At 43.8% G+C, this 253435-nt stretch overlaps 7 protein-coding genes and 1 pseudogene across 9 annotated transcripts; 1 reads left to right on the top strand and 7 right to left on the bottom strand.

Annotated features, from left to right (window-relative positions):
- Positions 1-15943: 15943 nt before the first annotated feature.
- On the bottom strand, positions 15944-22461 carry LOC141104834 (uncharacterized). Its single transcript, XM_073594609.1, has 5 exons — positions 22270-22461; positions 18666-18834; positions 18453-18550; positions 18203-18344; positions 15944-17899 (listed from the first exon to the last, which is right to left on the bottom strand). The coding sequence occupies exons 2-5, from the start codon at positions 18697-18699 to the stop codon at positions 16575-16577; spliced, it is 1599 nt and encodes a 532-aa protein (XP_073450710.1). The 5' UTR covers positions 18700-18834; positions 22270-22461; the 3' UTR covers positions 15944-16574.
- Positions 22462-37926: 15465 nt separating this feature from the next.
- On the bottom strand, positions 37927-48338 carry LOC141104866 (uncharacterized). Of its 2 annotated transcripts, none has more exons than XM_073594652.1 (5): positions 47885-48338; positions 47501-47661; positions 47286-47383; positions 44044-44185; positions 37927-40182 (listed from the first exon to the last, which is right to left on the bottom strand). In XM_073594652.1, the coding sequence occupies exons 2-5, from the start codon at positions 47532-47534 to the stop codon at positions 39194-39196; spliced, it is 1263 nt and encodes a 420-aa protein (XP_073450753.1). In that variant the 5' UTR covers positions 47535-47661; positions 47885-48338; the 3' UTR covers positions 37927-39193. The 2 variants fall into 2 exon arrangements, with proteins under 2 accessions (XP_073450753.1, XP_073450752.1); XM_073594651.1 differs by having other exon boundaries at positions 47501-47669; positions 47885-48335.
- A 9898-nt stretch (positions 48339-58236) lies between these two features.
- On the bottom strand, positions 58237-96781 carry LOC141106855 (uncharacterized). The gene is given in 13 exon segments (XM_073597785.1): positions 58237-61126; positions 64144-64279; positions 64395-64492; positions 65604-65745; positions 65862-65959; positions 66076-66166; positions 82777-83762; positions 87141-87276; positions 87385-87482; positions 88637-88778; positions 88895-88992; positions 89109-89282; positions 96688-96781. Coding segments are annotated over 12 exon segments (4323 nt in total). The 5' UTR covers positions 89140-89282; positions 96688-96781; the 3' UTR covers positions 58237-58859.
- Positions 96782-108646: 11865 nt separating this feature from the next.
- On the bottom strand, positions 108647-161988 carry LOC141106854 (uncharacterized). Its single transcript, XM_073597784.1, has 11 exons — positions 161937-161988; positions 155882-156017; positions 144710-144905; positions 142363-142461; positions 142125-142263; positions 135668-136729; positions 134211-134239; positions 122474-122642; positions 122260-122357; positions 122003-122144; positions 108647-110752 (listed from the first exon to the last, which is right to left on the bottom strand). The coding sequence occupies exons 4-11, from the start codon at positions 142459-142461 to the stop codon at positions 108924-108926; spliced, it is 3567 nt and encodes a 1188-aa protein (XP_073453885.1). The 5' UTR covers positions 144710-144905; positions 155882-156017; positions 161937-161988; the 3' UTR covers positions 108647-108923.
- Positions 137672-137816, top strand: LOC141106942 (U2 spliceosomal RNA; annotated as a pseudogene).
- A 4260-nt stretch (positions 161989-166248) lies between the features above and the next one.
- On the bottom strand, positions 166249-179349 carry LOC141104841 (uncharacterized). 2 transcript variants are annotated; one of them, XM_073594621.1, is made up of 4 exons: positions 179231-179349; positions 178548-178645; positions 178295-178436; positions 166249-169377 (listed from the first exon to the last, which is right to left on the bottom strand). In XM_073594621.1, exons 1-4 carry the CDS (start codon positions 179274-179276, stop codon positions 168143-168145), a joined length of 1521 nt encoding a protein of 506 aa, XP_073450722.1. In that variant the 5' UTR covers positions 179277-179349; the 3' UTR covers positions 166249-168142. The 2 variants fall into 2 exon arrangements, with proteins under 2 accessions (XP_073450722.1, XP_073450723.1); XM_073594622.1 differs by having other exon boundaries at positions 166249-169374.
- Positions 179350-191675: 12326 nt separating this feature from the next.
- Positions 191676-213958, bottom strand: LOC141106853 (uncharacterized). Its single transcript, XM_073597783.1, has 3 exons — positions 213949-213958; positions 213613-213840; positions 191676-192478 (listed from the first exon to the last, which is right to left on the bottom strand). Exons 1-3 carry the CDS (start codon positions 213956-213958, stop codon positions 191913-191915), a joined length of 804 nt encoding a protein of 267 aa, XP_073453884.1. The 3' UTR covers positions 191676-191912.
- Positions 211484-238129, bottom strand: LOC141104763 (uncharacterized). The gene is made up of 11 exons (XM_073594478.1): positions 237742-238129; positions 237382-237528; positions 237168-237265; positions 236910-237051; positions 233629-233726; positions 233372-233513; positions 232369-232466; positions 232112-232253; positions 231107-231204; positions 230850-230991; positions 211484-215940 (listed from the first exon to the last, which is right to left on the bottom strand). Exons 2-11 carry the CDS (start codon positions 237413-237415, stop codon positions 214103-214105), a joined length of 2832 nt encoding a protein of 943 aa, XP_073450579.1. The 5' UTR covers positions 237416-237528; positions 237742-238129; the 3' UTR covers positions 211484-214102.
- Between the last annotated feature and the right edge of the window lie 15306 nt (positions 238130-253435).

Raw genomic sequence — 253435 nt, 5'->3', positions numbered from 1 at the left:
AGAAAATGAAATATCTTTTTACACTAACCTGTCAATTAATAAAATACCATTACAGAGTATAGGCATATTTACAATTTTCCTCCAAAATACATTCTACTACTCAGGTAGTACAAAAAGATTGGGATTTTTAAGGGGCTGATTAATACACAAATATTGTTAAAATTAATGATTTCCTGACATTTCTTTAGGCTAGGATAGGAGAAACACCCACAAAATGATTTTTGGTGAGTAAACACCCCAGGGTATTTTCTCTTTAGAGGCCTGCTGAGTCTTTTAAGGACCTCATTTTTCTGCCACACGTTTTTTAAAAATATAGACAGAAAATTAAAGTTTTTTTTTTTTATTTTTACACAAAACTGTCAATAAACCATAAAATCTTAACACACTATTGGCATACTTTCAAGTACACTCCAAAACACATTAGGGGGTCATTTACTAGGAGTTCCAGGAAATACTGGCGCTCTACATGTAATAGCGCGATTTCAGGCAATTAAGAGTTCAACTAGGTGAGCATGTGCCTGAAAAATCACGCTAATAGTGGCAAACATGTCTTAGTAAATTCGGAATCGGCGCTAATCGGTAATTACGTGGATCTGCGAATTGCGGATTGCAAACCCGATCTATGGGAGCCGAACAGGAAAAATCAAAAGTGCCCATTTTAAAGGCTTATATGCAAGTAAGGGGTATAGGGGTCTGGGTACTGCCCTGGGGGACATATATCAATAAAACAAAATAAAATTTAAAAAAAAATTGTTTTTTCAGGAGCAATGATTTTAATGATGCTTAAAGTGCAACAATGAAAATAAAAAATTCCTTTAAATATTGAGCCTGGGGGCCTCGCTTAATGTGCCTGTAAAGTGGCACATTTATAGCATATACAGAACATGCTACAGCAAAACCGACAGAAAAGAATCCCATTTAAAATGACTCACGGTAACAATTGCCAGGACCCGGCTATTAAAAAATAATGAAAAAACGATGTAGGGCTCCCCAGTCCAAAGCAGGCCCTTCGTGCCCCAAAAATTGGCAGCAAAAAATAAATAAAATTTGAAAAAAATGGCCCTTCAAGTCTAGTATGGATTCTGAGGGGACCCCCCACGCCAAAATGTAATAAAAAAATGGCGTGGGGTCCCCCCCAAAATCCATACCAGACCCTTATCTGAGCATGCAGTCTGGGGGTCAGGAAAGGCAGGGGATGAGCGAATGCCCCCACCTTCTGAACCATACCAGGCCGCATGTCCTTAACATGGAGGGGTGATGTCTTGGGGCAAGGGGGGCTCTGCACCCCCCCACCCCAAAGCACCTTGTACCCATGTTGATGGGGACAAGGGCCTTTTCCCGACAACCCTGGGCTGTGGTTGTCGGGGTCTGCGAATGGGCGAATGGGTATCGAGTACATCGTACTCCTACCAATTCACCCCAAAAAGAAATGAAGTGTAAAAAGAAAACAAGAGTCGGTTTTTGACAAGTCCTTAATTGTAGAATAGCTCTGAGCTGTCTTCTCCCCGAGCTGTCTTTTCCTGCTGCCGTCTCTCCCGCCGCCATCTCTCCCACCGCCATCTTCTCCTGCTGCTGTGTTCTTCCTCGCCGCCAGTTACCCGCTAAATACATTTTAAAAAACTGCTCTTCTGTGGCTGTCTTTCTCCGTTGTGTTGTCGCCCGCTGTCTGGTATCTCTTATCTACAATTTTTTTTTTTTTTTTAACAATTTTTCCAACTTTTACTCCAGAGTCTCTGGTTTACAGGTCAGATACATCCTAAATATAGAGCCATTTATACAACTGTCCATCCAGAGCTTCTGGTTTATAGACCAGATACATCCTAAACATAGAAGCATTTATACAACTGTCTACCTATGGTTTATAGGCCAGCTACATCCTGATTATATAACCATTTATCCACCTTTTACTTCAGAACTTCAGAGTCTCTGGTTTATAGACCCGATACATTCAAAATATAGAACCATTTATCCAGCTGCCCATCCAGAGCCTCTGGTTTATAGACCAGCTACATTCTAAATATAGAACTATTTTTCCAACTTTTATTCCTGAGTCTCTGGTTTATAGACCAGATACATCCTAAATATAGAACCATTTATCCAACTGTCCACCCAGATCCTCTGGTTTAGAGACCAGATACATCCTAAATTTAGAACCATTTCTCCAGATTTTACTTCAGAGTCTCTGGTTTAGAGACCAGATACATCCTAAATATAGAGCCATATTGTCCATCCAGTACCTCTGGTTTATAGACCACATACATCCTAAAAATAGAACCATTTTTCCAACTTTTACTCCAGAGTCTCTGGTTTATAGGTCAGATACATCCTAAATATAGAACCATTTATCCAACTGTCCATCCAGATCCTCTGGTTTATAGACCAGATACATCCTAAATATAGAACCATTTCTCCAACTTTTACTCCAGAGTCTCTGGTTTATAGACCAGATACATCCTAAACATAGAAGCATTTATCCAACTGTCCACCCAGAACCTCTGGTTTATAGACCAGATACATCCTAAATATAGAACCATTTCTCCAACTTTTACTCCAGAGTCTCTGGTTTATAGGCCAGCTACATCCTAAATATAGAACCATTTATCCACCTTTTACTTCAGAACTTCAGAGTCTCTGGTTTAAAGACCCGGTACATTCTAAATATAGAACCATTCATCCAACTGCTCATCCAGAGCATCTGGTTTATAGATCAGATACATCCTAAATATAGAACCATTTATCCAACTGTCTATCCAGATCCTCTGGTTTATAGACCACATACATCCTCAATATAGAACAATTTTTCCAACTTTTACTCCAGAGTCTCTGGTTTACAGGTCAGATACATCCTAAATATAGAGCCATTTATACAACTGTCCATCCAGAGCTTCTGGTTTATAGACCAGATACATCCTAAACATAGAAGCATTTATACAACTGTCCACCTATGGTTTATAGGCCAGCTACATCCTGATTATATAACCATTTATCCACCTTTTACTTCAGAACTTCAGAGTCTCTGGTTTATAGACCCGATACATTCAAAATATAGAACCATTTATCCAACTGCCCATCCAGAGCCTCTGGTTTATAGACCAGCTACATTCTGAATATAGAACTATTTTCCCAACTTTTATTCCTGAGTCTCTGGTTTATAGACCAGATACATCCTAAATATAGAACCATTTATCCAACTGTCCACCCAGATCCTCTGGTTTAGAGACCAGATACATCCTAAATATAGAACCATTTCTCCAGATTTTACTTCAGAGTCTCTGGTTTAGAGACCAGATACATCCTAAATATAGAGCCATATTGTCCATCCAGAACCTCTGGTTTATAGACCACATACATCCTAAAAATAGAACCATTTTTCCAACTTTTACTCCAGAGTCTCTGGTTTATAGGTCAGATACATCCTAAATATAGAACCATTTATCCAACTGTCCATCCAGATCCTCTGGTTTATAGACCAGATACATCCTAAATATAGAACCATTTCTCCAACTTTTACTCCAGAGTCTCTGGTTTATAGACCAGATACATCCTAAACATAGAAGCATTTATCCAACTGTCCACCCAGAGTCTCTGGTTTATAGGCCAGCTACATCCTAAATATAGAACCATTTCTCCAACTTTTACACCTGAGTCTCTGGTTTATAGACCACATACATCCCAAACATAGAAGCATTTATCCAACTGTCCACCCAGAGTCTCTGTTTTTTTAGGCCAGCTACATCCTAAATATAGAACCATTTCTCCAACTTTTACTCCTGAGTCTCTGGTTTATAGACCAGATACATCCTAAACATAGAAGCATTTGTCCAACTGTCCACCCAGAGTCTCTGGTTTATAGGCCAGCTACATCCTAAATATAGAACCATTTCTCCAACTTTTACTTCAGAACTTCAGAGTTTCTGGTTTATAAACCAGATACATTGTAAATATAGAACCATTCATCCAACTGTCCATCCAGACCCTCTGCTTTATAGACCCAATATATCCTAAATATAGAACCATTTATCAAACTGTCCATCCAGAACCTCTGGTTTATATAGACCACATACATCCTAAATATAGAACCATTTTTCCAACTTTTACTCCAGAGTCTTTGGTTTATAGACCAGATACATCCTAAATGTAGAACCATTTATCCAACTGTCCATCCAGAGCCTCTGGTTTATAGACCAGATACATCCTAAATGTAGAACTATTTATCCAACTGTCCATCCAGAGCCTCTGGTTTATAGACTAGATACATCCTAAGAGCCCATTCACACAGGGGCAACACGACTTCCAGCGCGACTTTGGGAGGCAACTTGGACACAACTTGAGTATAAATCACAGCACGACTTGGGGCAACTTACAACACAACTTGAAGTCACCTCAAGGACAGGGAACTTTACAAGTGGCCAATCAGGCTTATCAGCTATGTGTGAGAAGGAGGGGGCTGGCTGTTTAGTGGAGTAAATTACTTTCTGTTTCCTTTCTGCTTCCTGTAAAGTTGCCTCAGTATGAACAGTGATCAGACTTGGAGGCAACTTCCATTGAAATCAATGGGTACAAGTCGCCTTCTAGTCAGATTGAAGTAGTACAGGAACCTTTTCTGAATTCGGAGCGACTGCAGTAGTGTGCATTAAGACGGATCCATTCACTTACATTGATTTTTTCATGTAGCGCGACTTGAGGCGACTAGGGGCGACAAGGGGCGACTAGGGGCGACTTGAAGTCGGATCCAAAGTTGCCCCTGTGTAAATGGGCTCTAAATGTCTAAATGTCTAAATGTAAAAAGTCCGATGGGGCATACACACAGTCGGAATATACGATGAAAACCTCCCATCTGACTTTTTCTGATGGACATTCCGCTCGTGTTTACGCAGCATAAGAATCACCAGAAATGGTTCTTTACAAGATAAGCTGCCAATTCCGAAAGTCTTTTTGTGGAAGTAACGCAACCCAAAAATACTAGTTTCCTTGTGATCATGGCCAACGGGGCATCACACATTGGCTCAAAAGGAAGCCCCTGAAGGACTGACAAAGCAGATTCAGACCCCATGGGCACAGAGGTGACTTAATTGGTGGATTCATGCGCGTTACGCCTTACATAAAGGCCTGCACTAGGGAGTAGGGATGAGCCGAACACCCCCCTGTTCGGTTCGCACCAGAACACGCGAACAGGAAAAAAGTTCGTTCGAACACGCGAACACCGTTAAAGTCTATGGGACACAAATATGAATAATCAAAAGTGCTAATTTTAAAGGCTTATATGCAAGTTATTGTCATAAAAAGTGTTTGGGGACCTGGGTCCTGCTCCAGGGGACATGGATCAATGCAAAAAAAAGTTTTAAAAACGGCCACTTTTTCAGGAGCAGTGATTTTAATAATGCTTAAAGTCAAACAATAAAAGTGTAATATCCCTTTAAATTTCGTAGCTGGGGGGTGTCTATAGTATGCCTGTAAAGGGGCGCATGTTTCCCGTGTTTAGAACAGTCTAACAGCAAAATGAAATTTCGAAGGAAAAAACCCATTTAAAACTACTTGCGGCTATTGCATTGCCGACAATACACATAGAAGTTCATTGATAAAAACGGCATGGCAATTCCCCACAGGGGAACCCCGAACCAAAATTTTTTTTAAAAATGACGTGGGAGTCCCCCTAAATTCCATACCAGGCCCTTCAGGTCTGGTGTGGATATTAAGGGGAACCCCGGCCAAAATTAAAAAAAAAAAATGACGTGGGGTTCCCCTTAAATTCCATACCAGACCCTTATCCGAGCACGCAACCTGGCAGGCCACAGGAAAAGAGGGGGGACGAGAGTGCGCCCCCCCCTCCTAAACCATACCAGGCCACATGCCCTCAACATTGGGAGGATGCTTTGGGGTAGCCCCCAAAACACCTTGTCCCCATGTTGATGAGGACAAGGGCCTCATCCCCACAACCCTGGCCGGTGGTTGTGGGGGTCTGCGGGCGCGGGGCTCATTGGAATCTGGAAGCCCCCTTTAACAAGGGGACCCCCAGATCCCGGCCCCCCCATGTGAAATGGTAAGTGGGTACTTACCCCTACCATTTCACTAAAAAACTGTCAAAAATGTTAAAAATGACAAAAGACAGTTTTTGACAATTGCTTTATTTAAATGCTTCTTCTTTCTTTTATCTTCCTTCATCGTCTTCTTCTGGTTCTTCTGGCTCTTCTGGTTCTTCCTCTGGCGTTCTCGTCCAGCATCTCCTCCGCGGCGTCTTCTATCTTCTTCTCCTCGGGCCGCTCCGCACCCATGGCATGGGGGGAGGCTCCCACTCTTCTCTTCATCTTCTTCTCTTCTTCTCTTCTTCATTTTCTTCTCCGGGCCGCTCCGCACCCATGCTGGCATGGAGGGAGGGTCCCATTGTGTGACGGCGTCTCCTCATCTGACGGTTCTTAAATAAAGGTGGTGGGGCCACCCGGTGACCCCGCCCCCCTCTGACGCACGGTGACTTGACAGGACTTCCCTGTGACATCACGGGGAATGCCACAGGGAAGTCCCATCATGTCCCGTGCATCAGAGGGGGACGGGGTCACCGGCTGGCCCCGCCCCCCCTTATTTAAGAACCGTCAGATGAGGAGACACCATCACACAGCGGGAGCCTCGCTCCATGCCAGCATGGATGCGGAGCGGCCCGGAGAAGAAAATGAAGAAGAGAAGAAGGAAGAAGAGAAGAAGATGAAGAAGAAGATGAAGAGAAGAGCGGGAGCCTCCCCCCATGCCATGGGTGCGGAGCGGCCCGAGGAGAAGAAGATAGAAGACGCCGCGGAGGAGATGCTGGACGAGAACGCCGGAGGAAGAACCAGAAGAGCCAGAAGAACCAGAAGAAGAAGATGAAGGAAGATAGAAGAAAGAAGAAGCATTTAAATAAAGGAATTGTCAAAAACTGTCTCTTGTCATTTTTAACATTTTTGACAGTTTTTTAGTGAAATGGTAGGGGTAATTACCCCCTTACCATTTCACACAGGGGGGCGGGATCTGGGGGTCCCCTTGTTAAAGGGGGCTTCCAGATTCCGATAAGCCCCCCGCCTGCAGACCCCCACAACCACCGGCCAGGGTTGTGGGGATGAGGCCCTTGTCCTCATCAACATGGGGACAAGGTGTTTTGGGGGCTACCCCAAAGCACCCTCCCAATGTTGAGGGCATGTGGCCTGGTATGGTTTAGGAGGGGGGGCCGCACCCTCGTCCCCCCATCTTTTCCTGCGGCCTGCCAGGTTGCGTGCTCGGATAAGGGTCTGGTATGGATTTTTGGGGGGACCCCACGCCGTTTTTTTTTTTTTTGGCGCGGGGTTCCCCTTAAAATCCGTACCAGACCTGAAGGGCCTGGTATGGAATTTAGGGGGACTCCCACGTCATTTTTTAAAAAATTTTGGTTCGGGGTTCCCCTGTGGGGAATTCCCATGCCGTTTTTATTAATGAACTTTTATGTGTATTGTCGGCAATGCAATAGCCGCGAGTTGTTTTAAATGGGTTTTTTCCTTTGAAATGTCATTTTGCTGTCAGACTGTTCTAAACACGGGAAACATGCACCCCTTTACAGGCATACTATAGACACCCCCCAGCTACGAAATTTAAAGGGATATTACACTTTTATTGTTTAACTTTAAGCATTATTAAAAACACTGCTCCTGAAAAAACGGCCATTTTTAAAACTTTTTTTGCATTGATCCATGTCCCCTGACACTTTTTATGACAATAACTTGCATATAAGCCTTTAAAATTAGCACTTTTGATTTCTCCCATAGACTTTTAAAGGGTGTTCTGCGGCATACGAATTTGCCGCGAATACCCCAAATTGTTCGCTGTTCGGCGAACTTGCGAACAGCCAATGTTCGAGTCGAACATGAGTTCGACTCAAACTCGAAGCTCATCCCTACTAGGGAGTGAGAAGCATGAGGTTTTGGAAAAAACTGACAAACCTGAGACTTGACCCTTAATAGTACTTACGGCTAGCTTTATCTCTACTCCCGACTGTAGGAAGTCTAAAACCTGCTTATGCTATATTTGCGAGGATGCCAACCCTTGTTTCCACAGCAGGAAACATAGGCCTTCCAAACCCTATAGAAGATAGCTCTAGAGGCCGGCTTCCTTGCATTAACCAGGGTGGTTACCACTGAGCCCGAAAGTCCCTGATCCTTTAGAGCGAGGGCCTCAACAGCCAAACCATCAAATTCATTGTTTGTAAGGCAAGATGGTATACTGGCCTTTGTGACAGCAGCAAGGATCTGTCACATCTTTATGATTTCTGCATACCAGGACCTCCTGGGCCATGCCAGGGCAACCAGGATCATCCATTTTTGCTTGCTTCTGGCCCTGCGCAGCAGGCATGGAAGCAACTGAACTGGAGGAAATGCATAAATCAGAAAAAACTGATTCCAAGGAGCTACCAAGGTAACTGTCCTGCAAGAGAGCGGGTCCCTTGTTCTGGACAAAAAACTTGTCTAGTTTCATGTTGAACCTGGACGCAGAAGACCTACATCCGGGGTACCCCACCTCCAGCAAATGGCCAGAAAGCCATCTGGATGTAGGGAGCACTCCCCTGGGAGCAACGGCTGGCAGCTTAAGAAGTCTGCCTGTCAATTTCCTACCCCTGGGATGAACACCGCAGATAGGCAAGTAACATGCTTTTCTGCCAAAACCAGAATATGGTTTACCTCTTTCTGGGCTGCCCGACTCTTGGCGACTGATATAGGCCATCGTCGTGGTATTGTCGGACTAGATCCTGACAGGGTATCTCCGCAGTCTGCCTGCCCAGGCCAAAAGGGCCAGGGGTGCTGCCCAAAATTCTAAAACGTTGATGGGCAAGGTCTTCTCGGACTCTGACCATTCCCCCATAACAGCATTGTCTTCTAGTAATGCTCCCCAGCCTAAAAGGCTGGCATTGGTCGTCACTAGGGATGAGCCGAACACCCCCCGGTTCGGTTCGCACCAGAACCTACAAAGGGACCGAAAGTTTGCGTGAACTTTAGAACCCCGTTAAAGTCTATGGGACCCCCCACCACTCCATTACCACGCCCTTTGGGTCTTGTATGGATATTAAGAAAATTTTAAAAAGTAAAAGGCGTGGGCCCCAGGCCCTATATACTCTGAACAGCAGTATACAGGCGGTGCAAACAAGACAGGGACTGTAGGTTTGTTAAGTAGAATCTGTTTGTAATTTTGAACTGGTACATTTTTAAAGTGTAGCTCCAGCCAAAAAATCTATTTTTAAGCTTTTTGGAAAACATAGGGAAGTTTTATCAACCCTGTAACATTTGTTTTGCTATCTGTGCACCTCTTCAGAAGATTTCACCTCACTTTCTGTCCCAATGACAAATGTTTTTTGAAAATTAGTGGTTTTTAGTGAAACAAGGATTGGTGATAAAGCATCAGTGGGGAGGAGACACGTTTTTCCCATATTAACTCTTAAAGGAGAGAATTTCCCTTCCTAGGGGTAGATTTCAACTCACTTCCTGTTGTCTCCTTCCGTTTGTAAGTTGGATGTTTGAAAGTAGGGGCCTGCCCTATATACTCTGCAGAAATTGGGGCCTTAGGTGTTGGTGTTGCCACAACACTGTAAGCCCTCAGAGTTACTCTTGGTGGGCGCAGGAACGGGCCCTGCTGTGAAATATTAGATCAAGAATTGTAATTTCATGCCATTGTTGAACAGTGGTAGAAAAATTGGGCCTTTGGTGGTGGTGGTGTTGCCACAACACTGTAAGCCCTCACAGTTACTCTTAATGGGCGCAGGAATGGGCCCTGCTGTGAAAAATTAGATCAAGAATTGCAATTACATGTCCCTGTTAAACAGGGGCTGAAAAATTGGGCCTTAGGCACTGGTGCCATAACACTGCAACCCCTCACAGATGCTATAGTTGGAGCGCAGGAATGAGCCCTGCTGCAAAGTATTGCATCAAAAATTGTAATTACATGCCCCTGTTCAACAGGGTCAGAAAATTGGGCCTTAGCCACTGGTGGCGGTGCCCAGAACCAAAAATGTTTTTACAAGCTATCAGCATGAAAATTGAGGAGGAAGAGGATTGTCACTCAGCATGCCAGGATAGTCACTCAGCATCAGCACAGGCAGTCTTGAAGGGATCTCACATTAAAAAAAAATTAATTGGTTACATCAGCATCAGGTGCTTGGTACCTGGTGATCCAAGACTGATTCATTTTTATGAAGGTCAGCCGATCGACCGATTCTGTGGACAGGCATACCCTGTGATCGGTTACAAAGCATCTAGCAGCACTGAATGTGCATTCCGAAAGAACGCTGGATGCAGGACAGGCCAGTAGCTCAAGCTCTGGCCAGTGATCCATCCTCAAGACCCAGTAACCCAGAGAATTTTTGGTGGGAAAGGTGTCCAAGTCTGATCTTGCCCCTAGGAATTCCTGCACCATGTAAATCAGACGCTGGCAATGGTTGCTGGAACCGATCATACCTTGGGGCTGTGGACTAAAAAATTGTCTGAATGCTTCGGTCAGACGGCCACCTTCTCCACCGCTCCTTCTGTGACTGACCGAAGCCTCAGCAAGATGTTGTCCAGGAGGACCAGGAAATTGTAACCTCCCAGGCTCTGAAATTGCGTTGCACAAACCTTTCTGCAAGGCCTACGAAGATGTTTCATCCTCTGCTCCCTCTGCAACGGCAAGATAAGGTCCGCAACCTTACCCTTGTAACGTGGATCAAGGAGGGTTGCCAGCCAGTAATGATCCCTCCCCTTGAGACCACGAATACGAGGATCCTTCCGCAGGCTTTGCAGGATCAGGGAGGCCATGCAGCGTAGGTTTGCTGAGGAATTCGGTCCAGAGTCCTCTGGGTCACTAAGACGACATGATCCACTGCCACCTCCTCCCAGCCACGTACAAGTCCATGGGTTTCTTCGGACTGTAAATGATCCCTTGAAGACTGCTGCTGATGCTGAGTTCCAGGCTCCACCTCCATGCTGACACAATCCTCCTCCTCCTCTTCCTGTGTGATCGGCGGGCATGCAGGAACACTGTCTGGATAAAGGGGGCCTTGAGAGGTAAGAAAGTCCTCCTCTTCCTCCCTCTGTTCTGCCTCAAGTGCCCTGTCCATTATTCCATGCAGCGTGTGCTCCAACAGGTGGACAAGAGGGACAGTGTCACTGATGCATGCACTGTCACTTCTCACCATCCTCGTGGCCTCCTCAAATGGTGACAGGACAGTGCATGCATCCCTGATCATAGCCCACTGGCATGGGGAAAAAAAACAAGCTCCCCTTACCCTGTCCTGGTGCCATAGTCGCATAGGTACACATTGATGGCCCTCTGCTGCGTGTGCAGCCACTGCAGCATGGCCAACGTTGAGTTCCACATGGTGGGCATGTCACAGATTAGGCGGTTCTTAGGCAGGTTAAATTCCTTTTGGAGGTCAGCCAGCCAAGCACTGGCATCATATGACCTGCAGAAATGCACACAGACTTTCCTGGCTTGCCTCAGGACATCCTGTAAGCCCAGGTACCTGCCCAAGAACCGCTGCACCACCAAGTTAAGAACGTGAGCCAAACAGGGCACATGGGTCAGTTGTCCCTGTCAGAGGGCGGAGAGGAGGTTGGTGCCATTGTCGCAAACCACCATTCCTGGCTTAAGCTGCATCAACCACCTCTGAACCTGCCCCTACAAAACTGACAGAATCTTTGCCCCAGTGTGGCTCCTGTCCCCCCAAGAACATCAGCTTAAGCACCGCATGGCATCTTTTTGCCTGCGTGCTTGCGTAGCCCCTTCATCGCCTACTGGTTCGGAGGACAAATCAGCACAGGAAGAGGCCATGGAGGAAGAAGAGGAGAGGGTGGAAGAGAGAGGTGTGGCAGAATCACCACTAATAGAATTTTGGAGGCGTGGTGGCGGAACAACCTCCAACACTACTGCACCCTGTCCTGCATCCTTCCCAGCTGCCAGAAGAGTCACCCAGTGCACGGTGAAAGATAGGTATTGTCCCTGTCCATGCCTGCTGGACCATAAGTCAGCGGTAATATGCACCTTACCGCTGACCGCCCTGTCCAGCGAGGCCAAGACATTGCCTTCCACATGCCGGTAGAGAGCCGGAATCGCCTTCCGTGAGAAAAAGTGGCGTTTGGGAACCTGCCACTGAGGAACTGCACATTCCACAAACTCACGGAAGGGGGCAGAGTCTACCAACTGAAAAGGCAGCAGTTGAACTGCTAGCAATTTAGCCAAGCCAGCATTCAACCACTGGGCATGTGGATGGCTGGGAGCAAACTTCTTTCGGCGGTGTAGCAGCTGGGGCAGTGAAATTTGTCTGCTACAATCTGACGTCGGTGTACCGATAGCAGATTGCCCGCAAGTACTTGGCTGTGACACACCTAATTCTACACCTTCATTCCTCTCAGTGCAGGTTTCAGAGAGGACTGAAGGTATAGTGGGGTGGGAGATCCCAGCTGATGAGGAGCAAGAAGAGGTCCACTTTGTTCTTTGGTGTGGGTCTTTTAGGTCGCTTGCCAACGAATTGCATGGCAGGTCGACATATGTCTGGTCAAGCATGTAGTGCCCAAGTGGGTGATGTTTTGGCCACGCGAGATACACTTGAAACATATGTTGCAAATAGCAGCGGTGCGATCTGATGCACTCATCTCAAAAAAGCCCACACCAAAGAACTTTTGGAATGTTGCGCAGAGACAGCAGCACCCTGCACATGCGGAGCTCTGTGGTGTGATGCAGTCGGTGTGCTGCCCTTAAGCTGGCCCCTGGAGGGCATCCTGCCTCGTTGGAGATGTGCCTCCTCCTCCTCTCTCCTATCAGGCACCCACGTGGAGTCAGTGACTTCCTCATCATCCCCTCCCTCCTCATCACTGGAACAAAGCTGGCAGTATGCTGCAGCTGGGGGAACGGGAACATGACTGCCAGATTGATGTCCTTCTTGGGCACCCCTCTCTCTGGGCTCATGTTACTGCCTTCCTCTAGCTGGGTACCATCATTGAAGCCTTCAAAACGCTGGGCATCCTCCTGGAGCATGTACCCAACACTGTGGTCAAACAATTCAGGGGACTTCTCAGGAGGACATGGTGGGGCTAGGGAAGGAGTGACTGATGCCATCGAGCCAAGGGAAGAGGCCGCGTTGGCAGCTGCTTTGCCAGACAAAGTACCCTGAGCCTGGGTGAGAGAGGATGGGGAGGATGAGGACGGCTTGGTCATCCACTCTACCAAGTCTTTGGCATGTTGCGGCTCAACACGGACAGCTGCCGAAAAAAGGACAAGCGTGTCCCACGGCCACGTGTTGATGAGGATGCACCGTGTCCACGACCAGCACTGTTGTTTCTAGACACAGAGCCTGCTTGCCCTCTTTTATTGGATTGTGACTGTCTGCCTCTCCTTGTTGGCCTTCCAGACATACTAATGGCCTGCAGTGAGATGTAGCTGCACAAAGCTGGGATGTATATATATACTGATTATACTGCAGCTAGCAGAATCAACTACCTGCCTGTAGTATTATTAGTATGAGAACACCAGCAATTGTCTTCAGGTAGCTTTAGGTGCACACTGTGTAGAGGACACAGTACACTAACTGTAAATACTGCAGCTGCCTGCCTGTGGTATTAATAGGATCAGAACCCCAGCAATTGTCTTCAGGTAGCTTTAGGTGCACACTGTGCAGAGGACACAGTACACTAACTGTAAATACCGCAGCTGCCTGCCTGTGGTATTAATAGGATCAGAAGAACACCAGCAATTTTCTTCAGGTAGCTTTAGGTGCACACTGTGCAAAGGACACAGTACACTAACTGTAAATACTGTAAATACTGTAAAAATACATGCCTGCCTGTCAGTGAATATATATATATATATATATATATATATATATATATATACACACACACAACACCTAGGATGCATATATAAATATACATTATACACTGTAAGTGCAGCTAACTGACTCGCCTGCCTACTCTAACTTAAAACAAATGACACTGTCTCTCTGTCTATCTCTCTCCGCCACCGCAACACACTACACAAGGCCAAGCATGAGGGTCATAGTGCATGCTTGGCCAATCATCAGCCAGCAATGCACTGCGATGCCGCAGTGAATTATGGGCTGTGACGCGCCACTCGAATTTGGCGCGAACGGCCCATAACGTTCGCAATTCAACGAACAATCGAACAGGCAATATTCGAGTCGAACATGGGTTTGACTCAAACTCGAAGCTCATCCCTAGTCATCACTATCTTCCAAGTGATCAGTACGAAGGTTTTTCCCCTTCTGCAAACTTTCGGTTAGCGACCACCAATTGCGACTTTGGCGTAAGCTTGGAGTCAAACGCATTGGACAATCCAAATCCTGGCTTCTCCTGCTCCAAGCAAACAGGATATTGTTTTGCAACAGACTTGAATAGAACTGAGCATAGGAAACTGCTTCTAATGAAGCTACCGTCTTCCCTAACAATCTCATACAGAGACAGATAGGAGACTCTCCCCTTGTCCTGATCGTGTGAACCAGATCTCTTATTGCGCAGGCATTTGCCTGGGGTAAAAAACACCCTCTTGTGGGCTGTGTCTACTACCAGACCCAAATATTCTAGCCTTTGCTGGCCGCAAAGATGACTTTCCTAGGTTGATAATCCAACCCAGAAGCTTCAGATACCTGATACTCTCTCCCCCTCTTTAGGTGGCTGACTAACTGAGAGGAAAGGCAGAAATCCTCCACAAGCGCTGCTGACAGACCTCTAAGGCAGGCATGGGATGCTGACACCAGGTATGCTACTGCACACTCTCTAGTGGTAGGAGAAAAAACACAGGCAAGACATCAACTATTCATAAAAAGAAGTCCACAAGGGATCTTCTTCACTTACTATTCCCGCCGCAGGGTACTACTGGGATTAGCACAGTGATCCAACCTTCACCCATCACGGCGGGCTAGTAGTGCCCCGCCAGAGCAACCTGTGGTATAGCAATGTGACCAAGGCGCTGGATCCCATGGCCCAGCTCTCCAAAGAGAAGCGTTACAGGCAAAACCTCGTTCTTCAGTATCAAGGCTCGGGTACCATGCACTTTTGCCTTTGTTTTTGGCTTTTTGAATAGATCCGATTGTATAGCTCCCTGGCCCTGGCTGAGGAGCATAATGTTAACCGTGACCAAACAACATAGACACTGGCGAAAAAACTGAGGCATTCTCCGTGTGGGAGGGGTTATATAGAGGGGGACTTCCTATCTTGATTATGCCAGTGTCCATCACCTCAAGGTGGCCTTTTAACCCATTTAGTAATTACTGGCTCTGTGTCCCGTGATGTACTGTAAAGAAAGGTAATTTTTAATAACATTCAATTACAATATGATTAGTGTTGCAATTATATGCGCTAGATTATTTTTTCTTTATTTGCTATATTTTTTTCCCCACGGAAGTGGAGTTATCCTTGAAATTTTGAGCCCTGCTGTACACCATATGAAAATCCATCTCCATTCTCACAGTAACAATGTCATCAATGCACAAAGTTGCACAGTGCGATTTGGGGGCTATTTACTAAAGTCAAATCCACTTTGCACTACAAGTGCACTTGAAATTGCACTGAAAGTGCACTTGGAAGTGCAGTCATTGTAGATCCGAGGGGGACATGCAAGGAAAATAAAAAACAACATTTTAGCTTGCACGTGAATTGATAATAAAATCAGCAGAGCTTCCCCACATTTCAGATCTACCCATCAGATTTACAGCGACTGCACTTCCAAGTGCACTTTCAGCGCAATTTCAAGTGCACATTGCATAGTTTGCACTTGTAGTGCAAAGTGGATTTGCTTTTCGTAAATAATCCCCTCAGTCTGAACATCAGGATTGATTCATTTTCAATATATACACTATACATTGTAGACTTTATAACTTTCACACAGAGTAGATAATATACACTGATTTGCTTTGAATTTTAACCAAAGAAATGTAGAAAAATAAATTTTGCCCTAAATTTATGAAGAAAGATTATTTACTTGCAATTTTTTTATTAAAAAAAAATATATATATTTTTATTCTTGTTATATATTAAAAGCAGTGAAAATATACAACTAAAAGAAAGCTTTACATGTCTCAAAAAAAAAAAAATGATATAAAATTCTTTTGGGTACAGTGTTGCATGACTGAGTAATTGTCAGTCAAATTATCACAGTGCTGGAAATGAAAGAATGGCGTATACAGGAAGGGGGAATAACATGGCGGTCTTTAAGTGGTTAACAAACAATAAAAACTAAGATAGAATCTAAATCAAAACCTTTATAATTGAAGATAATAAACCATAAAGTGTATTTATTATTGGTTGGACCAATGAGAAGCCGGCTTCTTCAGTAAAACATAAAAAGAGCAATAATGTACAGAAACTGATATCAACCAATAAGAAGTGTTGTTCATGTATTGTCATATCTGGCCATGTATTAGCACAGTTTAGTTGTATGGTGCGGTCTGTGTGAGTGCGGGACCGAGTCATCTCTGTATGTTTAGAGGATCGTATTACTAGAATTCAATCCCTGCAGGCTCAGATCTATCAAACCGAACCTGAAAAACATTCAATATATTCCGCCCCACCCCCAACACACCACTGTTATCATGAGAAAGATTGTTATCTTATGTGACTTCTCTGGTGATACACAAGGTCTCCTTTCGATTTGTAAGATTTCCCGCACTCTGAACATGAATACGGACGCTCACCTGTGTGAGTTCTCTGGTGATACACAAGGCTTCCTTTCATAGTGAAAGATTTCCCGCACTCTGAACATGAATAAGGACGCTCACCCGTGTGAATTCTCTGGTGTTGCACAAAGTTTCCTTTCTGAGTGAAAGATTTCCCGCACTCTGAACATGAATAGGAACGATCACCTATGTGAATCTTCTTGTGTTCATCAAATGAAAACTTCCATTTGAAACATTTCCCACACTCTGAACAAGAATAAGGATGCTCACCCGTGTGATCTCTCTGGTGTACAATAAGTTTTTCTTTTGTAATGAAACCTTTCCCGCACTCTGAGCATGAATAGGGACGCTCCCCAGTGTGAAGCTTCTGGTGTCTAATAAGATTTCTTTTAGTAGGGAAACATTTCCCGCACTCTGAGCATGAATAAGGAAGGTCACCCATGTGACATCTCTGGTGTCTAATAAGATTTCTATTGTCAGAGAAACATTTCCCACACTCTGAACATGAATAAGGGCACTCTCCTGTGTGACTTCTTTGGTGTATAAGAAGAGTTTCCTTCTTTATGAAACATTTCCCACACTCTGAGCATGGAAAGGGACGTTCACCCGTGTGCATTCTAAGATGTTGAAGTAGATAATTTTTCCGAAAGTAACATTTCCCGCACTCTGAACATGAATGGGGGCGCTCCCCTGTGTGAAGCTTCTGGTGTCTACCAAGATTGTTTTTATGAGTGAAACATTTCCCACACTCTGAACATGAATAGGGACGCTCACCCGTGTGAATCATCTGGTGTCTATCAAGACATCTTTTCTCAGTGAAACCTTTCCCGCACTCTGAACATGAATAAGGATGCTCCCCCGTGTGACTTATTTGATGCATATGAAGGCTTTGTTTGCTAGTGAAACATTTCCCACACTCTGAACATGAAAAGGAACGTTCACCCGTGTGGCTATACTGGTGTTTAAGAAGGTTTTGTTTTCTAGTGAAACATTTCCCGCACTCTGAACATGAATAGGGACGCTCAGCAGTGTGACATTTCTTGTGTCTAAGAAGTTCTCTCTTTTGTGTGAAAAGTTTCCCACACACTGAACATAACAATGAACTCTCTTCTGTTTGATCTCCTTCCTGCCCTGAAGAAGATTCCTCGGGAATAGACGGATCTATTAAAGTATTTCTACTGTGAGATCTTAGAGTCCTGGAATGTGATTTATCAGAAGATTCCTCAGACGTATTCCGCACATTATGGTCATCTGCTGAGAAATAATTTTATAATAAAATGTTAGAAGAATTTTTGGAATCTTGTATTCAATGTCCCTTTACATTACAGTGCCCCCCACAATCACAGACCCCCATCACCTTTTCGGATCAGGAAAGAACATTTTTAAACTAAAGAAAATGAGGCCGAGCTTTATATGGTTATTCTGTCTTCCTCCTGGGTGAATTCAGTAGACATAGACCTTTTCTCCTCTGATGTAACAATGTAAATACAAACTCTATACTCATAGAAGTAAAATAATAATGGGAACTGGTTCTATATTTAGTGTTTTTTTACTTACTTGTGTCCATATGTAGAGAAGATTCCTCCTGTTTACTTTCCATAATCACCTCCCCCTCCTCCATAGACTGCTGATCTCCACTCACCAACCTCTCTTCTTCTTCCTCTTTATCCTCAACTTTGATGTCTTTCAGTTCTTCACCCTAAACCCCAAAGATGGTAGAATACATTGGTAAAAAAAAACAAGGGATTACACAGAATATCCTCTCATAGGTTAGAATACATTTTGAGTTCTAGTTGCTCAGTCCTACCTGATGATGGTGAGGGATGGTGTGATCTTCCTGTATGGAATCCCGGCAATACAGAGGACGGGGACATCTCTCTGGTGGGTTCCCATTACTGGATCCATCTGTAGGAAACACACACACTGACTGAATACATTGTTTCTATGTGTTTATCCGATGATGGGGATCTAGGTGGACCCTCCGTACTGCTCTCTCCTTTACAATAAAGTCTCCTCTTACCCAGTGATGTGAGGGGCGGCTGATTCTCCATCATGACGTCCTTGTAGAGATCCTTGTGTCCTTCACCTCTGTTGTCAGACAGTGAGGTGGAGGCACTGTGATGGGTGATGTCCTGTGAAGACGGCTGCTGGGTGTTAATGGATCTCCAGATAGTTATTGCTCTATAATCCTGTGTGAAGACAGGAAGTCATAATGATCACTTCATACTTTCCAGAATTATCCCTACTTCTAGCCATGTCAAAAAATAACCCCTGATAACAGTATTTTAGGTTTGTATAGTAGTGGATGTTGGAGATAAAGACATCACAGTGACTATGGAGGAAGAGAACGGACATGACGGGGGGGGGGATTTATTGGTGTAAATAGAAAAGGAATCTTATTACCCTCTTTGTGTGTTCCAGTGATGTGTGCTCTCTTTTTCCTCCTCCTTTCACCTTGGATATTGTACGTTATACAACGTTCTATGCTTATCTTTCATCAGTTCCCATCAGAGTGATCCGCGCACAATATGTGATGTTGTTGTCTTGTTAGAAACTGCATCATGTGACGCTTCTCAGGGTATGGAGTGAATGTATCCTATATCTAGCCCATTCTCCGCCCATACTTCCTGTGTTTCCTCGAGAGGGGTTTGGCTGCATAGTGGAGCTCCACTGATGACAGGAAGCATGTGGCCTCCACTCCACTTCTTCTTTTTTATTGAACTTTATTGTGAATCTCTGGGAGAGGGGTCTGGCAGCAGAGATTCACAATAAAGTTCAGGAAAAAAAATGGAGTGGAGGCCACATGCTTCCTGTTATGAGTAGAGTTCCACTCTGCAGCCAGAACCCCTTGGAGAGACACGAAGTGATGTAGGGTACAGACAGGAAGTGATGTTCAGGTGTAAACAGGAAGTTCCAGGTGAAAGGGGAGTTGTGAGGAAGTAGACACAAGACGTTATAGCCGGTGTCTTGCCAAGAAAGTTCCCCGGGAGATAAGGACCCCCCTGCACTGCGCAGGCGCAGCGCTTGCGCAGTACGAACTACTAAGGAGCCGCCAAAGATAGCCGAAGCTGAAAACCTTCAATCAGCTGTACACGGCGCCTGCGCCCTGGGTCCAGGTTGAAGCCCCACCATCCAAGTGGACCTAGAGGGAGAATAAAAAAGTGCCGAGCGAAGCGAGGCGGTGCCCGAAGCGCGGCAAGCGAAGAGAGCCCATGAGGGGCCCTCTTACAGGCGCAGTGTACAGCTGATTTCCAACTATTCGGCTTTGGCTATTTCCGCCGGCTCCTACTGCGCAGGCGCAGCGCCTGTGTAGTAGAGGGGGATCCTTATCCGCCGAGGGGGAACTTTCTCAGCAGAACACCGGTCATACTTTGAATGACAATTGCGCGGTCATGCAACACTGTACCCAAATAACATTTTTATCATTTTCTTCACACAGATAGAGCTTTCTTTTGGTGGTATTTAATCACCACTGGGGTTTTAATTTTTTCCTAAATAAATGAAAAAAGACCAATTACTTTTGGAAAAAAAGTTTTCATCGTTTTTCATTTGTTAGGCAGCACTGATAGGTGACACTGATAAGGAGGCACTGATTGGCAGCACTGATGGGCACTGATTGGCAGCACTGGTGGCCACTGATGGGGCTGCAGTGATAATCAGGACATGGATAATCAGTGATCTAATTATCAGTGTAGATGTCCTTTTCACACAAGCTGGTTAGCGGCTCTCCTCCCCTCATGCTGTCAGCATGAGGAAAGGAATGCCGATAACCAGCTTGTGTTTACATCGTAATTGAAGAAAAAGAAGATTGGTCGCACACCATGGAAGGAAGAACTTATCCTTGTTAAGTCGGTCTACCAATGTTCCTGTAACGTCCTGTCTACGCCATTTGGCACCTTGACAATAAAGTAACTATTCTACAGAAGTTCTTCCTTCCATGATGTGTGACTAATCTTCTTTTTCTTCCATTACTATTGACGGTGGTGAGCCGGGGCCAGCAGCCACGAGGAAAACTTTATCCACAGTCTGACCGGTGTTACACTATTTCTGGACTGTGTTTACATTGTGATCAGCTGTGACTGGACACTGCTGATCACATGGTAAAGGGCTGCTGCGATTGGCTCTTTACTCCGACCTGTGATCAGCTGTGTCCTAAGAATCAGACCGAGCTGAAGCGGGCGTGCGGTGGGAGCCATCATTGGAGGACGTCATATAACACCCTCCCAGAACTGGAGGACCTCGCTGTAGCCGTCATTCAGCTATGGCACGGTCAGGCATTGGAACCAACTTGGTGACACGCTGTGGCTGGGAGAACATGTCTGTCAATTTGTTGTTTATCAGTGTTTTCCCCTATAGGCTCCTCAACCTAGAACTAACATCAGAATCAAGTAATGTCTGTGCATCCTCAAGAAGCAAGTGGCTGACGCTGAGTTCAAATATTTCAGCTGACTCCTCTATGCATAATGCTGGGGCTTTGGCAGGAGTAGCTGTGGACAAGGAGGCAGAATAAGCCGCTCTGGCAGCTGCGGTGGACTGTACACTAGTGCCAGATTGAAGAGTCAGAGGATGAGGATGGTTTAGCCTCCTGTGGCTGGATAACACAGGCAACATCACTAAACAGAGACAAAGTTGTCCTGCCTGAGGACGGACCAAGTCCACATTTGCTTTTTGACATAGACACTGCTGGACCCCTCATAGTAGCATGTGAATATCTTCCTCTCCTTGTTGGCATCCCAGACATTATAGGAGGGGGGTTTATAACGCACATTTTAAAGATACTGGGAAATGTGTAATTGGATGCACTTTATTCAATGAAAAGTGGTGTTTGGTGAGCTTTAAATTGAGGACTGACGCTGACAAAAATGTAAAAACTATTAAAAAATAAATGAATAAGTAAAAAAGGGGGAACACCCGCATCTGTGGCTGACAATTAAAAAAAAAAGGGGGCAGGCAGGGGACATAAAAAAAGACACAATAAAGAAAAAAAAAAAAAACACACAGCAACCAAAAAAAAAAGAAAGAGTATACAGCACTAAATGTTATGTAATGCCGTGTTAAACACTTCACTACACTAACACTCTACACTCAGAATAAGTGAACACATTATATTCGCTGGTAGCAAACTGAGCCCTGCTCTATCTATCTCCACTCCAACAACACTACAAGAGCTGGCTATGGGAAGTTAGCTTTTATAGTGTGGGGTGGGACCATGAGTACTTGATTAGGGAAAGTAACCATCACTTTGTCCAATCAGAGGGCCCTGACAGTGCTAATTGGCGAAGCTAACTGTCCAGCCGACAGTTAGAAAAATGGTTCTATATTTAGCATGTATCTGGTCTATAAATCAGAGGCTCTGAATGGACAGTTGGAAAACTGGTTCTATATTTAGGATGTATCTGGTCTATAAACCAGAGGCTCCGGATGGACAGTTGGATAAATGGTTCTATATTTAGGATGTATCTGGTCTATAAACCAGGGGCTCTGTGTACATATTATAATACTCTATACATTTGTCTGTATAGTAGTATCTGCTGGAGGTAAAAGACATCATAGTGACTATGGAGGAAAAGGATGGACATGATGTGAGGGTTTATTGGGTGTAAATATAAAATAATTTGTATTACCTCCTCTGCTGCCGATTGTAAGGATATCCGTCTCTGCTTCCTGCAAACTGTCTTATCTCTAGGAACCGCCCGTCTATAGTTGAAATCACTTCCTGTCTTCTATGGAATTCTGTCTCTGCATTCCACTGAAAATAAGTGAGATCAGCACCTTGTGGAGAAAAAAACAACTGCAGCCTGTGTTTTTAAATACTTTGAAAGCTGCTTCTTGGATTGTTCTTCAGTTTTGGTGCCCAACCACTTGCCATATTATACAGTAGCCATTGTATAAAAACAACAAGATGGCGGGCTCCTGAAGGTTGGGGGCTGTATAAGAATGGCCTCCCCTTTGCACTGCTCATGTGCGCCCTCTAAAGTGTGCACTAGCGTGCTCCATAATCACTGAGCCCATCAGACACAGCAGATCGAGGAGCAGGGTGCAAGACCAGTTAAATTTGCCCTGTCCCATGTGATCACTGTGACCAATCATAGGCATCACAAATGTGAAAACAAAAGCTACATGTTGGTGCCATTCTCAGCATAGTACAGTGTCACCAGAGGAGCCAACCAATGTCCCTGATCACTACCAACTCCAGTACAGTATCACCATACCATTGCAACCAGCAACAATGTCCCTTATTGCTAGCCATCCCAGTACAAAATCACCAGGCAACAGTGTTCCTGATTGCTGCTGTAACGATATCACGTACGGGACATGAAAAGCTGTAGCTAGCTGCCATCTTGTGTGGAAGTAGCCATGACAGTTTGGCTAACCATGTAACATTACAGAGAAATCTGAACTCCCTCCTCCCTCCTCCCTTGTCTTAGGAATTCAAAGCTTTTTAAGTTCAACAGAAAAGGTTATCTCAACAGAGAAAACAGAACCAGGTTAGGTCAGTAGAAAACATTTGTTGTAAGGGCAGTGTTCAGGCCTGTCATAAAACTGTCACCCTCTCCGTTCAGAGACCTAACAGGCCCCGGTTGTAAATTGTCTGAATACACCTCCTACTTATAAGTATGAAATTTCAGCATGTGTCCTAACTTCTGACTTAGTAATAGCACAGCCCTAATCTGGACATATTTAGTTTCCTCAGATAATATGGAACGTTTCAAGTCCAGACACCCCTATGTCAGGTCATATGGGAAACCCCTGGTACCACTTATTACTCCAAAGCAGGCTATACGTTATAGATATGGCATGTTTAGACTTGTTTTGAAGAAAATCTCAAGTTGAATAATAATATGGATATTTGGAGTCTGTAAACACTATAGATGCAGATATATGAATAGCTATTACAAAATCTACCTGGGACGTGGTCATGAGTGTAGACACCTCCCAGCAACCAACCCCTAAACAAGATGACCAGACGATTGGTCACTGGTCGCTGTCAACACCCCTTTGATTTGACAGAAAAGAGGAGATGCCAAGACAATGGTCAGTTCTCCTTTTACCATTCAAGAAGAAACATCTGCCAAGTCGAGAACCGATTACCTAGCTCATCGATCGAACTCTGATCAACCCTCGGACATTATTCTTTCTTCCCAATTCTACCTTATTGCTTTGTGGCTGTATATTGTCTTTATCTTTTGAAACATCTTTTTTCTGTAAATGTTTTATTTGCATCAATTTTGACCTTTTCATAATAAACCCTTATGTTGAAAAGTGTTAACCTTGTCTCTAAAGCTCTTAATGCAAGCTATAAACGAACCTGCCTCTTGAAGGGCGCTACTGTTGTAGAGTAAGACTCTGAGCAGACCTGTCTGTGGTGGCAGTGTGTGTGGCAGACGCTTATTCTAAAATTATAATTGGTATTGCTAAAATTACGAGTCTCCCCCGGCTCGGTCTTTTAAACGGGGGTGGTGGCAGTTAAAGGGTTAATTGTGTAATTAGCCCAGTGACAATCACTCTCAGGCTGCTCGCACCTAGATTGTGGCCCCGCAAGCTGGAAAATCTTTGTGCTTGGCGCAGCTGAGAGTGGCATTGTTACGTAAGTGACAGCGTAGTGTGAGGTTGGCCGGTCCTTGGTTGCAAGTTAGCGAGGAGGGCAGGGATCTGACACCCGCGTTCGTCACAGCTGCCACCCCATGACACTGTCCCTACACTAGTGTAAGCCAATAACAGTGTTCCCGATCACCGCTACACAAGTCCTACTATCACCAGATGAGTGCAGCCATCGGCAGTGTTCCTGATCACCCCCACAGCAGTCCCTGTGTCACCTGACCAGTGTCAGCCAGCAACAGTGTTCTAGATTACCACCACATGAGTTCCAAAGCCACCAGACCAGTGTAAGCCAATTACACTGTTTCTGATCACTTGCCAAATCAGTCCCAGTGTCACCAGACCAGTGTAAGCCACCAACATCTTTTCTGATCAATGCTTCATGTATCCCAGTGTAAGCCAGTAAGAGTGTTCCCAATCTCCACTACACCAGTCCTACTGTAACCAGACCAGTGCAGCCAGCAACAATGTTCCTGATCACCAACTTGAGTCCCATTGTCCCCAGACCAGTGTAAGTTATAAACAGTGTTCCTGATCACCTCCATACCAGTCCCAGCACCTGATTGCTGACCACTAGGGATGAGCTTCGAGTTCAAGTCGAACTCATGTTCGACTCGAACATTGGCTGTTCGCCAGTTCGCCGAATAGCGAACAATTTGGGGTGTTCGCGGCAAATTCGAAAGCCGCAGAACACCCTTTAAAAATCTATGGGAGAAATCAAAAGTGCTCATTTTAAAGGCTTATATGCACGGTATTGTCATAAAAAGTGTTTGGGGACCTGGGTCCTGCCCTAGGGGACAAGGATCAATGCAAAAAAAAGTTTTAAAAACGGCCGTTTTTCCGGGAGCAGTATTTTTAATAATGCTTAAAGTGAAACAATAAAAGTGTAATATCCCTTTAAATTTTGTACCTGGGGGGTGTCTATAGTATGCCTGTAAAGGGGCGCATGTTTCCCATGTTTAGAACAGTCTAACAGCAAAATGACATTTCAAAGGAAAAAAAGTCATTTAAAACTACTCGCGGCTATTAATGAATTGCCAGTCCGACAATACACATAAAAAATCATTAATAAAAACGCCATGGGAATTCCCCACAGGGGAACCCGAACCAAAATTTAAAAAAAAAATGACGTTGGGGGTCCCCCTAAATTTCATACCAGGCCCTTCAGGTCTGGTATGGATATTAAGGGGAACTCCAACCAAAAAAAAAAATGGCGTGGGGTCCCCCTAAAAATCTATACTAGACCCTTCAGGTCTGGTATGGATTTTAAGGGCAACCCTGCGCCAAAATTTTTTTAAAAATTGGCATGGGGTCCCCCCAAAAATCCATACCAGACCCTTATCCGAGCACGCAACCTGGCAGGCCGCAGGAAAAGAGGGGGGGAAAGAGCGCCCCCCCCCTCCTGAACCGTACCAGGCCACATGCCCTCAACATTTGGAGGGTGCTTTGGGGTAGCCCCCCAAAACACCTTGTCCCCATGTTGATGGGGACAAGGGCCTCATCCCCACAACCCTTGCCCCGTGGTTGTGGGGGTCTGCGGGCGGGGGGCTTATCGGAATATGGAATCCCCCTTTAACAAGGGGACCCCCAGATCCCGGCCCTCCCCCCTGTGTGAAATTGTTTGTACCCCTACCATTTCACAAAAAAACTGTCAAAAATGTTGAAAATGACAAGAGACAGTTTTTGACAATTACTTTATTTAAATGCTTCTTCTTTCTTCTATCTTCTTTCTTCTATCTTCCTTCGGTTTTTTCCTCCATCTTCTTCTTCTTCTAGTTCTTCTGGTTCTTCTGGTTCTTCCTCCTGTGTTCTCGTCCGGTATCTCCTCCGTGGCGTCTTCTTCTCTTCATCTTCTTCTCTGGGCCGCTCCGCATCCATGATGGCACCGGAGGAAGAACCAAAAGAACCAGAAGAAGATAGAAGAAAGAAGAAGCATTTAAATAAAGGAATTGTCAAAAACTGTCTCTTGTCATTTTTGACAGTTTTTTTGTGAAATGGTAGGGGTACTCTTGTACCCCCTTACCATTTCACACAGGGGGAGGGCTAGGATCTGGGGGTCCCCTTGTTAAAGGGGGCTTCCATATTCCGATAAGCCGCCCGCAGACCCCCACAACCACCGGGCAAGGGTTGTGGGGATTAGGCCCTTGTCCCCATCAACATGGGGACAAGGTGTTTTGGGGGGCTACCCCAAAGCACCCTCCCAATGTTGAGGGCATGTAGCCTGTTATGGTTCAGGAGGGGGGGCTGCTCTCTCTCCCCCCCTCTTTTCCTGCGGCCTGCCAGGTTGCGTGCTTGGTCTGGTATGGATTTTTGGGGGGACCCCACACCAATTTTTTTTTTAATTTTAGCACGGGGTTCCCCTTAAAACCCATACCAGACCTGAAGGGCCTGGTATGGAATTTAGGGGGACCCCCAACGTCATTTTTTTTTAAAATTTTGGTTTGGGGTTCCCCTGTGGGGAATTCCCATGCCGTTTTTATCAATGAACTTTTATGTGTATTGTTGGACCGGCAATTCATTAATAGCCGCGAGTAGTTTTAAATGACTTTTTTTCCTTTGAAATTTCATTTTGCTGTCAGACTGTTCTAAACATGGGAAACATGCGCCCCTTTACAGGCATACTATAGACACCCCCCAGGTAAGAAATTTAAAGGAATATTACACTTTTATTGTTTCACTTTAAGCATTATTAAAATCACTGCTCCCAAAAAACGGCCGTTTTTAAAACTTTTTTTTGCATTGATCCATGTCCCCTGGGGCAGGACCCAGGTCCCCAAACACTTTTTATGACAATAACTTGCATATAAGCCTTTAAAATGAGCACTTTTGATTATCCATGTTCGTGTACCATAGACTTTAACGGTGTTCGCGTGTTCGAGCGAATTTTTTGCCTGTTCGCAAGTTCTGGTGCAAACCAAACAGGAGGGTGTTCGGCTCATCCCTACTTACCACATTACTGTTTGCCGTCCTACCTGACCCATCTGTGTATCCCACTGACTAAGTTCCCGAGACACCAGTCTTAGCCATCCCCTGGAGACAACTGCACTCCTGGAACCACAGGAACTCTATTGGTCACCCTTTGTTCATCCTCCTATACTTCCTGGTCAGTGAGCAACCACTACCGTACACTGTTTTTATATGCAATACTGGTTGATTTTTGGGATGCACAAGATACAATGTTTGGTACATAATCAATCCATAAACACAAACGAATACTTTAAGTATGTCAAAATACCTGAACTGGTAATCACTAAATGCTCACTAAATTAAGGGTGCGTAACCCTGCACACCAGAGGCCATTCGTATTAAGACATAACTTTCAATCAAATTATATAAAACATCTCTAAAATGTATTTATAAAGTTATATTTTTATGTTTTTACCTTTCACCCCATGAAATGTCTATCAAGTAATGATTTTTTTGCACATATGTCTATCTAATATATCCTTTACCATTTATTATTATGTATGTATGTGTTACAAGATTTACCAGTGTTTCTTATGTACATACTGTATCTTGCTCAGTTCTCTCCACAAGCTGGCAGGAAACTTCCAGCTGGCTGGTCTGTGTATATATACACCACATCATTAGGTGTTGTTATTTGCTTGAGAAGGGAGCACGCATGCCCCTATGAGGAATAGCGCATGTTCCGAAACGTGTTGCATTCTGGTCCCGAGCCATGCCTGCATCATCCTTCTCCTGGCTGCCCACCTGCTTCTTGAAGGACTTAAGGACTTTGGCCGGCTTCCTCCTCCACACGGGGACTTCTGTCACATTCCATCTGGTGGTACAAGCAGCTCCTGCAGCCTGCTCCAACTGGCATCCTGGACCTACACTTACTGATGTGCCTGTTGTTTACCCATCTATTGTAAGTAGCTCTGTCGTGGGGTCTTTTAAAATACAAAATCTTACTGCACTTAGAGGTGCTTGTCTGCTTTAGTTTTTGTCCTTGTATATTCAGAGTCTGCTAAACTCCACCAAGAAGCCTGCCCTAGTGCCTTGGACATTTTTGGACTTATACCTTATAATTACACTGCTTGCATATTAGGTATTATGACCAAGCCTCTGCGCCTATAACCTCCTGTTCTTATTTAATACCAATGGTCTTTGGTGCGCAGGGTTACGCACCCTTCGTTTAGTGAGCACATAATCAATCCAGACATTAAAAAAAGTCTCACACATGTGGCATTCCCGTACTTGGGAGGGGTAGAAGAATGTGTTTTGGAGTGTAATTGTTAGTATGCCCATACCGTGTATTAACATTTTATAAATTGAGAAATTTGTGTAAAAAAAGTAACAATTCATTTTCTTTCTACATTTTATTAAAACAAGTGTCAAAAAAATGAAATACCTTGGAGTGTTACCTCACCAAATTGTGGTAATTTTGTAAATGTTTCTACTGTCCTCGTGCTTCAGGGCCTCCAAAATGTGATAGGTAGATCAGATAATCAGATGTGTCATTTTTGACTCTAGAAAACCTGAGGGTGCTCCTTGGATTTTGGATCTTTCTATGTGGTTAGGGTCTGTAAAGGTCTCACATGTGTGGCAACCTCATACTGGGGAGGAGTAGAGGAGTCTGTTTTTTGGGTGTGATTGGAAGTATTCCCATGCTGCATGTTAGAAATAACTTGTTACAATGACAAATTTGTTAAATAGGATTATGGCAAACGTACATTTTTTAAAAACTCACCTTGCGTCTTACTATACATCTTAGAAAGTCTACTTTCCAAATTTTGTGGGCGTTCTACTGTCCTGGTACTCCATAGTCTCCAAAATGTCATAGGTAATCTGGAAATTAAATGTGTTATTTATGCCCTGTAGTGCTCACCCCGAAGGAGCCCCTGTTTGCCCAAAGTTCATTTCCCAGTTTAATGCACACACAGCTAGGCATGCAGCAACAGTCACTCTTTCTGGCTCAATAAAACAATCTAGAGGTTTCCTGGTCTGTGGTCTGTACGCACAATGTTTCTGCATAACTGGATGCCCCCTTCCAATATCAGTCCAACATTCACCACTGAGCTCTCCAGACAAGATCCCAAGTGAAATTCCTTGATTAGAAAGAATCCTCAGAAGTAGCCCCCCTTAGCTCTGGAGTAGCTGGGACCACGATGAACACCTGAAGAAGAACATCAGCTGGGCTGCTGATTTGCTTCATCCAGCCCACTACATTCTAGAATCCTTCAGAAGGCAAGGGGAAATAATCAAACCTGCAGCCGGCAAAACCAGAACAGCCCAAAGCAATCACAAATTTCTCCACAGCCAAAAAGACTGCATTTTCCTAATCATTCTAGCAACCTATTTAGGAAGGTGATACACTCCTTAAAAGTCTGAAGTACTTTTGGCGAAACATGTCGAGATTGACACATCTATTGTAACATGGAATATGTAAACTATGTTTATTGATCAAACCACAGTGAGATTCATGGTTTTAATGAATATTTTTAACTGAAATTAAACAAAAAATGGTTAAATTTTAACAATATTTGTGTATTGATCAGCACCTTAAAAACCCCTATTGTTTTGTACTATATACTTACCTGAGTAGTGTAATATATTTTGGGTGAAATTGTAAATATGCCCATACTGTGTTTATGATATTTTATTAATTGACAGGTTTTTGTAAAAAAAAAAAAGAATTTTCATTTTCTTCCTGTATTTTTTAAAAATTTGTGGCAGAAAAATGAAATCCTCAAAAGACTCATCATGCCTCTTAAAAAGATACCTTGGGGTGTTTACTCTCCAAAATGTGGTCATTTTGTGGGTGTTTCTCTTATCCTAGCACTGCAGGGCCTTCAAGGAATTTGATAGGAAGTCAGCTGCAACATTTATGCACTTTAAAAGCTTGAAGGTGCTCCTTGGATTTTGGACCCCTCTATGTATCTAGACATATAAAAAGTCTCACACATGCGGTATCCCCATGCTTGAAAGGAGTAGAAGAAAATGTTTTGAAGTGTAATTGTAAGTATACCCATGTTGTGTGTGAGAAATAACTTGTTAAAATTACAGCTTTGTGAAATAAAAATCGGATTTTAATTAATTTATTTTCCAAAAAGATTGGGGCAAAAACTTACAGCATCAAAAAACTCTGCATGCCTCTTACTAAATACCTGGGACTGTTTACTTAGGTGTAATTTTGGGGGTATTCGTACTGTCCTGGCATTTTAGGGCCTCAAGAATTCAGATAGGCCGCCAGAACATCAGGATTAATTTGTTTTCAAATACAGTATATATACCACAGTTTGAAGACTTTATAACTTTCTCATTCTCTGCAGCTATTACCTTTTGTACCACCACCCCCTCCCTTTAGAATGTAAGCTATACGAGCAGGGCCCTCCTGTACCCTTTGTATTGAACTGTACTGTAATTGTGTTGTCCCCCTATACATTGTAACGCGCTGCATAAACTGTTGGCGCTATATAAATCGTGTATAATAATAATATAAAAATAACTTTCACACAGAGTAGATAATATACGCTTATTTGCTTTGTATTTTACCAAAGAAATGTAGAAAAATACATTTTGCTCTAAATTTATAAAAACATTTTTTTCCATTATACTGTATAGTAAAAGTGGTGAAAAAACACAACTAAAATAAAGCTTTACATGTCTCAAAAAATGATATAAAATTCCTTCGGGCACAGTCTTGTAAGACCGAGATTTGTCAGTCAAATATCACTGTGCTAGAAATGAAAGAATGGCGTATACAGAAAGGGGGGTTAAAATGGCGGGTCTTTAAGTGGTTAATAAACAATAAAAAACTAAGCTAGAATCTAAATCAAAATTTTTATAATTAAAGATAATTAAAAAAAAAATGAATTATTGGTTGGACCAATGAGAAGCCGGCTTCTTCAGTAAAACATAAAAAGAGCAAAAATGTACAGAAACCGATATCAACCAATAAGAAGTGTTGCCCATGTATTGTCATATCTGGCCATGTATTAGCACAGTTTAGTTGTATGGTGCGGTCTGTGTGGGTGCGGGACCAAACCGAACCTGAAAAACATTCAATATATTCCGCCCCACCCCCATCAAGACTCATCATGCCTCTTAAAAAGATACCTTGGGGTGTTTACTCTCCAAAATGTGGTCATTTTGTGGGTGTTTCTCTTATCCTAGCACTGCAGGGCCTTCAAGGAATTTGATAGGAAGTCAGCTGCAACATTTATGCACTTTAAAAGCTTGAAGGTGCTCCTTGGATTTTGGACCCCTCTATGTATCTAGACATATAAAAAGTCTCACACATGCGGTATCCCCATGCTTGAAAGGAGTAGAAGAAAATGTTTTGAAGTGTAATTGTAAGTATACCCATGTTGTGTGTGAGAAATAACTTGTTAAAATTACAGCTTTGTGAAATAAAAATCGGATTTTAATTAATTTATTTTCCAAAAAGATTGGGGCAAAAACTTACAGCATCAAAAAACTCTGCATGCCTCTTACTAAATACCTGGGACTGTTTACTTAGGTGTAATTTTGGGGGTATTCGTACTGTCCTGGCATTTTAGGGCCTCAAGAATTCAGATAGGCCGCCAGAACATCAGGATTAATTTGTTTTCAAATACAGTATATATACCACAGTTTGAAGACTTTATAACTTTCTCATTCTCTGCAGCTATTACCTTTTGTACCACCACCCCCTCCCTTTAGAATGTAAGCTATACGAGCAGGGCCCTCCTGTACCCTTTGTATTGAACTGTACTGTAATTGTGTTGTCCCCCTATACATTGTAACGCGCTGCATAAACTGTTGGCGCTATATAAATCGTGTATAATAATAATATAAAAATAACTTTCACACAGAGTAGATAATATACGCTTATTTGCTTTGTATTTTACCAAAGAAATGTAGAAAAATACATTTTGCTCTAAATTTATAAAAACATTTTTTTCCATTATACTGTATAGTAAAAGTGGTGAAAAAACACAACTAAAATAAAGCTTTACATGTCTCAAAAAATGATATAAAATTCCTTCGGGCACAGTCTTGTAAGACCGAGATTTGTCAGTCAAATATCACTGTGCTAGAAATGAAAGAATGGCGTATACAGAAAGGGGGGTTAAAATGACGGGTCTTTAAGTGGTTAATAAACAATAAAAAACGTGAAATATTCTTTTAAATTTCGTACGTGGGGGGTGGCTATAGATTCCGATAAGCCCCCCGCCCACAGATCCCCACAACCACCAGGCAAGGGTTGTGAGGATGAGGCCCTTGTCTCCATCAACATGGGGACATCCTCCCGTCTGCTTTCCATAAAGGTGTCATTTTGGGGGTATTCGTACGGTCCTGGCATTTTAGAGCCTCAAGAATTGAGATAAACCACCAGAACATCAGGATTGATTAGTTTTCAAATACAGTATATATACCATAGTTTGAAGACTTTATAACGTTCACACAGAGTAAATAATATACGCTTATTTGCATTGAATTTTAGCAAAGAAATTTAGAAAAATACATTTTACCCTAAATTAATGAAGAAAGGTTATTTATTTGCATTTTTTTTAATGAGAGAAACTAAGAAAAATGCTTTTTATTCTAAATTTTTTGTCTCTTTGCCATTATGCTGTATAGTAACAGTGGTGGAGAAACACAACTAAAAGGAAAGCTTTACATGTCTCAAAATAAGATATAAAATTTATTTGGGTACAGTGTTGCATGGCCGAGTAATTGTCAGTCAAATCACTGTGCTAAAAATGAAAGAATGGCGTATACAGAAAGGGGGTTTAAAATGGCGGTCTTCAAGTGGTTAGTAAACAACAAAAAATAATAATAAACAGAAAAAAAAACGAAGCTAGAATCTAAATCAAAACCTTTATAATTGAAGATAATAAACAAAAACAAAAAATTAATTATTGGTTGGACCAATGAGAAGTCGGCTGCTTCAGTAAAACATAACAAGAGCAATAATGTACAGAAACCGATACCAGGCAATAAGAAGCGTTGTCCATGTATTGTCATATCCAGTGTCACCAGACTAGTGTAAGCCAGCCACAGTGTTCCTGATCACTAGTCAAACCAGTTCCAATTTCTCCAGACCAATGTAAGTCAGCAACAGTGTTCCTTACACCAATCCCAGTGTCACTAGACCAGTACAGCCAGCAATAGTGTTCCTTATCACCACGAGTCCCAGTGTCACCAGACCAGAGTAACTCACAACAATATTCTTTCTGATTGTTTTCAGACCAGAGCAGTCCAGAAACATTGTTCCTGATTGCTACTACACCACTGCCAGTGATTCAGAGTAGTGCAGGCAGCAACAGTTGGACTGGTCATCGCTGCATCACCCGTCACCAGTGTCACCAAATCAGTGTAAAAAGCAACAATGTTCCCAATCACCACCACACCAGTCCCAGTGTTACCAGTAGACATGTGCAGAACAAAAAAAATACAATTTGTTTCATTTTAATTCATTAAGTTACTAATTTTGTTTAGTTGCATTCATAACACAATTTGTTTAGTTTAGTTTATTTGTTTTCAGATAGATTAGAACTTTTTCGGAAGCATTTGAATTGAATCAAAAATAGTGAACTGGTCCGAATTCATTGAGAAAAGTAGCTGGTTGTTAAGGACCAGGCGGCTGTCATGTCCTTAACAACCATAACTCATCTGCTGTCAGCGGGATTCCCAGCAGAATGGAAACAAACCAGTGTCCGCTTTAAAAAAAAAAAAAAAAAAAGTGTGGGGTCCCCTCCCAATCCATACCAGGCCTTTTGGGTCTGGTGTAGATTTTAAGGGCAACTCCTTGCCACAATTTTTTTTTAAAGTGTGGGGTCACCCACAAAATCTATACCAGACCCTTATCCAAGCATGTAGCCTGGCAGGCCAGGAAAGGGGGGGGGTGAGCGAGTTCCCTCACCTGAACCATACCAGGCCACATGACCTCAAAATTGGGGAAGGTGCTTTGCTCACCCCCAAAGCACCTTGTCCCCATGTCGATGAGGACAAGGGCCTCTCTTCCCCACAACCTTTCCCCAGTGGTTGTGGGGGTTTGCAGGCAAGGGGCTTATAGGAATCTGTAAGCCCTTTAACAAAGGGGGTCCCCAAATCTCAGCCCCTGATGTGAATGAGTACATAGTACCCCTATTTATTCAACAGAAAAGTGTCAAAAATAAATAAATGCACAAACACAGTTTTTGACAAATCCTTTATAAAAAAAAATGCCCCCTGAAGTAAATCCAGTGTCAATCGTTATGAAAGCCGACCACCGATCCAAAAAAACAAACAAAAAAAAAGAGGTGCGCATGCAATGCTTACTTTCTGGCAACTGACACAGCTTTGGTTCCCACCAACGGTAAATAAACAAAAAGGTAGGGTCACCTGTTATCGGCACTCCAGGGCCTCAAAAATGTGATAGGTAGTCAGGAAATTAAATGTGTAATTTACAGTATGCTCCTTTAAAGCCTAAAGGTGCTCCTTGGATTTTGAGCCTCTCTATGTGATTAGACTCTGAAAAAGTCTCACATATGTTGTATCACCATACTAGGGGAAAGTAATAAAATGCATTTTGGAGTGTAATTCTAATGGGGCGTACACACGGTCGGACTTTTCAGCTACAAAAGTCCGACAACCTGTCCGACAGACTTTCGACGGACTTGCGGCGGACTTTCTAACGAACAGACTTGCCTACACACGATCACACAAAAGTCTGTCGAATTCTTACGTGATGACGTACACCGGACTAAAATAAGGAAGTTGATAGCCAGTAGCCAATAGCTGCCCTAGCGTGGGTTTTTGTCCGTCAGACTAGCATACAGACGAGCGGATTTTTCGACCGGACTCGAGTCCGTCGGAAAGATTTGAAGCATGTTTCAAATCTAAAGTCCGTCGGATTTGAGGCTGAAAAAGTCAGTTGAAAGTCCGGAGAAACCCACACACGATCGGATTACCAGCCAGCTTTAGTCCGTCAGCGTCCGTTGGACTTTTGTAGACGAAAAGTCCGACCGTGTGTACGCGGCATAAGTGTGACCATACTGTGTGTTATGATATTTTATTAATTGACAGCTTTGTGTAAAAAAAAAAAAAAAAGTTTTATTTTTAAATGTTTAAAAACTTGTGGCAGAAAAATGAAATCCTCAAAAGCCTCACCATGCCTTTTTAAAAATACCTTGAGGTGTTTACTCTCCAAAATGTGGTGATTTTGTGTGTGTTTCTCCTATCCTGGCACTTTAGTGCCTCAAAAAAATGTGATAGATAGTCAGGAAATCAGATGCACTATTTGCCTAAAGGTGTTCCTGGGATTTTGGGCCCCTCTGTGCATCCAGACAGAGCAAAAAGTCTCACAGATGTGGTATCCCCATGCCTGGAAAATGTGGAAGAATGTGTTTTGTGGTGTAATTGTAAGTATGCCCATGTTGTGTGTGAGAAATAGCTTGTTGAAATGACAGATTTGTGAAATAAAAATCAGATTTTATTTAATTTCTTTATTTTCCAGAAAAGATTGTGGAAAGAATGTACAACATCAAAAAACTATTTCTGCCTCTTACTAAGTACCTTGGACTGTCTACTTTCCATAAAGGTGTCATTTGGGGGTATTTGTACTGTCCTGGCATTTTAGAGACTCATGAATTTAAATATTCAGTCAGAATATCAGGACTGATTAATTTTCAATATATACACTATACATTGTAGACTTTATTTCTTTCACACAGAGTAGATAATATACACAGATTTCCTTTGTATTTTAACCAAAGAAATGTCGAAAAATAAATTTTGCCCTAAATTTATGAAGAAAGATTATTCATTTGCAATATTTGTAAAAAAAAAAATGTAATAACCACTTGCCGACCGCCTAACACAGATATACTGCGGCATACATGGGCAGGCAAAATCACGTACCTGATACGTGATTTGCCCCCTGCCCGAGGCGGTCGGCATCATTAGGGGAGCGATCTGTGCTGAGGGGGAGGCCACTCATTCGTGGCCTCCCCCTCGCGATCGCTCCCATCAAATGAAAATCTTCCTCTGCTGCTGAAATATAAACAGCGGCAGAGGAAGTGATGTCATCGCTCCTCGTGAAGCCTTTTCGCTCCGGCTTCCAAGGAGAGAAGACATCAAGTAAGTCTGCCCCAACACAACACTTACAGTAGAACACTCTAGGCACACTTCTCACCCCCGATCACTCCCCTGTACCCCCGTCACAGTGACACTAATAGCAGTTTTTTTTTCTGATTATTGCATTAGTGTTATTTTGTGACAGTTATAAGTGGTAGGGCAGTTAGTGTAAGGCCCCTTTAGGTCTAGGGTACCCCCCCAACCCCCCCTAATAAAGTTTTAATCCCTTGATCACCCCCCCTGCTCTTGCGCAAAGGCGAATGCAAGAGTCAGTCTGGCGTCAAATGTAAACAGCAATTGCACCATGCATGTGAGGTGTCACCGCGAAGGTCAGATTGAGGGCAGTAATTTTAGCAGTAGACCTCCTCTGTAAATCTAAAGTTGTAACCTGTAAAGGCTTTTAAAAATGTATATAGTTTATCGCCACTGCACGTTTGTGCGCAATTGTAAAGCATGTCATGTTTGGTATCCATGTACTCGGCCTAAGATCATCTTTTTTATTACATCAAAATTTGGGCACTATAGTGTGTTTTAGTGCATTAAAATTTTTAAAAAGTGTGTTTTTTCCCCAAAAAATACGTTTAACAAATCGCTGCGCAAATACTGTGCGGAAAAAAAAATGAAACACCCACCATTTTAATCTGTAGGGCATTTGCTTTAAAAAAAATATATATAATGTTTGGGGGTTCAAAGTAATTTTCTTGCAAAAAAAAATATTTTTTTCATGTAAACAAAAAGTGTCAGAAAGGGCTTTGTCTTCAAGTAGTTAGAAGAGTGGGTGATGTGTGACATAAGCTTTTAAATGTTGTGCATAAAATGCCAGGACAGTTCAAAACCCCCCCAAATGACCCCATTTTGGAAAGTAGACACCCCAAGCTATTTGCTGAGAGTCATGTCGAGTCCATGGAATATTTTATATTGTGACACAAGTTGCGGGAAAGAGACAATTTTTTTTTTTTTTTTTGCACAAAGTTGTCACTAAATGATATATTGCTCAAACATGTCATGAGGATATGTGAAATTACACCCCAAAATACATTCTGTTTCTTCTCCTGAGTACAGGGATACCACATGTATGAGACTTTTTGGGAGCCTAGCCACGTATGGGACCCCGAAAACCAAGCACCGCCTTCAGGCTTTCTAAGGGCGTAAATTTTTGATTTCACTCTTCACTGCCTATCACAGTTTCGGAGGCCATGGAATGCCCAGTTGGCACAAAACCCCCCCCAAATTACCCCATTTTGGAAAGTAGACACCCCAAGCTATTTGCTGAGAGGTATGGTGAGTATTTTGCAGACCTAACTTTTTGTCACAAAGTTTTGAAAATTGAAAAAAATTTAAAAAAATACATTTTTCTTTTCTTTCTGCATTTTCAAAAACAAATGAGAGCTGCAAAATATTCACTGTGCCTCTCAGCAAATAGCTTGGGGTGTCTACTTTCCAAAATGGGGTCATTTGGGGGGGTCTTGTGCCATCTGGGCATTCCATGGCCTCCGAAACTGTGATAGGCAGTGAAGAGTGAAATCAAAAATTTACACCCTTAGAAATCCTGAAGGCAGTGATTGGTTTTCGGGGCCCCGTACGCGGCTAGGCTCCCAAAAAGTCCCACACATGTGGTATCTCCATACTCAGGAGAAGCAGCTAAATGTATTTTGGGGTGTAATTCCACATATGCCCATGGCCTGTGTGAGCAATATATCATTTAGTGACAACTTTTTGTAAATTTTTTTTTTTGTCATTATTCAATTACTTGGGACAAAAAAACTTAATATTCAATGGGCTCAACATGCCTCTCAGCAATTTACTTGTGGTGTCTACTTTCCAAAATGGGGTCATGGGGGGGGGGGGTTGTACTACCCTGCCATTTTAGCACCTCAAGAAATGAGATAGGCAGTCATAAACTAAAAGCTGTGTAAATTCCAGAAAATGTACCCTAGTTTGTAGACGCTATAAATTTTGCGCAAACCAATAAATATATGCTTATTGACATTTTTTTTACCAAAGACATGTGGCCAAATACATTTTGGCCTAAATGTATGACTAAAATTGAGTTTATTGGAATTTTATTAGAGTAAGTAGAAATATCTTTTTTTTTTTCAAAATTTTCGGTCTTTTTCCGTTGATAGCGCAAAAAAATAAAAACCGCCGAAGTGATCAAATAACATCAAAAGAAAGCTCTATTTGTGGGAAGAAAAGGACGTAAATTTAGTTTGGGTACAGCATTGCATGACCGCGCAATTAGCAGTTAAAGCGACGCAGTGCCAAATTGGTCAGGAAGGGGGTAAATCCTTCCGGGGCTGAAGTGGTTAAAAATGTTCAGGTTTTTTTTCCATTATATATTAAAAGCGGTGAAAAATCACAACTAAAAGGAAAGCTTTACATGTCCCAAAAAAAATGATATAAAATTATTTTGGGTAAAGTGTTGCATGACCGAGTAATTGTCAGTCAAATTATCATTGTGCTGGAAATGAAAGAATGGCGTATACAGGAAGGGGGAATAACATGGCGGTCTTTAAGTGGTTAACAAACAATAAAAACTAAGCTAGAATCTAAATCAAAACCTTTATAATTGAAGATAATAAACCATAAAGTGTATTTATTATTGGTTGGACCAATGAGAAGCCGGCTTCTTCAGTGATACAAAAAGAGCAATAATGTACAGAAACCGATATCAACCAATAAGAAGTGTTGTTCATGTATTGTCATATCTGGCCATGTATTAGCACAGTTTAGTTGTATGGTGCAGTCTGTGTGAGTGCGGGACCGAGTCATCTCTGTATGTTTAGAGGATCGTATTACTAGAATTCAATCCCTGCAGACTCAGATCTATCAAACCGAACCTGAAAAACATTCAATATATTCCGCCCCACCCCCAACACACCACTGTTATCATGAGAAAGGTTGTTATCTTATGTGACTTCTCTGGTGATACACAAGGTCTCCTTTGGATTTGTAAGATTTCCCGCACTCTGAACATGAATAAGTACGCTCACCTGTGTGACTTCTCTGGTGATACACAAGGCTTCCATTCTGAGTGAAAGATTTCCCGCACTCTGAGCATGAATAAGGACGCTCACCCGTGTGAACTCTCTGGTGTACAATTAGTTGTTCTTTTGTAATGAAACCTTTCCCGCACTCTGAGCATGAATAGGGATGCTCCCCCGTGTGAAGCTTCTGGTGTCTAATAAGATTTCTTTTTGTAGGGAAACCTTTCCCGCACTCTGAGCATGAATAGGGAATCTCACCTGTGTGACATGTCTGGTGTGCAATAAGATTTCTTTTGTCGGAGAAACATTTCCCGCACTCTGAACATGAATAAGGACATTCTCCTGTGTGACTTCTTTGGTGTATAAGAAGAATTTTTTTCTCAGCAAAACATTTCCCACACTCTGAGCATGGAAAGGGACGTTCACCCGTGTGCATTCTAAGATGTTGAAGTAGGTAATTTTTCCGAAAGAAACATTTCCCGCACTCTGAACATGAATGGGGGCGCTCCCCTGTGTGGAGCTTCTGGTGTCTATTAAGGTTGTTTTTCAGAGTGAAACATTTCCCGCACTCTGAACATGAATAGGGACGCTCACCAGTATGAATTTTTTGATGTTCAAGAAGTTGTCCTTTTCTAATAAAACATTTCCCGCACTCTGAACATGAATAGGGACGCTCAGCAGTGTGACATTTCTTGTGTCTAAGAAGTTCTCTCTTATTTGTGAAAAGTTTCCCACACACTGAACATGACAATGAACTCTCTTCTGTGTGATCTCCTTCCTGCCCTGAAGAAGATTCCTCGGGAATAGACGGATCTATTAAAGTATTTCTACTGTGAGATCTTAGAGTCCTGGAATGTGATTTATCAGAAGATTCCTCAGACGTATTCCGTACATTATGGTCATCTGCTGAGAAATAATTTTACAATAAATAGAAGAATTTTTGGAATCTTGTATTCAATGTCCCTTTACAGTGCGGTCCCCTTTATATCACTGTGCCCCTTTACATTACAGTGCCCCCCGCAATCACAGCCCCCCATTACAGTGCCCCTTGCAGTCATGGTCCCCCCCATCACTGCCTCTTTAAATCTCTTCCTCCCCTGCACAGTCCTACCTTCAGCAGGGTAGAGGCAGTTATCAGTCCGTATGTCCTCTGCCAGGTCTCCCGCCCCACAGATGATGTCATCCAATCAGCAGGGCAGGGGGTGGGAGGAGCTGCAGATCTGGATGCTTGGTAATATGAAAAGACTCCCACTCTCTCTCCAGATCTCCTGCCCCCTTCCCTGCCGATTAAATGATGAGTGTTGACCGTGCTCTGTGATAGTCCTGTCCGGACTGCAGTCACCACTCACCTCCTGCCACGTGGACCGTGGGGACTCCTAGTCTACAGTGTCTACACCTCATTTGTTGGGAAGATGACATTATATTGAGGAATGGAGATGGACCTTTCATATGGTGTACAGTATCTCCTCCTCGTTTGTTGGGAACATGACGTTATATTGAGGAATGGAGATGGACCTTTCATATGGTGTACAGTATCTCCTCCTCATTTGTTGGGAACATGACATTATATTGAGGAATGGAGATGGACCTTTCATATGGTGTACAGTATCTCCTCCTCGTTTGTTGGGAACATGACATTATATTGAGGAATGGAGATGGACCTTTCATATGGTGTACAGTATCTCCACCTCATTTGTTGGGAACATGACGTTATATTGAGGAATGGAGATGGACCTTTCATATGGTGTACAGTATCTCCTCCTCGTTTGTTGGGAACATGACATTATATTGAGGAATGGAGATGGACCTTTCATATGGTGTACAGTATCTCCACCTCATTTGTTGGGAACATGACGTTATATTGAGGAATGGAGATGGATCTTTCATATGGTGTACAGTATCTTCTCCTCATTTGTTGGGAACATGACGTTATATTGAGGAAGGGAGATGGACCTTTCATATGGTGTACAGTATCTCCTCCTCATTTGTTGGGAACATGACGTTATATTGAGGAATGGAGATGGACCTTTCATATGGTGTACAGTATCTCCTCCTCATTTATTGGGAACATGACATTATATTGAGGAATGGGGTTCCCCGTAAAATCCATACCAGACCGGAGGGACCCTACGCTGTTTTTAAACATTTTTCTATTGCCAGTCAATGCCGGCATTCTTTTCTTTACATTCATCTGTCAGTGGGGAAGCCCGCTGACAGATGATGGCTTATGGTTGTTAAGGAAGTAGGTGGCCAGCTGCGCGGCCCGCGTCTTAACAACCAACTATTTCCTCACACAGGATTCGGATCGGACAATCGTTTTTCGACCATTCCAAATTCTAATTTTTCTGAAAAGTTGGAATTCGTTAGAAAATTAATAAACAAAACAAATTTTAACGGATTTCAACTAAATTGGTTACTATTTACTTCAGAGATTCGGATACATCAGAATCTCTGAAAAACAAAAAATTTGTCTGAATTTGTATTCAGACCGAAACGAATGTCTATATAGTATCCACTTCTCATTTGTTGGGAACATGACGTTATATTGAGGAATGGAGATGGACCTTTCATATGGTGTACAGTATCTCCTCCTCATTTGTTGGGAACATGACATTATATTGAGGAATGGAGATGGACCTTTCATATGATGTACAGTATCTCATCCTCATTTGTTAAGAACCCTGACGTTATATTATATTGAGGAATGAAGATGGACCTTTCATATGGTGTACAGTATCTCCTCCTCATTTGTTGGGAACAGGACATTATATTGAGGAATGGAGATGGGCCTTTCATATGGTGTATACCAGGGGTAGGCAACCTCGGCCCTCCAGGTGTGCTGAAGCTACAAATCCCATCATGCCCCTGACTCTAGGACTCATGCCTGTGATTGTCAGGGTCTTGCAATATCTTATGGGACCTCATTTGTTGGGAATGTGATGTAATATTGAGGAATGGAGATGGACCTTTCATATGGTGTACAGTATCTCATCCTCATTAATTGGGAACATTGGTTAATAGGATAAATATAATTGCCTTCTTCTGGTGAGGACTAGAGTTGATGCTTTCAAATGGTTTTCAATTCCCACAGCACATTGATGTTTTTACTATCAGAAGTTAAGGTTTCTCAGTCTTTCCTGTACAGAATGATGTGACATTCTAACTTTTGTACACGAGGATCATAGATTGTGTGTAATTAAATAGAGAAAACTAACCTCTGTATATGGAAGGGGTGCTTTGTTTTTAGAGCTCTGTGGATGAGGAATAATCTGGTTCCAGATGACTAATAAAAATGATTGGATGTTCTTCTTATTACAAATACTGTATATCAGTGGGGGCGCGGCCCATCCAAAGCGACTCATCAAAAAAAAAAACAAAAAAAAAACGGCCCTTTAAGTGTGTGTGGGATGCCGGACACACAGGTGTATTTGAAGCATGACTTACTGCAATCACCGAAAAAAAATAATAAATAAAATAAAAATAATGGCCCTTTAAGTGTGTGCAGGGCGCCGGACACACAGCTGCTATGGGAAGCATGATGTGTTTGCAATCACGTGATTGCAAACAAGAAGCTCTATTGGTTTCCTTTAGAAAGTCCTCGGGAAGCTGAACTCTGCACCCTGAACACTCCCTCTATAGCATTGTTCCCTGCTGTGATGTGTGATTGGCGGGTCCTGTGCCTTCACTTCCGTTTCTCTGACTCATTCCGGCCGTCCGAAGATGGATGACAGGTGACTTTCTGTGAGTACGAGGGGGGAGAGTGGGGACATCTAATGTAAAGGAGGACTCTGATGGGGACATCTAATGTAAAGGGGACTCTGATGGGGACATCTAATGTAAAGGGGGCTCTGATCTGATGGGGACATCTAATGTAAAGGGGACTCTGATGGGGACATCTAATGTAAAGGGGGGCTCTGATCTGATGGGGACATCTAATGTAAAGGAGGATTCTGATCTGATGGGGACATCTAATGTAAACGAGGACTCTGATGGTGACATCTGATGTAAAGGGGGACTCTGATGGTGACATCTAATATTAAGGGGGAACTCTGATGGTGACATCTAATGGAAAGGGGGGCTCTGATGGGGACACCTGATGTAAAGGGGGACTCTGATTGGGACCCCTGATGTAAAGGGGGGCACCTGCTGTGAAGTGGGACTCTGACTGGGACATCTGATGTAAAAAGGGGGCTCTGAGGAGGACTTCTTATGTTAAGTGGTTTTATTTTCTTTTACTTGAAATGTGGATGTGATTGGCCTACTGTGATGGGCACAGTGAGGCTGTATATGTTGGGCACAGTGAGGCTGCATATGATGAGTACAGTGAGGCTGTATATGATGGGCACAGTGAGGCTGCATATGATGGGCACAGTTGTTTCTAGCAGTAATGATACATAATCACCTGATAAATGGCTATTTACAGTCCTGCATTACTAACAGTTTAATTTTTCATTTTGTTTGCTTCCCCCCAAAAATGTTGAGCACCAGCCGCCACTGCTGTATATGATTACTAGTAATTGTAGGAAAAACATTTTAGAATGTTGATCTGGGAAGTTATCTGATTGCCTTTTCGGCAATTGAAAGAACATTTTTAACTTAAAGAAAATGAGGCCGAGCTTTATATGGTTATTCTGTCTTCCTCCTGCATGAATTCAGTAGACATAGACCTTTTCTCCTCTGATGTAACAATGTAAATACAAACATTATACTGATATAAATAAAATTAAAATAGGAACAGGTTCTATATTTAGTGGTTTTTTTACTTACTTGTGTCCATATGTAGAGAAGATTCTTCCTGTTTACATTCCGTTATCATCTCCCCCTCTTCCATAGACTGCTGATCTCCACTCACCAACCTCTCTTCTTCTTCCTTTTTATACTCAACTTTGATGTCTTTCAGTTCTTCACCCTAAACCCCATAGGTGATAGAATACATTGGTAAAAAGAAACAAGAGATTACACAGAAGAATGTCCTCTCATAGATTAGAATACATTTTGAGTTCTAGTTACTCGGTACTAGGTATGAGCTTCAAGTTCGAGTCGAACTCATGTTCGACTCGAACATTAGCTGTTCGCAAGTTCGCCGAACAGCGAACAATTTGGGGTGTTCGCGGCAAATTCGAATGCCGCAGAACACCCTTTAAAAGTCTATGGGAGAAATCAAAAGTGCTAATTTTAAAGGCTTATATGCAAGTTATTGTCATAAAAAGTGTTTGGGGACCCGGGTCCTGCCCCAGGGGACAAGGATCAATGCAAAAAAAGTTTTAAAAACGGGCGTTTTTTCAGGAGCAGTGATTTTAATAATGCTTAAAGTCAAACAATAAAAGAGTAATATCCCTTTAAATTTCGTACCTGGGGGGTGTCTATAGTATGCCTGTAAAGGGGCGCATGTTTCCCGTGTTTAGAACAGTCTGACAGCAAAATGACATTTGGAAGGAAAAAACCCATTTAAAACTACCCGCGGCTATTGCATTGCCGGTCCGACAATACACATAGAAGTTCATTGATAAAAATGGCATGGGAATTCCCCACAGGGGAACCCCGAACCAAAATTAAAAAAAAAAAAGACATGGGAGTCCCCCTAAATTCCATACCAGGCCCTTCCGGTCTGGTATGGATATTAAGGGGAACCCCGGCCAAAATAAAAAAAAAATGACGTGGGGTTCCCCCTAAATTCCATACCAGACCCTTCAGGTCTGGTATGGATTTTAAGGGGAACCCTGCGCCAAAAAAAAAAAATAAAAAACGGCGTGGGGTCCCCCCAAAAATCCATACCAGACCCTTATCTGAGCACGCAACCTGGCAGGCCGCAGGAAAAGAGGGGGGGACGAGAGTGTGCCCCCCCTCCTGAACCGTACCAGGCCACATGCCCTCAACATTGGGAGGGTGCTTTGGGGTAGCCCCCCAAAACACCTTGTCCCCATGTTGATGAGGACAAGGGCCTCATCCCCACAACCCTGGCCGGTGGTTGTGGGGGTATGCGGGCGGGGGGGCTTATCGGAACCTGGAATCCCCCTTTAACAAGGGGACCCCCAGATCCCGGCCCCCCCCGTGTGAAATGGTAAGGGGGTACTTACCCCTACCATTTCACTAAAAAACTGTCAAAAATGTTAAAAATGACAAGAGACAGTTTTTGACAATTCCTTTAAATGCTTCTTCCTTCTTCTATCTTCCTTCTTCTTCTGGTTCTTCTGGTTCTTCCTCCGGCGTTCTCGTCCAGCATCTCCTCCGCGGTGTCTTCTATCTTCTTCTCCTCGGGCCGCTCCGCACCCATGGCATGGGGGGAGGCTCCCGCTCTTCTCTTCATCTTCTTCTTCATCCTCTTGTCTTCTTCCTTCTTCTCTTCTTCATTTTCTTCTCCGGGCCGCTCCGCATCCATGCTGGCATGGAGGGAAGCTCCCGCTGTGTGACGGCGTCTCCTTGTCTGACGGTTCTTAAATAACTGGGGGGGGCCACCCGGTGACCCCGCCCCCTCTGACGCACGGGACATGACGGGGCTTCCCTGTGGCATTCCCCGTGGCTTCACAGGGAAGTCCCGTCAAGTCACCGTGCGTCAGAGGGGGCGGGGTCACCGGGTGGCCCCGCCCCCCGTTATTTAAGAACCGTCAGACAGTGGGAGCCTCCCTCCATGCCAGCATGGGTGCAGAGCGGCCCGGAGAAGAAAACGAAGAAGAGAAGAAGGAAGAAGAGAAGAGGATGAAGATGAAGAGAAGAGCGGGAGCCTCCCCCCATGCCATGGGTGCTGAGCGGCCCGAGGAGAAGAAGATAGAAGACGCCGCGGAGGAGATGCTGGACGAGAACGCCGGAGGAAGAACCAGAAGAGCCAAAAGAACCAGAAGAAGAAGAAGATGAAGGAAGATAGAAGAAAGAAGAAAGAAGAAAGAAGAAAGAAGAAGCATTTAAATAAAGGAATTGTCAAAAACTGTCTCTTGTCATTTTTAACATTTTTGACAGTTTTTTAGTGAAATGGTAGGGGTAAGTACCCCCTTACCATTTCACACAGGGGGGGGCGGGATCTGGGGGTCCCCTTGTTAAAGGGGGCTTCCAGATTCCGATAAGCCCCCCGCCCGCAGACCCCCACAATCACCGGCCAGGGTTGTGGGGATGAGGCCCTTGTACTCATCAACATGGGGACAAGGTGTTTTGGGGGGGCTACCCCAAAGCACCCTCCCAATGTTGAGGGCATGTGGCCTGGTACGGTTCAGGAGGGGGGGCCGCACTCTCATCCCCCCTCTTTTCCTGCGGCCTGCCAGGTTGCGTGCTCGGATAAGGGGGGTCTGGTATGGATTTTTGGGGGGACCCCATGCCGTTTTTTTTTTTTTTTTGGCGCGGGGTTCCCCTTAAAATCCATACCAGACCTGAAGGGTCTGGTATGGAATTTAGGGGGAACCCTACATCATTTTTTTTTTAAATTTTGGCCGGGGTTCCCCTTAATATCCATACCAGACCTGAAGGGCCTGGTATGGAATTTAGGGGGACTCCCACGTCATTTTTTTTTTAAATTTTGGTTCGGGTTTCACTGTGGGGAATTCCCATGCCGTTTTTATCAATGAACTTCTATGTGTATTGTCGGCAATGCAACAGCCGCGGGTAGTTTTAAATGGGTTTTTTCCTTCCAAATGTCATTTTGCTGTCAGACTGTTCTAAACACGGGAAACATGCGCCCCTTTACAGGCATACTATAGACACCCCCCAGGTACGAAATTTAAAGGGATATTACACTTTTATTGTTTGACTTTAAGCATTATTAAAATCACAGCTCCTGAAAAAACGGCCGTTTTTAAAACTTTTTTTGCATTGATCCATGTCCCCTGGGGCAGGACCCAGGTCCCCAAACACTTTTTATGACAATAACTTGCATATAAGCCTTTAAAATTAGCACTTTTGATTATTCATGTTCGTGTCCCATAGACTTTAACGGTGTTCGAGCGAACTTTTTTCCTGTTCGCATGTTCTGGTGCGAACCGAACAGGGGGGTGTTCGGCTCATCCCTACTCAGTACCACCTACCTGATGATGGTGAGGGATGGTGTGATCTTCCTGTGTGGAATCCCGGGAATACAGAGGATGGGGACATCTCTCTGGTGGGTTCCCATTACTGGATCCATCTGTAGGAAACACACACACTGACTGAATACATTGTTTCTATGTGTATATCAGATGATGGGGGGATCTAGGTGGACCCTCCGTACTGCTCTCTCCTTTACAATAAAGTCTCCTCTTACCCGGTGATGTGAGGGGCGGCTGATTCTCCATCATGACGTCCGTGTAGAGATCCTTGTGTCCTTCACCTCTGTTGTCAGGCAGTGAGGTGGAGGCACTGTGATGAGTGATGTCCTGTGAAGACGGCTGCTGGGTGTTAATGGATCCCCAGATGTTTATTGCTCTATAATCCTGTGTGGAGACAGGAAGTCATAATGATCACTTCATACTTTCCAGAATTATCCCTTCTTCTACCCATGTCAAAAAATAACCCCTAAAAACAGTATTTTAGGTTTGTGTAGTAGTGAATGTTGGAGATAAAGACATCACAGTGACTATGGAGGAAGAGAACGGACATGACAGGGTGGGGGGATATATTGGTGTAAATAGAAAAGGAATCTTATTACCCTCTTTGTGTGTTCCAGCAATGTGTGCTCTCTTTTTCCTCCTCCTTTCACCTTGGATATTGTACATTATACAATGCTCTATGCTTATCTTTCATCAGTTTCCCGTCAGAGTGATCACAATATGTGATGTTGCTGTCTTGTTAGAACTGCATCATGTGAGGCTTCTCAGGTTACGGAATGAATGTATCCTATATCTAGCCCATCCTCCGCCCATACTTCCTGTGTTTCTTCGAGAGGGGTTTGGCTGCAGAGTGGAGCTCCACTGATGACAGGAAGCACGTGGCCTCCACTTCACTTCTTTTTTTTCTTTTTTTTACTGAGCTTTATTGTGAATCTCTGCAACTGGGAGAGGGGTCTGGCTTCAGAGATTTACAATAAAGTTAAAAAAAAGTGGAGTGGAGGACACATGATTCCTGTCATCAGTGGAGCTCCACTCTGCAGCCAGACCACCTTTTAGAGACAGGAAGTGATATAGGGTACAGACAGGAAGTGATGTGGAGGTATAAACAGGAAGTTCGGGGTGAAAGGTGAGTTGTGAGGAAGTAGAGACAAGACATTATAGCTGGTGTTCCGTCAGGCATGGCGACCTGTCAGAATTGGTAACAGAAGTGACATTTCGTCTCCGTCATCTTGCTACACCCCGCACTCCTCCACAATGAAACACAGAGAAGGGGGAAAGCGAACATCTTGTTACACCCACTGGAGTTTTGCATTTCACAGTTTTTTTTTTAACAGGAAATGGAGCTTATAAGGTGAAATATTTAGAAATCCGACGGACTGTTTAGATGTTGAATTTTATAAGCAGCGGCAAACCTGCTGATCTCACAGGTTTGCTAATGTGACAGAACACCTCTGATTTTGTAATTCAACATGTAAAGAGTCCGATGGATTTCCAAATGCTGTATTTCACCATATATGCTCCGTTTCCTGTTAAAAATAACTGAAATGCAAAACTCGGGTGGGTGTAAAAGATGTCCACTTGCCCCCTTCTTGGTGTTTTATTCCTGTGGAGGAGTGCGGAGTGTAGCAAGATGGCAGCGATAGAAAGTCACTTCCGTTAACAATTCTGACAGGTTGCCATATCTGATGGAACACCTGCAAACATGCAGGAAGAGGAATTAAGGTCACCCTGCCCCCATCTCCAATTGTTATAACTACTTGTATTTTGGCCACTGATTCTCTTCCAAGTAAATTTACAGAGCACAGGGAATGACTCTACAAGGGTGATACACCGTGCATCTATCATCTAAACTGCTCACAAGTAGGGATGAGCTTCGAGTTCAAGTTGAACATGAGTTTGACTCGAACATCGGATGTTCGATTGTTCGATGAAGATCGAATGTTATGGGGTGTTCACGCCAAATTCGAGCGGCGCGTCACACCCCATAATGCACTGCGTACGTTTTCAAATACACTTTCAGGCAGGCAGGTGATTCAGTGATCTGCAGTGCATAACATATATATACAGTCTCCAACATCTATATATACACTAGGGATAGGCCGAAAAAAACCCTGTTCGGTTCGCAGCAGAACATGCGAACAGGCAAAAAATTTGTTAGTTAGGTAAATAATAGCTGCACTAAAAAATGATCTAGGATGTAATTGTCACATTGAAAGTAATGATAATAATAATAGTGTTATGTGCACACAAATAAAGTGATAACAAATAGAAATAAAATGATAACAAGTGGAAAAAAAGAGTTGCATTAAAGTCCAAACAATATGCCATGAGCTGGGTTCAGAGTGAAAAAGTGCAATCTTCCATCACCAGTGATAGTAAAACATCAAACCAAATGCATGCTTACCAGAAACAAGCAAGGAAGAGCTTGCGGCTATAAACCCAGCCAGGACCTTTCTATCAAATGTCAGGAAACAAGCTCCCAGGAAACACTGATCCAGGATCGGTATACATTCAATGGGTGGAAGAGGCCCTGCAGTGTCATGACATCAGGGCATGAAAGAAAAGAGGACTTCCCATAGTGTAATACCGTATATGGAATTTATTAGTAAAAAAGAGTAACACTTACTAAATGGAATATGAAATCAAGCAACGAGTAGCCTAACTGCCCGACGTGCGTTTCGTCATACAATGACGTCATCTGGGGCACGTGCCCCAAACAACGTCATTGTTTGTATTCCATATGTTAGCTGCTGCTCCACACAGTTTTTGTATACAATTTTTTGTTTTTTTAGTTTATTGTGAGCGCGGTATATATTTCTTTTTTCTTTATAAAAAATTTGTTAGAACACACAAACACCTTTAAAGTCTATGGGACAACGAACATGAATAATCAAAAGTGCTAATTTTAAAGGCTTATATGCAAGTTATTGTCATAAAAAGCGTTTGGGGACCCGGGACCTGCCCCAGGGGACATGTATCAATGCAAAAAAAGGTTTTCAAAATGGGCGTTTGTTTCCTGTGTTTACAACAGTCCGAGAACAAAATGACATTTCTAAAGAAAAAAAGTCATTTAAAAGTACTAGCGGTAGTGGCTATTAATGAATTGTCGGGTCTCTGCAATACACAAAAAAGTCATTGAAAAAAATGGCATGGGGTTCCCCCACAGTGCATTATCAGGCCCTTTGGGTCTGGTATGAATATTAAGGGGAACCCCGAACCAAAATTTTAAAAAAAAATGTGTGGGGGCCCCCCCAAATTCCATACCAGGCCCTTCAGGTCTGGTATGCATATTGAGGGGAACCCTGCGCCAAAATTGAAAAAAAAAACGGTGTGGGAGTCCCCCTCAAAATCCATACCAGACCCTTCAGGTCTGGTATGGATTTTAAGGGGAAACCCACGCCAAAATTAAAAAAAAAAATGGCGTGGGGGCCCCCATAAAAATCCATACCAGACCCTTATCCGAGCACTCAACCTGGCAGGCCACAGGAAAAGAGGGGGGATGGGAGAGTGCCCCCCTCCTGAACCGTACCAGGCCTCATGCCCTCAACATGGGGAGGATGTTCCCATGTTGATGGGGACAAGGGCCTCATCCCCACAACCCTTGCCCGGTGGTTGTGGGGGTATGCGGGCGGGGGGCTTATCGGAATCTGGAAGCCCCCTTTAACAAGGGGACCCCCCAAATGAAGACCAGAAGAAGATGGAAGAAGAAGCGGCGAAAGAAGAAGACATTAATAAAGAAATTGTCAAAAACCGTCATTTGTCTTGTTTAACATTTTGACACTTTTTTTGTGAAATGGTAGGGGTACATTTGTACCCCATTACCATTTCGCACAGGGGGGTGGGATCTGGGGGTCCCCTTGTTAAAGGGGGCTTCCAGACTCCAATAAGCCCTCCGCCCACAGACCCCCACAACCACCGGGCAAGGGTTGTGGGGATGAGGCCCTTGTCCCCATCAACATGGGGACATACTCCCTATGTTGAGGGCATGTGGCCTGGTACCTTTCTGGAGGGGGGGCGCTCTCTTGTCCCCCCCTCTTTTCCTGTGGCCTGCTGGGTTGCGTGCTTGGATAAGGGTCTGGTATGGATTTTTAGGGGGACCCCACGCCATTTTTTAAAAATTTTTGCACGAGATTCCCCTTAGAATCCTTACCAGACCTGAAGGGTCTGGTATAGATTTTGAGGGGGACCCCGACGCCATTTTGTTTGAAATTTTGCCGCGGGGGTCCCCTTAATATCCATACCAGACCTGAAGGGCCTGGTATGGAATTTGGGGGGACCCCCACACATTTTTTGTTTAAATTTTGGTTCGGGGTTCCCCTTAATATTCGTACCAGACCTGAAGGGCCTGGTATGGAATTTGGGGGGACCCCCACGCATTTTTTTTTTAAATTTTGGTTCGGGGTTCCCCTTAATATTCATACCAGACCCAAAGGACCTGGTAATGCACTGTGGGGGAATCCCAGGCCGTTTTTTTCAATGACTTTTATGAGTTTTGCAGAGACCCGACAATTCATTATAGTTGCCGGCGCTATCGCTAGTACTTTTAAATGACTTTCTTTTCCTTTAGAAATGTCATTTTGCTTTCAGACTGTTGTAATCACGGGAAACATGTGCTACTTTACAGGCATACTATAGACACCCCCAGATACGAAATTTAAAGGAATATTTCACTTTTATTGTTTCACTTTAAGCATTATTAAAATCACTGCTCCCGAAAAAAAACGCCATTTTTAAAACTTTTTTTGCATTGATACATGTCCCCTGGGGCAGGACCCAGGTCCCCAAACACTTTTTATGACAATAGCTTGCATATTAACCTTTAAAATAAGCACTTTTGATTTCTCCCATAGACTTTTAAAGGGTGTTCCGCGGTTTTCGAATTTGCCGCGAACACCCCAAAGTGTGGACGGGCGAATAGCCAATGTTCGAGTCAAACTCATGTTCGACCCGAACAGACAGCCCATCCCTAATTACCAGTATCACACTTTATTGAGGTGAGTCAGCTATTTGAGGGACGTTGTGTTTGCTTTCATACAGAGCCTTCCCAGCCCATACACCCCAGTAAGCTACTGGCTGTCAGGAAATGTTCCATCCGCTGGTAAGACCTGTTATTTGGCATGCAGTACTGAGGTCCACCAGCAGGTGTCTCCTGGCAGTTTGGAACTGTCAGGAGAGCTTTTCCCTGTTAATAATATATCATCTTTGGGCCGCAGTACTGGCATCCACCAGCGGATGGATCCTGGCAGTGTGGAGCAGACAGTACCTCCTACAATCAGGTGTCACTTGAGGCCAATCACAGGCCTATAAATACCCGGCAAACATTCACATGTTTGCCTTGATTTCTTCATTGCCTCCTGACCTGCTTGCAATCCTGATCCTGTGCCCTGAACCTGATCCTGTCTCAGACCCTATCCTGTCCCACCTGTTACCTTGTATCCCTGCCTGCAGTCTGACCCATCCATCCTCTCCCTGTCCTGCGTTCCTTCCCCCATCTGCTGATCTCCCTGTGTATGACCTTGGCCTGGCTTACGTTTACGTCTCTGGAACATCCCTTGTCCATCTGCTGATCTGCTGTGTATGACCCTGGCCTGGCTATTGTTTATGAACCTGGTATTTCCCATTTATTGCACTTATCTATCTGTTGTTATTTGTGGGTCTCTGTCTGTGGTTGGTTATTGCCCTGTGTCATATTGGAATTGGTATTACTCACTTTCTTTAATAAATTATTATATTTTCACTTATATACGTTTGGGTGTCCTCTGTCGCAGATCACACGGTTCTGGTCACACCTGTTCATGACACTGGCTATCCCCCTGGTTTTCTTTCCCTTTTGGATACACCAGCTACATAAGCAGGACCTGAACTTACTTCTGAGTGACACAATATATTAGTGGCCCCTTTCATGGACTTTTTGTCCTCCCTATGGCCATCTATTCAGCTGCCTTGATCATCAGTACATGGGCTCCAGTTGTTGATGTAAATACTGATAATATTTCTTCCATCACTCTCATTTTTATGATTTAAAATTGATGCATAAACTCCTGAAGGAGTCGAAAAAACTTTTGGCGAAACGTTGAGATTGACACATCTATTGTAACATGGAATATGTAAACTATGTTTGTTGATCAAAACGTAGTGAGATTCATGGTTTTAATGAAACAAAATATAGTTCAATTTTAACAATATTTGTGTATTAATCAGCACCTTAAAAACCCCTATTTTTAAGGTAGTAGAATGTATTTTGGGGGAAATTGTAAATATGCCCATACTGTGTGTTACAATATTTTATTAATCGACAGGTTTGTGTAAAAAAATAAAATAGTTTTCATTTGCTTCCTGTATTTTCTAAAAACTTGTGTCAGAAAAATGAAATCCTCAAAAGACTCATCATGCCTCTTACAAAGATACCTTGGGGTGTTTACTCTCCAAAATGTGGTCATTTTGTGGGTGTTTCTCTTTTCCTGGCACTGCAGGGCCTCACGAAATGTGATAGGAAGTCATCTGCAACATTAGTGCACTTTGAAAGCCTGAAGGTGCTTCTTGGATTTTGGACCCCTTTTTGTATCTAGACATATAAAAAGTCTCACATATGTGGTATCCCCATGCTTGAAAGGAGTAGAAGAAAGTGTTTTTAAGTGTAATTGTAAGTATACCCATGTTGTGTATGAGAAATAACTTGTTCAAATGACAACTTTGTGAAATAAAAATCTGATTTTTATTTCATTTGTTTATTTTGCAAAAAGATTGTGGCAAAAACGTACAGCATCAAAAACCTCTGAATGCCTCATACTAAATACCTTGGACAGTCTGCTTTCCATAAAGGTGTCATTTTGGGGGTATTCGTACTGTCCTGGCATTTTAGAGCCTCAAGGGTTGAGATAGACCGCCAGAACATCAGGATTGGTTAGTTTTCAAATACAGTATATATACTTAAAAATAAAAAAAATACTGCGCTATCCCTCAAATCAAATAAACATTCTAAAAGTGCGTCTTATGAAAAACAAAAAAATATAAGTGCTGCTGCAACCATAAATGTGAGACAACCCCCACCTTAATAGCTATATATAGGATAGGCTGCGCTGCTAATACGTGAACGTGATCATGGTTAATTGATATGACCACCCCAAAAATATCCTTGTGTAGGTGAAGCACAATAAAGAAAAAATTAGACAGATCAATATTTGCTGATAAACAATAAAAACTTGGGTCCCACAAACTAAAACATTCCAGTAAAAAAAATATATTGATGGAAAATAGGAATCAAGAACCAAGAGATTATATTGAGTCCATACAGTCAAAAAAAAGTCCTTGTTGATAAAAACTTTTCTGATAGAGGGAGAAAACACCAATCTTCAAACAGTGTGAGGCATGCAAAGACTGTCTCCCTGGGGAGCGTGATGTTATAGGGAGTTCCTCCACCTCAAAACAAATCAGCCCCTTACCAGATAAACAGATCTACTGTCACAGAGATCATGCGAGCAAGTGGCTGTGTCCCCCAGCCACTGGGTCTCTGTTACGATGTGTCTCACAGGTCACCGCTCAGGAGATTCACTGAATTGAGGTGTTACCGCTCAGATCCTTGGAATGGTCCCCAGGGGCTCACTGGTTAATTTAGCAGTTTTTCCTAAAAGGAAAAATGTTTTTCTTTATTGTGCTTCACCTACACAAGGATGTTTTTGGGGTGGTCATATCAATTAACCATGATCACGTTCACGTATTAGCAGCGCAGCCTATCCTATATATATATACAGTATATATACCATAGTTTAAAAAGCAGAACGCCCATGCACAGTTACATGGGGCGTGATGGCGTACACTGCGTAGCCACGCCCTACATGTTTCGTCATACGTAACGTCTTCAAAAGGGGCACTTTTGAAGATGTCACGTATGACGAAACATGTAGGGCGTGGCTACGCAGTGTACACCATCGAGCCCCATGTAACTGTGCACGGGCGTTCTGCTTTTTAGTTTATGCCGGCTTTTTAATGTGTTTTTGATTTTCCTGTTATTGTGCAATATGATGCCTGGTGGATCAAGGCAATACAATTTTAAATCTACTACACTATTGGAGTTTTTTCTCCCCTCTCCCTCCCCTTTCATTTACAGTTCCTGTGACGAGTAAGTGCGTGTTTCAACGCTGAAGTACCGGAATCATCCCCTGCTGTATGCTGGCTGAGTTGTCAGTTATCAGTCCCTGCAGAGGGGAATATCTGCATGCCCATATGACCTTGCTATAAAGGAGGTCCAACTTGTCTGGGAAGGGTACATCTATTATTACCCCTTGGATCCACTGGTGGCTGGAAGTCCCTTCACGTCCTTCTATTTCTTCCTTCATTCATATGGGATGCAATTAATGAACTGTGGATATGCGGTTTTGCTACTTATGCAATTTTGAATTTTTTCATGCAATTCTAAATCTTCAATTTTGCACCTTGGGTGGACTGAACTTGAACACTATTCTTTGCACTTTATTTATTGTTATGTATTGAATGTTTTTTTTGCAATATTATTGTTATCAATATATGAATTTAGTATTTTTCACATTGTCTATACCGTGTAGTATAGCAATATTTTTTACCTGGAGTCATTTTCCTTTTTTGATCCTATGTACGAATATTGAGATAATGACATACATCATTTAATGCAAGCGCACATTTTTTATATTATTTGAGTGCAGCCAGTAACAGTGTTCCTGATCACTTCCACACCAGTTCCAGTGTCACCAGACTAGTGTAAGCCAGCCACAGTGTTCCTGATCACTAGTCAAACCAATTCCAATTTCTCCAGACCAATGTAAGTCAGCAACAGTGTTCCTTACACCAATCCCAGTGTCACTAGACCAGTACAGCCAGCAACAGTGTTCCTTATCACCACGAGTCCCAGTGTCACCAGACCTGAGTAACTCATAACAATATTGTTTCTGATTGTTTTCAGACCAGAGCAGTCCAGAAACATTGTTCCTGATTGTTACGACATCTCTGCCAGTGATTCAGAGTAGTGCAGGCAGCAACAGTTGGACTGGTCATCGCTGCATCACCAGTCACCAGTGTCACCAAATCAGTGTAAAAAGCAACAATGTTCCCAATCACCACCACACCAGTCCCAATGTTACCAGTAGACATGTGCAGAACAAAAAAAATAAAATTTGATTCATTTTAATTCATTAAGTTACTAATTTTGTTTAGTTGCATTCATAACAAAATTTGTTTTATTTAGTTTATTTGTTTTCGGATAGATTAGATCGGAAGTATTTGAATTGAATCAAAATAGTGAACCGGTGGATGGTTGAATGGAAACAAACCAGTGTCTGCTTTAAAAAAAAAAAACAGTGTGGGGGTCCCCTCCCAATCCATACCAGGCCTTTTGGATCTGGTGTAGATTTTAAGGGCAACTCCTTGCCACAATTTTTTTTACAAAAGCGTGGGGTCACCCACAAAATCTATACCAGACCCTTATCCATGCATGTAGCCTGGCAGTCCAGGAAAGGGGTGGTGAGCGAGGTCCCCCCCTGAACCATACCAGGCCACATGCCCTCAAAATTGGGGAAGGTGCTTTGGGGCCGAGGGGGGCTCACCCCCAAAGCACCTTGTCCCCATGTCGATGAGGACTGGGCCTCTCTTCCCCACAACCTTTCCCCAGTGGTTGTGGGGGTTTGCAGGCAAGGGGCTTATAGGAATCTGTAAGCCCCTTTAACAAAGGGGGTCCCCAAATCCCAGCCCCCCCGATGTGCATGAGTACGGAGTACATAGTGCCCCTATTTATTAACCAGAAAAGTGTCAAAAATAAATAAAAACACAAACACAGTTTTTGACAAATTCTTTATAAAAAAAATGCCCCCTGAAGTAAATCCAGTGTCAATCGCTATGAAAGCCGACCACCGATCCAAAAAAACTAACAAAAAAAAGAGGTGCGCACGCAATGCTTACCTTCTGGCAACTGACACAGCTCTGGTTCCCACCAACGGTAAATAAACAAAAAGGTAGGGCCACCTGTTATCGGCACTCCAGGGCCTCCAAAATGTGATAGGTAGTCAGGAAATTAAATGTGTAATTTACAGTATGCTCCTTTAAAGCCTAAAGGTGCTCCTTGGATTTTGGGCCTCTCTATTTGATTAGACCCTGAAAAAGTCTCACATATGTTGTTTCACCATACTAAGGGAAAGTAGTAAAATGCATTTTGGAGTGTAATTCTAAGTGTGACCATACTGTGTGTTATGATATTTTATTAATTGACAGCTTTGTGTAAAAAAAAAAAAGTTTTCTTTTTAAACTTTTTAAAAACTTGTGGCAGAAAAAATAAATCCTCAAAAGACTCACCATGCCTATTTAAAAATACCTTGAGGTGTTTACTCTCCAAAATGTGGTGATTTTGTGGGTGTTTCTCCTATCCTGGCACTTTAGTGCCTCAAAAAATGTGATAGATAGTCAGGAAATCAGATGCACTATTTGCCTGAAGGTGTTCCTGGGATTTTGGGCCCCTCTATGCATCCAGACAAAGCAAAAAGTCTCACACATGTGGTATCCCCATGCCTGGAAAATGTGGAAGAATGTGTTTTGTTGTGTAATTGTAAGTATGCCCATGTTGTATGTGAGAAATAACTTGTAAAAATGACAACTTTTGTGAAATAAAATCTGATTGTATTTAATTTCTTTATTTTCCAGAAAAGATTGTGGAAAGAATGTACAACATCAGAAAAAATCATTCTGCCTCTTACTAAGTACCTTGGACTGTCTACTTTCCATAAAGATGTCATTTGGGGGTATTTGTACTGTCCTGGCATTTTATAGACTCATGAATTTAGATATTCAGTCAGAATATCAGGATTGATAAATTTTCAATATATACACTATACATTGTAGACTTTATAACTTTCACACAGAGTAGATAATATACACAGATTTTCTTTGTATTTTAACCAAAGAAATGTCGAAAAATAAATTTTGCCCTTAATTTTTTGAAGAAAGATTATTTATTTACAATATTTGTATAAAAAAAAATTATTAAAAATGTTCAGTTTGTTTCCATTATAAATTAAAAGCGGTGAAAAAACACAACTAAACAAAAGCTTTACATGTCTCAAAAAAAAATTATTTTGGGTACAGTGTTGCATGACTGAGTAATTGTCAGTCAAATTATCACTGTGCTGGAAATGAAAGAATGGCGTATACAGGAAGGGGGAATAACATGGCGGTCTTTAAGTGGTTAACAAACAATAAAAACTAAGAGAGAATCTAAATCAAAACCTTTATAATTGAAGATAATAAACCATAAAGTGTATTTATTATTGGTTGGACCAATGAGAAGCCGGCTTCTTCAGTAATACATAAAAAGAGCAAAAATGTACAGAAACCGATATCAACCAATAAGAAGTGTTGTCCATGTATTGTCATATCTGGCCATGTATTAGCACAGTTTAGTTGTATGGTGCGGTCTGTGTGAGTGCGGGACCGAGTCATCTCTATATGTTTAGAGGATCGTATTACTAGAATTCAATCCCTGCAGACTCAGATCTATCAAACCGAACCTGAAAAACATTCAATATATTCCGCCCCACCCCCAACACACCACTGTTATCATGAGAAAGATTGTTATCTCGTGTGACTTCTCTGGTGATACACAAGGTTTCCCTTCTGAGTGAAAGATTTCCCGCACTCTGAGCATGAATAAGGACGCTCTCCCGTGTGAATTCTCTGGTGTTTAAGAAGGTCTCCTTTATGAATGAAACATTTCCCGCACTCTGAACAAGAATAAGGACGCTCACCTGTGTGAACTCTCTGGTGTATATTAAGTCTTTCTTTTGTAATGAAACCTTTCCCGCACTCTGGGCATGAATAGGGACGCTCCCCCGTGTGAATCTTCTGGTGTCTAATAAGATTTCTTTTCGTAGGGAAACCTTTCCCGCACTCTGAGCATGAATAGGGAATCTCACCTGTGTGACATGTCTGGTGTGCAATAAGACTTATTTTGTCTGAGAAACATTTCCCGCACTCTGAACATGAATAAGGACATTCACCTGTGTGACTTCTTTGGTGTCTAAGAAGATTTTTTTTCTCAGCGAAACATTTCCCACACTCTGAACATGGAAAGGGACGTTCACCCGTGTGCATTCTAAGATGTTGAAGTAGGTAATTTTTCTGAAAGAAACATTTCCCGCACTCTGAACATGAATGGGGGCGCTCCCCTGTGTGAAGCTTCTGGTGTCTACTAAGATTGTTTTTCAGAGTGAAACGTTTCCCGCACTCTGAACAAGAATAGGGACGCACACCCGTGTGAATCATCTGGTGTCTCTCAAGACCATTTTTCTCAGTGAAACCTTTCCCGCACTCTGAACATGAAAAGGGACACTCACCTGTGTGAATTTTCTGATGTTTAAGAAGGCTTCTTTTTTCAATGAAACATTTCCCGCACTCTGGACATGAATAGGGACGCTCACCCGTGTGAATCATCTGGTGTTTATCAAGATGTTTTTTCTCAGTGAAACCTTTCCCGCACTCTGAACATGAAAAGGGCCACTGACCTGTGTGAATTTTCTGATGTTTAAGAAGGCTTCTTTTTTCAGTGAAACATTTCCCGCACTCTGAACATGAATAGGGACGCTCACCCGTGTGAATCATCTGGTGTCTATCAAGACTTTTTTTCTCAGTGAAACCTTTCCCGCACTCTGAACATGAAAAGGGCCACTGACCTGTGTGAATTGTCTGATGTTTAAGAAGGCTTCTTTTTTCAATGAAACATTTCCCGCACTCTGAACATGAATAGAGACCATGTGAATCCATGTGAATCATCTGGTGTCTATCAAGACTTTTTTTCTCAGTGAAACCTTTTCCGCACTCTGAACATGAAAAGGGCCTTACACCTGTGTGAATTGTCTGATGTGTAAGAAGTCTTTGTTTTCTAGCGAAACATTTCCCGCACTCTGAACAAGAAAAGGGGCGTTCACCAGTGTGAATTTTCTGATGTTCAAGAAGTTGTCCTTTCCTAACAAAACGTTTTCCGCACTCTGAACATGAATAGCGACGCTCACCAGTGTGTATTGTCTGATGTTCAAGAAGTTGTACTTTCCTAATAAAACATTTCCCGCACTCTGAACATGAATAGGGACGCTCAGCAGTGTGACATTTCTTGTGTTTAAGAAGTTCTCTCTTTTTTGTGAAAAGTTTCCCACACTCTAAACATGAATGGGGGCGTTCCCCCGTGTGAAGCTTCTGGTGTCTAATAAGATTGTTTTTCAGAGTGAAACATTTCCCGCACTCTGAACATGAATAGGGACGCTCACCCGTGTGAATCATCTGGTGTCTATCAAGACTTTTTTTCTCAGTGAAACCTTTTCCGCACTCTGAACATGAAAAGGGACTTACACCTGTGTGAATTGTCTGATGTGTAAGAAGTCTTTGTTTTCTAGCGAAACATTTCCCGCACTCTGAACAAGAAAAGGGGCGTTCACCAGTGTGAATTTTCTGATGTTCAAGAAGTTGTCCTTTCCTAACAAAACGTTTTCCGCACTCTGAACATGAATAGCGACGCTCACCAGTGTGTATTGTCTGATGTTCAAGAAGTTGTCCTTTACTAATAAAACACTTCCCGCACTCGGAACATGAATAGGGACGCTCAGCAGTGTGATATTTCTTGTGTTTAAGAAGTTCTCTCTTTTTTGTGAAAAGTTTCCCACACACTGAACATGACAATGAAGTCTCTTCTGTGTGATCTCCTTCCTGCCCTGAAGAAGATTCCTCGGGAATAGACGGATCTATTAAAGTATTTCTACTGTGAGATCTTAGAGTCCTGGAATGTGATTTATCAGAAGATTCCTCAGACGTATTCCGCACATTATGGTCATCTGCTGAGAAATAATTTTACAATAAATGTTAGAAGAATTTTTGGAATCTTGTATTCAATGTCCCTTTACAGTGCGGTCCCCTTTATATCACTGTGGCTCTTTACATTGCAGTGCCCCCCCAAAATCACAGCCCCCCATTACAGTGCCCCTTGCAGTCATGGTCCCCCCATCACTGCCTCTTTAAATCTCTTCCTCCCCTGCACAGTCCTACCTTCAGTAGAGCAGAGGCAGTTATCAGCCCTCTGTGTCCTCTGCCGGGTCTCCCGCCCCACCGACAATGTCATCCAATCAGCAGGGCAGGGGGTGGGAGGAGCTGCAGATCTGGATGCTTGGTAATATGAAAAGACTCCCACTCTCTCTCCAGATCTCCTGCCCCCTTCCCTGCCGATTAAATGATATAGTCAGTGAGGTGAGAGGCCCGGGGGAGGGCACACAGGCTAAGTGTTATAACCGCACAGCATGAGGTGAGTGGTGACCGTGCTCTGTGATAGTCCTGTCCGGACTGCAGTCACCACTCACCTCCTGCTACGTGGACCGGTCATCAACAGGCCACAGACTGGTACTGGTCTGCAGCTTGGGGACCCCTAGTCTACAGTGTCTACACCTCATTTGTTGGGAACATGACATTATATTGAGGAATGGAGATGGACCTTTCATATGGTGTACAGTATCTCCTCCTCATTTGTTGGGAACATGACATTATATTGAGGAATGGAGATGGACCTTTCATATGGTGTACAGTATCTCCTCCTCATTTGTTGGGAACATGACATTATATTGAGGAATGGAGATGGACCTTTCATATGGTGTACAGTATCTCCTCCTCATTTATTGGGAACATTGGTTAATATGATAAATATAATTGCCTTCTTCTGTTGAGGACTAGAGTTGATGCTTTCAAATGGTTTTCAATACACACAGCACATTGATGTTTTTGCTATCAGCAGTTAAGGTTTCTCAGTCTTTTCTGTACAGAATGATGTTACATTCTTCATTTTGTACATGACCATCATAGATTGTGTGTAATTAAATAGAAAAAACTAACTTCTGTATACGGTAGGCGTGCTTTGTTTTTAGAGCTCTGTGGATGAGGAATAATCTGGTTCCAGATGACTAATAAAAATGATTGGATGTTCTTCTTATTACAAATACTGTATATCAGTGGTGGCCCGCCCATAGGGGGTGCAGGGGCACCACCCATCCAAAGCTACTCATCATAAAAAAAAACTGGCCCTTTAAGTGTGTGTGGGATGCCGGACACACAGGTGTATTTGAAGCATGACTTACTGCAATCACCGAAAAAAAAAAAAAAAAAAAAAATAAAAATACTGGTCCTTTAAGTATGTGCAGGGCGCCGGACACACAGCTGCTATGGGAAGCGTGATGTGTTTGCAATCACATGATTGCAAACAAGAAGCTCTATTGGTTTCCTTTAGAAAGTCCTCGGGGAGCTGAACTCTGCGCCCTGAACACTCCCTCTATAGCATTGTTCCCTGCTGTGATGTGTGATTGGCGGGTCCTGTGCCTTCACTTCCATTTCTCTGACTCACCCCGGCTGTCCGAAGGTGGATGACAGGCGACTTTCTGTGAGTATGAGGGGGGGAGAGGGGGGACATCTAATGTAAAGGAGGACTCTGATCTGATGGAGACATCTAATTTAAAGGAGGACTCTGATGGAGACATCTAATGTAAAGGAGGACTCTGATGGGGAATCTGATGTAAAGGAGGATTCTGATGGAGACATCTAATGTAAAGGAGGACTCTGATTGGGATATCTAATGTAAAGGGGGCTCTGATGGTGACATCAAATGTATAGGAGGACTCTGATCTTATGGTGACATCTAACGTAAACAAGGACTCTGGTGGGGACATCTAATGTGAAGAGGGACTCTGAAGGTGACATCTAATGTAAAGGGGGCTCTGATGGTGACATCTAATGTAAAGGGGGCTCTGATGGTGACATCTAACGTAAACAAGGACTCTGGTGGGGACATCTAATGTGAAGAGGGACTCTGATGGTGACATCTAATGTAAAGGGGGCTCTGATGGTGACATCTAATGTAAAGGGGGCTCTGATGGTGACATCTAATGTAAAGGGGGCTCTGATGGGGACATCTAATGTAAAGGGGGACTCTGATGGTGACATCTAATGTAAAGGGGGCTCTGATGGGGACACTTGATGTAAAGGGGAACTCTGATGAAGACACCTGATGTAAAGGGTAACTCCGATTGGGACCCCTGATGTAAAAAGGGGCTCTGAGGAGGACTCATTATGTTAAGTGTTTTTTTTCCTTTACTTTAAATGTGGATGTGATTGGCCTACTGTGATGGGCACAGTGAGGCTGCATATGTTGGGCACAGTGAGGGTGCATATGTTGGGCACAGTGAGGCTGCATACGATGGGCACAGTGAGGCTGCATACGATGGGCACAGTGAGGCTGCATACGATGGGCACAGTGAGGCTGCATATGATGGGCACAGTGAGGTTGCATATGATGGGCACAGTGAGGTTGCATATGATGGGCACAGTGAGGTTGCATATGATGGGCACAGTGAGGCTGCATATGATGGGCACAGTGAGGCTGCATATGATGAGCACAGTAAGGCTGTATATGATGGGCACAGTTGTTTGTAGCAGTAATGATACATAATTACCTGATAAATGGCTATTTACAGTCCTGCATTACTAACAGTTTAATTTTTCAGTTTGTTTGCTTCCCCCCAAAAATGTTGAGCACCAGCCGCTGCTACTGTATATGATTATTAACAAATTGTAGGAAAAACATTTTAGAATGTTCATCTGGGAAGTTATCTGATTGCCTTTTCGGATCAAGAAAGAACATTTTTAACCTAAAGAAAATGAGGCCGAGCTTTATATGGTTATTCTGTCTTCCTCCTGGGTGAATTCAGTAGACATAGACCTTTTCTCCTCTGATGTAACAATGTAAATACAAACTTTATACTCATAGAAGTAAAATAATAATGGAAAATGGTTCTATATTTAGTGTTTTTTTACTTACTTGTGTCCATATGTAGAGAAGATTTCTCCTGTTTACTTTCCATAGTCATCTCCCCCTCCTCCATAGACTGCTGATCTCCACTCACCAACCTCTTTTCTTCTACTTCTTTATCCTCAACTTTGATGTCTTTCAGTTCCTAAATCCCAAAGATGGTAGAATACATTGGTAAAGAGAAACAAGAGATTACACAGAAGAATAACCTCTCATAGATTAGAATACATTTTGAGTTCTAGTTGCTCAGTCCCACCTACCTGATGATGGTGAGGGATGGTGTGATCTTCCTTTGTGGAATCCCGGGAATACAGAGGACGGGGACATCTCTCTGGTGGGTTCCCATTACTGGATCCATCTGTAGGAAACACACACACTGACTGAATACATTGTTTCTATGTGTTTATCAGATGATGGGGGATCTAGGTGGACCCTCCGTACTGCTCTCTCCTTTACAATAAAGTCTCCTCTTACCCAGTGATGTGAGGGGCGGCTGATTCTCCATCATGATGTCCGTGTAGAGATCCTCGTGTCTCTCTAAATACATCTATTGTCAAGCAGTGAGGTGGAGGCACTGTGATGTGTGGGAGACCCGGGAGAGGGCACACAGGCGAAGTAATATGGGAGCACAACAGTAGGTGAGTGGTGACCTTGGTCTGTGATAGTCTGGGCCGGACCACGGTCATCGTTCACCTCCTGCTGTGTGGACCAGCCATCAACAGGCCAAGGACTGGTACTGGTCTGCAGCTTGGTGGTTGGGGACCCCTAGTCTATAGTGTTTACACCTCATTTGTTGGGAACATGACATTATATTGTAGAATGGAGATGGACCTTTCATATGATGTACAGTATCTCCTCCTCATTAATTGTGAACATTGGTTAATGTGATAAATATAATTGCCTTCTTCTGGTGAGGACTAGAGTTGATTCTTTCAAATGGTTTTCAATACACACAGTACATTGGGCGGTGGGGTAGGTACACTGATGATGTTTTTACTATCAGCAGTTAGGGTTTCTCAGTTTTTCCTGTACAGAATGATGTGAAATTCTCCATTTTGTATGTGAGCAGAATAGATTGTGTGTAATTAAATAGAAAAAAATTAACCTTTGTATACGGTAGGCGTGCTTTGTTTTTAGAGCTCTGTGGATGAGGAATAATCTGGTTCCAGATGACTAATAAAAATGACTGGATGTTCTTCTTATTACAAATACTGTATACTAATAATTGTAGGAAAAACATTTTTAGAATGTTGATCTGTGAAGCTGATTGCCTCTTGAGATCAGAAAGAACATTTTAACCTAAAGAAAATGAGGCCGAGCTTTATATGGTTATTCTGTCTTCCTCCTGGGTGAATTCAGTAGACATAGACCTTTCTCCTCTGATGTAACAATGTAAATACAAACTTTATACCCATAGAAGTAAAATAATAATGGAAACTGGTTCTATATTTAGTGTTTTTTTTACTTACTTATGTCCATATGTAGAGAAGATTCCTCCTGTTTATACTTCATAGTCATCTCCCCCTCCTCCATAGACTGCTGATGTCCACTCACCAACCTTTCTTCTTTTTCCTCTTTATTCTCAACTTTGATGTCTTTCAGTTCTTCACCCTAAACCCCAAAGATAGTAGAATACGTTGGTACAAAGGAAACAAGAGATTACACAGAAGAATGTCCTCTCATGAATTAGAATACATTTTGAGTTCAAGTTACTCAGTCCCACCTACCTGATGATGGTGAGGGATGGTGTGATCTTCCTGTGTGGAATCCCGGGAATACAGAGGACGGGGACATCTCTCTGGTGGGTTCTCATTACTGGATCCATCTGTAGGAAACACACACACTGACTGAATACATTGTTTCTATATGTTTATCAGATGATGGGGGATCTAGGTGGACCCTCCGTACTGCTCTCTCCTTTACAATAAAGTCTCCTCTTACCCGGTGATGTGAGGGGGGGCTGATTCTCCATCATGACGTCCTTGTAGAGATCCTTGTGTCCTTCTAAATAGCTCTGTTGTCAGGCAGTGAGGTGGAGGCACTGTGATGGGTGATGTCCTGTGAAGACGGCTGCTGGGTGTTAATGGATCTCCAGATGTTTATTGCTCTATAATCCTGTGTGAAGACAGGAAGTCATAATGATCACTTCATACTTTCTTCAATTATCCCTACTTCTAGCCATGTCAAAAAATAAGCCCTGATAACAGTATTTTAGGTTTGTGTAGTAGTGGATGTTGGAGATAAAGACATCACAGTGACTATGGAGGAAGAGAACGGACATGATGGGGGGGGGGGGGGGGGGATTTATTGGTGTAAATAGAAAAATAATCTTATTACCCTCTTTGTGTGTTCCAGTGATGTGTGCTCTCTTTTTCCTCCTCCTTTCACCTTGGATATTGTACATTATACAACGTTCTATGCTTATCTTTTATCAGTTCCCGTCAGAGTGATCCGCGCACAATATGTGATGTTGTTGTCTTGTTAGAACTGCATCATGTGATGCATCTCAGGGTACGGGGTGAATGTATCCTATATTTAAGCCCATCCTCCGCCCATACTTCCTGTGTTTCTTCGAGAGGGGTCTGGCTGCAAAGTGGAGCTCCACTGATGACAGGAAGCACGTGACCTCCACTCCACTTCCTTTTTTTTTTTTTCTACTGAACTTTATTGTAAATCTCTGCAGCTACAGGAAGCTACAGGAAGTGGAGGTCACATGATTCCTGTGTAGAGTGGAGCTCCAGTGACTGCAGTCTGCAGCACATACTGAGCCAATCTGGTGTTTCTATTAATTAAGCCTGGGATTTGCAGAAATACAAGATATTTTTTGGGAGGTTTTGTACTTTCAGTTAAAGTGCTGTCCTTGTAAAAGCAATTGTTTATTATTTACCAATTTATATTTTTGATGATGATGGAAGTTCATTTTTATGTTGGAAGAATAATACAATCCATGTCCCCCCTCCCCTTCTTGCCAATTAACAGGACCAAGATTGAGACACACATGGATCTCCACACAAAACAAAATTCAAAAGATATGTCGGCATTAAACCTCCATCTTCTTGAAAATCATATATGTTCACCTCTGCAGGGTTTGTCCCCATATCAAAATTTTTGAAAAAATCTCACACAGAAGAGTCAATATTAACAGTTATTTGCTGGGGGGGCTAACCCGTCATCAGCCCCCCTTATCAAAAAATTGACCAACTAGTTAGGTATTTTGGAAGCTATTTGTTAGATCAGGTAAGATCAAATGGTTTTAATGTTAGATCTCACATAAGTTCAGAGATATTCCACATGAAGATAGAAATATCTTGCACCCCCCCCCCCCCATGTAATTTTTAAAATGTTTTTCTTTGTTTCTGTTATAAAATTTTGCAAATAAATAATCTTTCTGCAATGTATTCTGTGACTTACTTTGGTGAAAATAATCCAAATCAGTGTTTATTATTTAGTCTGTAGAAATGTTATAGAGTCCACAAACTATGGGAGAAATCTGAAAATTGATCAATTCTGATGTACTGAAAGACAATCTCATTTCTTAGGGCCCAAAAATGGCAGAACAGTACAGATAATCCCCCCAAATGACCTCTTTTTGGAATTAGACAGTCCAAGGTATTTAGTAAGAGGCATGGCTGTTTTTTGAAGGTGTTTGTCATAATTGTTTTGGAAAATGAGAAGAAAAAAGATTTTTGTTTATTTTTTTTACATTCTGTCACCAGTGCAGTACAGCATCATCATATAACTGGTGTGGCGGTGATCAGAGACACTGACTGGTGACAGTAGGAAATATATATATATATATATATATATATATATATATATATTATTTATTTATACATTTTTTTACCACTTTTTGATCAGAGTATTATAATGTTACCACAGTAACATTGTACTATTTTGGAGAAGTGATCATGATTGTTTTTTTTTTTTTTTTTTTACACATTATGATTGCCTATAGCAGTGAATTTCATTATAAGCAATAATTTTACTGAATGAAATCAATTCATTCAGTTTCATTTGTTGTGGCCACAGCTGATCACATGGCACAGATGGGCTGTGATTGGCCCAGTCTGTACCATGTGATCACTGTGACCAATCACAGCCAGCAACACAATTGTACACAGTGGAAGGCTTGAAAGGAAGCCATCCATTATTTACAATTGTCATGTGATCTGCTGTGATTAGTTACAGCGGTCACATGGTACTGGCAGAAGGTCGGTACAGTGATCAGTCATCAGCTGTGTCATGTGGGCACAGCTGGTGACAGATCATGACACAGCGCGGCCCAAGGGCACGTGCGAGGCATGATCTGGGAGGACGTCACCTGACGTCCACCCGGGCTGTAGCCTGGGCAGGGAGTGGTAAAGAAGGAGGATGCGCTCCCATATCTACGAGAAATTGTACATTTTTACTATCTACCAATAATTTGATTGTAGGGGCTTCATGGTAATTACTGGAAATCAGAGCACACATGGAGGTCACCTCCCTACTGTTTTTTCCTTGTCAGGGCATAGGGTATTTCAAAGAACTCCCATCCGAAGGTGTCAAGCACTGTTACGGCACATTCTGTGTGCAAGACTGGGACCATACTTGGGGACAATTATTCTTCCAATGTCCTGAATCACCACATATAGAACACTTGTCATTGCGAAATCTACCCTGGCCACCTCTCAGGGAACCCCGTCCGTGTCCATAACCTCTTCCTTGGTTCCCATGCCCATAATCATCATTCTCCTGACTCATTCCTCTACGAGCTTCTCCCACTCCAAAACTGCACAGCATGCTGTAGTCCCTGAAAGTGAGCTTTACTACTAGATTTGTGGAGATCAAAGCAACCTGCTGCATCCTTTATCATGATTAGGGATGAGCCGAACACCCCCTGGTTTGGTTCGCATCCAGAACATGCGAACAGGCAAAAAATGTGTTCGAACACGCGAACACCGTTATAGTCTATGGGACACGAACATGAATAATCAAAAGTGCTAATTTTAAAGGCTTATATGCAAGTTATTGTCATAAAAAATGTTTGGGGACCCGGGTCCTGCCCCAGGGGACATGTATCAATGCAAAAAAAAGTTTTAAAAATGGATGTTTTTTCGGGAGCAGTGATTTTAATAAGAAGAAGATGGAGAAGAAGAAGATGGAGGAAGAAGAAGAACACCAACGGAAGACCAGAAGAAAGAAGATGGAAAAAGGAGAAATTAATAAAGAACTTTTCAAAAACCGTCTCTTGTGTTTTTTTAACATTTTTGACACTTTTTTGTGAAATGGTAGGGGTACCCCATTACCAATTCACACGGGGGGGAGCAGGATCTGGGGGTCCCCATGTTAAAGGGGGCTTCCAGATTCCGATAAGCCCCCCTGCCCGCAGACCCCCACAACCACCGGGCAAGGGTTGTGGGGATGAGGCCCTTCTCCCCATCCCCATTTGGCTACCCCAAAGCACCCTCCCAATGTTGAGGGCATGTGGCCTGGTACGGTTCAGGAGGGGGGGCTCTCTCTCATCCCCCCTCTTTTCCTGTGGCCTGCCAGGTTGCGTGCTCGGATAAGGGTCTAGTATGGATTTTTGCGGGGACCCCACGCCATTTTTTAAAAAAATGTTGGCGCAGGGTTCCCCTTAAAATCCATACCAGACCAAAGGGTCTGGTATGGATTTTGAGGGGGACCCCCACGCCATTTTTTTTTAAATTTTGGTTCGGGGTTACCCTGTGGGGGAATCCCATGCCATTTTTATCAATGAACTTTTATGTGTATTGCCGGACTGACAATTCATTATAGCCAGCGCTAGCGATAGTAGTTTTACAGTAGTTAGTAGTGATAGTAGCGATAGTAGTGACCAATCACAGCCAGCAACACAATTGTACACAGTGGAAGGCTTGAAAGGAAGCCATCCATTATTTACAATTGTCATATGACATGACTTTTTTTCCTTTAGAAATGTCATTTTGCTGTCAGACTGTTCTAAACAGGGGAAACATGCGCCCCTTTACAGGCATACTATAGACATCCCCCAGGTACGAAATTTAAAGGAATATTACACTTTTATTGTTTCACTTTAAGCATTATTAAAATCACTGCTCCTGAAAAAGTTTTTAAAACTTTTTTTGCATTGATACATGTCCCCTGGGGCAGGACCCAGGTCCCCAAACACTTTTTTGACAATACCATGCATATAAGCCTTTAAAATGAGCACTTTTGATTTCTCCCATAAACTTTTAAAGGGTGTTCCGCGGCTTTCGAATTTGCCGCGAACACCCCAAATTGTTCGCTGTTCGGTGAACAGGCGAACAGCCAATGTTCGAGTCGAACTCATGTTCGACACGAACATAAAGCCCATCCCTAATCATGATATCTATCTCAAACTCCTTGTCATTCCTTTTAGGCCATTTATCCACCAGTTGTTTAACCACTTGCCTACTGGGCACTTTCACCCCCTTCCTGCCCAGGCCAATTTTCAGCTTTCAGCACTGTCACACTTTGAATGACAATTGCGCGGTCATGCAACACTGTACCCAAATAACATTTTAATAATTTTCTTCACACAGATAGAGCTTTCTTTTGATTGTAATAAATCACCACTGGGGTTTTTTGATTTTTTGCTAAATAAATGAAAAAAGACCAATTACTTTGAAAAAAAAAGTTTTTCATCGTTTCTTATAAAATTTTGTTTACATGTAGTTTATTTCCTTCTCTGATGTGCATTGATGAGGTGGCACCGATGGGCACTGATGAAGCTGCACTGATAGGTGGCAGTGATGGGAACTGATGGACACTGGTAGGCAGCACTGATAAGGAGGCACTGCTTGGCAGCACTGATGGCCACTGCTGGGGCTGCACTGATAATCAGGACATGGATAATCAGTGCCCCAATTATCAGTGTAGATGTCTCTTTCACACAAGCTGGTTAGCGGCTCTCCTCCCCTCATGCTGTCAGTGTGAGGAAAGGAATGCCGATAACCAGCTTGTGTTTACATCGTAATTGAAGAAAAAGAAGATTGGTTGCACACCATGGAAGGAAGAACTTCTGTAGAATAGTTACTTTATTGTCAAGGTGCCAAATGGGAAGAGACAGGACGTTACAGGAACATTGGTAGACTGACTTCACAAGGATAACTCGTGCTTGTTTACAAGTTGTGAACAAACACGAGTTATCCTTGTGAAGCCGGTCTACCAATGTTCCTGTAACGTCCTGTGTACGCCCTTTGGCACCTTGACATTAAAGTAACTATTCTACAGAAGTTCTTCCTTCCATGATGTGTAACTAATCTTCTTTTTCTTCAATTACTATTGATGGTGGTGAGCCGGGGCCAGCAGCCACAAGGAAATTTTTATCCACAGTCTGATCGGTGTTACACTCTTTCTGGACTGTGTTTACATCATGATCAGCTGTGACTGGACACTGCTGATCACGTGGTAAAGGGCCGCTGTGATTGGCTCTTTACTCCGACCTGTGATCAGCTGTGTCCTAAGAATCAGAGCGAGCTGAAGCGCGCGCACAGTGGGAGAGATCATTGGAGGACGTCATATAACACCCTCCCAGAACTGGAAGACCTCGCTGTAACCGCCATTCAGGTATGGCACGGTCAGGAATTGGAGCCAACTTGGCGACACGCTGTGGCAGGGGGAACATGATTGCCAATTTGTTGCTTATCAGTGTTCTCCCCTGTAGGCTTATGTTAGTTCCTTCCTCAACCTCAGAACTAACATCAGAATCAAGTAATGTCTGTGCATCCTCAGAAGCAAGTGGCTGTCGCTGTGTTCAAATATTTCAGCTGACTCCTCCATGCATGATGCTGGGGCTATGACAAAAGTAGCTGTGGACAAGGAGGCAGAATAAGCCGCTCTGGCAGCTGCGGTGGACTGTACACTAGTGCCAGATTGAAGAGTCATAGAGGATGAGGATGGTTTAGTAAACCAGTCCACCAGCTCCTGTGGCTGGATAACACGGGCAACATCACTAAACAGAGACAAAGTTGGCCTGCCTGAGGACGGACCACGTCCACGTTTGCTTGTTGACACAGACGCTGCTGGACCCCTCATAGTAGTATGGGAATGTCTTCCTCTCCGTATTGGCATCCCAAACATTATAGGAGGGGGGCTTGTTACTCATATTTTAAAGATACTGGGAATTCAATAAAAAGTGGTGTTTGGTAAACTTTAAATTGAGGACTGACGCTGACAGAAATGTAAAAACTATTAAAAAATGAATGAATATATAAAAAAGGGGGAACACCCGCATCGCAGTCAGAAAAACTGTGGCTGACAATTAAAAAAAAAAGGGGGGCAGGCAGGGGACACAAAAAAAGACATAAAAAAGGAAAAAAACACACAGCAACCAAAAAAAAAAAAGGAAGAGTATACAGCACTAAATGTTATGTAATGCCGTATTAAACACTGCACTATACTAACACTCTATACTCAGAGACACAACAAGTGAACACATTATACTCGCTAGTAGCAAACTGAGCCCTACTCTATCTTTCTACACTCCAACAACACTACAAGAGCTGGCTATGGGAAGTTAGCTTTTATAGTGTGGGGTGGGACCATGAGTACTTGATTGGAGAAAGTAACCATCACTTTGTCCAATCAGAGGGCCCTGACAGTGCTAATTGGCAAAGCTAACTGTCCAGCCGACAGTTGGAAAAATGGTTCTATATTTAGCATGTATCCGGTCTATAAACCAGAGGCTCTGGACGGGCAGTTGAATACATGGTTCTATATTTAGGATGTATCCAGTCTATAAACTAGAGGCTCTGGATGGACAGTTGGATTAATGGTTCTATATTTAGGATGTGTCTGGTCTATAAACCAGAGGCTCTGGATGGACAGTTGGATAAATGGTTCTATATTTAGGATGTATCTGGTCTATAAACCAGAGGCTCTGGATGGACAGTTGGATAAATGGTTCTATATTTAGGATGTATCTGGTGTATAAACCAGAGGCTCTGGATGGACAGTTGGATAAATGGTTCTATATTTAGGATGTATCTGGTATATAAACCAGAGGCTCTGTGTACATATTATAATACTCTATATATATACGTCTGTATAGTAGTATCTGCTGGAGGTAAAAGACATCACAGTGACTATGGAGGAAGAGGACGGACATGACGGGAGGTGTTACTGGGTGTAAATAGAAAATAATTTGTATTACCTCCTCTGCTGCCGATTGCAAGGATATCCTCCTCTTCTTCCTGCAAACTGTCTTATCTCTAGGAACCGCCCATCTATAGTTGAAATCACTTCCTGTCTTCTAAGGAATTCTGTCTCTGCATTCCACTGAAAGTAAGTGAGATCAGCACCTTGTGGAGAAAAAAACAACTGCAGCCTGTGTTTTTAAATACTTTGAAAGCTGCTTCTTAGATTGTTCTTCAGTTTTGGTGCCTAACCACTTCCCATATACAGTAGCCGTTGTATAAAAACAACAAGACAGCGGTAGGGTTGCCACATCATCCCTTTAATCCAGGACACATATGAATTACACGGGTTCTGAGGCTGATTTAATGCAGATAAGGCACCAAGTGAGTTTAATTACCACCTTAATCAGCCACAGAACCTGTGTAATTAATGTGTGTCCTGGATTAATGGGATGATGTGGCAACCCTAGATGGCGGGCTCCTGAAGGTTGGGGGCTGTATAAGAATGGCCTCCCCTTTGCACTGCTCATGTGCGCCCTCTAGAGTGTGCAGTAGCGTGCTCCATAATCACTAAGCCCATCAGTTACGGCAGATCAAGGAGCAGGGTGCAAGACCAATTAAATTTGCCCTGTCCCATGTGATCACTGTGACCAATCACAGGCATCACAAATATGAACAAATGCTGCATGTTGGTGCCACCATAAGCACAGTACAGTGTCACCAGAGCAGCCAACCAATGTCCCTGATCACTACTAACTCCAGTACAGTATCACCATACCATTGCAACCAGCAACAGTGTCCCTTATTGCTAGCCATCCCAGTACAAAATCACCAGGCAACAGTGTTCCTGATTTCTGCCACCCCATGACACTGTCACTACATTAGTGTAAGCCAATAACAGTGTTCCCGATCACCCCTACACCAGTCCTACTGTCACCAGACGAGTGCAGTCATCGGCAGTGTTCCTGATCACCCCCACAGCAGTCCCTGTGTCATCTGACCAGTGTCAGCCAGCAACAGTGTTCTTGATTATCACCACATGAGTTCCAAAGCCACCAGACCAGTGTAGGTCAATCACACTGTTTCTGATCACTTGCCAAATCAGTCCCAGTGTCACCAGACCAGTGTAAGCCACCAACATCATTTCTGATCAATGCTTCATGTGTCCCGGTGTAAGCCAGTAGCAGTGTTCCCAATCTCCACTACACCAGTCCTACTGTAACTAGACCAGTGCAGCCAGCAACAGTGTTCCTGATCACCAACTTGAGTCCCATTGTCCCCAGACCAGTGTAAGTTAGAAACAGTGTTCCTGATCACCGCCACACCAGTACCTGATTGCTGACCACATTACTGTCTGCCGTCTTACTTGACCCATCTGTGTATCCCACTAAGTTCCCGAGACACCAGTCCCAGCCATCCTCTACAGACAACTGCACTCCTGGAATCACAGGAACTCTATTGTTCACCCTTTGTTCATCCTCCTATACTTCCTGGTCAGTGAGCATGGCATTCCTGAGGACAACCACATATCAATAGGTTAGGCTTGCTTGGCTTGCAGGTACAAGGACTGCTACAGGTGACAACACAGAGCTGTATTCCCTTACCACTTTTAGATAGGCAACCATTACCGTAAACTGTTTTTATATGCAATGCTGGTTGATTTTTGGGACACAAGTATGTCAAAATACCTGAACTGGTAATCACTAAATGCTCGCTAAATGAAGGGCGTGTAACCCTGCACACCAGAGGCCATTCGTATTAGGACATAACGTTCAATCAAACTATATAAAACATCTCTGGACTGTATTTATAAAGTTATAGTTTTATGTTTTTACCTTTTACCCCATGAAATGTCTATCAAGTAATGATTTATTTGCACATATGTCTATATAATATATCCTTTATCATTTATTATTATGTATTTATAAGTTTTACAAGATTTATCAGTGTTTTTAATTCTTATGTGCATACTGTACCTTGCTCAGTTCTCTCCACGAGTTGGCAGGAAACTTCCGGCCGGTTGGTCTGTGTATGCTGTATATATACCACATCATTTGGTGTTGTTATTTGCTTGAGAAGGGAGCACGCATGCCCCTATGAGGTATAGCGCATGTTCCGAAACGCGCTGCATTCTGTTTCCGAGCCCTGCCTGTGTCATCCTTCTCCTGGCTGTCCACCCGCTGCTGGAAGGACTTCGGCCAACTTCCTCCTCCACATGGGGACTTCTATCACATTCCATCTGGTGGTACCAGCAGCTCCTGCAGCCTGCTCCAACTGGCGTCCTGGACTTTCACTTATTGATGTGCCTGTTGTTTACCCATCTATTGTAAGTAGCTCTGTTGGGGGGTCTTTTAAAATACAAAGTCTTACTGCACTCAGAGGCGCTTCTCTGCTTTAGTTTTTGTCCTTGTATATTCAGAGTCTGCTAAACTCCACCAAGAAGCCTGCCCTAGTGCCTTGGACATTTTTGGACTTATACCTTATAATAACACTGCTTGCATATTAGGTATTATGACCAAGCCTCTGCGCCTATAACCTCCTTCCTCTTATTTAATACCAATGACCTTTGGTGCGTAGGGTTACGCACCCTTCGTTTAGTGAGCATATAATCAATCCAGACATTAAAAAAAGTCTCACACATGTGGCATTCCCGTACTTGGGAGGGGTAGAAGAATGTGTTTTGGAGTGTAATTGTTAGTATGCCCATACTATGTATTAACATTTTTTTATTAATTGACAACTTTGTGTAAAATAGTAACATTTAATTTTCTTTCTGCCTTTTTACTAAAACGTGTGCCAAAAAAATAAAATACCTTGGGGTGTTACCTCTCCAAATTGTGGTAATTTTGTGAATGTTTCTACTGTCCTCGTGCTTCAGGCCCTCCAAAATATGATAGTTAGATCAGAAAATTAGATGTGTACTTTTTGCCCCTAGCAAGCCTGAGGGTACTTCTTGGATTTTGGATCTTTCTATGTGGTTAGGCTCTGTTTTTTGGGTGTGATTGGAAGTATTCCCATGCTGCATGTTAGAAAAAACTTGTTACAATGACAAATGTGTTAAATAAGATTATGGCAAACATGTACAACTTCAAAAAAGCTCACCTTGCGTCCTACTATACATCTTAGAAAGTCTACTTTTCCAATTTTTTGGGGCATTTCTACTGTCCTGGTGCTCCTTAGTCTCCAAAATGTGATAGGTAATCTGGAAATTAAATGTGTTATTTATACCCTGTAGTGCCCACCCCGAAGGAGCCCCTGTTTGCCCAAAGTTCATTCCCCAGTTTAATGCACAGACAGCAAGGCACGCAGCAACAGTCACTCTTTCAGGCTCAATAAAACAATCTAGAGGTTTCCTGGTCTGTGGTCTGTACGCACAATGTTTCTGTATAACTTGATGCCCCCTTCCAATATCAGTCCAACATTCACCACTGAGCTATCCAGACAAGATCACAAGTGAAATCCCTTGATTAGAAAGGATCCTCAGAAGTAGCCCCTCTAGCCCTTGACTAGCTGGGACCACGATGAACACATGAAGAAGAACATCAGCTGGGCTGCTGATTTGCTTCATCCAGCCCACTACATTCTAGAATCCTTCAGAAGGCAAGGGGAAATAATGAAACCTGCAGCCGGCGAAACCCATAACAGCCCAAAGCAATCACAAACTGCTCCTCAGCCAAAAAGAACTACATTTTCCTAATCATTATAGCAACCTATTTAGGAGGGTGATGCACTCCTTAAAAGTCTGAAAGTGCTCCTTGGATTTTGGGCTTCTCTATGTGGTTAAGCCCTTAAAAAGTCAATAGATAATCGGTTCAAACATTAAAAATGTCTCACATATGTGTTATTCCCATACTTGGGAGGAGTAGTAGAATGTATTTTTTTGTAGTCGTTTTCTGTTGGAGCCACGAGGGAGCTATAATGCCAAACACATCACAAAACTTTATTTGCATATAAACCTACCCCTTTTGGATATAAAGAAAAAGGTAAAAAGCGAGACTCACCTGCAGTAATTACTAGGAACCATGCAGAAGCAAAAGATTGCCGCTTCAATCTCTCAAATCCGTATCAAGACACCCACCCTAATGGAACTCACAGGTGCTGGCTCCGCACAAGCTTGAGGAAAGAGAAAAATATCCTGGACGGCCGCACACCATAGAAGACATCTTTATTGATATGAAGAAATAAAATCCAAATGCAGTCACCTCATGTACAGGGAGGAACAGGAAAGATAGCTAACATGTTTACGCCCCATCATGGCGCTTATGAATAAGCGCCATGATGGGGCATAAACATGTTAGCTATCTTTTCTGTTCCTCCCTGTACATGAGGCGACTGCATTTGGATTTTATTTCTTCATAGGAACCATGCAGCTTATAGATAAGGGAACTTTATTACACAAAAATATCAAATGGTAATACAAAAAACACCAGATTTAATTTCCATTACCAGCACCTCAGTAAAAAAAATTAAAAGAGACAACGTTGTCTGATCAAGATGCAGCTTGATCAGACGTTGCTTAATTTTTATTGCTTTACTGAGGTGCTGGTGGTGGGATTTTTATCCGGTGTTTTTTGTATTACCATTTGATATTTTTGTGTAATAAAATATCTATAAGCTGCATGGTCCCTAGTAATTACTGCAGGTGAGGCTCTCTTTTCATCTTTTTCTATAGTCAGCTATTTGAGGGATGCTGTGTTTGCTCTCGTACAGAGCCTTCCCAACCCATACACCCCAGTGAGCTACTGGCTATCCCCCTGGTTTTCTTTCCCTTTTGAATACTAGGGATGGGCTTTATGTTCGGGTCAAACATGAGCGGCAAATTCGCGGAACACCCTTTAAAAGTCTATGGGAGAAATCAAAAGTGCAAATGTTAAAGACTTATATGCATGGTATTGTTATAAGAAGTGTTTGGGGACCTGGGTTCTTCCCCAGGGGACATGTATCAATGCAAAAAAAAGTTTTAAAAACGACCGTTTTTTCGGGAGCAGTGATTTTACTAATGCCTAAAGCGAAACAATAAAAGTGTAATATTCCTTTAAATTTCATACCTGGGGGGTGTCTATAGTATGCCTGTAAAGGGGCGCATGTTTCCCGTGTTTAGAACAGTCTGACAGCAAAATGACATTTCTAAAGGAAAAAAAGTCCTGTAAAACTACTATCGCTAGCGCCGGCTATAATGAATTGTCGGTCCGGCAATACACATAACAGTTCATTGATTAAAACGGCATGGATTTTCCCCACAGGGGAACCCTGCGCCAAAATTTTTAAAAAAATGGCATGGGGTCCCCCCAAAAATCCATACCAGACCCTTATCCGAGCACGCAACCTGGGAGGCCGCAGGAAAAGAGGGGGGACGAGAGAGCGCCCCCCCCTCCTGAACTGTACCAGGCCACATGCCCTCAACATTGGGAGGGTGCTTTGGGGTAGCCCCCAAAGCACCTTGTCCCCATGTTGATGGGGAGAAGGGCCTCATCCCCACAACCCTTGCCCAGTGGTTGTGGGGGTCTGCGGGCGGGGGGCTTATCAGAATCTGGATGCCCCCTTTAACAAGGGGACCCCCAGATCCCGCTCCCCCATGTAAATTGGTAATGGGGCACAAATGTACCCCTACCATTTCACAAAAAAGTGTCAAAAAGGTTAAAAAACACAAGAGACGGTTTTGACAAGTCCTTTATTTCTTCTTCTTTCATCTTCTTTCTTCTGGTCTTCCTTCGGTGTTCTTCTTCTTCCTCCATCTTCTTTTTCTCCATCTTCTTCTTCCTCCGCTCTTCTCCTCCTGCATCTTCCTCCGGCTTCTTCTCTTCTCCGTCCACACGATCCGCCTCAGTGGGAGTCTTCCGCCGTGTGACTCTTCGGTTCCTCTGACACTTTCTATATAACGGAGGGCGGGGCCACCCGTTGACCCCGCCCTCCTCTGACGCACAGGGACTTCCCTGTGGCTTTCCCCCGTGTTGTCAGAGGGGGGCGGGGTTTGTTTTTGATCAATAAACTATGTTTGTTGATCAAAACACAGTGAGATTCACCATGGTTTTAATTAATATTTTTAACTGAAATGAAAGGTTTGTGTAAAAAAATTACCGTATTTATCGGCGTATAACACGCACTTTTTTCCCCTTAAAATCAGGGGAAAATCGTGGGTGCATGTTATACGCCGATCCCCACTAATTTTGATCGATTGGGGCGATCGCCGCCGACATACACATAGCGTGTAGATTTAAAAATGGCGCCACGGAGTTCGCAGGGACTCGGCGGAGCGGAACGAGCGCCGCCGAGATCACAGTGACTGGGCGGAGCCGAGATACACATAACCGAGTGTACTCGGGTCTTCTCGGCACCGCTCACAGTCACGCCCAGTCCCGCCATTGGACTTGTGTTATGTCCATCATAGGGCGGGACTGGGCGGGACTGTGAGCGGCGCCGAGAAGAGCCGAGTACACTTGGCTATGTGTATCTCGGCTCCGCCCAGTCACTGTGATCTCGACGGCGCTCGTTCAGCTCCGCCGAGTCCCTGCGAACTCCGCTGCTCCATATTTAAATCTGTAATGGGGCAAGGCTAAAATGACAAGGCTGCACTGACCACTGGGGCAAGGCTGCACTGGGGCAAAGCTGCACTGACAAGGCTGCACTGGGGCAAAGCTGCACTGACAAGGCTGCACTGGGGCAAAGCTGCACTGATAAGGCTGCACTGGGGCAAAGCTGCACTGACAAGGCTGCACTGACAAGGCTGCACTGGGGCAAAGCTGCACTGACAAGGCTGCACTGACAAGGCTACAATGGACACTGGGGCAAGGCTGCACTGACACTGAAAAGGCTGACATGACACTGACAAGGCTGCAGATGGACACTGATAACGCTGCATTGATGGGCATTTTAATGTTTTTTTCCTTAAACTTCCCTCCTAAAAGTTTTTTTCCTTAAAATTCCCTCCTAAACTTGGGGTGCGTGTTATACGCCGGCGCGTGTTATACGCCGATAAATACGGTAAATAATTCTAATTTACTTCCTGTCATTTCTAAAAACTTGTGTCAGAAAAATGACTCATCTTGCCTCTTACAAAGATACCTTGGGGTGTTTACTCTCCAAAATGTGGTCGTTTTGTGGTTGTTTCTCTTATCCTCGCACTGCAGGGCCTCAAGAAATGTGATAGGAAGTCAGCTGCAAGATTTATGCACTTTGAAAGCCTGAAGGTGCTCCTTGGATTTTGGACCCCTTTATGTATCTAGACAAATAAAAACTCTCACACATGTGGTATCCCCATGCTTGAAAGGAGTAGAAGAAAATGTTTTGAAGTGTAATTGCAATGCTGCGTACACACAATCGCAATTTCGTTCGATGTGAGCTTGTTGTCGGAAAGTCCGACTGTGTATGTTCTATCGAACATTTGCTGTGGGAATTTCCACACACAAATGTTTGAGAGAAGGCTCTCAAATTTTCCGACAACAAAACTTGTTGTCAGAAAGTCTGATTGTGTGTACACCAGTCTGTCGCACAAAAGTTCACGCATGCTCTGAATCAAGCAGAAGGAGCCGCACTGGCTATTGAACTTCCTTTTTCTCGGCTCGTCGTACGTGTTGTACGTGACCGTGTTCTTGACATTCGGAATTTCCGACAACATTTGTGTGACCGTGTGTATGCAAGACAAGTTTGAGCAAACATCACTCGGAAATAAATCCACGGTTTTGTTGTCGGAAAATCCGATCGTGTGTACGGGGCATAAGTATACCCATGTTGTGTGTGAGAAATAACTTGTTAAAATGACAACTTTGTGAAATAATAATAAATAATAACAAACAGGGTCCCCAGCTCCCAGCCCCCCCTATGTGAATAAGTACGGAGTACATAGTACGCCTATTTGTTCACCTGAAAAGTGTCAAAAAGAAATAAAAACACAAACACAGTTTTTTTATAAAAAAAAAATGCCCCCTGAAGTAAATCCAGTGTCAAGCGCTATGAAAGCCGACCACCGATCCAAAAAAACAGGTGCTCACGCAATGCTTACCTTCTGGCAACTGACACAGCTCTGGTTCCCACCAACGGTAAATAAACAAAAAGGTAGGGTCATCTGTTATCGGCACTCCTGGGAAGAAAGAAAGAAAGAAAAAGAAAGAAAGAAAGAAAGAAAGAAAGAAAGAAAGAAAGAAAGAAAGAAAGAAAGAAAGAAAGAAAGAAAGAAAGAAAGAAAGAAAGAAAGAAAGAAAGAAAGAAAGAAAGAAAGAAAGAAAGAAAGAAAGAAAGAAGGAACGAAAGAAAGAAAGAGAAAGAAAGATGGAAGGAACGAAAGAAAGAAAGAAAGAATGAAAGAAGGAAAGAAGGAAAGAAAGATGGAAAGAAAGAAAGAGAAAGAAAGATGGAAGGAAAGAAAGAAAGATGGAAGGAAAGAAAGAGAGATGGAAGGAAAGATAGATAGATAGATAGATAGATAGATAGATAGATAGATAGATAGATAGATAGATAGATAGATAGATAGATAGATAGATAGATAGATAGATAGATAGAAGGAAAGAAAGAAAGAGAAGGGGGTGGAGACGAAAGGGAAGGAAGAGCATCCCCTACATCAGTGTACTCACTGGGAGGCAGGAGGGACTGGATGGATGGATGGATGGATGGATCAGACTCCTCTTGTCCTTTTCTCTTTCCTGGGCTCCAGCTTGAATCTTCCCGCCCACGCATCCCCTTCTCTGAGGCAGAGCAGAGAACACTGCTGAGGAGAGTGGGCGGGGCAAACACAGGAGGAGAGGGCGGGAGGAGGAGGAGCAGAAGCTCTCTCTCCTCTTCTGTCTGGCTGTGCGGGCAGCAGGGGGAGGGGGGAGATCTGTCAGAGCTCTACTGAGCGGCTCTCCCTGTCTGTGATCCGGAGCTCCGATCACAGGTCTCACTCGCAGCCCGTATCTCTCCCTGTAGCAAAGTGAGGGGATACAGGACTGTGTGATGGCGGAGATCTCTGCTGCTGGAAGGGGCGGCTCTCTAATTAGGTAAACTAGCCAGCTGTGCGAGGCCCCTATGACTGCGAGGCCTGAGGCCACCGCCTATTTCGCCTAATTAGAGAGCCGCCTCTGGCTGGAAATGAAAGAGTGACGTACACAGGAAGGGGGAATAACATGGCGGTCTTTAAGTGGTAAACAAACAATAAAAACTAAGATAGAGTCTAAATCAAAACCTTTATAATTGAAGATAATAAACCATAAAGTGTATTTATTATTGGTTGGACCAATGAGAAGCCGGCTTCTTCAGTAATACATAAAAAGAGCAATAATGTACAGAAACCGATATCAACCAATAAGAAGTGTTGTCCATGTATTGTCATATCTGGCCATGTATTAGCACAGTTTAGTTGTATGGTGCGGTCTGTGTGAGTGCGGGACCGAGTCATCTCTATATGTTTAGAGGATCGTATTACTAGAATTCAATCCCTGCAGACTCAGATCTATCAAACCGAACCTGAAAAACATTCAATATATTCCGCCCCACCCCCAACACACCACTGTTATCATGAGAAAAGTTGTTATCTCGTGTGACTTCTCTGGTGTTTAACAAGGTCTCCTTTCGATTTGTAAGATTTCCCGCACTCTGAACATGAATACGGACGCTCACCTGTGTGAATTCTCTGGTGTTCATCACGGGTGTTTTTCTGAATGAAAGATTTCCCGCACTCTGAACATGAATAAGGACGCTCACCAGTGTGAATTCTCTGGTGTTCATCACGGCCCTTTTTCTGAATGAAAGATTTCCCGCACTCTGAACATGAATAGGGACGCTCCCCTGTGTGAATCTTCTTGTGTTCATCAAATGAAAATTTCCACCTGAAACATTTCCCACACTCCGAACATGAATAAGGACGCTCACCTGTGTGAGCTCTCTGGTGTACATTAAGTTTTTCTTTTGTAATGAAACCTTTCCCGCACTCTGAGCATGAATAGGGACACTCCCCCGTGTGAATCTTCTGGTGTCTATTAAGATTTCCTTTCGTAGGAAAACCTTTCCCGCACTCTGAGCATGAATAGGGAATCTCACCCGTGTGACATCTCTGGTGTGCAATAAGATTTCTTTTGTCGGAGAAACATTTCCCGCACACTGAACATGAAAAAGGTCTTACACCTGTGTGAATTGTCTGATGTGTAAGAAGTCTTTGTTTTCTAGTGAAACATTTCCCGCACTCTGAACAAGAAAAGGGGCGTTCACCAGTGTGCATTTTCTGATGTTCAAGAAGTTGTCCTTTTCTAATAAAACATTTCCCGCACTCTGAACATGAATAGGGACGCTCAGCAGTGTGACATTTCTTGTGTCTAAGAAGTTTTCTCTTATTTGTGAAAAGTTTCCCACACACTGAACATGACAATGAACTCTCTTCTGTGTGATCTCCTTCCTGCCCTGAAGAAGATTCCTCGGGAATAGACGGATCTATTAAAGTATTTCTACTGTGAGATCTTAGAGTCCTGGAATGTGATTTATCAGAAGATTCCTCAGACGTATTCCGCACATTATGGTCATCTGCTGAGAAATAATTTTACAATAAATGTTAGAAGAATTTTTGAAATCTTGTATTCAATGTCCCTTTACAGTGCGATCCCCTTTATATCACTGTGCCTCTTTACATTACAGTGCCCCCCCAAAATCACAGCACCCCTTTACATCACAGTGCCCCCATAATCACAGCCCCCCATCACTGTGCCCCTTTACATTACAGTGCCCCCCTCCCCCACAATCACAGCCCCCCATTACAGTGCCCCTTGCAGTCATGGTCCCCCCATCACTGCCTCTTTAAATCTCTTCCTCCCCTGCACAGTCCTACCTTCAGCAGGGCAGAGGCTGTTATCAGTCCTCTGTGTCCTCTGCCAGGTCTCCCGCCCCACCGACGATGTCATCCAATCAGCAGGGCAGGGGGTGGGAGGAGCTGCAGATCTGAATGCTTGGTAATATGAAAAGACTCCCACTCTCTCTCCAGATCTCATGTCCCCTTCCCTGACGATTAAATGATGAGTGGTGACCGTGCTCTGTGATAGTCCTGTCCGGACTGCAGTCACCACTCACCTCCTGCTATGTGGACCGATCATCAACAGGCCACAGACTGGTACTGGTCTGCAGCTTGGGGACCCCTAATCTACAGTGTCTACACCTCATTTGTTGGGAACATGACATTATATTGAGGAATGGAGATGGACCTTTCATATGGTGTACAGTATCTCCTCCTCATTTGTTGGGAACATGACGTTATATTGGAGGAATGGAGATGGACCTTTCATATGGTGTACAGTATCTCCTCCTCATTTGTTGGGAACATGACGTTATATTGAGGAATGGAGATGGACCTTTCATATGGTGTACAGTATCTCCTCCTCATTTGTTGGGAACATGACATTATATTGAGGAATGGAGATGGACCTTTCATATGATGTACAGTATCTCCTCCTCCTTAATTGTGAACATTGGTTAATATGATAAATATAATTGCCTTCTTCTGGTGAGGACTAGAGTTGATGCTTTCAAATGGTTTTCAATACCCACAGCACATTGATGTTTTTGCTATCAGCAGTTAAGGTTTCTCAGTCCTTCCTGTACAGAATGATGTTACATTCTTCATTTTGTACATGACCATCATAGATTGTGTGTAATTAAATAGAAAAAACTAACCTCTGTATACGGAAGGGGAGCTTTGTTTTTAGAGCTCTGTGGATGAGGAATAATCTGGTTCCAGATGACTAATAAAAATGATTGGATGTTCTTCTTATTACAAATACTGTATATCAGTGGTGGCCCGCCCATAGGGGGCGCAGGGGCGCCACCCATCCAAAGCTACTCATCATAAAAAAAACTGGCCCTTTAAGTGTGTGTGGGATGCCGGACACACAGGTGTATTTGAAGCATGACTTACTGCAATCACCGAAAAAAATAAATAAATGAAATAAAAACAATGGTCCTTTAAGTGTGTGCAGGGCGCCGGACACACAGCTGCTATGGGAAGCATGATGTATTTGCAATCACGTGATTGCAAACAAGAAGCTCTATTGGCTTCCTTTAGAAAGTCCTCGGGGAGCTGAACTCTGCGCCCTGAACACTCCCTCTATAGCATTGTTCCCTGCTGTGATGTGTGATTGGCGGGTCCTGTTTCTTTCACTTCCGTTTCTCTGACTCATCCCGGCCGTCCAAAGGTGAATGACAGGCGACTTTCTGTGAGTACGAGGGGGGAGGGGGGGGCATGTAATGTAAAGGGGGGCTCTGATGGGGAAATCTGATGTAAAGGAGGACTCTGATGGGGACATCTAATGTAAAGGAGGACTCTGATGGGGACATCTAATGTAAAGGAGGACTCTGATGGGGACATCTATTGTAAAGGAGGACTCTGATGGGGACATCTAATGTAAAGGAGGACTCTGATGGGGACATCTATAAAGTAAAGGAAGACTCTGATTGGGATATCTAATGTAAAGGGGGCTCTGATCTTATGGTGACATCTAACGTAAACAAGGACTCTGGTGGGGACATCTAATGTGAAGGAGGACTCTGATGGTGACATTGAATGTAAAGGGGGGCTCTGATGGGGACATCTGATATAAAGGGGGACTCTGATGGTGACATCTAATGTAAAGGGGGCTCTGATGGTGACATCTAATGTAAAGGGGAACTCTGATGAAGACACCTGATGTAAAGGGGAACTCTGATGGTGACATCTAATGTAAAGGGGGACTCTGATGGTGACATCTAATGTAAAGGGGGCTCTGATGGTGACATCTAATGTAAAGGGGGCTCTGATGGGGACCCCTGATGTAAAAAGGGGGCTCTGAGGAGAACTCATTATGTTAAGTGGTTTTATTTTATTTTACTTTAAATGTGGATGTGATTGGCCTACTGTGATGGGCACAGTGAGGCTGCATATGTTGGGCACAGTGAGGGTGCATATGATGGGCACAGTGAGGCTGCATATGATGGGCACAGTGAGGTTGCATATGATGGGCACAGTGAGGCTGCATATGATGGGCACAGTGAGGTTGCATATGATGGGCACAGTGAGGCTGCATATGATGAGTACAGTGAGGCTGCATATGATGGGCACAGTGAGGCTGCATATGATGAGTACAGTGAGGCTGAATATGATGGGCACAGTGAGGCTGCATATGATGGGCACAGTGAGGTTGCATATGATGGGCACAGTGAGGCTGCATATGATGAGTACAGTGAGGCTGCATATGATGGGCACAGTGAGGCTGCATATGATGAGTACAGTGAGGCTGTATATGATGGGCACAGTGAGGCTACATATGATGGGTACAGTGAGGCTGTATATGATGAGCACAGTGAGGCTGCATATGATGGGCACAGTAAGGTTGCATATGATGGGCACAGTGAGGCTGCATATGATGGGCACAGTGAGGCTGCATATGACGGGCACAGTGAGGCTGCATATGACAGGCACAGTGAGGCTGCATATGATGGGCACAGTGAGGCTACATATGACGGGCACAGTAAGGCTGCATATGATGGGCACAGTTGTTTGTAGCAGTAATGATACATAATTACCTGATAAATGGCTATTTACAGTCCTGCATTACTAACAGTTTAATTTTTCAGTTTGTTTGCTTCCCCCCAAAAATGTTGAGCACCAGCCGCTGCTACTGTATATGATTATTAACAAATTGTAGGAAAAACATTTTAGAATGTTCATCTGGGAAGTTATCTGATTGCCTTTTCGGATCAAGAAAGAACATTTTTAACCTATGAGGCCGAGCTTTATATGGTTATTCTGTCTTCCTCCTGGGTGAATTCAGTAGACATAGACCTTTTCTCCTCTGATGTAACAATGTAAATACAAACTTTATACTCATAGAAGTAAAATAATAATGGAAAATGGTTCTATATTTAGTGTTTTTTACTTACTTGTGTCCATATGTAGAGAAGATTTCTCCCGTTTACTTTCCATAGTCATCTCCCCCTCCTTCATAGACTGCTGATCTCCACTCACCAACCTCTCTTCTTCTACTTCTTTATTTTCAACTTTGATGTCTTTCAGTTCCTAAAGATGGTAGAATACATTGGTAAAGAGAAACAAGAGATTACACAGAAGAATAACCTCTCATAGATTAGAATACATTTTGAGTTCTAGTTGATTAGTCCCACCTACCTGATGGTGTTGAGGGATGGTGTGATCTTCCTGTGTGGAATCCCAGGAATACAGAGAACGAGGACATCTCTCTGGTGGGTTCCCATTACTGGATCCATCTGTAGGAAACACACACACTGACTGAATACATTGTTTCTATGTGTTTATCAGATGATGGGGGATCTAGGTGGATCCTCCGTACTGCTCTCTCCTATACAATAAAGTCTCCTCTTAACCGGTGATGTGAGGGGCGGCTGATTCTCCATCATGATGTCCGTGTAGAGATCCTTGTGTCCTTCTAAATACATCTATTGTCAAGCAATGAGGTGGAGGCACTGTGATTTGTGGGAGACCCGGGAGAGGGCACACAGGCAAAGTGATAGGGGAGCACAACAGTAGGTGAGTGGTGACCATGGTCTGTGATAGTCTGGGCCGGACCACAGTCATCTTTCACCTCCTGCTGTGTGGACCAGCCATCAACAGGCCACAGACTGGTACTGGTCCACAGCTTGGTGGTTGGGGACCCCTAGTCTATAGTGTTTACACCTCATTTGTTGGGAACATGACATTATATTGTGGAATGGAGATGGACCTTTCATATGGTGTACAGTATCTCCTCCTCATTAATTGTGAACATTGGTTAATGTGGTAAATATAATTGCCTTCTTCTGGTGAGGACTAGAGTTGATTCTTTCAAATGGTTTTCAATACACACAGTACATTGGGCGGTGGGGTAGGTACACTGATGATGTTTTTACTATCAGAAGTTAGGGTTTCTCTGATGATGTTTTTACTATCAGAAGTTAGGGTTTCTCAGTTTTTCCTGTACAGAATGATGTGACTTTCTCCATTTTGTATGTGAGCAGAATAGATTGTGTGTAATTAAATTGAAAAAAATGAACCTCTGTATACGGAGGGGGTGCTTTGTTTTTAGAGCTCTGTGGATGAGGAATAATCTGGTTCCAGATGACTAAAACAAAATGACTGGATGTTCTTCTTATTACAAATACTGCATACTAACAATTGTAGGAAAAACATTTTTAGAATGTTGATCTGGGAAGTTATCTGATTGCCTCTTGAGATCAGGAAAGAACAATTTAACCTAAAGAAAATGAGGCCGAGCTTTATATGGTTATTCTGTCTTCCTCCTGGGTGAATTCAGTAGACATAGACCTTTTCTCCTCTGATGTAACAATGTAAATACAAACTTTATACTCATAGAAGTAAAATAATAATGGGAACTGGTTCTATATTTAGTGTTTTTTTTACTTACTTGTGTCCATATGTAGAGAAGATTCCTCCTGTTTATACTTCATAGTCATCTCCCCCTCCTCCATAGACTGCTGATGTCCACTCACCAACCTCTCTTCTTCTTCCTCTTTATCCTCAACTTTGATATCTTTCAGCTCTTCACCCTAAACCCCAAAGATGGTAGAATACGTTGGTACAAAAGAAACAAGCGATTACACAGAAGAATGTCCTCTCATGAATTAGAATACATTTTGAGTTCTAGTTACTCAGTCCCACCTACCTGATGATGGTGAGGGATGGTGTGATCTTCCTGTGTGGAATCCCAGGAATACAGAGGACGGGGACATCTCTCTGGTGGGTTCCCATTACTGGATCCATCTGTAGGAAACACACACACTGACTGAATACATTGTTTCTATGTGTTTATCAGATGATGGGGGATCTAGGTGGACCCTCCGTACGGCTCTCTCCTTTACAATAAACCTTCCTCTTACCCGGTGATGTGAGGGGGGGCTGATTCTCCATTATGATGTCTTTGTAGAGATCCTTGTGTCCTTCTAAATACCTCTGTTGTCAGGCAGTGAGGTGGAGGCACTGTGATGGGTGATGTCCTGTGAAGACGGCTGCTGGGTGTTAATGGATCTCCAGATGTTTATTGCTCTATAATCCTGTGTGGAGACAGGAAGTCATAATGATCACTTCATACTTTCTTCAATTATCCCTACTTCTACCCATGTCAAAAAATAACCCCTGATAACAGTATTTTAGGTTTGTGTAGTAGTGGATGTTGGAGATAAAGACATCACAGTGACTATGGAGGAAGAGAACGGACATGACGGGGGGGATTTTATTGGTGTAAGTAGAAAAAAAATCCTTTTACCCTCTTTGTGTGTTCCAGTGATGTGTGCTCTCTTTTTCCTCCTCCTTTCACCTTGGATATTGTACGTTATACAACGTTCTATGCTTATCTTTCATCAGTTCCCGTCAGAGTGATCCGCGCACAATATGTGATGTTGTTGTCTTGTTAGAACTGCATCATGTGATGCATCTCAGGGTATGGAGTGAATGTATCCTATATTTAAGCCCATCCTCCGCCCGGGTCTGGCTGCAAAGTGGAGCTCCACTGATGACAGGAAGCACGTGGCCTCCACTCCACTTCCTTTTTTTTTTTTTCTACTGAACTTTATTGTAAATCTCTGCAGCTTGGGCTCCACTACAGGAGGTGGAGGTCACATGATTTCTGTGTAGAGTGGAGCTCCACTACTGGAAGTGGAGGTCACATGATTTCTGTGTAGAGTGGAGCTCCATTGACTGCAGTCTGCAGCACATACTGAGCCATTGTGGTGTTACTAATAATTAAAGCGGAGTTCCACACAAAAATGGAACTTCCGCTTTTCGGAACCCCCTCCGGTGTCACATTTGGCACCTTTCAGGGGGGAGGGGGGTTCAGATACCTGTCTAAGACAGGTATTTGCACCCACTTCCGGTCTATGCCTCTTCCCGTCCCGACCGCGCTGTCTGCTGGGAACACACAGCTCCCAGGAGAGAGCGGGGACCACTAGGGATGCGCAGCGCGACTCGCGCATGCACAGTAGGGAACCGGGAAGTGAAGCCGCAATCACTTCCTGATTCCATCACCCAGGATGGCGGCGGCAGCTGCCGAGAACCGAGCGGGTTCTCGGCGTCCCCTGCCGACATCGCTGGACCCTGGGACAGGTGAGTGGGCATGTATTAAAAGTCAGCAGCTGCAGTATTTGTAGCTGCTGGCTTTTAATATTTTTTTTTTTTTTGGCGGTGTGGGTGAACCCCCGCTTTAAGCCTGGGATTTGCAGAAATACAAGATATTTTTTGGTAGGTTTTGTACTTTCAGTTAAAGTGCTATCCTTGTAAAAGCAATTGTTTATTATTTACCAATTTATATTTTTGATGATAATGGAAGTTCATTTTTATGTTGGAAGAATAATACAATCCATGTCCCCCCTCCCCTTCTTGCCAATTAACAGGACCTAGATTGAGACACACATGGATCTCCACACAAAACAAAATTCAAAAAGGTATGTCGGCATTAAACCTCCATCTTCTTGAAAATCATATATGTTCATCTCTGCAGGGTTTGCCCCCCCCCATCTCAAAATTTTTGAGAAAATTTCACACAGAAGAGTCAATATTAACAGTTATTTGCTGGGGGGGGCTAACCCGTCATCAGCCCCCCTTATCAAAAAATTGACCAAATAGTTAGGTATTTTGGAAGCTATTTGTTAGATCAGGTAAGATCAAATGGTTTTAATGTTAGATCTCACATAAGTTCAGAGATATTCCACATGAAGATAGAAATATTTTGCAACCCCCCCCCCCCCAACATGTAATTTTTTTAATGTTTTTCTTTGTTTCTGTTATAAAATTTTGCAAATAAATAATCTTTCTTCAATGTATTCTGTGACATTACTTTGGTGAAAATAATCCAAATCAGTGTTTATTATTTAGTCTGTAGAAAAGTTATAGAGTCCACAAACTATGGGAGAAATCTGAAAATTGATCAATTCTGATGTACTGAAGGACCATCCCAGAAATGCCAGAACAGTACAGATAATCCCCCCAAATGACCCCTTTTTGGAATTAGACAGTCCAAGGTATTTAGTAAGAGGCATGGCTGTTTTTTGAAGTTGTGGAAGTTGTGGTGTTTGTCATAATTGTTTTGGAAAATGAGAAAAAAAAATAAATTTTTGTTTATTTTTTTACATTCTGTCACCAGTGCAGTACAGCATCATCATATAACTGGTGTGGCGGTGATCAGAGACACTGACTGGTGACAGTAGGAAAAAAAAATATATATATATTTTATTTATTTATACTTTTTTTTACCACTTTTTGATCAGAGTATTATAATGTTACCACAGTAACATTGTACTATTTGGGAGAAGCGATCAGGATTGTTTTTTTTTTTTTTTTACACATTATGATTGCCTATAGCAGTGAATTTCATTATAAGCAATAATTTTACTGAATGTAATCAATTCATTCAGTTTGATTTGTTGTGGCCACAGCTGATCACATGGCACAGATGGGCTGTGATTGGCCCAGTCTGTATCATGTGATCACTGTGACCAATCACAGCCAGCAACACAATTGTACACAGTGGAAGGCTTGAAAGGAAGCCATCCATTATTTACAATTGTCATGTGATCTGCTGTGATTAGTTACAGCGGTCACATGGTACTGGCAGCAGGTCCGTGCAGTGATCAGTCATCGGCTGTGTCATGTGGGCACAGCTGGTGACAGATCACTACACAGCGCAGCCCAAGGACACGTGCGAGGCATGATCTGGGAGGACGTCACCTGTCGTCCACCCGGGCTGTAGCCTGGGCAGGGAGTGGTAAAGGAGGAGGATGTGCTCCCATATCTACGAGAAATTATACATTTTTACTATCTACCAATAATTTGATTGTAGGGGCTTCATGGTAATTACTGGAAATCAGAGCACACATGGAGGTCACCTACCTACTGTTTTTTCCTTGTCAGGGCATAGGGTATTTCAAAGAACTCCCATCCGAAGGTGTCAAGCACTGTTGCGGCACATTCTGTGTGCAAGACTGGGACCATACTTGGGGACAATTATTCTTCCAATGTCCACATATAGAACACTTGTCATTGCGAAATCTACCCTGGCCACCTCGCCACCTCTCAGGGAACCCCGTCCGTGTCCATAACCTCTTCCTTGGTTCCCATGCCCATAATCATCATTCTCCAGACTCATTCCTCTACGAGCTTCTCCCACTCCAAAACTGCACAGCATGCTGTAGTCCCTGAAAGTGAGCTTTACTACTAGATTTGTGGAGATCAAAGCAACCTGCTGCATCCTTTATCATGATTAGGGATGAGCCGAACACCCCCTGGTTTGGTTCGCATCCAGAACATGCGAACAGGCAAAAAATGTGTTTGAACACGCGAACACCGTTATAGTCTATAGGACACGAACATGAATAATCAAAAGTGCTCATTTTAAAGGCTTATATGCAAGTTATTGTCATAAAAAGTGTTTGGGGACCTGGGTCCTGCCCCAGGGGACATGTATCAATGCAAAGAAAAGTTTTAAAAATGGATGTTTTTTCGGGAGCAGTGATTTTAATAAGAAGAAGATGGAGAAGAAGAAGAAGGAGGAAGAAGAAGAACACAAAAGGAAGACCAGAAGAAAGAAGACGGAAAAAGGAGAAATTAATAAAGAACTTTTCAAAAACCGTCTCTTGTGTTTTTTTAACATTTTTGACACTTTTTTGTGAAATGGTAGGGGTACCCCATTACCAATTCACACGGGGGGCGGGATCTGGGGGTCCCCATGTTAAAGGGGGCTTCCATATTCCGATAAGCCCCCCTGCCCGCAGACCCCCACAACCACCGGGCAAGGGTTGTGGGGATGAGGCCCTTCTCCCCATCCCCATTTGGCTACCCCAAAGCACCCTCCCAATGTTGAGGGCATGTGGCCTGGTACGGTTCAGGAGGGGGGGCTCTCTCTCATCCCCCCTCTTTTCCTGCGGCCTGCCAGGTTGCGTGCTCGGATAAGGGTCTAGTATGGATTTTTGCGGGGACCCCACGCCATTTTTTTTAAAAATGTTGGCGCAGGGTTCCCCTTAAAATCCATACCAGACCAAAGGGTCTGGTATGGATTTTGAGGGGGACCCCCACGCCATTTTTTTAAAAATTTTGGTTCGGGGTTACCCTGTGGGGGAATCCCATGCCGTTTTTATCAATGAACTTTTATGTGTATTGCCAGACTGACAATTCATTATAGCCAGCGCTAGCGATAGCAGTTTTACAGTAGTTAGTAGTGATAGTAGCGATAGTAGTTTTACATGACTTTTTTCCTTTAGAAATGTCATTTTGCTGTCAGACTGTTCTAAACACGGGAAACATGCGCCCCTTTACAGGCATACTATAGACATCCCCCAGGTACGAAATTTAAAGGAATATTACACTTTTATTGTTTCACTTTAAGCATTATTAAAATCAATGCTCCCGAAAAAATGGCTGTTTTTAAAACTTTTTTTGCATTGATACATATCCCCTGGGGCAGGACCCAGGTCCCCAAACACTTTTTTGACAATACCATGCATATAAGCCTTTAAAATGAGCACTTTTGATTTCTCCCATAAACTTTTAAAGGGTGTTCCGCGGCTTTCGAATTTGCCGCGAACACCCCAAATTGTTCGCTGTTCGGCGAACAGCCAATGTTCGAGTCGAACTCATGTTCGACACAAACATAAAGCCCATCCCTAATCATGGTATCTATCTCAAACTCCTTGTCATTCCTTTTAGGCCATTTATCCACCAGTTGTTTAACCACTTGCCTACTGGGCACTTTCACCCCCTTCCTGCCCAGGCCAATTTTCAGCTTTCAGCACTGTCACACTTTGAATGACAATTGCGCGGTCATGCAACACTGTACCCAAATAACATTTTTATAATTTTCTTCACACAGATAGAGCTTTCTTTTGATTGTAATAAATAACCACTGGGGTTTTTTGATTTTTTGCTAAATAAATGAAAAAAGACCAATTACTTTGAAAAAAAAAGTTTTTCATCGTTTCTTATAAAATTTTGCTTACATGTAGTTTATTTCCTTCTCTGATGTGCATTGATGAGGTGGCACCGATGGGCACTGATGAAGCTGCACTGATAGGTGGCAGTGATGGGAACTGATGGACACTGGTAGGCAGCACTGATAAGGAGGCACTGCTTGGCAGCACTGATGGCCACTGCTGGGGCTGCACTGATAATCAGGACATGGATAATCAGTGCCCTAATTATCAGTGTAGATGTCTCTTTCACACAAGCTGGTTAGCGGCTCTCCTCCCCTCATGCTGTCAGTGTGAGGAAAGGAATGCCGATAACCAGCTTGTGTTTACATCGTAATTGAAGAAAAAGAAGATTGGTTGCACACCATGGAAGGAAGAACTTCTGTAGAATAGTTACTTTATTGTCAAGGTGCCAAATGGGAAGAGACAGGACGTTACAGGAACATTGGTAGACTGACTTCACAAGGATAACTCGTGCTTGTTTACAAGTTGTGAACAAACACGAGTTATCCTTGTGAAGCCGGTCTACCAATGTTCCTGTAACGTCCTGTGTACGCCCTTTGGCACCTTGACATTAAAGTAACTATTCTACAGAAGTTCTTCCTTCCATGATGTGTAACTAATCTTCTTTTTCTTCAATTACTATTGATGGTGGTGAGCCGGGGCCAGCAGCCACAAGGAAATTTTTATCCACAGTCTGATCGGTGTTACACTCTTTCTGGACTGTGTTTACATCATGATCAGCTGTGACTGGACACTGCTGATCATGTGGTAAAGGGCCGCTGTGATTGGCTCTTTACTCCGACCTGTGATCAGCTGTGTCCTAAGAATCAGAGCGAGCTGAAGCGCGCGCGCGGTGGGAGAGATCATTGGAGGACGTCATATAACACCCTCCCAGAACTGGAGGACCTCGCTGTAACCGCCATTCAGGTATGGCACGGTCAGGAATTGGAGCCAACTTGGTGACACGCTGTGGCTGGGGGAACATGATTGCCAATTTGTTGTTTATCAGTGTTCTCCCCTGTAGGCTTATGTTAGTTCCTTCCTCAACCTCAGAACTAACATCAGAATCAAGTAATGTCTGTGCATCCTCAGAAGCAAGTGGCTGTCGCTGTGTTCAAATATTTCAGCTGACTCTTCCATGCATGATGCTGGGGCTAAGGGCAGGAGTAGCTGTGGACAAGGAGGCAGAATAAGCCGCTCTGGCAGCTGCAGTGGACTGCACACTAGTGCCAGATTGAAGAGTCATAGAGGATGAGGATGGTTTAGTAAACCAGTCCACCAGCTCCTGTGGCTGGATAACATGGGCAACATCACTAAACAGAGACAAAGTTGCCTTGCCTGAGGATGGACCACGTCCACGTTTGCTTGTTGACACAGACGCTGCTGGACCCCTCATAGTAGTATGGGAATGTCTTCCTCTCCGTATTGGCATCCCAAACATTATAGGAAGGGGGCTTATTACTCATATTTTAAAGATACTGGGAATTCAATAAAAAGTGGTGTTTGGTAAACTTTAAATTGAGGACTGACGCTGACAGAAATGTAAAAACTATTAAAAAATGAATGAATATATAAAAAAGGGGGAACACCCGCATCGCAGTCAGAAAAACTGTGGCTGACAATTAAAAAAAAAAGGGGGGCAGGCAGGGGACACAAAAAAAGACACAAAAAAGGAAAAAAACAAACACAGCAACCAAAAAAAAAAAAAAAAAAAGGAAGAGTATACAGCACTAAATGTTATGTAATGCCGTATTAAACACTGCACTATACTAACACTCTACACTCAGAGACACAACAAGTGAACACATTATACTAGCTAGTAGCAAACTGAGCCCTACTCTATCTTTCTACACTCCAACAACACTAAAAGAGCTGGCTATGGGAAGTTAGCTTTTATAGTGTGGGGTGGGACCATGAGTACTTGATTGGAGAAAGTAACCATCACTTTGTCCAATCAGAGGGCCCTGACAGTGCTAATTGGCGAAGCTAACTGTCCAGCGGACAGTTGGAAAAATGGTTCTATATTTAGCATGTATCCGGTCTATAAACCAGAGGCTCTGGATGGACAGTTGGATAAATGGTTCTATATTTAGGATGTATCTGGTCTATAAACCAGAGGCTCTGGATGGACAGTTGGATAAATGGTTCTATATTTAGGATGTATCCGGTCTATAAACCAGAGGCTCTGGATGGACAGTTGAATAAATGGTTCTATATTTAGGATGTATCTGGTCTATAAACCAGAGGCTCTGGATGGACAGTTGGATAAATGGTTCTATATTTAGGATGTATCTGGTCTATAAACCAGAGGCTCTGTGTAAATATTATAATACTATATATATATATATATATATATATATATATATATATATATATATATATATATACGTCTGTATAGTAGTATCTGCTGGAGGTAAAAGACATCACAGTGACTATGGAGGAAGAGGACGGACATGACGGGAGGTGTTACTGGGTGTAAATATAAAATAATTTGTATTACCTCCTCTGCTGCCGATTGCAAGGATATCCTTCTCTGCTTCCTGCAAACTGTCTTATCTCTAGGAACCGCCCATCTATAGTTGAAATCACTTCCTGTCTTCTAAGGAATTCTGTCTCTGCATTTCACTGAAAGTAAGTGAGATCAGCACCTTGTGGAGAAAAAAACAACTGCAGCCTGTGTTTTTAAATACTTTGAAAGCTGCTTCTTGGATTGTTCTTCAGTTTTGGTGCCTAACCACTTCCCATATACAGTAGCCAGTGTATAAAAACAACAAGACGGCGGTAGGGTTGCCACATCATCCCTTTAATCCAGGACACATATGAATTACACGGGTTCTGAGGCTGATTTAATGCAGATAAGGCACCAAGTGAGTTTAATTACCACCTTAATCAGCCACAGAACCTGTGTAATTAATGTGTGTCCTGGATTAATGGGATGATGTGGCAACCCTAGACGGCGGGCTCCTGAAGGTTGGGGGCTGTATAAGAATGGCCTCCCCTTTGCACTGCTCATGTGCGCCCTCTAGAGTGTGCAGTAGCGTGCTCCATAATCACTGAGCCCATCAGTTACGGCAGATCAAGGAGCAGGGTGCAAGACCAATTAAATTTGCCCTGTCGCATGTGATCACTGTGACCAATCACAGGCATCACAAATATGAACAAATGCTGCATGTTGGTGCCACCATAAGCACAGTACAGTGTCACTAGAGCAGCCAACCAATGTCCCTGATCACTACTAACTCCAGTACAGTATCACCATACCATTGCAACCAGCAACAGTGTCCCTTATTGCTAGCCACCCCAGTACAAAATCACCAGGCAACAGTGTTCCTGATTTCTGCCACCCCATGACACTGTCACTACATTAGTGTAAGCTAATAACAGTGTTCCCGATCGTCACCAGACGAGTGCAGTCATCGGCAGTGTTCCTGATCACCCCCACAGCAGTCCCTGTGTCATCTGACCAGTGTCAGCCAGCAACACTGTTCTTGATTACCACCACATGAGTTCCAAAGCCACCAGACCAGTGTAGGTCAATCACACTGTTTCTGATCACTTGCCAAATCAGTCCCAGTGTCACCAGACCAGTGTAAGCCACCAACTTCATTTCTGATCAATGCTTCATGTATCCCGGTGTAAGCCAGTAGCAGTGTTCCCAATCTCCACTACACCAGTCCTACTGTAACCAGACCAGTGCAGCCAGCAACAGTGTTCCTGATCACCAACTTGAGTCCCATTGTCCCCAGACCAGTGTAAGCTAGAAACAGTGTTCCTGATCACCGCCACACCAGTACCTGATTGCTGACCACATTACTGTCTGCCGTCCTACCTGACCCATCTGTGTATCCCACTGACTAAGTTCCCGAGACACCAGTCCCAGCCATCCTCTACAGACAACTGCACTCCTGGAATCACAGGAACTCTATTGTTCACCCTTTGTTCATCCTCCTATACTTCCTGGTCAGTGAGCATGGCATTCCTGGGGACAACCACATATCAGTAGGTTAGGCTTGCTTGGCTTGCAGGTACAAGGACTGCTACAGGTGACAACACAGAGCTGTATTCACTTACCACTTTTAGATAGGCAACCATTACCGTACACTGTTTTTATATGCAATGCTGGTTGATTTTTGGGACACAAGTATGTCAAAATACCTGAACTGGTAATCACTAAATGCTCGCTAAATGAAGGGCGTGTAACCCTGCACACCAGAGGCCATTCGTATTAGGACATAACGTTCAATCAAACTATATAAAACATCTCTGGACTGTATTTATAAAGTTATAGTTTTATGTTTTTACCTTTTACCCCATGAAATGTCTATCAAGTAATGATTTATTTGCACATATGTCTATATAATATATCCTTTATCATTTATTATTATGTATTTATATGTTTTACAAGATTTATCAGTGTTTTAATTCTTATGTGCATACTGTACCTTGCTCAGTTCCCTCCACGAGTTGGCAGGAAACTTCCGGCCGGTTGGTCTGTGTATATATATATCACATCATTAGGTGTTATTTGCTTGAGAAGGGAGCACGCATGCCCCTATGAGGTATAGCGCATGTTCCGAAACGCGTTGCATTCTGTTTCCGAGCCCTGCCTGTGTCATCCTTCTCCTGGCTGCCCACCTGCTGCTGGAAGGACTTCGGCCAACTTCCTCCTCCAAACAGGGACTTCTATCACATTCCATCTGGCGGTACCAGCAGCTCCTGCAGCCTGCTCCAACTGGCGTCCTGGACCTACACTTATTGATGTGCCTGTTGTTTACCCATCTATTGTAAGTAGCCCTGTTGGGGGGTCTTTTAAAATACAAAGTCTTACTGCACTTAGAGGCGCTTCTCTGCTTTAGTTTTTGTCCTTGTATATTCAGAGTCTGCTAAACTCCACCAAGAAGCCTGCCCTAGTGCCTTGGACATTTTTGGACTTATACCTTATAATAACACTGCTTGCATATTAGGTATTATGACCAAGCCTTTGCGCCTATAACCTCCTTCCTCTTATTTAATACCAATGACCTTTGGTGCGTAGGGTTACGCACCCTTCGTTTAGTGAGCATATAATCAATCCAGACATTAAAAAAAGTCTCACACATGTGGCATTCCCGTACTTGGGAGGGGTAGAAGAATGTGTTTTGGAGTGTAATTGTTAGTATGCCCATACTATGTATTAACTTTTTTTATTAATTGACAACTTTGTGTAAAATAGAAACATTTAATTTTCTTTCTGCCTTTTTACTAAAACGTGTGCCAAAAAAATAAAATACCTTGGGGTGTTACCTCTCCAAATTGTGGTAATTTTGTGAATGTTTCTACTGTCCTCGTGCTTCTGGCCCTCCAAAATATGATAGTTAGATCAGAAAATTAGATGTGTACTTTTTGCCCCTAGCAAGCCTGAGGGTACTTCTTGGATTTTGGATCTTTCTATGTGGTTAGGCTCTGTTTTTTGGGTGTGATTGGAAGTATTCTCATGCTGCATGTTAGAAAAAACTTGTTACAATGACAAATGTGTTAAATAAGATTATGGCAAACATGTACAAAAAAGCTCACCTTGCGTCCTACTATACATCTTAGAAAGTCTACTTTTCCAATTTTTTTGGGCGTTTCTACTGTCCTGGTGCTCCATAGTCTCCAAAATGTGATAAGTAATCTGGAAATTAAATGTGTTATTTATACCCTGTATTGCCCACCCCGAAGGAGCCCTTGTTTGCCCAAAGTTCATTCCCCAGTTTAATGCACAGACAGCAAGGCACGCAGCAACAGTCACTCTTTCAGGCTCAATAAAACAATCTAGAGGTTTCCTGGTCTGTGGTCTGTACGCACAATGTTTCTGCATAACTTGATGCCCCCTTCCAATATCAGTCCAACATTCACCACTGAGCTATCCAGACAAGATCCCAAGTGAAATCCCTTGATTAGAAAGGATCCTCAGAAGTAGCCCCTCTAGCCCTTGACTAGCTGGGACCACGATGAACACATGAAGAAGAACATCAGCTGGGCTGCTGATTTGCTTCATCCAGCCCACTACATTCTAGAATCCTTCAGAAGGCAAGGGGAAATAATGAAACCTGCAGCCGGCGAAACCCAGAACAGCCCAAAGCAATCACAAACTGCTCCTCAGCCAAAAAGAACTACATTTTCCTAATCATTATAGCAACCTATTTAGGAGGGTGATGCACTCCTTAAAAGTCTGAAGGTACTCCTTGGATTTTGGGCTTCTCTATGTGGTTAAGCCCTTAAAAAGTCAATAGATAATCGGTTCAAACATTAAAAATGTCTCACATATGTGTTATTCCCATACTTGGGAGGAGTAGTAGAATGTATTTTTTTGTAGTCGTTTTCTGTTGGAGCCACGAGGGAGCTATAATGCCAAACACATCACAAAACTTTATCTGCATATAAACCTACCCCTTTTGGATATAAAGAAAAAGGTAAAAAGCGAGACTCACCTGCAGTAATTACTAGGAACCATGCAGAAGCAAAAGATTGCCGCTCCAATCTCTCAAATCCGTATCAAGACACCCACCCTAATGGAACTCACAGGTGCTGGCTCCGCACAAGCTTAAGGAAAGAGAAAAATATCCTGGACGGCAGCACACCATAGAAGACATCTTTATTGATATGAAGAAATAAAATCCAAATGCAGTCACCTCATGTACAGGGAGGAACAGGAAAGATAGCTAACATGTTTACGCCCCATCATGGCACTTAGGAATAAGCGCCATGATGGGGCGTAAACATGTTAGCTATCTTTTCTGTTCCTCCCTGTACATGAGGCGACTGCATTTGGATTTTATTTCTTCATAGGAACCATGCAGCTTATAGATAAGGGAACTTTATTACACAAAAATATCAAATGGTAATACAAAAAACACCAGATTTAAATCCCATTACCAGCGCCTCAGTAAAAAAATTAAAAGAGACAACGTTGTCTGATCAAGATGCAGCTTGATCAGACAACGTTGCCTATTTTTTATTGCTTTACTGAGGTGCTGGTGGTGGGATTTTTATCCGGTGTTTTTTGTATTACCATTTGATATTTTTGTGTAATAAAATATCTATAAGCTGCATGGTCCCTAGTAATTACTGCAGGTGAGGCTCTCTTTTCATCTTTTTCTATAGTCAGCTATTTGAGGGATGCTGTGTTTTCTCTCGTACAGAGCCTTCCCAACCCATACACCCCAGTGAGCTACTGGCTATCCCCCTGGTTTTCTTTCCCTTTTGGATATACCAGCTACTAGGGATGGGCTTTATGTTCGGGTCAAACATGAGTTCAAATCGAACATTGGCTGTTCGCCCGTTCACCGAACAGCGAACAATTTGGGGTGTTCACGGCAAATTCGCAGAACACCCTTTAAAAGTCTATGGGAGAAATCAAAAGTGCAAATGTTAAAGACTTATATGCATGGTATTGTTATAAGAAGTGTTTGGGGACCTGGGTTCTGCCCCAGGGGACATGTATCAATGCAAAAAAAAGTTTTAAAAACGACCGTTTTTTCGGGAGCAGTGATTTTACTAATGCCTAAAGCGAAACAATAAAAGTGTAATATTCTTTTAAATTTCGTACCTGGGGGGTGTCTATAGTATGCCTGTAAAGGGGCGTATGTTTCCCGTGTTTAGAACAGTCTGACAGCAAAATGACATTTCTAAAGGAAAAAAAGTCCTGTAAATCTACTATCGCTAGCGCCGGCTATAATGAATTGTCGGTCCGGCAATACACATAAAAGTTCATTGATTAAAACGGCATGGATTTTGCCCACAGGGGAACCCCGCGCCAAAATTAAAAAAAAAATGGCATGGGGTCCCCCAAAAATTCATACCAGACCCTTATCCGAGCACGCAACCTGGGAGGCCGCAGGAAAAGAGGGGGGACGAGAGAGCCCCCCCTCCTGAACAGTACCAGGCCACATGCCCTCAACATTGGGAGGGTGCTTTGGGGTAGCCCCCAAAGCACCTTGTCCCCATGTTGATGGGGAGAAGGGCCTCATCCCCACAACCCTTGCCCGGTGGTTGTGGGGGTCTGCGGGCGGGGGGCTTATCAGAATCTGGATGCCCCCTTTAACAAGGGGACCCCCAGATCCCGCTCCCCCATGTAAATTGGTAATGGGGCACAAATGTACCCCTACCATTTCACAAAAAAAGTGTCAAAAAGGTTAAAAAACACAAGAGACGGTTTTTGACAAGTCCTTTATTTCTTCTTCTTTCATCTTCTTTCTTCTGGTCTTCCTTCGGTGTTCTTCTTCTTCCTCCATCTTCTTTTTCTCCATCTTCTTCTTCCTCCGCTCTTCTCGTCCTGCATCTTCCTCCGGCTTCTTCCCTTCTCCGTCCGCACGATCCGCCTCAGTGGCAGTCTTCCGCCATGTGACGCTTCGGTTCCTCTGACATTTTCTATATAACAGAGGGCGGGGCCACCCGTTGACCCCGCCCTCCTCTGACGCACAGGGACTTCCCTGTGGCTTTCCCCCGTGTTGTCAGAGGGGGCGGGGTTTGTTTTTGATCAACAAACTATGTTTGTTGATCAAAACACAGTGAGATTCACCATGGTTGTAATTAATATTTTTAACTGAAATGAAAGGTTTGTGTAAAAAAAATGATCGTATTTATCGGCGTATAACACACACTTTTTTCCCCTTAAAATCAGGGGAAAATCGTGGGTGCATGTTATACGCCGATCCCCGCTAATTTTGATCGATTGGGGCGATCGCCGCCGACATACACATAGCGTGTAGATTTAAAAATGGCGCCGCGGAGTTCGCAGGGACTCGGCGGAGCGGAACGAGCGCCGCTGAGATCACAGTGACTGGGCGGAGCCGAGATACACATAACCGAGTGTACTCGGGTCTTCTCGGCGCCGCTCACAGTCATGCCCAGTCCCGCCATTGGACTTGTGTTATGGCCATCATAGGGCGGGACTGAGCGTGACTGTGAGCGGCGCCGAGAAGAGCCGAGTACACTCGGCTATGTGTATCTCAGCTCCGCCCAGTCACTGTGATCTCGACGGCGCTCGTTCAGCTCCGCCGATTCCCTGCGAACTCCGCTGCGCCATATTTAAATCTGTAATGGGGCAAGGCTAAAATGACAAGGCTGCACTGACCACTGGGGCAAGGCTGCACTGGGGCAAAGCTGCACTGACAAGGCTGCACTGGGGCAAAGCTGCACTGACAAGGCTGCACTGGGGCAAAGCTGCACTGATAAGGCTGCACTGGGGCAAAGCTGCACTGACAAGGCTGCACTGGGGCAAAGCTGCACTGACAAGGCTGCACTGACAAGGCTGCAATGGACACTGGGGCAAGGCTGCACTGACACTGAAAAGGCTGACATCACACTGACAAGGCTGCAGATGGACACTGATAACGCTGCATTGATGGGCATTTTAATGTAAGTTTTTTTTCCTTAAACTTCCCTCCTAAAAGTTTTTTTCCTTAAAATTCCCTCTTAAACTTGGGGTGCGTGTTATACGCTGATAAATACGGTAAATAATTCTAATTTACTTCCTGTCATTTCTAAAAACTTGTGTCAGAAAAATTACTCATCTTGCCTCTTACAAAGATACCTTGGGGTGTTTACTCTCTAAAATGTGGTTGTTTTGTGGTTGTTTCTCTTATCCTCGCAGGGCCTCAAGAAATGTGATAGGAAGTCAGCTGCAAGATTTATGCACTTTGAAAGCCTGAAGGTGCTCCTTGGATTTTGGACCCCTTTATGTATCTAGACAAATAAAAACTCTCACACATGTGGTATCCCCATGCTTGAAAGGAGTAGAAGAAAATGTTTTGAAGTGTAATTGCAATGCTGCGAACACACAATCGCAATTTCCGACAGGAAATGTTCGATGTGAGCTTGTTGTCGGAAAGTCCGACTGTGTATGTTCCATCGAACATTTGCTGTGGGAATTTCCGCACACAAATGTTTGAGAGAAGGCTCTCAAATTTTCCGACAACAAAACTTGTTATCAGAAAGTCTGATTGTGTGTACACCAGTCCGTCGCACAAAAGTTCACGCATGCTCTGAATCAAGCAGAAGGAGCCGCACTGGCTATTGAACTTCCTTTTTCTCGGCTCGTCGTACGTGCTGTACGTCACCGCATTCTTGACATTCGGATTTTCCAACAACATTTGTGTGACCGTGTGTATGCAAGACAAGTTTGAGCAAACATCACTCGGAAATAAATCCACGGTTCTGTTGTCCGATCGTGTGTACGGGGCATAAGTATACCCATGCTGTGTGTGAGAAATAACTTGTTAAAATGACAACTTTGTGAAATAATAATAAATAATAACAAACGGGGTCCCCAGCTCCCAGCCCCCCCTATGTGAATGAGTACGGAGTACATAGTACCTCTATTTGTTCACCAGAAAAGTGTCAAAAATAAATAAAAACACAAACACAGTTTTTTATAAAAAAAAATGCGCCCTGAAGTAAATCCAGTGTCAAGCGCTATGAAAGCCGACCACCGATCCAAAAAAACAAACAAAAAAAAAGAGGTGCCCACGCAATGCTTACCTTCTGGCAACTGACACAGCTCTGGTTCCCACCAACGGTAAATAAACAAAAAGGTAGGGTCATCTGTTATCGGCACTCCAGGGCCTCCAAGATGTGATAGGTAGTCAGGAAATTAAATGTGTCATTTACAGTATGATTCTTTAAAGCCTAAAGGCGCACCTTGGACTTTGGGCCTCTCTATGTGATTAGACTCGCATATGTGGTATCACCATACTAGAGGAAAGTAGTAAAATGAATTTTGGAGTGTAATTCTAAGTGTGACCATACTGTGTGTTATGACATTTTATTAATTGACAGCTTTGTGTAAAAAAAAAAAAGCTTTCTTTTTATATTTTTTAAAAACTTGGTGCAGAAAAATTAAATCCTCAAAAGACTCATCATGCCTATTAAAAAATACCCTGAGGTGTTTACTCTCCAAAATGTGGTGATTTTGTGGGTGTTTCTCCTATCCTTGCACTTTAGTGCCTCAAGAAATGTGATAGATAGTCAGGAAATCAGATGCGCTATTTGCCTGAAGGTGTTCCTGGGATTTTGGGCCCCTCTATGCATCCAGACAGAACAAAAAGTCTCACAGATGTGGTATCCCTATGCTTGAAAAGTGTGGAAGAATGTGTTTTGTGGTGTAATTCTAAGTATACCCATGTTGTGTGCGAGAAATAACTTGTTAAAATGACAACTTTGTGAAATAAAATTAGATTTTATTTATTTCTTTATTTTTTCAGAAAAGATTGTGGAAAAAATGTACATAAAAACTCATCCTGCCTCTTACTAAGTACTAGGGATGAGCCGAACACCCCCCTGTTCGGTTCGCACCAGAACATGCGAACAGGAAAAAAGTTCGCTCGAACACGCGAACACCGTTAAAGTCTATGGGACACGAACATGAATAATCAAAAGTGCTAATTTTAAAGGCTTATATGCAAGTTATTGTCATAAAAAGTGTTTGGGGACCTGGGTCCTGCCCCAGGGGACATGGATCAATGCAAAAAAAAGTTTTAAAAACGGACGTTTTTTCAGGAGCAGTGATTTTAATAATGCTTAAAGTCAAACAATAAAAGTGTAATATCCCTTTAAATTTCGTACCTGGGGGGTGTCTATAGTATGCCTGTAAAGGGGCGCATGTTTCCCGTGTTTAGAACAGTCTGACAGCAAAATGACATTTCGAAGGAAAAAACTCATTTAAAACTACCGCGGCTATTAATGAATTGCCGGTCCGACAATACACATAAAAGTTCATTGATAAAAACGGCATGGGAATTCCCCACAGGGAAACCCCGAACCAAAATTAAAAAAAAAAAAAAATGACGTGGGGGGGTCCCCCTAAATTCCATACCAGGCCCTTCAGGTCTGGTATGGATATTAAGGGGAACCCCGGCCAAAATTTAAAAAAAAAAATGACGTGGGGTTCCCCTTAAATTCCATACCAGACCCTTCAGGTCTGGTATGGATTTTAAGGGGAACCCCGCGCCAAAAAAAAAAAAAAAAACGGCGTGGGGTTCCCCCAAAAATCCATACCAGACCCTTATCCGAGCACGCAACCTGGCAGGCCGCAGGAAAAGAGGGGGGGACGAGAGTGCGGCCCCCCCCCTCTTGAACCGTACCAGGCCACATGCCCTCAACATTGGGAGGGTGCTTTGGGGTAGCCCCCCAAAACACCTTGTCCCCATGTTGATGAGGACAAGGGTCTCATCCCCACAACCGTGGCCGGTGGTTGTGGGGGTCTGCGGGCGGGGGGCTTATCGGAATCTGGAAGCCCCCTTTAACAAGGGGACCCCCAGATCCCGGCCCCCCCCCCTGTGTGAAATGGTAAGGGGGTACTTACCCCTACCATTTCACTAAAAAAGTGTCAAAATAGTTAAAAATGACAAGAGACAGTTTTTGACAATTCCTTTATTTAAATGCTTCTTCTATCTTCCTTCATCTTCTTCTTCTTCTGGTTCTTCTGGCTCTTCTGGTTCTTCCTCCGGCGTTCTCGTCCAGCATCTCCTCCGCGGCGTCTTCTATCTTCTTCTCCTCGGGCCACTCCGCACCCATGGCATGAGGGGAGGCTCCCGCTCTTCTCTTCATCTTCTTCTTCATCCTGTGTGACGGCGTCTCCTCGTCTGACGGTTCTTAAATAACCTCTGACGCACGGGACATGACGGGACTTCCCTGTGGCATTCCCCGTGACGTCACAAGGAAGTCCCGTCAAGTCACCGTGCGTCAGAGGGGGGCGGGGTCACCGGGTGGCCCCGCCCCCCGTTATTTAAGAACCGTCAGACGAGGAGACGCCATCACACAGAGGGAGCCTCCCTCCATGCATGGATGCGGAGCGGCCCGCAGAAGAAAATTAGGAAGAGAAGATGAAGATGAAGAAGATGAAGAAGAGAAGAGGATGAAGAAGAAGATGAAGAGAAGAGCGGGAGCCTCCCCTCATGCCATGGGTGCGGAGCGGCCCGAGGAGAAGAAGATAGAAGACGCCGCGGAGGAGATGGTGGACGAGAACGCCGGAGGAAGAACCAGAAGAGCCAGAAGAACCAGAAGAAGAAGAAGAAGATGAAGGAAGATAGAAGAAGCATTTAAATAAAGGAATTGTCAAAAACTGTCTCTTGTCATTTTTAACTATTTTGACACTTTTTTAGTGAAATGGTAGGGGTAAGTACCCCCTTACCATTTCACACAGGGGGGAGGGCCGGGATCTGGGGGTCCCCTTGTTAAAGGGGGCTTCCAGATTCCGATAAGCCCCCCGCCCGCAGACCCCCACAACCACCGGCCACGGTTGTGGGGATGAGGCCCTTGTCCTCATCAACATGGGGACAAGGTGTTTTGGGGGGCTACCCCAAAGCACCCTCCCAATGTTGAGGGCATGTGGCCTGGTATGGTTCAGGAGGGGGGGGGGCGCACTCTCGTCCCCCCCTCTTTTCCTGCGGCCTGCCAGGTTGCGTGCTCGGATAAGGGTCTGGTATGGATTTTTGGGGGAACCCCACGCCGTTTTTTTTTTTTTTTTGGCGCGGGGTTCCCCTTAAAATCCATACCAGACCTGAAGGGTCTGGTATGGAATTTAGGGGAAACCCCACATCATTTTTTTTTTTTAATTTTGGCCGGGGTTCCCCTTAATATCCATACCAGACCTGAAGGGCCTGGTATGGAATTTAGGGGGATCCCCCCACGTCTTTTTTTTTTTTTTAATTTTGGTTCGGGGTTTCCCTGTGGGGAATTCCCATGCCGTTTTTATCAATGAACTTTTATGTGTATTGTCGGACCGGCAATTCATTAATAGCCGCGGTAGTTTTAAATGAGTTTTTTCCTTCGAAATGTCATTTTGCTGTCAGACTGTTCTAAACACAGGAAACATGCGCCCCTTTACAGGCATACTATAGACACCCCCCAGGTACGAAATTTAAAGGGATATTACACTTTTATTGTTTGACTTTAAGCATTATTAAAATCACTGCTCCTGAAAAAACGTCCGTTTTTAAAACTTTTTTTTGCATTGATCCATGTCCCCTGGGGCAGGACCCAGGTCCCCAAACACTTTTTATGACAATACCATGCATATAAGCCTTTAAAATGAGCACTTTTGATTTCTCCCATAGACTTTTAAAGGGTGTTCCGCAGCATTCGAATTTGCCGCGAACACCCCAAATTGTTCGGTGTTCGGCGAACTTGCGAACAGCCAATGTTCGACTCGAACTCGAAGCTCATCCCTACTAAGTACCTTGGACTGTTTACTTTCCATAAAGGCATTATTTGGGGGTATTTGTACTGTCCTGGCATTTTAGAGACTCAAGAATTTAGATATTCAGTCAGAACATCAGGATTGATGAATTTTCAAATATATACACTATACATTGTAGACTTTATAACTTTCACACAGAATAGATAATATACGCTGATTTGCTTTTTATTTTAACCAAAAAAAGTCGAAAAATACATTTTGCCCTAAATTTATGAAGAAAGATTATTTACTTGCAATATTTTTATTAAAAAACATTTTTTTTATTCATAATGTTCAGTTTTTTTTTTCCATTATGTATTAAAAGTGGTGAAAAATCACAACTAAAAGAAAGCTTTACATGTCCCAAAAAATGATATAAAATTATTTCGATTACAGTGTTGCATGACCGAGTAATTGTCAGTCAAATTATCACTGTGCTGGAAATGAAAGAATGGCGTATACAGGAAGGGGGGATAACATGGCGGTCTTTAAGTGGTTAACAAACAATAAAAACTAAGATAGAATATAAATCTCTGTTATCTCGTGTGACTTCTCTGGTGATACACAAGGTCTCCTTTCGATTTGTAAGATTTCCCGCACTCTGAACATGAATACGGACGCTCACCTGTGTGAGTTCTCTGATGATACACAAGGCTTCCTTTCAGAGCGAAAGATTTCCCGCACTCTGAACATGAATAAGGACGCTCACCCGTGTGAGCTCTCTGGTGTACATTAAGTCTTTCTTTTGTAATGAAACCTTTCCCGCACTCTGAGCATGAATAGGGACGCTCCCCCGTGTGAATCTTCTTGTGTTCATCGAATGAAAATTTCCACCTGAAACATTTCCCACACTCCGAACATGAATAAGGACGCTCACCTGTGTGACCTCTCTGGTGTACATTAAGTTTTTCTTTTGTAATGAAACCTTTCCCGCACTCTGAGCATGAATAGGGACGCTCCCCCGTGTGAATCTTCTGGTGTCTATTAAGATTTCCTTTCGTAGGGAAACCTTTCCCGCACTCTGAGCATGAATAGGGAATCTCACCCGTGTGACATCTCTGGTGTGAAATAAGATTTCTTTTGTCGGAGAAACGTTTCCCACACTCTGAACATGAATAAGGACATTCACCTGTGTGACTTCTTTGGTGTATAAGAAGAATTCTTTTCTCAGTGAAACATTTCCCACACTCTGAACATGAATAGGGACACTCACCTGTGTGAATCATCTGGTGTCTATCAAGATTTTTTTTCTCAGTGAAACCTTTCCCACACTCTGAGCATGAATGGGGGCGCTCCCCTGTGTGAAGCTTCTGGTGTCTACTAAGATTGCTTTCATGAGTGAAACATTTCCCGCACTCTGAACATGAATAGGGACGCTCACCTGTGTGAATCATCTGGTGTTTATCAAGACTTTTTTCCTCAGTGAAACTTTTCCCGCACACTGAACATGAATAGGGACACTCACCCGTGTGAATTATCTGGTGTCTATCAAGATGTTTTTTCTCAGTGAAACCTTTCCCGCACTCTGAACATGAAAAGGGACACTCACCTGTGTGAATTGTCTGATGTTTAAGAAGGCTTCTTTTTTCAATGAAACCTTTCCCGCACTCTGAACATGAATATGGACGCTCGCCTGTGTGAATCATCTGGTGTTTATCCAGACTTTTTTTCTCAGTGAAACCTTTCCCGCACTCTGAACATGAAAAGGGACGTTCACCTGTGTGAATTGTCTGATGTGTAAGAAGGCTTTGTTTTCTAGTGAAACATTTCCCGCACTCTGAACAAGAAAAAGGACACTCACCAGTGTGAATTTTCTGATGTTCAAGAAGTTTTCCTTTTATGCTAAAACATTTCCCGCACTCTGAACATAAATAGGGACGCTCACCCGTGTGAATTCTCTGATGTTTAAGAAGGTTAACTTTCTGAACAAAACATTTTCCGCACTCTGAACATGAATAGGGACGCTCACCCGTGTGAATTCTCTGATGTATGACAAGGGTTCTTTTCACAGTGAAACCTTTCCCACACTCTGAACATGAATAAGGACGCTCCCCCGTGTGACTGTACCAGTGTGCAAGAAGGTTTTGTTTGCTAGTGAAACACTTCCCGCACTCTGAACATGAATAGGGACGCTCAGCCTTGTGATATTTCTCGTGTATAAGAAGTTTTCTCTTATTTGTGAAAAGTTTCCCACACACTGAACATGACAATGAAGTCTCTTCTGTGTGATCTCCTTCCTGCCCTGAAGAAGATTCCTCGGGAATAGACGGATCTATTAAAGTATTTCTACTGTGAGATCTTAGAGTCCTGGAATGTGATTTATCAGAAGATTCCTCAGACGTATTCCGCACATTATGGTCATCTGCTGAGAAATAATTTTACAAAAAATGTTAGAAGAATTTTTGAAATCTTGTATTCAATGTCCCTTTACAGTGCAGTCCCCTTTATATCACTGTGCCCCTTTACATTACAGTGCCCCCCACAATCACAGACCCCCATCACAATGCCCCTTACAGTCATGGTCCCCCCATCACTGCCTCTTTAAATCTCTTCCTCCCCTGCACAGTCCTACCTTCAGTAGAGCAGAGGCAGTTATCAGCCCTCTGTGTCCTCTGCCAGGTCTCCCGCCCCACCGACGATGTCATCCAATCAGCAGGACAGGGGGTGGGAGGAGCTGCAGATCTGGATGCTTGGTAATATGAAAAGACTCCCACTCTCTCTCCAGATCTCCTGCCCCCTTCCCTGCCGATTAAATGATATAGTCAGTGAGGTGAGAGGCCCGGGGGAGGGCACACAGGCTAAGTGTTATAACCGCACAGCATGAGGTGAGTGGTGACCGTGCTCTGTGATAGTCCTGTCCGGACTGCAGTCACCACTCACCTCCTGCTACGTGGACCGGTCATCAACAGGCCACGGACTGGTACTGGTCTGCAGATTGGGGACTCCTAGTCTACAATGTCTACACCTCATTTGTTGGGAACATGACGTTATATTGAGGAATGGAGATGGACCTTTCATATGGTGTACAGTATCTCCTCCTCATTTGTTGGGAACATGACATTATATTGAGGAATGGAGATGGACCTTTCATATGGTGTACAGTATCTCCTCCTCATTTGTTGGGAACATGACATTATATTGAGGAATGGAGATGGACCTTTCATATGGTGTACAGTATCTCCTCCTCATTAATTGTGAACATTGGTTAACATGGTAAATATAATTGCCTTCTTCTGGTGAGGACTAGAGTTGACATTTGACATTTGCATGTGCCGATGACGTCGGCACATACAAATACAGGGGATATCTCCTAAACCATGCAGGTTTAGGAGATATCCTGGGTAGCTACAGGTAAGCCTGATTATAGGCTTACCTGTAGCACAAAGTGGTCTGTAAGGGTTTACAACCACTTTAACCGCTTGCCACCCGCCAGCTGTCATATGACGGCCAGGCGGCGCGGCTCTCGTTCTGGGAGGGTGTCATATGACGTCCCTTCATTTAAACAGGGAATGCGCACGATTGTGTGCGCGCATCCCTGTTCCTTTGGTGGCGGCGTGTCACGGAGACACCGCTCACCGCCAAGGGGGGTGAACAGCCATTGGGCATAGCTGTTTACCACGTGATCGGCCGTGATGAAGTCACGGCCGGTCACAGGTGGTACCGCCCCACTTTGCACGGCACATGCACATGATCTCGAGCTCGCTGCGCGTGCACATCGGTGGCGGCGTGTTCCCGGGAACACTGCTCGTCACCGCCGCTGGTAAACAGTCATTGGCTGGCGGCTGTTTACCACGTGATCGGCTGTGATCCTTTCACAGCCGATCACTAAATGTAAATACAGAGTGGTAACGATATGTTACCGGCTGTTCCCTCCTCACACACCGATCGTGTGTGAGAAGGAGACATCTCGTTACCGCTTACAGTGTACACCAATCACACTGATTGCCCCCCCCAATAAAGAGGACCTGTCACCACCCATCAACGTACCTGTCACAGTTCATCTTAGTACCTGTCAGTCCATATGAGTACCTGTCACAGTCCATCTGAGTACCCGAGTACCTGTCACAGTTCATCAGGGGAACTGAGTACCTGAGTACCTGTCACAGTCCATATGAGTACCCGAGCACCTGAGTACCTGTCACAGTCCATCTGAGTACCTGAGTACCTGTCACAGTCCATATGAGTACCCGAGCACCTGAGTACCTGTCACAGTCCATCTGAGTACCCGAGTACCTGTCACAGTTTATCAGGGGAACTGAGTACCTGAGTACCTGTCACAGTCCATATGAGTACCTGAGCACCTGAGTACCTGTCACAGTCCATATGAGTACCCGAGCACTTGAGTAGCTGTCACAGTCCATATGAGTACCCGAGTATCTGAGTACCTGTCACAGTCCATATGAGTACCGAGTACCTGAGTACCTGTCACAGTCCATATGAGTACCGAGTACCTGAGTACCTGTCACCACCCTTTAGAGTACCCGAATACCAGTCACCAGCCCATCAGAGTACCCGAGTACCTTTCTGTAGCCCATCAGAGTGCCCAAGTACCTGTCACCAGGCCATCAGAGTAACCGAGTACCTGTCACCAGCCCATCAGAGTACCCGAGTACCTGTCACCAGCCCATCAGAGTAATCGAGTACTTGTCACCAGGTCATCAGAGTACCCGAGTACCTATCTGCAGCCCATCAGAGTAATTGAGTACCTGTCACCAGGCCATCAGAGTACCCGAGTACCTGTCACCAGGCCATCAGAGTAACCGAGTACCTGTCACCAGCCCATCAGAGTAACCGAGTACCTGTCACCAGCCCATCAGAGTAACCGAGTACCTGTCTGCAGCTCATCAAGTTACCCGAGTACCTGTCTCCAGCCCATCAGAGTAATCAAGTACTTGTCACCAGGTCATCAGAGTACCCGAGTACCTATCTGCAGCCCATCAGAGTAATTGAGTACCTGTCACCAGGCCATCAGAGTACCCGAGTACCTGTCACCAGGCCATCAGAGTAACCGAGTACCTGTCACCAGCCCATCAGAGTAACCGAGTACCTGTCACCAGCCCATCAGAGTAATCGAGTACTTGTCACCAGGCCTCAGAGTACCAGAGTACCTGTCACCAGGCCATCAGAATACCCGAGTACCTGTCACCAGGCCATCAGAGTAACCGAGTACCTGTCACCAGCCCATCAGAGTACCCGAGTACCTGTCACCAGCCCATCAGAGTACCCGAGTACCTGTCTGCAGCTCATCAAGTTATCCAAGTACCTGTCTCCAGCCCATCATTATACCCGAGTACCTATCTGCAGCCCATCAGAGTAATCAAGTACTTGTCACCAGGCCATCAGAGTACCCGAGTACCTATCTGCAGCCCATCAGAGTAATTGAGTACCTGTCACCAGGCCATCAGAGTACCTGAGTACCTGTCACCAGGCCATCAGAGTACCCGAGTACCTGTCGCCAGCCCATCAGAGTACCCGAGTACCTGTCACCAGCCCATCAGAGTACCCGAGTACCTGTCACCAGCCCATCAGAGTACCCGAGTACCTGTCACCAGCCCATCAGAGTAACCGAGTACCTGTCACCAGCCCATAAGAGTACCTGAGTACCTGTCACCAGCCCATCAGAGTACCCGAGTACCTGTCACCAGCCCATCAGAGTAACCGAGTACCTGTCACCAGCCCATCAGAGTAACCGAGTACCTGTCACCAGGCCTTCAGAGTAACCGAGTACCTATCACCAGCCCATCAGAGTAACCGAGTACCTGTCACCAGCCCATCAGAGTAACCGAGTACCTGTCTGCAGCTCATCAAGTTACCCGAGTATCTATCTGCAGCCCATAAGAGTACCCAAGTACCTGTCACCAGGCCATCAGAGTACCCGAGTACCTGTGACCAGGCCATCAGAGTAACCGAGTACCTGTCACCAGCCCATCAGAGTAACCGAGTACCTGTCACCAGCCCATCAGAGTAATCGAGTACTTGTCACCAGGCCTCAGAGTACCAGAGTACCTGTCACCAGGCCATCAGAGTACCCGAGTACCTGTCACCAGGCCATCAGAGTAACCGAGTACCTGTCTGCAGCTCATCAAGTTACCCAAGTACCTGTCTCCAGCCCATCATTATACCGGAGTACCTATCTGCAGCCCATCAGAGTAATCAAGTACTTGTCACCAGGCCATCAGAGTACCCGAGTACCTATCTGCAGCCCATCAGAGAATTTGAGTACCTGTCACCAGGCCATCAGAGTACCCGAGTACCTGTCACCAGGCCATCAGAGTACCCGAGTACCTGTCGCCAGCCCATCAGAGTACCTGAGTACCTGTCACCAGCCCATCAGAGTACCCGAGTACCTGTCACCAGCCCATCAGAGTACCCGAGTACCTGTCACCAGCCCATCAGAGTAACCGAGTACCTGTCACCAGCCCATCAGTGTACCCGAGTACCTGTCACCAGCCCATCAGAGTACCCGAGTACCTGTCACCAGCCCATCAGAGTAACCGAGTACCTGTCACCAGCCCATCAGAGTAATCGAGTACTTGTCACCAGGCCTTCAGAGTAACCGAGTACCTGTCACCAGCCCATCAGAGTAACCGAGTACCTGTCACCAGCCCATCAGAGTAATCGAGTACTTGTCACCAGGCCTCAGAGTACCAGAGTACCTGTCACCAGGCCATCAGAGTACCCGAGTACCTGTCACCAGGCCATCAGAGTAACCGAGTACCTGTCTGCAGCTCATCAAGTTACCCAAGTACCTGTCTCCAGCCCATCATTATACCAGAGTACCTATCTGCAGCCCATCAGAGTAATCAAGTACTTGTCACCAGGCCATCAGAGTACCCGAGTACCTATCTGCAGCCCATCAGAGTAATTGAGTACCTGTCACCAGGCCATCAGAGTACCCGAGTACCTGTCACCAGGCCATCAGAGTACCCGAGTACCTGTCGCCAGCCCATCAGAGTACCTGAGTACCTGTCACCAGCCCATCAGAGTACCCGAGTACCTGTCACCAGCCCATCAGAGTACCCGAGTACCTGTCACCAGCCCATCAGAGTAACCGAGTACCTGTCACCAGCCCATCAGTGTACCCGAGTACCTGTCACCAGCCCATCAGAGTACCCGAGTACCTGTCACCAGCCCATCAGAGTAACCGAGTACCTGTCACCAGCCCATCAGAGTAATCGAGTACTTGTCACCAGGCCTTCAGAGTAACCGAGTACCTGTCACCAGCCCATCAGAGTAACCGAGTACCTGTCACCAGCCCATCAGAGTAACCGAGTACCTGTCTGCAGCTCATCAAGTTACCCGAGTATCTATCTGCAGCCCATAAGAGTACCCAAGTACCTGTCACCAGGCCATCAGAGTACCCGAGTACCTGTCACCAGCCCATCATTAACCGAGTACCTGTCACCAGCCCATCAGAGTAACCGAGTACCTGTCTGCAGCTCATCAAGTTACCCAAGTATCTATCTGCAGCCCATAAGAGTACCCGAGTACCTATTTGCAGCCCATGCCTCATAGTATATACCTTGGGGTGTTTTCTTTCCAAAATGGGGTCATTTTGTGTGGTAATTCCATTGTCCTGGTGCTCCAGGGCCTTCAAAAGTGTGATAGGTAGGAAGGAATGTAATTTATGCTCCTAGAACGCCCTAAGGTACTACTTCAATGTTGGGCCTCTGTATGTGGCCAGGCTGTGTAAAAGTCTCACACATGTGGTATCGCCATACTCGGGAAGAGTAGCAGAATGTATTTTGGGGTGTAATTTTTGCTATATACATGCTATGTGTTAGAAATATCTTATAAATTGACAATTTTGTGTAAAAAAAAAAATGCTTTTTCATTTTTTTTCCACATTTTCCAAAAACTTCTGGAAAAAAATGAACCGTACAAAAGACTCATTATGCCTCATAGATTATACATTGGGGTGTTTGCTTTCCAAAATGGGGTCATTTTGTGGGCAATTCCCTTGTCCTGTTGCTCCAGGGTCTTCAAAAGTGTAATAGGTGGTTGAGAAATGAGATGTGTCATTTATGCTCGTTATGCACGCCTGAAGGTGCTACTTCAATGTCGGTCCTCTATATGTGGCCATGCTGTGTAAAAGTCTCACACCTGTGGTATCACCATACTCGGGAAGAGTAGCAGAATGTATTTTGGGGTGTAATTTGTTGTATGCATATGCTGTGTGTGAGAAATAACCTGATAATATGACAATTTTGTAAAAAAAAATCTTCATTTTGCAAAGAATTGTGGGAAAAAATTACAACTTGAAAAAACTCACCATGCTACTTACTTAATACCTTGGAATGTCTACTTTCTAAAAAGGGGCCATTTGGGTTGTATTTGTACTTTCCTGACTTGTTAGTGTCTCAAGAAATAAGATACACCTGATGTACTGAACGCCTGATCAGATGTGATCAATTTTCAGTGATTGGCACCATAGTTTGTAGACTCTATAACTTTCACAAAGACCAAATAATATACACTAATTTGTGTAATTTTTACCAAAGATATGTAGCAATATAAATTTTAGCCAAAATGTATGAAGAAAAATTACTAATTAGCAAAATTTTATGAGAGAAACAAAGAAAAAGGCTTTTTTTTTCACAAAATTTACTTTTTTTAAATTTATTTTTTTTATTTATAGCAGAAAAAATAAAATCCCACTAGTGATTAAATACCCCCAAAAGAAAGCTCTATTTGTGTGAAAAGAAAGACGCAAGTTTCATATGGGTAAACTGTTGCATGACTGAGTAATTGTCATTCAAACTGTGAGAGCGCTGAAAGCTGAAAATTGGTCTAGGCAGGAAGGGGGTGTAAGTGCCAGTGCTGTGTTTTGGCCTAGGCCAACAAGGCCCAGGCCTAGGGCGGCACTTTGCGGGGGGGGGGGGGGCAGCAAAAAAACCCGCCCCCCCCCAAATGGCACGCGTGCCCTCCTCCCGCACAGCAGGGCACATCAGGAGAGTACAGCTTAGGCGTGCAGTGGCGTTGCAGCTGCAGATGGGGCCAGAAAGCAGTTTACGGGGGCGGCTTGACGGCTCCTGCTTAAAGCCGTGATTCTCCCTCTCTGATTGGCCCTCTGCTGTGGCCAATCATGGGGAGGGAAACAGCTGGCAGGAAGCTGGGCGGCGGCGTGGCAAAATCAATTAGAGCCGCTCTCTCTCTCTTCTCCCTTTGGCTGACAGAAAGGGGAGGGGGGGCGAGCGGGGGAGTCCTCTGGTAAATGGAGCAGCAGCGCTGTGACAGGGAGAGGAGAGCTGTGGGTTGTCTGTGTATCTCCCCGCTCACCTCCCCCACCCCTTTCTGTCAGCCGAACGGAGAAGAGAGAGAGAGTGGCTCTATATGGTTTTGCCGCTCCGCTGCCCAGCTTCCTGCCCGCTGTTTCCTTCCCCTTGATTGGCTACAGCAGAGGGCCAATCAGAAGACTCTGGGGGCATCATGGGAAAAGTAGTCCCTGAAGAGTGGCAGCCCCTGTGTGTCCACAGACATCATGCTACAGCCCCCAGCATGCATGCACTCTGCCGGGGGGGTTACAGGAGGAGAAAAAGAGAGTACTGTGCTGGGGGAAGCCAGATAAAGAGCCACACTGTACCCCTGTACATGCACCACCAGAGCCATGCTGTACCCACACAACCAGAGCCACGCTGTACCCGCACCACCAGAGAGCCACGCTGTACCCGCACCACCAGAGAGCCATGCTGTACCCGCACCACCAGAGCCACGCTGTACCCGCACCACCAGAGCCATGCTGTACCCGCACCACCAGAGAGCCACGCTGTACATGCACCACCAGAGAGCCACGCTGTACACGCACCACCAGAGAGCCACGCTGTACACGCACCACCAGAGAGCCACGCTGTACCCGCACCACCAGAGAGCTACGCTGTACACGCACCACCAGAGAGCCACGCTGTACCCGCACCACCAGAGAGAGAGCCGCGCTGTACCCGCACCACCAGAGAGAGCCACCCTGTACCCGCACCACCAGAGGGGGAGAAATATGAAGCCACTGCCAGGGTAAAGACTTGCTACACTACTGACTAGAGTCAGCCTGGGCAACCCAGAGTGAGTGAATGTCCAGCCGGAGGGATCACTGTTGCAGTTTCACTGGGTCTGGTAAGATAGCCTGTTGGCCATTATCCATTACTGTTCCCAGGGACTGAGCCATTAGGAAGTGCCTAACCTGATATCCTCTAGGCCAACCCTAGTGACGCCACTGTCCCGGAGCCCACAACAAGTTCCGGCACCGAGTTTCGGTAACTGGCCAGACAGGGATGCGCCAGCGTTGGCACCAAGGACATCTGCCGCCCGGAGTCCTACAAGTCGCGATGGGCTTTCCGTAGCAGCCGACACCTCTCTCCCCACTGTCAGCCACACACACTCCTCAGCTCCTCCTCCCTTCTCCTTCTCGGCTCCAATATTCTAGTGTACACAGCCAGGAGGAGGAGGAGCCACAGAGGAGGGACACGACTTCAGTGCAAGAGCCTCCCAAAGCACCCAGAACATATCCCCTTACCCCCACATGAAAAGATGCCGCATCCCTTACTGTCTTCTTCCCGTGGCGTCCCTCTGTCCTCCCATTAAAATGACAGGGCGGACCTTAAAAAGGAAGGGGTGTGGCCTTGACAGGAAGGGGTGGGTTATAGTTAAATTAGGGGGTGCGCGAGCTTAGTCAGGCCTAGGGCAGCACAAAACCTAAATACACCACTGGTAAGTGTACTGTATTGAGGTAGTTAAGATACATTTATCATGAGTTCACAAAAGTCAACAGACCATCTGGTTATGAGTCATAAGTCATACATCCTGTCCCATGGCCTACAGAACAGGGAACAGGAAAGGACAAAGCAAACCACAATGAGATATATAGAGTACAGTGCTTTACAAGCATTTTTCTTGTGCATTCTTTCATAAATGCAGATATAGCATATTTGCCGGCGTATAAGGCGTCTGGGCGTATAAGGCGGCCCCCTCATTTTGCAGCTAAAACGTTGGTTTTGAGATATACTCACCGTATAAGACGACCCCCTTCAGGTGTTTCAGATGGAGGGTCAGATGCCAGATGAAGGGTCAGGTGCCAGATGGAGGGTCAGGTGCCAGATGGAGGGTCAGGTGCCAGAAAAAGGGTCAGGTGCCAGAAGAAGGGTCAGGTGCCAGAAGAAGGGTCAGGTGCCAGATGGAGGGTCAAGTGCCAGATGGAGGGTCAGGTGCCAGATGGAGGGTCAGGTGCCAGAAGAAGGGTCAGGTGCCAGAAGAAGGGTCAGGTGCCAGATGGAGGGTCAGGTGCCAGATGGAGGGTCAGGTGCCAGAAGAAGGGTCAGGTGCCAGAAGAAGGGTCAGGTGCCAGATGAAGGGTCAGGTGCCAGATGGAGGGTCAGGTGCTTCAAACCAAAGCTCCAGTGGTGGATGGCGAGGTGGCCGTGGAAGGAAGAGGAGCCGAGGGGTAGCCGCATTCGGTAACATACTGTATACAGTATGACAGTATACCGCGCTGAGCCAATCACGACAAGCGATGAATTCTATTAATGAATACAAAGCCTGCTCGGATTGGCTTTGAGATTCAGAGAGGCGCAGGCTGATGATATTACAACCTCTGTCAATCCGAGCAGGCTTTGTATTCATTAATAGAATACATCGCTCGCCGTGATTGGCAGAGGTTGGAACATCATCAGCCCGCGCCTCTCTGACTCTTAAAGCCAATCCGAGCAGGCCTTGTATTCATTAATAGAATACATCGCTCGCCGTGATTGGCTCAGCGGACATTAATGCACATCCAGTGGGCTGACATCCATATACCGGCGTATAAGACAACCCCCGATTTTTGGGGGATTTTTTTAAGTATAAAAGGTCGTCTTATACGCCGGAAAATACGGTAAGCTAAAATGACAAAATCTTGTATACTGAAGCTAAAATGACAAAGTATAACAAAATGGAGTCAATGGTTTGGGCATATTAATACAGGGGGGACTCTGATGGGGACATCTAATGTAAAGGAGGACTCTGATGGGGACATCTAATGTAAAGGGGGCTGTGATGGGGGCATCTGATGTAAAGGATGACTCTGATCTGATGGGGACATCTGATGTAAAGTAGGACTCTAATGGGGCTGTGATGGGGGCATATGATGTAAATGGGGACTCTGATGGGGGCATCTGATGTAAAGGGGGACTCTAATGGGGGCATCTGATGTAAAGGGGGACTCTGATGGGGACATCTGATGTAAAGGAGGACTCTGATGGGGACATCTAATGTAAAGGGGGACTCTGATCTGATGGGGACATCTGATGTAAAGGAGGACTCTGATGGAGACATCTAATGTGAAGGGGGCTCTGATGGGGACGTCTAATGTGAAGGAGGACTCTGATGGTGACACCTGATGTAAAGGGGGAATCTGATGAAGACACCTGATGTATAGGGGGACTCTGATTGGGACCCCTGATGTAAAGGGGGGTACCCGATGTAAAGGGGGACGCTGACTGGGACATCTGATGTAAAAAGGGGGCTCTGAGGAGGACTCCTTATGTTAAGTGTTTTTATTTTCTTTTACTTGAAATGTGAATGTCATTTGCCTACTGTGATGGGCACAGTGAGGCTGCAATTGATGGGCACAGTGAGGCTGCATATGATGAACACAGTGAGGCTGCATAGGATGGGCACAGTGAGGCTGCATATGATGGGTACAATGAGGCTGCATATGACGGGCACAGTGAGGCTGTATATGATGGGCACAGTGAGGCTGCATATGATGGGCACAGTGAGGCTGCATATGATGAACACAGTGAGGCTGCATAGGATGGGCACAGTGAGGCTGCATATGATGGGTACAATGAGGCTGCATATGACGGGCACAGTGAGGCTGTATATGATGGGCACAGTGAGGCTGCATATGATGGGCACAGTAAGGCTGCATATGATGGGCACAGAGAGGCTGCATATGATGGGCACAGTAAGGCTGCATATGATGGGCACAGTGAGGCTGCATATGATGGGTACAGTAAGGCTGCATATGATGGGCACAGTGAGGCTGCATATGATGGGCACAGTGAGGCTGCATATGATGGGTACAGTGAGGCTGTTTATGATGAGCACAGTGAGGCTGCATATGATGGGCACAGTGAGGTTGCATATGATGGGCACAGTGAGGCTGCATATGATGGGCACAGTGAGGCTGCATATGATGGGCACAGTAAGGCTGTATATGATGGGCACAGTGAGGCTGCATATGATGGGCACAGTTGTTTCTAGCAGTAATGATAAATAATCACCTGATAAATGGCTATTTACAGTCCTGCATCACTAACAGTTTAATTTTTCAGTTTGTTTGCACCCCCCAAAAATGTTGAGCACCAGTCGCCACTGCTGTATATGATTACTAATAATTGTAGGAAAAACATTTTAGAATGTTGATCTGGGAAGTTATCTGATTGCCTTTTCGGATCAGGAAAGAACATTTTTAAACTAAAGAAAATGAGGCTGAGCTTTATATGGTTATTCTGTCTTCATCCTGGGTGAATTCAGTAGACATAGACCTTTTCTCCTCTGATGTAACAATGTAAATACAAACTTCATACTCATAGAAGTAAAATAATAATGGAAACTGGTTCTATATTTAGTGTTTTTTACTTACTTTTGTCCATATGTAGAAAAGATTCCTCCTGTTTACTTTCCATAGTCATCTCCCCCTCCTCCATAGACTGCTGATCTCCACTCACCAACCTCTCTTCTTCATCCTCTTTATCCTCAACTTTTATGTCTTTCAATTCTTCAAACTAAACCCCAAAGATGGTAGAATACATTGGTAAAAAGAAACAAGAGATTACACAGAAGAATAACCTCTCATAGATTAGAATACATTTTGAGTTCTAGTTGCTCAGTACCACCTACCTGATGATGGTGAGGGATGATGTGATCTTCCTGTGATGAATCCCGGGAATACAGAGGAAGGGAACATCTCTCTGGTGGGTTCCCATTACTGGATCCATCTGTAGGAAACACACACAATGACTGAATACATTGTTTCTATGTGTTTATCAGATGATGGGGGATCTAAGTGGACCCTCCGTACTGCTCTCTCCTTTACAATAAAGTCTCCTCTTACCCGGTGATGTGAGGGGCGGCTGATTCTCCATTATAACGTCCTTGTAGAGATCCTTGTGTCCTTCACCTCTGTTGTCAGGCAGTGAGGTGGAGGCACTGTGATGGGTGATGTCCTGTGAAGACGGCTGCTGGGTGTTAATGGATCTCCAGATAGTTATTGCTCTATAATCCTGTGAGAAGACAGGAAGTCATAATGATCACTTCATACTTTCCAGAATTATCCATACTTCTACCCATGTCAAAAAATATCCCCTAAAAACAGTATTTGAGGTTTGTGTAGTAGTGGATGTTGGAGATAAAGACATCACAGTGACTATGGAGGAAGAGAACGGAAATGACGGGGGATTTATTGGTGTAAAAAGAAAAGAAATCTTATTACCCTCTTTGTGTGTTCCAGCGATGTGTGCTCTCTTTTTTCTTCTCCTTTCACCTTGGATATTGTACGTTATACAACGTTCTATGCTTATCTTTCATCAGCTCCCGTCAGAGTGATCCGCGCACAATATGTGATGTTGCTCTCTTGTTAGAACTGCATCATGTGAGGCTTCTCAGGTTACAGAGTGAATTTATCCTATATCTAACCCATCCTCCGCCCATATTTCCTGTGTTTCTTCGAGAGGTGTCTGGCTACAAAGTGGACCTCCACTCCACTTCTTTTTTTTTTTTACTGAACTTTATTGTGAATCTCTGCCGCTAGAGCTCCACTACAGGAAGTGTAGGTAACATGATTTCTGTGTAGAGTGGAGCTCCACTACAGGAAGTGGAGGTCACATGATTTCTGTGTAGAGTGGAGCTCCACTACAGGAAGTGAAGGTCACATGATGTCTGTGTAGAGTGGAGTTCCACTACAGGAAGTGAAGGTCACATGATTTCTGTGGACCTCCAGTGACTGCAGTCTGCAGCACATACTGAGCCATTCTGGTGTTATTATTAGTTAAGCCTGGGATTTGCAGAAATACAAGATATTTTTGGTAGGTTTTGTACTTTCAGTTAAAGTGTTGTCCTTGTAAAAGCAATTGTTTATTATTTACCAATTTATATTTTTGATGATGATGGAAGTTCATGTTTATGTTGGAAGAAGAATACAATCCATGTTTTTGCCCCCCCCCCCTTCATGCCAATTAACAGGACCAAGATTGAGACACACATGGATCTCCACACAAAAAAAAAAAAAAATTTTAACGGTTCAAAAGGTATGTCGGCATTAACCACTTCAGCATCAGAAGATTTGACTTCTCAATGAACGGGCATTTTTTTTGCGATACGGCACTGCGTCGCTTTAACTGACAATTGTGTGGTTGTGAGATATTGCACCCAAACAAAATTTAGGTCCTTTTTACCCCACAAATAGAGCTTTCTTTTGGTGGTATTTGATCGCCTCTGCGTTTTTTACTTTTTGCGCTATGAACAAAAGAAGAGCGACAATTTTGAAAAAAAACACATCTTTTACTTTTTGCTATAGTAAATATCCCTATAAAAACCAAACAATTTCCTCAGTTGAGGCCGATATGTATTCTTCTACATATTTTTTGGTAAAAAAATTGCAATAAGCGTATATTGATTGGTTTGCGCAAAAGTTACAGTGTCTACAAACTATGAGAAAGATATATGGCATTTATATAGCATTTTTCTTATTTTTTTTACTAGTAATGGCGGTGATCTGTGAATTCTGGAGACCTCAATGACACACACACAGCAGGCAATGTACAGAGCAGGTCTGAAATGTTTATTAAGGGCTACAGCCTGTAAAGTAGAAAAGGAAAGGAGAGGGGTAGATCTATTCCTAGGTTTCTAAGGGTTAAGCAGGTTTCAACAGAGATTCATTATCTCACTAGTTTTGGCAGGTGCTTAGAAACTCAGGAAAAACAACATTATCTTACAAGGACATAAAGATAACATTATCTTACAAGGACATAAAGATAACATTATCTACAAGGACACAGCTGGCCTAAACACAAGGAGTTCTAATTATTAATATATACATTGAGAACTGTATTTTAACAGTTTTAATAAGGCACAAGCAGACCTCTGTTTGACCCTGTCAAACTTAATTAATGTACTGTACATAACTTTCCTGTATTTCACCTAATTATTTTAACCACCTGTATCACTTATCTTTGACTCTCATGATTTATATGCATTTCAACTGTGGTTAAAAATGTTCCTTTTCTAATGGGTGACATTAAAATGAACATTTTCAAGAACACCTTTGTACAAGTACTTGTCATGAAGTGGCGTTCATTTAAAGTTCAACACTTGAACGCATCTTTTAGAAACAAGAACTATCTAATGGAATACAAAAGACAAAATGGAGTTACAGTTGATTATATACTCTATAACAGGGAGGACTAGCTAAAATTAGGTGAACGGTGTAGGAATTACAACAGTTTGTATATGTGCCTCCCACTTTTTAAGGGACCAAAAGTAATGGGACAATTGGCTGCTCAGCTGTTCCATGGCCAAGTGTGTGTTATTCCCTCATTATCCCATTTACAAGGAGCAGATAAAAGGTCCAGAGTTCATTTCAAGTGTGCTATTTGCATTTGGAATCTGTTGCTGTCAACTCAATATATGAGATCCAAAGAGCTGTCACTATCAGTGAAGCAAGCCATCATTAGGCTGAAAAAACAAAACAAACCCATCAGAGAGATAGAAAAAACAGTAGGTGTGGCCAAATCAACTGTTTGGAACATCCTTAAAAAGAAAGAACGCACCTCCAATTTGCTTACCTTTGCAGAACAGGCTAATGTTAGGCTTAATGACCACAGTTGTAGGCAGGAATTTCAAGCATTCCGCTTTACCTCCCCGGTGGGCAGCATTTAGCAGAGGTGATGGTGAATATGAATTCAGAGGGGCATGATATACGTATGAATGCCACCTCTATTTACATATCAATGACACTGGTCCACAGCTATATACATATTAATGCTGCCGCTATTTACATATGAATGCAGGTTATTTACATGTAAACACAGGGTCTGCAGGTGAGTCATCTGTACATGGCAATAGGGCAGAGCTGGGCATCATTAGTAACAGAACTTCACACTAAGATATTGGGACACAGCACAGGACAAAAATGTCACAGGACAAGGGAATTTAAACTGGGATAGTTGGAAAGTATGAGGCAGCTGCTTTGGGCCCCACAAAAATGATGGGGCCCAGGGCAGCTGCCCCTTTTTCCCTGCCTTAAGACAGCCCTGGCCACACTTTGAATGACAATTGTGCGGTCATGCAACACTGTACCCATATGACATTTTTTTAACTTTCTTCACACAGATAGAGCTTTCTTTTGGTGGTATTTAATAGAGGTCGACCGATATATCGGCCGATATTTGGCTTTCTTTACTTAATCGGCATCAGCCGATTGTGCTGATAAAAAAAGCCGATTATAACTTCAGCGGGACTTGCAAATGACTTCTGTAATAGAAGTCAATGCAAGTTGCTTGAAAGTTATCTGTGGAGAGGATTCTCTCCTCCCTGGGCAGCCTGCCAAGTCTGATAAGAGGATACATTGTATCTTTTCAGGTTCTTTTATCAATGAGCTGAACTCCATGTGTAGAAGCTCTCAGTTTAACCATTTAAAGACTAAATCTTTTCTGACACTTGTTGCTTACAAGTAGGGATGAGCTTCGAGTTCGAGTCGAACTCATGTTCGACTCCAACATTGGCTGTTCGCAAGTTCGCCGAACAGCGAACAATTTGGGGTGTTCGCGGCAAATTCGAATGCCGCGGAACACCCTTTAAAAGTCTATGGGAGAAATCAAAAGTGCTAATTTTAAAGGCTAATGTGCAAGTTATTGTCATAAAAAGTGTTTGGGGACCTGGGTCCTGCCCCAGGGGACATGGATCAATGCAAAAAAAAGTTTTAAAAACGGCCGTTTTTTCAGGAGCAGTGATTTTAATAATGCTTAAAGTCAATCAATAAAAGTGTAATATCCCTTTAAATTTCGTACCTGGGGGGTGTCTATAGTATGCCTGTAAAGGGGCGCATGTTTCCTGTGTTTAGAACAGTCTGACAGCAAAATGACATTTTGAAGGAAAAAACTCATTGCCGACAATACACATAGAAGTTCATTGATAAAAACGGCATGGGAATTCCCCAAAGGGGAACCCCGAACCAAAATTTAGAAAAATAAATGACGTGGGAGTCCCCCTAAATTCCATACCAGGCCCTTCAGGTCTGATATGGATATTAAGGGGAACCCCGGCCAAAATTTTAAAAAAAAATGACGTGGGGTTCCCCCTAAATTCCATACCAGACCCTTCAGGTCTGGTATGGATTTTAAGGAGAACCCCGCGCCAAAAAAAAAAAAAATGGCGTGGGGTCCCCCCAAAAATCCATACCAGACCCTTATCTGAGCACGCAACCTGGCAGGCCGCAGGAAAAGAGGGGGGGACGAGAGTGCGGCCCCCCCCTCCTGAACCATACCAGGCCACATGCCCTCAACATTGGGAGGGTGCTTTGGGGTAGCCTCCCAAAACACCTTGTCCCCATGTTGATAAGGACAAGGGCCTCATCCCCACAACCCTGGCCGGTGGTTGTGGGGGTCTGCGGGCGGGGGGCTTATCGGAATCTGGAAGCCCCCTTTAACAAGGTGACCCCCAGATCCCGGCCCCTGCCCCTGTGTGAAATGGTAAGGGGGTACATAAATACCCCTACCATTTCACGAAAAAAGTGTCAGAAATGTTAAAAATGACAAGAGACAGTTTTTGACAATTCCTTTATTTAAATGCTTCTTCTTCTATCTTCCGGTTCTTCTGGTTCTTCTGGCTCTTCTGGTTCTTCCTCCGGCGTTCTCGTCCAGCATCTCCTCCGCGGCGTCTTCTATCTTCTTCTCCTCCGGCCGCTCCGCACCCATGGCATGGGGGGGAGGCTCCCGCTCTTCTCTTCTTCTTTTCTTATCTTCTTCTCTTCTTCATTTTCTTCTCCGGGCCGCAATCCAGGCTGGCATGGAGGGAGGCTCCCGCTGTGTGACGGTGCTCCTCGTCTGACAGTTCTTAAATAACGGGGGGCGGGGCCACCCGGTGACCCCGCCCCCCTCTGACGCACGGGACATGACGGGACTTCCCTGTGGCATTCCCCGTGACGTCACAGGGAAGTCCCGTCAAGTCACCGTGCGTCAGAGGGGGGCGGGTCACCGGGTGGCCCCCCCCCCGTTATTTAAGAACTGTCAGACGAGGAGCGCCGTCACACAGCGGGAGCCTCCCTCCATGCCAGCATGGATTGCGGAGCGGCCCGGAGAAGAAAATGAAGAAGAGAAGAAGAGAAGAAAAGAAGAAGAGAAGAGCGGGAGCCTCCCCCCATGCCATGGGTGCGGAGCGGCCCGAGGAGAAGAAGATAGAAGACGCCGCGGAGGAGATGCTGGACGAGAACGCCGGAGGAAGAACCAGAAGAGCCAGAAGAACCAGAAGATGAAGGAAGATAGAAGAAAGAAGAAGCATTTAAATAAAGGAATTGTCAAAAACTGTCTCTTGTCATTTTTAACATTTTTGACACTTTTTTCGTGAAATGGTAGGGGTACTTATGTACCCCCTTACCATTTCACACAGGGGGGGGCCGGGATCTGGGGGTCACCTTGTTAAAGGGGGCTTCCAGATTCCGATAAGCCCCCCGCCCGCAGACCCCCACAACCACCGGCCAGGGTTGTGGGGATGAGGCCCTTGTCCTCATCAACATGGGGACAAGGTGTTTTGGGGGGCTACCCCAAAGCACCCTCCCAATGTTGAGGGCATGTGGCCTGGTACGGTTCAGGAGGGAGGGGGGGCCGCACTCTCGTCCCCCCCTCTTTTCCTGCGGCCTGCCAGGTTGCGTGCTCGGATAAGGGTCTGGTATGGATTTTTGGGGGGACCCCACGCCGTTTTTTTTTTTGGCGCGGGGTTCCCCTTAAAATCCATACCAGACCTGAAGGGTCTGGTATGGAATTTAGGGGGAACCCCACGTCATTTTTTTTTTTTTTAATTTTGGCCGGGGTTCCCCTTAATATCCATACCAGACCTGAAGGGCCTGGTATGGAATTTAGGAGGACTCCCACGTCATTTTTTTTTTTTAATTTTGGTTCGGGGTTCCCCTTTGGGGAATTCCCATGCCGTTTTTATCAATGAACTTCTATGTGTATTGTCGGCAATGCAATAGCCGCAGGTAGTTTTAAATGAGTTTTTTCCTTCAAAATGTCATTTTGCTGTCAGACTGTTCTAAACACAGGAAACATGCGCCCCTTTACAGGCATACTATAGACACCCCCCAGGTACGAAATTTAAAGGGATATTACACTTTTATTGTTTGACTTTAAGCATTATTAAAATCACTGCTCCTGAAAAAACGGCCGTTTTTAAAACTTTTTTTTGCATTGATCCATGTCCCCTGGGGCAGGACCCAGGTCCCCAAACACTTTTTATGACAATAACTTGCATATAAGCCTTTAAAATTAGCACTTTTGATTATTCATGTTCGTGTCCCATAGACTTTAACGGTGTTCGCGTGTTCGAACGAACTTTTTTCCTGTTCGCATGTTCTGGTGCGAACCGAACAGGGGGGTGTTCGGCTCATCCCTACTTACAAGTAAAAATCCTGTATTTTCTGCTAGAAAATCACTTAGAACCCCCAAACATTATATATATTTTTTTTAGCAGAGACCCTAGGGAATAAAATAGCGGTTGTTGCAATATTTTATGTCACACGGTATTTGCGCAGCAGTCTTTCAAACGCAATTTAAAAAAAAAAAATACACTAATGAAATAAAAAAAAAAAAGCAGTAAAGTTAGCCCATTTTTTTTCGCCCAAAAGTTTTGATCACCTGTTTTTGTGTATTTAATATTTAAGATATCGTTATTTTTTTTTTTAATCTAAATTATACATACAAGTGAACTGATTGGAGGTTTGTTTTGTTTAATAAATGTTTAAATGTAAAAAAATTTCTGTATTACTTATTACTTAAGGTTGCTTTCACACTGGAGCGGGCATGCGTTGACGGTAAAAGGCTGTTAGTTTTAGCGGCGCTTTACCGTCATTTTAGCGGCGCTATTCGGCTGCTAGCGGGACGCTTATAACCCAGCTAGCGGCTGAGGAAGGGGTTAAATGCGCCCCTGAAGCGCTGCTCCCAAAACGCTTTGCAGGCGCTTCGGCAGCGGTGCGCATTCATTTCAATGGGCAGGAGTGGTGGAGTAGCGGTATACACCGCTCCAAAGATGCCGCTTGCAGGACTTTTTTTAAACATCCTGCCAGCGCATCGCCTGATGACACACTGAGACTGCAGGGGAGCCGTTTTACAAGCACTTTACAGGCGCTATTTTTAGCCCAAAAGCGCCTGAAAAACGCCCCAGTGTGAAAGGGGTCTAACTGTTAGATTTTATGAGATGAAGGGAAAAAAAAAAAATCGGCATCTTATATCGGCCATCGGCCACTGCGATTTCTAAATATCGGCATCGGCCAGAGAAAAACCCATATCGGTCGACCTCTAGTATTTAATCACCATTGGGGTTTTTTTATTTTTTGTTAAATAAATGAAAAAAATACCAATTACTTTTGAAAAAAAAGGTTTTCATAGTTTGTTATAAAATTTTGCAAACGTAGTTTATTTCCTTCTCTCATGTGCGCTGGTGAGGCTGCACTGATAGGCACTGGTGAGGTGGCACTGATGGGCACTGATAGGCTGCACTGATAGGTGGCAGTGATGGGCATTGATGGATACTGGAAGATGGCACTGATAGGCAGCACTGATAGGTGACACTGATTGGCAGTACTGATGGACACTAATTGACAGCACTGATAAGCATAGATTGGCAGCACTAATGGGCACTGATTGGCAGCACTGATGGGCACTGATTGGCAGCACGGATGGCCACTCTTGCGGCTGCACTGATAATCAGGACATGGATAATCAGTGCCCTAATTATCAGTGTAGATGTCTCTTTCACACAAGCTGGTTAGCTGTTCTCCTCTCCTCATGCTGTCAGCGTGAGGAAAAGAATGCTGATAACCAGCTTGTGTTTACATTGTGATCAGCTGTGACTGGACACCGCTGATCACGTGGTAAAGGGCCACTGTGATTGGCTCTTTACTCCGATCTGTGATCAGCTGTGTGCTAAGAATCAGAGCGAGCCGAAGCGGGCGTGCGGTGGGCGCGATCATGGGAGGACGTCATATAACACCCTCCCAGAACTGGACGACCTTGCTGTAGCCATCATTCAGCTATAACACGGTCGGGAATTGGAGCCAACTTGGCGACACCCTGTGGCTTTGGGAATATGATTGCCAATTTGTTGATTATCACTGTTCTCCCCTCTCTGTAGGCTCATGTTAGTCCCTTCCTCTACCTCAGAATCAAGTAATGTCTGTTCATCCTCAAGAAGCAAGTGGCTGTCGCTGTGTTCAAATATTTCAGCTGACTCTTCCATGCATGATGCTGGGGCTATGGCAGGATTAGCTGTTGACAAGGAGGCAGAATAAGCCACTCTGGCAGCTGCGGTGGACTGTGCACTAGTGCCAGATTGAAGATTCATAGAGTATTAGGAGGATAACAATGGTTTAATAAACAGTCCACCACCTTCTCTACATGCTGTGGCTGGATAACATGAGCAACATCACTAAACAGAGACAAAGTTGCCCTGCCTGAGGATGTACAAATCGTAGTAAAAAACGCAATGGGCGGAGTCCTGATGACCAGTATCATTGGTCAATTCAGGTAACAGGTTACCGGCTCACCTACTAGGGTGGTGTTCTTTATCAAAACAGGAGAATTAGTCAAAATAAAAGGGGAGTGGGAATAGGACCCAAGGTGTCTTTGCCTTCAGTGAAGGAAAAGGAACAAACTGTGGTTTAACCTGATATAACTTTATTAGAACAATTAGTAGAAAAAAAAATATTTGTCATTGAAAGGAAAGCATAAACAATAGGAGATTGCACATGGTAAAAACTGACAACATTGTCACTTAAAAGCACATGCCTGTGAGCTCAGCCATATCCCAGTCATCAACAACACATGTCAATCATCTCAAGTTATTAAGTGTGACTTAATATATAATGATTACATGTGTTTAGGCGAGGTGAGTTCCGGGAAACCTTGGTAGCACAAGTCGGTACCCGTATTTAGGGATGAGCCGAACACCCCCCGGTTCGGTTCTCACCAGAACCTGAGAACAGACCGAAAGTTCACACAAACTTTAGAACCCCATTAAAGTCTATGGGACTCGAACGTTCGACATCAAAAGTACTAATTTTAAAGGCTAATATGCATAGTATTGTCCTAAAATGGGTTTGGGGACCCGGGTCCTGCCCCAGGGGACATGTATCAATGCAAAAAAAGTTTTAAAAACGGCCGTTTTTTGAGGAGCAGTGATTTTAATGATGCTTAAAGTGAAAAAAAAAGTGAATTATTCCTTTAAATATCGTAGCTGGAGGTGTCTATAGTATGCCTGTAAAGTGACGCGTGTTTCCCGTGCACAAAGTTAAATTTTTAACCACTTCAGCCCCTGAAGGGTTTAACCTCTTCCTGACCAGAGCACTTTTTAATATTTGGCACTGCGTCGCTTTAACTGCTAATTGCACGGTCATGCAATGCTGCGCCCTAACGAAATTTGCGTCCTTTTGTTCCCACAAATAGAGCTTTCTTTTGATGCTATTTGATCCCCTCTGCGGTTTTTATTTTTTGCGCTATAAACTTGTTATAAAAAAATACAATAAACCCAATTTTAGTCATACATTTAGTCCAAAATGTATTCAGCCACATGTCTTTGGTAAAAAAAAAATGTCAATAAGCGTATATTTATTGGCTTGCGCAAAAGTTATAGCGTCTACAAACTAGGGTACATTTTCTTGAATTTACACAGCTTTTAGTTTATGACTGCCTATCTCATTTCTTGAGGTACTAAAATGGCAGGGCAGTACAAACCCCCCCAAGTGACCCCATTTTGGAATGTAGATACCCCAAGGAAATTGCTGAGGGGCATGTTGAGCCCATTGAATATTATTTTTTTTTGTCCCAAGTGATTGAATAATGACAAAAAAAAATAAATAAAATTACAAAAAGTTGTCACTAAATGATATATTGCTCAAACAGGCCATGGGCATATGTGGAATTGCACCCCAAAATACATTCTGCTGCTTCTCCTGAGTACGGGGATACCAAATGTGTGGGACTTTTTGGGAGCCTAGCCGCGTACGGGCCCCGAAAACCAAGCAGGATTTCTAAGGGCGTAAATTTTTGATTTCACTCCTCACTACCTATCACAGTTTTGAAGGCCATAAAATGCCAGGACAGTTCAAACCCCCCCAAATGACCCCATTTTGGAAAGTAGACACCCCAAGCTATTTGCTGAGAGGCATGTCGAGTCCATGGAATATTTCATATTTTGCCACAAGTTGCGGGAAAATGACAAACTTTTTTTTTTTTTTTTTGCACAAAAATGTCACCAAATGATATATTGCTCAAACATGCCATGGGCATATGTGGAATTACACCCCAAAATACATTCTGCTGCTTCTCCTGAGTATGGGGATACCACATGTGTGGGACGTTGTGGGAGCGTATCTGCGTACGGGGCCCCGAAAACCAAGCACCGCCTTCACGATTTCTAAGGGCGTAAATTTTTGGTTTCACTCCTCACTACCTATCACAGTTTCCAAGGCCATAAAAAGCCAAGATGGCACAACCCCCCCCCCCCAAATGACCCCATTTTGGAAAGTAGACACCCCAAGCTATTTGCTGAGAGGCATGGTGAGTATTTTGCAGCTCTCATTTGTTTTTGAAAATGTTTTTGCATTAATTCATGTCCCATGGGGCAGGACCCGGGTCCCCAATCCCTTTTTAGGACAATACCATGCAAATTAGCCTTTAAAATTAGCACTTTTGATTTCGAACATTCGAGTCCCATAGATGTCAATGGGGTTCTAACGTTGTGCAAATTTTCGGTCCGTTCGCAGGTTCTGGTGTGAACAGAACCGGGAGGTGTTCGGCTCATCCCTACAGAACAGCCCAAAGCAATCATAAACTGTTCCACAGCCAAAAAGAACTACATTTTCCTAATCATTCTAGCAACCTATTAGAGAGGGTGATACACTCCTTAGAAGTCTGAAGGTACTCCTTGGATTTTGGGCTTCTCTATGTGGTTAAGCCCTTAAAAAGTCAATATATAATCAGTTCAAACATTGAAAATGTCTCACATATGTGGTATCCCCATACTTGGGAGGAGTAGTAGAATGTGTTTTTTTGTAGTCGTTTTTTTGTTGGAGCCACAAGGGAGCTATGTCATACACATCACAAAACTTTATCTGCATATAAACCTACCCTTTTTGGATATACCAGCTACATAAGCAGGACCTGAAGTTACTTCTGAGTGACACAATAGATTAGTGGCCCCTTTCCTGGACTTTTTGTCCTCCCTATAGCCATCTATTCAGCTGCCTTGATCATCAGTACATGGGCTCCAGTTTTTGATGTAAATACTGACAACATCTCTTCCATCACTCTCATTTTTATGATTTAACAGATAGTCTCTCATACAATTCAAATGGATGCATAAACTCCTGAAGAAGTTGAAAATTGTTGGCGAAACATGTCGAGATTGACAAATCTATTGTAACATGGAATGTGTAAACTATGTTTGTTGAGCAAAACACAGTGAGATTCATGGTTTAATGAATATTTCTAACTGAAATAAAACATAAAATGGTTCAAATTTAGCAACATTTGGTAATTAATCAGAACCTTAAAAACCCCTAATTTTTTGTACTATATACTTACCTGAGTAGAAGAATATATTTTGGGGGAAACTGTAAATATGCCCATACTGTTTTTATGATATTTTGTTAATTGACAGGTTTGTGTAAAAAAAAAAAAAAAAAAAAAAATTTTCATTTTCTTCCTGTATTTTCTAAAAACTTGTGGAAGAAAAATGAAATCCTAAAAAGACTCATCATGCCTCTTAAAAAGATTCCTTGGGGTGTTTACTTTCCAAAATGTGGTAATTTTTTGGGTGTTTCTCTTTTCCTGGCACTGCAGGGCCTCAAAAAAATTTGATAGGAAGTAATTTATGCACTTTGAAAGCCTGAAGGTGCTCCTTAGATTTTGGACCCCTCTATGCATCTAGACATATAAAAATTCTCACACATGTGGTATCCCCATGCTTGAAAGGAGTAGAAGAATGTGTTTTGAAGTGTAATTGTAAGTACACCCATGTTGTGTGTGAGAAATAACTTGTTAAAATGACAACTTTGTGAAATAAAAATCAGATTTTATATTTCATTTGTTTATTTTCCAAAAAGATTGTGGCAAAAACTTACAGCATCAAAAAACTCTGCATGCCTCTTACTAAATACCTTGGACTGTATACTTAGATGTCATTTTGGGGGTATGCGTACTGTCCTGGCATTTTAGGGTCTCAAGAATTGAGATAGGCCGCAAGAACATCAGGATTGATTCGTTTGGTATATATATCATAGTTTGAAGACTTTATAACTTTCACACAGAGTAGATAATATACACTTATTTGCTTTGTATTTTACCAAAGAAATGTAGAAAAACACATTTTGCCCTAAATTAAAAAATGAAAAAAATGAAGAAAGGTTATTTATTTGCATTTTTTTAATGAGAAAAGCTTAGAAAAACGCTTTTTATTCTAAATGTTTTATCTCTTTTCTATTATACTGTATAGTAAAAGTGGTGGAGAAACACAACTAAAAGGAAAGCTTTACATGTCTCATAAGTACAGTCTTGCATGACCGAGTAATTGTCAGTCAAATATCACTGTGCTAAAAATGAAAGAATGGCGTATACAGAAAGGGGGTTTAAAATGGCGGTCTTCAAGTGGTTAATAAGCAAAAAAAAAAAAACGAAGCGAGAATCTAAATCAAAACCTTTATAATTGAAGATAATAAACAAAAAATGAATTATTGGTTGGACCAATGAGAAGCCGGCTTCCTCAGTAAACCATAACAAGAGCAATAATGTATAGAACCCGATATCAACCAATAAGAAGTGTTGTCCATGTATTGTCATATCTGGCCATGTATTAGCACAGTTTAGTTGTATGGTGCGGTCTGTGTGAGTGCGGGACCGAGTCATCTCTATATGTTTAGAGGATCGTATTACTAGAATTCAATCCCTGCAGACTCAGATCTATCAAACCGAACCTGAAAAACACTCAATTTATTCCACCCCACCCCCACTACACCACTGTTATCATGAGAAAGATTGTTAGCGTGTGTGGATTCTCTGATGATACATAAGGCTTCCTTTCTGAATGAAAGATTTCCCGCACTCTGAACATGAATAGGGACGCTCACCCGTGTGATTTCTCTGGTGTAAATCAAATGAATATTTCCATTTGAAACATTTCCCACACTCTGAGCATGTATAAGGACGTTCGCCCGTGTGATCTCTCTGGTGTACAAGAAGTTTTGCTTTCTCAATGAAACCTTTCCCGCACTCAGAACATGAATAAGGACGCTCCCCTGTATGAAGCTTCTGGTGTTTAATAAGACTTGTTTTCAGAGTGAAACATTTCCCGCACTCTGAACATGAATAGGGTCGCTCACCCGTGTGATTTCTCTGGTGTGTAATAAGACTTCGTTTCTCATTGAAACCTTCCCCGCACTCTGAACATGAATAAGGACACTCACCTGTGTGACTTCTTTTATGTATACAAAGTCTTTTTTTCTCAGTGTAACATTTCCCACACTCTGAACATGAGAAGGGACGCTCACCTGTGTGACTGTACCGGTGTGTAAGAAGACTTTGGTTGTCAGTGAAACATTTCCCACATTCTGAGCATGAAAAGTCATCTGTGTGACTTCTTTTGTGTCTAAGAAGGCTTCCTTTCAGAGTGAAACATTTCCCGCACTCTGAACATGAGAAGGGACGTTCACCTGTGTGACTTCTTTGATGTATATGTAGGTTGTTTTGCTGAGTGAAACATTTCCCACACTCTGAACATGAGAAGGGACGCTCACCCGTGTGACTGTACTGGTGTGCAAGAAGGTTTTGTTTGCTAGTGTAACATTTTCCGCACTCTGAACATGAAAAGGGCCGCTCAGCAGTGTGATATTTCTTGTGTCTAAGAAGTGATCTCTTTTTTGTGAAAAGTTTCCCACACACTGAACATGACAATGAACTCTCTTCTGTGTGATCTCCTTCCTGCCCTGAAGAAGATTCCTCGGGAATAGACGGATCTATTAAAGTATTTGTACTGTGAGATCTTAGAGTCCTGGAATGTGATTTATCAGAAGATTCCTCAGACGTATTCCGCACATTATGGTCATCTGCTGAGAAATAATTTTACAATAAATGTTAGAAGAATTTTTGGAATCTTGTATTCAGGAGTCATATATGTTGGTCTCGCACTAAGAGCTCCTTTCACATTGAGGCGCTTGAAAAATGCCATAAAAACTCCTAGCGCTATTGTCGCGTTATCGCTAAAATTAGTGCACCGCGAAGGCGATTTTAAAGGGTTTTTGAAGCGTTGGCATTAACTAACAACCCCTCCCCCTACATTATTATACACGATTTATATAGCGCCAACAGTTTACACAGCGCTTTACAATGTAGAGGGGGAACAGCACAATTACAGTTCAATACAGAAGGTACAGGAGGACCCGGCTCATAGAGCTTACATTCTAAATGGAGGTGGTACAAAAGGTAATAGCATCACTTCCTACATCACTTCCTGTGCACTTCCTACAACACTTCCTGTGCACTACCTACATCACTTCCTGTGGACTTCCTACATCACTTCCTGTGGACTTCCTACATCACTTCCTGTGGACTTCCTACATCATTTCCTGTGCACTTCCTTGTATTTGGTGGAGGGGAGAGCGGGAACACAGAGAAGATGGAGTTTGCTGAGCTGCTGTTTGTGCTCCTCTATTGGGAAAATATCCTTAAACAGAGGCAGCGATGTCACTTTTAGGTTCATCCCGTCCTACAAGAGCACTCCTCAAGAGGGACATTTGTGTTGTTTTATCAGGACTTGTGACCCCAGAAAGTTCTGAAATTACACTCAGATGAGCATTGCAACGCGAGTGGAAATATCCCAGTCCCACTAATCCCAATCCCAACCCTAATCCAAGTCCCACTCACTCCCAATCCCCCAACCCTAATCCCAATCCCACTACTCCCAATCCCAACTCTAATCCCAGTCCCACTCACTCCCAATCCCCCAACCCTAACCCTAATCCCAGTCCCACTAGTCTAAATCCCCCAACCCCATCGCTTCTCTGCCTTTTGGCTAAGATCAAGTGTAGTATCTGTTCTTATCAGTTGCCAGAGTGTGGGGAGGGCATATGCAAATCCAATGGTGTCATTGCACCTGGAAGGGTGGTATCGGTAGTGGCTCAGGTCTGGGCATTCTTTGTTGGTGTCAGCGGGGTCGAGTCTGAGCCGTCCTGGTGAGGTTGGGTGCTGCATCTAAGTCTGATCTAGTGTGTCGGGTCCCTGGCCTTCTGGCCTAGATTGGGGTAGCTCTAGCTCTGGTCAGTTTTTCGGGAGAGAACACCAGCTCCTCTCTAGCTGGAGGGGGAGGAGTGGTTAGTATTCCCCAAATGTAATTAGGTAGGAGTGATGGGAGTGTCGGTGGGGCCTGATGGCAAAGGGCTCTCACCAAGCTTCCGGGAACTTCAGGCCTTCCTGGCTGGGGTGGGGGCTGCTGTGGTCCGGGTTGTTGGTCAGGGCTGGTACCGAAAGCCTATGGTGTATGTGCCCCTGGAGTGGCAGTCCAGGGGTGCCAAAAAATCACTGCGAGTGAGGGTCACTTTGATTTGTGGCACCACGGTCACTGCACCATTACACGCTTTTTTAGCACCTGCCTCCTGGGCTGGGCCTTTTGGCTGCGACTGGAGGAATTTTTTATTCCTGGCCGGATGGCCTGGCCATTGTATTGCACAATGGCTACTTTTTCACTCTCCTCTACTTCCTTCTCCCCCACTTTCTTTTTATTTGTTTCCTTTGTGTGTCACGTTTTTGTATTTTTGTGTTTGTACAAGGTTTTGCAATGTGTGACTGATAGGGTTGCAGGTCCTCGGGCCTGCCCTGAAAGTCTAGGGAGGGGGTGGACATGGCCTTTTGGCTTGGTTCACCCTCTCTCATGGGGTCTCCCTTCGGGGGAGCCCCACCGAGTACTTGGGTGGGTCTGTTTCGGCAGATCCTCCAGAGAAAGGGGTCCGTCTGGTTTTGGCAAGATGGATCAAGGGGAATCAGGGCAAGGCCCTCTGAATTTAGAGGGCTTGTGTACCCGTTGCACTTTTTTGTGTTTCACTCTTTATGTGTTTACACATTTTTTTGGCACCGGGTGAAGTTTTTGAGTGTGTTTCACACGCCATGGGCTTTCAAAAAAAAAGGTCCCAATCCCCCAACCCTAATCCCAGTCCCACTCACTCCCAATCCCCTAACCCTAATCCCAGTTCCACTAGTCCAAATCCTCCAAACCTAATCCCAGTCCAACTAGTCCCAATCTCCCAACCCTAATCCTAGTCCCAATCCCCTAACCCTAATCCCAGTGCCACCAGTCCCAATCCCCCAACTTTAACCCTAATCCCAGTCCCACTAGTCCCTATCCATCAACCTTCATCTCAGTCCCAATCCCTCAATTCTAATCCCAATCCCACTAGTCCCAATCCCCCAACCCTAATCCCAGTCCTACTCACTCCCAATCCCCTAACCCTAATCCCAGTCCCACTCACTCCCAATCCCCTAACCCTAATCCCAGTCCTTTAGTCCAAATCACCCAAACCTAATCCCAGTCCAACTAGTCCCAATCCCCCAACCCTAATCCCAGTCCCACTAGTCCCAATCCCCCAACCCTAATCCCAGTCCCACTAGTCCCAATCTCCCAACCCTAATCCCAGTTCCACTAGTCCCAATCCCCCAATTTTAACCCTAATCCCAGTCCCACTTGTCCCTATCCATCAACCTTCATCCCAGTCCCACTAGTCCCAATCCCTCAACCCTAATCCCAGTCCCACTAGTCCCAATCCCCCAACCCTAATCCCAGTCCCATTAGTCCCTATCCATCAACCTTAATCCCAGTCCCACTACTCCCTATCCATCAACCTTAATCCCAGTCCCACTAGTCCTAATCCCTCAACCTTAATCCCAGTCCCTCTAAATCCCAATCCCCCAACCCTAATCACAGTCCAACTAGTCCCAATCCCACAACCCTAATCCCAGTCTCACTAATCCCAATCCCCCAAACCTAATCACAGTCCCACTACTTCCAATCCCCCGACCCTAATCCCAATTCCAGTCCCCCAAACCTAACCCCAGTCACACTAGTCCCAATCCCCCAACCCTAATCTCAATCCCCCAACCCTAATCCCAGTCCCACTAGTCCCAATCCCCCAACCCCAATCCCACTAGTCCCAATCCCCCAACCCTAATCCCAGTCCCACTAGTCCCAATCCCTTAACCTTAATCCCAGTCCCAATCCCTCAACCCTAATCCCAGTCCCAATCCCCCAACCCTAATACCAGACCCACTAGTTCCTATCCATCAACCTTAATCCCAGTCTCACTAGTCCCAATCCCCCAACCCTAATACCAGACCCACTAGTCCCTATCCATCCACCTTAACCCCAGTCCCACTAGTCCCAATCCCCCAACCCTAATCCCAGTCCCACTAGTCCCAATCCCCCAACCCTAACCCCAGTCCCACTAGTCACAATCGTCCAACCCTAACCCTAATGCCAGACCCACTAGTCCCAGTATCCCAACCCTATTCCCAGTCCCATTAGTCCCACTGTCCCAACCCTAATCCCAGTCTCGCTAGTCCATTCCCCCAACCCTAGTCCCAATCCCCTAACCCTAATCCCAGTCCCACTAGTCCTAATCCCCCAACCCTAATCCCCGTCCCACTAGTCCCAATCGTCCAACCCCAACCCCAGTCCCACTAGTCCCAATCATCCAACCCTAACCCTAATCCCAGTACCAATCCCCCAACCCTAATCCCAGTCCCACTAGTCCCAATCCATTTAAACCTAATCCCAAACCCAATTCCTCAACCCTAATCCCATTTCCACTAGTCCCAATCCTACTGATGGGATTGAGATGAAATCAGATAATGGTTGATAAATAATCAATGTAAATTAAAAAAAATTAGAGAGAGATGCTACCCAATCCACCCCTCCCCCCACCCCCTCCTATCCCCTATCCCCCCTCTTTACGCCCAACACCCCTCCCTACCACCCCACCTACCCCAACTTTCCTTAAAACCACCCAGGAACCCTACTCTTATCTTAGATATCCAGAAGCATGAAACCCTACTCAGACACATCCCTACCACAACACTTTTGCCCTATTTTTGAAGCTTCAGAGGGGTAAGATGACAAGTCCATTTTTACTTCATCATCCATCTTTCTCACTTATTTGATAACGAGACACCAAACTTCAATGCGCCCACCAACCGTTATACACTCATCCGACTATATTTACTGCGATCACTCTTAAATCGACCTCACTCAAACCCCCTCCTGTTTATAACACCAAACCTAAACTTTATTCTTATGTACTGTGCTCTGCTTAGGTTAACTGTCACGTGCACTCTTATGTGATACTAGTTGCTTCCGTAACATGCTCTACCATGTTGTAACTATTTTATTTACAATAAAAATTTTCATGGAAAAAAAAAAGTAAAAAAAATGTATTTTATTATTATTTATTTTGGGGATATGATCAACATGTACAAATACATAAGTGGCTTGTATAGTCAACTTGGTGTTGAGTTAGTCACTTTCAGGTCATCACAGAGGACCAGGGGTGTAGATAAGGGGGCAGTCAGGGGTGTTCAAACCCTCCCAGGGCCAAAATGAAATGCATGGTGTCCCTGCTCTGTAGCCGCACATGGCACCAGCGACAGGCAGCACTGCAGTCAGTGGCACACAGAGTGTAATAATGCTGCTGCAGCAAGTGCAATAGATCACTAGGCATATCCGCACGCATGTTGTGGCACATAGCCAGACTGGTCTATCGAGTTCGGGCTGAAGGCTGATAGATTTATCACCTTTCATTATTTGAAATTAAATACAAAAAAACTGTATACAGTACTGTACAGAAGGGGTGATTTGTTTTTAGAGCTCTGTGGATGAAGAATTGTCTGGTTCTAGATGACTCTGAAAAAATGACTGGATGTTCTTCTTATGGTTATTAATAATTGTAGGAAAACTATTGCCGATTGCCTTTTGGGACCAATAATGAATCTCTATAACCTAAAGATTAGGCTGAGCTTTATATGGACATTCTACTGTCCTGTGGGTCAGCTGCTGCTTTGAAATTTCTATTTTTCTCTTGGGTGAATTCAGTAGACATAGACCTTTTCTCCTCTGATTTAACAATGTAAATATAAACTTTATACTCCTAGAAGTAAAATAAAAATAGGAACTGGTTCTATATTGAGCCCCGGTTCACACTGAGGCAGCACGACTTGCAGCGCGACTGCCTCAGGCGACCTGGACACAACAGGGGCGGCGACTTGCAAAACGACTTCTATATAGAAGTCTATGCAAGTCGCCCCCAAAGTAGTACAGGAACCTTTTTCTAAGTCGGAGCGACTTGTGTCACGCCGATTAGAACGGTTCCATTGTACAGAATGGGACGCTACTTGTCAGGCGACTAGGTCGCCTGACAAGTCGTCCTAGTGTGAACCGACCCTTAGTTAGTGTTTATTACTCACTTGTGTCCATATGTAGAGAGGATTCCGCCTGTTTACTTTTCATAATCATCTCCCCCTTCTCCATAGACTGCTGATCTCCACTCACCAACGTCTCTTCTTCCTCTTTAATCTTAACTTTGATGTCTTTAAGTTCTTCACCCTGAACGGAAAGATGTATAAAAATGAACAAGGTACAAAGAAGAATGTCCTCTCATAGCTTATAATACATTTTTGGATCTACATGCTTAGTCCCATCTACCTGATGATGGTGAGGGATGGTGTGATCTTCCTGTGTGGAATCCCAGGAATACAGAGGACGAGGACATCTCTCTGGTGGGTTCATAATTACTGGATCCATCTGTAGGAAACACACACACTGACTGAATACATTGTTTCTATGTTTTTATCAGATGATGGGATCTAGGTGGATCATCTGTACTGCTCTCTCCTTTACAAAAAAGTCTCCTCTTACCCGGTGATGTGAGGGGCGGCTAAAATTACATCAATGTCATATGACCTCCCAAAATCCTACTCACCTCTTCCTGATATATACAGGACTCTTCTCTCTGTACAGATAGCAAACTGAGAATTATCTGAACTGTACTGGCATTATTATGGTCTAGTATGTATCTGGCCTCTAGATGGACAGTTGGATAAATGGCTCTATACTTAGGATTAGGGATGAGCTTCGAGTTCGAGTCGAACTAATTTTCGACTCGAAAATTGGCTGTTCGCAAGTTCGCCGAACAGCGAACAATTTGGAGTGTTCGCGGCAAATTCGAATGCCGCGGAACACCCTTTAAAAGTCTATGGGAGAAATCAAAAGTGCTAATTTTAAAGGCTTATATGCAAGTTATTGTCATAAAAAGTGTTTGGGGACCTGGGTCCTGCCCCAGGGGACATGGATCAATGCAAAAAAAAGTTTTAAAAACGACCGTTTTTTCAGGAGCAGTGATTTTAATAATGCTTAAAGTCAAACAATAAAAGTGTAATATCCCTTTAAATTTCGTAGCTGGGGGGTGTCTATAGTATACCTGTAAAGGGGCGCATGTTTCCTGTGTTTAGAACAGTCTGACAGCAAAATGACATTTCGAAGGAAAAAACCCATTTAAAACTACTCGCGGCTATTGCATTGCCGCCCGACAATACACATAGAAGTTCATTGATAAAAACGGCATGGGAATTCCCCACAGGAGAACCCCGAACCAAATTTTTTTTAAAAAAATGACGTGGGGGTCCCCCTAAATTCCATACCAGGCCCTTCAGGTCTGGTATGGATATTAAGGGGAACCCCGGCCAAAATTTAAAAAAAAAATGAGGTGGGGGTCCCCCTAAATTCCATACCAGACCCTTCAGGTCTGGTATGGATTTTAAGGGGAACCCCGTGCCAAAAAAAAAAACGGCGTGGGGTCCCCCCCTGAACCGTACCAGGCCAATCTTGTTAAAGGGGGCTTCCAGATTCTGATAAGCCCCCTGCCCGCAGACCCCCACAACCACTGGCCAGGGTTGTGGGGATGAGGCCCTTGTCCTCATCAACATGGGGACAAGGTGTTTTGGGGGGCTACCCCAAAGCACCCTCCCAATGTTGAGGGCATGTGGCCTGGTACATTTCAGGAGGGGGGGCCGCACTCTCATCCCCCCCTCTTTTCCTGCGGCCTGCCAGGTTGTGTGCTCGGATAAGGGTCTGGTATGGATTTTTGGGGGGACCCCCACGTCATTTTTTTTTTAAATTTTGGCTGGGGTTCCCCTTAATATCCATACCAGACCTGAAGGGCCTGGTATGGAATTTAGGGGGACCCCCACGTCGTTTTTTTTTTTTAATTTTGGTTCGGGGTTCCCCTGTGGGGAATTCCCATGCCGTTTTTATCAATGAACTTCTATGTGTATTGTCGGGCGGCAATGCAATAGCCGCGAGTAGTTTTAAATGGGTTTTTTCCTTCGAAATGTCATTTTGCTGTCAGACTGTTCTAAACACAGGAAACATGCGCCCCTTTACAGGCATACAATAGACACCCCCCAGCTACGAAATTTAAAGGGATATTACACTTTTATTGTTTGACTTTAAGTATTATTAAAATCACTGCTCCTGAAAAAACGGTCGTTTTTAAAACTTTTTTTTGCATTGATCCATGTCCCCTGGGGCAGGACCCAGGTCCCCAAACACTTTTTATGACAATAACTTGCATATAAGCCTTTAAAATTAGCACTTTTGATCATTCATGTTCGTGTCCCATAGACTTTAACGGTGTTTGCGTGTTAGAGCGAACTTTTTTCCTGTTCGCATGTTCTGGTGCGAACCGAACAGAGGGGTGTTCGGCTCACCCCTACTTAGGATGTATCTGGTCTATAAACCAGAGGCTCTGGATGGACAGTTGGATAAATGGCTCTATATTTAGGATGTATCTGGTCTATAAACCAGAGTCTCCGGATGAACAGTTGGATTAATGGTTCCATATGTAGGATGTATCTATGTAAATATTACAATACTCTATATAAGTGTATATCAGCATCTTTTGGTGATAAAAGACATCACAGTGACTATGGAGGAAGAGGACGGACATGACGGGGGGGTTACTAGGTGTAAATATATAAAAATATCTTATTACCTCCTCTGCTATCGGTTGCAGGAATATCTCCCTCCTCTTCCAGCATGCTTTCCACTGTCGAGAAACTTTCCGTCTGTAGACGACATCATTTCCTGTCTGTAGATTGCATTTCCTGTCTGTGTTGACATCACTTCCTGTTTGTATCTGCTTTCACTTCCTGTCTCTGCATTCCATGGACCATAAGTGAGATCACCACCTTGTGGAGAAAATATACACTGCAGCCTATGTTTTTAAAAATGTTGATACTTCTTCAGGACAAGCTTTCAGGGTATGTCCCCTTCTTCAAGGTCCAAGCAGTACTGAAGAAGGGGACATACCCTGAAAGCTTGTCCTGAAAAATTGTATGTTAGTGCAAATAAAAAAAGTATCACGGACAGTACTCAATTTTCTCTGTCACAATTGCACTAATACGGCTACAATCAAATCAAGTTTGATACTTCTTGATATTTTCTTTAGCTTTGGTGCTTAAAGTGGAACTTTATTCAGAAAATGAGGTACTGCTAGAACACTTCAGGCTGGCCCCTTTTGCACGTACAGCTATATAACATAAGTGCCTATCAGTGTTGCCAACCGTCCGGTAATTTTTGTAAATGACCCTTACGGGGCAACCACGCCTGTAAAAAGATTGCTGCTGGCCAACCTTGCAATTGCGCATGCACACAGAAGACACTCTGTGGCGGTGACGGCACCTCACCAGAGTTACCACGGCACACTCGTCAGGATGGTAATATAAAGGGGCAGAGGAGGACACTCACACTACTGTGGAGGGTGAAGAAGGCAGAGGATACTGATGTGCAGATGAAGGGGGGCAGAGAAGGACAAGACTATACTGTGTAGGGGGAAGAGGAGGGCACTACTGTGAGGGGGCTGAAGGGAGGCAGAAGTGGACACTGATGTGAGGGGGAAAAATTAAGGGGAGCAGAGGAGAACACTGCTGTGGGGGGTGATATGAAAGGGGGCAGAGAAGGACAGTGCTGTGGGGGTATATGAATGTCGCCACAACCTCTAACCACCTCCTGTACCATGTCCTCAGTCTCTGACCATCTCCTGCAGCATGTCCGCACATCCTATGACCATATCCTGTACCATGTCCGCAGCCTATGACCATCTCCTGTACCATGTCCGCAGCCTCTGACCATCTTCTGTACTATGTCTGCAGCCTCTGACCACCTTCTGTATCATGTCCACAGCCTTTAAGCATCTCCTGTAGTATTTCTGCAGCCTCTGGTCACCTCCTGTACCATGTCCACAGCCTCTGACCAACTCTTTCTATGATATCTGCAGGTTCTGACCACCTCCTGTATCATGTCCGCAGTCTCTGACCACCTCTGTACCATGTCCACAGCCTCCACCAACCTCATGTACCTTGACTGCAGCCTCTGGCCACCACTTGTATGATGTCCACAGGGTGAGGACCACCTCTTGTATGATGTCCACAGCTCTAACCATCTCCTGTATGATGTCTGCCGCCTATAACCACCTCCTGTATCATGTCCGCAGCCTCTAATTATCTTGTCTCTTGTATCATGCCCGCAATCTCTGACCACCTCTTGTCTTTTTTCATGTCTGCAGTCTCTGAGGGGGTCTGGAGAGGAGTCAAGAGTGGGAGCACTGCCGGGATGGGAGTCACGGGAGGAGTCAGACATGTGTGGACTGTGGAGAGGAGACTATAGGACAAAACCAGAGCCACCAAGCTGGAGCCATCTGACTGGGCCCTGCACAGTGCACCTAAAAGGAGTTCAGTGACAGAGCTGCCAGGCCAGTCTGAGGGGGGGTCACTGATGTAAGGGGGAGTGAATACAATGATGTATGGGGGCACTGATATAAAAGTTCCGCCTTATAGCAGGGAACCCCCCTTACCTTAGTGTATTCACTATGTAGAAGGTGGTCTCTAGTGACCAGAGTCCCCCCACATCAGAGTTCCTGACATTCCCCTTTACATCAGAGTCTGCAGGATTCCCCCTTTCAGTGAAAGGGCAATGCTGCAGACCTTGATGTAAGTGGGAACTCTGATGTAAAGGGGAACGCAGTGGACTCTGATATAAGGTGGTCTTTGGTCACCATAGCCCCCCTTACATCAGAGTTCCCCCTTAGATCATGATCTGCAGCGTTCCCCTTTACATAAGAGTTCCCTTGCACAGTAAGGGGGAATCCTGCACACTCTGATGTAAGAGGGAAGTCTGTGCTGACTGGGTTATAGTAATCTGACCTTCATGTAAATAGGGAAATATGGTTTTTGGCTTTTGTTTAACTTAAACACATTGCTAATAGCACTAGCTATATGTTTATAGTTTAAATATTAATATTTGCACTGTTTAGTACTGAAATTGTTATTTTAGGTACTTTTTTGCAGTGGCAGTAAAAATTGTGGCTGTTTGGTGCTGTTTGTAAATTTCGGCATCCTGACAGTAAATTTCACTTTGGGGGGCTTGGCAACACTGGTGCCTATACTGTTTAAAATCCAGTAATATACCATCTCACCCTTCTCTGCACATGCTAATTTGCTCTCTATTTTTAGGCATGGTGCAGAATTTGTAGAAGCCAATCGGCTGCTCAGGGGCTCTGGGCTTCAGCAAAATGGAAGCAGAAAGTTGGTCTGACTTTTAGCCAGACTGTATATTCAGGGGTGTTTTGTAGAACTATGTGCAATGAACACTGATGTAATAAGGATGAATTAATGAGGAATATGGATTAAATGTTCATGCAACGGAGAGGTTGTGCGGTCAAAGAGAAGGAATGGTGAGTACCCCCCCGCCACTACACTAGGAAAGATCTCCAGAATATGACATCTTATAAATAAATGCACGATTAACACACAGAGCCCCTGTAAAATGGGATATACTGAGAGGGGGAAAGGAGGGCAGATCTGTGGGTGAAATTTTATGGCATATCGGTGAGCCACTGAACTGAGATGGAGATCAATCTGGAATAACCAGGCGGGGTTACTTGGGGACAAGGATACACACTAATCAAATTAGCCACTCACACCCGACGTCTTCGGGCCTATTTTCACAGAGTAATACCGACGGAAAAAGGGGAACAGCTGATACCGCTGGGAATATCTGTTCTCTTCAATAGCTAATTGAAAAGAACAGGATGAGGGGGAAACCCGTAAGGGGGGCAAGTGCGAACCCCCTCAAAGTGAGTGCGAGCCCAGGCTCTATAAAGAAATACATGACACAGGATGGCAGGACAGAGAGCCTGGGGAAACAGACAGGGGCCAAGAGTAAGCTTCTGGAGGGAACACAAAAAAATGGTCAAAGAAAACAACCCAAGGACCTAGATACAACAGACATTTCAACAAGCACAAGTGCAGACATAGAAGAAAATACAGTAGTTGAACCTAAAAGCCTAAAAAAACAACAACTGCCAACTAAAGGAGAAACGGCGGACATTTTTGCCAAATTGGAACTGTCCATTAAAGGAGAAATGACAACTCTCCATGAGGACCTAAACCACATTCTAAGGGTGGAGGAAACAGAAGAGCAGTTGGACTCACAAGCAGTGGCAATAAACCAGTTAAAAGATAAGATGGCAGGACTGCAGAAAGACCATAGATATACTTTATATCAGCTGGAAGACCAGGAAAATCGTAATCTAAGGAAAAATCTCAGAATAAGGGGAGTACCAGACATACAGGGGGAAGATTTATAAGCGAAAATGTATATAATATTTGGGCACCTGTTAGGCCTAACAGAGACAGAAGAAATAAAGCTTGAAAGGGTCCACCGGGCAAGAAAGCCAGCTGCGTTAGCAGCAGAAATACAGAGACATAATAGTAAGATTTCATTATTTTCAGGATAAAGAGCAGATATGGGCAAGTCTAAAAAATAAACAGCCGATCAAGTATGAAGAGTCCACCCTGCAGATATTCCCAGACTTAGCAGCTGAGACCCTGGCCAGAAGAAGAACACTTAAACCTCTATTGGAGCATCTGAAGTTGAATAACATACAATATTCCTGCCTAATCGGAAGAAAAGAAGGCAGGTCAGCAACTCTCAGGTAGCCAGAAGACATGGCCATCTTTTATAATAGACTGCACATATCACTAGTGGAAATACCAGGCTGGTGGGAAGCACAAGACAACACTCCGCCTATGGAGGAACAGAAATGGCAGCCGATGACAAAAAAAGAAACTCACCGTAGCGAAGAAGAAAAATTGAGAAACAAAGAACTGGGGGGTTGGGGACTGGACTGGGGGGGAGGGGGGGAAGGGGGAGAGTACAAGATAAGAGATCAAGAAAAGCGATCGGGGAGGGGGGGCAGGTAAGTGTCACCCCTATTTAGGGGGGTAGCAGATCTGACAGGGGACCACTAGCAGAGCTCAACCTCTGGGGGAGAACCGAAGGGCCAGGAGGAGATGGAGGGTCTCGGATCCAATGGCCACGGGGAGGAGGGGGGGAGAGGGAGGGTAGAGGGGTGGTGGGAAAAGAGGAGAGGGGATTAAGGGGTACTGCTCTGGAGGGGATCAAGATAAGGGGAAGAGGAGTGGTGGTCTCTGCTCACGGTGCTCCTGGAGATGGATTGGAGAGGGGCGACGGATGGAGATCAGTAAAGAGGACCCGGAGCACGGTGCGCAGAGATGACTACCCTTAATTTTATGACATACAATGTATGCGGTTTAAACACTCATATAAAAAGATATAATATAAATATAATAAGAGAGATTAAACTCTATAAAGCAGAAGTAGTTTTATTACAGGAGACCCACATATCACAGGATTCTAACCTTAAAATAATAACAAAAGAATATCCAATCTGGTATTATGGGGACTCCCCAACAAAAAGAACTAAAGGACTAGTTATAGGATTTGCCAGAGGGGTAAGGTTGACCTTGGATGAGAGAATTACGGACCCAGAAGGGCGATATTTATTTTTGAAAGGTAGAATAAACAAGGTAGAGTACTCCCTGGAAAATATCTATTGCCCAAATAAAAATCCGATAAAATATACAATATAAGTTATAAAAAAATGTATGGACTTTAAGAGAGGATGTACTACAATGGAAGGAGATTTTAATTTTTGTATGATACCCAGGTTTGACAGTACGTCAAGTGTACAGAGGACTGGGAACGTACAGAGGAAGGCTTTAAAAAAGATTTTGCAACAGAATCAGCTGACAGATGTATGGCAAACACAAAACGTGAAACGCCAGGATTATACTTTCCACTCCTCTGTACATGAGACATACTCCAGAATTGATTTTTTCTTGGTAAATCATAGATTGCTTGAGACAGTCATTGATACGAACATAAAAATGTCTACGTTTTCTGACCATGCCCCTGCAATGATGGGAATCAGGATTGAGGAGAATTTAAACAGACCACCTGCCTGGAGATTAAATGAAGAGTTACTACAAGATAAAGAGACGGAAGAAAGGATTAGAGTGGGAACTAGAGTGGTATTTTAAAATTAATGACACAGAAGAAATAATAGAAGCCACAATATGGGAAGCCCACAAGGCCTATGTCAGAGGTATACTGGTTCAATTAGGGGCAGAAAGAAAAAAAGGCCAGAATAAAGAGAAGGAACGCTTTGATAAAAGACATCTCTAATTTAGAAATGCAACATAAAAATACAGGAAATGTAGAAATAAGAACGACACTTATATGTAAAAGGGAGGAACTGAAAGCTATACTCGAGCAGGATACACGGTTGGCCTATAATAAAATTAAAAAGGAAAGGTATCTATGGGGAAATAAGATCGGGAGGTCTCTGGCCAGAATGTTAAAAAAGAAATTAACTCTAAACTATATTGAAAAAAATACAAAATAGTGCAGGAACAATGGTTTACAACACATCAGATATAGCTAGAACATTCCAGGAATACTATGCAAAATTATATGCTATTAATAAATCCGAAATGCCTGAGCAAGGAAAAAAAAGAAAGGTTAACATGAGGGATTTTTTTAGAGGATCTAGATTTAAATAAAATCTCATAAGATCAAATGAGAGGGCTGGAAGAACTGGTAACAGAGGAAGAGGTTATGAAAATACTAAAAGAGATTCCCTTAAGTAAGAGCCCAGGCCCAGATGGACTGACGACATTGTATTATAGAAAGTTGAAGGATATTCTGGTTCTCAAGCTGTGGTCATATATAAATGGGATAGGAACCAAGTGGGCAAAAAGGAAGGAGGTATTGGAGGCGGCTATAACTATAATACCAAAAGAGGTATTATAGTTATAGGCCTATATCACTTTGAATATCGTTGAATGTTGACATTAAGTTGTTTGCAAAGGTAAAGGCAGGAAGGTTGAAACCGATAATGAACGAGTTAGCACATACTGACCAGGCAGGGTTTGTTCCCGGACCAGTATGTCGAGATAACGGAATTAAAACACTTCTGGTGGTACACAAAATAAAAGAGTCTGGGACCCCCGGTCTGCTCCTGTCAATAGATGCTGCAAAAGCATTTGACAGGGTAGACTGGGGGTTCATGCAAAATACCCTGGTGGAGATGGGACTGGGTACCAGATTCATGCAGTGGATCAAAGCATTGTACAAGTACCCCACAGCAAGGGTAAAAGTCAATGGCTCTGTTTCAAGACCCTTTGAAATGTATAATGGTACTAGACAGGGGTGCCCCCTGTCCCCCCTACTGTTTGTGCTGTCACTTGAACCGCTGTTGGCAAAAATGCGACAGGATGTAAACATTAGGGGGATTAAGTAAATGTATAGATCTACCAAAGGGGGGCTGTGGGTTGCCAATCCCAAAATGAGTATGAAAAAGCAGATACCCCCCAAGGTAAGTATTAGGGACTTTGTAGGCAACAAGGGAAAGGATATAAACAAAAATTGTATAAATGATATTTCTTTATTTATATAAAATATAAAATTATATAGGTGCAAACATCACCAAGGATCGAATTGATAAAAACAGCAAGGTACAATAGTAAATCATTAGTGCGTGGTAATTGTGGATATTTGGCCGAAGTGGTTGTGGTGGTCTGCGGATGGGTGGCTTATCGGAATCTGGAAGCCCCCTTTAACAAGGGGGCCCCCAGATCTTGGCCCACCCCTATGTAAATGGGTATGGGGCTAAATTGTACCCCTACCCATTCACCAAAAAATTGTCATAAAAATAAAAACGACAGCATACAGAATTTGACAATTCCTTTATTTAAAAAAAAAGTGTCCCGTGATGTAAATCCATCGTCAATCACGTCGTCTGACGGTCCAGAGAAAAAAAAGAACGGAAAAACTCTGCCTCCATTGGAGGCGTCCCCGTGACTGCGGTTTTTTCGTTTTGACAGCTATTATATAGCCAAGGCGGGGCCACCCGGTGATGTAACCGAGTGACCCCGCCCACTTCTGACATCATATGATGGCATGTGATGTCAGAGGGGGGGCAGGTTGCGTGCTTGGATAAGGGTCTGGTATGGATTTTGCGGGGACCCCACGCCATTTTTTTTTACTTTGACGCGGGGGTCCCCTTAGCCACTTCAATACGCTGTGTTATATATACTACACTGCCTGCAGTGACTGAATATAGAATCTACACTAAATATCTAGTCTACACTAAATGCAGATTATCTATCTATCTATCTATCTATCTATCTATCTATCTATCTATCTATCTATCTATCTATCTATCTATCTATCTATCTATATATATATATATATATATATTGTGTATATATATATATATATATATATATATATATAGATATATATATATATATATATATATATATATATATATTGTACTAGTCTGACTGTATATATATATATATATATATATATATATATATATATATATATATATATATATTAAATACACTGCCAATAACTAACCTAAACAATCCACCATTTTTGCATTTTGGACTTATCACTTTGTTTCATTACATTGTTTAACTAATATCCTTACATGGACTTATGTAGGTTTTTTTCGTTATATTATTGTTTAGCGCTGCATTTTTCAATTTATTTATTCTGTTGTTTGTCACAACGTATGATGCGGCTTACTTACTTTAGAGCGCAGTGTTTTGCCTCGTATAACTTCACTAACTAACCTGCCTGCCTAATCTAGCTCTAGCTATCTCCATCCACAGTCACACACTATACACGGCCGCTATGTAAGCAGCCTTATATAGTGTGGGGCGTGGACTTTTGGCAATTATGGCTCTCTCAGCAAAGCGCCCTGTGATTGGCCAAAGCATGTCAGTCAGGTGCATGCTTTGGCCAATCCTCATACAGCACAATCTCGCAGTGCATTATGGGGCATTCTGCGGCACTCAAATTTGCCCCGAACACCCCATAAAATTTGCTGTTCGGTGAATGGGCAAACACCCGATGTTCGAGTCAAACTTACATTCGACTCGAACATTGAGCTTATGCCTAATCACCAACACACCAGTTCCAATGTTGCCAGTCTAGTGTAAGCCAGCCACAGTGTTCCTGATCACTAGTCAAACCAGTTCCAATTTCTCCAGACCAATGTAAGTCAGCCACAGTGTTCACTAGACCAGGACAACCAGAAACAGTGTTCCTTATCACCACCTTATCTCCCAGTGTCACCAGACCAGTGTAACTCACAACAATATTGTTCCTGATTGTTGACAGACCAGAGCAGTCCAGCAACATTGTTCCTGATTGCTACGACACCACTGCCAGTGATTCAGAGTAGTGCAGGCAGCTACAGTTGGACTGGTCATCGCTGCCTCACCCGTCACCAGTGTCACCAAATCAGCGTAAAAAGCAACAATGTTCCCAATCACCACCACACCAGTCCCATTGTTAACAGTAGACATGTGCAGAACAAAAAAAATACATTTTTTTCATTTAAATTCATTAAGTTACTAATTTTGTTTAGTTGCATTCATAACAAAATTTATTTTGTTTAGTTTATTTGTTTTCGGATGGATTGGAACTTTTCGGGAGTATTCGAACTGAATCAAAAGTAGTGAACAGGTCCGAATTCATTGTGAAATGTAACTGGTTTTAAGGACTAGGTGGCTGTCATGTCATTAAAGTGGTTGTAAACCCAACTAAACCCCCCCCTTTCTGCAAGACAAAGGCATAATGAGCTAGCATAGCATAGTAGCTCATTATGTATTACTTACCTCAGATTGAAGCCCCCACAGCCATCCTTGTCTCCCCCTCCGGCCGCCGTCATGTCATCCGGAGCTTACTTCCGGGTACTGCAGCTCCGGCGCTGTGATTGGCTTGAGCCGTGATGATGTCACTCCTGCGCATGCACTTGGGATCCACCAGTAATGGCACACGGACTGAAGCAACAGCACATATGTGCCATTGCTTCAGTTTGCCCCAATGTACATGTGCCGATTACATCATTCATCATTCAGGTTTAGGAGATATCCTGGGTAGCTACAGGTAAGCCTTAATATAGGCTTACCTGTAGCATAAAGTGGTTGTAAAGGGTTTACAACTACAACTGTAGCACCCTGGTGTTTAGGCAGTGTGCTGTCTATTATAAAATTGTCTATAGGATTGTCATTTTGAGGACACCTGGTGGTTGCCTATTGCAATTGCAATTCAGTTTCTCACAGGTACGAAACAGGAAGTCGACTTTGTTAATAAAGTTTCTTATTGAACAACATAAAGTTTTTACCTTAGTTACAGAAGCCATTTTAGTTGTTATGCAGATAACTGAAGATCTTCAAATTTGCCTCTAGATACACAAATGCCTGTAAGTCTATTTATTATTTCCCAGAGTTCATTTTACACTTTGACTGCACTATTATGTGTTTGATATATGATTTAAATATAAGCTTTCTGTATAGTAATATTTAATGTTGTACTTATTGCAAAGTGTCACATGTAATACATATTGTAATTCTAAGTTTCTCTGATTGTATTGCAGTTTACAGAACTATTGATAGACGTAAATTCAGTTTTGGAATAAATCACAATGCTATATCTGTCTGTTTTGTTAACTGGCTGTCAGTTAAGGGATAGTAGGACAGCACAGGCAGGGTTGCTAACAAATTTAGTTTGCCAGGTAGTATTTGTCCTGGCTTATTGTTAGAACATCCACTGACTTCCCTCTAATTCTGGAATTACTGCACCTTTTCTCTTGTGTCACTAGGTGGCATTGTGGCTGGTGACATTAGATCGACAAGGGCATAGCAAGGACATATCATGAATGGATGGGGTGTCCCAGCCAATAGGTAGGGGTTTCTTTAGTCCCTTGGCCTGCTGCTTTATTTGGCTGGAGTCAGGTGATCAGGGTTCCGTGCCACCTGGACAGCTGTCTTGGTGGACGTATGTTATGCCATCCCGGGCTGCTAGGCTGGAAGCCAGAGGCCTATCCCGGAGACACCTGGCTGCTAGAATGCCTGAGGCCTATCCAGGAGCAGGAGAAGCAATGTAGGGTTGGGATTGCAGGATTGGAGTCCAACCGAGTTGTTAAGGTTAAGCCGGACGGGGAACCAGTTGTGGTCGCAGGTAAAGAGGAAGCAGTCACCACTAAGGGACCATCCACCTTATTACCGGAGACTATAGTGAGTAAGCTTGAGTACCAGAGCAGTCTTCTCACCAGCTGGGGACGGTGAAGAAGGGGGAAAGCTTCAGCGAGTGCCAAGCCAGGGACCCAGCAGGTTAGTGGGGGTGACACTTGAGGAGTATACAGCGGTATAGCTGTGGAAGAGCTCAGGAGATCCAGAGACGAATGGGATCTGGAAGTCTAATGAGAGACTGGGAGCTCAGTGATTGAAGACCTACAGTGGGATACTGTGAGATAAGAAACAAACTGCTCTGTGTTACCAAGAGTTATATATACCTACCTTTAGTGACTGTTACAAGTTCAGTTGCCATAGGAGACAGCTGTCCCACCTATACAGATGTGGCATCCGGCTGGAGGCCTTTCCCTGTATAGCTGTCCTCCTATAGTGTCTCGGAGTCCACCAATTAACATTACATCTACTGTCCTGGCCCTAACATGCTCTCCCACAGTTCTTGTTAAGAGACAATAGATCTCTTGTTCGCATTCAAAAAGTGACAGGGGCCCATGATTTCATCTTGCATTACACCCACCATGCCTGCTAACCCACTTTACAAGGAAGGATGTCAGCTCTCCCTAACTCTTGAGGTCACCATTGGGCCTCTGGGTGCCTGGGACTCTGCTACACAACCATGACTCATCTGCTGTCAGTGGGATTCCCAGCACCCTCCGTACTGATCTCTCCTTTACAATATTGTCTCCTCTTACCTGGTGATGTGAGAAGCTGCTTATTCTCCATCATGATGTCCTTGTAGAGATACTTGTGTCATTTTAAATAGTCTCACTCCTCCCAGCTGCTGGGTGTTACTGGATCACCAGATATTAAATTCACTAATTTATAAGCCTGTGTAAAGGGAGAAAGTAATAACAATGACCAACAAAAACTTGTGGCTGGTGCTTTATTAATAGAAATAAAAAATATATCACGTGACCTCCCTGATATATTGGGTTTAAAAACCAGATGCTTTGGATCAACAGTTGAATAAATGGCTCTTTATTTAGGATGTATCTGGTCTATAAAACAAAAGCTCTGGGTAGACAGTTGGATAAATGGTTCTACATTTAGGATGTATCTGGTCCTAACCAAAGATATATAGGATATATTGGGATATATTGGGTTTATAAACCAGATGCTCTGGATCGACAGTTGGATAAATGGTTCTATTTGTAGGCTGTATCTGATCTATAAACCAGAGGCTCTGAAGTAAACGTTGGAAAAATAGTTCTATATTTAGAATGTAGCTGGTCTATAAACCAGAGCCTCTGGATGGACAGTTGGATAAATGGTTCTATATGTAGGATGTATCTGATCTATAAACCAGAGGCTCTGGATGGACAGTTGGATAAATGTTTCTATATTTAGGATATGTTGGGTCTATAAACCAGAGGTTTTGGATGGACAGTTGGATAAATGGTTCTATATTTAGAAAGTATCTGGTCTATAAACCAGAGGCTCTGGAGTAAAAGTTGGATAAATGGTTGTATTTTTAGGCTGTATCTGGTCTATAAACCAGAGGCTCTGGATGGACATCTGGATAAATGGCTCTATATTTAGTATCTGATCTATAAACCAGAGACTCTGGGTGAACAGTGGGATAAATGGCTCTATATATATGATGTACCTAGTCTATAAACCAGAGGTTTTGTTTGGCCAGTTGGATAAATGATTCTATATATAGGATGTATCTTGTATATTAACCAGAGACTCTGGATGGACATTTGGATAAATGGTTCTATATTTAAGATGTATTTGATCTATAAACCAGAGGCTCTGGATGGACAGTTGGATAAATGGTCCTATATTTAGAATGTATAGGGTCTATAAACCAGAGACTCTGAAGTTCTGAAGTAAAAGCTGGAGAAATGGTTCTATATTTAGGATGTATCTGGTCTATAGATCTGAGTCAATGGATTTACAGTTGGATAAATGGTTCTCTATTTAGGATGCATCTGGTCTATATACCAGAGACTCTGGGTGGACAGTTGGATAAATGCTTCTATATTGAGGATGTAGCTGAGGATTGAGGATATTGGGGATAAACCAGAGCCTCTGGATGGACAGTTGGATAAATGGCTCTATATATATGATGTACCTAGTCTATAAACCAGAGGTTTTGTATGGCCAGTTGGATAAATGATTCTATATATAGGATGTATCTTGTATATAAACCAGAGACTCTGGATGGACAGTTGGATAAATGGTTCTATATTTAAGATGTATTTGATCTATAAACCAGAGGCTCTGGGTGAGCAGTTGGATAAATGGTTCTATATTTAAGATGTATCTGATCTATAAACCAGAGGCTCTGAAGTTCTGAAGTAAAAGCTGGAGAAATGGTTCTATATTTAGGATGTATCTGGTCTATAGATCCGAGTCAATGGATTTACAGTTGGATAAATGGTTCTCTATTTAGGATGCATCTGGTCTATATACCAGAGGCTCTGGGTGGACAGTTGGATAAATGCTTCTATATTGAGGATGTAGCTGAGGATTGAGGATATTGGGGATAAACCAGAGCCTCTGGATGGACAGTTGGATAAATGGTTCTATATTTAGGATGTATGTGGTCTATAAACCAGAGGTTCTGGATGGACAGTTGGATAAATGGTTCTATATTTAGGATGTATCTGGTTTATAAACCAGAGGCTCTGGATGGCCAGTTGGATAAATGGATCATTATATAGGATGTATCTGGTCTATAAACCAGAGACTCTGGGTGGACAGTTGGATAATTGCTTCTATGTTTAGGAAGTATCTGGTCTATAAACCAGAGGCTCTGGGTGGACAGTTGGATACATGGCTCTATATTTATGATGTATCTAGTCTATAAACCAGAGACTCTGGAGTAAAAGTTGGAGAAATGGTTCTATTATTAGGATGTATCTGGTCTATAAACCAGAGACTCTGCAGTAAAAGTTTGCAAAATGGTTCTATATTTAGGATGTTATCTGATCTATAAACCAGAGACTCTGAAGTTCTGAAGTAAAAGGTGGATAAATGGTTTTATATTTAGGATGTATCTCATCCATAAACCAGGAGCTCTGGATGGAAGTTGGATAAATGGTTCTATATTGAGGATGTAGCTGAGCATTGAGAATATTGTGGATAAACCAGAGCCTCTGGATGGACAGTTGGATAAATGGTTCTATATTTAGGATGTATTAGGTTTATAAACCAGAGGCTCTGGATGGCCAGTTGGATAAATGGTTCTATATATAGAATGTATCTGGTCTATAAACCAGAGACTCTAGAGTAAAAGTTGGAGAAATGGTTCTATTATTAGGATTTATCTGGTCTATAAAACAGAGACTCTGGGTGGACAATTACATAATTGCTTCTATGTTTAGGATGTATCTGGTCTATAAACCAGAGGCTCTGGGTGGACAGTTGGATAATTGGCTCTATTTTTATGATGTATCTAGCCTATAAACCAGAGACTCTGGAGTAAAAGTTGGTGATATTGATCTATAGTTAGGATGTATGTTGTCTATAAACCAGAGGTTCTGGATGGACAGTTGGATAAATGGCTCTATATTTAGGATGTATGTTGTCTATAAACCAGAGGCTCTGGGAGGCCAGATGGATAAATGTTTTTTATATATATATATATATATATATATATATATATATATATATATATATATATATATATATATATATATATATAAAATGTATCTGGTCTATAAACCAGAGACTCTGGAGTAAAAGTTGGAGAAATGGTCCTTTATTTAGGATGTAGCTGGTCTATAAATCAGAGACTCTGGGTGGACAGTTGGATAAATGCCTCTATGTTTAGGATGTATCTGGTCTATAACCCAGAGACTCTGAAGTTCTGAAGTAAAAGGTGGATAAATGCTTTTATATTTCGGATGTATCTGGTCTATAGATCAGAGGAAATCAATTGCCAGTTGGATAAACGGTTCTATATTTAGGATGTATCCGGTCTATAAACCAGAGACTCTGTAGTAAAAGTTGGAGAAATGGTTCTATATTTGGGGATGCATCTGGTCTATAAATCAGAGGCTCTGGCTTTACAGTTGGATAAATGGTTCTATATTTTGGATGTATCTGACCAAAAAAACAGAGACTCTGGAGTAAAAGTTGTAAAAATGGTTCTATATTGAGGATGTAGCTGGTCTATAAACCAGAGCCTCTGGATGGACAGTTGGATAAATGGTTCTATATTTAGGATGTATCTGATCTATAAACCAGAGGCTCTGGATGGACAGTTGGATAAACAGTTCTATATTTAGGATATATTGGGTCTATAAACCAGAGGCTCTGGATGGACAGTTGGGTAAATAGTTCTATATTTAGAAAGTATCTGGTCTATAAACCAGAGACTCTGGAGTAAAAGTTGGATAAATGGTTCCATTTTAGGCTGTATCTGGTCTATAAACCAGAGGCTCAGGATGGACAGCTGGATTAATGGCTCTATGTTTATTATCTGATCTACAACCCCTGGCAAAAATTATGGAATCACCAGTCCCTGAGGATGTTCCTTCAGTTGTTTATTATTGTAGAAAAAAAGCAGATCACAGACATGGCCAAAAACTAAAGGCATTTCAAATGGCAACTTTCTGGCTTTAAGAAACACTAAAAGAAATCAAGAAAAATAATTGTGGTGGCCAGTAACAGTTAGATTTATAGAACAAGCACAGGGAATAAATTATGGAATCACTCAACTCTGAGGAAAAAATTATGGAATCATGAAAAACAAACAAACAAAATAACACTCCAACAGATCACTAGTACTAGAGTGATAAACAGTACTCTTCATCAATCTGGCTCCAGCCTTCTCTGATTGCTGTTGCCAAATCATCTTTGCAGGTTGGAGCCTTGTCATGGACCATTTTCTTTAACTTCCACCACAGATTTTCAATTGGATTGAGATCTGGACTGTTTGCAGGCCATGACATTGACCTTATGTGACTTTCTTCAAGGAATTTTTTCCCAGTTTTTGCTTTATGGCAAGATGCATTATCATCTTGATAAATGATTTCATCATCCCCAAACATCCTTTCAATAGATGGGATAAGAAAAGTGTCCAAAATTTCAATGTAAACCTGTGCATTTATTGAAGATTTAATGACAGCCATCTCCCCAGTGCCTTTACCTGACATGCAGCCCCATATCATAATTGACTGTGGAAATTTGCATGTTTTCTTCAGACAGTCATCTGCATAAATCTCATTGCCCAATGCAGATTCGAGATTCATCACTGAATATGACTTTCATCCAATCATCCACAGTCCACGATTGCCTTTTCCTTAGCCCATTGTAACCTTGTTTTTTGTGTTTAGGTGTTAGAGATGGCTTTCTTTTAGCTTTTCTGTATGTAAATCCCATTTCCTTTAGGCGGTTTCTTACAGTTTGGTCACAGATGTTGACTCCAGTTTCCTCCCATTTGTTCCTCATTTGTTTTGTTGTACATTTTCTGTTTTCAAGGCATATTGCTTTAAGTTTTCTGTCTTGACACTTTGATGTCTTCCTTGGTCTACCAGTATGCTTGCCTTTAACCACCTTCCCATGTTGTTTGTATTTGGTCCATGTTTTAGACACAGCCGACTGTGAACAACCAACATCTTGTACAACACTGCGTGATGATTTACCCTCTTTACCTACATACTAACAAGCAGATTTAATCTGATGCAGGTGTTAGTGTTTGTAATGAAAATTTACAGGGTGATTCCATAATTTTTTCCTCAGAATTGAGTGATTCCATAATTTATTCCCTGTGCTTGTTCTATAAATCTAACTGTTACTGGCCACCACAATTATTTTTCTTGATTTCTTTTAGTGTTTCTTAAAGCCAGAAAGCTGCCATTTGAAATACCTTTAGTTTTTGGCTATGTCTGTGATCTGCTTTTTTTCTACAACAATAAACAACTGAAGGAACATCCTCAGGGACTGGTGATTCCATAATTTTTGCCAGGGGTTGTATAAACCACAGACTCTGGGTGGACAGCTGGATAAATGGATCTATATTTATGATGTATTTAGTCTTTAAACCTGAGATGCTGTGTATGGACAGCTGGATTAATGGTTCTATATTTAGGATGTAGCTGGTCTATAAACCAGAGACTCTGGATGGACAGTTGGATGAATGCTTCTATGTTTAGGATGTATCTGGTCTATAAACCAGAGACTCTGCAGTAAAAGTTTGCAAAATGGTTCTATGTTTAGGATGTATCTGGTCTATAAACCAGAAACTCTGAAGTTCTGAAGTAAAAGTTGGAGAAATGGTTCTATATTTGGGATGTATGTGGTCTATAAATCAGAGGTTCTTGATGGACAGTTGGATACATGGCTCTATATTTAGGATGTTTCTGGTCTATAAACCAAACACTCTGGAGTAGGGATGAGCTTTGAGTTCGAGTCGAACTCATGTTCGACTCAAACATTGGCTGTTCGCAAGTTCGCCGGACAGGGAACAATTTGGGGAAGTTACACTTACAAATGCAGTGTGGCAACTTATGAACAACTTCGACTTACGAACAAACCTATAGTCCCTATTGTGTTCGTAACTCAGGGACTTCCTGTAAACCAGAGGCTCTGGATGGACAGTTGAATAAATAGCTCTATATTTAGGATGTATCTGGCCTATGAACCAGAGGCTCTGTGTACCTATTATAATACTCTATATATACGTCTGTATAGTAGTATCTGCTGGAGGTAAAAGACATCACAGTGACTATCAAGGAAGAGGATGGACATGATGTGGGAGGTTACTGGGTGTAAATATAAAATAATTTGTATTACCTCCTTTGCTGCCGATTGCAAGGATATCCTTCTCTGCTTCCTGCAAACTGTCTTATCTCTAGGAACCGCCCGTCTGTAGTTGAAATCACTTCCTGTCTTCTATCAATTCCTGTCTCTGCGTTCCACTGAAAATAAGTGAGATCAGAACCTTGTAGAGAAAAAAACTGCAGCCTGTGTTTTTAAATACTTTGAAAGCTGCTTCTTGGATTGTTCTTCAGTTTTGGTGCCTAACCACTTGCCATATACAGTAACCATTGTATAAAAACAACAAGACGGTGGGCTCCTGAAGGTTGGGGGCTGTATAAGAATGGCCTCCCCTTTGCACTGCTCATGTGCACCCTCTAGAGTGTGCAGCAGCATGCTCTGTAATCACTTAGCCCTTCAGACACGGCAGATCAAAGAGCAGGGTACAAGACCAATTAAATTTGCCCTGTCCTATGTGATCACTGTGACCAATCACAGCCATCACAAATTTGAACAAAAGCTGCATGTTGGTGCCACCATAAGCACAGTACAGTGTCACCAGAGCAGCCAACTAATGTCCCTGATCATTACCAACTCCAGTACAGTATCACCATACCATTGCAACCAGCAACCGTGTTCTTTTTGCTAGCCATCCCAGTACAAAATCACCAGGCAACAGTGTTCCTGATAGCTGCCACCCCATGACACTGTCACAACACTAGTGTAAGCCAATAACAGTGTTCCCGATCACCGCTACACAAGTCCTACTGTCACCAGACGAGTGCAGCCATTGGCAGTGTTCTTGATCACTCCCACAGAAGTCCCAGTGTCACCTAACCAGTGTCAGCCAGCAACACTGTTCTTGATTACCACTACATTAGTTCCAAAGCCACCATACCAGTGTAAGCCAATTACACGGTTTCTGATCACTTGCCAAATCAGTTCCAGTGTCACCAGACCATTGTAAGCCACCAACATCATTTCTGATCAATGCTACATGTGTCCCAGTGTAAGCCAGTAACAGTGTTCCCAATCTCCACTACACCAGTCCTACTGTAACCAGACCAGTGCAGCCAGCAACAGTGTTCCTGATCACCAGCTTGAGTCCCATTGTCCCCAGACCAGTGTAAGTTAGAAATAGTGTTCCTGATCACCGCCACACCAGTCCCAGTACCTGATTGCTGACCACATTACTGTCTGCCGTCATACCTGACCCATCTGTGTATCCCACTAAGTTCCAGAGACACCAGTCCCAGCCAACCCCTGCAGACAACTGCACTCCTTGAACCACAGGAACTCTATTGTTCACCCTTTGTTCATCCTCCTATACTTCCTGGTCAGTGAGCATGGCATTCCTGGGGACAACCACATATCAATAGGTTAGGCTTGCTTGGCTTACAGGTACAGGGACTGCTACAGGTGACAACACAGAGATGTATTCCCTTACCACTTGTAGATAGACAACCATTACCATACACTATTTTTATATGCAATGCTGGTTGATTTTTGGGACACACAAGATACAATGTTTGGTACATAATCAACCCATAAACACAAACGAATACTTTAAGTATGTCAAAATACCTGAACTGGTAATCACTAAATGAAGGGTTCCGTAACCCTGCACACCAGAGGCCATTGGTATTAGGACATAACTTTCAATCAAACTATATAAAAAACATCTCTGGACTGTATTATAAAGTTATAGTTTTATGTTTTCTAACCTTTTACCCCATGAAATGTCTATCAAGTAATGATTTATTTGCACATATGTCTATCTAATATATCCTTTATCATTTATTATTATGTATTTATATGTGTTACAAGATTTACCAATGTTTTTAATTCTTATTTACATACTATTTTCTCCACACATAGAATTAAGGCCAAAAAGTTCTATCTTGGTCTCATCACACCAGAGAATCTTATTTTTCACCATCTTCGAGTCCTTCAGGTGTTTTTTTAGCAAACCCCATGCAGGCTTTCATGTGTCTTGCACTGAGGAGAGGCTTCCGTTGGGCCACTCTGCCATAAAGCCCCGACTGGTGGAGGGCTGCAGTGATGGTTGACTTTCTCCCATCTCTCAACTGCATCTCTGGAGCTCAGCCACAGTGATCTCTGGGTTCTTCTTTACCTCTCTCACCAAGGCTCTTCTCCCCCGATAGCTCAGTTTGGAAGGACGGCCAGCTCTAGGAAGGGTTATGGTCACCCCAAACTTCTTCCATTTAAGGATTATGGAGGCCACTGTGCTCTTAGGAACCTTAAGTGCAGCAGAATTTTTGTAACCTTTGCCAGATCTGTGCCTTGCCACAATTCTGTTTCTGAGCTCTTCAGGCAGTTCCTTTGACCTCATGATTCTCATTTGCTCTGACATGCACTGTGAGCTGTAAGGTCTTATATAGACAGGTGTGTGGCTTTCCTAATCAAGTCCAATCAGTATAATCAAACACAGCTGGACTCAAATGAAGGTGTAGAACCATCTCAAGGATGATCAGAAGAAATGGACAGCACCTGAGTTAAATATATGAATGTCACAGCAAAGGGTCTGAATACTTAGGACCATGTGATATTTCAGCTTTTCTTTTTTTAATAAAAATGCAAAAATGTCAACAGTTTTGTGTTTTTCTGTCAATATGGGGTGCTGTGTGTACATTAATGAGGAAAAATATGAACTTAAATGATTTTAGCAAATGGCTGTAATATAACAAAGAGTGAAAAATTTAAGGGGGTCTGAATACTTTCTGTCCCCACTGTATGTGATAGGTAATCTTGAAATTAAATGTGTTATTTATGCCCCTGTAGTGGCCACTCCGAAGGAGCCCCTGTTTGCCCAAAGTTCATTCCCCAGCTTAACGCACAGACAGCCAGGCACGCAGCAACAGTCACTCTTTCTGGCTCAATAAAACAATCTAGAGGTTTTCTGGTCTGTGGTCTGCACGAACAATGTTTCTGCATAACTGGATGCCCCCTTCCAATATCAGTCCAACTTTAAGCACTGAGCTCTCCAGACCAGATCCCGAGTGAAATCCCTTGATTAGAAAGGATCCTCAGAAGTAGCCCCCCTATCTCTGGACTAGCTGGGACCATTATGAACACCTGAAGAACATCAGCTGGGCTGCTGATTTGCTTCATCCAGCCCACTACATTCTAGAATCCTTCAGAAGGCAAGGGGAAATAATCAAACCTGCAGCCGGCGAAACCCAGAACAGCCCAAAGCAATCACAAATTTCTCCACAGCCAAAAATAACTAAATTTTCCTAATCATTCTAGCAACCTATTTAGGTGATACACTCTTTAAAAGTCTACAGTACTCCTTGGAATTTGGGCTTCCCTATATGGTTAAGCTCTTAAAAAGTCAATATATAATCGGTTCAAACATTGAAAATGTCTCACATATGTGGTATCCCCATACTTGGGAGAAGTAGATTTTATTTTTTGTAGTTGTTTTTTGTTGGAGCCACGAGGGAGCTATAATGTCAAACACATCACAAAACTTTATCTGCATATAAATGTACCCCTTTTGGATATACCAGCTACATAAGCAGAACCTGAAGTTACTTCTGAGTGACACAATAGATTAGTTTCCCCTTTCCTGAACTTTTTGTCCTCCCTATGGCCATCTATTCAGCTGCCTTGATCATCAGTACATGTGCTCCAGTTGTTGATGTAAATACTGATAATATCTCTTCCATAACACTCATTTTTATGATTAAACAGATTAAACAGTCTCTCATACAACTCAAATTGATGCATAAACTCCTGAAGAAGTCGAAAACTTTTGGTGAAACATGTTGAGATTGACATATCAAAACACAGTGAGATTCATGGTTTTATTTTTTTTTATATTTTTAACTGAAATGAAACAAAAAATGGTTCAATTTTAACAATATTTGTGTATTAATCAGCACCTTAAAAGCCCCTATTGTTTTGTACTATATACTTACCTGAATAGTAGAATGTATTTTGGGTGAAATTGTAAATATGCCCATACTGTGTTTATGATATTTTATTAATTGACAGGTTTGTGTAAAAAAAAAAATCTTCCTGTATTTTCTAAAAACTTGTGGGAGAAAAATGTAATCCTCAAAAGAATCATCATGCCTCTTAAAAGTTACCTTGGGGTGTTTACTCTCCGAAATGTGGTCATTTTGTGGGTGTTTCTCTTATCCTGGCATTGCAGGGCCTCACAAAATGTGATAGGAAGTCATTTATGCACTTTGAAAGCCTGAAGGTGCTCCTAGATTTTTTTTGTTCAGCCTCTGTTTTTATGCCGGCTTTTTAGATGTAACGTTTTTCTCATACTGGAACTTTTTTACATATATATCTGTGGTTTATTTTAACCAATAAATCCCTAATACTACTACACTATTGGAGTTTTTCCTCTTGTTTTTCTTAAAATATGGATCCTCCCAATCCTGAGCCTCCCCTCTGATGCTGGAGCAGTTGGATTAGTCGGATCAATTTGGAGTTGGTGGTGCACGCTGATAGGACCCGGACATCAACATCCCATCTGTCCCCGCAGAGGGCTATATCTGCAAGCCCATACGACCTTGCCATAGAGGAGGTCCAACGAATGGGGTAAGGGTACATCCATTACTCCTCTTCTGCAATCAATGAGTATTTGGAAATGTTTCTTACAACTTACCACTTTCCTGGTTTTGTGATGTGATACACCAAAGGGACTTTTTTCCTTTTTTTTTCTCTTTTTATTTTGCTTACCTATTCATGGACTGATTATAGGTGTCTTTTAGATGTGTGATTGTTCAATTTTATTTTCAAAAAAAATCTTTTTTGATATATATATATATATATATATATATATTTTCACATTTTTTATTTTCATTGAGAGATGATTTAATGCACTTTTCATTGCTTTAGTATTTCTGTCTGCTGGGATTCATATATAAATTGTGGCTCCGGGCATTATTCCAATTATATTTTGCTAGCGCACAAATTTTTATTTATATGTTTTATTACTTCATGGATATTTGGAGTTTTTTTTTTTGCAGCTGCATCTTTGTGAATTTAATTAATTTTTGACTCATTGTGTTTCGCTCATTAGCGCAAGTTTTTTCCACCAGCTCCTAGATTTTGGACCCTCTCTATGCATCTAGACATATAAAAAGTCTCACACATGTGGTATCCCCATGCTTGAAAGGAGTAGAAGAATGTGTTTTGAAGTGTAATTGTAAGTATACCCATGTTGTGTGAGAAATAACTTGTTAAAATGACAACTTTGTGAAATAAAAATCAGATTTTATTTAATTTGTTTATTTTCCAAAAAAGATTATGACAAAAACTTACAGCATCAAAAAACTCTGCATGCCTCTTACTAAACACCTTGGACTGTCTACTTAGGTGTCATTTTGGGGGTATTCGTACTGTCCTGGCATTTTAGGGCCTCAAGAATAGAGATAGGCCGCCAGAACATCAGGATTGATTAATTTTCAAATACAGTATATATACACCATAGTTTGAAGACTTTATAACTTTCACACAGAGTAAATAATATACACTTATTTGCTTTGTATTTTACCAAAGAAATGTAGAAAAATACATTTAGCCCTAAATTAATGAAGAAAGGTTATTTATTTGCATTTTTTTATGAGAGAAGCTAAGAAAAATGCTTTTTATTCTAAATTTTTTGTTTCTTTGCTATTATACTGTATAGTAAAAGTGGTGGAGAAACACAACTAAAAGGAAAGCTTTACATGTCTCAAAAAAAAAGATTTAACATTTATTTGGGTAAAGTGTTGCATGACCGAGTAATTGTCAGTCAAATATCACTGTGCTAAAAATGAAAGAATGGCGTATACAGAAAGGGGGTTTAAAATGAAGGTCTTCAAGTGGTTAATAAGCAAAAAAAAAAAAACAAGCTAGAATCTAAATCAAAACCTTTTTTAATTGAAGATAATAAACAAAAACAAAAAATGAATTATTGGTTGGACCAATGAGAAGCCGGCTTCTTCAGTAAAACATAACAAGAGCAATAATGTACAGAAACCGATATCAACCAATAAGAAGTGTTGTCCATGTATTGTCATATCTGGCCATGTATTAGCACAGTTTAGTTGTATGGTGCGGTCTGTGTGAGTGCGGGACCGAGTCATCTCTGTGTGTTTAGAGGATCGTATTACTAGAATTCAATCCCTGCAGACTCAGATCTATCAAACCGAACCTGAAAAACATTCAATATATTCCGCCCCACCCCCAACACACCACTGTTATCATGAGAAAGATTGTTATCTCGTGTGACTTCTCTGATGATACACAAGGCTTGCTTTCTGAATGAAAGATTTTCCGCACTCTGAACATGAATAAGGACGCTCACCTGTGTGAACTCTCTGGTGACACACAAGGCCTCCATATGACGCAAAAGATTTCCCGCACTCTGAGCATGAATAAGGACGCTCACCTGTGTGAATTCTCCGGTGATACACAAGGTCGCCTTTGTGTGAGAAAGATTTTCCGCACTCTAAACATGAATAGGGACGCACACCCGTGTGTAGCTTCTGGTGTACATCGAATGAATATTTCCATTTGAAACATTTCCCACACTCCGAGCATGTATAAGGACGCTCGCCCGTGTGATCTCTCTGGTGTACAAGAAGTTTTGCTCTCTGAATGAAACCTTTCCCGCACTCAGAACATGAATGGGGATACTCCCCCGTATGAAGCCTCTGGTGTCTAATAAGATTTCTTTTCCGAGTGAAACATATCCCGCACTCTGAACATGAATAGGGTTGCTCACCAGTGTGATCTCTCTGGTGTTCAATAAGACTTTGTTTCTCAGTGAAACCTTTCCCGCACTCTGAACATGAATAGGGTCGCTCACCTGTGTGACTTCTCTGGTGTGCAATAAGACTTTGTTTCTTATTGAAACCTTTACCGCACTCTAAACATGAATAAGGATGCCCACCTGTGTGACTCCTTTGATGTAAATGAAGGTTGTTTTTATTAATGAAACATTTCCCACACTCTGAACATGAGAAGGGATGCTCACCTGTGTGACTTTTTTGATGTAAATGAAGGTTGTTTTTCTTAGTGAAACATTTCCCACACTCTGAACATGAGAAGGGACGCTCACCCGTGTGATTGTACCAGTGTGTAAGAAGTCTTTGGTTGTCAGTGAAACATTTCCCACATTCTGAGCATGAAAAGTCACCTGTGTGAATTCTTTTGTGTCTAAGAAGGCTTCCTTTCACAGTGTAACATTTCCCGCACTCTGAACATGAATAGGGACGCTTAGCAGTGTGACATTTCTTGTGTTTAAGAAGTTCTCTCTTTTTTGTGAAAAGTTTCCCACACACTGAACATGACAATGAACTCTCTTCTGTGTGATCTCCTTCCTGCCCTGAAGAAGATTCCTCGGGAATAGACGGATCTATTAAAGTATTTCTACTGTGAGATCTTAGAGTCCTGGAATGTGATTTATCAGAAGATTCCTCAGACGTATTCCGCACATTATGGTCATCTGCTGAGAAATAATTTTACAATAAATGTTAGAAGAATTTTTGGAATCTTGTATTCAGGAGTCATATATGTTGGTCTCGCACTAAGAGCTCCTTTCATATTGAGGCTCTTGAAAAATGCCTTAAAAACTCCTAGTGCTATTGCCGCGTTATCGCTAAAATTAGTGCACCGCTCAGGCGATTTACGGCATTTTTGAAGCGCTTTTGAAGCATTGGCGTTAACAACCCCTCCCCCCTACATCACTTCCTGTGCACTTCCTACATCACTTCCTGTGCACTTCCTATGCTTCCTTATATTTGGTGGAGGGGAGAGCGGGATCACAGAGCAGATGGAATTTGCTGAGCTGCTGTTTGTGCTCCTCTATTGGCAAAATATCTTTAAACAGAGGTAGCGATGTAGGGTGGGATAAACCCAAAAGTGACAAGCGCACTCAAGAGGGACATTTGTGTTGTTTTATCAGGACTTGAGTGTAACCCCAGAAAGTTCTGAAATTACACTCAGATGAGCATTGCAACGCAAATGGAAATATCCCAGTCCCACTCACTCCCAATCCCAACCCTAATCCCAGTCCCAGTCCCACTAGTCCCAATCCCCCAAACCTAACCCTACTCCCAGTCCCACTAGTCCCAATCATCCAACCCTAACCCTAATCCCAGTCCCACTAGTCCCAAACCCCCTAACCCTAATGCTGGTCCCACTAGTCCCAATCCCCCGACCCTAATCCCAATCCCCTAACCATAATCACAATTCCAGTCCCACTAGTCCCAATCCCCAACCCTATCCCCAGTCCCACTAGTCCCAATCCCCTAACCCTAATGCTGGTCCCACTCGTCCCAATCCCCCAACCCTAATCCCAGTCCCACTAGTCCCAATCCCCTAACCCTAATGCTGGTCCCACTCGTCTCAATCCACCAACGCTAATCCCAGTCCAACTAGTCCCAATCCCCTAACCCTAATCTCAGTCCCACTAGCCCCAATCCCCTAACCCTAATTGCAATCCAACTAGTCCCAATCACCCATCCCTAACCCTAATCCCAGTCCCACTAGTCCCAATCCTCCAACCTTAATCCCAGTCTACTAATGCCCAATCTCCCAGCTGTAACCCCAGTCACACTAGTCCCAATCCCCCAACCCTAATCCCAGTCCAACTAGTCCCAATCCCCCAACCCTAATCCCAGTCCCACTAGTCCCAATCCCCCAACCTTAACCCTAATCTCAGTCCCACTAGTCCCTATCCATTAACCTTAATCCCAGTCCCACTAGTCCCAATCCCCCAAGCTTAATCCCAGTCCAACTAGTCCCAATCCCCCAACCCTAACCCTAATCCCAGTCCCACTAGTCCCAATCGCTTAACCCTAATCCCAGTCCCACTAGTCCCAGTCCCCTAACCATAATCCCAGTCCCACAAGTCCCAATCCTCCAATCCTAACCCTAATCCCAGTCCCAATCCCCTAACCCTGATCCCAGTCCCACTAGTCCCAACCCCCCGACCCTAATCCTAGTCCCACAAGTCCCAATCCCCCAACTCTAATCCCAGTCCCACTACTCCCAATCCCCTAACCCTAATCCCAATTCCAGTCCCACTAGTCCCAATCCCCCAACCCCAGTCCCACTAATCCCAATTCCCTAACCTTAATGCTGGTCCCACTCGTCCCAATCCCCCAACCCTAATCCCAGTCCCACTAGTCCCAAATCTCTAACCCTAATGCTGGTCCCACTCGCCCAATCCCCCAACCCTAATCCCAGTCCCACTAGTTCCATTCCCCTAACCCTAATCTCAGTCCCACTAGTCCCAGTCCCCTAGCCCTAATTGCAGTCCAACTAGTCCCAATCCCCCAACCCTAATCCCAGTCCAACTAGTCCCAATCCCCCAACCCTAATCCCAGTCCCACTAGTCCCAATCCCCCAACCTTAACCCTTATCCCAGTCCCTATCCATCAACCTTAATCCCAGTCCCACTAGTCCCAATCCCCCAACCCTAAAATAATCCCAGTTCAACTAGTCCCAATCCCCTAACCCTAATCCCAGTCCCACTAGCCCCAATCCCCTTATCATAATCCCAGTCCCACTAGTCCCAATCCCTCAACCCTTAACCTACTCCTAGTCCAACTAGTCCCAATCCCCCAACCCTAATCCCAGTCCCAATCCCCTAACCCTAATCCCAGTCCCACTAGTCCCAATCATCCAACCCCAATCCTAATCCCAGTCCCACTAGTCCCAATCCCCTAACCCTAATCCCAGTCCCACTAGTCCCAATTGTCCAACCCTAACCCTAATCCCAGTCCCACTAGTCCCAATCCTCCAGCCCTAACCCTAATCCCAGTCCCAATCCCCTAACCCTAATCCCAGTCCCACTAGTCCCAATCCACTTAAACCTAATCCCAGTCCCAATTCATCAACCCTAATCCCATTCCCACTAGTCCCAATCCTACTGATGGGATTGAGATGAAATCAAATAATGGTTGATAAATAATCGATGTAAATAAAATTAAAAATAATATTTTTTTACTTTTTTAAATTTATTTTGGGGATATGATCAGCATGTACAAATACATAAGTGGCTTGTATAGTCAACTTGGTGTTGAGTTATAAACTTTAAAGGTCATCACAGAGGACCAGGGGCGTAGATAAGGGGGAGGTCAGGGGTGTTCAAACCCTCCTAGGGCCAAAATGAAATGCATGGTGTCCCTGCTCTGCAGCCGCACATGGCACCAGTGACAGGCAGCACTGCAGTCAGTGGCACAGAGTGTAATAATACTGCTGCAGAAAGTGTAATAGATCATTAGGCATACCCGCACGCATGTTGTGGTACACTGCCAGGCCGGTCTTTCGGGATTGGGCTGAAGGCTGATAGATCTATCACCTTTCATTGCTTGAAATTAAATACAAAAAAAAACTCTGTATACGGAAGGGGTGATTTGTTTTTAGAGCTCTGTGGATGAAGAATTGTCTGGTTCTAGAGGACTCTGAAAAAATGACTGGATGTTCTTATGGTTATTAATAGGGATGAGCCGAACACCCCCCCGGTTCGGTTCGCGGCAGAACATGCGAACGGACCAAAAGATCGCGCAAACATTCAAACACCGTTAAAGTCTATGGGACTCGAATGTGAAAAATCAAAAGTGCGAATTTTGAAAGGCTAATATGCAACTTATTGTCCTGAAAAGTATTTGGGGACCCGGGCCCTGCCCCAGGGGACATATATCAATGCAAAAAAAAGTTTTAAAAATGGCTGTTTTTTTGGGAGCAGTGATTTTAATAATGCTTAAAGTGAAAAAATACAAGTGAAATATTCCTTTAAATATCATACCTGAGGGTTGACTATAGTATACCTGTAAAGTGGTGCGTGTTTCCCGTGTTTAGAACAGTCCCTGCACAAAAGGACATTTCTAAAGGAATAAAAGTAATTTAAAACTGCTTGCGGCTGTAATGTAATGTCGGGTCCCGGCAATATGGATGAAAATTATTGAGAAAAACGGCATGGGTACCCCCCTAGCCCATTACCAGGCCCTTTGGGTCTTGTATGGATATTAAGGGGAACCCCACACCCAAATTAAAAAAAGAAAAGGCGTGGGGCCCCCAGGCCCTATATATTCTGAACAGCAGTATATAGGCGGTCCAAACAAGACAGGGACTGTAGGCTTGTTCTTAAGTTGAATCTGTTTGTAATTTGGAACAGGTACATTTTGTAAGTGTAGCTCCAGACAAAAAAATTTATTTTTAGGCTTTTTGGATAACATAGGGAAGGGTTATCATCACCCCTGTAACATTTGTTTTGCTGTCTGTGCCCCTGTTCAGAAGATTTCACCTCACTTTCTGTCCCAATGGCAATTGGATTTTGAAAATTTGGGGTTATTAGGGAAACAAGGATTGGCGATAAAGCACCAGTGGAAACACCTTTTTCCCATATTAACTCTTACAGGAGAGAATTTCCCTTCCTATGGGGTATATTTCCTCCAACTTCCTGTTGTCTCCCTCCATTTGTAAGTAGGAGTCGTTTGTAAGTTGGACGCTTGAAAGTAGGGGACCACCTGTATATACTATACGGCCTGCCCTATATACTCTGCAGAAAATTGGGCCTTAGGTGTTGGTGGTACCAGAACACTGTAAGCCCTCATAGTTACTCTTGGTGGGTGCTGGAACATGCCCTGCTGTGAAATATTATATCAAGAATTGTAATTACATGCCCCTGTTAAACAGGGGCAGAAAAAACTGGGCCTTTGGTGGTGGTGGTGCCACAACACTGTAAGCCCTAACAGATACTCTAGTTGAGTGCAAGAACGAGCCCTGCTGCGAAATATTACAGCAAAAATTATAATTATACGCCCTTGTTAAACAGGGGCAGAAAAATTGAACCTTAGGCACTGGTGGTGGTGACCTGAAACAAAAATGTTCTTAGAAGCTATCAACATGAACATTGAGGAGGAATAAAATAGTCACTCAGCATAACAGGATAGTTACTCAGCATAGGCAGTCTTCAAGGGATCTCACATTAATAGAAAAATTAATCGGTTACATCAGTGTCAGGTGCTTGGTAGCTGGTGATCCAAGACCGATTCATTTTTATGAAGGTGAGCTGATCAACTGAGTCTGTGGACAGGTGCACTCTGTGATCGGTTACAAAGCCTCCAACAGCACTGAATGTGCATTCAGAAAGAACGCTGGATGCAGGACAGGCCAGTAGCTCAATTGCATATTGTGCAAGCTCTGGCCAGTGATCCATTCTCAACACCCAGTAACCCAGTGGATTTTCGGTTGGAAAGGTCTTCAAGTCTGATCTTGCCCCTAGGTATTCCTGCACCAGGTAAATCAGACGCTGGCGATGGTTGCTGGAACCGATCAGACCTTGGGGCTGCGGACTAAAGAATTGTCTGAACGCATCGGTCAGACGGCCACCTTCTCCACCGCTCCTTCTGTGATTAACCAAAGCCTCAGCAGCACATTGTCCAGGAGGACCAGGAAGTTGTAACCTCCCAGGCTCTGGAAACGCATTGCACAAACCTTTCTGCAAGGCCTCCTGAAGACGTTTCATCCTCTGCTCCCTCTGCGAGGGCTGGATAAGTTCTGCAACCTTACGCTTGTAACGTGGATCAAGAAGGGTTGCCAGCCAGTAATGATCCCTCTCCTTGATCATCACTAAGGATGACATGATCCACAGCCAGCTCCTCCCAGCCACATAAAAGTTCATGGGTTTCTGGGGACTGAAAACGATCCCTTGAAGACTGCTGCTGATGCTGAGTGCCAGGCTCAACCTCCATGCTGACACAATCCTCCTCCTCTTCCCATGTGATCGGCGGGCCTGCAGGAATACTGTCTGGATGAAGGGGGCCTTGAGAGGTAAGGAAGTCCTCCTCTTCCTCCCTCTGTTCTGCCTCAAGTGCCCTGTCCATTATTCCATGAAGCGTGTGCTCCAACAGGAAGACAAGAAGGGCAGTATCACTGATGCATGCACTGCCACTGCTCAACATCCTCGTGGCCTCCTCAAATGGTGACATGACGACAGTGCATGCATCCTTAATCAGTAGCCACTGGCGTGGTGAAAAAAAGCCAAGCTCCCCTGACCCTGTCCTGGTGCAATACTCACACAGGTACTCATTGCTACTCTGCTGCGTGTGCAGCCTCTGCAGAATTGCCAATGTTGGACATCTCACAAATGAGGAGGTTCTTGGGCAGGTTGCATTCCTTTTGAAGGTCAGCCAGCCGAGCACTGGCATTATATGACCGGCGGAATTGCTTACAGACTTTCCTGGCCTGTCTCAGGAGATCCTGTAAGCCCGGGTACCTGCACAAGAAATGTTGCACCACCAAATTAAGGATGTGAGCCAAACAGGGAACATGGGTCAAGTGTCCCTGTCGGAGGGTGGAGAGGAGGTTGGTGCCATTGTCACAAACCACCATTCCTGGCTGAAGCTGGCGTGGCGTAAACCACCTCTAAGTCTGCACCTGCAGAGCTGACAGAGTCTCTGCCCCAGTGTGGCTCCTGTCCCCTAAGCAGACCAACTCAAGTACCGCATGGCATCTTTTTGGCTGAGTGCTTGCATAGCCCCTTGAATGCCTACTGAGCACCGCTGGTTCCGAGGAGAAATCTGCAGAGGAAAAGGCCATAGAGGAAGAAGAAGGAGAGGGGTGGAGGAGAGAGGTGTGGCAGAATCACCACTACTAGTATTTTGGAGGCGTGGTGGCGGAACAAGCTCCAACAATACTGCACCCTGTCCTGCATCCTTCCCAGCTGCCAGCAGAGTTACCCAGTGCGCCGTGAAAGAAAGGTAACGTCCCTGTCCATGCCTGCTGGAACATGAGTCAGCGGTAATATGCACCTTGCCGCTGACCGCCCTGTCAAACGAGGCCAAGATATTGCCTTTCACGTGCCAGTAGAGAGCTGGAATGGCCTTCTGTGAAAAGAAATGGCGTTTGGGAACCTGCCACTGAGGTACCGCACATTCCACAAATTTACGAAAGGGGGCAGAGTCTACCAGCTGAAAAGGCAGCAGTTGGAGTGCTAGCAATTTAGCCATGCTAGCATTTACCTGCTGAGCATGTGGATGGCTGGGACCGAATTTCTTTCTACGGTTTAGCAACTGGGGTAGGGAAATTTGCCTGCTACAATCAGATGTGGGTGTAGCGATAGCAGATTGCCCACAAGTACTTGGCACACCTAATTCTACACCTTCACTCCTCTCAGTGCTGGTTTCTGAGAGGACTGAAGGTATAGTAGGGTTGGAGATCCCAGCTGATGAGGAGCAAGGAGAGGTCCGCCTTGTTCTTTGGTTTGGGTCTTTTAAGTACTGTTGCCAATGGACTGCATGGGAGGTCGACATATGTCTGGTCAAGCATGTGGTGCCCAAGTGGCTGCTGTGTTGGCCACGCTTGATACGCTTCAGACATATGTTGCAAACAGCTATGGTGCGATCTGCTGCACACGTATCAAAAAAGGCCCACACCAAAGAACTTTTCAAAATACGCAGGGAGTCAGCAGCGCCCTGCACATGCGGAGCTCTGCGGTGTGATGCAGTCGGGTGGCTGCCCTTAAACTGGCCCCTTGAGGGCATCCTGCCCCATTGGAGATGTGCCTCTTCCTCCCTGCTATCAGGCACCCACGTAGAGTCAGTGACCTCATCATCCCCTCCCTCCTCGTCACTGGAGCAAACCTGGCAGTATGCTGCAGCTGGGGGAACATGACTGCCAGTTTCTTGTCCTTCTTGGGCACCCCCTCTCTCTGGGCTCACGTTACTGCCTTCCTCAACCTGGGTACCATCATCGGAGCCTTCAAAACGTTGCGCATCCTCAAGCAGCATGTACCCAACACTGTGGTCGAACAGTTCGGGGGACTCCTCCGTGCATGATGGTGAGGATAGGGAAGGAGTGACTGATGACATTGGGCTAATGGAATAGGCCGCTTTGGAAGCTGCATTGGCAGGCAAACTACTCTGAGCCTGGGTGACAGAGGATGAGGAGGATGAGGACGGCTTAGTTATCCACTCTACCAACTCTTCTGCATGTTGTGGATCAACACAGCCAGCTGCTGAAAAAAAGGACAAGCGTGCCCCACGGCCACGTGCTGAGGATGCACCATGTCCACAACCAGCACTGTTGGCTGTAGACACAGAGCCTGCTTACCCTCTTTTAGTGGCCTGTGAGTGTCTGCCTCTCCTTGGTGGCCTTCCAGACATGCTGTAAAATTTAAAACACCGCCTGAAGTTTACTAGAAAAAGTACACCAGGAATGGCCTGCAGTCAGATATAGGCTTAACTAGACTAGAATGCAGTGAATATATATATATATGTAGGAGACTGTATATATATTTAATGCACTGCAGATCACTGAATCACCTGCCTGCCTGAAAGTGTATTTGAAAACGCATACCAGCAATGGCCTGCAGTCAGATATAGGCTTGGCTAGACTAGAATGCAGTGGATATATATGTAGGAGATTGTATATATATTTTATGCACTGCAGATCACTGAATCACCTGCCTGCCTGAAAGTATATTAGTAACAGTACGCCAGGAACGGACTGCAGTCAGATCTAGCTAAACTGGATACAGTGAATTATATATATATATTATATATATTATACACACACACACGAGACTGACTGTATATATATATTAAATACACTGCAGCTAACTGAATCACCTGCCTGCCTGAAGTATATTAGAAAGAGTACACCAGGAACGGACTGCAGTGAGATATAGTTAAACTGGACACAGTGTATAAATATATATACACATACTCTATATATACATACATACAAGCCTGAATGTATATATATAATACACTGCAGCTAATTGAATCGCCTGCCTGCTCAATCTAAATGAAATGACACTCTCTCGGTCAACGTCAGCAACACACTACACAGGGCCGACGTGCAGGCAGCCTTATATAGTGTGGGGCATGGACTTAACCCTCTGAGCCATAATTGGCCAAAGGCACCCTGCCTTTGACCAATTATGGCTCTCTTTGCTGACAGCGCTGTGATTGGTCAAAGCATGCGGGTCATAGTACATGCTTAGCCAATCATCAGACAGCAATGCACTGTGCTCCCGCAGTGCATTATGGGCCATTACGCGCCGCTTGAATTTGGCGAGAAAGGCCCATAACGTTTGTTTTTCGACGAACAGCCAATGTTTGAGTCAAATTCATGTTCGAGTCGAACTCATGTTCGACCTGAACAGAAAGCTCATCCCTAGTTATTAATAATTGTAGGGAAACTATTTTAGAATGTTGATCTGGTGAGCTGATTGCCAGGGATTAGGGATGCATCTTTATAACCTGTCCTGTGGGTCAGCTGCTGCTTTGAAATTTCTATTTTTCTCTTGAGTGAATTCAGTAGACATAGACCTTTTCTCCTCTGATGCAACAAGGTAAATACAAGCTTTATAAAAATGGGAATTGGTTCTATATTTAGTGTTTAATACTCACTTGTGTCCATATGTAGTAAAGATTCCTCCTGTTTACTTTTCATAGTCATCTTCTCCTCCTCCATAGACTGCTGATCTCCACTCACCAACCTCTCTTCTTCTTCCTTTTTAATCTCAGCTTTGATGTCTTTTAGTTCTTCACCCTGAACCCAAAGATGATAAAATACTTGTATAAAAATGAACAAGGTACAAAGAAGAATGTCCTCTCATAGCTTAGAATACATTTTTGGATCTACATGCTTAGTCCCACCTACCTGATGATGGTGAGGGATGGTGTGATCTTCCTGTGTGGAATTCCGGGAATACAGAGGACGGGGACATCTCTCTGGTGGGTTCCCATTACTGGATCCATCTGTAGGAAACACACACACTGACTGAATACATTGTTTCTATGTGTTTATCAGATGATGGGATTTGGTGAACCCTCCGTACTGTCTCTCCTTTACAATAAAGTCTCCTCTTACCCGGTGATATGAGGGGCGGCTAAAATTACATCAATGTCATATGACTGCCCAAAATCCTACTCACCTCTTCCTGATATATACAGGACTCTTCTCTCTGTACAGATAACAAACTGAGAATTATCTGAACTGTACTGGGATAAATATGGTCTAATATGTATCTGGCCTCTAGATGGACAGTTGGATAAATGGCTCTATACTTAGGATGTATCTGGTCTATAAACCAGAGGCTCTGGATGGACAGTTGGATAAATGGTTCTATATTTAGGATGTTTCTGGTCTATAAACCAGAGGCTCTGGATGGCCAGTTGGATTAATGGTTCCATATGTAAGATGTATCTATGTAAATATTACAATCCTCTATATAAGTGTATATCAGCATCTTTTGGAGATAAAAGGCATCTCAGTGACTATGAGGAAAAGGACGGACATGACGGGGGATTACTGGGTGTAAATATATAATAATATATTATTACCTCCTCTGCTATCGGTTCCAGGAATATCTCCCTCCTCTTCCAGCATGCTTTCCACTCTCAAGAAATGTTCCGTCTGTAGATGACATCACTTCCTGTCTGTAGATTACATTTCCTGTCTGTGTTGACATCACTTCCTGTTTGTGTCTGCTTTCACTTCCTGTCTCTGCTTTCCATGGGCCATAAGGGAGATTACCACCTTGTGGAGAAAATACACACTGCAGCCTATGCTTTTTTTTTCCCATAAAAAAATGTATTTTATCAAATAAGAACATGACAAAGTTGTTGCAAATGGTACATAACATTATAATAATAAACATTGAAAAGGCATATAAAATAGGCTTCGATCAAATCTTGATGGCCTATTCCAGCCTACCCCTAATGGGTTCACGCTGTAGGTCTGGGGAGGTCATCACATTGAGCCGCTAGTCAGCCTGTACAACTTTAAATAGGGGAATCAATTGGGAAGGGGGAGAGTAACAAAAAAGGAAAAGCAGAAAATCGAGGGCAACATAAGTAAGTTTCTACGTCCGCATGATTTTAAAAACTTTGACAGATACTTCTTGATATTTTCTTTAGCTTTGGTGCTTAAAGTGGAAATTTGGTCACAAAATGAGGTCCTGCTAGAACGCCTCAGGCTTGCCCCTTTTGCTCCTACAGCTATATAAAATATTAAAAAAAAGTGCCTATCAGTGTTGCTAACCGTCCGTTAATTTTCATAAATGCCCGTTACGGGCAGCTGAGCCTGTAAAAAGGATGGCTGCAGGCCAACCTTTGCCTGCCGGGTTCGGGAATGATCTCCCATTTTTGGTTGGGCGGGCACATGCGCAGTGACACAGCGTCATTTTTTTAACAGAAGACACTCTGCGGCGGCACCTTACCACAGTTACCACAGCACACTCGTGAGGATTGTAATATAAAAGGGCAGAGGAGGACACACACACTACTGTGCGGGGTGAAGGAGGCAGACGATACTGATGTGCAGATGAAGGGGGACAGATAAGGACAGGACTATACTGTGTAGGGGGAAGAGGAGGACACTACTGTGAGGGGGCTGAAGTAAGGCAGAAGTGGACACTGATGTGAGGGGGAAAATTGAGGGGGAGCAGAGGAGAACACTGCTGTGGGGGATGATATGAAGGGGGGTAGAGAAGGACAGTGCTGTGGGGGGTATATGAAGGTGCACCATATCGCCACAACCTCTAAACACCTCCTGTATCATGTCCTCAGTCTCTGAAAATCTGCTGTCCTCTGACCATCTTCTGTACTATGTGTGCAGCCTCTGACCACCTCCTGTATCATGTCCACAGCCTTTAAGCATTTCCTGTAGTATGTCTGTAGCCTCTGACCACCTCCTGTATCATGTCCACAGCCTTTAAGCATTTCCTGTAGTATGTCCGCAGCCTCTGACCACCTCTTTCTATGTTATCTGCAGCCTCTTACCACCTCCTGTATCATGTTCGCAGTCGCTGACCACCTTCTGTACCATGTCCACAGCCTCTGATCACCTCCCATACCACAGCCTCTACCAACCTCCTGTACTATGACTGCAGCCTCTGACCACCACTTGTATGATGTCCACAGGGTGAGGACCACCTCCTGTATGATGTCTGCCATCTCTAACCAGTGCCATCTTAAGAGCATTATAGGCCCCCGGCAATACAGTGCACTGGGGCCCTGTCTACACAATCACGCATGAGAATAAAAATGCAAATTATCAATAAGGCTATATTTATTGGTTTTCCAACACCTGGATTAAGCCAAGAGGTTAGTTTTGGAATTTTGCACATTTTCTCTTTCTCCTCTGCAGCCTTTTTCCTCTTCTGTGCTCCACTCAAAACATTACTTTTAATTTCTGCTCTAAAGGTTATTTTCACCAACACGTAGTAGTTTCTTTTTCTTCACCTTTCTTACACTTCCTCGAACTAGTGGCAACTCTAAGATTGATATATAAGGGGGACACATAAGATATTACAGTCAAAACTTGGGGGGGCCAAGGCACTAATAACTTTTACCACTAAATCATACAACTAAAAAAAACTAAATATATATATATATATATATATATATATATATATATATATATATATATATATATATATATATGTACACACTCTGGTGCTGCTGGTGCTGCCTGGTGGGTATTAATGCTGACGTGGGTACTGCTGGTGCTGGTGGGTATTAATGCTGGCGTGTGTACTGCTGCCTGGCTCCTCTGAGACGTGGAAGTGTGACAGGAAGCATGCGGCTGCAGTAGAGAGCAGAGCCGATGCTTCCTGTATCTGTCACAGGCGGAGTGCATTTCATATCACTCCGCCTGTGAAGAGCCGGAACTACACAGAAAGAAAGCATCGGCTCCGTTCTTCACAGTAACAGCTGACTCACACTGCACACCGCCTGCCGCTGAGTCGCTGACTGATATCGGGACTGATCGCACGGCACTCTGTCTCTGTGAGGGAGCCGCACCGCACAGCACTGGCACAATGCGGCAGCGGACTTTGTGACATCTGAGTGCTGCTTGGCTGGGGTCGCTGGGCTGGTGGGGCCCCCAGGCAAGTGGGGCCCCCGGGCAACTGCCCAGCATGCCCATGCGAAAAGACAGCCCTGTCTCTAACCACCTCCTGTATCATGTCCGCAGCCTCTAATTATCTTGTCTCTTGTATCATGTCTGCAGTCTCTGACCATCTCTTGTCTTTTATCATGTCTGCAGTCTCTGAGGGGGTCTGGAGAGAATTCAGCAGTGGGAGCGCCGCTGGGATGGGGGTCACGGGAGGAGTGAGATGTGTGTGGACTGTGGAGAGGAGACTATAGGTCAAAACCAGAGCTGCCAAGCTGGAGCCGTCTGACTGATCCCCGCACGGTGCACCTGAGAGGAGTTCAGTGACAGCGCCGCCAGACCAGTCTGAGGGGGGTCACTAATGTAAGGGGGAGTGAATACAATAATGTATGGGGGCACTGATATAAAAGTTCTGCCTTATATCAGGGAACCCCCCATTACCTTAGTGTATTCACTATGGGGAAGATGGTCTCTAGTGACCAGAGTCCCCCCCACATCAGAGTTCCTGACATTCCCCTTTACATCAGAGTCTGCAGGATTCCCCCTTTCAGTGCAAGGGCAATGCTGCAGACCCCAATGTAAGTGGGAACTCTGATGTAAAGGGGAACGCAGTGGACTCTGATATTAGGTGGTCTCTGGTCACCATAGCCCCCCTTACATCAGCGTTCCCCCTTAGTTCATGATCTGCAGCGTTCCCCCTTTACATAAGAGTTCCCTTGCACTGTAAGGGGGAATCCTGCACACTCTGATGTAAGGGGGAACTCTGTGCTGGCTGGGTTATAGTAATCTGACCTTCATGAAAATAGGGAAATATGGTTTTTGACTTTTGTTTAACTTAAACACATTGCTAATAGCACTAGCTATGTGTTTATAGTTTAAATATTAATATTTGCACTGTTTAGCACTGAAAACGGTTATTTTAGGTACTTTTTTGCAGTGGCAGTAAAAATTGTGGCTGTTTTGGTGCTGTTTGTAAATTTCCCTTCGGGGGGTTGGCAACACTGGTGCCTATACTGTTTAACATCCAGTAATATACCATATCACCCTTCTCTGCACATGCTCATTTTCTCTCTATTTTTAGGCATGGTGCAGAATTTGTAGAGGCCAATTGGCTGCTCAAGGGCTCTGGGCTTCAGCAAAATGGCCGCCTTCAACCAGAAAAAATAGGAGCAATGCTGGAGGCAATTTACAGCACACATTTAATTTGGTAGCATAATTATTCATGTGGAATGTATGTTTCTTGTTAGAGAAAATTCATTTATTATGATGTTGTTTTGGGTAAAGTTCCACTTTAATGGCATGTCATACTGCTGCTATAAATGTAGCTGTACCCAGTAGGGGATGCTGGTTGTTGTGGTCCATCTGTCACCCTGCCCAGCCAGACACACAGTCCTCAAGCATCCATGAGACATGAAACAGTCCAAGTACTTTGTATTTTTTGTGTTTTACCGGGGGAATTAAACTTGCATAGGGATAGGGTAGTTATGAGATGCCCAGTTGATCAAAAAGACAATGTAGGGACTGAAATCTATATATTATTATTATTATTATTATTATTATTATACAAGATTTATATAGCGCCAACAGTTTACGCAGCGCTTTACAATGTATAAGGGGGACAACACAATTACAGTACAGTTCAATACAAAAGGTACAGGAGGACCCTGCTCGTAGAGCTTACATTCTAAATAGAACCTCCTCTCTTCCTCTAGCACAAAACTTGCTTGCAGAGTATCGCTCCCAGGACCAGCTAGCACTGAATGCAGGCCTGACACTGGCTCAGCCAGACCCAAAGCAGATGCCCTTTACAGGCAGGGACCACGGGCCCCTTTGGTATTGCAAAATTAAAGGTAGTCCCAATGCTAGCTGTCCCACGTGGCTACTGATCCCAGTACCACCTCTTCAGGCCCTGCTAGCCCTCCTGGCTGCAGCTGCCTCTCCCACTGCCCCTGATACCACAGTCCACTCCACTGGCCCTGCACCCATCCCAGACTTCACTCTCCCAGTCCTCTCAGGCGTGTCTCCATAGTCCTTCTGATTGTGTGTCACTTACTAGCCCTCCTGGCTTCGACCCGTTGATCCTCCCTAGAGACTAGCCTGGCATAGCTCTCCTGCTGTCTTCTCCTTGCTCCTCTCCCTCCACTTGAGTCCAGGCCCAAGGTCACCCCCCTCCGCAGACTGGGGAGCTCCCTCCAAGGCCACGACAGCCTAGCACTCCATCTCCAGCTTCCACCCGAACAACTCCCCACCAGCTGGGCTGACTCTGAGTATGGATTGGCAGGGGGGGGTCTGCCCCCTGCCAATTCAGGTTGGGGATTGGTCAGAGCTCATCAGAATACTCCAGGAAGCTCCACCTCTTCTCTCCTCTCCTTTCCTCCTTCCTCTCCAGAACATTCCAGCATGTTCTGGAAAGGAGTGGGAGGTCTGAAGTTGCCTGTGAGTCACCCAGCTCTGTCTGAGTCACTCCCAACACAGATCAAAGCAAACAGGCTTGGCTAGCCAAACCTGAAATTCACCTACACTACAAAAACCTAACCACTGTAGCAACCTAACAACTAGAGTGTTCTACATATAAAAACAGCAAGAACAAGACAGCTGACTCATAAAAGTAGGGGGCTGCTTTAGAATGGCCTTCCATTTGCGGTGCTCATGTGCCCCCTCTAGAGCATACAACAGTGTGCTCCATGATCACTGTGTACATCAGACACGGCAGATCAGAGCGGGGTACAGGATGTTGGAGCCACAACTCTGTTTCCTCTTACACCAATTGGCTGTGAGAGGAAACAGCATCATCCCAGTGATCAGCACAGTACAGTGTCACCAGAGCAGCCAAGCAATGTCCCTAATCACTACCAACGCCAGTACAGTATCACCATACCAGTGCAACCAGCAACAGAGTCCCTGATTGCTAGCCACCCCAGTACAAAGTCACCAGATCAGTGCAACTAGTCACAGTGTTCCTGATTGCTGCCACCCCAGTACAGTGTCAACAGATCACCACAACCAGCAACAGTGTTCCTGACTGTCGCAACCCCGGTACACAGTCAGCAGATGAGTGCAGCCAGCAACAGTGTTCCTCATCACTGCCACAACAGTTCCAGTGTCACCAGACTAGTGTCAGTGAGTAACAATGTTCTTGATCACCAATAGGGATGAGCCGAACACCCCCCGGTTCGCACCAGATAATGTGAACAGGCAAAAAATTTGTGCGAACACACCAACACCGTTAAAGTCTATGTGACACGAACATAAAAAATCAAAAGTGCTAATTTTAAATGCTTATATGCAAGTTATTGCCATAAAAAGTGTTTGGGGACCCGGCTACTGCCCCAGGGGACATGCATCAATGCAAAAAAATATATAAAAACAACAGTTTTTTTCAGCAGCAGTGATTTTAATAATGCTTAAAGTGAAAGCATTAAAAATGAAAATATTCCTTTAAATATTGTGCCTGGGGGGACTCCTTAGTCTGCCTGTAAAGTAGCGCATCTTTCTCATGTTTATAACAGTACCACAGCAAAATGGCATTTCTAAAGGAAAAAATCTAATCTAAAACTACTTGCAGCTGTAATGTATAGTTGGATCCCGGCAATATATAGAAAAAATCATTAAAAAAAATGGTGTGTGGTCCCGCACAGTTCATACCAGGCCCTTCAGGTCAGGTATGGATTTTAAGGGGAACCCTTTGCCAAAATTGAAAAAAAGAATGGCGTGGGCCCCCCCCCAAAATCCATACCAGGCCCTTCAGGTCTGGTATGGATTTTAAGGGGAACCCCGCGCCAAAATGTAAAAAAAAATGGCGTGGGGGGGTCCCCCCAAAATCCATACCAGACCTTTATCCAAGCACACCACCTGGCAGGCCTACAGGAAAGGGGGGGGATGAGAGAGCGCCCCCCTGAACTGTACCAGGCCACATGCCCTCAACATGGGGAGAGTGCTTTGGGGTCCAACGACCCTTGCCCGGTGGTTGTGGGGGTCTGCAGGTGGGGGCTTATTGGAATCTGGAAGCCCCCTTTAACAAGGGGGCCCCCAGATCACGGTCCCCCTATATGAATGGGTATGGGACTACATTGTACCCCTACTCATTCACCAAAAAAGTGTCAAAAAAATAAAATTGACAGCAGACAGTTTTTGAGAATTCCTTTATTTAAAAAAACAAGTGTCCCACTATGTAAATCCATCGTCAATCACGACGTCCGACGGTCCAGAGAAAAAAAATAATAAAACGGAAAAACTACGCATCCCATTTTCGCTTTGACAGCTATTAAATAGCCAAGGGCAGGGCCACCCTGTGACGTAACTGAGTGACCCCATCCCTTCTGACGTCATGTGATAGCATGTGATGTTAGAGGGGGGGGCTCGGATAAGGATCTGGTATGGATTTTGGGGGGCTCCCACACCATTTTTTTTTAATTTTGCCACATTCCCCTTAAACACTTCAATACACTGTGTTATATATACTACATTGCCTGTAGTGACTAAATATAGATTCTACACTGAATATCCAGTCTACACTAAATGCAGAGTATAAATATACATTAAATACACTGCCACTAACTAACCTGCCTGCCTAATCTAGCTCTATCTAGCTCTGTCCACAGTCACACACTATACACAGCCGCTATGTAAGCAGCCTTATATAGTGTGGTGCGTGGACTTAGTCCCCCTGAGCCATGATTGGCCAAAGGCACCCTGCCGTTGGGCAATCATGGCTCTTTCAGCAAAGCGTGCTGTGATTCATCATACAGCAATGCACTGCAATCTCGCAGTGCATTATGGGGCACTCAAATTTGCAGCATACGCCCCATAAAATGTGCTGTTCGGCGAACACCCCGATGTTCGAGTCACACTTACCTTCGACTCGAATATTGAGCTCATCCCTAATCACCAACAGACCAGTTCCAATGTTGCCGGTCTAGTGTAAGCCAGTCACAGTGTTCCTGATCACTAGTCAAACCAGTTCCAATTTCTCCAGACCAATGTAAGTCAGCCACGGTGTTCCTTACACCAATCCCAGTGTCACCAGACCAGTACAGCCAGCAACAGTGTTCCTTATCACCACAAGTCCCAGTGTTACTAGACCAGTACAGCCAGCAACAGTGTTCCTTACACCAATCCCAGTATCACCAGACCAATGCAGTCAGCAACAGTGTTCCTTATTAGACATGTGCACACTGAAATATTTCGTTTCGGAATTTCGTTTTCGTCCAAAAAATAAATTTATTTAGGTACTCCCGAAATTTGTTTTTCTTTATTTCGTTTTTCGTTAAAAACTTGCATTCGTCCGAAAATCGAAATTAATTGAGGTCGAATCTGTCATTGAAGGCTTATGGTGTCTGTTGAATGTTCAAAGAAGATTCGACAGAGCAGCTAAACTGTACGACGCCGCAATCGTACATTTCCGGTCGAATTTTCCGCCTACAAGCTAGCTCTAGTAGAATTCCTTATGTAGTATGACTAGTAATAAATTAATAATTATATTTATTAATTATTTTACTAGTCAACCAACATTAGAATTTTTCTATAGCCTATGGGCGGATGCATTTGACCGGAAATGTACACTTGCAGCATCGTATAGTTTGTTTAGCTGCTCCGTCGAATCTTCTAAATTTCGACAGACACCATAAGCCAAAGATTCACGTTTGTATGTTTTTCGTTTCTTTGTCGAATCTACATCGTTCATGTTCATTGGTCTACTCTACCCGAGCAGTCAGGAGTGGAAGCGGGAGAAGTGGGAGGAGATCTCCAGAAGGGTTGAGGAGACCTATCGCCATCGGCGTGACCCGACTGCCTGTCGCAAAAAATTCAGAGACATAAAATGGTAAGTAATGTGTCTGATTATTTTTTTTTTTTTTACATTTTAACCACTTCAGCCCCAGAGGATTTGGCTGCCAAATGACCGCGCCGCTTTGTGCGATTCGGCACTGTGTCGCTTTAACTGACAATTACGCAGTCACGTGACGTTGCTCCCAAACAAAATTGACGTCCTTTTTTTCCCACAAATAGAGCTTTCTTTTGGTGGTATTTGATCACCTCTGCGGTTTTTATTTACTTTTTGCTATATAAGTATCCCGAAAAAATATATAAAAAACAAATTTTTTCCTCAGTTTAGGCTGATATGTATTATTTTACATATTTTTGGTAACAAAAATTGCAATAAGCGTTTATTGATTGGTTTGCGCAAAAGTTATAGCGTCTACAAAATAGGGATAGTTTTATGGCATTTTTATTAATCTTTTTTTTAGTAATGGCGGCGATCAGCGATTTTTTTTGTGACTGCGACATTATGGCGGACACATCGGACACTTTTGATGCCATTTTGGGACCATTGTCATTTATACAATGATCAAAGCTCAAAAAATGCACTGATTTTACTGTGTAAAAAATGACACTGGCAGGGAAGGGGTTAACCACTAGGGGGCGCTGAAGGCGTTAAGTGTGTCCTAGGGAGTGATTTTAACTGTGGGGGGATGGGCTACCAGTGACACAACACTGATCACTGCTCCTGCTAAAAATAAACGTTTTGCTTTTGTTTCTGTTATAAAATTTTGTAAACAAGTAAGTTTTCTCTTTCACTGATGGGCACTGATAAGGCGGCACTGACAGGCACTGATAAGGTGGCACCGATGAGGAGGCACCAATGAGCGGGCACTGACGATGGGCACTGATATGCGGCACTGATATGCTGCACTGATGGGCACTGGTAGGTGGCACTGATGGGTGGCACTTATATGCAGCACTGATGGGCATTGATAGGCGGCACTGATGGGCACTCATGGGTGGCACAGGTGGGCACTGATGGGCACTGAAAGGCTGCAAAGATGGGTTTTTATGGGTGGCACTGGTGGGCACTCATAGGCGACACTGATGGGCACTGAAAGGCTGCAAAGGTGGGTTTTTATGGGTGGCACTGATAGGCGGCACTGCTAGGCACTGCTAGGCACTGATGGACACTGATAGGCGGCACTGCTGGGCACTGGTGGGCACTGATAGGTGGCACTAATGGGCATTGATACGTGGCACTGATACGGCATCAATGGTGGCACTGGCAGTGGTAGGCATTGTGAGTGGGCACCGATTGGCAGCTGCCTGGGCATTGATCGGCAGCTGCCTGGGCAAAGATTAGTATTTCCCTGGGGGTCTAGGGGGGGCATACCTGGTGGTCCTGGGCGGGATCTGAGGGGGGGCTGTGCTGATAAACAATCAGCACAGACCCCCTTTGTCAGGAAAGCAGCCGATTGGCTCTCCTCTACTCACGTTTGTCAGACGCGAGTGAGGAAAAGCCGATCACCGGCTCTTCCTGTTTACATCGTGATCAGCCGTGATTGGATCTCCGTCAGAGACTCTTTACCTAGATCGGAGTTGCGGTGTGTCAGACTGACACACCACAACAACGATCGCCGCGATGCGCGCCCCCGGGGGCGCGCAACGGCTTGATATCCTGAGGACGTCATATGACGCCCAGTCAGGATATTGAAACCACTTTGCCGCCATCATTCTGCTATATGGCGAGCAGCAAGTGGTTAAGGACCAGGCGGCTGGCATGTCAATAACAACTGTAGCACCCTGGTGTTTAGGCAGTGTGCTGTCTATTATAGGATTGTCATTTTGAGAACACCTGGTGGTTGCCTGTTGCTATTGCAATTCAGTTTCTCACAGGAAAGAATCAGGAAACAGGAAGAAACAGGAAGTCTTGACTTTGTTAATAAAGTTTCTTATTGAACAACATAAAGTTTTTACCTCAGTTACAGAAGCCATTTTAGTTGTTATGCAGATAACTGAAGATCTTCAAATTTGCCTCTAGATACACAAATGCCTGTAAGTCTATTATTTCCCAAAGTTCATTTTACACTTTGACTGCACTGTTATGTGTTTGATATATGATTTAAATATAAATAATACATATTGTAATTCTAAGTTTCTCTGATTGTATTGCAGTTTACAGAACTATTGATAGACGTAAATTCTCCTGACTGGAGCACTTTTTACAATTTGGCACTGCATCTCTTTAACTGACAATTTGGCGGTCGTGTGACGTTGTGCCGAAAACGAAATTTGCATCTTTTTTTCCCCACAAATAGAGCTTTCTTTTGGTGGTATTTGATCACCTGTGCATTTTTTTATTTTTTGCGCTATAAACAAAAAAAAAAGGACAATTTTGAAAAAAAAAAAAAATTAATATATTTTTTACTTTTTGCTATAATAAATATCCCCAAATTAAACAAAAAAAATTCCCTCAGTTTAGGCCAGTATATAATTTTCTACATATTTTTGGTAAAAAAAAATAAGCATATATTGATTGGTTTGCACAAAAGTTATAGCATCTACAAACTATGGGAAAGATTTATGGCATTTTTATTATTATTTTTTTTTACTAGTAATGGCGGTGATCTGCGATTTTTAGCGGTACTGCAACATTGCGATGGACAGATTGGATACTTTCAACACTTTTTTGGGACCATTGACAATTATACAGCGATCAGTGCTATAAAAATGCACTGATTACTGTGTAAATGTCACTGGCAGGGAAGGGGTTAACACTAGGGGGCAATCAAGGGTTTAACTGTGTGTTCCCTCAGTGTGAGTTCTAACTGTGTGGGGATTGGAGTTGACTAGGAGAGGAGACATGTCGTTTTTCCTACTTAGTAGGAACAAATTATATTTTTTCTCTTCCCTGACAGCACAGAGATTTGTGTGTTTACACACACAAATCACCGTGCTGGCGCTCGTTCACGCGATCGCACATGGCCAGCGGTGATCGTGCCTGCTGAGCACGCGCATCGGTTCCTCCCGCCGTGCAGCATGCGCGTGCGCCCTCTGGTGGCCGAAAAGGAGAAGGACGTACCCGTATGGGATTTCGCCCAGGGGAGCCATTCTGCCACAGTATATCTGCGTGAGCCGGTCGGGAACCGGTTAAAAGATACCTTGATGTGTTTACTCTCCAAAATGTGGTGATTTTGTGGGTGTTTCTCCTATCCTGGCACTTTAGTGCCTCAAAAAAATGTGATAGATCGTCAGGAAATCAGATGCACTATTTGCCTGAAGGTGCTCCTGGGATTTTGGGCCCCTCTATGCATCCAGACAGAACTTGTGTTATCCCCATGCTTGGAAGGAGTAGAAGAATGTGTTTTGTGGTGTAATTCTAAGTATACCCATATTGTGTGTGAGAAATAACTTGTTAAAATGACAACTTTGTGAAACAAAATAAGATTTTATTCAATTTCTTTATTTTCCAAAAAAAATTGTGGTGAAAATATAAAGCACCAAAAAAATCCCCATGTTTTTTACTAAATACCCCGGACTGTGTACTTTCCATAAAGGTGTCGTTTTGGGGCTATTTTTACTGTCCTGGCATTTTACGGCCTCAAGAATTGAGACAGGCCGTCAGTACATCAGGAATTATTCATTTTCAAAATTTCCACTATACATTATAGACTTTATAACTTTCACACAGAATAAATATTATACACTGATTTGCTTTGTATTTTAACCAAGAAATGTAGAAAATTAATGAAGAAAAATGATTTATTTACAAATTTTTATAAGAGAAACTAAGAAAAATTCATTTTTTCAGCATTTTTAGTCATTTATCCATTATATAGCGAAAGTGGTGGAGAATTATAACCAAAAGAAAACTTTACATGTCTGAAAAGATGATATAAAATTTATTTGGGTACAGTGTTGCGCGATCGAGTAATTGTCAAAGTATCGCTGTGCTGAAAACGGAACTATGGCGTGGACAGGAAGGGGGTTTAACACGCCGGTCTTCAAGTGGTTAACAAATAATAAGATGTAAGCAGGAATCTAAATCAAAACCTTTATAATTACAGATAATAAATGATAAAATCTATGAATTATTGGATGGACCAATCACAAGCCAACTTTTTCGGTAACACATAAAAAATCCATAATGTACAGAAACCGATATCAACCAATAAGAAGTGTTGTCCATGTATTGTCATATCTGGCCATGTATTAGCACAGTTTAGTTGTATGGTGCGGTCTGTGTGAGTGCGGGACCGAGTCATCTCTATATGTTTAGACTCATATTTATTAAAAAGAACCTGAAAAACATTCAATACATTCTGCCCCACCCCCAACACACCACTGTTATCATGAGAAAGGTTGTTAGATGGTGTGAATTCTCTGGTGTTGCAGAAGCCTTCCTTTCTGCATTAAAGATTTCCCGCACTCTGAACATGGATAAGGATGCTCACCCGTGTGAATTCTCTGGTGTTCATGAAGGGTGTTTTCCTGAGTGAAAGATTTTCCGCACTCAGAACACGAATAGGGACGCTCACCCGTGTGAATCTTCTGTTGTTCATCGAATGAATATTTCCAATTAAAACATTTCCCACACTCTGAACACGAATAAGGACGTTCACCCGTGTGATCTCTCTGGTGTACAAGAAGTTTTTCTTTTGCAATGAAACCTTTCCCGCACTCTGAAGATGAATAGGGACGATTAGCAGTGTGACATTTCTTGTGTCTAAGAAGGTCTCTTTTATTTGTGAAATGTTTCCCGCACACTGAACATGACAATGAACTCTCTTCTGTGTGATCTCCTTCCTGCCCTAAAAAAGATTCCTCGGGAATAGACGGATCTATTAAAGTATTTCTACTGTGAGATCTTAGAGTCCTGGAATGTGATTTATCAGAAGATTCCTCAGACGTATTCCGCACATTATGTTCATCTGCTGAGAAATAATTTTACAATAAATGTTAGAAGAATTTTTGGAATCTTGTATTCAGGAGTCATATATGTTGGTTTAGTTCTAAATCTTTGAGCTCCCGAATGCAAGTGGGTGCAATCAGAACAGAAAAATATAAATTCAAAGTAGATAAAGAATACAATGTACCCAAATCACACTGTGCAACTTTGTGCTCCTCATTTGTTGGGAACATGACATTATATTGAAGAATGGAGATGGACCTTTCATATGATGTACAGTATCTCCTCCTCATTTGTTGGGAACATGACATTATATTGAGGAATGGAGATGGACCTTTCATATGGTGTACAGTATCTCCTCCTCATTAATTGGGAACATGACATTATATTGAGGAATGGAGATGGACCTTTTATATGACATACAGTGTCGCCTCCTCATTTGCTGGGAACATGATGTTAATTTGAGAAACGGAGATGTAATTTTCATATGGTGTACAGTATCTCCTCCTCATTTATTGGAAACATTGTCCAATGTAGTAAATAGGATTACCTTAAAGCGTTTGTAAAGGTGTTTTTTTTTTTTTTTTAAATAACAAACATGTTATACTTACCTTCACTGTGCAGCTCGTTCTGCACAGAGTGGCCCCGAACCTCGTCTTCTGGGGTCCCTCGGCGGCTGTTTCAGCTCCTCCCCGCAAGCATTAACCACCTTAATGCGAGCTCCCTCGCACGGTGGTGAGTGCTTGCGGGCGCGCTCCCGTGATACAGCCGGCGGCTATAGCCGCTCGCTGTATCACTCGGCCCCGCCCCCCGGCGCGCCGCGTCATCGGATGTGATTGACAGCAGCGCGAGCCAATGGCTGCGCTGCTTTCAATCCATCCACTGCAGCCAATCAGCGGCCAGGGTGAGCGGAGGAACAGATGTCGGGAACGCGAAGCTGACTTTCGAGGCGTCAGGTAAGTAAAACGGGGGGGCTGGGGGCGGCGGTTCTGTCAGAAGTTTTTTCACCTTAATGCATAGAATGCATTAAGGTGAAAAAATTTTTACCTTTACAACCCCTTTAATGAGGTGAAGACTAGAGTTGATTCATGTGGTTTACAATATACACAGTACATTGGGCACTGGGGTAGGCACATTGATGATGTTCTTACTATCAGAAGTTAAGGTTTCTCATTCTTATTACAAATACTAAATATGGTTACTAATAATTGTAGGATTTTGTTTAGCATGTTGATATGAAGAGTTAACTGATTGCCTTTTGGGATCAGGAAGGAATCTCCTTAACCTAAAGAAAATGAGGCCAAGCTTTATATAGGTATCCTGCCTTCCTCTGTAAAAACAACTGCTTCAAAATTATAATTTTTTTTCGTGGGTGAATTCAGTAGACATAGACCTTTTCTCCTCTGATGTAACAGAGTAAATACAAACTTTATACTCATAGAAGTAAAATAATAATGGGAACTGGTTCTACATTTGGTGTTTTTTAACTTACTGGGGTCCATATGTAGAGAAGATTCTTCCTGCTTACTTTCTATAATCATCTCCCCCTCCATAGACTGCTGATTTCAAAACACCAACATCTCTTCTTCCTCTTCAATATCAGCTTTGAAGTCTTTCCATTCTTCATTCTAAAACCCAAAGCTGATAGAACACATTTATAAAAAATAAAGAAAAGATTACATAGAAGAATGTCCTCTCATGGCTTAGAATACATGTTGAGGTCTACATGCTCAGTCCCACCTACCTGATGATGGTGAGGGATGATGTGCCTTTCTGTCTGGAATCCCGGGAATGCAGAGAATGGGGACATGTCTCTGGTGGGTTCCCATTACTGCATCCATCTGCAGGAAACACACACACTGACTGAATACATTATTTCTATGTGTTTATCAGATGATGGGGGATCTAGGTGGACCCTCCGTACTGCTCTCTCTTTTACAATAATGTCTCCTCTTACGGGGATGTGAGGTGTGGCTGATTCTCCATCATGACGTCCTTGTAGAGATCCTTGTGTCCGTCTAAATACTCCCAACTCCTTCCAACTTCTGGGTGTTAATGGATCACCAGATATTTTCTTCACCACTTTACAAACCTGTTTAAAGAGAGAAATTAATTAGTGAATGTGTATATCCTGCGCCCTTTCACCAGCGGACTTCTATACGAACTGATGGATAAACTGGCCTCATCTGCCCCTGTGAAAATTCTAATGGCTGGGGATTTCAATAATATTCTTGATTACACATTAGATACTTCTAACCCGCAGTGTGCACATAATCTGGAGCTGGTTGACTGGGCTGCTTCTGTGGGACTGACGGGAGTATGGAGGTGGAAGCATGCGCAACTTAAGAGTTATTCTCACTTGTCTCTGGAGCATGCTTCCTCCTCCAAAATTGATCTTGCATTCTCTTCCTCGGATTTGCTGCCATTGATAATGGAGGCCTCCTGTCTTCCAGGGGGCTTATCAGATTACTCCCCACTCCAGGTTGTGTTGCGCTTGGCAGATTCCCGCTTCTCGGGTTCTTGGCGTTTATCTCCTGACTCGGTATGTGATCCGTTGGTAGATGGTGTAATACAGCCGTCACTACAATCCTATTGGCAAATTAATGAGGGTTCATCCACTTCACAATTGATCTGGGATGCCTTCAAGGCAACTGTTAGAGGGGAGTATATTTCAGCCATTAAGGCTGCTAGAACCCAGCATAGCCATGACACAGAGATTTTACAGGAGAACAACAGGCATGCGTTCAGATATACGGTGACACTCCTTCGCCCCCACATCACTGGCAGACCTACGTCAGGCTAGAAGGGATCTCTATTAACACCACAAAGACATGGCAAAAAAGCTAGGGCCCGTACTGTGGACAGGTATTTGAACAAGGGGATAAGAATGGACGCCTGTTGGCAATGCTTGTGGTTGATAGCTATGCCTCCACTGTTGTCCCTTGTGTTTATTCGCCCTCTGGGGTCTTCTCGGGAGGAAATTCTTAACGCTTTTGTCTCTTTTTACGCAGCACTGTATTCCCATATTCCATCTTACTTGGGGGAGGATCTAGTAGCTCTCTTGGACCCGCTCCATCTTCCCACTTTACCTTTGGAGGTATCTGAGCTACTGGATGCACCTTTAAGGCGGAGGAACTTGCTGCAGTGGTGGGCTCTTTTCCCAACAGTAAGGCACTGGGACCAGTTGGGCTGCCGGCTGAGTGGTACCAACAACATTTAGATTTACTCTCACCACGTTTGTTAACCCTTTATCGGGAGTGTTTGAAGACAGGTCGACTGCCTCCCCCACTGTACGAAGCACATATTGTTCTCATTGCCAAGCTCGATAAGGATCCCTTGCACTGCGCTTCATATCGGCCAATTTCATTAATAAAATTTGGATTTTGAAATCCTTACAAAAATGCTGGCCAACAGACTCATGTCGGTTATATCACATTTAGTATTCAAAAACCAGACAAAGTTTTTGCTGGGGAAGGCCAATAATATCAATTTGAGAAGGGTTTACACTCAACTACAGTTGAGCCCTGAGATAACTAAGGGGGGAATCTTAGTCTTTTTGGATTTAGAAAAAGCCTTTGATTCTGTGGACTGGATTTACATGCAGGAATTACTATGGCAGTTTGGCATTGGTTCCACATTTTATGAATGGATTACGCTATTATATCATCCCCCAGTTGCGGTGGTTAAACTTAATGAGATGATTTCTTCCCGGTAGCTAAGGGGACATGCCAGGGATGTCCTCTGTCCCCTGGTTTATTTGCCCTACTTAGCCTTATGTGTGTCCTCGGGAGTGAAGGGGATCCGGTTGGGAGTGTTGGAGGAAAAAACGGCTCTATATGCCGATGGTATGGTACTATTCCTGGGAGATCAGGACCACTTAAACTGTAAACTGTTGGCGCTATATAAATACTGTATAATAATAATAATAATATCTGGGGAGGTGAGGAGGAATATAGGAGGTCGGGAGTGACCATTGTTTATTTCTCTCTCTTTTTGTTAAATTCTTTTTATTAGAAGTTTTTCACATAAAAGTTACAAACATAAAAATTGTATTAAACATTCAGCACTACCATTCAGCAGCACCAGTGTACAATGTAGCTCCCAGATAAATGAAAGCAGCAATCTTCCCAGAGCAAATAATGAAGAAAGAAGAATAATAATAATAATAAAAAAAAAATATATATATATATATATATATATATATATATATATATATATATATATATATATATATATTTTTTTTTTTTTTTTATTATTATTATTATTCTTTCTTCATTATTTGCTCTGGGAAGATTGCTGCTTTCATTTATCTGGGAGCTACATTGTACACTGGTGCTGCTGAATGGTAGTGCTGAATGTTTAATACAATTTTTATGTTTGTAACTTTTATGTGAAAAACTTCTAATAAAAAGAATTTAACAAAAAGAGAGAGAAATAAACAATGGTCACTCCCGACCTCCTATATTCCTCCTCACCTCCCCAGATATTATTATTATTATTATACAGTATTTATATAGCGCCAACAGTTTACGTAGCGCTTTACAACTTGAGGGTAGACAGTACAAATACAATACAATTTGATACAGTAGGAATCAGAGGGCCCTGCTCCTTGGAGCTTACAATCTAAGAGGGAAGGTCAAGAGATACAAGAGGTAATAACTGTGGGTGATGTGCTGATTGAGAAGATAAATGTACAGTTGTTAGGTGGGAGCCAGATAGGCTTCTCTGAAGAGATGAGTTTTCAGGGATCGTCTGAAAGTGGATAAAGTAGGAGAAAATCGGACGGATTGGGGTAGAGCATTCCAGAGGATGGGGGAGGCTCTGGAGAAGTCCTGAAGGCGAGCATGGGATGAGGTGACAAGGGAGTTTGAGAACAGGAGGTCTTGGGAGGAGCGAAGAGAACGATTAGGTTGGTATTTTGTGACTAGGTTAGAGATGTAGCTAGGGGCCAGGTTGTGGATGGCTTTGTAAGTTATAGTTAGTATCTTGAATTTAATTCGGTGACTGAGTGGCAGCCAATGGAGGGATTGGCAGAGGGGTGTAGCAGACGCTGAGCGGTTTGTGTGGTGGATGAGCCTGGCCGCAGCGTTCATGATGGACTGAAGTGGGGATAGCCTATTTAGAGGTAAACCAATGAGGAGGGAGTTGCAGTAGTCAAGGCGGGAGATGACCAGGGAGTGGATTAGAAGCTTTGTGGTGTCATTGGTTAGGAAGGGGCGTATCTTGGAGATGTTGCGAAGACAGAGGCGGCAAGCTTTGGATAGTGATAGAATGTGGGGTCGAAAGGTTAGTTCAGAGTCCAGGATTACACCTAGGACCTTGGCGTGGGGAGATGGGTTGATAGTTGAGCCGTTGATCTTGACAGGGAGATCAGGGGAAGTGGCACCTGAGGGAGGAAATATCATGAGCTCGGTTTTGGATAGGTTGAGTTTGAGAAAGTGATGTGACATCCAGGCTGATATGTCTGCTAATAAGTTGGTAATGCGTGAGGAGACAGATGGAGAGAGCTGGGGGGTGGAGAGATAGATTTGGGTGTCATCAGCGTAGAGATGATATTTAAAGCCGTGGGAGGCAATCAACTGACCCAAGGAGGTGGTGTAGATTGAGAAAAGGAGAGGTCCGAGAACAGAACCTTGGGGGACCCCAACGGAAAAAGGAAGAGGAGAGGAGGAAGTAGAGTTGTAAGTGACACTGACGGAGCGGTGGGATAGGTAGGATGAGAACCAGCGAAGAGTACAGTCACGGAGACCAAAGGAGTGGAGTTTTTTGAGGAGGAGGGGGTGGTCCACTGTGTCAAAGGCAGCAGAGAGATCCAGGAGAAGTAGTACAGAATAGTGTCCATTGGCTTTAGCCATTAGTAGGTCATTTGAGAGTTTAAGGAGAGCAGTTTCCGTGGAGTGTTGAGGGCGAAAACCGGACTGAAGGGGATCAAGAAGTTTATTCATGGTCAGATGGTCGCTTAATCAGTTGTAGACCAGTCTTTCAAGAAGTTTGGAGGAGAAGGAGAGTAAGGAGATGGGACGTAAGTTGTTGAGATTGGTGGGATCCAGTGAGGGCTTTTTTAGTATGGGGGTGACTAGCGCATGTTTTAGAGAGTTTGGGAAGATGCCACAAGAGAGGGAGAGGTTGAAAATGTGAATTAGAGAGCGTAGAATCGAGTCAGAGGGTGAGCGTAGCATTTGCGAGGGAACAGGATCCAGGGGGCAAGTGGTTAGATGAGTGCTAGATAAAAGTTTAGCAACCTCAGTAGTAGTAGCAGGGTTGAATGAGGGAAGTAATGATTGTATCTGTGGACATGGGGTGTTGCATGGGGGAGGTTTTTGCGCATTGGCGATCTCCTCATGAATTGTATCAATCTTAGTTTTGAAGTGATTGGCAATCTTCTGGGCAGTGAGTGAGTTGGTGGGTGGAGGCAGTGGAGGACAGAGTAGAGTGTTGAAGGTAGAGAAGAGTTGACGTGGACTGGATGAGAAGGTGTTGATGAGTGTGATAAAGTAGGTCTGTTTGGCAGTGTGAAAGCAGGAGTAGTATTTTAGGAGGGCAGATTTATATTGTGTGAAGTCTTCCTGGGTCTTAGTCTTATGCCACAGGCGCTCAAGAGCGCAGCTACGTTTTATGAGACTTCTGGTGTCATCTGTTTGCCAGGGTTGTAGCAGTCGGGGCCTAATTCTGCGTGTAGTGAGGGGGGCCAGCTTGTCTAGGGAGGAAGACAGTGAGCTGTTGTAAATGAAAGTAGCTTGGTTGGGGCAGGACAGGGGGGAGATTTTGTCATAGAGGTGATCAGTAGCAGAGTAGAGAAGAGAAGGGTTGAGGTGGCGAAGGTTTCTGCGTGTAACTGTTAGGCGGTTGGAGGGAGAAGAGGTGGAAGACAAGGAGAGAGCAAAACTAATAAGGTGGTGATCAGAGAGTGGGAGTGGATTGTTGGAAAGGTTGCACGGAGTGCACAGATAGGAGAAGGCAAGGTCAAGGGTGTTGCCATTGGAGTGGATAGGAGCCTGTATCCATTGCTTCAGGTCAAGCGATGAGGTTAGACTGAGAAGTTTAGAAGTAATAGTAGTGTTAGTGTTGACAGGGATGTTGAAGTCCCCAAGAATAATTGTGGGGATTTCAGAAGAGAGAAAGTAGGGTAGCCAGGCAGAGAAGTCATCAAGAAAGGCTGATACCGGTCCAGGGGGCCGCTAGATGACAGCAATTCTTAGAGAAATGGGAGAGAAAAGACGAATGCAGTGTGCCTCAAAAGAGGAGAGTGTCAGAGAGGGAGGTGGGTGAAGAACCTGATAGGTGCTGCATGGGGCTAGAAGGATTCCCACTCCACCTCCCTTCCGTCCACTTGGTCTGGGGGAGTGAGTCCAGAGAAGGCCCCCCATGGGAGAGGGAAGCAGGAGAAATAGTATCCGATTCATGAAGCCAGGTTTCAGTAATGGCAAGTAGGTTAAAGGAATTTCTGATAAAGAGGTCATGGAGGGCGGTGAGTTTGTTGCAGACAGAACGTGCATTCCACAGGGCACAGGAAAAGGGGGGGCTGGTTTTGGAAAGAGGAATATAGACCAAGTTCTGTGGGTTGCGGCTCCTGCCAGAGGGTGTAGGGGGATGGGAGCGTTGGGCAAAGACAGATGATGGTGGCCCAGGGTTTGGGGATATGTCACCAGAGATTAGGAGAAGCAGGAGGGTGAGGGAGGTAATGTGGGACTGTGATTTATGTGAAGGGGCATGTCTCAGAGTACTGGAGGTTTTATCAGTGTATGGATGTAGAATGAGCGAGAGTTGGTAAGAGCAGTAGTAGGGGGAAGACAGAAGGCAGGGTGATATGTAAAAGCAGGCGGGTGGAGAGGGGGGGTGAAGGTAAGAGAGTTTGAGGAGAGAGGACAGGAGTGTCAGAAGCAGTGGTAGAGAGTGCATGTTACAGAGCGGAAGGAGAGCCTATTAGAGAGACAGGGTCACCTGCAGTCTGTTAGCTGCTTTCCAGTGCAGATTGCTGTATTCGTTTGCTTTGTGCAATCGCTGAAGTGCAGAGAATGAAGTGCATATCACTTGTAGAAAGAATCACTTAGAGATAGAAGCCTTAAGGATAGAAGCCCCTGCAATGTGCTCCCCCAGCAATGTGCTGACCCCTTAAGGATGCTCAAGTATATACTGTTATAAGGGTGGGGTTGAAGTTCGTTAATTAATCATGAGTGACTATAAGAGTGCCTAGCAATCAAAGTGAACTTTTTGCTTCAAAAGTCAGAATAGCAAGAGGCCAAGACAAGATCGAAGATTATTAGATAGAAGATTATTTTAATTACAGCAATACAAATAATATCATAGGACCTCCCAGAATCCTCTTCACCTCCTCCTGATCTATACAGGACTCTCCTCTCTGTAGACTAAGGATGAGCTCCGGCATGTTCGCACAGCCCACGTGCAGAGCCCGCCAGGGAGTCTCACTGGGCTGCGCTAATCACAGGCAGTGAGACATTTCCCGATCTCTGTAGCCGCACATCAGGACAATGTCTCACTGCCTGTGATTAGCACAGCGCAGTGAGACTTCCTGGCGGGCTCTGCACATGGAGTGTGTGAACATGCCGGAGCTCATCTTTACTGTAGACAGATAATAAACTGAGAATTAACTGGACTGTACTGAGATGAATAATGTCAGCACAGAGTTCCTCCATAGTTATGACACCTCAGACTGCTGTTAAAGAACATCTCTAACTAAAATCTTTTATTTTGGCTTGGAATGACTGAAGAAGAAATAATATTAATACATTTGTCCTGGATGGGGAGATATCTTTTCACTTCATGTCCAGCATGAATCCAGTCTATAAAACAGAGGCTCTGGATGGACAGTTGGATAAATAGTTCTATATTTTAGACGTATCTGGTCTATGGACCAGAGGCTCTGGATGGACAGTTGGATAAATGGTTCTATGTTTATGATGTATCCGGTCTATAAACCAGAGGCTCTGGATGGACAGTTGGATAAGTGGCTCTATATTTAGGATGTATCTGGTCTATAGAACTGAGTATGCAAACAACAGTGTTCCTGAAGACTGCCAAACCAGTCCCAGTGTAAACCAGTAACAATGTTCCTGAAAACTGCCAAACCAGTGCCAGTGTAAACCAGTAACAATGTTCCTGAAAACTGCTAAACCAGTCCCAGTGCCAACATACCAGTGTAAATCAGTAACAGTGTTCCTGATTGCCGCCATACCAGTTCTCCAGTGTTGCTAGACCAGTGTATGCCTGCAAAAGTGTTGTTGATAACTAGCCACAAAGGTCCGAATGTCGACAGACCAGCGTAAGCCAGAAACTGTGTTCCTAATTGCTGCCACATCAATGCCAAGGTCACCAGACTAATGCAGAAAGCAATAATATTCCTGTTCACTAGCCACCTCCGTGCCAGTGTCATAAGAACCAGTGTAGCCAGCAACAGTTTCCTTGATTGCCACCACACTAGTACAGCATCACCAGAACCAGTGGAGCTACAACAGTATTTCTGACGCCTGCTACAAAAGAGCAGTGTCATCTCAGCCTACTGCCTAGGCCAATCCTTTGCCTGATTGCTGACCACATTACTGTCTGCCATCTTACCTGACCCATCTGTGCATCCCACTGACTAAAATCCTGAGACACCAGTCCCAGCCATCCTCTACAGACAACTGCACTCCTGGAACCACAGGAACTCTATTGTTCAACCTTTGTTCATCCATCCAGGACTTCCTGGTCAGTGAGCATGGCATTCCTGGGGACAACCACGTCCAATAGGTTAGGCTTGCTTGGCTTACAGGTACAAGGACGGCTACAGGTGACAACACAGAGCTGTATTCCGTTACCACTTGTAGATAGGCAACCATTATACCATACACTGTTTTTATATGCAATGCTGTTTGATTTTTGGGACGCACAAGATACAATGTTTATTACATAATCAATCCATAAACACAAACGAATACTTTGAGTATGTCAAAATACCTGAGCTGGTAATCACTAAACGATCACTAAACGAAGGGTGCGTAACCCTGCACACCAGAGGCCATTGATATTAAGACATAACTTTCAATCAAATTCTATAAAACATCTCTGGACTGTATTTATAAAGGTATAGTTTTATGATCTTTTACCCCAAAATGTCTATCAAGTAATGATTTCTTTTTACATATGTCTATCTAATATATCCGTTATCATTTATTATTATGTATTTATATGTGTTACATGATTTACCAGTGTTTTTAATTCTTATGTACATACTGTACCTTGCTCAGTTCTCTCAATGAGTTGGCAGTAAACTTCCGGCCGGCTGGTCTGTGTATATATACCACATCATTAGGTGTTATTTGCTTGAGAAAGGAGTACGCATGCCTCTATGTGGTATAGCGCATGTTCCGAAATGCGTTGCATTCTGGTCCTGAGCCCTGCCTGTGTCATCCTTCTCCTGGCTGCCCACCCGCTGCTGGAAGGACTTCGGCAAACTTCCTCCTCCACACGGGGACTTCTGTCACATTCCATCTGGTGGTACCAGCAGCTCCCGCAGCCTGCTCCAACTGGCGTCCTGGACTTTCACTTATTGATGTGCCTGTTGTTTACCCATCTATTGTAAGTAGCCCTGCTGGGGGGTCTTTTAAAATACAAAGTCTTACTGTACTCAGAGGTGCTTCTCTGCTTTAGTTTTTGTCTGTGTATATTCAGAGTCTGCTAAACTCCACCAAGAAGCCTACCCTAGTGCCTTGGACATTTTTGGACTTATACCTTATAATAACACTGCTTGCATATTAGGTATTATGACCAAGCCTCTGCGCCTATAACCTTCTTCCTCTTATTTAATACCAATGGCCTTTGGTGCGCAGGGTTACGCACCCTTCGTTTAGTGAGCATATAATCAATCCAGACATTAAAAAAAAAGTCTCACAGATGTGGCATTCCCGTACTTGGGAGGGGTAGAAGAATGTGTTTTGGAGTGTATTTGTTAGTATGCCCATACTGTGTATTAACATATTTTATTAATTGACAACTTTGTGTAAAAAAGTAACATTTAATTTTCTTTCTGCATTTTACTAAAACGTGTGCCAAAAAAAATGAAATACCTTGGGGTGTTACCTCTCCAAATTGTGGTAATTTTGTGAATGTTCCTACTGTCCTCATGCTTCAGGGCCTCCAAAATGTGATAGGTAGATCAGAAAATTAGATGGCTAATTTTTGCCCCTAGCAAGCCTGAGGGTGCTCCTTGGATTTTGGATCTTTCTATGTGGTTAGGCTCTGTAAAAGTCTCACATATGTGGCAACCTCATACTGGGGAGCAGTAGAGGAGTGTATTTTTTTGGGTGTGATTGTAAGTATTCCCATGCTGCATGTTAGAAATAACTTGTTACAATGACAAATTTGTTAAATAAGATTATGGCAAACATGTACAACTTCAAAAAAGCTCACCTTGCGTCTTACTATACATCTTAGAAAGTCTACTTTCCAAATTTTTGGGGCATTTCTACTGTCCTGGTGCTCCATAGTCTCCAAAATGTGATAGGTAATCTGGAAATTAAATGTGTTATTTATGCCCCTGTAGTGCCCACCCCGAAGGAACTCCTGTATGCCCAAAGTTAATTCCCCAGTTAAATGCACAGACAACCAGGCACGCAGCAACAGTCATCCTTTCTTGCTCAATAAAACAATCTAGACGTTTCCTGGTCTGTGGTCTGTACGCACAATGTTTCTGCATAACTGGATGCCTGAAATAAAAGGCTTAATATTGTATAAAAAGCTTTCAATAATGATGATTGCTTGTGAGACGAATTTTGTAATTATGTCTGCTTGAGTCAGCTTAAATCAAACTGTGTGTTTTATTGTACACACATAAAACTTGGAAAATACTTACAAAAATAGTACATTCATATTCAGAATTAGTGTTGTTTCATATATGCAAAAAATGTTCAAATATAGTTCATTTGTTTCAAAGATCTGAAAAGAGTTCTTAAAGTCATTAGACATGTGCTTTCCTTTGTCTTGGCTTTTTAAAGATGGCCGTTTAAGTTCTTGTGTCCTGGAAGAAATGCTGTGTGCATAGAAGAGAGAGAGAGCTGTATGTCTTGAAGAGGGAGATGTGTGTAGCTTGAAAGCAGGAAGTAGCAAGGAACAGAAAACTGTTTTCCTTCTGATTATATGAACTCAGTCTTTCAAATTTGCGCCCAAACACAAATCCCTCCCATACACTCCCCTTTCTCCTCCTTCCTAAGAGTGGGGGCTAACAGAGAGCAACATCTGGTTTAACTTTAACAAACCTTCTAAACATGAAACAAGATATATGTGAGAGAGACTATCAGACCACTTAAAACAAAAACGCATAAATCAAACAGAGTATTGGTTACATAGGAAGATTTTCAACCCATACATTTATTATTTACAAAATCCATCAAATTCTGACAGGTTCTTGACCTGCAGTCTCCGTTAATGAGTCGCCATCTGAATGCTATTAACTCAAAGTCTTATCATTCACACAATTGTAGAGAATGCATATTCTTTTTAATAAAGCCAATTAAAATTTAGATATTAAGAATATAACAATGCCCCCTTCCAATATCAGTCTGACATTCACCACTGAGCTCTCCAGACCAGATCCTGAGTGAAATCCCTTAATTAGCTTCAAAAACAGGAAGGAAAGGATCCTCAGAAGTAGCCCCTCCTAGCTCTGAACTAGCTGGGACCACGATGAACAACTGAAGAACATCAGCTGGGCTGCTAATTTGCTTCATCCAGCCCACTACATTCTAGATACCTTCAGAAGGCAACGGAATTAATCAAACCTGCAGCCGGTGAAACCCAGAACAGCCCAAAGCAATCACAAACTGTTCCACAGCCAAAAAGAACTACATTTTCCTTATCATTCTAGCAACTTATTTAGGAGGGTGATACATACACTCCTTAAAAGTCTGAAGGTGCTCCTTGGATTTTGAACTTCTCTAAGTGGTTAAGCTCTGAAAAAGTCAATATATAATTGGTTCAAACATTAAAAATGTCTCACATATGTGGTATCCCTATACTTGGGAGTAAGTAGTAGAATGTATTTTTTGTAGTCGTTTTTTGTTGGTGCCACGAGGGAGCTATAATGCCAAACACATCACAAAACTTTATCTGCATATAAACCTACCCCTTTTGGATATAAAGAAAAAGGTAAAAAGCGAGCCTCACCTGCAGTAATTACTAGGAACCATGCAGCTTATAGATAAGGGAACTTTATTACACAAAAATATCAAATGGTAATACAAAAAACACCGGATAAAAAACCCATTCCCAGCACCTCAGTAAAAAAATTAAAAGTAGACAATGTTGCCTGATCAAGATGCAGCTTGATCAGACAATGTTATGTATTTTTTTTTCATTACAATTTGATATTTTTGTGTAATAAAATATCTATAAGCTACATGGTCCCTAGTAATTACTGCAAGTGAGGCTCTCTTTTCACATTTTTCTTTTGTATGCTTGGTTGTTTACCAGCATCACACCTTATTGAGGTGAGTCAGCTATTTGAGGGATGCTGTGTTTGCTCTCATACAGAGCCTTCCCAGCCCATATACCCCAGTGAGCTACTGGCTACCCCCCCTTGTTTTCTTTCCCTTTTGGATATACCAGCCACATAAGCAGGACCTGAAGTTACTTCTGAGTGACACAATAGATTAGTGGCCCCTTTCCTGGACTTTTTGTCTTCCCTATGGCCATCTATTCAGCTGCCTTGATTATCAGTACATGGGCTCCAGTTGTTGATGTAAATACTGATAATATCTCTTCCATCACTCTCATTTTTATGAATTAACAGATAGTCTCTCATACAATTCAATTTGATGCATGAACTCCTGAAGAAGTCGAAAACTTTTGGCGAAACGTTGAGATTGACACATCTATTGTAACATGGAATATGTAAACTATGTTTGGTGATCAAAACACAGTGAGATTCATGGTTTTAATTAATATTTTTAACTGAAATGAAACAAAAAATTGTTACATTTTAACAATATTTGTGTATTAATCAGCACTTTAAAAACCCCTATTTTTTCGTACTATAAACAGTTTCAATAAAAAGTGTGTGAACCCTTTTGGAATGATATGGATTTCTGCACAAATTGGTCATAAAATGTGATCTGATCTTCATCTAAGTCACAACAATAGACAATCACAGTCTGCTTAAACTAATAACACACAAAGAATTACATTTTACCATGTTTTTATTGAACACACCATGTAAACATTCACAGTGCAGGTGGAAAAAGTATGTGAACCCTTGGATTTAATAACTGGTTAAACCTCCTTTGGCAGCAATAACTTCAACCAAACGTTTCCTGTAGTTGCAGATCAGACGTGTACAACGGTCAGGAGTAATTCTTGACCATTCCTCTTTACAGAACTGTTTCAGTTCAGCAATATTCTTGGGATGTCTGGTGTGAATCGCTTTCTTGAGGTCATGCCACAGCATCTCAGTTGGGTTGAGGTCAGGACTCTGACCACTCCAGAAGGCGTATTTTCTTCTGTTTAAGCCATTCTGTTGTTGATTTACTTCTATGCTTTGGGTCATTGTCCTGTTGCAACACCCATCTTCTGTTGAGCTTCAGCTGGTGGACAGATGGCCTTAAGTTCTCCTGCAAAATGTCTTGATAAACTTAGGAATTAATTTTTCCTTCGATGATAGCAATCTGTCCAGGCCCTGAAGCAGAAATGCAGTCTCAAACCATGATGCCCCCACCACCATACTTCACAGTTGGGGTGAGGTTTTGATGTTGGTGTGCTGTGCCTCTTTTTCTACACACATAGTTTTTCTTCCAAACAACTCAACTTTGGTTTCATCTGTCCACAGAATATTTTGCCAGTGCTGCTGTGGAACATCTAGGTGCTCTTGTGCAAATTGTAAACGTGCAGCAATGTTTTTTTTTGGACAGCAGTGGATTCCTCTGTGGTATCCTCCCAAGAAATCTATTCTTGTTTAGTGTTTTACGTATCATAGATTCGCTAACAGGGATGTTAGCATATGCCAGAGACTTTTGTAAGTCTTTAGCTGACACTCTAGGATTCTTCTACACCTCATTGAGCAGTCTGCGCTGTGCTCTTGCAGTCATCTTTACAGGACGCCCACTCCTAGGGAGAGTAGCAGCAGTGCTGAACTTTTTCCATTTATAGACAATTTGTCTTACCGTGGACTGATGAACAGCAAGGCTTTTGGAGATAGTTTTATAATCCTTTCCAGCTTTATGCAAGTCAACAATTCTTAATCGTAGGTCTTCTGAGAGCTCTTTTGTGCGAGGCATCATTCACATCAGGCAATGCTTCTTGTGAAAAGCAAACACAGAACTGGTGTGTGTTTTTTATAGGGCAGGGCAGCTGTAACCAACACCTCCAATCTCATCTCATTGATTGGACTCCAGTTGGCTGACACTCCAATTAGCTTACTTTTAGCATACTTTTTCCACCTGCACTGTGAATGTTTACATGGTGTGTTCAATAAAAACATGGTAACATTTAATTCTTTGTGTGTTATTAGTTTAAGCAGACTGTGATTGTCTATTGTTGTGACTTAGATGAAGATCAGAGTAGTAGAATGTATTTTGGGGGAAATTGTAAATATGCCCATACTGTGGGTTACAATTTTTTATTAATTAACAGGTTTGTGTAAAAAAATTAAATAACTTAAATTTACTTCCTGTAATTTCTAAAAACTTGTGTCAGAAAAATTAAATCCTCAAAAGACTCATCATGCCTCTTACAAAGATACCTTGGTGTTTACTCTCCAAAATGTGGTCATTTTGTGGGTGTTTCTCTTATCCTGGCACTGCAGGGCCTCAAGAAATGTGATAGAAAGTCAGGTGCAACATTTATGCACTTTGAAAGCCTGAAGGTGTTCCTTGGATTTTGGACCCCTTTATATATCTAGACATATAAAAAGTCTCACACATGTGGTATCCCCATGCTTGAAAGGAGTAGAAGAAAGTGTTTTGAAGTGTAATTGTAATGCCGCGTACACACGATCGGAATGTCCGACAGGAAATGTTCGATGTGAGCTTGTTGTCGGAAAGTCCAACCGTGTGTATGCTCCATCGAACATTTGCTGTCGGAATTTCCGCACACAAATGTTTGAGAGCAGGCTCTCAAATTTTCCGTCAACAAAACTTGTTGTCGGAAAGTCCGATCGTGTGTACACAACTCCGTCGCACAAAATTTCACGCATGCACTGAATCAAGCAGAAGGAGCCGCACTGGCTATTGAACTCCCTTTTTCTTGGCTTGTCATACATGTTGTACGTCACCGCGTTCTTGATGTTCAGAACATTTCTGTGACTGTGTGTATGCAAGACAAGTTTGAGCCAACATCACTCGGAAAAAAATGCACGGTTTTGTTGTCGGAAAATCCGATCGTGTGTACGGGGCATAAGCATACCCATGTTGTGTGTGAGAAATAACTTGTTCAAATGACAACTTTGTGAAATAATAAATAATAACAAAGGGGGTCCCCAGATCCCAGCCCCCCCCCATGTGAATGAGTATGGAGTACATAGTACCCCTATTTATTCACCAAACAAAACAAAACAAAAACAAATAAAAACACAAACACAGATTAATTTCAACAAGACCGAAGCCATGGGCGTAGGTGTACCCTTGCGCCTTTTCACAACTCTCCAAACCAGCTTTAATTGTAAATGGACGAACACTGCCCTGAACTATCTGGGTACATACATCCCCCCCAAAATGTCACAGATATTCAACCTGAATATTCATTCCTGCTAGCTATTTTGATCGGACCAGAGCTCTGTTTTTTTACTTTATATGGGCACATAAAAGGACTAGACTCAACAGACGACTACTTACGTTACCCAAACTGTATGGAGGCCTAGCAGTACCGGACCGTCGTAAATACCACTAAGCAACTCATTCAGCCAGACTGATGGATTGGAACCATCACCAGTCCACTAAATTATAGCCCTGACTAGAACAATCCCAGTGTAGCATACCCCTGAACAGAGCTCCCTGGTACTATAACTTACTGCCAAGAGACATGAAAAACCACCCCCTGATAGGTACGACCACGCAAACCTGCTCATCCCTTTTTACACTATCCCGCCTTACGACATCTGACTCCCCGCTTCGCCCAATATTGGGAACCCCAAAGTTCTCCCCCGGATACATGGAGCCCATCTTTTGTTCCCTGATAAGCTCAGGTTACTTTCAAGCTTCCCATTTCCTCGTGAACGGTAAATGGCTGCCTGCGACTGAACTCATGAACCCAGACGGACCGTTCCATTTGGATTACTGGAGGGCTCTCCAATTTAGCCATTTTCTCAAATCAATACCTCCCCCTGGGAATCCTGACCAAACCTTAAAGTGGAGTTCCACCCAAAAGTGGAACTTCCACTCATCAGATTCCTCCCCCCCTCCGGTGACACAGTTGGCACCTTTCAGGGGGGAGGGGGGTACAGATACCTGTATATTACAGGTATCTGTACCCACTTCCGGCGTAGATAGCCGCAGAATCTGCGGGTATTTACGCCACTTCCTGCACCCTCCCCGCTGCCTGCTGGGAAACACACGGCTCCCAGAGGCAGCAGGGACCATTGGTATTAGGGAACCGGGAAGTGAAGCCGCACAGCTTTACTTCCTGATTCCCTTACCGAAGATGGAGGCGGCAGCACCCGAGGACGGAGAGACGCTTCGGCCTCGGGTGCCGACATCGCGGGCGCCCTGGACAGGTAAGTGTCCATGTTTTAAAAGTCAGCAGCTGCAATATTTGTAGCTGCTGACTTTTAAAAAATGTTTTCTCTGTGTTGCTCCGCTTTAACTACTTACGAGACCTATTGCTCAGAGGAGGGCATAATGCCACATACCTTATCTGTTGCCTATCAACTGTTGGTTATACCACCAGATGGCCTTCAACAGCAATGCCTCGAAATGTGGGAAAGGGACATGCAATGTACCTTTACGACGCGTCAAAAACAAAATATTCCTCACTTCACATACAAATCCTCAATATGCACGAAGACACAGGAGGCTAACTACAAAATCGTCACTAGATGGTACAATACCCCCACAAAACTACAAAAGATTTTCCCCTCTACCTCGGATCCCTGCTGGAGATGTCAGGGTGATCGGGGTATGATCTTCCACATCTTCTGGACATGCCCCAGTTTGGAGCATTTCTGGAAGACCATACAGCACATAATTCAGAAGTTCACTGAGCGCCCAGTCTTGGCTGATCCAGCATTCTTACTACTCCATGCCTCTAACATTTCACGTAAGACCTACAAAAAATCATTAATTCGTCACTCGATGCCACCAAGTCATGTATTCCCTTATGTTGGAAACCCACACAATCTCCAACCATTAGCCTGTGGCTTAGGAGGGTGGAAGACATTTAAAAAATGGAGGATCTAATCCTAACGGGCCGCCATCAAAATGAACAGTTCACCAAAACATGGTCCATTTGGAATATGTTTATCTTCTCGGATGAGGGTCGGGCCCTTTTGGAAGGTGACACAACAATTAGATCAGCCTCATTATAGATTAACGGTAGATCGGAGAAGCACACTGATGCCAACCGACCGTATCGGTTTGGGCTCATAGCCCGAGATGCGAGTGTGCCCTGCCTCCATGAGCCCCAATTCTCCCCCTTCTCCCCCCTTCTCTTTGCACCCCTACTCCCTCTTTCATCTCTTTCTCCCCCCCCCCGCCTTTTTCTTTCTTTGTCCTTTCTCTCTGTTTCTATATGTCTAGGTATACAGGGATATATGGGTTCCTCCGTAGGCCTACACTACTGTGCTCCTCTATTATACTGTCTTTTTCTTTTGATAATTAAGGATGTTGTAGGATGTTGTATTCTGTGTATTTTTGCCCTTTTAATAAATAAAAGATTTGAAAAAAAAAACCACAAACACAGTTTTTGACAAATCCTTTATAAAAAAAAAAAAATGCCCATGAAGTAAATCAGTAAATCCAGTGTCGAGCGATATGAAGGCCGACCACCGATCCAAAAAAACAAAAAAAGAGGTGCGCATGCAATGCTTTTTTTTTTAACAGAAAAGTTTTTATTAAACAATTCAGTATTACAATACAGTCAGTTTCAGACAGTCAATTCTTGTTTAGTTACAATATCAGTTCAGGGTATCTATATTCAGCATCTTACAACTCCATACACAATATACTTCTAACATTTCTCAACCGGTGACAATTCCCAAGTTACTCTCTACTAGATCCGGTGCAGAATTTCCTTAGGGTGTTCAATCTCCTTCCCCTGGGGGGAGGGCTTCAGTTGCTCAGCCTGTGTATTAGAATAGTACCCTTGTCAGGCGTGGTTGGGTGTCACCCGGTGGGAATGGGGGGGCATTGACCCCCTTCTGGAAAAGGGGGGTCCATCAGTTGGTCCCCCACCTCTCCAGCTCCTCACCCACTGCGCACGCAATGCTTACCTTCTGACAACTGACACAGCTCTGGTTCCCACCAACGGTAAATAAACAAAAAGGTAGGGTCACCTGTTATCGGCACTCCAGGGCCTCCAAAATGTGATAGGTAGTCAGGAAATTAAATGTGTCATTTACAGTATGCTCCTTTAAAGCCTAAAGGTGCTCCTTAGATTTTGGGCCTCTCTATGTGATTAGACTCTTAAAAAGTCTCACATATGTTGTATCACCATATTAGGGGAAAGTAGTAAAATGCATTTTGGAGTGTAATTCTAAGTGTGACCATACTGTGTGTTGTGATAATTTATTAATTGACAGCTTTGTGTTAAAAAAAAAAAATCTTTTTATATTTTTTAAAAACTTGTGGCTGAAAAGTTAAATCCTCAAAAGACTCATCATGCCTATTAAAAAATACCTTGAGGTGTTTACTCTCCAAAATGTGGTGATTTTGTGGGTGTTTCTCCTATCCTGGCACTTTAGTGAATCAAGAAATGTGAGTGATGGTCAGGAAATCAGATGCACTATTTGCCTGAAGGTGTTCCTGGGATTTTGGGCCCCTCTATGCATCCAGACAGAACAAAAAGTCTCACACATGTGGTATCCCAATCCTTGGAAAGTGTGGAAGAATGTGTTTTGTGGTGTAATTCTAAGTATACTCATGTTGTGTGTGAGAAACAATTTGCTAAAATGACAACTTTGTGAAATAAAATCAGATTTTATTTCATTTCTTTATTTTATAGAAAAGATTGTGGAAAAAATGTACATAAAAAAACTCATTCTGCCTCTTACTATGTACCTTGGACTGTATACTTTCCATAAAGGCGTCATTTGGGGGTATTTGTACTGTCCTGGCATGTTAGAGACTCAAGAATTTAGATATTCAGTCGGAACATCAGTATTGAATAATTTTTATTATATACACTATACATTGTAGACTTTATAACTTTCACACAGAGTAGATAATATACACTAATTTGCTTTGTATTTTAACCAAAGAAATGTCGAAAATTTAATTTTGCCCTAAATTTATGAAGAAAGATTATTTACTTGCAATTTTTAATTTTTTTTTTTTTAATTCAAAATTCTCAGGTTTTTTTCTCATTATATATTAAAAGCGGTGAGAAAAACACAACTAAAGCTTTACGTGTCTCAAAAAAAGATATAAAATTATTTTGAATACAGTGTTGCATGACCGAGTAATTGTCAGTCAAATTATCACTGTGCTGGGAACTAAAGAATGGCGTATACAGGAAGGGGGAATAACATGGCGGTCTTTAAGTGGTTAACAAACAATAAAAACTAAGCTAGAATATAAATCAAAACCTTTATAATTGAAGATAATAAACCATAAAGTGTATTTATTATTGGTTGGACCAATGAGAAGCCGGCTTCTTCAGTAATACATAAAAAGTCCAATAATGTACAGAAACCGATATCAACCAATAAGAAGTGTTGTCCATGTATTGTCATATCTGGCCATTTATTAGCACAGTTTAGTTGTATGGTGCGGTCTGTGTGAGTGCGGGACCGAGTCATCTCTATATGTTTAGAGGATCGTATTACTAGAATTCAATCCCTGCAGACTCAGATCTATCAAACCGAACCTGAAAAACATTCAATATATTCCGCCCCACCCCCAACACACCACTGTTATCATGAGAAAGATTGTTATCTCGTGTGAATTCTCTGATGATACACAAGGTTTCCTTTCTGAATGAAACATTTCCCGCACTCCGAACAAGAATAAGGATGCTCACCTGTGTGAACTCTCTGGTGTACATTAAGTCTTTCTTTTGTAAGGAAACCTTTCCCGCACTCTGAGCATGAATAGGGACGCTCCCCTGTGTGAAGCTTCTGGTGTCTAATAAGATTTCTTTTCGTAGGGAAACCTTTCCCGCACTCTGAGCATGAATAAGGAAGGTCAACCGTGTGACATATCTGGTGTGAAATAAGATTTCTTTTGTCGGAGAAACGTTTCCCGCACTCTGAACATGAATAAGGACACTCTCCTGTGTGACTTCTTTGGTGTCTAAGAAGATTTTTTTTCTTAGCGAAACGTTTCCCACACTCTGAGCATGGAAAGGGACGTTCACCTGTGTGCATTCTAAGATGTTGAAGTAGGTAATTTTTCTGAAAGAAACATTTCCCGCACTCTGAACATGAATGGGGGCGCTCCCCCGTATGAAGCTTCTGGTGTCTACTAAGATTGTTTTTCAGAGTGAAACCTTTCCCGCACTCTGAACATGATTAGGGACGCTCACCCGTGTGAATCATCTGGTGTTTATCAAGGCGGTTTTTCTCAGCGAAAACTTTCCCGCACTCTGAACATGAAAAGGGACTTACACCTGTGTGAATTGTCTGATGTTTAAGAAGGCTTATTTTTTCAATGAAACATTTCCCGCACTCTGAACATGAATAGGGACGCTCCCCTGTGTGAAGCTTCCAGTGTCTACTAAGATTGCTTTTATGAGTGAAACGTTTCCCGCACTCTGAACAGGAATAGGCACGCTCACCCGTGTGAATCTTCTGGTGTTGATCAAGAAGTGTTTTCTCAGTGAAACCTTTCCCGCACTCTGAACATGAATAGGGACGCTCACCCGTGTGAATCATCTGGTGTTTATCAAGATGTTTTTTCACAGTGAAACATTTCCCACACTCTGAGCACGGAAAGGGACATTCACCTGTGTGCATTCGAAGATGTTGAAGTAGGCTAGCTTTCTGAACAAAACATTTCCCGCACTCTGAACATGAATGGGCACGCTCCCCAGTGTGAAGCTTCTGGTGTTTATAAAGATGTTTTTTCACAGTGAAACATTTCCCACACTCTGAGCACGGAAAGGGACGTTCACCTGTGTGCATTCGAAGATGTTGAAGTAGGCTAGCTTTCTGAACAAAACATTTCCCGCACTCTGAACACGGAAAGGGACGCTCACCTGTGTGAATTCTAAGATGTTTTAAAAGCTGATATTTCTGAACGAAACATTTCTCGCACTCTGAACATGAATGGGGGCGCTCCCCTGTGTGAAGCTTATGGTGTCTATTAAGACTGTTTTTCTGAGTGAAACCTTTCCCGCACTCTGAACAGTAATAGGCACGCTCACCCGTGTGAATCATCTGGTGTTTATCAAGACTTTTTTTCTCAGTGAAACCTTTCCCGCACTCTGAACATGAATAGGGACGCTCACCCGTGTGAATCATCTGGTGTTTATCAAGACGTTTTTTCTTAGTGAAACCTTTCCCGCACTCTGAACATGAATAGGGATGCTCACCCGTGTGAATCATCTGGTGTTTATCAAGAATTTCTTTCTTAGTGAAACTTTTCCCGCACTCTGAACATGAAAAGGGCCACTCACCTGTGTGACATTTCTGATGTTTAAGAAGGCTTCTTTTTTCAATGAAACCTTTCCCGCACTCTGAACAAGAAAAGGGACTTACACCTGTGTGAATTGTCTGATGTGTAAGAAGTCTTTGTTTTCTAGTGAAACATTTCCCGCACTCTGAACAAGAAAAGGGGCGTTCACCAGTGTGCATTTTATGATGTACAAGAAGTTGTCCTTTCCTAATAAAACATTTCCCACACTCTGAACAAGGAAAGCGACGCTCACCAGTGTGAATTCTCTGATGTCCAAGAAGTTGTCCTTTACTAATAAAACATTTCCCGCACTCTGAACAAGAAAAGGGGCATTCACCAGTGTGCTTTTTTTGATGTACAAGAAATTGTCCTTTCCTAATAAAACATTTCCCACACTCTGAACAAAAAAAGGGACGCTCACCAGTGTGAATTCTCTGATGTTCAAGAAGTTGTCCTTTACTAATAAAACATTTCTCGCACTCTGAACATGAATAGGGACGCTTAGCATTGTGATATTTCTCATGGCTAAGAAGTTCTCTCTTTTTTGTGAAAAGTTTCCCACACACTGAACATGACAATGAACTCTCTTCTGTGTGATCTCCTTCCTGCCCTGAAGAAGATTCCTCGGGAATAGACGGATCTATTAAAGTATTTCTACTGTGAGATCTTAGAGTCCTGGAATGTGATTTATCAGAAGATTCCTCAGACGTATTCCGCACATTATGGTCATCTGCTGAGAAACAATTTTACAATAAATGTTAGAAGAATTTTTGGAATCTTGTATTCAATGTCCCTTTACAGTGCAGTCCCCTTTATATCACTGTGCCTCTTTACATTGCAGTGCCCCCCACAATCACAGCCCCCCATCACTGTGCCCCTTTACATTACAGTGCCCCCGCAATAACAGCCCCCCATCACTGTGCCCCTTTACATTTCAGTGCTCCCCACAATCACAGCCCCCCATCACTGTGCCCCTTTTACATTACAGTGCCCCCCGCAATCACAGCCCCCATCACAGTGCGCCTTTACATTACAGTGCCCCCGCAATAACAGCCCCCCATCACTGTGCCCCTTTTACATTACAGTGCCCCCCACAATCACAGCCCCCCATCACTGTGCCCCTTTTACATTACAGTGCCCCCCGCAATCACAGCCCCCATCACAGTGCCCCTTTACATTACAGTGCCCCCCGCAATCACAGCCCCCCATCACTGTGCCCCTTTACATTACAGTGCCCCCGCAATAACAGCCCCCCATCACTGTGCCCCTTTACATTTCAGTGCCCCCGCAATAACAGCCCCCCATCACTGTGCCCCTTTTACATTACAGTGCCCCCCGCAATCACAGCCCCCATCACAGTGCCCCTTTACATTACAGTGCCCCCGCTATCACAGTCCCCCATCACTGTGCCCCTTTACATTACTGTGCCCCCCACAATCACAGTCCCCCATCACTGTGCCCCTTTACATTGCAGTGCCCCCCACAATCACAGTCCCCCATCACTGTGCCCCTTTACATTGCAGTGCCCCCCACAATCACAGTCCCCCATCACTGTGCCCCTTTACATTACTGTGCCCCCCACAATCACAGCCCCCCATCACTGTGCCCTTTTACATTGCAGTGCCACCCGCAATCACAGCCCCCCATCACTATGCCCCTTTACATTACAGTGCCCCCGCTATCACAGTCCCCCATCACTGTGCCCCTTTACATTACTGTGCCCCCCACAATCACAGCCCCCCATCACTGTGCCCTTTTACATTGCAGTGCCACCCGCAATCACAGCCCCCCATCACTATGCCCCTTTACATTGCAGTGCCCCCCGCTATCACAGTCCCCCATCACTGTGCCCCTTTACATTACAGTGCCCCCCGCAATCACAGCCCCCCATTACAGTGCCCCTTGCAGTCATGGTCCCCCCCATCACTGCCTCTTTAAATCTCTTCCTCCCCTGCACAGTCCTACCTTCAGCAGGGCAGAGGCAGTTATCAGCCCTCTGTGTCCTCTCCCGGGTCTTCCGCCCCACCGACAATGTCATCCAATCAGCAGGGCAGGGGGTGGGAGGAGCTGCAGATCTGAATGCTTGGTAATATGAAAAGACTCCCACTCTCTCTCCAGATCTCCTGCCCCCTTCCCTGACGATTAAATGATATAGTCAGTGAGGTGAGAGGCCCAGGGGAGGGCACACAGGCTAAGTGTTATAAACGCACAGCATGAGGTGAGTGGTGACCGTGCTCTGTGATAGTCCTGTCCGGACTGCAGTCACCACTCACCTCCTGCCACGTGGACCGGTCATCAACAGGCCACAGACTGGTACTGGTCTACAGTGTCTACACCTCATTTGTAGGGAACATGACATTATATTGAGGAATGGAGATGGACCTTTCATATGATGTACAGTATCTCCTCCTCATTAATTGGGAACATTGGTTAATATGATAAATATAATTGCCTTCTTCTGGTGAGGACTAGAGTTGATGCTTTCAAATGGTTTTCAATTCCCACAGCACATTGATGTTTTTGCTATCAGCAGTTAAGGTTTCTCAGTCCTTCCTGTACAGAATGATGTTACATTCTTCATTTTGTACATGACCATCATAGATTGTGTGTAATTAAATAGAAAAAACTAACCTTTGTATACGGAAGGGGAGCTTTGTTTTTAGAGCTCTGTGGATGAGGAATAATCTGGTTCCAGATGACTAATAAAAATGATTGGATGTTCTTCTTATTACAAATACTGTATATTAGGGATGAGCTTCGTGTTCGAGTCAAACCCATGTTCGACTCGAACATCGTATGTTCAACCGTCCGTCGAATTACGAACGATATGGGCCGTTCGCGCCAAATTCGAGTGGCGCGTCACGGGCCATAATTCACTGCGACATCGCAGTGCTTTGCTGACTGATGATTGGCCAAGCATGCACTATGACCCGCATGCTTGGCCAATAACAGCGCCATCTGTACAGAGAGCCGTAATTGGCCAAAGCCAGGGTGGCTTTGGCCAATTATGGCTCAGGGGGTTTAGTACACGCCCCACACTATATAAGGCCGCTGTCACGTACCTGGTAGGTTGTGAGCCTGAAATGCAGGAAAAGACCTCCCTTACAGCTCCCACTCCCGTTCCCCTGGAATGGAGACAGAGGGCCAGGAGTGAAGAGTGGTATGGGTGCCTGGCAGGATCAACAGTTGCTGAAAGTCCAGTAGTGGTGGCACCCTCTGGAGTCAGGAACCTGAGGAGTAGACTGAGGACAGAGACTGGAATGCAGGACTGGAGCCCGGAACAACAGCAGGTAATAGGCGACTGGAAGCTGGACTGGAACCAGGAACAACAGCAGGTAATAGCCGACTGGAAGCTGGACTGGAACCAGGAAAAAACAGCAGGTAATAGCAGACTGGAAGCTAGACTGGAACCAGGAACAACAGCAGGTAATAGCAGACTGGAAGCTGGACTGGAACCAGGAACAACAGCAGGTAATAGCCTGGAACGCTGGACTGGAACACAGCAGAAGATAGCCTGGAACGCTGGACTGGAACACAGCAGAAGATAGCCTGGAACGCTGGACTGGAACACAGCAGAAGATAGCCTGGAACGCTGGACTGGAACACAGCAGAAGATAGCCTGGAACGCTGGACTGGAACACAGCAGAAGGTAGCCTGGAACGCTGGACTGGAACCAGGAACAACAGCAGGTAATAGCAGACTGGAAGCTGGACTGGAACCAGGAACAACAGCAGGTAATAGCAGACTGGAAGCTGGTGTACACAGCGGAGGGTCAACAAGCCGGTGGTCAGTAACGGTCGGACAGCAGAGGTACCAGGGGTAATGCAGAGGGATGGTCAGGCAAGCCAAGAGGGTCTGGTGCAGGCAGATAGCAGGATCGTCAAACAGGAAGCCGGGTCAGATAACAGGATACACAGATCAGATCAGGTAACACTCACAGAACGCTGTAGAGCAGACAGCGGGGATGGAGTGTGACAGGCAGGTTTAAATAGCCCGCCTGACACCAGCGGGAGTGCGCGCGTGCCCGTGCGTGACCGCACCCGTGAACGCGCGCGCATGCGCAATGGAACCCGTGGCCGAGTTCCCGTGCGCCTGGGACGCCGGTTACTGGCAGGATCTTCATGACATTGCCCCCCCCAAGGGGCAGCCTCCGGCTGCCCCTTTGAAAAAATTTCTCTGGATGAGCTGTTTTAAAGGCTTGTAACAGGTCTTCAGCATGAATATTATCCTCTGGTTCTCAAGAATTCTCCTCTGGGCCAAACCCCTTCCACTTTATTAAGAATTGATTTTGGTTACCTCTTTTCCTGTGGTACATGATAGCCTCCACCTCGAATTCCTCTTCCCCATCTACCAGGATTGGATCAGGAGGATCCGTACTTCGACCTGGAAATGGGTTGGTAATAGATGGTTTAAGCAAGGACACGTGAAAAACTGGATGTACCTTTAGTGAATCCGGGAGTTCAAGTTCATATGCAACTTCATTAATTCTCCGTTTAACAGGGAACGGTCCAAGAAATTTGGGACCCAATTTCTTGGAAGGGCAGGCCAACCTGAGGTTTATGGTGGACAACCATACCTGATCCCCAGGTGCAAGTAAGAGCTCACCTCGCCTTTTTTTATCGAAGGTTGCTTTGTTGTACTCCTGGGTTCTGGTCATGGTGTCCTGTAAAACTTGGTTGTTAGAGGTAAAGAAATCCAATTTCTCCTGGACTGCGGGTACTGTGCATTCTGGAAGAGAATTAGGTAAAAATGAGGGGTGGAAACCATAATTCGCAAAAAACGGAGTCTGCTTGATAGCAGAATGAATAGAATTGTTATAAGCGAATTCGGCCAATGGTAAAACAGAAATCCAATTATCTTGGGCAAAGGAAGAAAAACAGCGCAAATATTGTTCAAGGGTCTGGTTTGTTCTTTCTGTCTGCCCATTAGTCTGGGGGTGATAAGCCGATGAAAATGAGAGTTCAATGTCCAAGGTTTTACACAAAGCCCTCCAGAATCGAGAGGTAAATTGTACCCCTCGATCTGAAACGATATTAACTGGTACCCCATGGAGCCTGATGACCTCTTTAATGAATGCTTGTGCTGTTTCTGTAGCTGAAGGGGTGCCCTTCATTGGGACAAAGTGCGCCATCTTCGACAACCGGTCCACTATGACAAAGATTGAGGTGAAGCCCCCGGCCGGGGGTAGTTCTACAATAAAGTCTATAGAGAGCATTTTCCAGGGTCTATCTGGGACAGGCAAGGGTTTTAGTAGACCCCATGCCTTTGTTTTGTGCCCTTTGTTCCTAAGGCAGGTGGTACAGGACTCTACAAACTCTTTACAATCTTTGCGCAGCTGAGGCCACCAGAAGGTGCGCTGAACCAAATCAGTGGTCTTAGCTACACCGAAATGCCCAGCCAGCGCATGATCGTGACAAAGCTCTAGTACTGGAACTCGTAGTGTTTCAGGTATAAAGATCCTACTCTCATGCCACAATAACCCATCCTTAACCTGGAGCTCTGTCTTAATGGAAGATTCCATTCCTGCGGAGGCCTGTTTAATCTGGGAAAGCAGGTTTCCCTGAAGTAGAAGAAAATTCCCCGGAGACAAAATGGTGCCTGGAGGGGAAATCTATTGAGGTTTGTGAAACATCCTAGACAGGGCGTCAGGTTTGGTATTCTTGGAACCAGGACAGTAAGTGACATGAAAGGAGAACCTGGAGAAAAAGAGAGCCCACCTGGCCTGACGTGGTTTCAACCTTTTTGCAGACCTCAAATACTCCAGGTTCTTATGATCTGTAAAGATTAAGACTGGATGAGCGGCACCTTCCAACAGATAGCGCCACTCCTCCAATGCTGACTTGATTGCCAACAACTCTCTGTCACCTACATCATAATTTCTTTCTGCCGTGGACAATTTACGAGAAAAGAAGGCCACAGGATGCAGCAGGGCTTTGGTTCCCTGTCTTTGGGATAATACTGCTCCTACAGCAATTTCAGATGCATCCACTTCTAGAATAAATGGCAGAGAGGAATCTGGATGCTTTAGTACAGAGGCAGAGGTAAAAAGGCCCTTGAGAGTCTCAAAAAGCTTTTGAGCCTCGGCCGACCAATGGAAGCGTGTACCCTGTTTGGTTAGCTGTGTGATGGGTGCAATGATGGCTGAGAACCCCTTAATAAATTTACGGTAAAAATTAGCGAATCCAACGAATCGCTGGATTCCTTTCTTGTCTGTCGGGACTGGCCAATCTAGAACAGCCGTGACCTTCTGGGGGTCCATTTTAATGCCCTTACTGGAAATGACTAACCCTAAAAATGAAATACTTTCCTGTTCGAATTCACATTTTTCAGCCTTTGCATATAGACCGTGTTTTCGAAGTTGGCCCAATACACTTCTGACGTGCCTGCGATGGGATTCAAGGGAACAAGAGAAAATCAATATATCGTCTAAATAGACGATGACAAACAGGTCTAGAAAGTCACGTAACACATCATTAATAAAGTATTGAAATGTGGCAGGAGCATTGCACAGGCCGAAAGGCATCACGAGGTACTCAAAGTGTCCATAATGGGTACGAAAAGCGGTCTTCCATTCGTCACCATCCCTAATACGAACTAAATTGTAGGCCCCACGGAGATCAAGTTTGGGGAATATGGTAGCCGTCCCCAGTCTCTGAAACAGTTCTGGTACTAAGGGGAGAGGGTACCGATTCTTCACAGTAATTTTGTTTAGTTCGCGATAATCCACACACGGCCTGAGGGTTTTATCTTTTTTCTGCACGAAGAAGATGCCTGCACCTGCGGGAGACGTGGATGGACAAATGAAGCCTCTTTTGAGGTTTTCGTCAATGTATTCCTTCAATGCCCCTTGCTCCACCTCAGTTAAGGGAAATATTCTTCCAAAAGGAATTTCAGCACCAGGAAGTAACTCAATGGGACAGTCATAGGCCCGGTGAGGGGGTAACACCTCTGCCCTCTGTTTACTAAATACGTCCAGGAAATCATGATAGGCGGAAGGAATGGATTGATGTAGACTAGGATCTGTATCTAGGCATAACAGAGTAGGGTTCTCCTGGGTGTTCTGGGTTCTGCAGAACTGTTGGCAGTAAGGAGAGGAAAAGGTCACCTCACCCGTGATCCAATTTATGTCTGGATTATGGGCCTGTAACCATGGCATGCCGAGAATTATGGGGAACAGGGGTGAGGCGATAATGTGCAGGTGTAGCTGTTCCTGATGGACGTTGGAAATGAAAACGGGTATTGGCATAGTCTCTTGGGTGACAGGTCCAGACTTGATAGCAGTCCCATCAGCTAGATGGATAGAAAGTCCATGGGCTTTAGGTGACAAAGGTATTTGGTGTTGGGTGGCAAAACGAGAATCCATGAAACAGCTGCAAGCTCCTGAGTCAATAATGGCGGTGATTTGTAGATCCTTCCCTGGAAGCTGTAGCAGAAGAGGAAGAGCAAGGTGAGTGGTATTTTTAACCAGAGATGTCACATAGTCAGTAGATAGGGATAAACACTTACGGAGTTTAAGGGGACAGTTCCTGACATAGTGCCTGGGTTCCCCACAATACAGGCACAAGTTATTTGCTCGACGACGTTGTCGTTCCTCTGGGGTGAGCGAAGGCCGCAGGACTCCTAATTGCATTGACTCAGGTAAGTTAAGCGTGGAGGTAGGTGGTGTTGATGATGGGTGATGAGGAACTTTAGGGGTAACCCAAGTTGGACGAGAAGACCCCATAGCTCTCTCAGACCTGCGCTCTCGTAGGTGTCGATCGATCTGGATGGCTAGATCGATTAAAGCATTTAAAGTCTGTGGTGTACCCACCCTGGCCAGTTCATCCTTCAGAGGATCAGAAAGTCCCAACCGAAATTGATAACGGAGAGCCGCATCGTTCCAATTAGCATCCGCACTCCACTTCCTGAATTCAGCCACATAGTCCTCTGCTGTTCTGCGACCTTGTTGAAGGGTGTGCAGAGCCGCCTCTGCAGTTACAGATAGCTGGGGGTCATCATATAACTGACCCAGTGCGTCAAAGAAAGTGGAGAGGTTGGTCAGAGATATGTCCTTTTGCTCTAAGAGGCGATGGGCCCAGGTTTGGGGGTCACCAGAGAGTAGAGAAATTACGTAGCCCACCTTTGTAGCCTCCAGGGAAAAGGTACGTGGCTGAAGAGCAAAAAATAGTTCACAGGAGTTGCGGAAGGCTCTGAACTTATGGCGATTTCCGAAAAAACGTTCAGGTGTGGGAACCTTGGGTTCCGGAGGGAGCATCACCACCGTTGAGGAAGGCCCAACTGAAGGAGCAGGAGCAGAGGAAGCTCCCTGGGCCCCAATGGGGTTAGACAGGGTTAACACTCGTTCCTCCAGTCTGGTGTATCCTTGCTGTAGATTTTTGACTGCTTCAGTCGATCCTGCCAGGTGTGCACAGAGTTCCTCCATGGGAGACGTTCCCTGCTCAGGCTCAGACATGGCTGTCTGCTACTGTCACGTACCTGGTAGGTTGTGAGCCTGAAGTGCAGGAAAAGACCTCCCTTACAGCTCCCACTCCCGTTCCCCTGGAATGGAGACAGAGGGCCAGGAGTGAAGAGTGGTATGGGTGCCTGGCAGGATCAACAGTTGCTGAAAGTCCAGTAGTGGTGGCACCCTCTGGAGTCAGGAACCTGAAGAGTAGACTGAGGACAGAGACTGGAATGCAGGACTGGAGCCCGGAACAACAGCAGGTAATAGCCGACTGGAAGCTGGACTGGAACCAGGAACAACAGCAGGTAATAGCCGGCTGGAAGCTGGACTGGAACCAGGAACAACAGCAGGTAATAGCCGACTGGAAGCTGGACTGGAACCAGGAACAACAGCAGGTAATAGCAGACTGGAAGCTGGACTGGAACCAGGAACAACAGCAGGTAATAGCCTGGAACGCTGGACTGGAACACAGCAGAAGATAGCCTGGAACGCTGGACTGGAACACAGCAGAAGATAGCCTGGAACGCTGGACTGGAACACAGCAGAAGGTAGCCTGGAACGCTGGACTGGAACCAGGAACAACAGCAGGTAATAGCAGACTGGAAGCTGGACTGGAACCAGGAACAACAGCAGGTAATAGCAGACTGGAAGCTGGTGTACACAGCGGAGGGTCAACAAGCCGGTGGTCAGTAACGGTCGGACAGCAGAGGTACCAGGGGTAATGCAGAGGGATGGTCAGGCAAGCCAAGAGGGTCTGGTGCAGGCAGATAGCAGGATCGTCAAACAGGAAGCCGGGTCAGATAACAGGATACACAGATCAGATCAGGTAACACTCACAGAACGCTGTAGAGCAGACAGCGGGGATGGAGTGTGACAGGCAGGTTTAAATAGCCCGCCTGACACCAGCGGGAGTGCGCGCACGCGTGCCCGTGCGTGACCGCACCCGTGAATGCGCGCGCATGCGCAATGGAACCCGTGGCCGAGTTCCCGTGCGCCTGGGACGCCGGTTACTGGCAGGATCTTCATGACAGCCGCCTGCACGTCGGCCCTGTTTAGTGTGTTTCGGTGTTGAGAGATAGAGAGAGAGAGAGACAGTGTCATTTGATTTAAGTTAGATAGAGTAGGCAGGCGAGTCAGTTAGCTGCACTTACAGTGTATTGTGTATATATACATCCTAAGTGTATATATATATATATACATATACACTGTATTCAGTTTATCTAGATCCGTTCCTGTTATTCTCTTCCTACTGACAGGCAGGCAGGTGTTATTACAGTATTTACAGCTACCTGAAGAAAATTGCTGGTGTTCTTCTGATCCTATTTGTCCTATTAGCTACAGTATTTACAGTTAGTGTGGTGCGTTCTCTGCACAGTGTGCACCTAAAGCTACCTGAAGAAAATTGGTGGTGTTCTTCGGATGCTTTTAGTACAGTACCACAGGCAGCTGCAGTATTTACAAGTTAATGTAGTGCATCCTCTGCACAGTGTGCACCTAAAGCTACCTGAAAAAACTTAGTGGTGTTCTTCTGATCCCATTAATACCACAGACAGGCAGATACAGTTATAAAGTTAGTATACTGTGTCCTCTGCACAGTGTGCACCTAAAGCTACCTGAATAAAATTGGTGGTGTTCTTCTGATCCTATTAATACCACAGGCAGGCAGCTACAGTATTTACAGTTAGTGTAGTGCGTCCTCTGCACAGTGTGCACCTAAAGCTACCTGGAGACAATTGCTGTTGTTTTGCTCCTATTATCACCACAGGCAGGCAGCTACAGTATTTACAGTTAGTGTAGTGCGTCCTCTGCACAGTGTGCAACTAAAGCTACCTGAAGAAAATTGGTGGTGTTTTTCTGATCCTTTTAGTACAGTACCGCAGGCAGCTGCATTATTTACAACTTAGTGTAGTGCATCCTCTGCATAGTGTACACCTAAAGCTATCTGAAGAAAATTGGTGGTGTTCTTCTGATCCTATTAGTATCGCAGGCAGGCAGCTACAGTATTTACAGTTAGTGTAGTGCGTCCTCTGCACAGTGTGCACCTAAAGCTACCTGGAGACAATTGCTGTTGTTCTGCTCCTATTAATACCACAGGCAGGCAGCTACAGTATTTACAGTTAGTGTAGTGCGTCCTCTGCACAGTGTGCACCTAAAGCTACCTGAAGAAAATTGGTGGTGTTCTGATCCTATATTAATACCACAGGCAGGCAGCTACAGTATTTACAGTTAGTGTACTGTGTCCTCTTCACAGTGTGCACCTAAAGCTACATGAAGACAATTGCTGTTGTTCTGCTCCTATTAATACCACAGGCAGGCAGCTACAGTATTTACAGTTAGTGTACTGTGTCCTTTGCACAGTGTGCACCTAAAGCTGCCTGAAGACAATTGCTGGTGTTCTAATACTAATAATACTACAGGCAGGCAGTTGATTCTATTAGCTGCAGTATCAGTATATATATACATCCCAGCTTTGTGCAGCTACATCTCATTGCAGGCCATTAGTATGTCTGGAAGGCCAACAAGGAGAGGCAGACAGTCACAAGCCAATAAAAGAGGGCAAGCAGGCTCTGTGTCTAGAGGCAACAGTGCTGGTCATGGAGACGGTGCATCCTCATCAGCACGTGGCCGTGGGACTTGCTGGCCGTGTTGAGCCGCAACATGCGGAAGACTTGGTAGAGTGGATGACCAACCGTCCTCATCCTCCTCATCCTCTCTTACCCAGGCTCAGGGTACTTTGTCTGGCAAAGCAGCTGCCAACGCGGCCTCTTCCCTTGGCTCAATGGCATCAGTCATTCCTTCCCTAGCCCCACCATGTCCTCCTGAGGAGTCCCCCGAACTGTTTGACCACAGTTTTGGGTACATGCTCCAGGAAGATGCCCAGAGTTTTGAAGGCTCCGATGATGGTACCCACCTAGAGGAAGGCAGTAACGTGAGCCCAGAGGGGGGGGGTGCCCAAAAAGGACAGCAATCAGGCAGTCGTGTTCCCCCAGTTGCAGCATACTGCCAGCTTTGCTCCAGTGATGAGGAGGGAGGGGATGATGAGGTCACTGACTCCACGTGGGTGCCTGATAGGAGAGAGGAGGAGGAGGAGGCACATCACTAACGAGGCAGGATGCCCTCCAGGGGCCAGCTTAAGGGCAGCACACCGACTGCATTACACAGCAGAGCTCCACATGTGCAGGGCGCTGCTGTCTCTGCGCGTTATTCCAAAAGTTCTTTGGTGTGGGCCTTTTTTGAGACGAGTGCATCAGATCCCACAGCTGCTATTTGCAACATATGTCTCAAGCGTATCTCGCGTGGCCAAAACATCACCCGCTTGGGCACCACATGCTTGACCAGACATATGTCAACCTGCCATGCAGTTTGTTGGCAAGCGTACCTAAAAGACCCACACCAAAGAACAAAGAGGACCTCTCCTTGCTCCTCATCAGCTGGGATCTCCAACCCCACTATACCTTCAGACCTCTCTGAGACCTGCACTGAGAGGAATGAAGGTGTAGAATTAGGTGTGTCACAGCCAAGTACTTGGGGGCAATCTGCTATCGGTCCACCGAGGTCAGATTGTACCAGGCAAATTTCCCTGTCCCAGCTGCTGCGGCTCTCTACCAGCATGTGGAAGGCAATGTCTTGGCCTCACTGGACAGGGCGGTCAGCGGTAAGGTGCATATTACTGCTGACTCATGGTCCAGCAGGCATGGACAGGGACGTTACCTATCTTTCACCACGCACTGGGTGGCTCTTCTGGCAGCTGGGAAGGATGCAGGACAGGGTGCAGTAGTGTTGGAGGTTGTTCTGCCACCACGCCTCTAAAATACTACTAGTGGTGATTCTACCAAACCTCTCTCCTCCACCCCCTCCTCTTCTTCTTCCTCCATGGCCTCTTCCTGTGCTGATTTGTCCTCGGAACCAGCGTTGCTCTGTAGGCGTTCAAGGGGCTACGCAAGCACGCAGGCAAAAAGATGCCATGCAGTGCTTGAGCTGGTGTGCTTAGGGGACAGGAGCCACACCAGGGCAGAGATTCTGTCAGCTCTGCAGGGGCAGGTTCAGAGGTGGTTGACATCACGCCAGCTTAAGGCAGGTATGGTGGTTTACAATGGCACCAACCTCCTCTCTGCTCTCCGACAGGGACAACTGACCCATGTGTCCTGTTTGTCTCACGTCCTTAACTTGGTGGTGCAGCAGTTCTTAGGCAGGTACCCGGGTTTACAGGATGTCCTGAGGCAGGCCAGGAAAGTTTCACTAGGTGGAACTCAACGTTGGCCATGCTGCAGCGGCTGCACACACAGCAGAGGGCCATCATGAGTACCTGTGCGACTATGGCACCAGGACAGGGTCAGGGGAGCTTGGTTTTTTTTTCCCACGCCAGTGGGCCATGATTAGGGATGCATGCACTGTCCTGTCACCTGGTTCTGGGCGCCGCCACCAGTGGCTAAGGCCCAATTTTTCAGCCCCTGCTTAACAGGGGTGTGTAATTAAAATTTTTGATGCAATACTTTGCAGCAGGGCTTGTTCCTGCGCTCCAACTAGAGTATCTGTGAGGGGTTGCAGTGTTGTGGCACCAGTGCCTTCGGCCCAATTATTCTGCCCCTGTTCAACAGATGCATGTAATTACAGTGAATTACAGTGTTGTGGCACCAGCACCACCACCATCACAAAAGGCCCAATTTTTCTGAACCTGTTCAACAGGTGCATGTAATTACAATTCTTGATCTAATATTTCACAGCAGGGCCCATTCCAGCACCCACCAAGAGTAACTGTGAGGACTTACAGTGTTGTGGCACCAGCACCACCATCACCAAAGGCCCAATTTTTCTGACCCTGTTCAACAGAGGCATGTAATTACAATTCTTGATCTAATATTTCACAGTAGGGCTTTGTGAGGGCTTACAGTGTTGTGGCAACACCAACACCTAAGGCCCTAATTTCTGCAGAGTATATAGGGCAGGCCTCTACTTTCAAACATCCAACTTACAAATGACTCCTACTTGCAAACGGATGGAAACAACAGGAAGTGAGATGAAATCTACCCCTAGGAAGGGAAATTCTGTCCTTTAAGAGTTAATATGGGAAAAACGTGTCTCCTCTTCACTGATGCTTTATCATCAATCCTTGTTTCACTAAAAACCCCAAATTGTCAAAAAACATTTGTCATTGGGACAGAAAGTGAGGTGAAATCTTCTGAAGAGGTGCACAGACAGCAAAACAAATGTTACAGGGGCGATAACCCTTCCCTATGTTTTCCAAAAAGCTTAAAAATAGATTTTTTGGCTGGAACTACACTTTAAAAATGTACCAGTTCAAAATTACAAACAGATTCTACTTAACAACAAACCTACAGTCCCTGTCTTGTTTGCACCGCCTGTATACTGCTGTTCAGAGTATATAGGGTCTGGGTGCCCCACGCTTTTCCTTTTTTTAATTTAGGTGCGGGGTTCCCCTTAATATCCAAACACTACCCAAAGGGCCTGGTAATGGACTGGGGGGGGGGTACCCATGCCATTTGTCTCACTGATTTTCAACCATAATGCCGGAACCCGACATTACATTAAAGCCGCGAGCAAATTTAAATGACTTCTATTCCTGTAAAAATGTCATTTTGTGCAGGGACTGTTCTAAGCACGGGAAACACGCGCCACTTTACAGGCATACTATAGACACCCCCCAGGTATGATATTTAAAGGAATATTTCACTTTTTTTTTTCACTTTAAGCATCATTAAAATCACTGCTCCCGAAAAAACGGCCATTTTTAAAACTTTTTTTGCATTGATACATGTCCCCTGGGGCAGGACCCAGGTCCCCAAACCCTTTTTAGGACAATACCATGCAAATTAGCCTTTAAAATTAGCACTTTTGATTTCGAACGTTCAAGTCCTATAGACTTCAATGGGGTTCTAAAGTTTGCGCAAATTTTCGGTCCATTCGCAGGTTCTGGGGGTGCACCGGGGGTGTTCGGCTCATCCCTACTGTATATCAGTGGTGGCCCACCCATAGGGGGCACAAGGGCGCCATCCATCCAGAGCTACTCCTCCTAAAAAAAAAATACTGGCCTTTTAAGTGTGTGTGGGATGCCGTACACACAAGTGTATTTGAAGTATGACTTGCTGCAATCACCGAAAAAAAAATAATTAAAAAAATAAAAATAATGGCCCTTTAAGTATGTGCAGGGTGCCGGACACACAGCTGCTATGGGAAGCATGACGTTTTTGCAATCACGTGATTGCAAACAAGAAGCTCTATTGGTTTCCTTTGGAAAGTCCTCGGGCGCTGAAGTCTGCGCCCTGAACACTCCCTCTATAGCATTGTTCCCTGCTGTGATGTGTGATTGACGGGTCCTGTGCCTTCACTTCGGTTTTTCTGACTGATCCCGGCCGTCCGAAAGGTGGATGACAGGCGACTTGCTGTGAGTATGAGGGGGGAGAGGGGGGACATCCAATGTAAAGGGGGGCTCTGATGGGGACATTTGATGTAAAGGGGGCTCTGATGGGGACACCTGATGTAAAGGATGGCTGTGATGGGGACACCTGATGTAAAGGGGGGCTCTGATGGTGACATCTAATGTAAAGGAGGACTCTGATGGAGACATCTAATGTAAAAGGGGCTCTAATGGGGACACCTGATGTAAAGGCGGACTCTGACTGGGACATCTGATGTAAAAAGGGGGCTCTGAGGAGGACTCCTTATGTTAAGTGGTTTTATTTTCTTTTACTTGAAATGTGGATGTGATTGGCCTACTGTGATGGGCACAGGGAGGCTGCTTATGATGAGTACAGTGAGGTTGCATATGATGGGCACAGTGAGGCTGCATATGACGGGCACAGTGAGGCTGCATATGATGGGCACAGTTGTTTCTAGCAGTAATGATACCTAATCACCTGATAAATGGCTATTTACAGTCCTGCATTACTAACAGTTTAATTTTTCAGCTTGTTTGCGCCCCCCAAAAATGTTGAGCACCAGCCGCCACATTTTAGAATGTTAATCTAAGGAGATATCTGATTGCCTTTTCGGATCAGGAAAGACCATTTTTAAACTGAAGAAAATGAGGCCGAGCTTTATATGGTTATTCTGTCTTCCTCCTGGGTGAATTCAGTAGACATAGACCTTTTCTCCTCTGATGTAACAATGTAAATACACACTTTATACTCATAGAAGTAAAATAATAAATGGAAACTGGTTCTATAGTGTTTATTACTTACTTGTGTTTATATGTAGAGAAGATTCCTCCTGTTTACTTTCCACAGTCATCTCCCCCTCCTCCATAGACTGCTGATCTCCACTCACCAACATCTCTTCTTCTTCCTCTTTGTCCTCAACTTTGATGTCTTTCAGTTTTTCACCCTAAACCCCAAAGATGGTAGAATACATTGGTAAAAAGAAACAAGAGATTACACAGAAGAATGTCCTCTAATAGATTAGAATACATTTTAAGTTCTAGTTGATCAGTCCCACCTACCTGATGATGATGAGGGATGGTGTGATCTTTCTGTGTGGAATCCTGGAAATACAGAGGATGGGGACATCTCTCTGGTTGGTTCCCATTACTGGATCCATCTGTAGCAAACACACACACAGACTGAATACATGGTTTCTATGTGTTTATCAGATGACGGGGGATCTAGTTGGATCCTCCGTACTGCTCTCTCCTTTACAATAAAGTCTCCTCTTACCCGGTGATGTGAGGGGCGGCTGAATCTCCATTATGATGTCCGTGTAGAGATACTTGTGTCCTTCTAAATACATCTGTTGTCAAGCAGTGAGGTGGAGGCACTGTGATGTGTGGGAGACCCGGGAGAGGGCACACAGGCGAAGTGATACAGGAGCACAACAGTAGGCGAGTGGCGACCTTGGTCTGTGATAGTCTGGGCCGGACCACGGTCATCGCTCACCTCCTGCTGTGTGGACCAGCCATCAACAGGCCAAGGACTGGTCTGAAGCTTGGTGGTTGGGGACCCCTAGTCTATAGTGTCTATACCTCATTTGTTGGGAACATGACTTTATATTGAGGAATGGAGATGGACCTTTCGTATGGTGTACAGTATCTCCTCATTTGTTGGGAACATGATGTTATATTGAGGAATGGAGATAGACTTTTCATATGGTGTACAGTATCTCCTCCTCATTAATTGTGAACATTGGTTAATGTGGTAAATATAATTGCCTTCTTCTGGTGAGGACTCGAGTTTATTCTTTCAAATGGTTTCCAATACCCACAGCACCAGCCGCCACATTTTAGAATGTTAATCTAAGGAGATATCTGATTGCCTTTTCGGATCAGGAAAGACCATTTTTAAACTGAAAAAAATGAGGCCGAGCTTTATATGGTTATTCTGTCTTCCTCCTGGGTGAATTCAGTAGACATAGACCTTTTCTCCTCTGATGTAACAATGTAAATACACACTTTATACTCATAGAAGTAAAATAATAAATGGAAACTGGTTCTATAGTGTTTATTACTTACTTGTGTTTATATGTAGAGAAGATTCCTCCTGTTTACTTTCCACAGTCATCTCCCCCTCCTCCATAGACTGCTGATCTCCACTCACCAACATCTCTTCTTCTTCCTCTTTGTCCTCAACTTTGATGTCTTTCAGTTTTTCACCCTAAACCCCAAAGATGGTAGAATACATTGGTAAAAAGAAACAAGAGATTACACAGAAGAATGTCCTCTAATAGATTAGAATACATTTTAAGTTCTAGTTGATCAGTCCCACCTACCTGATGATGATGAGGGATGGTGTGATCTTTCTGTGTGGAATCCTGGAAATACAGAGGATGGGGACATCTCTCTGGTTGGTTCCCATTACTGGATCCATCTGTAGCAAACACACACACAGACTGAATACATTGTTTCTATGTGCTTATCAGATGATGGGGGGTCTAGTTGGATCCTCCGTACTGCTCTCTCCTTTACAATAGTCTCCTCTTACCCGGTGATGTGAGGGGCGGCTGAATCTCCATTATGATGTCCGTGCAGAGATACTTGTGTCCTTCTAAATACATCTGTTGTCAAGCAGTGAGGTGGAGGCACTGTGATGTGTGGGAGACCCGGGAGAGGGCACACAGGTGAAGTGATACAGGAGCACAACAGTAGGCGAGTGGCGACCTTGGTCTGTGATAGTCTGGGCCGGACCACGGTCATCGCTCACCTCCTGCTGTGTGGACCAGCCATCAACAGGCCAAGGACTGGTCTGAAGCTTGGTGGTTGGGGACCCCTAGTCTATAGTGTCTATACCTCATTTGTTGGGAACATGACTTTATATTGAGGAATGGAGATGGACCTTTCGTATGGTGTACAGTATCTCCTCATTTGTTGGGAACATGATGTTATATTGAGGAATGGAGATAGACTTTTCATATAGTGTACAGTATCTCCTCCTCATTAATTGTGAACATTGGTTAATGTGGTAAATATAATTGCCTTCTTCTGGTGAGGACTCGAGTTTATTCTTTCAAATGGTTTCCAATACCCACAGCACCAGCCGCCACATTTTAGAATGTTAATCTAAGGAGATATCTGATTGCCTTTTCGGATCAGGAAAGACCATTTTTAAACTGAAGAAAATGAGGCCGAGGTTTATATGGTTATTTTGTCTTCCTCCTGGGTGAATTCAGTAGACATAGACCTTTTCTCCTCTGATGTAACAATGTAAATACACACTTTATACTCATAGAAGTAAAATAATAAACGGAAACTGGTTCTATAGTGTTTATTACTTACTTGTGTTTATATGTAGAGAAGATTCCTCCTGTTTTCTTTCCACAGTCATCTCCCCCTCCTCCATAGACTGCTGATCTCCACTCACCAACATCTCTTCTTCTTCCTCTTTGTCCTCAACTTTGATGTCTTTCAGTTTTTCACCCTAAACCCCAAAGATGGTAGAATACATTGGTAAAAAGAAACAAGAGATTACACAGAAGAATGTCCTCTAATAGATTAGAATACATTTTAAGTTCTAGTTGATCAGTCCCACCTACCTGATGATGATGAGGGATGGTGTGATCTTTCTGTGTGGAATCCTGGAAATACAGAGGATGGGGACATCTCTCTGGTTGGTTCCCATTACTGGATCCATCTGTAGCAAACACACACACAGACTGAATACATTGTTTCTATGTGCTTATCAGATGATGGGGGATCTAGTTGGATCCTCCGTACTGCTCTCTCCTTTACAATAAAGTCTCCTCTTACCCGGTGATGTGAGGGGCGGCTGAATCTCCATTATGATGTCCGTGTAGAGATACTTGTGTCCTTCTAAATACATCTGTTGTCAAGCAGTGAGGTGGAGGCACTGTGATGTGTGGGAGACCCGGGAGAGGGCACACAGGCGAAGTGATACAGGAGCACAACAGTAGGCGAGTGGTGACCTTGGTCTGTGATAGTCTGGGCCGGACCACGGTCATCGCTCACCTCCTGCTGTGTGGACCAGCCATCAACAGGCCAAGGACTGGTCTGAAGCTTGGTGGTTGGGGACCCCTAGTCTATAGTGTCTATACCTCATTTGTTGGGAACATGACTTTATATTGAGGAATGGAGATGGACCTTTCGTATGGTGTACAGTATCTCCTCATTTGTTGGGAACATGATGTTATATTGAGGAATGGAGATAGACTTTTCATATAGTGTACAGTATCTCCTCCTCATTAATTGTGAACATTGGTTAATGTGGTAAATATAATTGCCTTCTTCTGGTGAGGACTCGAGTTTATTCTTTCAAATGGTTTCCAATACCCACAGCACGCAAACACCGTTAAAAGTCTATGGGACACGAACATGAGAAATCAAAAGTGCTAATTTTAAAGGTTAATATGCAAGTTATTGTCATAAAAAGTGTTTGGGGACCTGGGTCCTGCCCCAGGGGACATGGATCAATGCATAAAAAGTTTTAAAAACGTCCGTTTTTGCGGGAGCAGTGATTTTAATAATGCTTAAAGTGAAACAATAAAAGTGAAATATTGCTTTAAATTTCTTACCTTGGGGGTGTCTATAGTATGCCTGTAAAGCAGCACATGTTTCCCGTGTTTATAACAGTCCGAGAGCAAAATTACTTTTCTAAAGGGAAAAAAAGTCATTTAAAAGTATTAGCGCTAGTGCCGGCTATTAATATATTGTCGGTCCAGATAATACACATAAAAGTCATTGAAAGTCATTGGAAAAAAAAATGCGTGGGGGTCCCCCAAAATTCCATTACCAGGCCCTTCAGGTCTGGTATGGATATTAAGGGGAACTCTGTGCCAAAATTTAAAAAAAAATGGCGTGGGGCTCTCCCCAAAAATCCATACCAGACCCTTATCCGAGCACGAAACCTGACAGGCTGCAGGAAAAGAGGGGGGGACGAGAGAGCACCCCCCCTCCTGAACCGTACCACGCCACATGCCCGCAACATGGGGAGGATGTCCCCATGTTGATGGGGACAAGGGCCTCATCCCCACAACTCTTGCCCGAAAGTTGTGGGGGTCTGCGGGCGAGTTGCTTATCGGAATCTGGAAGCCCCCTTTAACAAAGGGGACACCCAGATCCCACCCCCCCTATGTGAATTGGTAAGGGGTACATTGTACCCCTCCCATTTCACAAAATGAAAGTGTCAAAATGTTAAAAAAAACACAGGAGACGGCTTGGGACAAGTCCTTTATTAAAAATAAAAAATAAAAAACAAAAAAGAGATTCCAGCGATGTAATCCAATAAATCCATGCTCCTACTCCAGCTTTGTAATCCAATTCTCAATCTCCAGCGATGGTTGATCTCCAGCGAGGAACACGCACAGGATCCTTCCTCCACCGGAGGCACCCAGCCAATGACGCGGCGCCAGCTTGAGAACTCTTATGTAGCTGAGGGCAGGGCCACCCGTCACGTGACCTCGCCCCCCGACAAGGGGAAAAGCCGGGGTTTCTCAGTGACATGTACGGGTGACCCCGCCCCCCCTCTGATGCAACGGGAATCAATGGCTGGGTGCCTCCAGTGGAGGCAGGATCCTGTGCGTGTTCCTCACTGGAGATCATCCATCGCTGGAGATCGAGATTTGGATTACATCGCTGGAGTAGGAGCATGGATTTATTGGATTACATCGCTGAAATCACTTTTTTATTTTTAATAAAGGACTTGTCCCAAGCCGTCTCCTGTGGTTTTCAACATTCTGACACTTTCTTTTTGTGAAATGGTAGGGGTACAATGTATCCCATACCAATTCACGTAGGGGGGGGCGGGATCTGGGTGTTCCCTTTGTTAAAGGGGGTTTCCAGATTCTGATAAGCCCCCACCCGCAGACTCCCACAACCACCGGGCAAGGGTTGTGGGGAGGAGGCCCTTGTCCCCATCAACATGGGGACATCCTCCCCATGTTGAGGGCACGTGGCCTGGTACAGTTCAGGAGGGGGGGGTGCCGCTCTCTCGTCCCCCCCCTCTTTTCCTGCGGCCTGCCAGGTTGCGTGCTCGGATAAGGGTCTGGTGTGGATTTTTGGGGGAACCCCACACCATTTTTTTTTAAATTTTGGCGCGGAGTTTCCCTTAAAATCCACACCAGACCCGTCTGGTATGGATTTTTGAGGGGAACCCCACGCCATTTTTAAAAAAAATTTTGGCGCAGAGTTCCCCTTAATATCCATAGCAGACCTGAAGGGCCTGGTAATGGAATTTTGGGGACTCCCATGCATTTTTTTTTCCAATGACTTTCAATGACTTTTATGTGTATTGTCGGGACCGAAAATTCATTAATAGCTGGCACTAGTACTTTTAAATTACTTTTTTTTCCTTTAGAAATGTCATTTTGCTCTCAGACTGTTATAAACACGGGAAAAATGCGCTACAGGCATACTATAGACACCCCCCAGGTACGAAATTTAAAGGAATATTTCACTTTTATTGTTTCACTTTAAGCATTATTAAAATCACTGCTCCCGAAAAAAACGGCCGTTTTAAAAACTTTTTTTTGCATTGATACATGTCCCCTGGGGCAGGACCCGGGTCCCCAAAAACTTTTTATGACAATAACTTGCATATTAGACTTTGAAAAGGGTGTTCCGCGGCCTTTCAAATTTGCCGCAAACACCCCAAACTGTTTGCTGTTCGGCGAAAGGGCGAACAGCCAATGTTCGAGATGAACTCATGTTCGACTCGAACAGATAGCCCATCCCTAATCCTGGGTGAATTCAGTAGACATAGACCTTTTCTCCTCTGATGTAACAATGTAAATACAAACTTTATACTCATAGAAGTAAAAATAATGGGAACTGGTTCTATATTTAGTGTTTTTTTACTTACCTGTGTCTATATGTAGAGGAGATTCCTCCTGTTTACTTTCCATAATCATCTCCCCCTCCTCCATAGACTGCTGATGTCCACTCACCAACCTCTCTTCTTCTTCCTCTTTATCCTCAACTTTGATGTCTTTCAGTTCTTCACCCTAAACCCCAAAGATGGTAGAATATGTTGGTACAAAAGAAACAAGAGATTACACAGAAGAATGTCCTCTCATGAATTAGAATACATTTTGAGTTCTAGTTACTCAGTACCACCTACCTGATGATGGTGATGGATGATGTGATGTTCCTGTGTGGAATCCCGGGAATACAGAGAATGGGGACATCTCTCTGGTGGGTTCCCATTACTGGATCCATCTGTAGGAAACACACACACTGACTGAATACATTATTTCTATGTGTTTATCAGATGATGGGGGATCTAGGTGGACCCTCCGTACTGCTCTCTCCTTTACAATAAAGTCTCCTCTTACCCGGTGAGGTGAGGGGAGGCGGATTTTCCATCATGACGTCCTTGTAGAGTTCCTTGTGTCCTTTTAAATACCTCTGTGATGGGTGATGTCCTGTGAAGACGGCTGCTGGGTGTTAATGGATCTCCAGATAGTTATTGCTCTATAATCCTGTGAGAAGACAGGAAGTCACAATGATCACTTCATACTTTCCAGAATTATCCCTACTTCTACCCATGTCAAAAATAACCCCTGATAACAGTATTTTAGGTTTGTGTAGTAGTGGATGTTGGAGATAAAGACATCGCAGTGACTATGAAGGAAGAGAACAGAAATGATGGTGGGGGGAATTTATTAGTGTAAATAGAAAAATAATCTTATTACCCTCTTTGTGTGTTCCAGCGATGTGTGCTCTCTTTTTCCTCCTCCTTTCACCTTGGATATTGTACGTTATACAACGTTCTATGCTTATCTTTCATCAGTTCCCGTCAGAGTGATCCGCGCACAATATGTGTTGTTGCTGTCTTGTTAGAACTGCATCATGTGATTCTTCTCAGGGTACGGAGTGAATGTATCTATAGCCCATCCTCCGCCCATACTTCCTTTGTTTCTTCGAGAAGGGTTTGGCTGCAAAGTGGAGCTCCACTAATGACAGGAAGCATGTGACCTCCACTCCACTTCTTTTTTTTATTTTTTTACTGAACTTTATTGTGAATCTCTGCAGCTGGAGTTCCACTACAGGAAATGGAGGTCACATGATTTCTGTGTAGAGTGGAGCTCCAGTGACTGCAGTCTGCAGCACATACTGAGCCATTGTGGTGTTACTATTAATTAAGCCTGGGATTTGCAGAAATACAAGATATTTTTGGTAGGTTTTGTACTTTCAGTTAAAGTGCTGTCCTTGTAAAGGCAATTGTTTATTATTTACCAATTTATATTTTTGATGATGGTGGAAGTTCATGTTTATGTTGGAAGAAGAATACAATCCATGTTTTTGCCCCCCCTTCATGCCAATTAACAGGACCAAGATTGAGACACACATGGATCTCCACCCGAAAAAAAAACGTTTCACGGTTCAAAAGGTATGTCGGCATTAAACCTCCTTCATCTTGAAAATCATCTATGTTCACCTCTGCCGAGTTAGCCCCCCCATATCAAAATTTTAGAAAAAATCTTATGCAGTTTGTTAGATTGACCGTTGTTTGCATTAGATCTCACACAGAAGAATCAATATTAACAGTTATTTGCTGGGGGGGGGGGGGGGGGGGGGGGGGGGGGGGGGGGCTTACCCGTCATCAGCCCCACCTTATCCAAAAATTGACCAAATAGTTATTTTGGAAGCTATTTGTTAGATCCAGTAAGATCAAGTGGTTTTAACGTTAGATCTCACATAGTTGGAGCCTTATTAAGTGAATAATGAGGGGTGCTGGAGCCCCCTTATCAAATTTTCTGGCCAAAAATCATTCAGGCTAATAGATATTCATTAGATCCGGTAAGATCAAGTAGTTTTAATGTTAGATCTCACATAATTTCAGAGATATTCCACATAAGAATAGAAATATTAGGTGGTACATAAGGACAGGTTACAACCCCCCCCCCCCACATGCAATTTCCTGGCCAAAAATTTTTCAGGCTAATAGATACTCGTTAGATCAGGTAAGATCAAGTGGTTTTAATGTTAGATCTCACATATTTCAGAGATATTCTACATAAAAGATCCCAGCTAGTGACTAGATCTCAGTCTGTAACCCTTGCTGAAGATTAAAACAGCAAGAATGAAGAGAGAAAGAATGACTGTGGCTGTCTCAAACTGCCTGCCCCCCCCCCCCCCCCCCCCCCCCATTTCTTCTCCTCCCAAAGTGACTGAGGTGACTCTCAGGCCAGAGGCTCCTGAGTTTGTACCTCAAAGTCCACCTTCTGTAGAGTTGGAAGACCCTCAATCTTCCCTGCTCACAGCAGACGCCGAAGACTTTCCATCCTTCATTGAAGAGGAAGCTGAAGCTGTTATGCAGGAAGAAGAGACCAGTGCGCCTGTAACCCCAGAACCTAAAGAACAGCGAGAGCGAAGGGTTATTCACCCGCCCAAAAGACTAACATATGCTACTTTGAGTGAAAACTCTGAGGAGGTCGTTCAAAAAGGACTCTTGAAGCAACTGACCCTTTCCACTGCAGATTTGGTGGTGGACAATCCCAACTCACCCCCTGGCACATCTAGCTGGGCCATTCCAGTAAGGTGGCCTCCTCTTTTTTCCTTGTGCATAGGGATGGAAGCAATTGAAGATTGGGTTTGGCAGTGTTCCACTGTCATCCCTGTGTGAGGTTTGCCCTCACTGATAGGGTGCCTTTTGTAAAGGTTTATTTATTAGGGACATTTACTCATATTGTTACTTTTTACTTATATTTATCAGTCGTGTTCATGGCATTATTTATAGGCAATATTCCCGGCACCATTCTAGCGATTTCACATTTTTGTTTATGTCCAGGTGTCCTATTCCTGCTTGCCACCTGGTCAGTGTTGTGCGTCTTTGTGGTTTATTGGATGCCCGGGTGGCGATGTGCTCTTTTCTTTGTGTGGGAGCTGCGATGCGTCCAGTGGGTCCTCCCCCTCCTCCCCTTGCACTTCTTGTGCGCGGGAGGTTCGGGTGGGCGCCTCTTCGCGCATCGGCGCCACGTCACCTACGCCGTGCGTGTGACGACAGTTATGACATCATCACGCCGACGTTCAGCGTCAACACCCTCGTGTTTCATTGTGAGGGAGCTTTTGCGCCTTTTACTGAGTGAACGCTCAGTTCAGGTGCGGACCTTTTCCCTCCATTGGCTCACTTACGTGGCGTGGGTGGCATATATTCATTCCCCATTTGGAGCTAGCTGTCTATACAGCTAGTATCCTTCTGGGATTTTGCACAGCAGCCATATTGCTTTGCTGGTTTTGCATTGATGTGGCATTGGTGTAAGCTGTACTAATTATATTCCAGCTATCATCCCCTTCGGAGCTATACTGGTTCTAGTATTATTCATTACTTATGTATAACTTAATATTGTTATAACTATATACATACTCAATATACTAACATACTCGATATCCCTGTTTGATGAGCTACACATCATCATTATTTGCCATATGGAGATTATTCTCACATTTTGCACTTCCCAACACTATCTGGTGCCGCATCCCGATATATTGCCACTCCAGCTCCCGCTGCGAAGTTGTGCTCTCAGCTCACCTTTTGCCAGCTACCACATGCCGCATTCACTGTCCTGGTTGGTAAGTTTGGTTGGTTCAACCACCCATATAGTTCAAAGATCCATTCTTCCTGATATTTTTTCCTCTCTATTTTGAGTGTGGTTCATTTCATTCATACATTCATATATTCTTTAGGAATTCCTGTCGCATCTGCTCCTGATGAGTGGGCATACCCACGAAATGCATCAAGCTCTATTTGATGCCACAGCCACACCATATATGGAATGACATTTACCCATTACTTATCATGTTTGATGATGTTGTCATTATGTTACTCAGTAGATGTACGCATATCATGTGAACAGAGATGCCAGTATCGGGCATGTTGCCATTGGCATTTTCATGCCATGCCATTTTACACATCTACATCAATACCATGTATTCGTTATGATTTTGTGTTGATATATTTGCATCCATGTATCCATCCTGTTTTTGCCTTGTGCACGATTGTTTATATATGCATGAAATAATTTTTTCATTGTTTCTACATACATGTTAAATAATTTTATATTGATAAAAATACCTCCACTATTCAATTGCTTCATTCAAAGTCCCAAATTTCCTTTATTCTTTATTCCAGTTAAGGTGGCCTGTAGGCAGGACAACCTCCCCTCCTATGCTAATTGTTGGGATGTTCCTCTGCCAGGGTTTTATGCAGATGTAAATTGTATGGTTTCCTGTGTACACTAACCTGTTTTTTTTCCGTGTGTATATCAAAAGCATGTAACAGGGCATAGACTCTTTACCTCCTTTGGTGGACCAAAGGTTCTTTGGTGGGGGGAGTGTGTAGCGGGGGCTGCTCTGTCACCCGTGGTCCCCCACCTCCTGCTAGTGACCGCCGGACTGAATAGACACTGACACAGGCACTCACTGAGGGAGAGCATGCCTGTCAGTCCCTGTGAGGGATTTCTCCCCCCTCCCTCTCCTCTTCCTTGAGTGACGAGCGGTGCTCACTCACAGGCATCCGCCCACTCTGCTCTCTTCTCTGTGTCCCTATTGGCAGGGAGAGGGAGCCATTCAAGCAGCAGCAGTGGACCACGGGACTTGAAGTCTCATCACAAAACGGCCCCATTCATTTTTACAGGGGGTGGAACTACCAAGTCCAGCCTACTTTGCAAGAAGGGAGGACTAGCTAAAGACTTAAGCTTGTTGGTCTGAGGAGAGATCACCATGAGGCAGGGAGGTGAATGGAGGTGTGAGGAGAGACTACAGGCACCCCCTGAAAAACTATCCAAAGACGGTTCCAGAGACCATCCAGAGACGGTTGAAGATGGATGTACCTTCTGTACCACCTACCATCTCTATTTGTATTTGGAATATCTCTGAAATTATGTGAGATCTAACATTAAAACCACTTGATCTTACTGGATCTAATGAATATCTATTAGCCTGAATGAGTTTTGGCCAGAAAATTGCACGTGGGGGGGGCAACCCATCCTTATATACCACCTAATATCTCTATTTTTATGTGGAATATCTCTGAAATTATGTGAGCTCTAACGTTAAAACCACTTGATCTTAACGGATCTAAGGAATATCTATTAGCCTGAATGACTTTTGGCCAAAACATTTGATAAGGGGGGCAGCCCCCTCATTAATCACTTAAAGTGGATGTAAACCCGAATTTTTTTTTTTTTTATATCATACTGTAGAGTATAAGATTTCCTATCATTTGAGCCCAGTCTTGCCACACAGAGTTAATCCATCTCTGAGCAATCCTCTTTTATTGTTCAGTGAGATAATTCTTGACAAACTGAGAAAAACTTTGTCAAATACTCCCCCTTGCTGTGAGTGACAAGTGATTTACATATCTCGTGCTTCAGCCTAAGACACATGCAGTATTTTTTAATTCCCTCCCCCACTCCTTTCTTCAGCAGCTCTGCAAGGATTGGCTGTTCCACACCTCAGCATGATTTGGCATGCTGAAGTCATGTGGTTACTTTCCTGTCTTTTCACTGAATGTTAGAGATCATAGCAGAAGTTCAGCAGAAGTTCAGTGTTAGAAATACACAGGGGAGTGTAGAGGTGGGCAGGGAGTCTACTGACATCACGACTCCACCCACGGAGCTCCAGACAACAGACCCACCCACAGAATATGAAGTTTTTCGGGTCTAATAACAGACAGAGGGGAGACATTTGACAGGTAAAGATACATGCAGGAGGCATGTATATCCTTATAGATAACCCCTATGACAGTAGTTTAGAAAGGATGACATTGGGTTTACATCCACTTTAATAATTCTCTAATTATGTGAGATTTAACGTTAAAACCACTTTATCTTGTCGGATCTAACAAACAGCTTCCAAAATAGCTAATTGTTTGGTACATTTTTTGATAAGGGGGGGCTGATGACAGGGTTAGCTCCCCAGCAAATAACTGTTAATATTGCTTCTTCTGTATGAGATCTAATGCAAACAACGGTTGATCTAACCTGATCCAACAAAGATCTAACAAACTGCATAAGATTTTTTCAAAAATGTTGATATGAGGGGGCTAACCCGGCAGAGGTTGCTTCCTCTCATCGGTGGAGCTCCACTCTGCAGCCAGACCCTCTTGTGGTTTCTTCTACTAACTCATCATCGGTTTTCTGCAAACATGCAGAAAGGGGAAGTAAGGTCCACCCTTCCCCCATCTCCAATTGCTATAACTACTTTTATTTTGGCCATTAATTCTCTTCCAGGTAAATTCACAGAGCACCCGGGAATGACTCTACAAGGGTGATACACCGTGCATCTATCATCTAAACTGCTCACAAGTAAACAACGGGTTTCCCGGGTCTTTGTCAGGACCCCATTTATACCCACAGAAGGCTCACATTCTGTCAGAGTTCAGGGATATTCTCCCTCCTTTAACCCCTTCAATACCGGCACTTTCACTCCCTTCCTGCCCAGGACAATTTTCAGCTTTCTAAGCTTTGAATGACAATTGCGTGGTTATGCAACGCTGTATGCAAATTACATTTTATATACTGTATTTTCTTCACAAAACTAGAGCTTTGGTGGTATTTATTCACCACTGGGTTTTTTATACTTTGCTAAATAAACAAAAAAGGGCAAAACAATTTTGAAACAAAAAATAGTTTTTCTTCGTTTCTGTTATAAGATTTTGCAAATAAATAATCTTTCTTCATAAATTTAGCCCAAAAATGTATTCTGTGACATTACTTTGGTGAAAATAATCCAAATCAGTGTTTATTATTTAGTCTGTAGAAATGTTATAGAGTCCTCAAACTATGGGAGGAATCTGAAAATTGATCAATTCTGATGTACTGAAGGACAATCTCATTTCTTAAGGCCCAAAAATGGCAGAACAGTACAGATAATCCCCCCAAATGACCCCTTTTTGGAATTAAACAGTCCAACTTATTTAGTAAGAGGCATGGCTGTTTTTTTGAAGTTGTAATTTGTTTGTCATAATTGTTTTGGAAAATGAGAAAATAAAAAAAAGGATTTTTATTTATTTTTTTACATTCTTTTACCAGTGCAGTACAGCATCATCATATAACTGGTGTGGCGGTAAACAGAGACACTGACTGGTGACAGTAGGAAAAAAAAATATATAAATAGATATATATATATAATTTTTTTATACATTTTTTACCACTTTTTGATCAGAGCAATATAATATTACCATAGTAACATTGTACTATTTTGGGGAAGTGATCAGGATTTTTTTTTTTTTTCTTCTGCACATTGTGATTGCCTATAGCAGTGAATTTCATTGCTATAAGCAAGAATTTTACTGAATGAAATCAATTCATTCAGTTTGATTTGTTGTGATTAGCTGTGATTGGCCACAGCTGATGACATGGCACAGTCTGTACCATGTGATCACTGTGACCAATCACAGCCAGCAACACAATTGTACACAGTGGAAGGCTTGAAAGGAAGCCATCCATTATTTACAATTGTCATGTGATCTGCTGTGATTAGTTACAGCGGTCACATGGTACTGGCAGCAGGTTGGTACAGTGATCAGTCATCGGCTGTGTCATGTGGGCACAGCTGGTGACAGATCATAATGCAGCGTGGCCCAAGGGCACGTGCGAGGCATGATCCGGGAAGACGTCACCTGATGTCCACCCGGGCTGTAGCCTGGGCAGGGAGTGGTAAAGGAGGAGGATGTGCTCCCATATCTATGAGAAATTGTACATTTTTACCATCTACCAATAATTTGATTGTAGGGGCTTCATGGCAATTACTGGAAATCAGAGCACACATGGAGGTCACCTCCCTATTGTTTTTTCCTTGTCAGGGCATAGGGTATTTCAAAGAACTCCCATCCGACGGGGAAGGTGTCAACCACTGTTGCGGCACATTCTGTGTGCCAGACTGGGACCATGCTTGAGGACAGTCATTCTTCCAATGTCCTGAATCACCACATATGGAATACTTGTCATTGCAAAATCTACCCTGGCCACCTCTCATCATTCTCCTGACTCATTCCTCTACAAGCTCCCCCACTCCAAAACTGCTCAGCATGCTGTAGTCCCTGAAAGTGAGCTTTACTACTATATTTGTGGAGATCAAAGTAACCTGCTGCATCCTTTATCATGATATCTATCTCAAACTCCTTGTCATTCCTATTAGGCTATTTATCCACCAGTTTAACCACTTGCCTACTGGCACTTTCACCCCCTTCCTGCCCAGGCCAATTTTCAGCTTTCAGCGCTGTCACACTTTGAATGACAATTGCGCGGTCATGCAACACTGTACCCAAATACATTTTTTATAATTTTCTTCACAGAGATAGAGCTTTCTTTTGGTGGTATTTAATCACCACTTGAGTTTTTTTTATTTTTTGCTAAATAAATGAAAAAAGACCTATTACTTTGGAAAAAAAAGTGTTTCATTGTTTCTTATAAAATTTTGCTTACATGTAGTTTATTTCCTTCTCTGATGTGCACTGATGAGGTGGCACTGATGAGCACTGATAGGCTGCACTGGTGGGCACTGATGAAGCTGCACTGATAGGCGGCAGTGATGGGAACTGATGGACACTGATAGGTAGCACTGATAGGTAGCACTGATAGGCAGCACTGATAGGTGATACTGATAAGGAGGCACTGATTGGCAGCACTGATGGGCACTGATTGGCAGCAGTGGTGGCCTCTGATGGGGCTGCAGTGATAATCAGGACATGGATAATCAGTGCCCTAATTATCAGTGTAGATGTCTCTTTCACACAAGCTGGTTAGCGGCTCTCCTCCCCTCATGCTGTCAGCGTGAGGAAAGGAATGCCAATAACCAGCTTGTGTTTACATCGTAATTAAAGAAAAATAAGAGTAGACCGAGTAAACCGGAAGTGACGTTGTGACGTGGCCTCCGTGTTTACACAAAGCAGACTGGAACAAAGCCGTTTCCAGCTTCCTTCCAGTCTCTCTCTAGCTGGATCGGGTCTCCCGGTGGGACAGAAGGCCTGGGAAGAGCAGCGGAAGGCGGCGGGAGGGGGGCATCCCCTCTCGCTCCTCCGGGATTACAGCCGAGCAGCTTTTAGCTGCATCAGTTGTTATCCCTGAAGAGCTGACCGTCCGCTCTAAAAAAGGGTAGCGGGATGATGCATGCAGCTGCATATCATCCCGGTAAAACCCCTAAAGCTGAGGCTGCATATGTGAGTATGGTTGGTGCTAAGGGGATAAACCAGAGGCTCTGGATGGACAGTTGGATAAATGGCTCTATATTTAGGATGTATCTGGTCTATAAACCAGAGGATCTGGATGGACAGTTGGATAAATGGTTCTATATTTAGGATGTATCCGGTCTATAAACCAGAGGCTCTGGATGGACAGTTGGATAAACTGTTCTATATATTTAGGATGTGTCTGTGTACATATTATAATACTCTATATTTATATCTAGTATCTGTTGGAGATAAAAGACATCACAGTGACTATGGAGGAAGAGGATGGACATGACGGGGGGGTTACTGGGTGTAAGTATAAAACAATTTGTATTACCTCCTCTGCTGCCGATTGTAAGGATATCCTCCTCTTCGTCCTGCAAACTGTCTTATCTCTAGAAACCGCCCGTCTGTAGTTGAAATCACTTCCTGTCTTCTAAGGAATTCTGCCTCTGCATTCCACTAAAGAGGACTGGGAGGAGGGGGTGCAGCAATACCTAACTCTGACCATCTCCTCTAGGGATAGATTTACCCAGTTGAAATTTCTGCATCGGCTTATTATTCCCCATCGCGCCTTGCTAAAATTTATACACATAGAACAGCCACCTGTCCTAGGTGTGGCTCAAACGATGCAGATTTTTATCATACTGTGTGGTCATGTCCAAGGATAGTGGTTTTTTGGAAGACAGTCCTGGATGATATTAACTCGGTGGGCAAAATCAGGGTCCCCTACAGTCCTATCCCTCTCCTGTTGGGCATATGTGACTTTCTTGAGGCCCCCAAAAGGAAAAAATTATTTGTTTTTTACACAGCGATGTATGCCAGAAAGGCGATTCTCCTCAACTCGAACCAGCCTCAACCACCCACTAAACAACTATGGCTCTCTCTTATCAATGCAGCCCTGGCCCCTATATAAACTAACATATATGGGAAGAAACTGTCCAAAGAAATTTGATAGAATCTGGGCGGGTTGGGTGGAGGCCAAACACCTGACCATTCCATAGATGAATTAAGTACCCTACCTTACACTCTTGGTTATCTACTCACCCCTGCTTCATGTAATTCTGCCCCGGATATGGCCTGCCCGATACACAGTTAGTATATAACTAGGATTGGGGGATCCCTGCCGGGCCTCCCCCCCCCCCCCCCGGGCCTCTCCCCCCCTCAAGGGGTCTTTCATGGCGACTCTGATTTGAAGTTTTAAAAGTTTACTCTCGTCATTGATTGTGCGGTTGAATTGTATTATCTTCACTGTACTTATTGACTTGACATGATATGGATGATCATTGTACAATATCTGTCTTGAGCTAATGTAACTTGTTCTTATTCTGTTTGTTTGGGACAAATAAATAAACTTTATGTTAAAAAAAAAATAAGTGAGATCAGCACCTTGTGGAGAAAATACCAACTGCAGCCTGTGTTTTTTAAATACTTTGAAAGCTGCTTCCTGGATTGTTCTTCAGTTTGGGTGCCTAACCACTTGCCATATACAGTAGCCATTGTATAAAAACCACAAAGGTTGGGGGCTGTATAAGAATGGCCTCCCCTTTGCACTGCTCATGTGAGCCCTCTAGAGTGTTCAGCAGCGTGCTCCGTGATCACTGAGCTCATCAGACAGGACAGATCTGCAGGGTACAAGACCAGCAAAATTTGCCCTGTCCCATGTGATCACTGTGACCAATCACAGCCATCACAAATTTGAACAAAAGCTGCATGTTGGTGCCACTATAAGCACAGTACAGTGTCACTAGAGCAGCCAACCAATGTCCCTGATCACTACCAACTCCAGTACAGTATCACCATACCATAGCAACCAGCAACAGTGTCCCTTATTGCTAGCCATCCCAGTACAAAATCACCAGGTAACAGTGTTCCTGATTGCTGCCACCCCATGACACTGTCACTACACTAGTGTAAGCCAATAACAGTGTTCCCGATCACCACTACACCAGTCCTACTGTCAAGATGAGTGCAGCCATCAGCAGTGTTCCTGATCACTCCCACAGCAGTCCCTGTGTCATCTGACCAGTGACAGCCAGCAACACTGTTTCTGATCACTTGCCAAATCAGTCCCAGTGTCACCAGACCAGTGTAAGCCACCAACATCATTTCTGATCAATGCTTCATGCGTCCCAGTGTAAGCCAGTAAGAGTGTTCCCAATCTCCACTACACCAGTCCTACTGTAACCAGACCAGTGCAGCCAGCAACAGTGTTTCTGATCACCAGCTTGAGTCCCATTGTCCCCAGACCAGTGTAAGTTAGAAACAGTGTTCCTGATCACCGCCACACCATTCCCAGTACCTGATTGCTGACCACATTACTGTCTGTTGTCTTACCTGACCCATCTATGCGTCCCACTGACTAAGTTCCTGAGACACCAGTCCCAGCCATCCCATGAAGACAACTGCATTCCTGGAACCACAGGAACTTTATTGTTCACCCTTTTTTCATCCTCCTATACTTCCTGGTCAGTGAGCATGGCATTCCTGAGGACAACCACATATCAATAGGTTAGGCTTGCTTGGCTTACAGGTACAAGGACTGCTACAGGTGACAACACAGAGCTGTATTCCCTTACCACTTGAAGATAGACAACCATTACCGTACACTGTTTTTATGTGCAATGCTGGTTTATTTTTGGGATGCACAAGATACAATGTTTAGTACATATTCAATCCATAAACACAAATACTTTAAGTATGTCAAAATACCTGCACTTTAGGACCTTCTTAAAGCACGTGAAGAACTTCGCTCACTGTTATTTTACAAGACAAAATGAAAATTGGCATGGGCACACCGTACCATGTACGAATTCTCGAAGAAACCTGGTGCACTGCTGGCAAGAGCACAGAGAGGCCCGCGTATGACGACATACATCTCTCATATCCTGGCCGCCTCTGGTCGGAAGCTGACCACGTCATCTGACATGGCGATGGAGTTTCGGTCCTTCTACAAAGGACTTTACAACCTAGACAGACCCTCCACTGATGAACCCTCCGCTATGGGTGGTTTTACCCCTCGGTTGTATCTAGCCGTGTCTGGTATGCCATCACTTCCTATTGCTGTCCAGGAAGAGCTGGAAGAGCCCATCATGGCAGCAGAGCTGGGAGTGGCCCTGGCCAATTCCAAACCGAAGAAGGCCCCTGGCCCTGATGGCCTTACACCGATGTACTATAAGGTCTTCTTTGACACGCTTTCCCGGCCCCTGGTCTCTGCCCTCAACTCTATCACAGAAGGTAAATCTTTCCCGGGAGACACTCTGAGAGCCTATATTTCCCTTATCCCAAAGGAGGTGAAAGACCAACCGTGATGCAGGAACTATGGCCCTATAGCGCTCCTGAACACAGACTTGAATTTATTTGCCAAAATATTGGCCAGCAGACTGCTCTCCCATATACCAAGTCTCATCCACAGAAATCAGACGGGCTTTGTGCCACAACGGGAACCACAAGACAACACCATCCGGGTGGCAAACTTGATCCACGCGACTAGGAAATCTAAGTGGGCCCTTCTGCTGTCTACTGACACGGAGAAGGCCTTCGACCGAGTGGATTGGACATTCATATGGGCCACTTTAGAACACATTGGCATCCGGTCTTCTATGCTGAGTTGGAAACTATCCCTGTACTCCTAACCCACTGCAGCGGTCAAAGTCAATGAGACGAGGTCCAACTTCTTCAACATCCGCAATGGCACACCGCAGGTCTGCCCCCTGTCTCCTCTGATCTTTATACTTTCCTTGGAGCCCTTTCTGTGCAGAATAAGGGCGGATGCGGGTATTACTGGCTACCAAAAATCTTCAGGGTCCCCCAAGGTGGCTGCATTTGCAGACAACCTAATCTTTTTCCTGACAGAACCGCTCACATCCCTACCAACCCTGCTGCAATCCCTTCAGGAATATAGAGCCCTTTCCCTATTTCAAATGCATCTATCCAAATCCTCCATTCTCAACATAACAGTGGGTAGAGATATTGTTCATCGCTTACGATCAGAGATTCCTCTGAGATGGGCGACCAATCTTATCTGGGAGTCGAGTTACCTCTGACCCTTCGGATTTGTATTTGGCGAACTTCGCCCCCCTACTTCTCCACCTTAAGGCCGACCTCCCTCAGTGGCACTCTCTCACGTTGACATGGTTTGGTCATTGCAATGCCTTCAAGATGACCCTGTTGCCGAGGGTTTTATATCTGCTGCAGGCACCTCCAATTTGCCTCCCCCCGGTATTTTGTCAAAGTGATTGAATCTATGCTCCACGACTTCGTCTGGTCTTACCGTAACATATGGGCGGGGTTGGCCTCCCGGATCTCAAATCCTACTATAGAGCGGCCCACCTCAACAGGTTAGTGGACTGGCACTGCCATGCAGAGGCAAAGCACTGGGTGGCCATGAAAATTGAGGATTCCAGAGACACGGCCAAAAGCTGGCCCTGGATCAACGCACCTTTGCCGAGGGACCTTGTTGAACACCCCACATTAGGCAGCACATTATCGATAGTCAGAGATGCCTTCAGGCACTCCTCGGTCTCCCTGCTTCATGCCTGGTCTCCAGAATGCCTATTTCAAGCGGCTGGCCACGGTCAATCGGCTTCGCCTGTGTGACTTTTTGGGGCCCGACGGTAAACTCTCCTCTGCAGCTGGGGTGTCTGATACGGACCCCCCTCTGGACTTCTGGAGCAGCCTGCAGCTGCAAAACTTTCTTCACAGATGCCTGCGGTCACCGGGCATTTCCCGTCAGCTTACTGAACAAGAACGCATCTGTCACCGTGGGGGGCCCGTATGCCACAGTCTTTCGCTAATCTACTCCTCCCTGACTCGACCCGCGGAAGGATACATCCCCCCGTTCCTCGCTAAGTGTGAGACGGACCTCATCACTCACTTTACTGGTTCTCAGAGGGAGAAGATTCTCCACTTCGCCCAGAAGTCCTCCATAGCCACGAGAGTCGAAGAGACTTGTTACAAAATCATGACCCGTTGGTATAGGGTACCCACTACTCTGCATCATTTCTTTCGGCAAGTCCCAAGTCTATGTTGGCGCTGTGGTACAGCAGAGGGTACAATGCTACACATTTTCTGGGACTGTCCCAAACTCGGACCCTTTTGGCTCGAGGTGACCCGCACGATCAAGCATCTGACTAACGTTTCTTTTGAGGGGAACCCCGCGGCCTGTTTACTTCACCTTACAGAGCGACCCATCAAGAAATACAAAGCCACCCTCACCATCCAGCTGTTAAATACTGCCAAGGCTTGCATTCTCCTGTGCTGGAGATCGGAGAATCCGCCGTCGAAATCCCTGTGGTTTTCTAAAGTGAATGACTTGAGAGATATGGAAGATCTCACGGCCACCTTGCACAACAGGGAGGAGACCTTTCAGGAGACCTGGAGACCTTGGCAACACTTTATATATACGGACGACTACCTCAGTGAGGTTGCACAGTCTGATTGACCCATTGGGTCTGCTTTGCTCCCTTGTCGAGGGGCGCTACTCTACTCTGCTCTGCCTCACCTCCCTACTCCTCTTTCTTTCTATACTCCCCTCTATTTTGCCCCTCTCCTTCACCCCCGCTGGACCTTACCCCCCCCCTCTCGTCCTGAGAGTTCCTGACCTATCACCCTCTCTCCCCCTCTGTATGTATCCTGTCCCCATAGTTTCTACCCAGTCATGGGCTGTTTTGATCAGATATTGTGAATATCATAATGTCCATCACCCAAGTCATGTATCCCATGTCTGGACCCAGCTGGTCTTTGGGATGCCCTGCCTCCTGAGCAGCTGTGCGAGTTTTCTGTTAGATATAACTTAGCATTTGTTATTATTATGTTCTGGGTCGCACTAGCGATTGTTTGGATGCCACCCCGACTTCGCACACTGTTTGTCTTTCTACGGTGCTATCTTATTGTGCCTTCCTCATTGTGTACTGCCGGGGTCTTAGATATATTGGATATGTTTGATATATTTGATACTTGATGTTTAATTTTGTATGTCTGGTCTGCCTATCACCTTATACGACTCTTTCTGTTCCTTATGTTAGTGCTATTAACTTGTATCTCTGCTGTATTCTTTTGACTGTTAAATGCACTTTCTTTGAATATACAAGAATTACGAAAAAAAAATACCTGAACTGGTAATCACTAAATGCTCACTAAATGAAAGGTGCGTAACCCTGTACGCCAGAGGCCATTGATATTAGAACATAACTTTCAATCAAACTATATAAAACATCTCTGGAATTTATTTATAAAGTTATAGCTTTATGTTTTTACCTTTTACCCCACGAAATGTCTATCAAGTAATAATTTGCACATATGTCTATATAATATATCCTTTATCATTTATTATTATGTATTTATATGTGTTACAAGATTTATCAGTGTTTTTTTTTGGTCTGTGTATATATACACCACATAATTAGGTATTGTTATTTGCTTGAGAAGGGAGTGCGCATGCCCCTATGAGGTATAGTGCATGTTCCGAAACGCGTTGCATTCTGGTCCTGAGCCCTGCCTGTGTCATCCTTCTCCTGGCTGCCCACCCGCTTCTGGAAGGACTTTGGCCAACTTCCTCCTCCACACGGGGACTTCTGTCACATTCCATCTGGCGTTACCAGCAGCTGCTGCAGCCTGCTCCAACTCGCGTCGTGGACCTACACTTATTGATGTGCCTGTTGTTTACCCATCTATTGTAAGTAGCCCTATTGGGGGGTCTTTTAAAATACTTACTGTACTTCTCGCTTCTCTGCTTTTGTTTTTGTCCTTGTATATTCAGAGTCTGCTAAACTCCTCCAAGAAGCCTGCCCTAGTGCCTTGGACATTTTTGGACTTATCATGGACTTATACCTTATAATTACTCTGCTTGCACATTAGGTATTATGACCAAGCCTTTGCGCCTATAACCTCCTGTTCTTATTTAATACCAATGGCCTTTGGTGCGCAGGGTTACACAACCTTCGTTTAGTGAGCACATAATCAATCCAGACATTAGAAAAAGTCTCATGAGGCATTCCCATACTTGGGAGGGGTAGAAGAATGGGGTGCTGATTTACTTTATCCAGTCCACTACATTCTAGAATCCTTCAGAAGGCAAGGGGAAATAATCAAACCTGCAGCCCGCGAAACCCAGAACAGCCCAAAGCAATCACAAACTGCTCCACAGCCAAAAAGAACTACATTTTCCTAATCATTCTAGCAACCTATTTAGGAGGGTGATACACTCCTTTAAA

This window comes from Aquarana catesbeiana, linkage group LG08 (genome assembly GCF_042186555.1).
Source record: "Aquarana catesbeiana isolate 2022-GZ linkage group LG08, ASM4218655v1, whole genome shotgun sequence".
Lineage (NCBI taxonomy): Eukaryota > Metazoa > Chordata > Amphibia > Anura > Ranidae > Aquarana > Aquarana catesbeiana.
The sequence above is the reverse complement of the archived record's forward strand: the minus strand, read 5'-3'. Positions and strand labels throughout refer to the sequence as shown.

What these genes read in the sequence shown, in the direction of transcription:
- LOC141106853 (XM_073597783.1), bottom strand. An exon ending in ACACCAGAGAGTTCACACAG is followed by an intron (nt 192,479 to 213,612) that starts GTGAGCATCCTT and finishes ATTTCTCAGCAG; the next exon opens with ATGAACATAATGTGCGGAAT.
- LOC141104834 (XM_073594609.1), bottom strand. Translation starts at nt 18,699, where the DNA reads ATGATGGAGAATCAGCCGCCCCTCACATCACTGG. An exon ending in GCCGCCCCTCACATCACTGG is followed by an intron (nt 18,551 to 18,665) that starts GTAAGAGGAGAC and finishes TGTTTCCTACAG; the next exon opens with ATGGATCCAGTAATGGGAAC. An exon ending in TTCTCTACATATGGACACAA is followed by an intron (nt 17,900 to 18,202) that starts GTAAGTAAAAAA and finishes ATTATTTCTCAG; the next exon opens with CAGATGACCATAATGTGCGG.
- LOC141104841 (XM_073594621.1), bottom strand. Translation starts at nt 179,276, where the DNA reads ATGCTGGAAGAGGAGGGAGATATTCCTGGAACCGATAGCAGAGGAG. An exon ending in TGGAACCGATAGCAGAGGAG is followed by an intron (nt 178,646 to 179,230) that starts GTAATAATATAT and finishes TGTTTCCTACAG; the next exon opens with ATGGATCCAGTAATGGGAAC. An exon ending in TTTACTACATATGGACACAA is followed by an intron (nt 169,378 to 178,294) that starts GTGAGTATTAAA and finishes ATTATTTCTCAG; the next exon opens with CAGATGACCATAATGTGCGG.
- LOC141106854 (XM_073597784.1), bottom strand. Translation starts at nt 142,461, where the DNA reads ATGGATCCAGTAATTATGAACCCACCAGAGAGATGTCCTCGTCCTCTG. An exon ending in CCATCCCTCACCATCATCAG is followed by an intron (nt 142,264 to 142,362) that starts GTAGATGGGACT and finishes CTTTCCGTTCAG; the next exon opens with GGTGAAGAACTTAAAGACAT. An exon ending in TTTTCTACATATGGACAAAA is followed by an intron (nt 110,753 to 122,002) that starts GTAAGTAAAAAA and finishes ATTATTTCTCAG; the next exon opens with CAGATGACCATAATGTGCGG.
- LOC141104866 (XM_073594652.1), bottom strand. Translation starts at nt 47,534, where the DNA reads ATGATGGAGAATCAGCCGCCCCTCACATCACCGG. An exon ending in GCCGCCCCTCACATCACCGG is followed by an intron (nt 47,384 to 47,500) that starts GTAAGAGGAGAC and finishes TGTTTCCTACAG; the next exon opens with ATGGATCCAGTAATGGGAAC. An exon ending in TTCTCTACATATGGACACAA is followed by an intron (nt 40,183 to 44,043) that starts GTAAGTAAAAAA and finishes ATTATTTCTCAG; the next exon opens with CAGATGACCATAATGTACGG.
- LOC141104763 (XM_073594478.1), bottom strand. Translation starts at nt 237,415, where the DNA reads ATGATGGAAAATCCGCCTCCCCTCACCTCACCGG. An exon ending in CCATCCCTCATCATCATCAG is followed by an intron (nt 232,254 to 232,368) that starts GTAGGTGGGACT and finishes TTTGGGGTTTAG; the next exon opens with GGTGAAAAACTGAAAGACAT. An exon ending in TTCTCTACATATAAACACAA is followed by an intron (nt 231,205 to 232,111) that starts GTAAGTAATAAA and finishes TGTTTGCTACAG; the next exon opens with ATGGATCCAGTAATGGGAAC.